The sequence below is a fragment of the Pan paniscus genome, chromosome 15 (assembly GCF_029289425.2).
Source record: "Pan paniscus chromosome 15, NHGRI_mPanPan1-v2.0_pri, whole genome shotgun sequence".
In the NCBI taxonomy this organism is placed as follows: domain Eukaryota; kingdom Metazoa; phylum Chordata; class Mammalia; order Primates; family Hominidae; genus Pan; species Pan paniscus.
The window spans coordinates 56,062,917-56,350,755 of record NC_073264.2 but is presented as its reverse complement, the minus strand read 5'-3'; the positions used below and the strand labels follow the sequence as shown (position 1 = coordinate 56,350,755).

The window sequence follows — 287,839 nt, the reverse complement described above, 5'->3', positions numbered from 1 at the left end:
TTAGAGTATTCTTCAGCTAGGTCAGCCCGAAGCGGGTGCTCGGGCTGGGGGTCATTCACCAGTGCTATGAGGGACTGGATTACTTGGTCGGTTTTGGTTGCTGGCTTCCAGTTTTCAGCACTAATTACTGGCAGACAGACCTGCCCCTTTTCGTCGATGTTTGGGTGATAGATCTTGGTTTTAAATGTGATCTTCAGTGGTTTGAATGGGTACTCTGCTGGAAAGTTGATTTCGATTCTGAAGGCCCCCTTATCATATGGAGGGTTGTCAGGAACAATAAGCCCTTGCCAAGTCAATAAATTAGCTTCATCAACCTGGATGTTACGGAAGTTTTTCATCCCACATTTGCGGATTTCTTCAAGCTCCTTCATCAGCCTCCTGCTGGCCGCCATCTTGGATTTGGTGCTGCTCCTTCCCCCTGTTTATTTTATTTTATTTTTGAGATGGAGTCTCCCTCTGTTGCCCAGGCTGGGGTGTAGTGGCTCAATCTTGGCTCACTGCAACCTCTGCCTCTTGAGTTCAAGCGATTCTGTCTCAGCCTCCCGAGTAACTGAGATTACAGGTGATTGCCACCACGCCTGGCTAATTTTTAAAATATTTTTAGTAGAAACGGGTTTCACCATATTGGCGAGGCTGGTCTCGAACTCTTGACCTCAAGTGATCTGCCCGCCTCAGCCTCCCAAAGTGCTAGGATTACAGGTGTAAGCCACCATGCCGGGCTTGTTACTGTATATTTAAAAAAATTTTTTTAGCCATCCTAATGGATGTGAAATGGTATCTCATTATGGTTTTGATTTGCATTTCCCTAATGACTAATGATGTTGAATACGTTTTCATGTGCTAACTGGCCATTCATATATCTTTTTTGGAAAATGTCTTTTCAAATCCTTTGTTCATTTTGTAAATGGGGTTGTCCTTTTATTGTCGAATTGTAAGAGTTATTTATATATTGTAAATACAAGTCCCTTATCAACCACATAATTTGCAAATATTTTCTCCCATTTAGTAAGCTGTCTTTTCACTGTCTGGATGATATTCTTTGAAGCACAAACATGTTAAATTTTGGTGAAGTCCAATTTATATAGGTACATTCTTCTTTTGTCACTTTGGTTGTTAGTGTTGTATTTAACAAATCATTCCTTAATCCTAGATCAAGAAGATTTACTCCTATGTTTTCTTCTATGTGTTTTATAGGTTTAGCTTTTATATTTAGATCCATAATCCCCTTAGAAATAACTTTTGTGTACAATGTGAGATTGAAGGTTTAACTTCATTCTTTTATATGTGAATATCCAGTTGTCTCAATCACACGTGTTGGAAAGAGTATTCTTTCCCTCGTTAATTATCTTGGCACCCTTATTGAAAATCAGTTGACCATAAATGTAAGAGGGTTTATTTCTGGACTCTCAATTCTATTCCATTGATGTATATTTCTGTCTTCTGTCAGCACTACAATCTTTATTACTTCAGCTTTGTAGTAAGTTTTGCAATCAGGAAGTGTAAGTTCCCCAACTTTGTTCTTTTTAAAGATTGTTTTTATTATTCTGGGTCCCTTACCTTTTCATATAAGTTTTAGGACTAGTTTGTTAATTTCTGTAACAAAGGCAGCTAGAGGTTTTTTGTTTGTTTGTTTTTTGAGAAGGAGTCTCGCTCTTGTCGCCCAGACTGGAGTGCAAAAGCACGATCTCAGCTCACTGCAACCTCCACCTACCAGGCTCAAGCGATTCTCCTGCCTCAGCCTCCCAAGTAGCTGGGAATACAGGCACACACCACCATGCCCAGCTAATTTTTGTATTTTTAGTAGAGACAGGATTTCTCCATGTTGGCCAGGCTGGTCTTGAACTCCTGACCTCAGGTGATCCACCTGCCTCAACCTCCCAAAGTGCTGGGATTACAGGCGTGAGCCACCATGCCCGGCCAACTTTTACTCGTTTCTATTCAGTCTGGATGCCTTTTATTTAATGTTCTTGTCCAATTGCCCTAGATATAACCTCCAGTAAAATGTTGATTAGAAGTGGTGAGACAAGACATTCTTGTCTTGTTCCTAATCTTAGGAAGAAAATATTCAACCTTTTACCACTAAGTATGCTGTTAGCTGTTGGTTTTTCTTTTCTTTTTTTTTTTTAGACTGAGTCTCACTCTGTCACCAGGCTAGAGTGCAGTGGCACGATCTCAGCTCACTGCAACCTCTGCATCCCGAGTTCAAGCAATTCTCCTGCCTCAGCCTGCCAAGTAGCTGAGACTACAGGTGTGCACCACCATGCCCAGCTAATTTTTGTTTTTTTTTTAGTAGAGATGGGGTTTCACCATGTTGGCCAGGATGGTCTCGATCTCTTACCTCATGATCTGCCCGCCTCAGCCTCCCAAAGTGCTGGGATTACAGGCATGAGCCACCGCACCTGGCATGGTTTTTCATAAATGCTTTTTATTAGGTTGAGGAAGTTTCCATTTCTTGTTTGTTGATTTCTTTTATTATGAAGAGTTGCTGAATTTTGTCAAATACTTTTTCGTCATCTATTGAAATGATCATGTGGTTTTATCCCTTATTCTACTATATAGTGTATTACATTAATTGATTTCAGGTGTTAAACCAACCTTGTATTCCTGGGATACATTTTACTTGGTCTTGGTGTATAATCCTTTTTTTATTATGCTGCTGGATCCAGTTTGCTAATATTTTATTGAGAACTGTTGCATTTATATTCAAAACAGATATTAGTCTTGTTTTTTTCTTGTGTTGTCTTTGATTTTGGCATCAGGCCTTATAGAATAATTTGGGAAGTGTTTTCTCCTCTTTTACATTTTGGAAGAATTTGTGAAGAATTGGTTCTTCTTTAAATATTTGACAGAGTTCACTAGTAAGCCCTGGCCTGGGAAAAGCCCTATTTTAAAGGCCTTCTAACTGATTAAATCAGGGCCACCCTGGATAATCTCCCTTTTATCAACTTAAAGTCAACTAATTAGGGACTTTAACTACAACTGCAAAATCCCTTCATGATAACACTCAGATTATGTTTGATTGAATAACTGAAAGAATGTATATACTATAATACAAAACATCTGCTGCCTCCCTTTCATCTTCCAACTCTTGCAAGAGATCTGTTGCCATTCACTCAAATGGGAAATATACTAGAAATGGACTTCTGGGGACTGTAGTTCAGCCTAGTCAAGTTTATACATCGCAAAGCCATCAATTTCCAAACCCACAAATGCATTAGAATCATCTAAGAATTCTTTTTTTTAAGAGGCAGAGTCTCTCTGTGTTACCCAAGCTAGCTTTCAACTCCTAGGTTCAAGCCATCCTCCTGCCTCAGCCTCCTGAGTAGCTACAACTCATGCTACTTCACCTGGTAGGTAGATTTTGGGGGGGCCACAAACCTACTGAATTAGAGTCTCCAGAAAACTTAATTTTTTATGTATCCAGAAAATATCATTGGACTGGGATTTGAGAATCACTGATAACAATTATAATGATGCAAATGATAACTAATATATACTGAATCTATGTGCAAAGCTAAGCACTTGTATCAATTATATCATTTAGTTTTTACAACAAATAGGTATGCTATAATTCCCATTTTACATATGAGAGAACTGATACTCCAAGTTACACACTCAAGATCACATGGTTGAACTTGAGATCACAAAAAGGGTGAAGCTTTTTAGTCTCTAACTCTAACCACCAGTTTATAGAAAATGCATGGGGCAGAAGAACATATTTAATGACACCACAGGAATCAATCAGTAAAATCCAGAATGTGGGAAACTTTGTAAGACAAATGACTTGGTTTTTTCAACAATTAAATTGAAGGGAATAAAATAGAGGAAGGGAGAGACTTGTAGAGTAGCACTGTCCTACAGTGCTTTCTGCAGTGATAGAGATGTTCTGTATCTGTACTATCCATGTGGCTATTTGGCACTAGAAACATGGCTACTGCAACTGAGAAATGGAATTTCTAATTTGATTTAATTTTAATTAATGCTTGAATTTAAATAATTACATGTGGCTAGTGGCTACAATGTTGGACAGTGCAGTTACAGATTAAATTAGACTAAAAAGACAAATCAGCCAAAAGCTACATGTAGACCTTATTTAAATCCTGAGACAAACAAAATAATTTTTCTCTTTTGTTTTTTTGAGGTAGGGTCTCGCTCTCTTGTCCAGGCTGGAATGCAGTGGCATAATCATAGCTCACTGCAGCCTCAACTCCTAGGCTCAAGTGATCCTCCTGCCACAGCCTCCAGAGTAGCTGGGACTACGGGAACACACCACCATGCCCAGATAATTTTTATTTATTTATTTTTTTTTTGAGACAGGATCTTGCTCTCTCACCCAGGCTGGAGTGCAGTGGCGCGATCACAGCTCACTGCAGCCTCAACCTCCTGGGCTCAAGCAATTCTCCCACCTCAGTCTCCTAAGCAGCTGGGACTACAGGTGCATGCCATCACCCTTGGCTAATTTTTTTAAAAATTGTTTTAGTAGAGATGAGGTCTCACTGTATTGCCCAGGCTGGTTTCAAACTCCTGAGCTCAAGCGATCTTCCTGCCTTGGCCTCCCAAGGTGCTTGGATTATAGGCATGAGCCAGAGTGCCTCAACTGTGGTGAATTGAAAAAAAAAAAAAAAAAAACTGTAGCGACTGGGTCTCACATGTTTCCAGGCTGGAAGTAAATAATTATTTAAAAAATTTTGTGAGACAATTAGGGAAATAGACACTTACTGGATATTTGTTGAATTTTTAAAGTGTGATAATGGTTTTATAGTTATGCCTAAAAAAAACTTTACCTTTTAGAAACACATACTAAAATATTTAAGCAGGGAAATGACATGATGTCTGGAATTTGTTTTATATTCCTTTTGAGAAAGGAAGGGAAACTGGGTGGAGTATAGATCTAACAGGATTGGCCATGAATGGATGATTGTTGAGGCTGGGTGATGGGCACATGATGGTACAACATAATTTTCTCTTGACCTAAGAATTGAAATTTTCAATAATTAAAAGTTTTTTTCAAAAGGTATTTGCGTGATGCTTTTCCCATGAATTACATCATTTAATCATAACTACTGTCTTGTGAGGTAACTAGAATGACTGTGTGCAGACTAATAATCTAAGGCTCAGAGAGATTAAGTTGCATGACTAGGATCACACAGCTAGTTAGAGGCTGGATTCAAATCCAGCTCTCCACCTCAAAATCTCAATCTTCTATCAACCCTCACTTCGTATGATGAACAGTAAAGTTATTATGGATTGCTTTATGGAGAATAAGATAAGAAGAATCAGAGGAATGGATTTAACACCTTTGCTCTCATGTAGAATGATGAATTTGTGGCATCTGCTTCTCTAATTAGGAAGCGATTAATACCAACCCCCAGCTGCTATGAGTTACCATCAAGCATGGAGAAAGCACGCTACTAACGAGGATTGATTTATAAGTTCCAGATGTGAAAAGAGAGGATCTATTAACTTTTTTCCGTATACCATCAAAGACGACAGTAAAAATAATTTACGCTATTAAATTCATTGACTGAAATTGCTCTTTGCAGGACTAAAAGCTTTCATTATCTTCCTTTTCCTTCAAAATATTGTCAATAAGTGCTGAGAAAATTTTTGTTTACGAGGATAACATCTGAAACTGGGATGAATAATTAACTCATACTTGAATCTTGTTAATACATCTATTGTAAAATTAAATGACTTTTGGCCAGATGCAGTGGCTCACACCTGGAATCCCAGCACTTTAAAAGGCCAAGTCAGGAGAATTACTTAAACCCAGGAATTTGAGACCAGCCTAGACAACATAGTGAGACCTAATATCTACAATTCTTTTTTTTTTTTTTTTTAATTAGCCAGGTGTGCTTGTGCGTGCCTGTAGTCCCAGCTACTTAGGATACTGAGGTGGGAGGATTGCTTGAACCTGGGAGGTCAAGGCTGCAGTGAGCTGTGATTGTACCACTACACTCCAGCCTGGGCAACAGAGCAAGACCCCATCTCTAAGTAAGTAAGTAAGTAAATAAATAAATAAATAAATATTTTTTGTCCTTGATCACTTAGGATTTCCTAAAAGGCCTATGCCTATTGGGATATGATGTATGTTTACATTTCATACATAAATGATTTTACAAAGCATAACTCTGCCAATGCTTTTAGCAAAGATTTTCAGTCCTTGACAATTATAATACAATGAAGTGTTTTTCTTAAGCTAATAAATTTACCACTTAATATCTTGTAGGAAATACAAACAAGGTATATTAATATACTAATTATTACTCTTTGTATCTAGATCTTTGGTCTTAGGCCTCACTACTTATAGGTGATATCCTATTATAATAGTCAAACTCAGCAATTGAATGAAAAATTACATGTACCTTCATATCCTCTGAAAAGATTTGCAAAGCTTTGACTAGTTCTGTGTCAGAATATAATAAAAGAGACAAAAAACAATGGACCATTAATGATGAGACTTAAATAGTAAGAAAGAAAGCTTGTGAAGTCAATCCTGAAACAAACCAAGTGTCCTGTAGAATGTTATTTCTAGGCCGAGATAGTAATGGCCTTGAAGAACCTTAGCCTTCTTATCTAGCACAAATGCCTGCTTCCCAAGCAGCTGCTTTAAATCCAACATCTCCATCATCAAAATCAGCGGCCATTTCCCGCTTCAGACCTGAGTTTACCCATTTCACCTGAAAGCTGAAGTCGGAGGAAGGCAGGAATCAGGGATCAGCGAGTCAGGTAGAGGCTAAATGGCACACACCGATTTCTGGAACAGTGAGTGCCAATAATTAAAGAACAAAACACAAATGAGAGATGTTGCAGCACAAGTTGTAACCAAGAGTGCCTTGGAGTTTCCTTGGAAAGAATAGGATATAAATACTTTATCATAAGGGTCTGAGAAGGCTTCATCAACTAGGGATGTCTCTCCATGTGTCTTGAGTGAAGACTTATGTGTTTTCTTTAAATGCTTTTTATTTAAAAACCAAGGTCTGGCCAAAAGGGTTTAAAGATTTTCCTATCTTCTAAAAATTGTGAAAACTGAAAAACAAAATCACTATCCCTATGCAGGACAAACTTTTTCTAAAAGTTTTCTAAAGAAAACTTTTTTCCTTCTTTTTTCTTCTTTTAAAAAAAGAAGAAAATTCACACATAAATTGGGGGAATACTCATCTCAAGGCAAAAATTCTTCATTTAGGCACATATACATGATGAAGTAAAGTAATCATTACCCTCACAGTCAGGAATAGTATAGAAAACTGTTGTTAGATCTTATAGTGTTATGAAATATCTTTTACAAAAAGGGTTGAATGTGTAAGATAAAACACCTCTTTGTTTCAGAAGTAAGCACATCATCAGTTTATGTCAAGAAGCCATTCCTGATTTACCACACCTGCTACATTCCTGCCTTACTCTGTAATTTATTGTTTTTTTAAATACAGGACAGCTCAGCAGATGTCACATCTAGGTATCCTACAGGTTGGAGTTTTAGTTTGTTTTTAGCTGGATGGCATGACAGAGTTTAATGCCTTGGATAAGCTTATGCTGCAAACATTTTTAGCTTGAACTATGTTACATCTAAGATTTTCCTGAGACTTTAAGACTGACCTGATAAGGAAGAAAAAGTCAACACTATTTCAAAAGGAGGAGGAGGAAGATGGAGGAAAGAAACAATAGTTTGGGACCTACCAGATTAACTGTGTACCCTGGACTTGATACGATAATTAATGCTCCATTAGATAACCCAGTTCTGTGCAATGAGCAAAAACTGTCAATGAAAAATGTCTGGCTATTACATACAGTATTTAGTGCAGTTTCCCAAACATGGTTTTCTGAATTTAATTTGATTTAACTTTTGGCCCCTCTTAATACTTGGCAGGCAAAGCATTGTACAATAAAAATAAAATCCTATTGTAGGATTACCAGATTTGTGGGCTATTAGCACTATTCTCTTTTCTTTTCATCATTGTGAAACAAACTGTACTTGCAACTTAAACTGGAATAGCCATTAGTAAATGGCTACCAAATGCCAGTAGTAAATATACTACCAAAACTAAACAAGACAAAAATAATCTCTAAACATGACCACACACACACACACACACACCCCCCCCAAAACACACACAGGCTAGGAGTCATAAAGCAAAGTTTGATAAATTACACTACTATCAAAAACACACAATCTCAAAACAAAAATACCAGAGGCAGAAAGGATGTGAGTAATCTTCACTGCTGACTGAGTAGGAATTATATGATGTAGCCTTTTTTTTTTTTTTTTTTTTTTTTTTGGAGACGGAGTTTCCTTCTGTCAGCCAGGCTGTTGTGATCTCAGCTCACTGCAACCTCTGCCTCCCGGGTTCAAGCAACTCTTGTGTCTCAGCCTCCCGAGTAGCTGGGATTACAGGCGGGCACCACCATGCCTGGCTAATTTTTTTATTTTTAGTAGAGACAGTTTTTCACCACGTTGGCCAGGCTGGTCTCGAACACCTGACCTCAAGTGATCCGCCCACCTTGACCTTTCAAAGTCCTGGGATTACAAGCATGAGCCACCGCACCAGGCCTGATGTAACTGTTTTGAAGAGCAATTTGGCAATATCCAGTAAAGAGGTGTGCAAACCTTATAACCCATCGGTTTCATTTGTAAATAGATAACCTAGAGAAATCAGACATTTGCATAAGGAGGTACGTTCAAAGCAGCATTGTTTTTACTAATAAAAAAGGAGAAATAATCTAAATGTTTATTAATTTTAGAATAGAAAAATAAATTCATAAAATGTAATAATATTCATTAGTTAAAATAAATAAACTCCATCTACATGTATCACCAAAGATAAGTTTTGAGGTCACGTTGAATAACAATGGTGAATTCCAGAATGAAAGGCAAAGTAGATGCAATTTATATAAATGTTAACATTTTACAAAAATATATTATTTAAAAATGTTAGGGTCAGCCATTGTGACTCACACCTGGAACCCCAGCACTTTGGGAAGTTGAAGCAGGAGGATCACTTGAGCCTAGATATTTGAGACCAGCCTGGGCAACATGGTGAGACTCCATATCTACAAAAATAAAAATAATTAGCTGGGTGTGGTGGTGTGCATCTGTAGTCCCAGCTACTTTGGAGGCTGAGGTGGGAGGATCCCTTGAGCCTGGGAGTCAAGGCTGCAGTGAGTCATGATGATGCCACTGCACTCCAGCTTGGGTGACAGAGCAAGACCTTGTCTCAAGTAATAAATAATTCAAAATTTAAAAAACATGGATCTGTGGAAGAAGCATAAAACCATAGAAGTATTGGAGGACTTCAAATAGTTCATGAAAACAATGGAATTAAAATATAAAATAAAAAATATAAACTTTATTTCTCAACATAAGTTCCGTCAAGTTCAAAACACTTTTGTAAGAGATAATACTAGCCATTTTGTCCATCCCTAAAGAACTGAGGGTTCTGGAAATTTATGCAGTCTTTTTTACATTATTAACTGAAGAAAAATGGGTGCCCATTAAAGATTTTTTTTAAGATTAGGAAACAAAAAAAGTCAGAAAGAGCCAAGTGAGGACTGTGAGGTGGATGTCTAATGGTTTCCCATGGAAACAGTGACAAGATTGCATTGTTTGAACGAGGAATGAGCAGGAGCATTGTTTTGGTGGAGAAAGACTCCCTGGTGAAGCTTTCCCAGCCATTTTTCTGCCAAAGCTTTCCTAACTTTCTCAAAATACTCTCATGATAAGCAGAAAGTCAACCAGCAAAATGCCTTGAGTATCCCCGCAAACTGTTACCATGACCTTTGCTCTTGACCAGTTCACTTTTGCTTTGACTGGTCACTTCCACCTCTTGGTATCCATTGTTTTGATTGTGCTTTGTCTTCAGGATCATACTGTTAAAGCCATGTTTCATCTCCTATTACAATTCTTCAAAGAAAGGCATGAGGATCTTGATCCCATTTACTTAAAATCTCCACTGAAAGCTCTGCTCTTGTCTGCAGCTGATCTGGGAGCAATGGTATTGGCACCCATCAAGTGGAAAGACTGCTCAAGTTTAATTTTTCAGTCAGCATTGTGTATACTGAACCAATTGAGATGTCTGTGGTGTTGGTTTTTGTTTCTGTTGTTCATCACTGGTGCTCTTAAAGTATAATTTTTTCCTTGCAAATTGATGTGGATGGTCTGCCACTGCAAGCTTCATATTCAACACCGTCTCGTCCTTTCTTAAAATGAGCTATCCCGTTGTAAACTGCTGATTTCTTTGGGACATTGTCCCCATAATCTTTTCATAAAGCATCAGTGATTTAACCATTCTTCCACTCAAGCTTCACTTCACCATAAATATGATGTTTGTTTTTGCTTCAATTTTAGCAGAATTTATGTTGCTCCAAGAGGGGCTCTTTTCAAACTGATGTCTTATTCTTCTTAGTGTCTTAAACTAGATTCTGTTCAGACATGTTATGACAAGATAGCGTGAGTTTCCTTTGGTGCCAAAAAATTTTGAAATCCATTCTTATTTTTTTTCATAAAAGGCACTTTCCAAAAACTTTTTGAAGACCCTTCCTATAATGCTTAAGGTACTTGTCAAAATTGGAGGTGACTCACTTGTTTAGGCTAGGCCTATTTTGTGTCCTTTAAAAAAAAAAAGTGGCCGGACATGGTGGCTCATGCCTATAATCCAAGCACTTCGGGAGGAGAACTGCTTGAGCCCAGGAGTTTGAGATCAGCCTGGGCATCAGGGTGAGACCCTAGCTCTAAACAAACAAACAAACAAAACTTTAATAGAAAAAAAAAGCAATGAGGTAGAAGTTTCAGCATACCAAATAACTGGAGACCATTCAAAAGGTTTGTGGGTTTTTTAAAAACTGTTTTAAAATTCATTCTTCAAAAATGTTCAGACATGACCACATTGGTTTCATCACAGTGCTTATGAAGTTTCTTCATTTTTCATGTGTCCAAGCAGGCCTGAACACCCCCAACTCCCTCAACCATGACCTTTTACAGAAGCAGACATGGAGGGCTTTGATGCCAACTAATATATGCTTCAAAGTGGACAGAAAGAGATACTATGGCCTTAAAAAAATAACCTCTTCTGAGGTTGAAATAAATTATAATGATGCCATCTGATCATAACTCAATGACCTCATTTGAGGAAAGTTTGATGGGCAGATTCTTCTCTGTTCTTTATTAGCAACATCTGTCAAGAGGCTCGCACAGTTTGAGAATAGCTTCTCACACCTGGCTAATTTTTGTATTTTTTAGTAAAGATGGGGTTTTACCATGTTGGCCAGGCTGGTCTTGAACTCCTGACCTTAGATGATCCTCCCGCCTCGGCCTTCCAAAGTGCTGGGATTACAGGCGTAAGCCACTGCACCTGGCCCCATTTGTTATTTCTGTCTTTTTAACATTTTCTTTTTTTTTTTCCTGGAAGACAAAGGAAAATATTTAAATAGTTCATGTGAGGGGGATTTGAGGGGTATAAAGGGTTTCCAAAAACACGGGCACATTTCCTTCAGGATGCTAGTTATTCTGGGGAGGGGTGGAAAGGAATGGAATTGGAGAGGGTATGAAAGAACTTCAGTTGTATCTGTAACATTTTTTCTTTTAAAAAAAGGCCGAAGCAAATATTACAAAATGACAACATGTTAAAACTAGGTAGTGGCTGTATGAGTGCTCATTATATAATCCTCTCCTGTTTTCTCTCTACTTAGAACATTTAATAGAAAAAGAAATTCAGAAATAAATTACCAAAAAGACAAACAACAAAACTGAAAAGAATATTCAAAATATGTATGAGAAAAGAATCTATTTTCTTAATATATAAAGACAAATAAATGAGGAAAAGATAAATGACCCAACAGAAAAATCAACTAAGGATACGAATAAAAAATTTACATTAAAATAGTTAATGAAGTTATAAAATAGCCTAAATATGTATGTGTCGCTCCATGTATGTCTCCACGTGTATGTATATATATGCACTCACTAAACAAATGCAAATCAAGAAAACAATACTGCTTTTCATTATCGTACTGGCAAACTTTTCTGAAGTTTATCAAACACAGTTTTACCAGCGCTAGGAAACGTAGCCTCATGTTTCTGAAAAGAGTATAAATTGCTGTAATAATTCTGGAGGTCAAAAATTTTAAGTGCACATTCTCTTTGAGCACATTCACTTTTAGGATTTTCTTTTCCTTTTATAGCTGCACAAATGCACAAAGATATACGTATAAAGGTAATGTTTGTCAAAGTAAAAAATTGAGGAAAAACTAAATTTCTATCAAGGGAAGAGATTAAATTGATGATGATACATCTAATTTATAGAATTGTATGCAACTATAAAGAAAAAGTGGTAGATCTATATGTTGACAAAGGAAGATGCCCATAATACAACACAAGTTTAAAAGAGCAAGTGGTGGAACTATATATTTAATACAATCGTATTTGCATTAAAAGGCATACATTAGATACATGTCTGCAAACATATGTCTGTAAGAAACAGTGATTATCTCTAGGAGATGAAACCGGAGGTTGAGAATAGGAAAGAAATCTTTTATTTCCTCCTAGACTTTTATTACACCAGATCTTTATGCTGCAAATGACAGAAAACTGAAGCCGCCCTAAGAAATGAATGAATTTATTGGCTCAATTTCAATGAATTCTGTGAGTAGTTTCAGGTTCCTCTTGAATCAGGGCTGCCCAATGTCACTAGGATGCTTCTTCTGGGTGTTGAGTTCATCCTTTGCACATGTGAATGGTTCCCTCTGGGGGTATCTGACAGCCTTGGTTACCTGGATGGCTCCACTCAAGTTAGCTATATGGCGACTATTACCAAGCTTTACCACCTTGCAAAGCTCAAAGGCAAGAATGAATGCCTCTCTTTTCCAGAAGTCTCTATTTATTGGCTCTCAGGCATTCGTCAGTTCTTACTGGATTATACGACCATTCTTGAATCAATCATCATCAATGGTAGTGATTGATTTGGGGTCAATTTCACCTAAACCAAATAACAGAATGGGGTCTGGATGGTTTCCCAAAAGAAGGTGGGATGCTATGCAACAAACAACAGATATTCACTGTTGCTAGATAATGCTTTACCAAGTGCATCACACACACACACACACACACACACACACACGTTACAGTCTTCTAGGGCCTAGAATCTGAGCTCCATAGGAAGGGACTGTGTCGGTATCATACATTATCCTGTCCTTTGGGCCTAAGTCAGTTCCTGGTACATGATCAGGAGAATACATGTATTAGCAGAAGAAAAACAAAACAACCTACCTTGCAACTTCACTTCTAAGCATTGGCTACAAATTAGAAAAAAAATTAGTTATAGAAGAGTATCATCAAGACTATCATCTACAATATCTTCATCCAAAGTAAATAGAAGAGAGGCTGATGCAGTGAGAGAGAGAGTTTTTTTTTAAGGAGAAACACTGATGGCTCTTTCAAACATTTGCTTTTTGTTGATATAAATTATTCAATGCATCATGGAGATTCATTACTATGAACTACTGCAATAATGGTTGAACTCAGCAAATTCTTTTTTTTTTTTTTTTTGAGATGGAATTTCGCTGTTGTTGCCCAGGCTGGAGTGCAATGGCACAATCTCAGCTCACCGCAACCTCCACCCCCCGAGTTCAAGCGATTCTTCTGCCTCAGCCTCCCAAGTAGCTGGGATTACAGCCATGCGCCACCACACCCTGCTAATTTTGTATTTTAGTAGAGACAGGGTTTCTCCATGTTGGTCAGGCTGGTCTCGAACTCCTGACCTCAGGTGATCTGCCTGCCTCGGCCTCTCAAAGTGCTGGGATTACAGGCATGAGCCACCACACCTGGCCAGCAAATTCATTTACACCATTATTCAGATAGGAACTTAGAGTCAGGCTAATTTATTTTAAGATTTTTCTTCTTCCTCCTCTTCCCTTTCCTTGAGCCTCCTCTGGGTACTCCTTACACTGGGCCACCATGAACTGCTTCTGCTTGTGTAACTTGCCATATAACTAGGGTCACCAGATAAAATACAGGATGCCCAGTAACATGTGAATTTCAGGTAAACAATGATTTGTTTTTTATTATAAGTATGTCTCAGATATTGCATGAGGATATGCTTATACTAGAAACTTGTTCTTTATCTGAAGTTAACATTCAACTCACAACCCTGAATATTTATTAACTGTAGTTCTGTATTTTTATTTGCTAAATCTGGCAACCTTACACATAATTCTAAGGGCCTGTGACAATTTTTAGTTTGCTAAAGGGTAATACCATGGACCTTCCAGACTACAAAATACCTGACTGTTGGAATTTTACTTTTAGATCTGCCTCTTTTATACTTAAAGAGCAATTATAAAGTAAGACCCCGTGTAACCACCACTCAAGTTAAGAAATATGTATATTTTTATTTTATTTTATTTTATTTTATTTTATTTTTGAGACAGAGTCTCACTCTGTCACCCAGGCTGGAGTGCAGTGGCATGATCTCGGCTCACTGCAACCTCTGCCTCCTCGGTTCAAGCGATTCTTCTGCCTCAGCCTCCCAAGTAGCTGGGACTACAGGCGTGCACTACCATGCCCGACTAATTTTTGTATATTTAGTAGAGACGGGGTTTCACCATATTGGCCAGGCTGTTCTCGAACTCCTGACCTTGTGATCCACCTGCCTTGGCCTCCCAAAGTACTGGGATTACAGGCATGAGCCACCGCGCCCAGCCAGAAATATAGCAATAGAAGGACTATGCCAGTACCTTAGAAGCCATCTGTGTTCCTCTCCTCGGATGGCATCATTCTCCTTCCCCTTAAGGGGTAACCACTATCCTGACTTTTACGATAATCATTCTGTCTGGTGTTTCTTTAGGCTTGCCACCTATATATGCATCCATAAACAATATAGTTCATTTTGACTATTTTTGAACTTTATACAAAAGTTTCTATGTAAGTGATCTTTGCGACTTGTTTCTTTCACCCAACACTGTGTTTATAAAATGTGTCCTTTTTTTTTTTTTGAGACGTGGTTTCACTCTGTCGCCCAGGCTGGAGTACTGCAGTATGATTACCGCTTACTGCAGTCTCAACCTCCCAGGCTCAAGTAATCCTACTATCTCAACCTGCAGAGTAGCTGGAACCACAGGCACATGCCACCACACCTGGCTAATTTTTTTTTTTTTTTTTTTTGGAGACAGGGTCTCACTAGGTTGCCCAGGGTGGTCTTGAACTCCTGGGCTCAAGCAATCCTCCCACCTCAGCCACCCAAAGTGTTGGGATTACATGCATGGGCTACCGTGCCTGGCAGTTTATCTATGTCAATGCATACAGCTGTGGTTCTTTAATTCTTCTTTTGTATAAAAATGTTCCAATATGTGATTGTGCCCATAATTTATTCATCCATTGTACTGTTGTGCTGCTGATGGTACAGTTTTAACTTAAACTGACAATTTTTTAATGTTTTAAATGTATAGAAATGAGCTCAAATAACTACATCATGAGTAAAATGGGAATAATAAAAGAAAAAATAAAAAAATAAAATAACTATCTTAAAATAGTTTCATACTATGCAGGAAAATTGCTAATATTTAGTACTCTCTAAAATTTGTTGTTATTTTTTTCAATAATAGGGAAAAATTTAAGATGGTTTATATAAAATGGTTCTCATTTATAGTCATTTAATTTTTTTTTTTTTTTTTTTTTTGAGACAGAGTCTTGCTCTGTCGCCCAGGCTGGACTGCAATGGCATGATCTCGGCTCACTGCAACCTCTGCCTCCCGGGTTCAAGCGATCCTAGTGCCTCAGCCTACCGACTAGCTGGGATTACAGGTACGCGCCACCACGTCCGGCTAATTTTTGTATTTTTAGTGGAGACGGGGTTTCACCATGTTGGCCAGGCTGGTCTCAAACTCCTGACTCAAGTGATCCGCCCGCTTCGGCCTCCCAAAGTGCTGGGATTGCAGGTGTGAACCACTGTGCCCAGCCTAAATTTTTTTTATTGTTGTGCAACATACAAATAATAAAATGAAGAAATAAGAATACAGCTTTATGAATTTTTACATATACACCTATGTAATCACCACCCAGATAAAAATGTAGAACATTTCCAGCACCCTCTTAAGATGACTGTCTTACGACACTTTATTTCCTGTTGCTACCTACTAGAAAGCTGACTGCCTACATTTTTGAACACATGTCTAATACTGGGCCGCATGATGTTGGTTTCTGGGCTTTTGGGTGCCACCATATGGTAAGCCTGCTGTACTGCAATAGATTTCCAAAATAAAAAGTAATAATACAGATTCTGATGTGGTTAACAATGAAAACAGAGGACCTAATATTTCTACTAAAAAAGAAAAAGACTTATCTTCCAAAAGGATAATTTAAGATCATGTACATAATGACATTACATGTTTACAGTTAAATTGATTCTATAACTTTCTACTTGTATATTTAGTATATAAAGAAAAAAATGATTGCAGCCTGGCATTGACATGAGAATACTGATAGAGGCAGGAGGCAGAGAACTCTCCTAGGTAGATAGGGGAGGGTCCCTGGAGAACCCCCGACCCGCCAAGGTCATTGTGCACAGAAGGCTTGCCCAAACATGCCCGCAATGAAAAATTCCGTCCCTTAACACATGCGCAGTAAGGAAATAAATCAATGTGGAGTGGCTGAGACTAAAGACCCGCACGCGCACTGGAAGGATGGAGTGGAGCCAACCAAGAATTGATGCCCTATGCAAATAGGGAACCCAGCCCCATCAGCGGATATAGAAGCCCTTGTATTCAACTGTGAAGGAAGACAACCAGCAACCTGCTTTCAGGACCGCTCTTTTTGCTGAGATCATTTCTTTTCGCTTAATAAATTCTATTCCACTCACTCTTTGATGTTCCCGTGCCTAATTTTTCCTGGTCATGAGACAATAACTTGGATCTAGCTGAGCTAAGGAGTAAAAAATCCTGCATCAATATGAATTTTATTTAAACCCAGGATTTTTGTAAAAGTCATGGTGTTCAAGCCCAGCAGGCCAACTTTAATCTCTGAAATATGGCACAATCCAATGGTAATAAAGACACAACATATTTCTTAAACATTGGAAAGGTCAATGTTGATTCTTTGTGTAGGACTTTCCCCAAAAAGATATTATTTGGATTCAGTCTTGAAAAAGAATAAGTGTGTGTAAGGCAACAAGAGGGAGGAATGACTCTTCAAGTAGAATGAACATCATGAGAAAGGTATGGGGAATGGAAACTTGACTTGTCCATAAGCAGACAGAAAGAAGCTCAATGCGGTTAGAACATGGCCAACAGGAGAGTAACTACTAGGAAATAAAGCTTCAGAGGAAGATGGAGTCCAGATTACTACCGGCTTTCCATGAGCTGGAATTTGGGTATCACTCTGAAGGGCAGATAAAAGGGGTCCTTATCTGAAGGGCAGATAAGAAGGAGTTGGTCAAAAGCAATGGTGAAAACTGTTCTTGGTGTCTTTTTTAAAATGTGAAATCACTACTTTGTATCTGTTTAGAATAGACAGTATTGTTGTCTTTTGTAGCACTGGGTACCATCTGTCAGTGTTATTTTCCTTTCTGCTTTGTGAAGAGAATGGGGTAGTTAAATAGCTTCAGAAATCCAGGAGTATCTTATTATTCTGTTTTAGACACAGCTTCAGCACTGGGTTTGCATCTCCATTTATATATCATGGTCTACTATACAACAGCCTATGTTAATTTTCCTTGCATTTTAGGTTGGCAGATATTTCAAGTATTATTAGCCACTAGCTGTAAAATGTCTTGAGGCTGGTAATATATAGAAAGCATGAGAATAGGCCTGATGGACTCGCTCATGCCTGTAGCCCCATCACTCTGGGAGGCCAAGGTAGGTGGATGGCCTGAGCTCAGGAGTTCAAGATCAGCCTGGGCAACATGGCAAAACCCCGAAAAAAATAAAAGGGAGAAAGAAAGGAAGAAAGGAGGAAAGAGAAAGAAAGAAAGAAAGAAAGAAAGAAAGAAAGAAAGAAAGAAAGAAAGAAAGAATAAAATTACATGCAACTAGTTTATTCAAATCTTTGAACTTACTGGTATATTTTCATTATAAACTGTATTCTGACGATAAATTACTGTAATTCCCTTTAGAATTATGGCAATCTATAACAGCTACATAACAATAACAATATATCTTGAATTGTACACTGGATTTTTTTTTTTTTTGAGACGGAGTCTTGCTGTGTAGCCCAGGCTGGAGTATAGTGGCGCGATCTCGGCTCACTGCAAGCTCTGCCTCCTGGGTTCACACCATTCTCCTGCCTCAGCCTCCCGAGTAGCTGGGACTACAGGCGCCCGCCACCACGCCCACCTAATTTTTTGTATTTTTAGTAGAGATGTGGTTTCACCATGTTAGCCAGGATGGTCTCGATCTCCTGATCTCGTGATCCACCCACCTCGGCCTCCCAAAGTGCTGGGATTACAGGCATGAGCCACCGCGCCTGGGTGTATGCTGAAATTTTTTAATGCTCATTGGGGATACATTATTCAAATACGTCTTTCCAGTATTTTACATTTTCAGGATAGGGAAAAAAGAGAACCCAAGCATTGATAGCTTAATGAATATATATATATATATATATATATATATATATATTCATTATATATATATATATAAATAAATTTCTTTTTCTTTGAGATGGAGTTTCACTCTTTCGCCCAGGCTGGAGTACAATGGTGCGATCTCAGCTCACTGCAATGTCCACCTCCCCAGTTCAAGCGATTCTTCTGCCTCAGCCTCTCAAGTAGCTGGGACTACAGGTGCATGCCACCACTCCTGGCCAATTTTTTGTATTTTTTTTTTTTTTTAGTAGAGACAGTGTTTCACCGTGTTAGCCAAGATGGTCTCAATCTCCTGACCTCATCCACCCTCTTTGGCCTCCCAAAGTGCTGGGATTACAGATATGCGCCACCGTGCCCGGCCAGCTTAATGAATACTAAGGAAAATTATAAAAAGGAATAAATGATTTAGTGTGCACATATAATGCATGTTGAGGACACAGAGAGGGAAGAAATAAATGGATGGGCCACTAAATTAGATGCAGAGCTTATTATTAAGAATCTCTCATAGGAAAGGTTCTAGGTCAAGCTGCAGTAGACTGTACACACATGATTAATTCTATACCTCCCACGGAAACGTCAAGACAGTTTTTTGTTTGTTGATTTGTTTTGCTGTTTCTCCAAAATTTTATTTTAAATTACAGGATCAGCCAGATATTCTGGTAAGAAATTCACTTTTCCTCAGGAGAAAGAAAATGCTTTCATGGCATTGTTAACAAATGTATACATCTCCACTTTTTTAAGGGTTAAAAGTCACATTAAATAACCAAGACAATTTTTTTTAAAAGCACAGACACATAACAGTGGAAAACAATTAGAGTATCATCAATATATCAGAAATGTTGATAACTACGTGGAAAGAAAAACACAGATAGGTTTGAATTTCCAGAAAAATCAAAAGAGAAAAAATTGCATTTCAGAACACCAAAGACAAGCCAGGTTCTTTCCAAGAAAGCCTCAGATAAGCTCCAGGTTCAGCATCAGCAAATTCAAAGGGAGAAGTGGGCTATAAGAGAATTGGGGCCTGAGAGAAAAATGAAAGCCAGCCTGAGAGAAAAATGAAAGCCAGACTTAGAATAATTGCAGAATCTGGGCCAAAAAAAAAAAAAAAAAGAAAGAAAGAATTAAACTAGAGGCCAGGCGCAGTGGCTCACATCCGTAATCCCAGCACTTTGGGAGGCCAAGGCAGGCGGATCACTTGAGGTCAGGAATTCAAGACCAGCCTGGCCAACATGGTGAAACCCTGTCTCTACTAAAAATACAAGAAATTAGCCAGGCATGGTGGTGCGGGCCTGTAGTCCCAGCTACTCAGGAGGCTGAGGCGCAAGAATCGTTTGAATCCGGAGGCAGAGGTTGCAGTGAGCTGAGATTGCGCCACTGCACTCCAGCCTGGGCAACAGAGGGAGACTCCATCTCAAAAAAAAAAAAAAAAAAAAAAAAAAATTAAGAAAGAAAGAAAGGAAAAAAGAAAAAAGCATTAAACTAGATAGTCACAATGAAGTTATAACATCTATACACCGGCCGGGCGCAGTGGCTCACGCCTGTAATCCCAACACTTTGGGAGGTTGAGGTGGGCGGATCACAACGTCAGGAGATCGAGACCATCCTGGCTAACATGGTGAAACCCTGTCTCTACTAAAAATACAAAAAATTAGGTGGGCGTGGTGGTGGGTGCCTGTAGTCCCAGCTACTCGGGAGGCTGAGGCAGGAGAATGGCGTCAACCCGGGAGGTGGAGCTTGCAGTGAGCCGACATCGCGCCACTGCACTCCAGCCTGGGCGACAGAGCAAGACTCTGTCTCAAAAAAAAAAAAAAAAAAAAAAATCTATACACCAAATAACAGCATCAACACTCAGAGCAAAAACTGTAGGAATTACAAGGAGAACTAGAAATACCCTAGAGGTAGACTTCAATTAACCCCCCTTAATCAATGTTACAGCAGTGGACAGAAAGTAGGTGAGAATATAGGGAAAAAAAGAGCAATATCTTCAAAGGTCTAAGGAAAAAATTTTTGGAACTCAGCATTATTATTAACTAAGCATGAGGACAAGACAAAGACATTTCGGAAGTAAAAAAAATTACCATTTAAGCTCCCTATATGAAAAAGCATGACTTGAGGAAGTTCTTCAGTGCAAAAGAAGGAATGTAAGGTATCAGGTTATGCGATTATGCTGGCAGCTAAGTAGAACCAGAAACGAAGGAAAGATTTCAGCAGCAAAGTTTTAATGTCATAAGATTAAGTTTCCTTCTAGCTTAGTCCAATCACGATATTTGTTTATAGTGAATAATACTTATGCAATCATATTATCATAAGTGCTATCTATTGATTTTCAATTTCAGGTATAACAATACCCAAAGCTCAGGATATTTAATAATTATATTAAAGAATCGCATGTAAAATCTCAACAAATTCAAGTGTGCAAGAAATACCACCTTATTTTTTTATACTTCAACTTAATTTCTGCATCTAGGAAATATCCTCTTTCTCCCCATACCTCCCTCATAGGTCCTGCTTGATGGGAAATGTAATCACAGACATTCCTGGGGTTACTCTGCCCTCCCTTGGTCTGGTTAATGGCACACAGTTACAAAAGCATCGAGAAAAGGGAGACCCTCCCATCATGAGTGATCTCTGTACCCAGGTAACAGAGCCTCAACGAATGATTGTTTCCCATGCTGCAGATCTTTGCTCTTTTGGGACTTTTGCGGCCCTGTGTGAGGCATGAGAGTCTTAGCTAAGCTTGGGAACCCTGTACTAGGGTCCTTCCTTCCCCAGATACCTAACACATCTAACCCTTCTGAGCCTCCTCCTTGGAGCTCCACCATGGAGCAATGTTCAAATCCTGTATACCTTTTCACCACCACCCACCCTCATGGAATCTCTAGGGGAGAAGCCTCTCCACACCTCCTGTATCTCCCAGTCACCACGCTGCTTCCCTTCAATCCTGCGCTTCTCAGTGAATTTAGTTTTACAGAAAACAAAATCCAGGAAAAATTGCACAGACTAATTCCGCTTTCCTCCCTGTCCCATACCTACCTGATATGATAAAATTCAGAGGCTGTTACTTGCTTGAATGGAGAAGTGGAAAGGGAGAAATACAAATATCATAAATATTATTCAGACACATATTAATATAACTTAAAAAAATTGAGAAGCAGATGGAAGAGAAGTAGAAAGAAAGACAGTATTTTTATCTTTCATTGTGGTTATTCAATCCATATTAAATTTGATAAATAAAGAATTAAACATCTTAATACATTGTTTAAAGTGAATAAAGCAACATTTAAACATTTAAATACATTGTTTAAAGTGAATAAAGCAACATTTAAACATTTAAATACATTGTTTAAAGTGAATAAAGCCACATACAATGGCTCACATCTGTAATCTCAGCACTTTGGGAGGCTGAGGCAGGATTGCTGGGGCCAGGAGTTTGAAACCAGCCCAGGCAACATAGTAAGACTCTGTCTCTACAAAAAAATTAAAAATTAGCTGGCTGTGGTGGTACGCACCTGTAGTCCCAGCTACTTAGGAGGTTGAGTTGGAAGGATCACTTGAGCCCAGGAGTTTGACGCTGCAGTGAGCCATGGTTGTGCCATTGCACTTCAGCCTGGGTGACAAAGCAAGACCCTGTCTCTGAAAAAAAAAAAGAAGAAGAAGAAAAATATAAACTATAAATAAGTCCAGAGGTGGAGGGGTAGGTAGGTCATGATAAATTCTTAATCTTTCATAGTAGAAAATCAATAGATTTTGCGTAAACTTGATAAAACTTGAAGTAGATAAGTATGGTTAAACTAAAAGCAGAAACTTAGCAGGGGTGATTTCTGGGAAGTGAATTAAGGATTGGGGAGGAGATAGTTGAGCAAAGGAGGGAGATTTTATTTTTCACTTCAAGTTTTTTATCCTTATCTTTATATTATGCAAATGTAATACTTTTCTAACAACAATTAGTTTAATTAAAAATAAATAACACTACCTCCTTTTCAACACACTACCTCATAAATATTTATAAGATATAGTTAATAAACATTTCATGTTAAAATATGCCCACGGGCAGTAGATCTTGGCTTTCGTGAAACAGAGTAGCAAACATAAGAAGCCATGTTTGCTTGCAAGCATAATTTTGCAGTCACCCTGACTCTGTTAAAAATGCAGCTCTCCAAAGAATGCCTTAAAGATGATAAACGGGATACAGCACATAGCTCCCCAGTCTCTTGTCTGAGATACTACACTCCTTAAAAGATAAATGACCTTGGTCCTTGCCTTTTCTGACACATAAGACAAAGCGTGCCAAGGTGTTGCAAGATTATGCCCCTGCAAACTGGAACCAAAGGTACTCTTGCATTCAAGCTTTACTGCAATTTTTTTTACACTGTATTTTTACTGCTTGTATAAAAACTGAACTGAAGCGCTGCATTGGAGTAGTATGACAGACATTCTCTAGAAAACTCTCCCGGGTTATAATCCTCAGTGAGACTTCTGAATAAAACTGACTATAACTCTTTAAAGGTCTGATTTGTCTTAATTTTACAATTTTAAAATTTACTATTAAATTCCTTTCCATAATGTAAGCATCTGCTAAAATGTTCACATTTTAAATAAATCCTTAACTTTATACAGATGAACAAGTAATTTACCCAAGAAGAAACACTTGGAAAATAACTAGAAGGAAACAGTAACAAAAAATAACTAGTGACAAAGCAACATATATATTATTTTGTCACTCTTTTTTTTTTTTTTTTTTTGAGACAGGGCCTCACTCTGTCATTCATGCTGGATCACTGCAGCCTCAATCTCCTGGGCTCAAGTGATTCTCCCTCCAGCACAACTGGCTAAATTTTAATTTTCATAGAGATGGGGTCTCACTACATTGCCCAGACTGGTCTTGAACTCCTGGGCTCAAGTGATCCTCCTGCCTCAGCCTCCCAAGGTTCTGTGATTACAAGTATGAGCCACTGTACCTGGCCTGATGAAGCAATAGTAACGAGCACGATTTTTTTCAGAAAATGAAATTATTCAAACCTTTCATTATCAGAATCACAAAAATAATCATGTCATTTGATCTAGTAAAACTATTTTTAGGAATATATTCCAGGCTGGGCACAGTGGTTCATACCTATAATCCCAGCATTTTTGGATGTCAAGGTGGGAAGATCACTTGAGCCCAGGAGTTTGAGATCAGTCTGGGCAACATAGTGAGACCCCATCTCTATAGAATTTTTTTTTTTTTAATTAGCCAGGAGTGGTGGCACTTGCCCATGGTCTCCGCTACTCAGGAGGCTGAGGTGGGAGGATCACTTGAGCCCAGAGGTTTGAGGCTGCAGTGAGCTATGATTGCACCACTGCACTCAGCCCGGATGAGAGAGTGAGACCCTGTCTTGAAAATAATAACAATAATATATTCCAACATTTTGCTAAAATAAATCACAGTTCCTATATGTAATCTCTATTAATGTATATTACATGTAATCTAAACTTTATGTAGCAAATTTGCGTAAATCATAAATCTTGAATAAAAGAATGTATAAGATACTATAATCATTAACCACATAGGCCTAGCAGACTTATGGCAGGATAAATTTCATCCCTAGCTCTCATTCTTCTCCCTTGTAAAATATTTACTTATCCATTGAATACTAGTTATGTTCCAGAGAAATGTATCTTCAGTTATCTATATTAGATACCAAACTTCCGTCTGTAATATTAACTGTGCTCTCTCATTTCCCCACTCCGTTGGTGTTCTTTTTTATCTTTCTTTTGTGCAAATGTTTCCCTCTTTTTTTTTTTTTTTTTTGAGACAGAGAGTCTCACTCTGTTGCCCAGGCTGGAGTGCAGTGGCATGATCTCAGCTCATTGCAATCTCTGCCTCCTGGGTTCAAGTGATTCTCCTGCCTCAGCCTCTGGAGTAGCTGAGATTACAGGCGTGTGCCAACACACCTAATTTTTGTGTTTTTTGTAGAGACGGGTTTTCACCATGTTGGCCAGGATGGTCTCAAACTCCTGACCTCAAGTGATCCTCCCACCTCAGCCTCTCAAATGCTGGGATTACAGGCATGAGCCACCGCGTCTGGCCATTTTTCTTATTTTATATAAATATATATATAGTTTGAATTTTTCTATTTTGTTGTCGATGATTTTCTTTAATGTTTTTATAATTTCTAAATTATCTGATTCCTTATTACTCAGTAATTCCCCATCTGGGGTTCTCTCTTGAAAAATGATCAGAAACTTGGACACCCTGAAAGGGATCACAGTTAGGTGGAGATGGTAGTGGTGAGGAGGGAAGTGGGGATTCACTTTCTAACGTATACATTTTGCATTGTTTGCCAGGTGTTTTTACTTCTTTCCATTTTTAAAAATTGTTTGTTTTTTTGTTGTTGTTTTTTGTTTGTTTGTTTTTTGAGACAGGGTCTCACTCCCATCACCTAGGCTGGAATGCAGTGGCTTGATCATAGCTCACTGCAGCCTCAACTTTCTGACTCAAGTGATCCTCCCACCTCAGCCTCCTGAGTAGCTGGGACTACAGGTGCATGCCACCATGTCTGGCTAAGTTTTGTATTTTTTGTAGAGAGAGGATTTTGCCATGTTGCCAGGCTGGCCTCGAACTCCGAGGCTCAAGCAATCCTCCCGCCTTGGCCTCCCAAACTGCGGGATTATAGGTGTAACCCACCATGCCCAGCCTAAAAATAGTTTTTTAAAAAATTACAGTACTCTCCTCCCTCATTATAAAGACTTTAAAAATGAGGAAATACTTTAGTGATATAAAAAAGAAGCCTCAACAAAAATCAACATTTTAAAGTATGTTAATTAGAGGATTATTTATAATAGGAAAATGTAAAATAGCTAACAAAAAGAGATTGATTTGTAATATATAATATGTTTAAAACAACAAATTGGACAGATGTTAAAGAAAATGATGTTAACAAAATATTTTTTTAATAACTGGAAAATGTAACATTTAATTCGTTCATTGAGGACTTATAATTAGATTTAGCTATTTGCAGTCATTTTTAAGCTATTATTTATTGTACAAAAACCATTATTAGAACACAAAGTAGAAATTAAAATACAAGAAAGGTTCATACAGTTGTGTCACATCACATGGTAAGTTCCAGGCTTTGTCAGCACGTGCACATAACTTTTAAATAATTGTCATTTAACAACTTTGTGCTTACATATTTTCAGAGGTGTTTTAGGAGGTGTGAGCTTAAATTTTAGAGATTTTCAATTAAGAAGTGTTTTTAATCATATTATGTGAGTTTACAGCATCATAAAAATATTTGTCACTTTATGTAAAACATCTACATAATAAAAATATCAATCAGCATATTTATTGCATTTCTGCTATGCTTTCTCAGATGGTTCCTAAGGGAAGAATTATTAACAGCCTTTGATGATTGGTGGAAGAAAGCAGCAATAAATGGATGAATAAAGAAAACTTTGGATGAGTTCTACTTTGTTAAAATCTCAAAAGGAACATGTAGTGGGGAAAAAAGCTGATTCAAAGCAATGGCTCACAATGTTGTGAATTAAGTGAAATCTTATCCATGTTTTAAGCAAGTGGTACTGATTAGGAAACATCTTTTTTTTTTTTTTTTTTTTTTTTGAGACAGGATCTCGCTTTATCACCCAGGCTGGAGTGCAGTGGTGCAATCATGGCTCTCTCCACCCTCAACCTCCTGGGCTCAAGCCATCCTCCCACTTCAGCCTCCTGAGTGGCTGGGACTATAGATGCACACCGACATGCCTGACTAAGTTTTTTGCACTTTTTTTGGTAGAGACGAGGTTTTGCCATGTTGCCCAGACTGGTCTTGAACTCCTGACTCAAGCAGTCTGCTGCCTTGAGCTCCCAAAGTGCCGGGATTATAGGCATGAGCCACCACACCTGATGGGAAACATGTTTTTTTTTCTTCATAGACTCCACCAGTTTATAGTCGTGATCAATTACATTAAAAATTTTCATTCATACTAATTGTGTGTGGGTGTCTGTGTGTGTGTGTGTGTGTGTGTGTGTGTGTGTGTGTGTGTGTGTGTGTGTAGAGATGGCATTTTGCCATGTTGCCTGGGCTGGTCTTGAACCCCTGAGCTCAAGTGATCCTCCTGCCTTGGCCTCCCAAAGTGCTAGGATTACAGGGATGCATCACTGTGCCCGGCCATTCTTACTAATTGTTGACAGCAAAACTTCTTGCTCTTTATTTTTCAACATTTTAATTAAAATGCATATAGTTTCTTTTCTTTTTCTTTCTTTCTTCTTTTTTTTTTCTTTCTACTCTCCTGTTAACTCACAAAACAACGTAGAGTTTCTAATGGTAATAATTCAAGGACATTGTTGTTATTGTTGTTGTTGAAAATCTTTATTTTCCAGATGAGGAAACCAAAGCTCAGGAAAGATTAAGTCACCTGCCCAAGGCCACATAGATTAAAACGTGGCAAGATTGGTATTTGAACCAGTCTGTGGGGCCCAAGCCCACACCCTCTCCACACTAATTTTCACAACAATCTGATAAAGTAGATGTTGATATGATCTGCACCTTACAGATGAAGTTTGAGAACAAGATTTGAGCAGCTCCACGACTATAGCTCAGGGTGGACAAACTAAAACTCCACTCTCAACCTTTATGTTATCAGTATTTCTTGAATGAATGAATGAATGATTCCTTTTGCTCCTTTTGTAACCAAAAGACAGACTCAGTCACTCACCACTTGCTGAGTCCAATTAAGAGTGAGGCCTGTTATAAAGAAAGTGACCTTTGTTCCAAAGCTAGCTTAGTGGAAGAAGTACAGGCTCTTGCTTTTAAGGGTACCACTTTGCTTTTGGAGCAGAAAGCGGCACTTTTTTTTTCTTTCTTTCTTTCTTTTTTTTTTTTGAGATGGAGTCTCGCTTTTGTCACCCAGGCTGGAGTGCAATGGCACGATCTCGGCTCACGGCACCCTCCGCTGCCCGGGTTCAAGCAGTTCTCCTGTCTCCGCCTCCCGAGTAGCTGGGACTATAGGTGCCCACTACCATGCCCAGCTAATTATTGTATTTTTAGTAGAGATGGGGTTTCACCATATTAGTCAGGCTGGTCTCAAACTCCTGACGTCAGGTGATCTGCCTGCTTTGGCCTCCCAAAGTGCTGTGATTACAGGCGTGAGCCACTGCCCCCGGCCGGAAGCAGGCACTTTTAAAGGGGGACTTGGCATGAATGGCATGCAGAGAGGAAAATGCAGATGGGAATCTGCATAGCTTGATTTGGTGCCTCCACTGCTGTGGGCAGTGGAGCTGGTGCCTTTTGTGGGCAGAACTAGGTTGTAAAATGGCTGAAACTCTCCAGATGGGAGAGAGTTTCATAGTAGGCATACTTTGGATTGTAGATTGACTGTTGTCTCTTGAGGGAATCTCCTGGTGGGAGTTCTGCTCTGAAGCTTCTAAGGACGTAGTTAGCTGACCTTGCCCTGTAGGGAGCATCTGGTGCAGGGGAGGTAAAAAATTATAATTACATGTATAAAGAGCTATGTAGGAAGTGGAGCACAGGGGAAAAGAAGGAAACAGAAAAAAATAATTAAAAAATAACTCATTTTGTATCTCTTAGCAAATGGGGGTACTCAGTTACACTTTTGGCTCCAACTTCAAGATTTTCAGACAAGTACCAATTTTACTCCATTTCAGTATGTTTACAGATAGAACCCATCAGATGAAGACCACCAGGAACACACTTGTAGTTAATGTTTGGTTTGTTTATTTGCTGTCCTGGGGTTTCTGGGCAAGAGAGACTTGGGAGAGGCTTATCATGGGGTTTGGGCTTGTGCCGAATGATTCTGACAAGGGACCGGGAGAAGTAGGGGTCAGCTCTGGAATGGTGCTGTCATGAAGCAGGGGCAGTTTAGCAATTGAGAGTTCTCAATAATCTTTGTTCTGGAGCTGACAGCAACAAAGCAGAACTGGGGATGTCACTGGTAAAAGAGCAGTAATCACTCAAAAGGAGAGGGGCTGTATAGCCCAAGAAGAAACATTGTTTACATGGCCTTGGCCTCCTCTCATTAGAAACATTTTTTTTTTTTAGGTTCTGTTAGGAACATGCTAGCCTGATTACCTGTTTCCTTGGAAACTACAGTTTAAAAACCTTTTATCTGAAGCTCTGGGTTGGAAATTGAGGCAACTCTCCTATGTCAAAGTGACCCATATGGCTCAGATCTTTCAAGTAGGAGTGAGATATTTCATTCTCATTGATATAATTTCAAACAGCAAAGTTTCTCATAAATTATGATGTTTTCCAATGGAAATGTAATGTGAACCATCCACGTAATTTAAATGTTTCTAATAGACACATTAAAAAGTAAATAGAAACAGGTGAAATTAATTTTAGTAATACATTTTAACTCTATATATTCCCAATATTCAACATGAAATCAATATGAAAATATTAACTTACTTTCTTAATTATTTTTTTTTTGGTACCAAGTCTCAGATATCCAGTATACAGCTGGGCACAGTGGCTCATGCTTGTAATCCCAGCACTTTGGGAAGCTGAAGCAGGAGGATCAAGGCTAGGAGTTCGAGACCAGCCTGCGCAACATAGTATGACCTTGTCTCTAAAAAAAGAAAAAAAGAAAAAGAAAAAAAAATAAATCCAGTATAGCAGATATCAATTTGGGCTTTAGATTTTCATTGGAAATACTTGCTTTGTATTTAGAAAATTTGCAGTTGAAAAAGTGAATTTACAGTTGGAAAGGTAGATTTACATACTCCAGTTGTTCCAACATATTCAAGAGTTTTCCAATAACTGAATTTAAAACACATACCAGTTTTATATTTAAATTTAAATGACAGCTGACCCTCAAATAACATGGGTTTGAACTGCCCCATCCCCTTATACATGGATTGTCTTCTGCTTTGGCACCTCTGGACAACAAGACCAATCCCTCCTCTTCAGCCTACTCAATGTGAAGATGAAAAGGATGAAGATCTTTACGATGACCCACTTTCACTTAATGAATAGTAAATATATTTTCTTAATAACATTTTCTTTCTCTAGCTTACTTAACTGCAAGAATATAGCAAATAATACCTGTAACAGGGGAGGCTAAGGCAGCATGATCGGTTGAGCCCAGGAGATTGAGGCTGCAGCAAGCTATGATCACATCACTGCATTGCAGCCTGGGCTATGGAGCGAGACTCTGTCTCTAAAATAAATAAATAAGTAAACAAATAAAACATAGGAAATATGTGTCAATTCGCTGTTTATCAGTAAGGCTTCTGGTCAACAGTAGGCTATTAGTAGTTAAGTTTTAGGGAAGTCACGAGTTATACTCGAATTTTCTACTGCCTGAAACACACCTCATCTTCGTGTGGTTCAAGGTCAACTGTACTGAAAGTAAAATGTAAAATTCAGTTCCTCAGTCACTCTAGGCACAATTCAGGTGCTCAATAGCTATGTGGCTGGTGGCAACCATGTTGGATGGCTCAGGTCTGTGATTTGAGAGAACAAGTTTTCCCATCAACTGCCCTTGATGTCTAAAAACCAGACTTTGCAGGTCCATACTATCTTTAGTTCTCTTTCTCCTACCTTACCTTTTTTGTAGCCATAAATTCTCTGCCACATTACATGAACTCTCAATTTTATTGTATTTCATTTTTTCTTTTCAGCTTGAAGCTCAGGGCTGCTGTCCAGCCCTGTCCACTCCCCTGTCAAGGGATTGTATCATCATTGCGAAACAAGCATATAATCTTCTACGACTTCCAAGTACATACATAATGGCACAAAGGAATTATAGTTTTTCAGAGCTCTTCCCTGAAACCAGATGCCATGACAAGTAAGATACAAGTTTCCTGATACAAAAATAACAAGGTTCCTCAAGTTAACAGTAAAGAACTTTGGCAGACTACAGACAATGCTCCTGCCTGCATCGATACTTTAAAATAGGGTTCCGTGTGCCCAGTTCCAGAGACAAAACATGTTTGTGCCCAATGATGATCTAACAAAGGGAAAAGTGTACCCATATTCATGATTCACTAATTATGAATCAATGGGTAAATAATTTAAATCAGTATGTTTTCCAAGGTATACACTGATACTTGCTTCAGTATTGTGAGAGAATTTTTAATCTATAGAATAAAAGAAATCTGGCCAGGCACAGTGGCTCACACCTGTAATCCCAGCACTTTGGGAGGCCAAGGCAGGAGGATTTCTTGAGCCCAAGAGTTTGAGACCAGCCTAGGCAATGTAGTGGGACCTCATCTCTACAAAAAAGTTTTTAAAAAATCAGCCGAGCATGGTAGCGCATGCCTATAGTCCCAGCTACCTGGGAGGCTGAGGTGGGAAGATTGCTTGAGCCTAGGAGACAGAAGTTTCAGTGAGCCAGGATTGCACCACTGCACTCCCAACATGGGCAACAGAGCAAGACTCTGTCTCAAAAAAAAATTTTTTTTAAGAATAAAAAAATCAAAGAGAAGCAAAGTGATATAATCATTTTAAAAGGGAGCTTGTTGTTCTAGAAAGAGCATAAATAAACAATGAAGAGTTATCTCTCCTCAGAGAGATGTGGATTCAAATTAGGAGCCAAGTAGTCAAGACACCAAGATGTAGCTAGGGCCACTGTTTAAAGTGAGAGTTGGAGTTTAAAACCAGCTACTATAGCAGGACTGCTGACTCTGCAATGCACTGTTTTGTTAGATTATGATTGGATTAATATGTGTATATTAGATTCATTCTGTAGAACTTTTGTGTAAAGTTACTTTTTTTATATAGCATGTATTCCCATGAAGAGAAAAAAAATGCAAGCCTAAGGATTTTCACACTCAAAAAAGGAACATTCTAACTTTATCAATGTGCCTCCTAAGTCAGTTCATTTCCCTATTCAAAGCTGCAAGAAAATGTCATCAAATAGTCAATACAAAGGCTCTTTGCATGTTCAACAGTAAAGAACTGAAGGCTCATATTGAAATATGCTGGCATGGGCACGGTGGCTCACACCTGTAATCCCGGCACTTTGGGAGGCTGAGGCGGGTGGATTACGAGGTCAGGAGATCAAGACCATCCTGGCTAACACAGTGAAACCCCATCTCTACTAAAAATACAAAAAATTAGCCAGGTGTGGTGGCAGGCACCTGCAGTCCCAGCTACTCTGGAGGCTGAGGCAGGAGAATGGCGTGAACCCAGGAGGCGGAGCTTGCAGTGAGCCAAGATCGCGCCACTGCACTCCAGCCTGGGCGACACAGCAAGATTCCGTCTCAAACAAAACAAAACAAAACAAAACAAAACAAAAGAAACAAAATATGCTGGCATACAGCACTCCATTTACTCCTATTTTATTGAGCAATATTACTGATCATAAAACTTGGATGTTTTGTTGTTAAACAATTTTATAATTGCAAAACATATTAGGTGCATATGGAAAAACTAGGAAAACATGTAACCATAAGAAGAAAATATAAATGACAAAATTATACTCTCTGGATCAAATAATTAATTAAATATTTTTTATTTGTCCACTTTCCTTGTGTGATCTTGAGTAGGTTGCTTTAAGGCAAGTTACTTGCCAGGCTTGGTGGTGTGCACCTGTAGTCCCAGCTACTCTGGAGGCTGAGGCAGGAGAATCACTTGAACCCAGGAGGCAGAGGTTGTAGTGAGCCGAGATCACGCCACTACACTCCAGCCTGGGCAGCAGAGCAAGACTCAAACAATAAATAAATAAATAAATGACTCATGAATACTGCCATTGTTCCAGATAGCAGCAGAATCCTTTTCTGGGAATAATTATTTGGTGATTTTTATGGAGGATACAATTTGCTGGCATCCTAGTGAAACTGTACTCATTTTTAAAATGTTTAGTATACAATATAAAAGACTGCTAAGATTTGAAAGACTGAAAATTGTACATCGTTCAGAGGTTATCAGTGTTCATTAAAATGTCACTAATTTTATGTTTGTCATTAATATTAGGCATTCAATAAGCAGTTGCTAGTTGGCTGATCAAGCGACTGCTCAGGTAACAGAGTTGATTAACAGTGAATGGGGTTATCATGGCTCCTCTGGACTTGAAACAAAAAAATTCCTTTCAACTTCACCATTAGAACTATTTGAGGGCAGGAACTGTATCTTCTTCAATTGTGCTTAAATACAGCACTTGGTACGTAGTAGGGCTCAATGCCATGTTGAATTAAGCTCCACAGAATGATTTAAATGATTTAACCACTTATCTAAGTTTCACAGGTTCTCTGATTTAAAAAACACAAGTAAGTAAATAAATACAAATTAATGCTACTTGGAAAAATGCTGATTTTAGTACTGTGGCAGGAAAACATATGAGTTATGAGCATCTTGTGGTATCAAAGAGTAAGGAAGTGCTAAAACAAATAAACAGAAACAAAAAAAAAACTATACAATGATGGGAATATGTCAAAGTGATAGAGGAACAAACTGAAAGAGCTGCCAATGGCTACAGCTGGAACAATTTGAGCAATAAAATAAAGTAGTATGGGAGTATAACCCAAAGTATAAAATAAATATTCTAAGAATCCATCCTGATATAGGCAAATGATTAAATAAATAAGTAATGAGGGGAAAGGAAGCAAGATGGCGAAATAGAAGCCTACACCATTCATCTCTTACTGGAACATCAAATTTTAATGACTATCTGCACACAGAACCAAAAATCAGGTGAACAATCATGGTACCTGGTTTTGACTTCAAATTTCCAAAAGAGGCATTGAGGAAGGCAAGAGAAATAGTCTTGAATTGCTGACACCATCCCTCCCGCATCCTCCACCAGTGGCCATGTGGTATGGAGAGAGAATCTGTGCACTTTGGGGAGGGAGAGCGCAGTGACTGATGGACTTCACATTATATTCAGTGCTGCCTTGTCACAGCAGAGTTAAAGCTGTGCTGGGTTCAGCCAGCACCCACACATGGAGGGAGGATTTGGACCATCCCTAGCCAGAGGGCAATAGCCTAGTAATTGGAACTTGAGCTTCTCAGCAAGGCACACCACAGCAGGCTGAAGTGCTCTGGGGACCTAGGTAAACCTGAAAGGCAGTCTGAACATAAGGACTGCAAGTCCTAGGCAATTCCTAATGCCAGGCTTGCCTTACAGCCAGTGAACTAGCGTGGTAAGTGACCTAGAGTGACACCAGCTGGCACAGCTTGTGCCATACCTCCCCAAACCCCAGGCAGTGCAGCTCTCTGCAACAAAAGTGACTCTTTCCTTCTGCTTAAGTAGAGGAGAGCGAAGAGTAAAGAGGACTTTGTCTTGTATCTGGGATACCAGCTCAGCTACAGTACGATAGGACATTGAGCAGGGTGATGAGGCTCCCATCCCAGGCCCTAGCTCCTAGACAACATTTCTAGACACACCTTGGGCCAAAAGGGAACCTACTGCCTTGAAAGGAAGGACTCAGTCCTGGCAGGATTCATCAGTCCTTGGGCCCTGAATAGCAGCAATACCAGGGAGTATGCTGTGGGCCTTGGGCTCTGAGATATGCTGGCTTCAGGGGTGACCCAGCACATTCCCAGCTGTGGTGGCTACAGTGGAAGACTCCTTCTATTTGAGAAAAGCAGAGGGAAACATAAAGGGGGCTTTGTCTTGCACCTTAGGTACCAGTTCAGCCACAGAGGGGTAGAGCACCAAGAGGGTTCTTGGGGGAGTCCTCGAGTCCAGGCTTAGGCTCTTGACAGCATTTCTGGATCTGCCCTGGGCCAGAGGGGAGCCCACTGCCCTGAAGGGTGAGTTCTAGGCCTGGCAGCATTCACCGCAAGCTGACAGAAGAATGCTTGAGCTTTATGTGATCATCAGCCACGGCCTGGCAGAAACCCCCATGAACAGGTGGTGGTGGTGGCTATAGGAGAGGCTCCTCTGCCTGTGGAAAGGGAAGGGAAGAGTTGAAAGGGCTTTGTATTATGGTTTGAATACCAGCTTAGCTACAGTAGAATAGAACATCAGGTAGGCCAGGTGCAGTGGCTCACACCTGTAATCCCAGCACTATGGGAGGCCGAGGTGGGTGGATCACCAGGTCAGGAGTTCAAGACCAGCCTGGCCAACATAGTGAAACCCTGTCTCTAATAAAAATACAAAAATTAGCCGGGCGTGGTGGCGGACGCCTGTAATCCCAGCTACTCAGGAGACTGAGGCCGGAGAATCACTTGAATCTGGGAGGCAGAGGTTGTAGTGAGCCGAGATTGCACCATTGTACTCCAGTCTGGGCGGCAGAGACTCCACCTTAAAAATAAAAATAATAATAATAAATAGAACTTCAGGTAAATTGCTAAGATTTCTGACTCCAATCCCTGGCTCCCAGACAGCCCAGCTCTGGGAACAGCCGGGGCCTAGGGGAACTCACTGCCATGATAGGTGCTGGCTTAAGGTCTGATCCAGCACAGTCCCAGTGGTGGTGGCCACAGTGAGCCACCACCCTCAGTTCCAGCTGGCTCAGCAGAGAGAGACATTCCATTTATTTCGGAGCAAGTGAGTGAAAAGAACAAGAGTCTCTGCCTGTAATTCAGAGAATTCTTCCAGATCTTTGCCAAGACTATCAAGGTGGTACCTCTACAAGTCTGAAAAAACCACAGCATTATTAGGCTTGGGGCACAAGTCCCTTCAAACACCCTGAAAGCCTTCCCAAGAAGGACAGCCAAAAACAAGCCCAGATTGTGAAGACTACAATAAATACTAAATTTTTCAATGCCCACACACCAATGAATATCTACAAGCATTAACACCATCCAGGAAACATGATCTCATGAAATGAACTAAATAAGGAACCAGGGACCAATCCTGGAGAAACATAGATATAGGAACTTTCAGGCAGAGAATTCAAAGCAGCTGTTTTGAGGAATCTCAAAGAAAATCAACATAACACAGAGAAGGAATTCAGAATTCTATCAGATAAATTTAACAAAGAAGCTGAAATAATTTAAAAGAAGCAGAAATTCTAGGGTCAAAAAATATAATTGACATGCTGAAGAATGCATCAGAGTTTCTTAATAGCAGAATAGTTTTCTTTTTTTTTTTTTTTTTTTTGAGACAGGTTCCTACTTTTTTGTCCAGGCTAGGGTACAGTGGTGCGATCATAGCTCACTGTAACCTCAAACTCCTGGGCTCCAGTGATGTTCCCACTTCAGCCTCCCAAGTAGTGGGACTAGAGATGTGCGCCAGCTAATATTGTATTATTATTATTATTATTATTTGGTAGAGATGGGGTCTTGCTATGTTGCCAGTGCTGGACTTGAACTCCTGGCCTCAACTGATTCTCCCATCTTGGCCTCCCAAAGTGCTGAAATTACAGGTATGAGCCACCATTCTCAGTCTCTTTTTTTTTTTTTTTGAGATGGAGTCTCACTCTGTCACCCAGGCCAGAGTGGAGTGGTGCTATCTCAGCTCACTGCAACCTCCACCTCCTGGATTCAAGCGATTCTCCTGCCTCAGCCTCCTGAGTAGCTGGGACTACAGGCGCGCACCACCACACCCAGCTAATTTTTGTATTTTTAGCAGAGACGGCATTTCACCATATTGGCCAGGGTGATCTTGATCTCTTGACCTCGTGACCCCCCCGCCTTGACCTCCCAAAGTGCTGGGATTACAAGCGCAAGCCACAGTGCCTGGCCAGAAGGGTGAACATTAGAGACTGACAACCCCACATGCTGGAAAGCATGTGAAATAAGTGGAACTCTTATATGTGGCTGGTGGGAATTGTAAAATGGTACAACCACTTTGGAAAACTGCTTGGCAATTCCTTACAAAGTTAGACATGGGTGACGGCACCCGCCTATAGTCCCAGCTATTCAAGAGGCCAAGGCTGCAATGAGCTATGATTGTGCCACTGCTCTCTAGCCTGGGGGACGGAGAGACCCTGCTTCTAAAAAAAAAAAATTTTTTTTAAGTTAAACATACCCAGAATGACCCAGAAATTCCACTCCTGTATTTCCTCAAGATAAATAAAATATGCCCACAAGGACTTGTACGAGAATGGTTATAGCAACTTTGCTCATAATCACCAAAAATTGAAAGCAATACAAATCCATCAACTGGTGAATGCATAAAGTATTCAGTGGAATGCCTCTCAATAACAAACACTACTAACTTCTGGTTCACGCAGACCCAAAAGAGTACCTATCACCTTCATTTTTATAGTGCTAGAAATAAGAGGAGTGGTTGCTGATGTGGTGGGAGATGGACAGGAAAGAAACAGGCCACTCTTCTGAGTGATGGAAATGCTCTACGTCCTGATTGGGTGGTAGTTACACAGCTGTTTACATTTACCAAACTCATCAAATTGTCCACTGGGGGGAAAAAACTATTATTTTCACTGTATACGAAAACTTTGCCTCAACAAAAAATGAACTAAAAAAGAAAAAAAAAGGGGAGGGGGGCTGGCGACGTTGAAAAGTAACGCTAAACTATGTAAGGATTTGATAATTGGGGTAAGCCTTTTCTTTAAAACGTCTAGTAAAGAAAACATTCCAAGAAGGTCTGCTAGATTCTGTGACTAAACAAGGACATTAAAAAGCCCTGAATCCAGCTTGGTCAACGTAGTGAGGCCCTGTCTCTACGGAATTTTTTTAAAGTTAGCCAGGCGTAGTGGTGCGCGCCTATAGTCCCAGCTACTCGGGAGGCTGAGGTGGGAGGATGGTTTGAACACAGCAGCTCAAGGCTGCAGTGAGCAGTGGTCGGTGCCCACTACACTCCAGCCTAAGGGACAGAGACCTTGTCTCAAAAAAAAGAAAAAAGAAAAAAGAAAAAAAAAAAAAAAAGCCCTGCGAGCTCTGGGGGAGATTTCCCGCAGCCCAGCTTTGCCAGGGACCCAGCCTCACCCCTCGGGCTCCACCGCCCACTTCCGCCCTTCACCTGACATGAGCGCCCCGACTGCTCCACTCTTTCTCATCCCGCGCGTCGCGGTCCCGCCTATTTTCCCCTCTCTCACCCATCTTTTGAACTGGCCCTTCACCTTTCAATCAATTCAAATGTCGCACGGAGCAAACCAATCGCAAGCCTCGTTGAGTGGAAGGGGTGGGATCTTTCCCGGAAGTGTTGGTTAAAGCCCCTCCAATCAGCGGCTCGGTGCGGCAAGTTTGAATTTCGTGGAGGCTCGGGTTGTGAGGGTTCCTGCTTCGGAGTCGGCGGTGGTCGTCCAGACCGAGTGTTCTTTACTTTTTGTTTGGTTGAGGTTTCACGCTAGAAGGTGGCTCAGGTAGGTGGGTGCTGGAGAGCTGGACGGAGAACACTGGCCCGCTTCCGTTGAAGGTCTAGAAGGGTCTGAGGACCGGGGGCTGCGAGCGGGAGCAAGTCAGAGGCAGGCTCCTTTAGGACCGTGTTACCTGCCCTTCCCGAAGCTGATAATGCGAGCCTTTAGAAGAGTCCATATGTTTGCCGTGACCTCTGTAATAGTCAGCGTTTCACCACCGGGGCGTAATTGACCTTTGGGGTGAAACTGTTCTTCACTAGCTCCGACATTAAATTCCCTTAGCTCTTCCCAGGTCCCATGGCAACTAAAAACGCCCGGTTGAGAACCTCTAGTCAAGCAAGATTAACGCATTCTGGACTTTCAAGCTGGAGGAAACGCCACTCAGCCAAACAAAATTTAGGTGTGTGTGAAGAGCCAGGGCTGCCTGGCTTGGGATCCCAGCTTCACCACCTTTTAGATACGCTAATGTGAGCAGTTAATTGACCTCATCTGTATGAGAGCGATAATCGTTAACTACCTTTCAGGGTTATTCTGATAATTGTACCTTTAATGTTGTCCTCGCTCGCTCTTTCTCTTGCTGTGGATAGTGCTATCCTGTATTTAATACATAAGTCTTAATTTTTCTTCAATCTTTAGCGAATTAATATTGCAGGAGATAAATAGTAGAAGACAGTTCTTTATGAAAAGCACAGTCCATTGTCACTTTCCTTGGGTCTTAGAGGAGAATGTTATTAGCATGCAGGTCAGACAGATTCTCGTTTTTTATATTTTGTTGATTGCTTAGAATCATGTAACAATGTATTGCATTACTTGTGCCAATTTTTCTATTATCTGGAGTTTTCTAGTGGATTTAGTTCATTCTTGTTGAAGAATATACCATAGTGTGTCTATCACAGAGCCTCCCCCTTACCTTTTTTTGTTTTTGTTTTTTAACTGCCAAGACTTCTGAGAATCAGTATCCTTTCTCCAGTTTGGCTTGGTAGTTCTCTATACCAGCTACACAGGTGACCTCCTCAAACTTTCTAATTTTCTTTGTTCTCCCCAGTTGGATCTACTGACGTCGTCTTTATTGTCCTCTTTTGTTTTGCTTGAATACATTCTCAAAGATCTTTCCAAGAAAAAGGCATGTGCCAATTAAACTATATGATTTCGTGCGTGTGTGTGTGTGTGCATGGCTTTTCTTTTTTAAAATGTATAGAGACGGAGTCGTGTTATGTTGCCCAGGCTGGTCTCAAACTCCTGGGCTCAAGCAGTCCTGCCTCGACCTCCCGAAGTGGTAGGATTACAGGCCTAAGCCACCGTGCCGGCCTAAACTGTATGATTTCTTGTATGGATGAAAATAATGGAGCAAACTGATAGGGTTATTGTGAATTATAGGGTCTTGTTCTGTTTTCTGGCAAACAACTACTAAAATCCTTGGAGTCTTCAAAGTGGTACCTTTTTGTATGCTAATGATTGACTGATAGCTGGATGCCTCTAAATAGCTTCAGGATTGGGGCTGGTCACTAGACAGACCAAGGCAGTATTAGAGAGTTGGCATTTTCAGCCCCACCTCACAACCTCTGGGGAGGGAAGAGGAACTGAAGGTTGACTTGATCACCAGTGGTCAATGATTTAATCACTCATGCTTATGTAATGAAGCTGCCATAAAAACCAAAAAAAACACCTGTGTTTGGAGAGCTTCTTAGGTGAATACATGAAGGTTCCTAAACAGTGGTGCTACCTGAGAGAGCATGGAAGCTCCTTGTTCCTTTCCACATACTTTGCCCTGTGCCTCTCTATCCAACTCTATCTGTATCCGGTTGCCTATTGATTATCCCTATATGACTAATAGGTACCTGGTGTGGGGTTTTTGTTTGTTTTTGGTTTTCTTTTGGCTTTAGAAGAAATGTTAGACTACCTGCATTCCTCATCATGGGTAAGGAAACCCTTGTGTACATGGTCCTTCACTTAACCTATTTTCACCTTTATTTCACGCTTTTCTTTTTGCAGTGTTCTCTGTGGTAAGCCCAGAGCCTCTTTTATTCTGGACTATCACTTACTGGCTTTCTCTTCACTGGTCAAGCAAGTTCCTATTTAAAACCCCCAAATAGGTAGCTTCTTATTCTCTGATAATCTTCTTCTCACTTTTCAGTGTTACATATTTATTTCATTACACATTTTATATTTTTATTTCAGAAGGCCCTGAAGTGGGACAGGAAATGAACTGTAATCTTAATTTTTTAAATAATGAAAATTCATGTAAGTTGGGTTTTGTCCTTTTCCTTGACAGGATGTCTTCATCACATTTTGCCAGTCGACACAGGAAGGATATAAGTACTGAAATGATTAGAACTAAAATTGCTCATAGGAAATCACTGTCTCAGAAAGAAAATAGACATAAGGAATACGAACGAAATAGACACTTTGGTTTGAAAGATGTAAACATTCCAACCTTGGAAGGTAGAATTCTTGTTGAATTAGATGAGACATCTCAAGAGCTTGTTCCAGAAAAGACCAATGTTAAGCCAAGTAAGTAAAGGTCTGTTGTAATTTTAAGTACTTTGAAGAGTGAATAATAGTTGGTTTAATGCCTGTGTGAGTAAAAAACTCTGGCCAGAAGAGTTTTGAAATACCATTCTATAAATAACTTTCCTTTTTGGTCTTTTTCCTTTTTTTTTTTTTTTTAAATTACAAGAGACAGGGTCTCACTGTGTCACCCAGGCGGGAGTGCAGTGGTGTACTCACTGTAACCTCAAATTCCTGGGCTCAAGGAATTATCTTGCCTCAGCCTCCCAAAGTGTGGGGATTACAGGTGTGAGCCACCGCGCCTGGCCCCTTAATAACCTGTTATCTACAACTAACTACTGTCTTTAAGGCAAAAGCCTTTACCTGTGGAGTATTATAACACTTTATTATCTATATTGCTTCATAGAAATCCTAAAGTTCTTATGGAGCTTGGGTAGGATAAGTGTTGACAAGATAAATCGATAAGAAATGTAAAAATAGAATAATTAAAGAATCCATGAAATGAGAGTACTTTGTCAATGGAAACATTAGTAAGAAAAGAGCAAAGAATTCATCCTTGCAGTTTGCCCAGAAGGATTGGGACCATTAGGATGGAAAGAACCAACTAAAGAAGAAAGGAATAATCTCAGAAAAAGATGAAAATAGAGCATCTTAGAAGGCAAAGGATGCTACAGAAAAGAGAAAGCAAACTGAGAAATGACTTGTGTTTAGTCAGGAGTCACCCTACTCCTATTTGTTGTGTTCATATAGTAGGCGTTAGGAGCTAGATGGCATTTAAATAATGCTAGGATAAATAGGGAATGGCAGAAAGAACCAAACATTTTTTATCTGAGAAAGGGTGGTTCCTTTCTCATCTTGTCCTCTCAAATGCTCCATTTCTTAACCAAAAATCTTTCAAATTAAAGTCTAACTATCTCAGTATGCTATTAAAATATCCTTTATTTCCCATTTGCAAAGGCTTAGAGGTAGGAGTGTGCCTGATATGTTTTAGTGAATGCAAGTAGGTAACTGGGTAGAAAAGAATGAGCAAGGGAGATAGATTACATAGAATCCTAAGGACCATCATTATAAGGACATTGGCTTTTACTCTGAAATGAGAGGCCATTAATGGGTGTTTATGTAATCTGATTCATGTTTTAAAAGGATCACTTTGGAGTCAGGCCTGTAGCCCTAGCTACTCCAGAGGCTGAGGCAGGAAATCTTGAGCTCAGGAGTTTGAAGCTTCAGTGTGCTACAATGGTGCCTGTGAAAAGTCACTGCACTCTGGCCTCGGCCACACATGGAGATCCTGTCCCCTAAAAAAAAAAAAAGAAAAGGATCAGGTTGGGCACAGTGGCTCATGCCTGTAATCCCAGCACTTTGGGAGGCCAAGGCGGGTGGATGGCGAGGTCAAGAGTTTGAGACCAGCCTGACCAACATGGTGAAACCCCATCTCTACTAAAAATAAAAAAATTAGCTGGGTGTGGTGACACGCACCTGTAATCCCACCTACTCAGGAGGCTGAGGCAGGAGAATTGCTTGAACCCAGGAGGTGGACGTTGCAGTGAGCTGAGATCACGCTATTGTACACCAGCCTGGGCAACAGAGCGAGACTCCATCTCAAAAAAAAAAAAAAAAAGGATCACTTTGGCTGCTGTGTTGAGAATAGATTATAGGGTAGTATGTACGACATCAGGGAGAGCAGTAAGTAGACTACTGCAATAACTTAGTTGATACTAAAGTATTAAAAGACAAGGGGCCAGATGCGGTGGCTCATACCTATAATCCCAGTACCCCAGGCTAAGGTGGGTGGATCACGAGTTCAAGAGATCAAGACCATTCTGGCCAACATGGTGAAACCCCATCTCTACTAAAAATACAAAAATCAGCTGGGTGTGGCGTGCGCCTGTAGTCCCAGCTACTTGGGAGGCTGAGGCAGGAGAATCATCTGAACCCAGGAGGTGGAGGTTGCAGTGAGCCAATCACATCACTGCACTCCAGCCTGGGCAACAAAGTGAGACTCCGTCTCAAAAAAAAAGACAAGGGAAAACTAGTAAAGAACCAAGGAACAATGCAAAGTAATGTAAGAGGATAACCAGAAGAACGTGCTATCCTAGAAACCGAGTAGAAAAGTGCATATCGAGGAGAGACTGATTAACTATGTTAGTCAGTACTGCTTGTTAGATCAAGTATAATAGAGGTGAGAATTTGGACTTCACCAGTGTGGAGGTCACTGGTGATCTTGAATAGTTTTGGTGGAGTGAGGTTCAGGGAGTGAAAGTCAGATTGGAATGGATGAGTATAATCAAACCCTTAGATATAATTTGTAGTCTATAGAAAACATGGAGCCTGGAGGAATGAGTAAATAAACAAATACAGCTTGCAAAGACATCAATAGGAAAACTGACTACCTTTTGTCAGTAAGACAATGGCATGAAAAGAAGAGTGGGGAGGAGGATCTGTTTTAGATGAAGAGATTTAAAAAGACATTCAAATAAAACGTGTTGCTTTTACTTGGTTCTTGATTTAAGTAAATAGATGGTTTAAAAGACCTCTTTGAAACAAATAGAGACGTTTAAATCTGGACCCTGTAATAGATAACAAGGAATTACTGCTGATTTTGTTAAGTGTGATGATGATATCGTGGCTATGAAAGGAAATGTCTTTATTTTATTTTATTTTATTTTTATTTTTTGAGACGGAGTTTTGCTCTTCTTGCCCAGGCTGGAGTGCAATGGCACGATCTCGGGTCACCGCAACCTCTGCCTCCCGGGTTCAAGTGATTCTCCTGCCTCAGCCTTCCTGAGTAGCTGGGATTACAGGCATGCACCACCACGCCTGGCTAATTTTGTATTTTTAGTAGAGACAGGGTTTCTCCATGTTGGTCAGGCTGGTCTCAAACTCCCAACCTCAGATGAACCGCCCACCTCAGTCTCCCAAAGTGCTAGGAGTACAGGCGTGAGCTATCGCACCCTTCCAGAAATGTCTTTATTTTTTAGAAGTATATACTAAAGTATTTAGAGATGAAATCTTCTAAGCATAATTTGTTTTAAACAACTGCAGCAAAATGTTCATAATTATTGAATCTTGGTAATAGGTATATGGGGTTCATTATAATTGTGTGTATATTAGAAGTTTTTCATAATTTTGAAAAGAGAGGGAATGTAAAGAGTGTTGGAAATAGGCTGGGCTTGGTGGCTCACACCTGTAATTCCAGCACTTTGGGATGCCAAGGTGGGTGGATCACCTGAGGTCAGGAGTTCAAGACCAGCCTGTCCAACATGGTGAAACCCCATCTCTACTCAAAATACAAAAATTAGCCAGGCGAAGTGGCGCATGCTTGTAATCCTAGCTACTAGGGAGGCTGAGGCAGAATTGCTTGAACTCAGGAGGTGGAGGTTGCAGTGAGCCAAGATTGCGCCACTGCACTCCAACCTGGGCGACAGAGTGAGACTCTGTCTCAAAAAAGGCCAGGCATGGTGGCTCACACCTGTAATCCCAGCACTTTGGGAGGCCGAGGTGGGTGAATCATGAGGTCAGGAGTTCGAGACCACCCTGGCCAAAATGGTGAAACTCCGTCTCTACTAAAAATACAAAAAATTAGTTGGGCATGGTGGTGGGCGCCTGTAATCCCAGCTACTCGGGAGGCTGAGGCAGGAGAATCGCTTGAACCCGGGAGGCCGAGGATGCATTGAGCCGAGATCACGCTGCTGCATTCCAGCCAAGTCGACAGTGCGAGACTCTGCCTCAAATAAATAAATAAATAAAAGTGTTGATAGTAGAGATACAGGTAACTCTCTTGAAGAATTTTGCCTTAAATGGGACTAGAAAAATAAGTGCTAGATGAGGATGTAGGTTGGGAGAAATTACCGCATGTTTGTAACTTCATAATGGCAACAATTCAGTAGAGGAAAAAATAGATGAGTAAGAGGATAAGTTGCTGGAAGAATGTCCTTGAGTAGGTGAGAAGAAATAGAGTACATCTATTATAATAAATAGCACCTATAATTGTATTAGTTATCCCAAAACTTAGCAGCTTAAAACAATAAACATTGATTATTTCATACAATTTTTGTGGGTCAGGAACTTGGGTATGGCTGAGCTGGGTGATTCTGAAGATAGCAGCCAAGATGTCATCCAGAGATATATCTGAAGCCTTAACTGAGACTGGAGGATCTGCCTCCAAGATGACTGACTCACATGAACAGCAAGTTGATGCTGGCTTTTGGAAGGAGGCTGTAGTTCTTTGTCATGTGGACATCTCCATAGGACTGCTTGAGTCTTCTTAAGGCCCCACATGGCACCTGGCTTCTCCCAGAGCAAGCGACGCTTCAAGAGAGAGCAAGGCAAACACTACCCTAGTTTTAGAAGTCATATTCCATTATTCCTGTAATACTCTCTTGGTCACACAAGTCAGCCCTATTCAGTGTGAGAGGGGATGACACAGGGCAAGACTACCAGGAAGTGAGGATCAGTAGAGGGCAGCTTGGATGCTGGCTATCATACAAGTTAATTAATTTAAAAGTGAAGTAATAAATGCCTATTACATAGCAAGCAGTTAATATTTGAACACATGAAGGCAAAATGAATACAAATTTTAAAAGACTAGGGGTTGAAATAACTTGTGGTTAGAGTGCTAAAGAATTAACAAGAAATATTAAAAGCATTTCCCTTTGTGCGGAGAGGTCTTGCTTTGTTACTCAAGCTGAACTTGAACTCCTGGGCTCAAATGATCCTTCCACCTCAGCCTTCCCAGTAGATGGGACTACAGGTGTGTTACTGTGCCTGGCTTATTGAAAGCTTTTTTTTTTTTCTTGAGACGGAGTCTTGCTCTGTTGCTTAGGCTAGAGTGCAGGGGCGCAATCTTGGCTCACTGCAACCTCCATCTCCTGGGTTCAAGCAATTCTCCTACCTCAACCTCCTGAATAGCTGGGATTACAGGTGACCGCCACCACACCCAGCTAATTTTTGAATTTTTAGTAGAGACGGGATTTCACCACGTTGGCCAGGCTGGTCTCAAACTCCTGACCTCAGATGATCCGCCCTCCTCAGCCTCCCAAAGTGCTGGGATTACAGGCGTGAGCCACCGTGCCTGGCCTGAAAGCATTTTTTAGCAGCAGTTGAAATGACACAAAAATAATTGTTTATACATTTGCATAACTTTTCATCTGAAATGTTTTATATACTGTGTGGTTTTGGTTTTTTTTCTGCCTAGGGGCAATGAAAACTATTCTAGGTGATCAACGAAAACAGATGCTCCAAAAATACAAAGAAGAAAAGCAACTTCAAAAATTGAAAGAACAGAGAGAGAAAGCTAAACGAGGAATATTTAAAGTGGGTCGTTATAGACCTGATATGCCTTGTTTTCTTTTATCAAACCAGAATGCTGTGAAAGCTGAGCCAAAAAAGGTAAATTTAGTGTCTTAATATAAAGGAATAGTTTCTTTTATTTGGTATTTTCTTCAAGACATTAAGTGACTAACCCCTTTCCCTTAGTCTCTTTATTAACTGGTTGGTAGAAGGTGGGAATGACATAATAGTAGCTCAGAAGAATGAAAATCAGGTCTCTTAAGATAGCTGTAGGTAAGTTGAGATAGGATAAAACTAGGAAAATTGGTAGAATCAGGCTGAACAATGTTATGCAAAGGATTTGGTGTTTATCCTGTAGGTTATGCAGAATCAGGAGAAGTTTATAAATAAGGGTAGTGCCGTTGTCAAATTAATAATTCAGGAAAATACCATAGCCCTAAAGATTTTAGTCTGGAAAGGGAAGCATTTATAGATAGGGAGACCAATTGTGAGACTATTGTAATAGAATAGATGGAAAGGGGCAGTGGGTTTTAAAAGGAAAAAATAGGTGTAAGACATCTAAATAAAGGCATTTGACAGGACTGGTGGCCAAGTAGATGGTGAGGGGTAAAGGAAATTGAAAAAGCAGAGAGAAGCTCTGCTGCTAAAAGAGATAAGGAAGATAAGGAACAAGCTTAAGTGGGTGCATGTTAATAACCTTTTTAAAAATCTTAAACTTGTGTGGGCCACCTAGATATTAGTAAAAATTTGGAAAGAAGGATGGAAATTGGTGCTAAGATGTCGATTTAAGATATAATATTGGGAATATGGATGGGTGTTTAAGCTGTAGGACTAAATGAGACCATTCCAATAAGGATATATAAAATTATGAAAAAGTGGGCTCTAGAGAGCACTTTTAGGTAGGCAGAAGCCAGGTACCAGGCTGAGGACTGGTCAGAGAGGCAGGAGAACTAAGAGAGGATAGAAGCTCATATTAATGATGATTCCAATACCTGGAAAATACGGTTTGAAATTTCTTTCTCACTGAGAAATGTGAGTAATTTTTGAAGTTACTAACTTAATTTAAATCAAGCTAGAACCAGAAAAAGGAATTTAAGTATCTTTTTGCTATAAGAGATTAAGGATAAAATTTAACTTTAAAATGGGAACTTTATTTTGTAATAAGATATGGAAGTAAACCTTTACCAGTTCATATTTTAAGTTCATCTTCTTTTGACTGTTCTAAGGCTATTCCATCTTCTATACGGATTACAAGGTCAAAGGCCAAAGACCAAATGGAGCAGACTAAGGTATAGTTGATAGTAGATAATTGTTACTAAAATGATAAATTGCACTTTTTTAGTAAGTAAATTCATTTTAAATCTAGTATCAGATTCAAACATAATGATTAATTTACTAGAGTTAACAGGTACCAAAGTCACTGTTTTTAGTATGGTGATGTAGAGCAATTTCACTTAAAATATTTGCTCCAACATTCCTTATGAGATCCATGGCAAACTGTCTTTGTGTCACACTCTTGTTTTGTTTACTGGGCTCCTATTATGCATTCCAAGTTACCTGCATGAAATGCAGATGGGGAGGAAAGCACACAGGGTAGGTGTTATAAACTTACGGGTCTTCAAAATACTGTAATAGAGATATTAGGAGGGTTACTAAAACAAAGTGAAGTGGGCAAGAAGGGAAATAATATGTCTCTTTATCAGGTGAGGAAGCTAAGTTCCACGTATGCATATATATTTTGCATTGCTATGATGTTCCTGGTGTTGTAGGCTTTGGGATATAATAAACTAAATTCTCTTTGTGGAACTTACATGTAAGGCATTTAAAAAAAATACATAATATGCCAGAAGATGATAAGTATTATGGAAGAGATTTTAAAAAGGGGAGATAGGGTGTACTAGAAATAGGCATGGGGTAGAATTTTGATTGGGCAGTTAAGGAAGGCCTCCCTGAGATGAAAGCCTTTTGAGTGAAGTCATTATGGAAGTGGAGAAGAGAACCATGGGAAAGCGCTTTTTATCCAGGAGAAGTATTTTCTAGGCAAAATTAAAAGGTCTTGAAGTGAAAGCATGTCTAGGAGTGTTTAAGGACCTTCAGAAGGCAAGTTATAGTGAGCTGTTTTTAATAGCTTGGGTTATTAGCATTTTCCAAATTCTGTGATTGTGAAAAAGGATGTAAGCTTTTTTGGAAGCTTAATGGAAAGCTTTTCTTTATCTCATTTTATTTGGGGTAGTTTTTTGTTGTTGTTGTTGGGTCATTTACAATGATCAGATTTCATATGAGGAATCAATTTACAGATTAAAAATATGATGGTCTGATTCATTATGCAATTAAATCACATAGCACCTAATCTCTTAAATAGATTGATAACGAGAGTGATGTTCGAGCAATCCGACCTGGTCCAAGACAAACTTCTGAAAAGAAAGTGTCAGACAAAGAGAAAAAAGGTAGGAATATTAGCAATTACTATAAATCCTCTGAGGCTACCACAGCCATAATTTTTTTTAAGTGTCTTGAAGGTCAACTGGAATTTGTTTGTGACAGAGTCTTGCTCTGTTGCCCAGGTTGGAGTGCAGTGGCACAATCATAGCTCACTGGAGCCTCCACCTCCTGGGCTCAAATGATCCTCCCACCTCAGCCTCCTGAGTAGCTGCAACTACAGACTTGCCACCATGCCCAGCTGATTTTTATATTTTTTGTAGAGACGGGGTCTCACTATGTTGCCTAGGCTGGTTTCGAACTCCTGGGCTGAAGTAATCCTCCTGCCTCCCAAGTAGCTGGGACTACAGGCATGCACTACCATGCCTGGCTTCACAGCAATAATTTAATAACTACAAGGGACATTTGATGTAGTTATTTTTTTTTCCCACAGTTGTGCAGCCTGTAATGCCCACGTCGTTGAGAATGACTCGATCAGCTACTCAAGCAGCAAAGCAGGTTCCCAGAACAGTCTCATCTACCACAGCAAAAAAGCCAGTCACAAGAGCTGCTAATGGTGAGAACTATTCCTTGATCAGTGACTGAACTAGAATGTTTGGTCCTTGAGGTTTTTGTGTTCCGTTTCAAAAATCAACAAGTACTTCTTTGAGTAGGAGACAAGGAAACAGGAAATTCTAATACCTGAAAATAGATTCTGTGCCCTGACATCTGGTTAGCACACAATGGGTGCCCAATCATTGAAGATCTTAATTAGTATAAGCAGTGTTTCAAAGTGAAAAATTAATGGTCTGAGTAAATCACAGTTCATTTATTTGGTGCAATACAATGTAGCCATTAAGAATAATATTATTAAAGAACACTTAATGACATGGTTCATGATATATTAAGTGGGCAAAGGAAAGCAGGTCAAACTCTGAACAGTAGGATCGCAGTTCTAAAAAGCATTATGGGAATATGTGGACATAGGACTGGAAAACCATACCCTGAAGTGACAGCTGAGTAATGGAATCCTGGGTGATTTGTCATTATTGTTCTTTGTAGTTTTCTGTTATTTTTCTAATTGTCTGTAATAAATATGTACAGGCTGAGCAACCCTAATCAAAACATCCAAAATTCTGAGCATTGACATGAAGTTCAAAGGTCATCCTCAAAGGAAATGCTCTTGGAGCATTTCAGATTTTAGATATTTGTATCAAGTATGCTGAACCTGTAAGTATAATGTAAATATTCCAAAATCTGGAATCTAAAATGTCTCTGGTCCCAAGCATTTTGGATGAGGGATACTCAATCTGTATTTGGTATTCAGATGAAAAGGGTAAAACACTCTGGTTTTGAAAAGAGATGGTTTGTATTTGGCAGGAAATTCCATAACCCTTTTTATAATATGGCTTTTAATAAAAAAATCCTTCAAGACATATATTCCTACTGTTGCTTCTTTTCCTTTCCCAAGTTACCTAGTATTTTCATGTAGCATTTCTATCTAGTAAAATAAATATTTTATTGTTGTTTTAGAAAACGAACCAGAAAGAAAGGTGCCAAGTAAAGGAAGACCTGCCAAAAATGTAGAAACAAAACCCGACAAGGTAGAGAATAAACATCTTTTTAATTCTAGATGCTTTGAAAATCTCATTGCTACTTTCATAAAGTTGAAATTAAACATAAAGAACTGCTTCAAAAGGTTAACCTACATGCGTGTTAAAACTTCCTGAACCATAAGAAAGCATCAAGAGGATTTACTCTTGTTGTTTTTCAGGTATCTTATTTTCAGAGCTTTATAGGTAGAGAAAGCATAATTTTGTTAGAAGATGGAGAAAAATAATAAAAACACAGCTGAGAGAAACCTATATGTGGGAATTAGCCAAGACATAGGGTGAAGTGGGGTGAAATGCATTGACTTTGGATTCATTTAGGCCTGGGTTTGAATACTCTCTCTGCTTCCAATTAGCTGCATAACCCTGGGCAAGTTATGTAGTTTATGAGCTTGTTTTCTTATTCCTAACATGGAATACCTGCATAGAGTAGTTGTAAGAATTAAATAAACTAAAATTTCTGCCTGCATCTAGCATGGTTTCTAATAAGGTCTTCAAAAAAGATGCCCCATTTGAGGACCCAACCCCTTGGCCTATAATCTATGGTATAGTTTATTTTCTTTTATTTTTTGAGACAGAGTCTCACTCTGTCGCCCAGGCTCGAGTGCAATGGCGCGATCTTGGCTCACTGCACCTTCCGCTCCCCGGGTTCAAGTGATTCTCCTGCCTCAGCCTCCCGAGTAGTTGGGATTACAGGCGTGCGCCACCACGCCCATCTGATTTTTGTATTTTTAGTAGAGACGAGGTTTCACCATGTTGGCCAGGCTGGTCTTGAACTCCCGACCTCAGGTGATCCACCTACTTTGGCCTCCCAAAGTGCTGGGATTACAGGCGTGAGCCACCACGCCTGGCCAGTATAATTTCTTAATTTAAAAAAAGTACCGAAGATTAAGTAACCTGGCTAGATTCTTAGTAAAAAATCAAACACAGATCAAGAAAGGAAACACACAGTGAATCTTCACAGATAAAGCAGCTGGACCTTATAGGTCCCCCCTTAAGATTAACCCTTAAGGATTATCACTAGTTTTTGCTTTGACTGCCATGCTGGCTTCAACAGTGTTACCACTTAAACTCTTGTCCAGGTTGAAATACCTGGGTTTGAGTTCATATCTTATTAAAAATCAGAAACCTGGAAACCTCTAGAAATTATTTAAATACCAAGTAACAAATTGACTTGAAATAGTAAATATGCTTTGTATTTTATATGGTTAATCTTTTGTGTCACATTGAAAGTATTGCTCTTGTGTTAAGGTTATTTATAATCTAAGGTTATTTAAGTTAAGAATTTGGTCTTTAATGATAGTCATTCCATAATGTTAGATTTCTGATTTTAAACCATTGTAATTATCAACATAATTTTTTTTTTTAGACAGAGTCTCGCTCTGTCGCCCAGGCTGAAGTGCAGTGACACGATCTCGGCTCACTGCAAGCTCCACCTCCTGGTTTCTCACCATTCTCCTGCCTCAGCCTCCCAAGTAGCTGGGACTATAGGCGCCTGCCACCACGCCCCGCTAATTTTTTGTATTTTTAGTAAAGACGGGGTTTTGCTGTGTTAGCCAGGATGGTCTCGATCTCCCGACCTTGTGATCCTCCCGACCTTGTGATCCGCCTGCCTCAGCCTCCCAAAGTGCTGGGATTACAGGCATGAGCCGCCGTGCCTGGCCGTAATTATCAACATAATTTAAGTAAAAAGATACGTATTTGTTGAATAAGTTTTTCCATATTAATTTTCCATTATCTTTTAATTTGTTGTAATACCCAAAATGTATTAGTTAGTCTTTAAATAAGAATTGGTTCGGGGTGGGTGTGGTGGCTCCCGCCTGTAATCCCAGCACTTTGGGAGGCCTAGGCGGGCGGATGACGAGGTCAGGAGATTGAGACCATCCTGGCTAACACAGCGAAACCCCGTCTCCACTAAAAATACAAAAAATTAGCCGGGCGTGGTGGCGGGCGTCTGTAGTCCCAGCTACTTGGGAGGCTGAGGCAGGAGAATGGCGTGAACCCGGGAGGCGGAGCTTGCAGGGAGCCGAAGCTTGCAGGGAGCCGAGATCGCGCTACTGCACTCCAGCCTGGGCGACGGAGGGCTACTACGTATCAAAAAAAAAAAAAAAAAAAAAAAAAAGATTCTATTCCCGGGTAATAGCAATGGATTTAGCGTAACTGGTCTTCTGATTCCATGTACACACTTAATTGTATCTGTTTTTGTCTCTCAAATTATGTACATAGAACATATATTTCTGTTGTCATATTTTCAGACCTATAAAAATTGGTTGAATATATCCTCAGAAGAGAGAAATCTTACTCTACTTTGTTAACTCACATCCTAGGGTATTTCTTGTAAAGTCGATAGTGAAGAAAATACTTTGAATTCACAAACTAATGCAACAAGTGGAATGGATCCAGATGGAGTCTTATCAAAAATGGAAAACTTACGCGAGATAAATACTGCAAAAATAAAAGGGAAGAATTCCTTCGCACCTAAGGATTTTATGTTTCAGCCACTGGATGGTCTGAAGACCTATCAAGTAACACCTATGACTCCCAGAAGTGCCAATGCTTTTTTGACACCCAGTTACACCTGGACTCCTTTAAAAACAGAAGTGTAAGAATATGATCTTAATAATAAGTCCCTTGTTAAGATGGGTAATAAATGCCTTTCTTTTTTTTTTTTTTTTCAGACGGAGTTCGCTCTGTCGCCCAGGCTGGAGTGCAGTGGCGTGATCTCCCCTCACTGCAAGCTCCGCCTCCCAGGTTCACGCCATTCTTCTGCCTCAGCCTCTCAAGTAGCTGGGACTACAGGCGCCCGTCACCACGCCCAGCTAATTTTTTGTATCTTTAGTAGAGACGGGGTTTCACCATGTTAGCCAGGATGGTCTCGATCTCCTGACCTCGTGATCCGCCCGCCTCGGCCTCCCAAAGTGCTGGGATTACAGGCGTGAGCCACCGCGCCCGGCCAAATGTCTTTCTTATATTTGGTCTATGCTCTTAAAAAGTTATTATTAGTGAACTGGGTTAATTAGGAATCATGCAATTTTTTCTTTAAAAAAAATTCTTCAGAAGGTACAATAATGTAATTGACAGTTTTTATATTTCCTATGCATTGTTATTTTCACTATACAATTTGGGTTTTTTTGTTTTTAATAAATGACTTAATTATAACACATACATTTTTCAAAAGAAGAAAATTGCTATACTGCTTTAGCTCAGATACGACTTTTTCCTCATTTTCTTCTGGCTTAGTATTTAGAAAAACTGGCCCTGAAGACAAAAATGATTAATTTGCAAAACAAGGGAAAAATCAGTTGGAACCTTTAAAAGAAAAGGCAAGATCATTTTGCAAAGACTGGCTGGCAGCAAATATACTAAAAACTGCTCAGCAGCATCTAAGACTGTTAAGTGTTTATGTTCCATTAAGAAATCTTCAAAATCTTTGAATCTGATTACAATTAATTAGTAAAAATGGACATTCACACTATAGGTGTTTACATTTTCTCCCCTCCAGAATACACATTTTAAAAAAATAGAAACATTTCTATTTTAGCCCAGATCTACAAGTGACACAATTTTGAAACCCTTTATATTAGATATATGGAGTTCATGTTTCATGAAGTATATTTTTGCTATTGTTTTTAGTGATGAGTCTCAAGCAACAAAAGAAATTTTGGCACAAAAATGTAAAACTTACTCTACCAAGACAATACAGCAAGATTCAAATAAATTGCCATGTTCTTTGGGTCCTCTAACTGTTTGGCATGAAGGTATAGTATTTAATTAATTTATTCATTTTTTAGAATAATGTTATTAATACAAAAAATATTTTGCTTTCAGGTATAGTAATTACATTTTTACTTTTCTGGATTATTACTTGTCAGATTTGTTTGGAGCTCTTTTTCACCATATCATTTGGGGATGTGAACTCAGGGTCAGAAAAGACGGGAAAGCATGGGTAAAGATATCTGAAGAGATAATTAGAATGAAGAATACAGACAGAAGAGGGGAAATAAATGTAAATTTAAAGAAAAAAATATTGAGAGCTACTTTAGAGAAAATGTGAAGTGATTGAGGCAGAAATAAAATTTTAAAATTAAACATTGAAAAGGATTTTTTAAATGTCTTTTTAGGGGCTGTCATTTTAGGAATTGTTGCTTTGAAATTTATATGTAAGATTTTCTTTAATTTATAGAACATGTTTTAAATAAAAATGAAGCTACTACTAAAAATTTAAATGGCCTTCCAATAAAAGAAGTCCCATCACTTGAAAGAAATGAAGGTCGAATTGCTCAGCCCCACCATGGTGTGCCATATTTCAGGTATGTCTGTGTGTTCCTAGTGTAAGAATTTTGTATTAATATCTAGACATTTAAAACCAAAACTAAAAATTTTTAACCTTAATATAGTGGGGGAAAACTGATGTTAGGTGATTTTCACGTTTAAATTTTAAGTATTTTTTTGATAACTAGTACATTCATGTGGTTCCTAATTCAAAGGGTAGGAAAAGGTACAAGTGAGAAGACTCCTTCTCAGCACTGTGACCCAACCACATAGTTTGAACCTTTCATGAAGGCAAGTGTTACTCATTTCTTGTGAATACTTCCATGGATAGTTCATGCATATGTAGACAAATACAACACGTACATTTTTTTCTTTTTTAAAAAATATAGACAATAGGCTGGGCGCGGTGGCTCACGCCTGTAATCCCAGCACTTTGGGAGGCCGAGGTGGGTGGATCACAAGGTCAAGAAATCGAGACCATCCTGTCTAACATGGCGAAACCCCATCTCTACTAAAAGTGTAAAAATTATCCGGGCGTGGTGGTGCACGCCTGTAGTCCCAGCTACTCGTGAGGCTGAGGCAGGAGAATTGCTTGAACCTGGGAGACGGAGGTTGCAGTTAGCCAAGATTGCACCACTGCACTCCAGCCTGGCAACAGAGTGAGACTCCATCTCAAAATATATATATATCTATATACATATATATATCGGGGAATCTGCCCTGATATTCACGTAGGTTCTTTTCTGTTTTCCTTAAGCGTCGGCCAGCTTGAGAAATAAAGGGACAGAGTACAAAAAGAGAGAAATTTTAAAGCTGGGCATCCGGGGGAGACATCACATGTCAGTAGGTTCCGTGATGCCCCACGAGCTGCAAAAACCAGCAAGTTTTTATTAGGGATTTTCAAAAGGGGAGGGAGTGTGCGAATAGGTGTGGGTCACAGACATCAAGTACTTTACAAGGTAATAGAATATCACAAGGCAAGTGGAGGCAGGGTGAGATCACAGGACCAGGGCGAAATTAAAATTGCTAAGTGAAGTTTCGGGCACCATTGTCATTGATAACATCTTATCAGGAGACAGGGTTTTGAGATCAACCAGTCTGACCAAAATTTATTAGGCGGGAATTTCCTCTTCCTAATAAGCCTGGGAGTGCTATGGGAGACTGGGGTCTATTTCACCCCTGCAGTTTCGACAGTAAGAGACGGCCACGCCCGGGGGGCCAGTTCAGAGACCCACCCCCAGGTGCACATTCTTTTTCTCAGGGATGTTCCTTGCTGAGAAAAAGAATTCAGTGATATTTCTCCCATTTGCTTTTGAAAGAAGAGAAATATGGCTCTGTTCCGCCCGGCTCACCAGCGGCCAGAGTTTAAGGTTATCTCTCTTATTCCCTGAACAATCGCTGTTATCCTGTTTTTTCAAGGTGCCCACATTTCATATTGCTCAAACACACATGCTGTACAATTTGTGCAGTTAATACAGTTATTACAGGGTCCTGAGGTGACATACATCCTCCTCAGCTGACAGGATTAAGAGATTAAAGTAAAGACAGGCATAGGAAATCACAAGGGTATTGACTGGGGAAGTGATAAGTGTCCATGAAATCTTTACAATTTATATTTAGAGATTGCAGTAAAGACAGGCATAAGAAATTACAAAAGTATTAATTTGGGGAACTAATAAATGTCCATGAAATCTTCACAATCCACGTTCTTCTGCCATGGCTTCAGCCAGTCCCTCCATTTGGGGTCCCTGACTTCCTGCAACATGTATATATATATAGAGAGAGAGAGAGACAACATATATCTATAGAGAGAGACAATATCATACAATACACACTATTCTGTTTGCAAATCAAATAGATGAGAAGTAAGTATCTCATTATAGTTTTACTATTCATTTGTTCTATTATAAATATACTTTTTGAGAGTGACTTCATTTCTTTCTTTTCTTTTGTTTTGAAATGGTTGCACTCTGTTGCCCAGGCTGGAGTACAGTGATGTGATCTCAGCTCACCGCAGCCTCTCTGTCCTGAGCTCAAGCCATCCTCCTGCCAGTGGGTGGCTAATTTTGGTGTGTGTGTGTTTTGTTTTGTTTTGTTTTTTGTAGAGACGGGGTCTTATGATATTGCCCAAGCTGGTCTCGAACTCACAGGCTCAAGCGATCCTTTTGCCTCAGCCTCCCATACTGTTAGGATTACAGGCATGAGCCACTATGTCCAGCTTAATTTCTTTTTTAGAGCACTGGGTTTTAGAATTATAAGGGATTTTAGAGGTAGCTAATCCATTGTGTCATTCCACTGAGTTACTGAAATATTAAGCAATCTACCTAACTAGATAATGTCAGAACTAAACCATTTCTGCTATCTCTTCTTTTTTTTTTTTTTTTTTTTTTTGAGACGGAGTCTCACTCTGTTGCCCAGGCCAGAGTGCAATGGCACGATCTTGGCTCTTTGCAACCTCTGCCTCCCAGGTTCAAGCAATTCTCAGGCCTCAGCCTCCTGAGTAGCCTGGATTACAGGCGTGTGCCACCACACCCAGCTAATGTTTATATTTTTAGTAGAGACGGGGTTTCACCATGTTGGTCAAGCTGGTCTCGAACTCCTGACCTTGTGATCCGCCTGCCTCAGCCTCCCAAAGTGCTGGTATTACAGGTGAGAGCCACCGTGCCCGACCCTCTGCTTCCTTATTAATCGTCATGTTGTGTCATTGAATATGAACAACTCAAATTTTTTGTTTTTGTTTCTGTTTTTTGAGACAGGGTCTCACTCTGTCACCCAGGCTGGAGTGCAGTGTCTCGATCTTGGCTCACTGCAGCCTTGACTTCCCGACCTCCCACCTCAGCCTCCTTAGGAGCTGGGACTATGTCTGTTTCTAGCGTAAGAATTTTGTATTTAAAAAAAAATAAAAATAAAGAATTTTGTACTAATATCTAGACATTTAAAACCAAAACTAAAATATTTATAACCTTAATACAGCGGAGGGAAACTGATGTTAGGTGATTTTCATTTATCTTTTAATTTTTTTTTTTTTTGTATTTTTTTTTTTTAAGCAGAGATTGGTTTTCGCCATGTTTCCCAGGCTGGTCTGGAACTCCTAGGCTCAAGTGATCTGCCTGCCTCAGCCTCACAAAGTGCTGGCTGGAATTACAGGCATGAGCCACTGAGTCTGGCCCTAAATTTTTTTTTTTTTTTTAAAGAAACAAAACCTGCCGGGTTCGGTGGCTCCCACCTGTAATCCCAGCACTTTGGGAGGCTGAGGCTTGCAGATCACCTGAGGTCAGGAGTTCAGGACTAGTAGCCTGGCCAACTTGGTGAAACTCCATCTCTACTAAAAATAAAAAAATTATCTGGGCGTGGTGGTAGGTGCCTGAAACTCTGTACCTACTAAACAATAACTCCCCATTCCTCAGCCATTCCCTCCTAGCCCCTGGCAAATACCATTCTACTTTCTGTCTCTGATTTTGACTCTGCTAAGTATCTTATTTAAGTAGAATTATGTAGTATTTGTCTTGTTTTACTGGCTTATTTCACTTAGCATAATGTCCTCAAGGTTCATTCATTGTAGCATGTGTCAGACTTTCCTTTTTAAGGCCGAATAATATTTCATTGTATGTATATACCACATTTTGCTTATCCCGTTGTCTGTCAGTGGACACTTGGGTTGCTTCCATGTTTTAACTGTTGTGAACAGCTATGAACATGGGTGTACAAATACCCCTTTGAGACCCTGCTCTAAATTATTTTGGGTGTATACCCAGAAGTAGAATTGCTGGGTTGTGTGGTAAGTCTATTTTTAATTTTTTGAGGAGCTGCCATACTGTTTTCTACAGTGGCTTTGCCGTTTTACATTCCCATCAACAGCATACAAGGGTTCCAGTTTCTCTACGTGCTAGGATACTTTTTCCATAGACACAAATTAAACTTCTTTTAGGCCTGGGTTTCTCAATCTTAGCATTATTGACATTTTAGATTGTATACTTGTTGTGGGTATATATCCTATACATCGTAGGATGTTTTGTAGCATCCCTGGCCAGTAGCACTCCTCCAGTCATGACAATCAAAAATATTTCCAACCACCACCAAATGTTCCCTAGAATGGGGCAAAATTGACCCAGTTGAGAACCACTACCTTTAAGCAAGCAAAGCCTAATAATTAGGATCTGTGAGGCCCCATCACTATAATCCTGGGATTAACAGTTTTTAGCTTTAATTTACTCTTGACAGTTGAGTTGGCTTTAGTTTCATAGACAATGCTGAGAATCTGATGCACATTTAGGAATGTCTGACTTTGATCAACTTCTGAAAAAGAACAGAACAAACTAGAAATGTTAGCTTAAAAAGTAGGTTCTTGGTATTATCCAGCCACATAAGTTTTAGGTATAAAAGGATGTACATACAAAGGGTATCAACTTGTATTTTTGGATTTTAATATATCACAGTTTATAAATAATTCAGTATCAACTTTGGGAAAATATTGTGGCTCCCTTTTATAACTTCCTAATGTTATGTATCATGATGTTATGCTAATACTTAGCTACTAGTGTAAAAACCACTTGTAGAACTGAAATGTATGTCATAATTTTAGAAATATCCTCCAGTCAGAAACTGAGAAATTAACTTCACATTGCCTCGAGTGGGACAGGAAACTTGAATTGGACATTCCAGATGATGGTGAGGCAACATTTGTATTTTTTGTTTGCTTTGTTTCTTTTACTATGGTTACATTTATCTGAAACATAAAAATATAGCATTGCCTAACTTTATTGTTTCATTATCATTCAAAGTAGCAAGAATTTTTTCTTTTTTAACTTGATGTCTACAATAAAGTAGCAAGTGTTTTTCATATCTCAACATATGTTCCCTAACATCTGTGCTAAAATGGTATATAACTTAAAAGATGTAAGTAATTAGAATATTGACTGTCGTTCCCTTTGACTTAGACATTTTTCTAACCAACCAAGCAAGTAACAGTGAATATTATTAGCTTTTTAAATATGACTTTATGGGTGATATCAATTGATATCTGATATTGTTTACACAAAAATATACTCTGAATGAAAATTACCTAAATCAATATGGAAAAGATTTTCTGAAGAGTTTCTTAATCTGATTTATTTGGGAAGCTGTTTAGAAAAAATTATGTGCTGTCAGTATGAAGTCCTTCTTAGATAATTATTTGCAGTGAGTTGTTTGACGTTGAGTTTCGTTTTTTTTTAATTTATTTATTATTATTATTATTATTTTAAGATGAGTGTTGCTCTTGTTGCCCAGGCTGGAGTGCAATGGCGCCATATCGGCTCCCTGCAACCTCCGCCTCCTGGGTTCAAGCGATTCTCCTGCCTCAGCCTCCCAAGTGGCTGGGATTATAGGTGCCTGCCACCAGGCCCAGCTGATTTTTGTATTTTTAGTAGGGATGGGGTTTCACCATGTTGGCCAGGCTGGTCTCGAACTCCTGACCTCAGGTGAGCTGCCCACCTTGGCCTCCCAAAGTGCTGGGATTGCAGGCATGAGCCACCGCGCCCGCAGGCATGAGCCACCACACCGGCTGACGTTGAGTTCTTATAAAGTACAACAAGAAGTAGAATGCTATTTAGTATATAGCAATATGTATGAGAAAATATTGTTAATTTTGAGCAGGAATTGAAGCAAATAGTTAATACTCAGTATTTGTATGACAAAGTTTTGTGGTAGATATTTTTTGTTTTGCTTAACAACCTGTAGGCCCTAGGATGTTTGGAGTGAAGTCTTATCAGTGGGCTGACTTGCAATGAATGTCCCGTTTTGTCCTTTAATTTAAAAAAATCTCTTATTTCCTTCAGCTAAAGATCTTATTCGCACAGCAGTTGGTCAAACAAGACTCCTTATGAAGGAAAGGTTCAAACAGTTTGAAGGACTGGTTGATGATTGTGAATATAAACGAGGTATAAAGGAGACTACCTGTACAGATCTGGATGGATTTTGGGATATGGTTAGTTTTCAGGTATGTGGTTCAATATTTCAAATATATTAACTTTGGGCTTTTTTTTTTTTTTTTTTTTAAGTAGCAGGAGTAAAATGGGGTAATAGTAGCTGCTTATGTACCTGTAATATTAAATAAGATGTTATAAAGCACTTTTATAAACTGTAAAACATGATCTAAATTTTATGACTGATGTCCTCTTCTCCCATATATTCTCAGGATAATTTTTTTTTTTTTTTTTTTTTTTGAGACGGAGTCTCACTCTGTCACCCAGGCTGGAGTGCAGTGGTGTGACCTCGGCTCACTGCTGGCTCTGCCCCCCGGGTTCACACCATTCTCTTGCCTCAGCCTCCCGAGTAGCTGGGACTACAGGCGCCTGCCACCTCACCTGGCTAATTTTTTGTATTTTTAGTAGAGACGGAGTTTCACCGTGTTAGCCAGGATGGTCTCGATCTTCTGACCTCGTGATCCACCCACCTCGGCCTCCCAAAGTGCTAGGATTACAGGCATGAGCCACCGCGCCCAGCCAGGATAATTTCTATACAGGTTGAAAACTGAAATTATTTTCAACTCTTTAATAGTCTATAATGATTCGACCTGTGAGAAATGAGTCAACTGGCCTTTGGTAGTTGAGTTCAGCTAACAGTTACTGAGTTCCTGTTGTGTGCCCGTATTGTATTAATCTCTTATTGTGTTAGGAGTATTGTATTAGGAGTTGATAAAATAGTGCATTCCCTGTCCCAGAGGAGTTTGTAATTTGATTAGTGACTGAGATACAAAATATAATTCTAACATATAAAGTGCTGTGATAGAAGAAATTACTAGGAAGATCAGTAAAGGTATGGGGGAAGATGACTCTAGCTTTTTGAACTTATTTTAGAAATAAGCATATAAAATAGCATTTCAAGAACCAACAGCCAACAATAGACATTGAAAAAAGCTTCAAACCTAAAAGAAAAAGGCCAAAGCAAACATCTAGGAAGAGAGCTATTTGGATGGACTTTTAAATGCAAGTATTCATATTCTCAAAGAGACCAGACATTTCATCTGTCAAGTAAAAATACCTGTTAGAAAAAGAACATTCAGAGAATAAATATCTCTTTGAAGTTAAGCAATATGAGAACAGAAATGTAAGATACAATAGGTAGAATATGAAGTTAAGGAAATCTCAGCCAGGCACAGTGGCTCAAGCCTGTAATCCTAGCACTTTGGGAGGCTGAGATGGGAGGATCACTTGAGCCCAGAAGTTCAAGACCAGCCTGCGCAACATAGTGAGAGCCCATCTCTACAGAAAATAAACTTAGCCAGGCATGGTTGCACATGCCTGTAGTACAAGCTGTAAGACAGAAGAGATTAGATAAGAAAATTACATGGACCAGTCCAGGAAATATAGCCAAATTATAGGAATTCCAGAAAAAGAGAACAGAAAAAAAAAAATTGGGGAGCAAGTGAACAATGAAGGAGCCTGTTGAGTGTTTAGCACTGAGTAGACCCACAGCAACTTACATGATTAGATACTGTTATGTAACTCTGGGATAAAGAGGGTAGGCTAAAGCATCCAGGGAAAGAAAACAAATTTTTTATACAAAGCATCAAGGGTTAGAGTAGCATTGATCTCTCAACAGCAATATTATGAACTAGAACAATACTCTGAAAATTCTGAGGGAAATTAACTTCCAACCTGGAGTTCTATACCGAACCAATCAAGCATGAGGGTGGAAAGGCAATTTTCAGACACACAAGATCTCAAAGTTCACCTCCTTCCATGTACCCTTTCTCAGGAAAATGAGAATGTCCTTCACAAAGATGAGAGAGTTACCCAAGAAAAGAGGAGAGTGGGCTCCATTCCCAGAAAGAGGCGAGACCCTGTCTCAACCAAACCAAAACCCTGAGCAAACAAAAAGCAAAACAATTATTAAGTCTAAAGAAAACATTGTGAGGAAGGAAATGGAATCTCAGCAGCTGTATGGCCCAGACATGAATAGTGTTTAGTCATAATTAAGCATTACTTTATGATGAGTTTTTATATATTTACCAGTTTTCATAATAGTTGGTTCACTAGCACCCTTCAATTCTGATTGTTAGATTCTGTGGTGATTTTTGTATCATTATTAGTTGCAGATTTAAAAGTATGATATGTTTACATTGTTTATAGTCTTTTTTTTTTTTTTTTTTGAGATGGAGTCTTGCTTTGTCACCCAGGCTGGAGAGCGGTGGCGTGATCTTGGCTCACTGTAACCTCTGCCTCCTGGGTTCAAGCGATTCTCCTGCCTCTGCCTCCCGAGTAGCTGGGATTACAGGTGCCCACCACCACGCCAGGCTAATTTTTGTATTTTTAGTAGAGATGGGGTTCGCCATGTTGGTCAGGCTTGTCTTAAACTCCTGACCTCAAGTGACCTGCCTGCCTCGGCCCCCAAAGTGCTGGGATTACAGGTGTGAGCCACTGTGCCCGGCCTATAGTCATTATCTTGACTGATGCTCATTTCCCAGCTTTGGCTTAGTGGGAGCCACTTCAAGTTGGCCATTGGGGCACTTTTTTTTTTTTTTTTTTTTAACACAAAAGAGCTATATGAGGTGTAATTTACATATGATAAAATTTATTCATTTGAAATGTACAGTTCAATCATTTTTAGTAAATTTACAGAGTTATGCAACCATCACCACAATCCAAATTTAGAATATATATATGTATTTTTTTTTTGAGATGGAGTTTCACTCTTGTTGCCCAGACTGGAGTGCAATGGCACAATCTCAGTTTACTGCATCCTGTGCCTCCTGAGTTCAAGCGATTCTCCTGCCTCAGTCTCCCAAGTAGCTGGGATTACAGTCATGTGCCACCACGCCTGGCTAATTTTGTATTTTTAGTAGAGACGGGGTTTCACCATGTTGGTCAGGCTGGTCTTAAACTCCTGACCTCAAGTGATCCACCCGCCTCGGCCTCCCAAAGTGCTGGGATTACAGGTGTGAGCCAGTACACCCAGCCAGAACATTTTCATCAGTATAAAAAGATGCCTCCTGCCTGTTTGCAGTCAATCCCCATTTCTACTCCTAGACCTAGGCAACCACTAATCTACTTACTGTCTCTGTAGATTTGCCTTTTTTGGGATATTTCATATAAATAGAATCATACCTTATGGTGGTCTTTTGCATCTGGCTTCTTTCACTTAGCATCTTTCTGAGTTTTATCCATATTGTAGCTTGCCTTGTGTACTTCACACCTTTTTACTGCTGAGTAGTATTCCATTGTATGGATATATCACTATTCACCAATTGATGGTCATTTAAATTGCTTCCACTTTTTGGTGATTATGAATAACCTGTGAATATTTCCACACAAATCTTAGTGTGGATGTATCTTTTTAAATTTATCTTGGGCAGATACCTAGATATTGGTAGGTCATATTGTAAATTTATGTTTGACTTTTTAAGAAACTGCCCAAACTATTTTCCAAAGTGATTATACCATTTTACAGTCCCACCAACAATGTATGAGTGTTCTGTTTTTCGATATCCTCACTAATACTTATTGTCTTTTTTATTATAGTAGTCCCCCCTTATCAGCAGTCTTGCTTTCTGTGGTTTTAGTTACCTGAGGTATAGTACAATAAGATATTTGGCAGGGAGGAGAGACCACATTCATATAACTTATTATGGAATATTGTTATAATTGTTCTATTTTATTGTTGATTATCATTGCTGATGTCTATGCTTAATTTATAAATGAAACTTTATCATAGGTATGTATGAATAGGAAAAAACATATATATAGGGTTCAGTACTATCTGCATTTCAGGCATCCCCTGAGGGTCTTGGAACAGATTCTTTGAAGATAAGGGGGAATTGTTGCATAGCCATCCTAGTGGGTATGAGGTATCTCATTGTAGGGTTTTTTTTGGGTTCTTTTGTTTGTTTTTTGAGTCAGGGTCTCGCTCTGTCAACCCAGGCTGGAGTGCATTGGCACAATCTCACCTCACTGCAACCTCCACTTCCTGGGCTCAAACAACCCTCCTGCTTCAGCCTCCCAAGTTGCTGAGACTACAGGCATGTGCCACCACGACTGGCTAATTTTTGTGTTTTTTTGTAGAGGTGGGGTCTCATCATGTTACCCAGGTGGCCAGGTCTTACTCCTGAGCTCAAGTGATCCACCCTTCTCAGCCTCCCAAAATGCTAGGATTACAGGTGTCACCATGCCTGACCTCATTGTAGTTTTGATTTGAATTTCTCTAATGAGTAATGATATTAAGTATCTTTTTGTGAGCTTATTCGCCATTCATGTATCTTCTACTGAGATGTCTGTGTAAATCTTTTGCACCCATTTTTAAATTTAATTGTCTTTATTATTGAGTTTTAAGTATTCTTTATGTATTCTGGATAAAAGTCCCTTATGAGAAATATTATTTGCAAATATTCTTTGAGTTTGTAGCTTGACTTTTAATCCTCTTAATGGCATGTTTTGAAGTGCAAATATTTTTATTTTAAAGTTAAATTTATCAAATTTCTCCTTTTTTTTTTTTTTTTTTGAGACGGAGTCTCACTCTGTCACCCAGGCTAGAGTGCAGTGGCATGATCTCGGCTCACTGCAGCCTCTGCCTTCCGGGTTCAAGCAATTCTCATGCCTCAGCCTCCCGAATAGCTGGGATTACAGGTGCATGCCACCATGCCTGGCTAATTTTTGTATTTTTAGTAGAGATGAGGTTTCACCACGTTGGCCGGGCTGGTCTTGAACTCCTGACCTCAAGTGATCCACCTGCCTCTGCCTCCCAAAGTGCTGGGATTACAGGGGTGTGCCACTGCACCCAGCCAGTTTTTTTTTTTTCTTTTATGTTGTGATTTTGACACCACATCTAAGAACTCTTACCTAACCACAAGTCACAAAGATTTTCTCCTTTGTTTTCTCCTAACAGTCTTACGGTTTTAGTACTTACAGTTAAGTCTATGATCCATTTGGTTAGTTTTTGTATACGGTATGAGATTGTGAGTCTAAATTCATCTTTTTGCTTATGGATAACCAATTTTCCCAGCACTGTTTGTTGAAAAGACTGTCTTTTCCCCGCTGAATTGTATTGGCACCTTTGTTGAAAATCAGTTGGTCATGAGTGTAATTCTGAGTCATTTTGACATTTACTTTTTTTTTTCCTTTGAGATGGAGTCTTGCCTTGTCGCCCAGGCTAGTCTCGACCTTCTGGGTTCAAGCAATCCCCCTGCCTCAGCCTACCAAGTAGCTTGGATTATAGGCATATGCCACAGTGCCCAGAGACATTTGCATATTTTTAAGGGAGAGCAAAGCTAAGAGGATATGTATGTATAAGTGCATAGCATGGAGACTAAAAGCATGGTTACCAAACTGTTGTCAGTGGCTAACTCTTCGTAGGAGACTGGAAGTATCAGAAAGATGGGGATTATATTTCCATCCTATTAAATACACTTGTATCTTTTAAAATGAGATTATGTCAAGAAAATGAGAAGACAAGGCACAGATTGGGAGAAAATATTTGCAAAAGATGTATCTGATAAAAGACTGTTATCCAAAAGATACAAAGAGCTCTTAAAACCCAGCAATAAGGAAACGAACAACCCAATTAAAAATGGGCAAAAGACCTGAACAGTTACCTCACCATAGAAGATATACAGATGGCAAATACGCATATGAAAAGATGCTCAACATCATATGTCATTAGTGAACTACAAATCAAAACAACAGTGAGATACTACCACATACCTACTAGGGAACAGTGAAAATTCAAAACACTGCCAACAGCAAATGCTGGGGAGGGTATGGAGCAATATGAACTTTCCATTCATTGCCTATGGGAATGCAAAATGTTATATCCACTTTAGAAGACAGTTTGGCAGTCACTCGCAAAACTAAACATACTCCTACCATACGATCTAGCAATTGCGCTCCAAATGAGTTGAAAACTTATGTCCATATAAAAACCTGCACACGGATGTTTTTAGCAATATAGCAGCTTTATTCATAATTGCCAAAACATGGAAGCAACCAAGATGTCCTTCAGTGGAGGAATGGATAAATAAAAAAAAAATTAGATTGTGTTCACATTGTGTAATTTAAGAAACAACATTTAGGATATCTTTTCTACCATTTTAGCATTTTAGTCAAAGATAATCTAGGAGAGTTATTCATGTATGATATTCTTTATGTAGATTTTGGAGGTTTGTAAGATGAAAGATAATGAAAAACTTTACCATAAAAATTATTTGAACACTAAATTGAGAATGACTCAGTCCAGTTTTAATAACTCATCATTTCTGAATCACTATTTTTAATTTTTTTTTAGTCTTCAGCTCATTCGTTTATAACTTTAATATGGCTAGCATTAATCTGGTAAACTTGTGCTTTATTAACAGATAGAAGATGTAATCCACAAATTCAACAATCTGATCAAACTTGAGGAATCTGGGTGGCAAGTCAATAATAATATGAATCATAATATGAACAAAAATGTCTTTAGGGTAAGTTTGTGGGTTTTATATCCAATTTTTTTTTTTTTTTTTTTTAGTTAAGGAACTGTTATACATACATCCAAATTTCTAATATAGATTCTTCTATTTCTTGTTTTTAAGTTTTAAAAACATTTAGGTTTAGATTTCTCATCATTTTACAAAGTTAAGTCTTTATACTACTTACAGTGTACTTGATTGCCTTTGAAGAAAGAGCAAGGAAATCGATCAACATAAAATTTAGGATAGTTATGTCTAGAGAGAAGAAAGGAGGGGCTGTGATTGAATTGGGGTACCCAGAGGGCTTCTAAGTTACCACATACTGGATATATGAGTGTTGGTTTTATTCTTCTTCTTCTTTTTTTTTTTTTTTTTTTTTTGAGATGGAATCCCGCTCTATCACCAAGGCTGCAGTACAGTGGCATGATCTCAGCTCACTGCCAGCTCCGCCTCCCGAGTTCACGCCATTCTCCTGCCTCAGCCTCCCAAGTAGCTGGGAATACAGGTGCCAGCCACCACACCCGGCTAATTTTTTGTATTTTTAGTAGAGACGGGGTTTCACTGTGTTAGCCAGGATGGTCTCCATCTCCTGACCTCATGATCCACCCACCTCGGCCTCCCAAAGTGCTGGGATTACAGGCATGAGCCACCGTGCCCGGCCTAAAGGTTTTATTCTTTAAACTGTACTTACACATTTTGTTATAATAGTAATAGTAGTAGGTAACTTAGATAATGCTTAGTATGTGTCAAATATTATTCCAATTACTTTATATATATTAATCCTTACAACAGTCGTATGAAATGGATGCTGTTATTCTTGTGCTTTGTTAACATGATAGATTTTGTTCTTGTTTCTAGTAATTATCTTTCTAGTAATGTTTTTGAATTCAAAGTTTTTGGTTTGGGTGGACACTTTTCAAACTAAGCATTGTCAGTTTTTCTTTATGATATGAGAAAAATGCCTGTAGTTATAAACTCAGGTTGTCTAGATTGGTATTTTATTATACTATGTAATCCAAATAAAAACTGTCTTGAATCCTATCTTAAGAGTTTAACTTGTTAAAGTATTGTTTTTTAAACCTTATTTTAAAAAAATTCTTGTATTTTTTTTTTTTTGAGACAGAGTTTGGCTCTTTTTGCCCAGGCTGGAGTGCAGTGGCGTGACCTTGGTTCACCACAACCTCTGACTCCTGAGTTCAAGTGATTCTCCTGCCTCGGCCTCCAAAGTGCTGGGATTACAGGCATGAGCCACTGCGCTCGGCCTTAAAAAATATTTTACTAGGCCAGGCGCAGTGGTTCACGTCTATAATCCCAGCACTTTGGGCGGCTGAGGCAGGCAGATCACCTGAGGTCGGGAGTTCGAGACCAGCCTGACCATCGTGGAGAAACCCCATCTCTACTAAAAATACAAAAATTAGCTGGGCGAGGTAGCGCATGCCTGTAATCCCAGCTACTCAGGAGGCTGAGGCAGGAGAATCACTTGACCCTGGGAGGCAGAGGTTGTGGTGAGCTGAGATCACGCCATTGCATTCCAGCCTGGGCAACAAGAGCAAAACTCAGTCTCAAAAAAAAAAAAAAAAAAAATTTTTTTTTTACTAATAAAGTCTCATGACAAGGACCCTGAGGACAGTGACTAAATTGATTGAATGGATTTCAAAACTACTAAATAGTGAAGGATGCTACTTCATTATTAAAGCTACTGTGGATATTTCTTATTAAGGATTTAGTCCTGGAAATATTAATATCATCAGTGATGCAGATCATGGCTGTGTCCTATAGAGATTTGTAATTCTGCCTGTTATCACCAGGTGTCTCTCTCCTACTTTATTTTATAGGCTACCTTTAAGATTATCAAACAAAGCTAACCTTTTATACTATACTTGGATACCACTCCCTACTACCTCTTATTTATTAATCCCTCATTCCATCAGTTAGTCTTGTTTTCCTTTCCTCCCTTTTTTCCATCAGTCTTTAAACATGTTTAAGTGTCTTATCATTGTTTACATTAAAACAAAGAAACCTGTGGTGTCTGCTTCTCCCTTTAATTACTTGTACACCCCCATTTTTTCTCTTTCTATCCAGTCACTGACAAGCATCCTAAAATGTTTTCTATACTCTATTATTTTTGTTCCTTTATTTCTCGAACTCATTGCAATTCAGTTTTACCCCCTCTATAACTTTAGAATAGTTATCTAAATTATTAATCCACTAGTTGCTTAAGTTATTAGGCACTTAATTTTAAAATCTAACTCTTCTAGGCCAGGCGTGGTGGCTTAAGCCTGTAATCCCAGCACTTTGGGAGGCTGAAGCAGGCAGATCACTTGAGGTCAGTTCGAGACCAGCCTGGCCAGCATGGTGTACCCTGTCTCTACTAAAAATAAAAAATTAGCCAGGCATGGTGGCGGGCGCCTGTAATCCCAGCTACTCAGGAGGCTGGGGTAGGAGAATCACTTGAACCCGGGAGGCAGAGGTTACATTGAACCGAGATCATGCCACTGCACTCCAGCCTGGGCGACACATCAAGACTCTCTCAAAAATAAAAAAATAATAGTAAATAAATCTAACCTTTCTGCAGTATTAAATATGGTCTACTTTTTTTTTTTTTTTTTAATATATATAGAGTCTTCCTGTGTTGCCCAGGCTGGAGTACAGTGGCGCCATCTCGGCTCACTGCAACCTCTGCCTCCCAGGTTCAAGCTGTTCTCATGTCTCAGCCTCCCAAGTAGCTGGGATTACAGGCGTGTGCCACCACGCCCAGCTAACTTTTTTTCTTGTATTTTTATTTTTGTATTTTATTTATTTTTTGAGATAGAGTCTAGGTGTGTGGCCCAGGCTGGAGTGCAGTGGCACAATCTTGGCTCACTGTAACCTCTGCCTCCCAGGTTCAAGCAATCTCCCACCTCAGCCTCCTGAGTAGCTGGGACTACAGGCATGTGCCACCTTGCCCAGCTAATTTTTTGTATTTTTAGTGGAGCTGGTGTTTCTCCATGTTGGCCAGGCTGGTCTGGAACTCCTGGCCTCAAGTGATCCTCCTGCCTCAGCCTCCCAAAGTGCGGGGATTACAGTCGTGAGCCACTGTACCTGGCCTACCTCCTTGTTTTTGAAATTATATTTCCTTCTTCTTTGCCTATTCTTCAGTCATGTTTGCATATTTGTTTTCCATTTATCCCTTAAATGTTTTTGATATTTAGAATTCCTACCTCTACTCTCTTCTTTCCTTCCGTAATTTTCCTGTGCAATCTTACCCAACCTGTGATGATTCTCAAGTCGTTATTGCAGACCACACTTACTAAGCTCTAATTCTATATATCATGACTCAATATACCTTAAAAATCAATATATCCCAAACTGACAGCATCTCCACACACACCAATGTTGCCCTGTCTCATAATGCTGTTACCATCCCACCAGGTGTTCAAGATAGAAGTCTCAATATCTCTTTTGAGATATCCTTTTGAGCAATATCCTTTGCTTGCTTTATTTCACCATCTCCACCCCACACACATCCAATAGATGAGTAAGTCCTCTCAATTCTACCTTTCAAATATCTCTTGAATCTGTCCACTTTTTTCATCTCTTACTCCTTAGTCTGAGTGATCTTTCTAAAACACCAGCTTGATGTTAATCTTCTGCTTAAAAATTACCAGTAACTCTCTATTCCCTTGTCCTCTGTGTAAATGTGACTTTCTTAAGACCATTACATGCAGGTGATTTTTATTATAATCTAGCTGTTGTTTAACTCCACTTTGCTTTGTTTCATTTCTGGCTTTGGAAACATTTCTCTCGCCCTTGCCTCACCCCATCTTTTAGTTTGATGAAATATGGTTTCAGCATAGGTGCTACTTCCTACAACCTTTCCTGATGCCTGAAGATTGGTTTAGGTGTCATCCTTATTTATTTTCTTTTAATGTTTTACTTTTTTTTTTATTTACTTTTTTTGCTTTTTCTTTTTTTTGTGGGGGGTGTCATGGTTATAATCTAAAGGATGTCCCCTAAATTTATTTCTAACAGGACATTTATCCTTCTTACTGTTCTTCCCAGATCTTCTACTAAGCTGCAAACTCCTTGAGGGCAGCAACTCTGTCCTTTACCTTTTTACTTTTTAGCACATACTAGGAACTTGATAAATATATGATGAATGTGAAATATTTTATGTATACTTTATTTTTAAAAATTAAATTTTTAAGTGATGAATTTGTGTTTGTTGTGTGTTTTTCTTATAAGATGGTAATGGGCAGCTTTACTATGTTAGTTTCTCTTTGCAGAAAAAAGTTGTCTCAGGTATAGCAAGTAAACCAAAACAGGATGATGCTGGAAGAATTGCAGCAAGAAATCGCCTAGCTGCCATAAAAAATGCAATGAGAGAGAGAATTAGGCAGGAAGAATGTGCTGAAACAGCAGTTTCTGTGATACCAAAGGAAGTTGATAAAATAGTGTTCGATGCTGGATTTTTCAGAGTTGAAAGTCCTGTTAAATCATTCTCAGGTTAGTTGTTTTTGATTTTTTATTTTTTTTGTTTTTCCTGAGACAAGAGAAATATTTGGGATAGATGGGGGCTTGTGTAAGGTGAAAAATAGTTTTTACATGAAGAGACATAAGTTTTTCTGTGATTTTTAGAAAATAGACTATGCTCGCTCACAAACACTGTAAATCACATTTTGATGGGTATGATCAGATTAGTTTAAGTGCGATAAGTCTTCTAAGATTGCTTTTCTACTTTCTAAGTGATTTCACATCTGTAATGTAATTACCATGTAACCCTACAGTCTATGAGAAAGGTCACAGGATCCCAAGAGGTAAGAGAAATGACGGAAGCATGAAGAAGTAAATTGATTTTCTTCAGGTCAGTTAGAAGTTTGGTTAGAATTTATAATGCAAAGGAAACTTGAGCATCCAGCTATCACACTTGTCTAGCTGTGCTTTAAAATGAAGCTTATGTGCTGTGTGTGTTGGTTCATGCCTATAATCCCAGTACTTTGAGAGACCAAGGCAGGAGGATCACTTGAAGCTAAGAGTTTGAGACCAGCCTGGGCAATTTAGTGAGATCCCCTCTCTACAAAAAAATAAAATATTAACCGAGCCTGGCAGTACATGCCTGTAGGTCCACCTACTTGGGAGGCTGGGGCAGGAGGATCACTTGAGCCCAGGAGTTCAAGGTTACAGCGAGCTATGATTGTGCCCCTGCACTCTAGCCTGAGTGACAGAGCAAGACTCCATCTCTAAAAAATAAAAGGAAGTTTATGCAAAGTGGATTTGGTTTTATTTGCATTTGTATTAAAACTTTTGCTCAGATCTTTTTGAAAGGCAGTAAACGTACTAATTTTCCAGTTTAAAAATATTCCAGTAAAAGCAGTTTTTAATACTTCAGGAAATCATTTTTTTGTGATTTTCTAAGTGTTTGTCATAGCTTTTTTTTCACAGACTATTTTTCTTGAATTGAATTTATCTCAATTGAAATTATTTATTTATAAGCCATAGATGTCCACCAGGAAGTTTTTTCAAAGTAAACCTAAATTGTTCTCTAATACCTGCTATCTGATATTTATAGTGATCCTCAAGTATATTATAATATTCTTGTTAGTTTAGGTATCAAATCTGGTGTACTTTTGTTTCCTTTAAGCAGCTACACTCCCTGGATACCCAGGAATCTCCCACTACTGCTAATAACATGACCCCATTCTACTACTTGTCAAGGATCTTCGTGGTTTTTACAGCTATAAGCTCATCATTCTGTTCTTTCATATACTCAACTCAGTCCTTATAGATAGGGAGATAAAGGTTTATGGCAAAAATTGGTCATTTAAAATTGAGTTTTAGTTACAGAGCACATAGTTGATATGAGGGTAATTACAAAACAGTAGTCCCTGAAGAAGCCCTTCTCATTCCATTTGCCAATCCCTAGAAGCAACTACTTTCAATTCTTACTGGAGTCTTTTGGACTTACTGGAGTCTTACTGGAGATTTGTTGTTTACCACCATCTCTCTTGACAAGGTTTGATCTTTTTCGAAAACACATTTTTCTTCTGGTAGACTTTTTAATCTTTCTTTCCTGTGCTTACTGTTTTCTTCTACTTCCTGGAGATTTCCTCAACTTTCATGCCGGCTATCATGTTTTTAATTCCCAAGGCCCTTTCTTACTCTCCAAATGTTCATTTTATAACATTCTGCACTTGTTTCATCAGTGTATTGTTTTATCTTTCCAAGGATATTAATGATAGCTTTTATGTTTTCTTCATCCACTATAGACAGTATTTGTTTCAGGGTACTTTCATCTAGTTGTTTTTGGTTTCTGTCTCTTGTATTTAGAGGCTTTCCTTGGGAATCTGGTGATCTCTCACTGCCTACACATGGTTAAGAATAGGGCACTAAAAAGCTGACTGGAAACTCTCTGCATATGGGTAGGACCTTTACTTTCGGGGCCCTTCTGTTAGCGGGGCCATTATGCTGGGAACCTACACATCACTGCATTTAAGACTTTTCTCATAGTCTACTCAGATTCCCCAGAGAAGATGCTTTCCATCTGCTTCCTGGAAGGTATCATTCTGGCTGCCAGTCTTTCAGGAGCCATGTAGGGGAAGAAAGCTAAGTGTCTCAACACATTATGTGTAAATATTCACTTATTTCCCTTATTTTCCATGTAGTACCCTGTCTCTCAACTGTATCTGGTATCCTCTAAACCAGAGACCCTTCTGTTTTTGGTGATGGGGGTGGGTGATGACAGTTGCTTTGCTGTGCAGAATGAGGAAAGGAATCTGAGCTCTTCTTGTTTAAACTGACTTTGAGCCATTCCTTCTGTGTTTAGCTCCATTTTCATCTCCACTTGCAGAGATACTTGGAGCCACCAGTTCTTTTGAGGGGTTATGTGGTAGAAATTGGGTTGATTCTCATTTTTCTTTTTCTTTTTTTTTTTTTTTTTGAGGCAGAGTCTCACTCTATTGCCCAGGCTGGAGTGCAGTGGCACGATCTCAGCACACTGCAAGCTCCGCCTCCTGGGTTCACGCCATTCTCCTACCTCAGCCTCCCGAGTAGCTGGGACTACAGGCGCCTGCCACCACACCCGGCTGATTTTTTGGTATTTTTTTAGTAGAGGTGGGGTTTTACCATGTTAGCCAGGATGGTCTCGATCTTCTGGCCCTGTGATCCATCTGCCTCAGCCTCCCAAAGTGCTGGGATCACAGGCATGAGCCACCGCGCCCGGCCAATTCATTTTTCTTGATTGGTGGCTTAGAATTAGTTTTCTTGAGTCTGCTAAGTCCCACTCAACAATCTACATTATAGCTTCCAAAATGTTGTTATGTTGCTCTCTTCTTTAGTTTCCTTTGTCCTTGTAGAGTTCTGCTTGTTAAGATTATCTCTGTCCAGGCACGGTGGCTCACACCTGTAATCCCAGTACTTTGGGAGGCTGAGGCAGGTGGATCACCTGAGGTCAGGAGTTCGAGACCAGCCTGGCCAACATGGTGAAACCTCATCTCTACTAAAAATACAAAAAATTAGCCAGGCGTGGTGGCGGGTGCCTGTAATCCCAGCTACTCGGGAGGCTGAGGCAGGAGAATCACTTGAACCCAGGAGGCAGAGGTTGCAGTGAGCCAAGATCATGCCATTACACTCCAGCCTGGGCAACAAGAATGAAACTCCATCTCTAAAAAAACAAAAACAAAAAAAAAGGTTATCTCTGTTCAGGCCTGGCGCAGTGGCTCACACCTGTAATCCCAGCACTTTGGGAATCTGAGGCAGGTGGATCACCTGAGGTCAGGAGTTCGAGACCAGCCTGGCCAACATGGTGAAACCTCATCTCTACTAAAAATACAAAAATTAGCCAGGCGTGGTGGCATGCATCTGTAGTCCCAGCTACTGGGGAGGCTGAGGCAAGAGAATCACTTGAAGCTGGGAGGCGGAGGTTGCAGTGAGCCGAGAGATCACACCACTGCACTCCAGCCTGGGTGACAGTGTAAGACTCTGTCTCAACAACAACAACAACAAAATTCTCTCTGTTCATGTAAAAGTAGTGGGATGTCAAAAGGAAGCAGCATCTAATATGCATTTAAATACTATCTTTAACAGAAAGTCCCAGGCATTTGTCTTTAACAGACATTATTTGACAGGAGAAAGAGGCTAATTGGTAGGATTTTCACCGTATTCCTAGTTATAATGAAAAGCAAAAGAACTATTTGGTATTGAGGTGATTTCTCTCATCTTCTAGGACTTTCTGTCTCTTCTGAAGGCCCTTCTCAAAGACTTGGAACACCTAAGTCTGTCAGCAAAGCTGTATCTCAGAGTAGAAATGAGATGGGCATTCCACAACAAACTACATCACCAGAAAATGCCGGTCCTCAGAATACGAAAAGTGAACATGTGAAGAAGACTTTGTTTTTGAGTATTCCTGAAAGCAGGTATTTCTTTAACATGTTAATAAGAGTTTAACAGTTGCTGATACTAAATACCATTTCAGATTGTTAAGATGGTAAAAGGTGCCAGACATATATTTTTAATAAATTTCATAATGACCCTGCAACATATAGGCAGTACTCCCTTTTTATAAATGAGGAAACTAAAGCTTAAGGTTTCAGGATACTAAATGGTCACGTTTAGTTGGGTAAATTCTGCAGCACTAAGAAGAAAAGAAGCAATATGGTATCCTTTGGTGCTAAACATACTACAACTTTGGTGCTCAACAGTTCTGAGCTGAGAAGAGCTCTGTGACTTACTAGCTGTGCAACTTTGGGGCAAGTAATTAATTCTCTTTAGCTTCATTTTCATCATCTACAAAGCAGCAGTGCTAATGCCTCCCCAAGGTGGTTGAGAGATAGACACTTTTTACCAGGCTTTGTAGAAAGTACCTTGAGATTGTTTTCTTGACAGATGGCAGAGCATATTGAAGGTGGGGGAGTTAATGTGTACTGAACAACTGTTATGGGCTAGATATGCTTCTAGATTTTTTTGTTTGTTTTTTGGAGGTGGAGCCTCACTCTGTTGCCTAGGCTGGAGTGCAGTGGTACGATTTCGGCTTACTGCAACCTCTGCCTCCTGGGTTCAAGCGATTCTTCTGCCTCAACCTCCCGAGTAGTTAGGACTACAGACACGCGCCACCACGCCCAGCTAATTTTTGTATTTTTAGTAGAGACGGGGTTTCACTATATTGGCCAGGATGGTCTTGATCTCTTGACCTCATGATCTGCCAGCCTTGGCCTCCCAAAGTGCTGGGATTACAGGCGTGAGCCACCATGCCCGGCCTACTTTGTATATCTTGTAGTTTACTATTGTTTGCTAAGAAGATTCATAATTGCATTTGAGTCATAAGTACTCTTTAAAAATGTTTTGGATTCCCCAAAACATCCTCAAAGGGCATCATACAAATAAGCAACTTTGTGTAATAAAGGCAAAGTAAAGCTGGACACTAGAAAAATAGAGCATATCTTTTTTAAAAAGTAACTTGAAAGAAGTGGAGATAAATTTTTTTTTTTTTTTTGAGATGGAATGTCGCTCTGTTGCTGAGGCTGGAGTGCAGTGGCACTACCTCGGCTCACTGCAACCTCCGCCTCCCAGGTTCAAGTGATTCTCCTGCCTCAGCCTCCCAAGTAGCTGGGACTACAGGCGCATGTCACCACACCCAGCTAATTTTTTGTATTTTTAGTAGAGACGGGGTTTCACCATGTTAGCCAGGATGGTCTCAATCTCCTGACCTCGTGATCCACCCGCCGCTGCCTCCCAAGTGCTGGGATTACAGGCGTGAGCCAAGGCGCCTGGCCAAAACAGATATTTCTAATAAGATACAAGCTAGTAACTTCAGGATTAGAATACCTTGTATTCTAACTCAATTATTGTCTAGCTGGAGTTAGCTACATTTACTTGTTAACAAGCAGCAGACTTAAGAACATTGTAACTCCTGTTCCGCTTTTTGAACTTTCAGATAAAATTATAGAAATAGTATGATTGAAGTCAAGTTTCTTAGCAGGTACCTGGATTAACAAGTAATGAGTAAATGTAGCTAACTCCAGCTAGACAATAATTGAATTGTTGCTTCTGTCTCCAGAAGTCACCTTCTTTTTGACTTTTCTTTAATATATAGCTCTGGATTTGGCTGAGATTCAGAGTATTGCTGGTAGAGCCACCTGAGCCTGACTGACCACCATGGTAACAGACTTGTGAGCTTTCTGGGGAAGAATGCATTTAGTTTGTAAGGCCATCCTGCAGTAGCTATAGTCCAAAACTAATCTATCTGGATCAGGCCTGATCTTGCACCAGGCTCCATGTTTGATCCATTCCCTAAACTAATTGCCATCATTAAAGGAAAGACTCAAAATACAAGTGAAACAATAACAATATGTTTATGAGTGTAATGCTGCTTTTTTTCTTCTTTAGGAGCAGCATAGAAGATGCTCAGTGTCCTGGATTACCAAATTTAATTGAAGAAAACCATGTAAGTACAATTCCAGTGTGGTTAGATAGCCCAGTATGTCATGTTTATATCATTATAGAAAGTAACTTTGTAAAGCATCCCCAGAATTTCCGTTGGAAATCTAAATCAGTCATGTAGAATGGTGGTTCTTGTTTCAATGACATTTGGGTTGTTTAAAACCATAGTGTCATTTTGTATTCTTTAACTCATATCAGAATGAATATGGAACCAGTGAACTAGAGCAGAAATCAGCAAACTTTGGCCCCTATTTTTACAAATCATATTTTATTGTAATAGCCACACATTTGTTTATGTATTCTATCTGGCTGCTTTTGCAATACAGTGGTAGAGTTGAGTACTTATGACAGAGACCCTGTGACTCACAAACCTAAAATATTTACTATTTGATCTTTTACAGAAAATGTTTGCCAGTCCCTGAGCTAGAGTATAGGTACTTGCTGAGAAACTTGCCTTCAATCATAGTATTTCTATAATATTATCTGAACTAATTGTTGAAGAAGCAGGATAGTAGGATTTATAATGTTCTTAAGCCTGTGTCCGGGATGTCATCCTTCTGTTTTTCTTGTATTTAATAGCAACAAGACTTTTAAAATTTGTTCCAAGTAATTAAATTGATAATTAAATATAATGCCATTTTTACTTCTAGGTTGTAAATAAGACAGACTTGAAGGTGGATTGTTTACCCAGTGAGAGAATGAGTTTGCCTCTTCTTGCTGGTGGAGTAGCAGATGATATTAATACTAACAAAAAAGAAGGAATTTCAGATGTTGTGGAAGGAATGGAACTGAATTCTTCAATTACATCACAGGATGTTTTGATGAGTAGCCCTGAAAAAAATACAGCTTCACAAAATAGCATCTTAGAAGAAGGGGAAACTAAAATTTCTCAGTCAGGTGAGATATTTAAAATATATTTAAACGAGCCTTTATTAAAGAAATGAACTTGGATTAAGGTATAAATTATCTTATAAGGTCCATTTTACATTAGATCTAACTATTGAGGATCCTTCATTGTTAGTGAAGACCCTGAATTAGAACAATTCCCTCAAGATTTTTTTTTTTTTTTTGAGATGGAGTCTCACTCTGTTGCCCAGGCTGGAGTGCAGTCGTGTGATCTCAGCTCACTGCAACCTCCACCTCCCAGGTTGAGGCGATTCTCCTACACATGTACCACCGCGCCTAGCTAATTTTTTTATTTTTAGTAGAGACAGAGTTTCACCACATTGGCCAGCCTGGGCTTTTTTTTTAGTTCTCCTTTTCAACACATATCCCCAAGTCTTTCTTCAAAATATCCTATTTTTCTTCCCTACTGCCTAGTTCTACCTATATTGTTGTGATGGTTCTGCAATAGGAAATGGCTCCTATATTTTTGTTATAATGTGTGCCAGTTTCACCTGCCATTTTCATCAGTTAGTCTGTAGCTGGTCTAACTGGGGCCTATGGTAAAACAAAAGGTTTTAACCTTGGCCAGACATTTAATGTCCTCCAGCTGTTCTTCATCAGCATTTTCTGGGTACCTTTAATGTTACAAGCATGAGATTTGTTTACAGAAGACTCCTTTTATACCAAAGTTAAGGATAAGAATTTAACTACTTTCAAAAAACATTATAGCATAGGGGTCTATATTTTTGTCTTAGCATTTGATATGTGGAACTTTTCATATTTTTCATGGCTTTGTCCATTTCTAACAGCCCTCGAATGTGAGAATATTCTTTAAAAAGTTTTTTGTTGTTGTTTTTCAGAACTATTTGATAATAAAAGTCTCACTACTGAATGCCACCTTCTTGATTCAGTAAGTTTTCCAACTTGACAATCCCTTTATATTCTAGATTTGTTTTATAAAATGAATATTGCTTTTCTATTTGTGTACAAGGCTTAAAATGTATATCTTGTCATTGTTTTGCTTACTCACTATTCATTTTTCACAGAATGAAGAAAAATTTGGTGTTTATATACTTTAAAATATAGTATGTTTTAATATTAACCCTGAAGATATGTTTTTCTATATGGTTTTTCTATCAAATTTGCTCTGACAAACTGGGTACTTGAATATCTGAATATATTTCTAAGTGATTCAAGAAAAATATAAGGCAAAGTTTCTGCCCTTCTGGGGAAATAATGTCTATCCCACCTTCAGTCATCATTGGTTATTTATGTCCTGCTATTTTAGTGGCTACTTCCCTGCTTTTACTTCTGGTGACCTCTTGCCTCTAAATCTAGTTCAAACAGCCCTTTTGTGAAGCCTTCTGTAAAAGCTCTTATCTCTCTCATGTTAATTTATATATAGGTACAGATGCACATAGGCATACAGTGTTTACATTTCATCTCTTATTCAGGGTATAATATGAATGCATTCCAAAAATATAACTTCAGGAATAAAATTCCTTATTAACTGTAAATTCCACATTAGGTAGAGCTGTCTGATTCATACCTTTGATACTGGCACTATGGCACGAATTAAATAGTGCTCTCTTTCCTGCTGTTTATATATATAGCATTGGTTTCAGCCCCATCCCAGACTTTTTTTTTTTTTTGAGACAGAGTTTCACTCTTGCACCCAGGCTGGGGTACAATGGTGTGATCTTGGCCCACTGTAACCTCTGCCTCCTGGGTTCAAGTGATTCTCCTGCCTCAGCCTCCTGAGTAGCTGGGATTACAGGTGCTTGCCACCACACCTGGCTAATTTTTGTATTTTTTAGTAGATATGAGGGGTTTCACCATGTTGGCCAGGCTGGTCTCGAATTTCTGACCTCAGGTGATGCCCCCCCCACCCCCCCAGATTCTCAAAGTGCTGGGATTACAGGCGTGAGCCACCGTGCTTGGCCGATATTTTTATTTCAATGATCTGGAGTTAGGGATTTGTCATTTTTTTCTTCATCAAGTGATTCTTATGGTTTACACCTGTGGTTACAGCCTTACCTTGGAATTTTCCAGGACTAATTACTAGAATAGATCAGAAAACGGTCTTGGTTTTATTCTTCTTTAATCTCAGAATATGAGAAATTCATTCATAAAGCAAGTATAGGATCAAACAACCACAGTTTTAGTGAACTTCATGAAACCTGGCAAATACTTAGCTTTCATAAGCCACAAATTCCTTAAAGACCCTTGTATATCTTGTCTTTCATTATTTTTCAAAGCTGCCTTTTTTGTGGTCAGGCTCTGGGCTGCCCTGTGTCTCAGGAGCAGAATGAAATGTGTTACTGTGACCCACGTACCATTCTTTCTTGGTTTTAGCCTTCTTTAATCATAAACTGAGACCTAGAGGATCAGGGCTTTCAGCATAAAGCCAACTTATGCAAACCTGATTTAACCCTGTTCCCAGATCGAACCCTGAATGATTGATTCTGAGAATGTATGTTGTTATAAGTAAATCCAGAGATTACGAAATCGTAATATTTTAATAGTAATGTGATTAAGAGTACATCACAATTATCTTATATGTTCTCATTGTTAAATCTTAATACCTTATCATTTAGTCTGATATTTTTTTCACTTCTGTAAATATTAGTATTTAGATGTCTATTTTAGACCCAAATTATTGGTTGCCCCAGTAGCATAATTTGAACTTGAAGCAGAGCTTGAGGGAGTAAAAAGATCCCAGCAGGATCACACAGTATTAAAAGGTCTATTAAGTGCTATTATATGGTTTAGGATTTATGGAATCTATGTAAGTGGCTTAAGATACAGCCTCAGTTTTATTCATTCTGCATACACTGCTTGAGTCCATTTACATATTATTCACATTTTTGTACATACATTCTGAATATACCTTTCCAATAAAAAAAACTGTAATATACATTTGAAATAAGATCTACTGGAAAGTAGCATAATCATTGTTGTTTATAATTTTATTGTTATATAGGGAAAATGTTTACGTGTTTCTTGTTTGTTTGTTTTTGAGGTGGGATCTTGCTATGTTGCTCGGGCTGGTCTTGAAGTCCTGGGTTCAAGTGATCCTACCACCTCAGCCTCCCGAGTAGCTGGGACTACAGGTGTGCACCACCGCACCCGGTTTATTTTTGTTATTAATTAATCCACTATAGAATGTTGAAGAATTAATTGGTGAAACTCTTAATGGATACTTTACTGACTTCTCTGGATTTGTTCTCCAGCCAGGTCTAAACTGCAGTAATCCATTTACTCAGCTGGAGAGGAGACATCAAGAACATGCCAGACACATTTCTTTTGGTGGTAACCTGATTAGTTTTTCACCTCTACAACCAGGAGAATTTTGAATTTAAAAATAAATCCAAACATTTTCCTTCATATTATCAATGCTTATATATTCCTTAGACTATTGAAATTTTGAAGAAAATGTATTTGTGTTCACTTCTATAGCATATAATGTTTTAATATTCTGTGTTCATCAAAGTGTATTTTAGATACACTCTTTCTCAAGGGAAGTGGGGATATTTTGTACATTTTCAACACAGAATAAAAAATGTACTGTGCCTTGCCTCTCTTGTTTAAAAGGAATAAGCTTAAGGCTAAGTATACTTATTAGCACTTATAAACATTCTTTAGTTTAATTGAAATATTAACCTGTGACAGAAATATTTGCATCTTTTTACACTTTATTCTTAGTTTGAACTCCTAAATTTGTTGACGTTGAACAGCTTTGGGTATTACATATTCCAGAGTATTCTGAATTTCTTTAGATGAGCTTTTTGGATTCCGAAGTCAGTTTGACATGCTGCGGTTTCAAACAGTTCAATCATTAGAGGTGCGCATTAAATCCTTACCTTTTTGTTTTTATTTTCCCATTGGCATGGCCAAGAGCCATTAAGGAAATGCTTTTTTCTTTTGAAAAAAATCATATCATATAACATATCAGTCACATGAACATTTAAAAGATTGGTACAAAGAAACCCAAGATTTACAGTTTATACAAAGCAATATGCAACACAACAATATTTTGCTCTCAAAAATAAAGCAGATCATAATAAGACAATGTCAGTAAATGTCTTTAATAAGATGTATCACTGAATTGTTTCGAAAACTTACAGCTGTTCATGGCCCTGGGCCATTAGAAAACCCTAGTTTATGTATATTTCTTTTGCCTACATGGCTTATTTGAATTACCCAAACAAGCAATGAACTCAAACTGGCTTAACAATAAGGAAATTTATTATTTCACAAGTTATCAAAGTGATTTCAGGTACTATATAATCAATAGCTCAGAGATGACATCAAGGTCCAACTTTCTATTCCTAGTTCATTCTGTTATCCTTGATGTCGGCTTCTCTTCTATGGCTGGGTCTTTTTGGGGTCATAAGATGGCTGCTAGTGGCAGTTAGAGTTATGTCCTTCCCTTTGGCCTGATTAGACCAACTAATGCCACATCCCCATCTGCAGATCAGTGAGCCAGCAGGGGACCGACTTAATCAGAATTCCCTGTTGAATCTGGGATCACACCTGAATAAAACCATGGCTCTTAGGAAACGGAATGGATATTGGGTAGGCAACCATCAGTGTCCCTTACTAGATAATGTGCTTGGCTATTGGAGTCTAGAATTATGAGGTATTAGGAAAATTTTTAGAGACAAAATGAAAGAAAACTGCTTTGGACAGAGCAAGAGTTCTTAATGCAGTGTATTGTCAGAGAAAAAAAGAGTTCTACAAAAATAGAATGGGAATTTCTATTTATTGAGGACTTACTTTTTGACAGTCCCTTTGCAAACAATATTTTACTTAATGTTACAGTAACTCTATAAGAGCTGTGTGCATTTTATAGACACAGGAACCAAGGCTCAGAGGATTTAAGTAATTTTGTGTAAACCAAGTTCTCTCTTTTCTCCAAAGCTTGTTCTTCCGTTTGTTTAATAAGAATAGAATAGTCAAGACCAGAATGTTAGGGTAAGAAATTTTTTTGAAATATGCTATGATATGCTGCCTACATCCCTCTTTAGCGATAGAGGACTTATTCCTTGAGCTACAGGAAGTGCTGCTGGCAGGCAGCCCTCAGTTGACATCCCTTGTGAGGATTATGTTGCCTCAGCTGAAGAGAGCCACTTCATCTCAGGTCACATTCTCTTTCCCAGGTGTCCTATAGTCAGTGACTGATCAAAGTGGGGGTATAAAAAGGCCTGGCCCCGCTTGAAGCTCTGAAGAAGAATCCCAGCTTCAGAACTCCCCGTAGGGTAGGGTAAGTTATTGCTGCTCAACTTCTCCCTCAACCCAATCATGTCTTTCCCATCCCCACATGTATTGATTGCAAGTACACTCCCTCACAAGCTTCTTGAGATCTAATCTCTCTGCTTCCTGGGAGACCCAACCTGTGACAATTACTGATTTAACAGATTTGAAAAGATAGTATTGTATAAAATAATATTTTGGGCAAGGTGGGTGGATCACGATGTCAGGAGTTCAACACCAGCCTAGCCAAGATGGTGAAACCCTGTCTCTACTAAAAATACAAAAATTAGCCGGGCATGGTGGCAGGTGCCTGTAATCCCAGCTACTCAGGAGGCTGAGGCAGAGAATTGCTTGAACCTGGGAGGTGGAGGTTGCTGTGAGCTGAGATCGCACCACTGCACTCCAGCCTGGGCGACAGAATCAGATTCTGTCTCAAAAAAAAAAAAATGTTGGTCTTCTATAAGATGAAGTGGTTTTGCCACATCCTAGTTTTGGAATTTTATTAATCTTTGGGCTTGCTGCTAATAAGGGTAGAAAGGCATGGGTAAGAATGTTGACGATGGGAACAATTAAATTTTGAAAGCCGACTATATAAAATACCTTTTTTCTCTATAAGAGATTTCATAAAAACCAGGGAGATGGTCCTATATTGGTATCAAATTACTGATTTGAAAGCAGTGAACTATAGAAGGAGAAAATAGGATTAAAAAGCCGTCAAGAAATATACCAGAATCCTAACAATAATTGTCTATGGGTCATAGGTCATCTATAGGTTAACTTTTTCTTAATGCTATTCTGATTTCCTGAACATGTTATATTTCCTTAAGAAAATGAGAGAATAATTTCCTTGAAACAGCTGATTTTTATGAAATTCTGGAAGAGATAATTTTGTGGTAATATTTACTTTCTCCTTAAGAAAAATATTTTAACAAGTATAGGAAACCTTGAGGCCCCAATGCAGTATTAATATTGCTACATATTTTTTCCATTGTGCATTATCTAGAATAAACCACTCCAATTAAATGACATATTGAGACAGGTAATTCACTGTAATATTTATTAAGTAGATGACTTACAAGAGGGATATTGATGAATGTAAAAATTTTCACTCACAGTGAACATGAAACCTTTACACATGTAAGGTTTAGATTCTTTTTTTTTTTTTAATCTGCCCCTTTCAGATTATATCATGGTATATGAAGCACTGGTGAGGTCTATGTCACCAGAAATTGCCAGTTTGCTGATTTCATTGAGTTTTTTAACCCGATGATTGTACTGCAACAAGTGAGCATCATTCACTGCAACCTTGAAGTGGTCAGGTTCAACCAGTACTTGTATCTGAAATGGCATATATGTAAACTGTTACATGAGGTAATGCATATGTCAGCTGGATTTAGGCATTCCACAATATATACATATTTCATCTGCACTATAGAAACAATTTTTTGTCAACTGAAATAAAGGAAAAAAATGTCCATTAATTTCAAACCAGTCTGGCCTGAGCCCAGGATGTCCAACATTTCATCCTTATCATTTGTGGGACCAGTTAAGATCCAGAGAAAGTAACTTTACAGCAAAAATTCCAAGTTATGCTGGGTGGGGTGGCTCACGCCTGTAATCCCAGCACTTTGGGAGGCTGAGGCAGGTGGATCACAAGGTCAGGAGATCGAGACCATCCTGGCTAACACAGTGAAACCCCATCTCTACTGAAAATACAAAAAATTAGCTGAGTGTGGTGGCGGGCACCTTGTAGTCCCAGCTACTTGGGAGGCTGAGGCAGGAGAATGGCATGAACCCAGGAGGCGGAGCTTGAAGTTAGCCGAGATAGTGCCACTGCACTCCAGCCTGGGCGAAAGAGTGAGACTCCGTCTCAAAAAAACAAAAAACAACAAAAAAATTCCAAGTTATTCAGGTTCTTTTTTAAAGCAACAAATTTATTAGAAGGATACATAAGTGAAGCCATAAAGGTGGAGGCTAAAGATTTGCCTGCATAAAAACTTAAAAGAGCCTGGGTGTGGTGGCTCATGCCTGTAATCCCAACACTTTGGGAGGCAAAGGCGGGCGGATCTTGAGCCCAGGAGTTTGAGACCAGCCCAGGCAACATGGTGAAATCCCATCTCTACAGGAAAAATACAAAAATTAGCCAGGCGTGGGTGGCATACATCTGTGGTCTCGGCTACTAAGGAGGCTCAAGTGGGAGGATCGTTTGAGCCTGGGAGGTTGACAGGCTGCAATGAGCTGTGACCATGCCACTGTACTCCAGCCTGAGTGACAGTGTGAGACCCTGTCTCAAAACAACCAAAAGTTCTGGTATGGTCTAAAACACCTAAAAGAAAAACACGAAAATAGGATTCCTCTGGCAAATGTTGTAAGGATTGATGATAATCAGTTTTGGCAAGGGTAGGAGAAATCTACTCTTCCCAATAGTGGATGTTCATTCCTACATCTTTTTGGAAGCAGCAATTTGACAGTATCTAAATTGTAAACATGTATATTTAAAGCAAAGATTTCTAGAAGACTTGCTTCTAGGAAGCGAAGATTTCTAGAAGACTTGCTTCTAGGAAGCGAAGATTTCTAGAAGACTTGCTTCTAGGAAGCGAAGATTTCTAGAAGACTTGCTTCTAGGAAGCGAAGATTTCTAGAAGACTTGCTTCTAGGAAGCGAACATTTCTAGAAGACTTGCTTCTAGGAAGCGAACATTTCTAGAAGACTTGCTTCTAGGAAGCGAACATTTCTAGAAGACTTGCTTCTAGGAAGCAAAGATTTGTAAGGATAGTTATTACAGTATTTTAGTAAAATCTTTCTAGGTTGGAGTGTTTCTATTCTGTAAATTTTCATCAGTAGGGTACTGGTTAAATTATCACATATCTAAAAATGAAATACTACTGGCCAGGCGTGGTGGCTCATGCCTGTAATCCCAGCACTTTGGGAAGCTGAGGTGGGCGGATCACGAGGTCAAGAGATCGAGACCATCCTGGCCAACATGGTGAAACCCCGTCTCTACAGAAAATACAAAAGTTAGCTGGGCATGGTAGCGCACGCCTATAATCCCAGCTACTTGGGAGGCTGAGGCAGGAGCATCGCTTGAACCCAGGAGGCGGAGGTTGTAGTGAGCCAAGATCGTACCACTGTACTCTAGCCTGGCGACAGAGCGAGACTCTGTCTCAAAAAAAAAAAAAAGTGCTATTAAGTAACAATATTCTGATACGAAAAGATATCCACCAAATGTAGACTGTGGTCCTTATTTGTCCCTGTTGTTGAAGAGTTTACACTCCAGCTGTTTTATTCACCACTCTATAGTCAACCCTAAATGCTGTGGACCTAATTTGTTGAAGCAGTGCTTACAAATAAAAAGCGTGCTGTATGTCAGAAAATACTGGGAAGATACTCATCGAATTGCAACTTTGTGAGGATGGGGGAAGGAGTAAAAGATAGGAAACTTTGTTAATTTAAAAATTTATAAACTTTTCATAAAACTTTAATTTTAGAATAAAAAACCTTTAGTTTTCATCTCTCTGCCAACTGTGTTTTAAGCAACAAAGTCGCAGTACAACTGTACCATAAAGACTTTTTGCCTTTTTTGTTAAAGATTATATTCTTTTCATTTCTAGAAAGGCTTAAACTCAGAGGGGTGGCAGCAGTGATGATGGAGAGGTGCCTGAAAGGAACTGGGGAGTGTGCCACTCCTGGCCATGTTCTCAGCCTGCTGAGCCTGGTCCCCTGGGCAGGGAGAAGATAAACTGGTTAGGCACCTTAGGAGAGGTGATAAAAACTCTCACTTCAAGTGCTTTGTGGTTTTAGAGTGATTCCTCATGAGAAATATACATTATCAATATATAATAGTAGCAATAACTTACTTTGAATGGTTTCCCACTTTCAAATGGGAAAACCGACTGTCTTTCTTCCCTTCCCCAGTTATTATCCAGCTTTGTATTGCAAACAATGACTCTCCTGTTGTTCTCATTGAAGCGTGGGTTAAAGTGGAAGGCAACATCATTCCCTCTTTGGAAATCTAAAGCAATTCTGTTTTAAACCAAAGACCAGTTATTAAAATGATTAAAGCTGTACATTTGCACGGTGTAAAGAACATATAATTTTCTAAAAAGCAAATAATTTCATAATACAATACCTAGGAAATTTTTCTGAATGGAAAGCAAATAAATCAGAATGGGTTCAAACTGGAAAATATCCTATGCCTGATATTCTATGTACTATCACAAAATCTAAAGGTAAGCAAGACAATAGATGTTGAATTTTTTGCCTCATTGTCTTCGATCATATTTCCATTCATCTGTAATGCCCCTACAGACTCATGAAAACCCTTCGAGGTTTTCTTACAGAGGTTTAGAGCCACTCTGAGGACACTTTATCCCTTACTATAGATAATGGTTATCTCTTTCCTGCTCTTCCAGTTTGCTTTCAATACCTGGTAAAGGCAAGCCAGCTATATAGTTAACAGCCATCAAATACCTGGCTTCCTCATAATTAACCAGAAGCCTTAGTTCCTCTAAAACAGCAAGAATGAGATAAGATAGTTAATATTCAGTATCTTGTTGCTAAGTTGTAAAGTCATGATAGTAAATGTGGTAAACATTCTATGATGTGAGCCAGAACCAATGAAATTGCTAGTTTAGCTTTTTGACCCTGTTCCTTCTCCCTGGAGGTTAATGCAAACACAAGTCCTCTTTGACTAACCCCATCCCTGAGTTTCTCGAAGTGCGCTCTATAGAGCGGTAACACCAGAGTCATCAGTAGGTATTCGTATTTTAATCTGCACTCTAGACCAACTAACAAAGATTGTCTGTGTATTTTGATTCACCCAGTAACAGTCACATTCAACCACAAATGATCTTCCAGTGATTAAATTTGTAAGGAAAAAACAGCATAGAATTTGTATTTGACTAAATATACAATGTTGTCATCTCTGTCACCTTAAGCACTTTTTTTTTCTACGCAGTTCGTCATATAGAATTTGCAGGACTAAGCAACAGTTTTTTTTAAGTTTACTACCATTAACCATTTCAACCAGAATTAGTTTTGATCTGCCAGTCTCAATCTACATCTCTAGCATTATTAGAACTAAACTTTCCAGTGAAATGACTCTAACAAGACAAGGATACCAAACTGGGTATTCAGTGTGTGTTAGGGGTTGTGGGAGGAGGAGAGCAGATATTTAATAAATCATGAGTGCTGTGTGCACAGGATAAGGTGTGCTGGGTTCTATGTGATGTTGGGAGGAAATACGGATAAGGACATAGGTAGAGGATGTATATATTTTGTAATTTGCTATGAGACGGGCATTATTGTACGGGGAAGTTCTGTGCTTACAGAAATTGTCTAGGCTGTGTGGAAAGATGGGTTGGCTTAGGATAGTGACTACCATTGCAGAAGCAGAGGAGGCTGGCTGAGGTGGAGGGAATGAGCATTTGAATGTGAAATTATCAGATCAGAAGTGAAGTCCATCTCTTGATTGCAGGATGTGGAGCAAGGTGACAGACACTGAGACTGTTTATGGATTCTTGCATAAACCTGTGTACATGGCTTGAATTTGTGCCATTTAGGTACTGTCCATAAGACCTAGAGACAGTTCCACTAACCTTAGGGGCAGGCATCTCAGATGGTTTCAGGACATGGCCAGCTTCCTTATATGATATGTAAGTACTACATAACCAGTGGTGACAACCAGGGCCAAGCAGCCCAGGACAGCCATAATTAGCATGTATTTTCCTAAATAAAGCCTCACCCCATCCTAGCCCACCTCATCAATCAAACTACTTCCAATAGCAAAGGTTGATTTATAATGATGAAGTTTTTAACTTGTAGAATCTCTTCAAACCCATAAGCAAATAGTATCTGCTCAAAAGACGGGTTCCCAGGCCTGCCACTGATCATCTGTAGAACCTGAACCTCAGTTTTGTCTATAAAAAGGGGAGAGCAATATTCCTTATCCTGCCTTCAACCATGAAGATTAGCTGACATAATACATATCAAAGTATAGAATAAGGTGTGTTACCGTTTACTATGAGTGCCATGATGCTTAGCAAAATTATATGGGAATATGTATGGATTTATGGGATAATCCTATGTGATGGTATAGCCAAGATTCTAAATATGTAGTTTTAAAAATTTTACTAAAATTCAAAATAGCACTGTAAGACAGGGCAAGAAAAAAAAAGTAGGCCATTCTTTATTCAAAAACCAATCTACAAATAGACTTGTTAATTTTGCTCTCCTTACCTGTTTGCATTGGGCTTCACCGAGCCCAGAATTGTTATCAGCATGCGAGGCACCACTCCCCCAGGCAAAGGCAGGTTATAAGGCACAATCTGGGAATTAATAAGTACATATGTGTCAATAAGGAGTCATGTTTCTTTGGGGAAAAAACGATGTTGCTAAAGTTCCATCACTATTAATATGTGTGAAAAACACATAACTCTAGTATATGCCATCTGTCCAGACTCTCAGGCCACTTTGCCCAGGGGCCAAAGAGATAAGGCTCCCTAGATGTACAAATAATAATTGAAAAGAAAGCCATCAGTAAATCTCATTACTACGGCCATCCCAATTTGTACTCATTCATGTTGACTATTTTTGGAAAGGCTTAAGCTAGATCTTGTGATCAACATTAACATTTTTGTATCACTCTTAAGGCCCTGTCATGGTACATGCTTTACTGTGGATATTCTGCTTCCTAGGGGCAAGCAGCATATCACATTCTGGGCTTGTGGGTTCTCATATGCTTTGTACTCACATGGCTCCAGCAGAGTGCTTTGCATATGGCAGATACTCAATATTTATGGAATGAACACTGTTAACACTGTGAGGTTCATTCCACAAATGTTTACTGACCAACTACATTCAAGGTACTGTGAATATCCCCAAAGCTCTATTTATTTATGGCCTCTTTTCTTTCCCTTTTTAAGACTTCCCCCTGGGTTTAACTATCACCCAAACCTTTTTATTTTTTGAGACAAGGTCTCAAAAATCCGAGTCTCAGTTGTTGAGGATGGAGTGCAGTGGTGTGATCATAGCTCACTGCAGCCTCAACCTCTTGGACTCAAGTGATCCTCCTGCCTCAGCCTCCCACAGTGGTGGGATTACAGGCATGAGCCACCACACCCAGCCTATCCAAATATTTTCTTTCTAGTCCTGGTGTGTACTAGTCCTGTACTTCCTCCCACCTAGATTTGCTGCTAGTGCCTCAAATTCAACAAGTGTGAACTAGAATGGTCTTCCCTACCCCCTCCCCCATCAGTTCCCCTTCATGAGTTCCCAGTTTGGGCTAAAGCTTTGCTGATGGCTCTAGTTGCTCAGCCTTGAAAAGTCAGAGTCCTCTATGACTCCTAAGACATAATCAGTAGATTCTGGGGGTTCTTCCTCTGTAATCTCTCTTACATCTGCCTGTTCCTTTCCACAGCCTTCATGTCTCCCTCTCCCTGCAACTGACTAACCATCTCTGGTATAGGCCCTCTCAATGCCACCCACTCCCCCAAGTCTTTCTACTCTAAACTGACCTAAAAGGAGACAATGCTACCTTGTGCTGTCTTCTGCATAGTCCTGAAATGGTCTAATCCCACACTGGTACTTAGCTCTTTCCTCATATTTATTATATGTTTTATCATCCAACTAGATTATAAATCTGGAAAGGAAGGATCCTGTGGCTGAGACGTATCTGGATCCCCCATGGAGTTATGTTTTACACTTAGAATTCACTTGCTATGACATATTTTAATTTGCGTGAAAATTCAACCCTTAGATCACAAAATTAGAAGGTTTTCCAAAACCAGATTACCCTGGTTCCTCTACATGTTTGCTCAATGACCCTGGACAAATTATATCACTTCTCTATTGCCCCATTTCCCCATGTGTGAAATGGGGTTATTAACAGTATCTTATAGGGTGGTAATGGGGTTAAATGAGATTATCCATGTAGATGCATACTATTGACATGTATTCCGTAAGTGTTAAGAATAACCAAAATGTTCTCCATTACTACAATCTTGATTTATATTCATAAGCAGTTTTATCAGTGCCTTCAAAATACTCATTACCTTCTGTTTATACTAACCACACACAATAAGGTCAATATGAACACTTAATTTTTTGACTCTACCAACATACACCCATGGCTGGCCCTTGAGAAGTGGCTCTAAGCAGCAGCTTTAAAGCTCAGGGTCTCCCTGAAGCCCTCTGCATGTCAAGTACATGAAAGAAGGAATGCCATCTCACCAGTGGCCCAGCAGGGGCGCCATAGGGGCCAGTGGCAGGGTAGGCTCCGGGAGCACTTGGCTGTCCAGAAGATGGGTAGGCCCCAGGGCCGCTGGGTGGCCCTGGGTAGACTCCAGATGCAGGTGCTCCGGGATAAGCTCCAGGTGCTCCAGGGTAGGCGCCTGGAGGTGCCTGTCCAGGATAAGCCCCTGGGGGTGCCTGCCCGGGGTAGGCCCCAGGATAGGAAGCCCCTGGGTAGCCCCCTGCCCCAGCAGGCTGGTTCCCCCATGCACCAGGCCATCCTTGAGGGTTTGGGTTTCCAGACCCAGATAACGCATCATGGAGCTGGAAAGAAAGACATACACAATTACGGGACAGAAAGCATTCTCAAAAGCAGAATTTTCAGGAAAATAGGAATATGTGATCTAAGGAGAGGAATATGGCAAAGGCATTACATGCATATCATTAAACTTTTTCCACTTATTAATAGTTTGAGTTTCTAAGACTAAAATTAGATGTTGGGATTACATATACTTTTTCACTTTATTCTTGCCTCCCAACGTCTCAGATCAGGGAGGGCTGCATTTTCATAATTAGCTCAAGTCAGGAGTTAGCGCTCCTCTACTATAGCACATACTTTTTCATCACCATGAGAAAAACAATCACAAACATCAGAATGCCCAGACTGTACCGCACTTCCCGCTACTCAGAGGATTTCTCAGCTCCTGCCGGCAGAGTCCACTCCCTTCCGCCCTGGGCCTTTTGGTGAAAGGGTTACTGTGAGTGAGTCCCAGGCCTCACTCTGCCTGGCTTTCTTCCCACATATGCTGCTGGAAAAACAAGGCTCCAGCTTGCAAGCCCTCATTGGACAAATGAGTCCAGGGGAAGCCACGCAGTGGGAGAGTGAAAAGGGAAAGTCATGGTAAAAACAAAACCCCCAACCCTCAACCATGTGGAGCTGATCGAGGGGAAGAAACAGGCATAAAACACTTACCGAAAAATTGTCTGCCATTTTCCTGAAAGAAAGAAACAAAGATTATCATTTGATCCTGAAAGCTTTCACCGATTTCCATTAAACTGAACCTCACCACTAGTTCATTGCGCAGTTCTAATCCATCTCTAGGCATTATGCCTAAGTCAGTAGTGTGGGGCCACAAAAACATCTCTTCAAGGGGCAGGGATGCTATCCAGCTAGATTGCCAAACCCTATTTAACTCACAAGTTTAAACTTCCGTCACACTAGCCTGTGCTCTGAATCTTACCCATCTGCCCTCTGTCCCCACTAACTGCCCCATCCCCTCCTCTGGGTTTTTGAAGATAAGCAGTGATTGATTACTACTGAGACAGGAAAGACAATGACCTCCAGACATAGTTGCTGCCCTGCTATTTATTCCTCTATTTGCACACACTTATGCCTGCTCCTGGCCAGGCACTGCGCAGGCTCCTATCTAGGTGTGAAGACGAATAGGCCATGATCTGCATGGTCAAAGGGGCCACAGGATCTAAAACTCAAAACAATTGAGCCCACAGAGATATAGAATAGAAGGATGGTTACCAGAGGCTGGGAAAGGTAGTGAGGGAGGGTGGGAGGGAGGTGGGGATAGTTAATGGGTGACAAAAATAGTTATAATGAATGAATAAGGCTGGGTATTTGACAGCACAGCAGGGTGACTATAGTCAATAATTTCATTGTATGTTTGAAAATAACAAAGTATAATTGGATTGTTTGTAACACAAATAAATGAGAAGAGGGATACCCCATTTTCCATGATGTGATTATTAGGCATTGCATACCTGTGTCAAAACATCTAACGTGTGCCATAAATATATATACCTGCTATGTACCCATAAAGATTAAGAATTAAAAAAAAATAAAAGCCGAAGGGCCTACAGTGCAGCAAGGCAGATGAGATGCATCCATGGAAATGTGAAATAACAAGTCACAGATGCTATGAGTCAGAATGTGTGCTGTAGGAATTCAAACCCAGAAAGCTTACTTCTAAGAAGGAAAGGAAAGGTGCTGTTGGAGCTAAGCCTCAAAGGGCAGCCGAAGTTTGTATGTGCTTTTTTTTTTTTCAAAGGTACTTGTTATTCCAAATAAAATCTTTGGCAGTACAACAAACTAAGGTGAAAAAATTCAGGCAACGTGACGTGAAGGAAAAAAATATTTGGGTCTAAGATGCTACCAAAGAGGGTTTGCCTAAGGGGTGGTCTGGAGACATCAGTCCTGCTTTCTCCTGTTCCTTCCCATGTCAAGGCTCCAAAAGCACAAGATGCTTCACAGCTGTTGTAGGTGCTCCAGCAGTGAGGGGAGGAGGGCAGCTGGGCCCCTGAGGCATGGGTGAGTTCTTCCTAAGCTCAGGATCACCTGTGCCATGGCCTGAATTACCTGGACCTTGAAACAACCAGAATATCCTTCTCTTTGATTTGCCCACCTGTGATATTTACTCAATCACTTTTAGAAATGGCATCGGCCCCAAGGGATCCAATAAATATCCACTACTTGATTCAAATGCAAGATATTGGCTGGGTGTGGTGGCTCATGCCTGTAATCCCAGCACACTGGGAGGCCAAGGTGGGCAGATCGCTTGAGCCCAAGAGTTCAAGACTAGCCTGGGCAATATGGCAAAACCCTGTCTCTATGAAAAATACAAAAATTAGCCGGGTGTGGTGGCGCATGCCTGTGTTCCCAGCTACTCGAGGGGCTGAGGTGGGAGGATCATTTGAGCCTAGGAGGTCAAGGCTGCAGTGAGCTGTGATTGCACCACTGCACTCCAGCCTGGGTGACAGAGCAAGACCTCATCTCAAAAAAAAAAAAAAAAAAAAACCCATAAAATGTTACCTTTTTTTAGTAAAACTCAAACAGGCAGAGCTCCTCCTAGGGCTTAACATATGCTTCATTTACACACACTGGATATTTTATACAGGTTGAGTATCCCTTATTTGAAATAGGACCAGAAGTGTTTCTGATTTACATTTTTTTTTTATTTTGGAATATGTCCTTATGCCCAGTTAAGCATCCCTAATCTGAAGAGCCAAAATCCAAAATCTCCAGTGAGCATTTCTGTAGAGCATGGCCTCTGAACATCATGCAGGCATGCAAAAAGTTTGGGATTTTGGAGCATTTCAGATTTCTGCACTGGGGATGCTCATCCTTTACCATACTGCTATTATTTATATCATAGTCAGACATTACCTTTGACTAAAATATTTTTGCACATCTTTTTTTTTTTTTAGACAGGGTCCTGTTCTGTTGCACAGGCTGGAGTTCAGTGACATGATATCAGGGCTCACTGCAGCCTCCACCTCCTAGGCTCATGTGATCCTCCCACCTCAGCCTCCCAAGGAACTGGGACTACAGGCACACAACACCACACCCAGCTAAGTTATTTTTTTTTTTTTTAGATACGGGGTCTCACTATGTTGCCCAGGCTGGTCTCAAACTCCTGGGTTCAAGTGATCCTCCCACCTCAGCAACCCAAAGTGCTGGGATTACAGGCATGAGCCACCACATCCAGCCACACATCTCTTTTTGAACATGGTCATTCTGAAACCTATTCAGAAGTGGTTAGGTTATGACCATGCCCATTTTCCAACCTAGGGAACTGCTGGCAGCTTGACAGGGAAGTCACAGTGACTCCAGAGGTTACTGCATCTTTCATTTTCGTTACATCCTGTAGTGCTTGGCTTTTTAAAGCAAAAGTTGTGAGCTCCTCTGCATGTGCCTCCTTCCCCAAAAGGCTGCCACACTACTGTATAAGAAACCGTATAAGTTGCTACTGCAGGGGGACCTTGAGAGAAGAGTTGTTACAGAAAAGGAAAATAAATGAAAATTTTTAATTCAGAAAAAGAAAGTCTCCCTCATTTTGGATGCCATAGGAAACAATCTTGAACTTCAAGGTGGGCAGAAAGCTTAGTTCCTTTAATTACACATACTTCTTCCACCCTAAGGCAACATATCAAAGACCCAGCAATAACGTTGTCAACATTTTGATTTCTTTTAAATGTCCTCATTGCACAGGAGCTTATTGTGAACCTCAGCACCACTGACACTTCAGGTCAGATGCTTTGCTGTGGGGTGCTGTCCTGTGCACTGCAGGATGTTCAGCAGCATTGCTGGCTTCAATACATATGCTGCCAGAACTCCAGCATACCACACTCCAACTTGTGACAACCGAGTGTCTTCAGGCCAGGTGTGGTGGCTCACACCTGTAATCCTAGTCATTTGGGAGGCTGAGGCGGGAATATTGCTTGAGCCCAGGAGTTCAAGACCAGCCTGGGCAATACAGCAAAACCCCAGTCTCTACCAAAAAAAGGAAAAAAAAAAATGTCTTCAGACATTGCCAATATCCCCTGGGAGCAAAATCATGGCTAGTTGAGGACCGCCAATCTAGCTAGTTAGCAGTGTATCCCTACATGAATGTACACACGTGGTTCAATAAAAACCAAAAAGGTAGTTTCAGTTGTTAAAACTAGCTGAATTTGCCTTATAAAGGGTCCTAACATAACTCTATTCAAATTAAGATGTGTTTAAAGGCTGATTCCAACCAGAAAGTCAAATAAAGAAGGCATTTCCATAATTTAATATTTATTCTTTTCAAAGCCTCCGCTCAAGCATGTTTAGTTTATTTTCCAGTCTAACCAAATCCAGTTTGGGAAACAAAGCAGATCTCGTTGCATTTCCACTGTTTCAACACCACCTCGGAGGGCAGTATAGATTGTGTCTCGACACATTAGACAAGGCCACTAGAACAAAACCTGGCATTTGTGTGGTGCTTTTCAGCTTATGAAGCATGTTCACATACCTTATCTATTTTAGTTATAATGACAATCTTTGTGGTGAAATCTTGTACTGTCCTGCCATCTCACTGTCCAGCCTGGGACATGAATCATCCCTATGTCCAGCCTATCTACACTGTAGATGCTACCCACCCACAAGTCACTTAGTAGCAGGCTTGGTTATCAGATCAAAAAAACAGTATATATAGGGTTTGATACTATCCATGGTTTGAGGCATCCACAGGGGGTCTTGGAATGCATCCCCTGAAAATAAGGGGGAGACTACTGTGTTCTCACCATAAGGAAACTGAGGCTCAGAGAGATAACATGGTGGCCCAAAGTCATCTGTCATTGGCAGATCGAGGAGGAGGGCTCGTGTCTTTTTACTCCTTATTTAGGCTCATTCTACACCAATAGAAAACATCACACTTTGAAATTTTAAAGTACAGTCCTTTGAAAGTGTTAATTACTTCATTGTGAAATTAATTCTCTGACTTACTCATCTGTAACTACATAACATACTGAAATTGTAAACAAATTTTTTAAAAAGGATTGTGTTTTGGTCAGAAAACTAACTGGGTGATTCATTCAAGCACAAAATAATATTGAATATTGAATACAAGAATGCCATTTTGTATAGTCATTTGCTAATCATAATGACATTTTAACCAATAAAGTGTACTTTTCCAAAAATTGGGTATGCCCCGTCAACTTCCAACCATGAGATTTCTTTTTTGAAAAGCATTATAGGCTGAGTGCAGTGGCTCATGCCTGTAATCCCAGCACTTTGGGAGGCGAAGGCAGGAGGATCATGAGGTTAGGGGTTTGAGACCAGCCTGGCCAACACAGTGAAACCCCATCTCTACTAAAAATATACAAAGAATTAGCCAGGTGTGGTGGTGGGCGCCTGTAATCCCAGCTACTCAGGAGGCTGAGGCAGGAGAATCGCTTGAACCCGGGAGGCAGAGGTTGCAGTGAGCCAAGATGGCACCACTGCACTCCAGCCTGGGAGACTGCGAGGCTCCATCTCAAGAAAAAGAAAAGAAAAGAAAAGAAAAGCATTATAACTGATGCTCTTTTGAAATCAAGATTATTAACCTCAAAACTTTCAGGAAAACAAAAAAGACATCTATTCAGATAAATATCATCCTTACTTGCCTGAAATTTTTTTCTTTTTTCTTTTCAGATGAGTAGTTTACAGAGAGAGACATACAATCAAATGTCACAAATCTTCCCACTCTACAGACACTATAGATATGTGAACCCCACCCTGGTGTTTCCAGGATCAGAGAATTTTGAAGAGTCAGAGGGAAAAAAAAAAAAAAACTTCAAAAAATAAACTAAAAGTAGAGAAATACTAGCTGGGTCTCCACATTTGTAAACACCTATAGTAAGCAGTTCAGTGTAGCTTCAGAATAAGGAATTTAAACATGAGTTAGAATACAGACCATTTTAATCGGCTGTTAATTGGTAGCTTTTCCCTTTAACAAAGAGTAGCTATCCGCTGCACTATGCTATTCTAGGCCCACCCAGCAATCAGTCCGGTTGTCTGGGTTCCCAGGAACACTTCTGAAATGTCTGCTCATAAAGGTCCCTGACCTGTGCGCAACCGTCACAGAAGAAGACTACTTCCTGAGCCCCTAGGCACTGCCCTACACTGCTCCTCAAGTAACACAAGAGGCAGTCTACTTCCTGTCCTTGCTGAAACACAGAGCAGGACTTGAGGAAAGCCCATTTGCCAAAGACAAATTCAGTGATGCTAAGTTGGAATAAGGGGAACTGGTCCTTTCCTAGGATTTCTTTCTCATTATAGCTCCCTGGCATCAAGGAAGGTAGAGTTACTTTCTGCTTCTCATGACTGATTTTCCCCCCTATGGAAAAGCTGAACAGGTCAAAAGAGAACACATGACACTTGGTCAATAGCGAACTGGAAGTATACAGCAAGCACAGCCTAGACTGTTTCTTAAGTTACCCACTCAGAATTTAATGAGAAGATCCAGTTCAGGCACCAGACACAAGGAGCTACCCTTGAGTGGGAGCCTGTGTCCCAAACGATCACAGGAAAGAAGAGCTATGTTTGAGATCAGTTACCACAAGTATCAAGTACATAAGTTTACAAGCCACTTGGCATTTAAGGTCAACACGAGATTCTGAAGGCATACTACATGAACAAAGGTCTTGGCTGCAGTTAAGGTTTAGAGTCTGGCTAATGAGGGTTCTATGTAAAAAGGTACCTAAATTATACATGAGAACAGCATTAGCCTCTTGACCTCACTAAGTGAAAAGTCTTTATAAAGCACCTATGCATATTTGTAGTACAGCGAACTATCATAGTTTAAAGACCGCTTAACAGAGCGAGACACCTATTCTACTTGGACACAGCTAGTTTTCGGGGTCAATCCATCAGGCGGTACTCGTCCTCTTCTGCTTCTTACGTAACTTAGTGAGGCATCCTCCTAGCACTTCTAAGTGCTAAATATTCAAGGACCATCATCAAACTTCTCCCCAGAATCTGGACTAAGTGCTGATTTTAAACATCACCTCTAAATATTATGAATTTAGGAAGTTGCTTAAGTCCCCCAAAGATCAAGGATGGGGTATGATCATCTTTAGAATGAGAGACCCTACCCTAAGGATTAAGAGTCAATGTCTAAAAGGGAGACTATTGTTGTAGAAAAGTAAATGATCATTATTCAACTTTACCTTTTATGGAAACACACAATTTCCTAGTATGAAATGTTTATAAACTTGAGGTAGGCCAGGCACAGTGGCCCACGCCTATAATCCCAGCACTTAAGGAGGCCGAGGCAGGTGGGTCACCTGAGGTCGGGGGTTCGAGACCAGCCTGACCAACATGGAGGGACCCCCCCCCACCACCACCACCACGAAAAATACAAAATTAGCCGGGCATGGTGGCGCATGCCTGTAATCCCAGCTACTCGGGAGGCTGAGGCAGGAGAATCGCTTGAACCCGGTAGGCAGAGGTTGCGGTGAGCCGAGATAGTGCCGTTGCACTCCCGCCTGGGCAACAAGAGCGAAACTGCGTCTCAAAAAAAAAAAAAAAAAAAACCTTAGGTAAACAAATCAGAACTTTGGAAGCTGACGAAAGCTTTTTCTTCTCAGGCCCTGTGCCCAAGTGGTTAATTGTATCAGTCTCATTTTCTTCAGAATTAACTGAGCCTTCTCCCATTTCTTCCCCAGAATCCTAGAGACAGCCTGAGTCACTGAGGTCCAGGTGTCCTCATTGTGCAGCAACCTAATTCCCAGAGTCACTTTACAAACATTCCGCAGTCTCTGGAACCCGCATGGCGAACTTGAAGGGTAAGGCTGAAACCTAAGTCCCAGCCTCCACCATGCGTCCCCGACTCCCTGGACCTGAACGCCTACTGCTCAGAGGGCAATCGTTTTAGTGTTTCTATTTGAGCACCCGATAATTCAGAATAAACTCAAACATGTTGTGAAAGCCCCCCGGTAGGGCTCTGCACGCTAGGACCAACATTCTGCCACACCCACCACTTCCTGGGCACAGACAGTCTGGGCAGGGAGGGGCATTTGATTCGGAAAAGCTTAGAGTTTGCAGTCTTTGCAAAGCCGGGTCATGCCCACTCAGGCCATGGGGCAAGCACCATTTTCTGTGGGATCAGCAACCAGACAGCGGCTGCAGCCCGGCCGCAGCTGGTCCCGGTGGAAGAACTCGTTCGCGCTCCACAGCGAGATCTCCTCCAAGTCCAGCCTCAGCTGATGCTCAAAAGGGGCCGGGCCAGCCAAGCTGTGGGTCCCGGGAGGCGCCCTATGCAGTCCTGGGAAGTCCCTTCGCTCCCCCGCGGCCGTGATCTGGGGAAGGGTGACGGGGCTCCAACCCCAATTAGAGAAACTGGAGCGGCCGTCTGGTTTGCTGAGCGAGCCCCTCCGCCTCCCCTCGCAGCGGGACCTGGCGGGACTGGGGTGACCAGACTGCGGCTCGTCACCGGATGGGGCTTACTCTGGGGCCGCAGAGCGCAGGCGGCGGAGGTGCGACGGCGGCGAAGCCCCCGAGGCTCCGCTGAAGGTGGCCCGTGCCGCCCCGGGGACGTGTGTGGGTCTCGTAAGGTGCTGCCAACCTTCCCCGAACGCCAGCGCCCTCGAGAATCAAAGGCGACTGCCCCGGGCCCAGATCGCTGCCCGCCGCCCCGCTCCTGGAGGGCAGAGCACAGGCTGTGGGGCTCTCCGCGCGCGCCCTGGCCCGGTCCCGGGGAGCCGAACCCTCTCCGGACCGCGCCCCAAGCAGCGCCCAGGCGCCCTCACCCCTGCCCGGCCGGAGCCGCGTCCCCCGCGCCCCCCGCAGCTCACGGCTCGTTGGCTGGCTCCGGACGGCTGCTGGCGAGGAGGTGCTGCGGGCGCCGGCGGGGCGGTGGCTCCGAGCCTCAAATACTCCCAGCCCCGCCCGGCCCGCCTCTCCCGAGGCGGGGCGGCACCCCTGCCCAGCCAGTCCTCTCCCCGGACCAGGCTGGGCGAGCCCCGCGCCGGCCTGACACCCCGAGCCGCCGCCGCAGGGGCGACCAGGAAGCTCCCGACGCGGAGAGCGCGGGCACTGAGGGGCGCGACCTCCGCTGCCACCGTTAGGTTCCGTGGCGCTCCCGGGACCTGGGCTGCGGCCGCGTCTGTCCCCCGCCCTCTCCAGAATCACCTGAGTGAAGAATTCACTGAGAGGAATTCAATTAATAGGTTGCTTTATTTGTAGAATACAAAACCAAAAATCTTTTCAATGTCTATTCCCTAGGGAACTGACTACAAATTGACTACTTATTCTAGATCAATAGGCCTAGTCTCAAAGCAATTCCCTTATGAAGCAATTAATCAGACAACTCTTTAACACATTTTACACAGGAAATTCACATTATATATATATACCCTCCTTTTAACTTCACCTTATCTTTTTGTTGGAAGAAAGAGATAAGTATTATTATCTCATTTTTACTGTCAGGGTGCTATAGTCTGAATGTTTATATCCCGCCAAAGTTCATATGTTGAAATCCTAACCCTCACGGTGATGTATTAGGAAGTGGAGGCCTTGGGAAGTGATTAGGTCATAGGGGCAGGGTCCTTATGAATGAGATTGGTGCCCTAATAAAAGAGGCCGGAGAGAGACCCCTTGCCACTTCCACCTTGTGAAGACACAGCCAGAAGGCTCCCTCTGTGAACCAGAAAGCAGGCCCTCACCAGACATCAAATCTGCTGGCCTGGATCTTGGATTTCCCGACCTTCAGAACTGTGGGAAATAAATGTATATTGCCTATAAGCTACCCAGTTTATGATATTTTGTTACAGAAGCCCAAACAGACTAAAAGAGAAAATGATTTACTTATCCAAGCTCACTCATGTCTAGGAACAAAATCCAGAAATCCTGGCTCTTACACTTTACCTGGAAAAGCACCAGGCCAAAGAATCCTTGCAGGTTGGAACAAGGATCTCTGAGGAAAAAAAAAAAAAAAAAATTAAGGGGGGTGGGGGAAGAATCTTTGCAGGGACTGGCTTATGTAAACTATGGAGAAAACCAGGTATCATCTGGTTCCTAAATAATTCCTGTAGCCCTTATAGTAACCAATTAATAACATAAAGATAAATTATTTCCTGCAGTTTTTCAACTTAGGGAAATGTTCCTGTGAAGGACTCACTTGATGGAATTGAGAAGCTGTCTTGGCATTCTCTAGGATAAACTTGAAAGTGTCTTAGTGGCTGGCACTGTTCCTGCACCATCGTCCCCTCTAGGCTTGCACATAGAAGTCACAGTGTGGCTGGGGATTATTTATGAAAGTTTGAACTCTTATCTGAAGAGGTAGCCTGGCAACCAATTTATTTGAATGGATCACCCATAGTAAATGACTAACCTCTGGGTAGTAAAAAGGTATCACCCAAAGGAATGCCCTTGGTCTCCAGGGAAAATGCTATAAATCTTAAGACTTTGAGTCATGAGGCCTCATGGCCAGGAGTGGTACCCTTAGAGGGTTAGCCATTGGTAATAAGAAAAGTAGATAGCCAAATGAATTGCTGTGGAGGCAAGGGATGAATCACACTCTTGCCTTTTCTTCTGGTCATTTCAGAGATAGACAAAGTTCATGCCCTGGCTACTTAGGGGGCTTGCTTACACCTGATTGTATGATCAGACATGCTTTTGGCTTCACTTCCTTACTTGTACATCCCCATGAATACTTTGGTGCCAACTTCATGCCCCATAAAGCTAACAAAAGGATCCTGCTATGATCAGGGTGTGCCTGGGAATTTATAATTTGTACACATGCAATAAACGGCTCTTTATTACCCAATCCAAAGTCACATCCCTTTTCTAAGATAAGCGTAAAAAGGAACCCAATAAAATCAATTAAGATATCATTGAGTAACTTCTATGTACAGCTCACTGTGTTATTTGAAATAGGGACAAGGCAAGTGTTAGCCCTCAAACAAAAAGGCTGTCTGGTTTCTACGGATGCAGAGATTGTAGGCCCCTGATAAAAGCAAGGATTCTAAGAGAGGCATCTCCACAGGAGGGAAAGGAGGAAACTTGGGAAAGCAGGTGGCTGTCCAGAAAGTCAGGAGGGAAGCTGGGTAAGAACTTCGGTTAGAGCCAGAAGAGAGTAGGAGATGAAGATGAGAACAAAAAGGGAAAGTCTTTAAGGATAAGCAGAAAAGAGAAAGAAAGACAGTAATTGGAGAAGAAAGCAGAGCCGATTATTTATTTATTTATTTTATTTTTTTGAGACGGAGTTTTGCTCGGCTCACCGCAACCTCCACTCCCAGGTTCAAGTGATTCTCCTGCCTCAGCCTCCCCAGTAGCTGGGATTACAGGCATGCACCACCACCCTGGCCAATTTTTAGTAGAGATGGGGTTTCTCCACGTTGGTCAGGCTAGTCTCAAACTCCCTACCTCAGGTGATCCGCCCACCTCAGCCTCCCAAAGTGCTGGGATTACAGGCGTGAGCCACTGCGCCTGGCAGCAAAGCCAGTTTTTTAAAGTCACCTTTTAAATAGGAAAATAGAACCAGAGAGAAAGGAAAAAGAGAGGAGAATAGAAGAATTATGAAAATATAAAAAGTGAGTGAACCTGGAACAAGCCAGAAAAGAGGAGAGAAATTTCCCAGAAATTAGCACTACAGTGGGCCAGATAGGGAAAGAATGTCTCACAAAAGCTGAAGTTCTTATGAAATATAAACAAAAATCTTGGTATTAAGTCGTGTAGACAGCAGAATACAGGAACAGCCAGAAAAGAGCAAAGCGGCTGCTTTCCAGTTTTCACATTTGGACCCTGGGCAGCCCAGGCAAGTTTGGCAATTCTGTGTCTACATGGTGTTAACACATCTGGGTGACAAGTGAAGAGTTGAGTCAGGCCTCAGGGCACTTGGTCTTTCTGGTGCCAACAACTGGAATCTGGGTGGCTGGCAGACTTAGGGACTGAAAGAGAGGCTGAGTGTTCTGGGGAACCATTTATGCCTTGAAGACAAAGTAATTTCCAGTTTCAGAACGAAATGACTGTGGCTGTCTGCTGTTTCTAGTCCCAGTTATCTATATGTACTTACTCATATCCAAGGCCTTTAGTGGGGGCCTAATATATGCCTCAACTATTTTGCAAAATCCACCCCTTCTAGCTTGCTGAATGAACAGGCTAACCAAAACCTGGTCAACAAATGAAATAGGGTTGGTGGCAGTAATGTGCCCAATGATGGTTTACAAGGTCTTACCACCTGGGTTGCAACTAGAGCCCCCTGGGACAGAGTGAGAGCCAGAACCTGCTTAGAAGGGAGCTAGCCCCTCCTGCCTTGGATGGGCAGGCCAACAGCATCAGGGAGAAGAGGTGTCCCAGGTGCCACCGCAGGTGCAAAACCCCTTCTCCAGCCCAACCTCAGCCCTGGCCACCTCAGCCTAACCTTCCTTGTTTGTCCTTCAAGCCTAACCCAGGCCTGTCTTCAGCACTAGCCACCACCAAACCCACATTCCCACCAGTCACTTCTGTCTATAGACAGGAAGTGGCTGCTGCCACTACTACTGCCCTTATTGCAGCCACACCCAGGGCTACGCTCTTAACCACGCTACAGCATTAACCTGCCTCTTGAGGAAGTATAAAACCAGGGAAAGGGATAGAGAGTGTGCCAGCTTGCTAAGGCTGCCATAACAAAGCACCAGGAACTGAGTAACTTAAATAACAGAAATTTATTTTCTCCCAATTCTGGAGGCCAGAAGTCCAAGATCAGATGTTGGAAGGGTGGGTTTCTTCTGAGGCCTCTCTCCTTGGCTTTTACGTCTCTCTATATCTTCACATGGTCTTTCTTATATGCCTGTCTGTGTCCTGATCTCCTCTTGTTAGAAGGACACAGTCGTATTAGATTAAGACCTCATTTTAACTTAATTGCCCCCTTAAAGGCCCTATCTCCAAAAACAGTCACATTCTGACGTATCCGGGGCTCGGATGGTACTGACATAAATGTTTTTGCAAAAAGAGAGGGACACAATTCATCCCATATCAGAGAAGGGCAGGGGAGGAGCTGGCTGTCAGTTCAGCAAGTGTGGTCAGCAGAGATTTCTCCAAGGAGGTGGTATTTGAGCTGAGACCTAAATAAGGAGTAGAGGCAGGCTTGTAAAGATCCGAGAAAGTGGGAATGGCAAGAATAACACTGTGAGTTGCAACAGGGACCTGTGCCAGCATAGACACCCATGGGGCACCTCCTGCCCACTCCTCTCAGAATCCCCTCCCTGCCATCCTCATAAAGTGGCCCGGCAACCGAGCTAGCACTTCACGACCTCTCACCTTAAGTGGAGTTGGGAGAATTGTGGAGTCCTAACTGGGGGCTGGGGGAAGTGGAGAATTGGGCTGGTGGGATCAAGGGAAAGCAAAAAGAGACAGCAGGCTGGGCGCAGTGGCTCACGCCTGTAATCCCAGCACTTTGGGAGGCAGAGATGGGTGGATCGCTTGAGGTCAGGAGTTCGAGAACAGCCTGGCCAACATGGTGAAACCCCATCTCTACTAAAAATACAAAAATTAGCCAGGCATGGTGGCAGGTGCCTGTAGTCCAGCCTGGGCAACAGAGTGAGATTCTGTCTTAAAAAAAAAAAAAAAAAGGCAGATAAGCTATAAGTCTGCCTTTCTTCATGGTCCAGGACGCATAGCCCTCTTGCGCAAATAACTCACAATCTGCCTGCTCCCAGCTCTCTCTAGACCCTTGGCTGATAGAAAAAATGCACGTTAGCTCACTGCAACCTTGGCATCATCAGTACTGCACAAAACACTCTTCAGCACGCAGCACGAGCTCCATCCTATAAAATCCCCAGCCAGCCTTTGTCTCCTTTCACTCAGCTTCTCTTTTGCCAGCCTGCCCATTGCTTCCTTGCAACATATTTTTATACTTTTTCTAATAAATCTGCCTTTCTTTACCTACAACTGTCTTGATAAATTCCTCTTACCTCCCCCCTACGCCACTGGCCCCAATAGTCACGGCTCACCTGCCGCAAGAATCAGAAGGAATTCCTAACGCAGCTGAGTATTTGGTTGCTCTCACCTGAAAGCTTGAGTTTGGGCCCCTGACAGATTGTGAGTCAGTTGGTATGTGTGGCTGCATCTGCACCATGTCAGCCTGGGAGCCATGAACATTCTGCCATGATAAAGGAAGAGTAGAGCAAGCCGGTCTGCAGAGATGAGTTGAGAAGCTGTACAGAGGGAAGGGACAAGACAGAGAGAGTCCTGCAGTATTTAAATTCCTGAGGCCTGGTCTCACATCTGCATTTGGATTTTGTGTATTGCTCTTGCCCCCACACCCTTCCTCTTTTTTTCCTCAGATTCTGAATCCAAGGAATCCAACCCCAACTTCCCCCAACACTTTTTTTTTTTTTTTTTTTGGAGACAGGGTCTCACTCTGTTGCCCAGGCTGGAGTGCAGTGGCGTGATCATGGCTCACTTCAGCCTTGACTTCCTGGGCTCAAGTGAATCTCCCATCTCTGCCTCCCACGTAGCTGGAACTACAAGCGCGTGCCACCATGCCGGGTTAATTTTTGTATTTTTTGTAGAGATGAGGTTTCGCCATGTTTTCCAGGCTGGTCTTGAACTCCTGGGCTCAAGCAATCCATCCATCTCAGCCTCCCAAAGTGCTGAGACTGCAGGCGTGAGCCACCGCGTCCGGCCCACCTCCCCTTTTCGCATCCTTTTTCTGCTCAGGCTTGCTGACGTTTGTCTCTGTCACTTGCCACCAAGGGGCCCTCATACAGAATATAGTCCCAAATGGGGCCTCGCTGGAGGCCACCTGACTGTGGAGGGCTGGGTCCTGTGTGTGTGCTGGTGGAGACGTGAGCCAGAGAGAGCTGGCTTTCAGTGTTGTCACCATGGTTACTGCTATTTGACTCATGTTGTAGGATTTCCCCACTGAATCCCACACTGCCCACCCACTGATTCCCACACTGCCGGCTTACAACTCAGGGGGAAGTCTTTCCTGGGAAGCTGGGGTTGGGCTGCACCTTCCCTGCGAGGCAGCTCATCCTGGCCCACTGTCAGCTCAGATTTGCCCGGATCCACCATGTTCTGGCCTCCACCTGTGGCATTCTCCAGGACTGTCATCCTGCCTCCTACCTGTCCCTCTGCAGATTCTGTCCTCTTTTCTCTACACCAAAGTCATACTCTTTTTCTCCCCAAGAACAATAGGCTTGCTTATACGGATTTCCCTCAGCCTTTTACTAAAACTGGAATAGTCAAAATCCTCTCTGGGCGCTGCCAGCCTGTTATGTTACAGAGAGCAGAGGGAGGAGGCCAGGGCCGCTATTGATAAGCGTCGCCTGCAATGAAGTGGGAGCGTTCACAGCGCAAACTGACCCATGAGGCTTGCCAGGGCTGTGGCAGGGTGGGGTGGAACAGGACTGACAGGCTCCTGTTTCTTCCAGATCTGCACATTGGCAACGTGCCATGAATATTTTCAATATGTCTGCTAGCCAGCAACCATAAATATCTCTGTGGAATGAGCTGGGGAGATCTAGTTTGTGCAGAAAATCAGGGAACGTGGAGGAGGATTTGCCCCTCTCTGCACTTTTGAAGGGCGTGCCATGTGCTTCTGCCAAGGGCAGAACCAAGGTTGCAAACTTCACAGAGAAGCTAAGAGACGTGTAGTTAGGTCTGGCTGTTTACTATAAACTATGGAAGTCTATTGACTACAAATGCACAATCTAAATCATAGCAAGAGCATGAGGCAGGTAGTTTTCAGAAAAGAGCTAATTCTTTCCTCATCCAGGTTGCAAGTCAGAGCTCTCCAAATGCCTCGTTATCATTAGCAGCAATCATGAAATCCTCAGCACTACTGGCCCCTGGTCCTTTGAGAGTAAAGGTCAGAGGTCTTACAATCGAGTAAGAAGTTTCTGTTTGTTCTATACCTAGCATAGAATTACAGATGGGGGAGGAACTAGGCCATATAGGCCATAAAAAGTGCAATTTATGTTTATAGAGATGAGAATGAGCACGATTACATTTAAGTTAACAAAAGCCTTTTCTAGGGGCAAAGGAAAAGTCAGAGCTGGGTAACTGATTCCTGGAGATGTACTGGTATTCAAGAAAGAATTTACCTGCTATGGAGATAGTATTCCAGGAGGTAAACTTTTGTTTATTATCTCCCTTGGAGATAAACAAGTTTCCACTATAACCGTTATTAGCACCCAGTGCTCGTTCTGTCTTTGCTGCCAATTCATTCATTCATTCAGTTATTTAACATGTCATCATTCACACATTATCATATCTACTGTCCTCCAGACTTCTACTCTGGTAGAAGTAGAGGACACAAGCTGGGCACGGTGGCTCATGCCTGTAATGCCAGCATTTTGGGAGGCCGAGGCGGGCGGATCACAAGGTCAGGAATTCGAGGCCAGCCTGGCCAACATGGTGAAACCCTGTCTCTACTAAAAATACAAAAAAAAAAAAAAAAAATAGCCAGGCATGGTGACAAGTGCCTGTAGTCCCAGCTACTAGGGAGGCTGAGGCAGGAGAATCCCTTGAACCTGGGAGACAGAGTTTGCAGTGAGCCAAGATCACGCCACTGCAGCCTAGCAACAGATCGAGAGTCCGTCTCCAAAAAAAAAAAAAAAAAAAAGAAGTAGAGGACACAAAAGTAGGAAAGACATGTTCCCTGCCCCCAAGGATCCCCCAACTGTTGGATCAGACACACACATGAACAACTAACCCCAGTGCAATGCAATAACTGCTGGAGTAGAGGAATATTACCCGTGCTATGGAAGGACAACGCAAGGAACACTTCATTCTTCCTGAGAGTTGGGAAAGGTGGGGCAGGCCCGTGGAAACAGCCTGATCAAAGCCAGTGAGGATTAGGGTGCGGGTGTGGTAGCAATAAGACTGAACATTGACATTCGGTTTATCATATGCCTGCAGATATTCTGGGCATTTTCTATACTTTAACTCATTTAATGCTCACAACAAACCTATAAGGTAGATCTTCTCATTTTGCTGCTGAGAAAACAGAGTCACAGAGAGTCAAATAACTTAATCAGGGTCACACAACTGGTAAGTGTCAGATTTGGGGTTTGAAACCAGGCAGGAAGGCCTCGAGTCCATGCTGTGAACCACAATGCCCTACCACCTGATCCGGGAGCACATGGGACGTTTGGAGGAAGGGAGGGGTGCTGTAGTCACATTCGCAATGGCCTTTAATGCCATGTGCTTTAACCCAGTAGGAGAAATTTGCCCTAGAGGGATAATGCAAGGGCTGGGTGGGGAAGGGAAGAGAGACAGAAAGGAGAAGACCAAGAGAGGTTATTGCAACACTCTAGGAGAGAACCCAGGGCAGTGGCGATGGGACCCGGAGGAGCTTATCTCCATTTGCTTACTGGTGAAGTTTGCAGCCAGATGGCAAATGCCTGGCATGCCTTCCACCACCCAAGGCAGAGGTGATAACAAATCACGCTACTTTTTCTTGCTGAGGTCAGATGCTGCCTCAGAATCTTTCTCAACACAGTGCTCCAGGCAGCCACTTGCCAATCAGTCACAGCTGGTACATTAGATGAAACCTATTTGTCATCTCTCATTGCGACAGACATTTTCGGGTGAACACAATGGCAGACAGAATGTCCCAATAAGGTGAAAAAAAAAGTATAGTCACAGATAACTTGGAAGTTTCTGCTATGGGTCCCTGAATGGAAAGCCATGCTGTGCATGGTGACGGAGAACAGAGAAAGACTGGGTTGGGAGGGAAAACCATGAGGTTTGTTTTGCACATCTTCAGATCTGAAGTCCAACAGGGCATTCAAGAATAATGGCTGACATGAAAACATGGGTCTGAGCTCAGGAGAAACTCAAATTGGAGGTGTAGGGGAGAGTGTCATTGAAGGCTTGAAACTCAGTGCCATCTCCCAGAATGGACAGAAGACAGAACAGGGCCAAGACTGGAACCTGGGGAACACCAGTCCCTATGTGGTGTAAGGAGAAAGAAGAGAGGCTTGTCTGATGGGGGAAGAACGTTTCCAGGTGGAGGTAGTCAGGGTGTTAGACACAGTGGAGAGATCAGGAGCAACAGTGAAGGCTGCGGTGAGGATTCAGTAATGGCGAGGCCTTTGTGGCCAGTCCTGAGACAGCATTTCCAGTAGGTTGAAGAAAGCCAGTGGGTACCAACTTACATGGTTTGTTGGCTAAAAAGAAGGTGAGGAAGGTAAGACTATTTGGAGGCAGGGTTAAAAGGGGAAACCAGAGCATGTTGCTGACTGGGAGGAAGGATCAGGTGAACAGGTTAAGGCTGCAGTTGCAGAGGGACAAGAGGGTTAGGAAGGGATGAGTTAAGAACAAGGAGGATTTCTCCTTGGAAAGAATAGGATTTGTCAGAGTGTCATTTCATATTTATTGGTATGATTCTTACCACTTAATAATAGGGCTCTGTCCTTTTTTGGTCACTCTTTTATCCCCAGTGCCTAGCAAAATACCAGGCACTAAATGAATACATGCCAAATAAAGTGAATAAATGCCAGAACATCTCTTTTTCCTAGATATGAAGGAGTCACCAGCGTCGATGTTCTATTTATTTAGAGACAGGGTCTTTCTCGGTGGCCCAGGCTGGAGTGCAGTGGTGTAATCATAGCTCACTGCAGCCTCAAACTCCTGTGCACCACTTTGCCCAGTCTGCCAATGTCCTTGATGGCAGGAGATGGAGAAAATCACCTTTAGTTGGTGAGAAAGAGGGTGGTGGGAACAGGAGTGAAGGAACTGCTATAGTCATGATCAAATTCCCCAGAATTCATATAAAAGCTACACCAGAATTTTCATTCTTAAAGGCAAAGTAAGGAAGGGAAGGCCATGGTTATTATTTCCTTTAGAAAGACACACTAGAAGTCATGTGACAGGATTTCTGAAGCTCAGTAATTAATAATAGACAGGTACTTCCATTATAATTTTCTCTTCTTTCAAGAGCTAATACCCAAGATAAACACAAAGTAACTAGCCATAATTTCTAGCATTTCTCCTGGGCGGGGTGGAAGCTTCCTAAGATAAATATGTTAAGAGATGTGCTACTTTTTCAAATGCAAGTGTGAACTGGTCTGAAGAAAAAAATGTTCCTTCCACTTGTGTCTTTTTTCCCCTTGAGACTTAAAATTTTTTTAATGTTTTTTCCTTTGCTACAAGCCTGTAAGGAAACAAAATAACATAGCTGTGTGCCAGGAAACACGATAGTGACAGCTACGTCATCACATTCATGCATCTTTGTAATTAAGATGAAATTGATGTGAAAAAAAAGTATTTTTATTCCTTTAGCAATATTAGAGACTGTTATTTTGCCTGCTCCTTCTTATCCGCTTTTTGGGATGGGTAGGCATTTTTACACAAGAAGAATTTCTGGGTTACCAAGTTCTTTAGAGAGCTCCCTCTAACTGCATCAATCCCTGTTCCTCAGCATCCCTTCACATTTTCAGCTGTCAGTGAACCCCGGGGCAGGAATCAGTCCACCACCAAGGACACAGAACAGGCCACGGGGCTCAGATCTTCTACTTCCAGAAGAAATGGAAGCCCTTTTCTTCTTAAGTGTTGTCAGGGAAGTGCTAACTCCTTAACTCTCTCAAAACAAATTTGAAATTCTTAGAGAAAAGGTCTTAGTAAGGAAATCCAGCAAGGTTTTGCCTCAGACTTCGGTTGGCCTTGTGGGAGGCCCCAATTTGGGTCCCCCCGAAACACCAAGCTGTAGAAGAAGCAGATTCCAAAGAAATGAGTCCCTCAGATCCATTGTTTCCTAAAACCAAAATCTGGTAAATCTATTCGTATTGTGGGTTAGGTCTCTTTGTTGTTTTAAAAAAAGGGCGTTGGCAGTTCCTCATATTATCACAATGGAAATCAGATCATGTGCTTCTGTGTTTGGACATCACGGCACCTCCTATTCCTGACTCTGTGGCTTTAGAGGAGTTTATCATGTGTCCAAGCAAAAGAGGTTCCCTGGGGAATCCCTTCTTTCCCTATTGCTACAGATGAGCATGTCCAAGCATATACATAGAGGGTGTTCCCCACAGTTCTAATGCATGTGGGGAAACCATAGATATAACTTAAGCCAAATAGCATGGTTTACTCTTGGCTGGGCAGGAAAGGCTTTCCCAACCCAGAAGAGTTGCTTCAGACCAGAACAGAGTCCTGCATCTGAGTGTGAGCCTCTCAGGGCAGATCAAAGCTCCAGGCTCAATTTGAAGTCAAAGGGAGTCTCCTCCGTGGTTGCGCAGGAGGTGGATAGTCTGGCATTAGTCTAAGACACACGTAATAAACCACAGTTCAGCCTTCTGAGCATCATGACATGGCAAGGGAACTGAGGGGGGATGGGGACAAGGGATCAGCCATGGGTGGGGATAGATCCAGTCACCATATCCATAAAGGGCCTCAAATATGGGCTTTTGAGCTATCTGAAAGTGAGGTTATGAACTCAGACGCAGAGGTATACCTACAGGAGGGAAAGGCAATATTCATTATACAATTTTAATTTTAAAAATAAACATTAAAATAAACCACAATTTAAAAATGTTGTTTAGCCCTTTGTACTTTAAAAAAAAAGTTTTTTGAGATGGAATCTTGCTCTGTTGCCCAGGCTGAAGTACAGTGGCGTGATCTTGGCTCATTGCAACCTCTGCCTCCCAGGTTCAAGTGATTCTCCTGCCTCAGCCTCCCAAGTAGCTGGGATTATAGGCATGTGCCACCATGCCCGGCTATTTTTTTTAATTTTTATTTTTAGTAGAGATGGGGTTTCACCATGTTGGCCAGGCTGGTCTTGAACTCCTGACCTCAAGTGATCCACCCGCCCCAGCCTCCCAAAGTGCTGGCAGTACAGGCATGAGCTACTGTGCCTGGCCCATTTGTACTTTTTTTTTTTTTTTTTAGTATACCATGTGCCTCAAAAGTGGAATGGGCCAGACTTCCCTCTGCTTCTGGGTTAGCAAAGGAGCTTTTAGTGAGTGTTAATGAATAAGCAGGACTCATGGATTCTGAATAACCGATGCTCATGGAGAGATTACCAAGGGAAAGTGTTTTACACCCTTTTCCTGGCAGTCAAATGTTCCCTGTTCACCCCAAGAGTATGCTGCTCCAAACAGACCCCAGCCAGCTTCCCCCACCTGTTTCAGGGCTGCCGAAATGATAGTGGGAGCCACACAGATGCAGCAGCTCCAGCCCAGGACTCAGCTTCCTCCTGACACTGCTCCTTGAATGGACGCACTCAGCAACTGAGCCCCTTGACACGTTGGTGGGAGGGACTGGAACATATATGGCATATCTGGAAGAGAGTGCATGAAAAGAAAAATAACAGTGCTGGTTTTGTAACCATGGGACCGGATCAAACCAATTAACCATTGCCTAAGTTGTTACAGCAACAGCTGAACAGCTGTTGGGGTGTTCAGCCTCACCTTTGACCATGTCACACAGTCAAAATTGCCCTGGTACGTGCCATGGGAAGAGTTTAACCTCCTAATTGTTAGCACCACCTGCATAGCAGACTGGCTGCCATGGGGGACTGGGACTAGTTAGAAATGCCACAAAAGTTTGACCCAACCACCCAGATCCTGGCGACAGAGTTGAATGTTGCCTCCTGTGTCCTTGCCAGTCAACTGGTGATAAGGTTTTTTCTTATCTCAAAAGCCATTGCCATAGTATTGGCTTCTACAACCCTTGCTTGGTAACAGTTTCTTCTGCACCAGAAGGAAGCAAGTCTCATGACTATTTATAGGTAATGTTTCACCACAGTGCTGAGTTCTCACTGCTCCTCAAGGGCTCTGAGATGAAAGACGACAGCACAGTAATGCTGCTGGCTTGCCAGTTCACACTGGCACCAGTTGTTGAAGCTGCATATCAAGGCTTTCATCTAGAAATGCATTTAGGTTAATGAAATCAGAATATTAACATAACCGGCCACAGAGCTCTAGTATTTAGAAGACAGTTCAGGCCCAGGACACAAAAAAAGTCACCCATGAAGACAGAGAAGCAAACAGTGTTATCCATGGGATGATAACGACGATGATCCCTTTGCAATTCTACCCAACAAAAACCTGTCAAGGCCTGCTCTGTGCAAGCACTGTGCTAGGTCCCAGGAGGAGAGAGAATTTGCATCTGTGCCTTAGAGACCTTGGTGGTAGTTTGGTATCATTCAGAGTTTAGGTTTTGGTGCCAGATGGATGACAAGCAATGGGTTCCATAGAGTACTTTCTTCTTCTTCTTCTTTTTTTTTTTTTTTAATATACTTAAATCCTAGGGTACATGTGCACAACGTGCAGGTTTGTTACACATTTACACATGTGCCATGTTGGTTTGCTGCACCCATTAATTCATCATTTACATTAGGTATTTCTCCTAATGCTATCCCTCCCCCCTCCCACCCCCCCCCCCCCCCCCGCCAGAGTGCTTTCTAGGGAACCTGTCACACAGCAGGAACTGAGTTAAGAGTAACATCTTTTATTTGCTGTCAGAAGCTCAGCTCTCATCAGCCTCCCACGGATGGCCTCCTGCTCCCAAGTCCCAGTCCCTGGCTGTGTCCCTGCACTGTGTTCCAGCCAGGCACTCACTGCTCAGGCCTGCCTCTTTTACCTTGACACCGTGTCCCTCCTGCTCTCCAGCACACTCATCTGTAGCCAAAGCCATACCTCCCAGATGCTGCCTGCCTGGATTTCTAGAATTCATCCATGGTCTGGCCTGATACTAATTATATCCAGGCTCTGTCCATTTCACTGTTGAAGTAACCTCTTATGTCCCCAGCTCCAGGTAAATCAGCCTTCAACCTCACCACGTTTTTTTGTTCTTGTTTTTTTTTGAGACAGGGTCTCACTTTGTCACTGAGGCTGGAGTCCAGTGGTGTGATCTTGGCTCACGGCAACCTCTGCCTCCCGGGTTCAAGCAATTCTCCTGCCTCAGCCTCCCGAGTAGCTGGGGTTACAGGCGCCCGCCACCATGCCCAGCTAATTTTTGTATTTTTAGTAGAGACAGGGTTTCACCATGTTGGCCAGGCTGGTCTCAAACTCCTGACTTCAAATGATCCACCCGCCTCAGGCTCCCAAAGTGCTGGGATTACAGGCGTGAGCCACCACCCCTGGCTCAACCTCACCTTTGAACATGTCACACCTGCCCAGAAGCTAGCCCTGACTCCCTATGACTTCTAATTTAAGGTAAAATCTCAGCCCGAGGCTCTTGGTTTGGTGTGATCTAGCCCAGCCCATCTCAGGTAATATGCCAGCCTTCATGTCTCTGGCCTTAGTGGACTGATTGCATTCCTTGAGTAAGTTCCTACCTTTCCTTCCTGTGTCCTTTGCTCTCGTTGGACTTTGTTGGGATTTCAACACAGGAAGATAGAGGGAGATGGAGGACTAAAGGAAACAACATGAACACAGATAAAGACATGAGAATGCACAAACACCAGAGAGGAGATGTGTTTGGTCATTGATATTGGGTACTTACAATCCCAGAGTCATGGCTCTTATAGATGAAGGAAACTAAATGGACCATCTGGTCTACCCCTGGCTTCCAGGCTAGGAAAGTATTTTTATTCCCATGCAATATATTAGACCACTAAGAACTGGACAGGTTAAATGCATAATTGGAGGTAGGGAGAGAAATGTTTAGACAGACAACTTGGGGTCATCCTATAAAAGACCTTTAATGCCAGGTTAAACTTGTACTCAATTCAGTGGATGCCAGAGATAACTGAAAGCTTTCCCTGGAGCAGTGGCATAATCGGAGCTATGCTTTGAGGCAGTGTTTTCAAACTGTGGGATATGACCCGTTATTGAGCCACAAAGTCAATTTAGTGGATCATGAATAAAACAGAATGCAGTATTGCTTTGTGAGTTTTGTGTGTGTGTATTGGGTTGTAAGGTAAAATATAGTTCTTGGCTGGGAACAGTGGCTCATGCCTGTAATGCCGGCACTTTGGGAGGATCACTTGAGTTCAGGAGTTTGAGACCAGCCTGAGCAACATGAAATCCCGTCTCTACAAAAAATTAGCCGGGCATGGTGGTGTGTGCCTGTAGTCCCAGCTACTTGGGAGGCTGAGTCTGGAGAATGGCTTGAGCCTGGGAGGTCGAGGCTGCGGTGAGCCGTGCCACGGCACTCCAGCCCAGGTGACTGAGCGAGACCTTGTCTAAAAAAGTCTCAAAAAAGGAAAAGAAAGAAACAGGAAAGCTCCAGCTTTAGAGAGATTCATCTGAATGAGGGTGTAGAAGAGCGTGGGGGTCGAGTTAGGGGACTCCTGTCACAGCCCAAGGGGGAGGAAGGAAGGTCGGAATGGGAAGGAGAAGCCAGGGGAAGGGAAGGGAAGGAGAAGCCAGGGGAAGGGAAAGGAAGGAGTGGGCATGAGAGATTGGCGGGGGTAAGAGTGTCAGGATGTGGGGGCTCAGGGAGAGGGAAGCATCAATCAAGCATGACTAAAAGTCACACCTGGGTGCTTCAGGAAATGTTAGTGTCTACAGCCAAGGGAAGAAGCCAAGGGAAGTTCAGAGAAGGCGCTGGTTTGAGGACCATCTCAAAAGACTGACGGAAGGACACACAGCAATCATCAAATACTGGATCAGTTGAGGTCCCAGCAGGAGACAGAATCCACTCAGATGGCTTCAATGAAGAGTCCTAAGTGGGCGGGGCACGGTGGCTCACGCCTGTAATCCCAGCACTTTGGGAAGCTGAGGTGGGCAGATCACCTGAGGACAGGAGTTCGAGACCAGCCTGGCCAACATGGTGAAACCCCGTCTCTACTAAAAATACAAAAATTAGCCGGGCATGGTGGTGGGTGCCTGTAATCCCAGCTACTTGGGAGGCTGAGGCAGGAGAATTGCTTGAACCCAGGAGGCAGAGGTTGCAGTGAGCTGAGATCACGCCACTGCACTCCAGCCTGGGCGACAGAGCGAGACTCCATCTCAAAAAAAAAAAAAAAAAAGTAAAATAAAAATAAAATAAAATAAAAAGTGTCCTGAGTGAAGGGAGGATTTCCAGAGCTGTAGGCAGGTTGAAGGGAACCAGCCTGGGATCATGAGGCCCTCAGAGGCTAACCACAGTAGGAAGCTCTTCCTCTCAGATTCCCTTGGGCCCCAAGCTTGCAGGACAGCCCTTCCCCACCTTCCCATCCACTCCCCCATCCCCAAACCAGCACACAACTGCTATTTGGCTTGTCACCATCACTGTTTCTCTTGCTACTATTATTTCTATCCTCATCATCACCCTTAACCATGCCAAGGGCTTTATACACATTCTCATTTAAACATTTTTACCTCAAGAGTTGGTGTTGGGCTGGGAGTGGTGGCTCATGCCTGTAATCCCAGCACTTTGGGAGGCCGAGGCAGGTGGATCACTTGAGGTCAGGAGTTCAAGACCAACCTGGCCAACATGACGAAACCCCATCCCTACAAAAATACAAAAGTTAGCCAGGTGCTGTGGTGCATGCCTGTGGTCCCAGGTACTCTGGAGGCTGAGGCAGGAGAATCGCTCGTCCGGGAGGCAGAGGTTGCAGTGAGCCAAGATGGTGCCACTGCACTCCAACCTGGGTGACACAGTGAGATTCCGTCTCAAAAAAAAAAAAGAGTTGGTATCATGCCAGACCCCTATTAACCCCAATAGGGATGGCATCAGGTTCAAGAGGCTGAAGAAGAGACCCAAAGCCAATAGATGAGATAGGGGGTTTATTGAGAGGAACTTATACAGGGTGGTCCAGTGGCAGCAGGCTGGGCCACAGAAGCACCAGCACCTACAGAAAGCATGCAGTTTCTATAGTGTTTTCATTTAGTACCCTTCCCCTAACAACCTCCACCTGGCAACCTTCATTTAACCCAAAACAAAGGGCCTTGATCCCCTGCACAGCCCATTCCACAGGATGGCCCAGGCTCTCAGATGTTCCTCATAGATAAAATATAATGATGCCGGGTGTGGTGGCTCACGCCTATAATCCTAGCACTTTGGGAGGCCGAGGCAGGCAGATCACTTGAGGTCAGGAGTTCAAGACCAGCCTGGCCAACATGGCGAAACCCTGTCTCTACTAAAAATACAAAAATTAGCCAGGCGTGGTGGTGCACACCTGTAACCCCAGCTACTGAGGAGGCTGAGGCAGGAGAATGGCTTGAACCCAGGAGGCAGAGGTTGCAGCCTGGGTGACAGAGCAAGACTCTGTCTCAAAAATAAAAAAAAAAAAAAGATATAATGAATCTTTGGGTTGGCCGCACTGGGAACTCTGAACACACATTCAGGTGCGTCTGCCATACAGGGTCATTCTCAGGGTAGGCTTAAGTTATTACTGTCAGGTGCTTCTGCCACGCACAGGTGCATCTACCATACACCCCACCCCAGCACGCCCTTGAATAGCTCTCATAGTCTCATCACATTCCCTGGGGCCAGATATACAGAGGAGCACTGGCACCAGCGCAGCAGCAACACAAACCACCACAACAAAAAGAACAATGAATACGACAGAAGGTTCTCCCAAGCTCTTGGGAGCTTATCTTGGATGTGCCACAGCAAGCCCCTGGTGGAGGAAAGGGGCGGCTCTTTGTAGGCTCAACAGTACATTTTGTCCTGAAGAGAAGCCACCATCTGTGCCCAGTTGGACCGTTGCTTGTGCTGTGAACTCAGCCTCTATGGCTCCTTAGAGCATGGTCTGAAGCGGCCAGCCAACTACAGCTGCCACAGCTCAGGAATCTGAGCCTTGCTCAGTCAGATCTACCCCCTGCAACTACCCTTCCAGACCTTTCAGTGTTTGCAGAGCATCCCTGTACTCACACATTAGGCCCGATCCATCAAGGATAGCGGCTCTTGGGCCCCATATAGACATGGACAGCCAACCTGGGATTTCCCCCTGCAGATCTCCCCTTTTCCAATCTCATCATCTGGGGCTTTTCTCCCACCTCCTGCTGGGCTCACCACCTATCATACTGGACCCCATTAACTCCAGTAGGTCAGGATGTTACTTTTGGGACTAGAAAAAAATTAAAAATTTAAAATATTTTAAAAATTAAAAAAAAAAAAACTTCCAGTGGCGATGGTACCATGTCTGAGAGGCCAAAGAAGAGACCCAGCGAATGAGACATAGGGTTATTTTTTTGTTCTTTTTCTTTTTTTTTTTTTTTTCACTAGAGATGGGCCTTGCTATATTGCCCAGGCTGCTTTCAATCTCCTGGGCTCAAGGGATCCTCCTGCCTCAGCCTCCCAACGTGCTGGGATTATAAGCAGGAGCCACTGCACACAGCCAACATAGAGTTTATTGAAGGGCACTTACATAAAGAGTGGTCTGATGGAGGTGAACTGGACAGGAGAATTGCCACTGCTTGTAAAAATGCATGCAGTTGGCCAAGCGCGGCGGCTCAGGCCTGTAATCCCAGCACTTTGGGAGACCGAGGCGGGAGGATCACAAGGTCAGGAGATTGAGACCATCATGGCTAACACGGTGAAACCCCATCTCTACTAAAAATATAAAAAATTAGCCGGGCGCAGTGGTGGGCGCCTGTAGTCCCAGCTACTTGGGAGTCTGAGGCAGGAGAATGGTGTGAACCTGGGAGGCGGAGCTTGCAGTAAGCCGAGATCGCGCCACTCCACTCCAGCCTGGGCAACAGAGAGAGACTCCGTCTCAAAAAAAAAAAAAAAAAAAAGCATGCAGTTTGTATAGCATTTTCACTTAACACCCTCCCCCTGACAATCACCACCTGGCAACCTTCACTTAAACCAACACAAAGGGCCTTGATCCCCTCTACAGCATTCCATGGGCAGGACAAGAGCTCAGATGTTCCTTATAGATAAGGAATGAATCTCTGAGTTGGCATGCTTGGGACTCAGAATACACATTCAGGTGCATCTGCCATACAGTGTCATTCTCAGGGAATGTTTAGGTTATTGCTGTCAGGCGTGTCTCCCATACACAGGTGTGTCTACCATATAGTTGGTCCTATCTTTTTTTTTTTTTTTTTTTTTTTTGAGATAGGATCTTGCTCTTTCACCCAGGCTAGAGTGCAGTGGTGTGATCATAGCTCACTGCAGCCTTGAATTCGTGGGCTCAGGCGATCTTCCCACCTCAGCCTCCTAAGTAGCTAGGACCACAGGTGTGTGCCACCTCACCTGGATAATTTTTTATTTTTTTTGTAGAGATGGGGGTCTCGCCATGTTGCTGAGGCTGATCTCAAACTCTTGGCCTCAAGTGATCCATCCACCTCAACTTCCCAAAGTGCTGGGATTACAGGCAAGAGCTGCTGCTTCTGGCTAAGAGCTAGTCCTGTCATTATTACAAATTTACAAATAAATAAAGAAATTGAAATTGGACTGGCCACAGTGGCTCATGCCTGTAATCCCAATACTTTGGGAGGCTGAGGCAGGTGGATCACCTGAGGTCAGGAGGTGGCTCATGCCTGTAATCCCAGCACTTTGGGAGGCCAAGGTGGGTGATGGCTTGAGCCCAGGGCTTCGAGACCAGCCTGGGCAACATGGTGAAACACCATCTCTACAAAAAATACAAAAATTAGGCCGGTGTGGTGGTGCACACGTGTATCTCAGCTACTTGGGAGGCTAAGGTGGGAGGATCCCTTGATTCCAGGAGGTGGAGGTTGCAGTGAGCTGAGATCATGCCACTGCACTCCAGCCTGGGTGACAGAGAGAGATCCTGTCTCAAAACAAAACAAACAAACAAAAAAAAAACTCGGCCAAGTTCACAGTTAGTAAATGACAAAGTTGGAATATGAAGCCAGGCATCTTCTTGATCACTCCTAATCACTATAGTGTACTACTAATTACCAAGAAATAGACAATAACAAAGGTAGCAAATAACAAGGCAGGTAACCAAGCATAGTCATCAGTGATGTCGCACACTGTGAGTGGGACCAGGCCTCTCATAATCCTGCTTCCCTAATTTCTTCTTAGAAGCTCTAGTGGGACTCAGCTGGAAGCTGTGGCTTATGCCAGTAATCCCAACACTTTAGGAGGCCAAGGCAGGCGGATCACGAGGTCAGGAGTTCGAGACCAGCCTGGCCAACATAGTGAAACCCTGTCTCTACTAAAAATACAAAAATTAGCTGGGCATGGTGGTGCACATCTGTAGTCCCATCTGCTCAGGAGGCTGGGGCAACAGAATCGCTTGAACCCGGGAGGCGGAGGTTGCAGTGAGCCGAGATGGTGCCACTGCACTCCAGCGTGGATAACAGAGTGAGACTCCGTATCAAAAAAAAAAAAAAGAAGCTCTAGTGGGACTTATATCTGGAAAATCCCTCTCCCACTCTCTCACGGCCCACAGGATTGGCTGCTGGAATCATAACTTCTCATGTTAGCCTGGAGTGAAATTGGATTACCCTAGTTAGGGACCTTGCACCCAGCAGCCTCTTTCAGAACCTCCTCCCCAGTGTTCATGTGGTTAGGGACTCTTCTACTCAGCAGTTGCCCAGCAGTTGCTTTAAGTAAAGACAGGCTGTTGTCTGGTGACTCATCTGGGGCCTCAGGAGGCTGCGTGGACAGCAAGCTGCCCTCTGCTCCCTTGCTCCTCTCCCCTCGCCCTCCTCCGTGGAAGTCCTGCCAGGAAGCCCATGGTCCAGCTCACGTCTTTGCTCAGGTGCCTCTGGCATGTGTTACCTAACTAGGGCTAAGGCTGGTTCTATCCTACTTCAGACAGTCCAAACAACTCTGAACTTCATTTTCCAGCAGCTGAGTGGCCCTAGGACCCAGGGCCTGTCGGCCTTCTCCTGTGCCTCCACCCGCCCAAGCTGACCACTGTCCTACAGGTCAGAAGCAACCAGTCCCAGCCCCGCTCCCCGCCTCTCAGTAGGTCTCTTCTCACGGCAGAAGGCCCCAGTGGCCTGCTCCGCTCAGGGATCCAAGCCTGCGGAGGACCGAGCCAGAGCTCCCCGGCTCACGCCTGCAGCCTCGTGCTGCTGCCTGATGACTCATCCTCATGCCCATGACTTCCTCCCATGCTTTATTTCAGGAAATTACTTTGGAGAATGGCCTCGATTTTTTTTTAAACAATAGAAAAATACTTTTCATCTACAGGGAACAAGCGACAATCCCCAATGCTATTAACTGTCCCGACCCCTGCAAAAGAGGCTTTATAAAACCAGGCTAACAAGGACAAGGAAGGGGCAAATAGGGCTGTCCTGGTGAAAGTGGAAGAACGTTAACCATTTTGCTTCAAATAGAATAGGAAAGGAACAAGGGCAGTCAAGAAGAATGTAAACCTGAGAGAAATCGCATGTTAAGAGAAGCTCATCCAGCTACTTGAAGTGCCATCAAGTCTCTATGCCCAGACAAATTATGTCCTTGGGTGTGGGTTGCAAATTTTTTAGTAGTGTAACTTTTTCAGATAAATCTTAGAAGAACTCTAATTTAAAAATACCAGCCAGGCGCAGGTGGCTTATGCCTGTAATCCCAGCACTTTGGGAGGCCAAGGTGGGTGGATCACCTGAGGTAGGCAGTTCAAGACCAGCCTGGCCAACATGGTGAAACCCTTTCTACTAAAAATACAAAAATTAACTGGGCGTGTTGACGGATGTCTGTAATCCCAGCTACTCAGGAGGCTGAGGCAGGAGAATTGCTTGAACCCGCGAGGTGGAGTTTGTAGTGAGCTGATCGCACCACTGCACTCCAGCCTGGGGGACAGAGCGAGACTCCATCTAAAAAAACAGAAATAAAAATACCAAGGAGGCCAGGCGCAGTGGCTCACGCCTGTAACCCCAGCACTTTGGGAGGCTGAGGCGGGCAGATCGCTTGAGGCCAGGAGTTCCAGACCGGCCTGGACAACATGGCGAGACCCCACCTCTACAAAAACACAAGAATTACCTGGGTGTGGTGGTGGGCGCCTGTAATCCCAGTTACTGGGGAGGCTGAGACAGGACAATCACTTGAACCAGGAGGTGGAGGTTGTAGTGAGCTGAGATCAAGCCACTGTACTCCAGCCTGGGCAACAGAGTGAGACTCTGTCTCAAAAAACAATAAAAGATAAAAACACAAAAGAAATAATTTATGAATCTACATTTAAGTTAAAATTCATTTAGCATTCACTTCTCATAAAGTCAATCTATGAGAAAAATTACCATTTTGATGAACACCAAAATTTGAAATAATACAGGCATAACCATTGCAATCTTTTATCAAGCTCAGCATTTAATTTACTTCATATTGTTTTAGTTGCAAAAGATAAACACATATTTAAAAACAGCTTGCCTTGTCATTTATCTCATCTTAAAACTGATCCAATTTGGAAAAGGAATACCAGAACATTTTCTAACTTTCAAAGTGAATTATTAAGACCATTGAAGCTGGATGCCATGGCTTATGCCTGTAATCCCAACACTTTGGGAGGCAAAGGCAAGAGAATCGCTTGAGTCCAGAAGTTTGAGATCAGCCTCGGCAACACAGTGAGACTTTGTGCAAAACAGTTTATAAATTAACTGGATGTGGTACTTGGGAGGCTGAGGTACTTGACCTCACTTGAGCCTGGGAGGTCGAGGCTACAGTGAGCCTAGATCGTGCCACTGCATTCCAGCCTGGGTGACCAAGGAAGACCTTGTCTCAAACAAACAAACAAAAAAAGACTATTAAATTTCTTGTCCTAAATAAAAAGTTGGACACAAAACACAAAATACTCAAAACTTTTCATAAGCAGTAGAGCCTCAGGGCGGGTTACACATCACTCGTGAATGCACAACTGAGGCATGACAAGAATATGAACCAAAAATCCTGAGCCTTGTGCAGCAGTTGTCTTCTCGGGAACATTGTCGCAGGAACAGATAGAAAAGGCCAGGGCAGACCCATAACCTTCCTAATCAGTGGCACAACTCAGTAATTTTTGGTGATAGAAGTAAGAATAGTAACAAGAGGCGGTGCTCTTGACTTGGAAGGGGCACAAGGAAACTTTCCAGAGTGTTGGACACTGTCTATATCTTGTTATACGTAGTGATTATATGGAGTATATATGTGGGAAAATTCATGAGCTATACACTTAAGAATTGTGTATTCTGCTGTAGATTAATTATACTTCAATGTCCTGTTAGCTGAAAGAGTCAGTGAAAGAGAGAGGGACACAGAGAGAGGCAGGGAGGAAAGAAGGAAGGGCCCAGAAAGCTTCAATCCAAGATTTGCTCAAAAGACTGCCAGCAAAAGTTATGTGCCAGCATTATTATAATTTGGTACCTAGCACAGCAACACACTGTGTTTTCAATTATAGGTTTTTAAATTTTTTTATTTTCATTTTTATTTTGTTTATTTTTTTGAGACAGAGTCTCTTAAGCCTCCCAGGTTCAAGTGATTCTCCTGCTTCAGCCTCCCAAGTAGCTGGGATTACAGGTGTCTGCCACCATGCCTGGCTAATTTTTGTATTTTTTTTTTTTTTAGTAGAGAGGAATTTCACCATGTTGGCCAGGCTGGTCTTGAACTCCTGACCTCAAGTGATCCACCCGCCTTGGCCTCCCCAAGTACTCAGATTACAGGCATGAACCACCAGGTTAAATAAAAAAAAAATTTTTTTTAATGGAGGCTGGGTGCAGTGGCTTACTCCTATAATCTCAGCACTTCGGGAGGCTGAGGCAGGAGGATCACATGAGCCCAAGAGTTTGAGACCAGCCTGGCCAATACAGTGAGACCCCCATCTCTAGTTTTAAAAAATAAAAATAATAAAATAATAAAAATAATGGAGATAGGGACTCCCTACATTGCTCAGGCTGGTCCTGAACTCCTGGGCTCAAGTGATCCTCCCACCTCAGCCTCCCAAAGTTTTGGGATTATAGGCATGAGCCACCATACCTAGGCTGTTTTTAATTATAGTTAAAAATTTTTTTTAAATCAAATCCAAGTATATTTAAATATAAAATTCAAATCAAATGTATTAAAAAGATGAAATTCAAATCACCAGTGACCTCACAATCACTCCTGGCAGTCTTCAAGAAATCATGGAAAACTGAAGAAGTGGTAGGTGACCAGGGATGAACAAATGACCTGAATGTCGAACCAGTGGAAAAGTCAAGCACAGCATGCCTGGTCCCATGGAGAACACACAGGCTTGATGAGTAGATAGCAACCTAGGTTCACATCCTAACTCTGCCAGTTACCTGAGGTCCTGCAACTAGCGCCTTGCCAAATCCACAGCCCCAGTTGCCTTGTCTGTAAAACGGGTACAAGGCCATCTGCCTCAGAGTTGGTGGCGGATTGAGAAAATAGCTAAAATGTCCAGTACAGTTAGCCAGCCCCCAGCCAAATGTTAGGTTTCTTTTCTGCTCTATTCCATAATGCTATACAATATGCTGGATTTAGAGAGGATATGCCCACCTTCAGGAAGGCATGCCTTCTGACTGTTTTTCCAGAGGCAAAGATGAATTTTTATCTCACCATCCACAACCACACGTGGCCCTCATTGCTTGAATGAGACATTCCAGATGTCAATGATACCGTACACAGGCCCCTGATAGAAGCATTCCACACAACTGGAGGTGCTAGCCATCCTTGCCTTGTAGAGAAAATGATCAGAATGTGAGTGGAGCAGGCCAGTCACCCTACTTCCTGCTTCCACCACTATAGGAGCAGAACATAAATGTGTCAAAGAAGGGAAGGAGCTGCTCTTGCCTTGCTGGGTTTCTCCTTCCTTCTCTTTTCTGTTGCTCCCAGCCCAGCTCAGGAAGTAGGAGAAAAATAACCAAAGGCAAGGAGACATAAAGCATCTATTTCCCCATTCTTTGACCACAGGAGTGAAAACAAGTGTCTCATTGCTAATTAAATGTCAGGTTGGTGATGTCCTGGTGGGGTGGTGTGTACACTTTGGAGACAGGTGTGGCTGTCACACCAGGGTGTTAGTCTCAGTGTTTTTCAGTGGAAGCTCCCCAACTTGATCTGTCAGAAGCATTTACTCATAGGGACCAGAATTTAGGTCTCAGGGCCCAGTGTCCCCTTTCAGATCATGACCTCAAAGAAATGGTTTTGAGCTGCAAGGAAAACAAGCCAGGCTACCAAGGCTTGTCTGTGAGTCTTCAGGTGCCAGGAAGCCTGCCTCTCAGGTGCTGCTGATCTCTAATAACCTGGATTTTCATCTTCCAGTTTCAGAGATCTAAACCACTCATGCCCTGAAAATATCTCAATTCCAAAGCATTTCTCTTTGCCTGGGTAAACTGGGGTATAAACAGCTACCTTCTGCTTTGATAAATTCTGTTCAGCTAGGAATTCGAAGACACCAGAAACTTGGAAAAGACTTGCTGAGAAGTCACTGCCCCATAACTTTTTCCTGATCTTAAGGGTCAGCCCAGGGCCAAGCTGACCCTGTATAGCACTGACTGGCCTTATGTGCTGGCCCTGGAGCTGCATTCACCTTTATATTTCACGCTCACAGAGTAGGGAATGCTTCTGTGAACCGGCCTTGAAAAAGCTTTACAGAATCCACAGTCTAGATGTTCTCTGCCTGTCCTGTTTGCCTGTTATGTTTCAAGAATGTGACCCGACAGCCTCCACACCCAGATGACTCAGCCCTAGCTTTAACGAGTGTTTTTCAGGCCTTTCTGGGGCAGGGCCTCTTCAGTCATGTCGGCCAGGTGCTCCCCAGGCTAGCACTGCCCCGCCCCTGCGTGATCCGGGATGGGAGTTTGGAAACTGCTCCCCATAGGCGGCCGGAGAGGAACGTGAATCTTTGTCTGTTTCACTCCTCAGCAGCTCACTCTTGGCCCCAGGAGGAAAACAAGAAGGTTAACCAGGCATAACCCGGAGGTGTAAGTCAGAGGTTAGGAAAAACGTTATGTGGTGGGATTGGTTTTAGAGCTGGCCACCTGGCTTCCTGTTGCTTTGAGAAAAAGACAGGTTGATATCAACTAGGGGTTGTGTGAAGAAGCCTGTCTTTTAGCTAATTGGCCTTTGATGTGTGGGACATTCAAGTTGCTCAAAAAACGAAGCCAAAAAATCAAAAATGCCTAAGCTTCTGGGGGTAAAATGGAAGAAATAAATAATACTTAGCAACTCAGAGATTCTCAGACTGGCTAAAAAAGAGATGGAGGAGAAAAAGAGATTCCTGTGCTCTAGAGCCATGACAAAACTGGATAAACAGCCTCAGAAGAGACATTAATGAATTATCTTTAAATGTGTGCTCCTCTTTGAAAAGGAATTGCTTAGGGAAGGTGTATGTCTTAATTACTACTCTTACTAAATGGGAAAACTTTAGCCGATTCTTGCTCTTTGGTAAAGATGATTAGGTGTTAAAAATTCAGGCCTCCTTGCAAAAATGCAAATACATTCCATTTATTAGTGAGCTGTAACAAAAGCAGACTTAACTTAAACGATAATTTTTATGAAAAGAGATGAAATGCAAATGCAATTCACACATTCACCAACGATTCTTCGGTTTGCTGCACGTTGTCTGTGAATCATCTAACACGAAACAGCTGTAAGGCCTCTCCGCTCTAAGGACATAATGAGTTCTGCCAGGAACTGCAACCCAGCTTGTGGTCTAGTTGTTGACAGAATTTGCATAATACGTGCTCTTGCCAACCAGGCCTACCCTACAGGGTCGCTATTCATGCCCTCCTGCAGGCCCTGGGTGGACGTATTTGGGGTTGGCTCTGGCCCCAGCAGGAAGCACAGGCCTCCCGGTTGCTCTTGCCAAAGTGTTGCCTGATTCCTGGCCACACTCATAGGTTTGTTTGCTTTGTTGGAGGAGGGCCTTTTAATCTGATATAATTTCAATGTTGCAGAAAAATTACAAGAACAATGGAAGGAATTCCTACAATCCTTTATCCAGAGTCACTGATGGTTTCCATTTTTGTCTTAACATTCTCTATCCATAAATATGTATGTGTGATATATATATGTATATATAGCACTCACTGAACCATTTAAGAGTAAATTGTTGGTTGAGCAAGTGGCTCATGGCTGTAATTCCAGCACTTTGGGAGGCCAAGGCAGGAGGATTGCTTGAGGTCATGAGTTTGAGACCAGCCTGGGCAACATAGGGAGACCCCTGTCTCCACCAAAAATAAAAAAGTTAGCGGGACGTGGTGGCATGTGCCTGTGGTCCCAGCTATTCAGGAGGCTGAGGTGGAAGGATCACTTAGGCCCAGGAGGTTGAGGTTGCATTGCAGAGTGAGCCATGATTGTGCCACTATACTCCAGCCTGGGCAACAGAGCGAGACCTGTCTCAAAAAAAAAAGAAAGAGTAACTTGAAAACTTCAGTGTGCTTTTTTTTCTTCTTTTTTTTTGAGATGGAGTCTCACTCTGTCGCCCAGGCTGGAGTGCAGTGGCACAATCTTGGCTCACTGCAACCTCTGCTTCCTGGGTTCCGGTGATTCTCCTGCCTCAGCCTCCCGAGTAGCTGGGATTACAGGCAGGTGCCACCACACCCGGCTAATTTTTTGTATTTTTAGTAGAGATGGGGTTTCACCGTGTTAGCCAGGATGGTCTCGATCACCTGACCTTGTGACCCACCCTCCTCAGCCTCCCAAAGTGCTGGGACAAAAAAGATAAAAATGCAAACCATCAGTGACTCTGGATGAAGGATTATAGGAATTCCTTCTGTTGTTTTGTAGAGACCCTGTCCCTAAAAAAAAAAGTGGGGGGTGCTGGGACAGGGTCTCACTCTGTCCCACAGGCTGGAGTGTAGTAACACAATCCTAGCTTACTGTAACCTCAAACTCCTGGGCTCAAATGATCCTCCTGCCTCTGCCTCCCAAGTAGCTGGAACTACAGGCACTTGCCACCGTGCCTGGTAAAGTTTTACATTTTTTTTTCCAGAAATGGGGTCTCATTATATTGCCCAAGCTGGTCTCAAACTCCTGGCCTTAGACAATCCTCCCACTTTGGCCTTCAGTGTGCATTTTCCAAGAACAAAGACACTCTCTTATATTCCCTTACATTTTCTTACATGGTACAGTTAACACAATCAGGAAATTAAGTATTAATACAGTACTACTATCTATCTCATCCATTGCCCTAACAAGGCTTTTACTTGTTTTTCCTGTGTCCAAGATCACACAACAGCATTTTGTTGCCAGGTCTGTTTATTTTCCTTCTCCAAGCATCTTACTGGAAGGCACATGATATTGGATATTGGATATTGGTTTATGCCAATATAGTGACGTAAAGTTTGATGACTTGATTAAAGTGGTGTCTGCTACTGTGGAGTTATTATTTTTCCTTTGTGACAAATAAGTAATTTGTGGCAGCATACTTTGCAACTGTATAATTATCCTATTTCTTATCAAACATGTACTCACCAGTTTTAGCATTCATTGATGATTTTCTCCCTTCGTCATTCCTTCTATATTTATTAGTTGGCATTCTACTGTAATGAAGAGATTTCCGCCAGGCATAGCCGCTCACACCTGTAATTCTAGCACCTTGAGAGGCCAAGGCAAGAGGATCACTTGAGTTCAAGAGGTTGAGACCAGCCTGGGCAACATAGTGAGACCCTGTCTCTACAAATAATTTAAAACAAAAATTAGCCAAGCATGATGGTACATGCCTGTAGTCCCAGCTATTCAGGAGGCTAAGGTGGGAGGAATGCTTGAGCCCAGGAGACCAATGCTGCAGTGAGCTATGATTGTGCCACTGCACTCCAACCTGGGCAACAGAATGAGACCTTGTCTCAAAAAAAAAAAAAGAAAATTTAAAAAGAGAGATTTCCCCTCCCATTTAAAAAAATGCATTTATTTATTTATATCTATATGGATTCTTATTTTATTCGATGGGATAAGGCCCATTACAAATATTATTTATTTTGATACTTAAATTGTTTCAGATTCGGCCAGTTAGGAGTCTCTCCAAACTGGCTTCTGAGTCCTTACAACATCCCATTTTTCTTGGAGCACTTCCTTACATTTTGGCCAAGATGTTTCAGGCTAATCCTCTCCAGCTTTTCCTGCTCCAGCTTTGGAATAAACCATTTCTCAAAGATCCCTGGTTCCTTTAGTGAAGCATGATATTTAGAAACCAAGACCTGGGTGCTTACATGCTCATTCCTATTGGTGTGTCATTGCTTGTAGGCCCTGTCAGCAGACAGGATTAGGCAATAGATTATACACACACATATATACACACAGAAATAGCTATAGAGACATAGATGTATATTAGAAAATATGAATTCCTACTGATTAACTCCAGTTCCAATGCAATAAACTTTCCATATTTGTAACTTCTTTCCCCAACAGTGAAAAATCTGGTTCCCCTTAGCCTTAAGCTCAAGAATACACAGAATGTAGTTTCAGAATTGCTAGTCCATAGCACTGCTAAAAGTAAACCTAACCAGAGTTCAATTTGCTAACCTTTTTTTTTTTTTTTTTTTTTTTTTTGAGACAAAGTCTCGCTCTTGTCGCCCAGGTTGGAGTGCAATGGTGTGATCTTGGCTCACCACAACCTCTGCCTCCTGGGTTCAAGCAATTCTCCTGCCTCAGCTTCCCGAGTAGCTGGGACTACAGGTGCCTGCCACCACACCCTGCTAATTTTTTGTATTTTTAGTAGAGATGGGGTTTCACCATGTTGACTAGGCTGGTCTCAAACTCCTGACCTCAAGTGATCCGCCTGCCTTGGCCTACCAAAGTGCTGGGACTACAGGCATGAGCCATCGTGCCTGGCCTGCTCACATTTTTAAAGGTAAAATTTATATATATAGAAATGCAGAAGTCCTAAGTATACAATTCAACAATTTTTTATAAATAGATACACCCTTGTGACTTATAGGTTTTTTTTTTGTTTTTTTTTTTTTTTGACACAAGGTCTCATTCTGTGCCCAGGCTGGGGTGTAGTGGTTGACCATGGCTCACTGCAGCCACCACCTTCCAGGTTCAAGTGATCCTCTCACCTCAGCCTCCAGAGTAGCGAGGACTACAGGAGCACACCACCATACCTGGCTAATTTTTGTAATTTTTGTAATTTTTGTAAAGATGGGGTTTCACCATGTTGCCCAGACTGGTTTCAAACTCCTAGGCTTAAGCAATATACCTGCCTTGGCCTCTCAAAGTGCTGGGACTACAGACATGAGCCATCACACCTGGCCCATACTTCTTTCCTTTCTTCTGCTTCTGCTGCTTCTTCCACTTCTTCTTCTTCTTCTTCTGTTTCTTTTTCTGCTTCTTCTGCTGCTTCTTCCTTCTTTCTTTCTTTTTTTTTTTTTTGGTAGAGATGGGTTCATGCTATGTTGCCCAGGCTGGTCTCGAACTTCTAGACTCAAGCAATCCTTCCTGCCTCAGCTTCCCAAAGTGCTGGGGTTACAGGCACTAGTCACCATGCCCTGCCTAAATCTTGCTTCTTTTTTTCCAATTTCTTGATGGTTACAGTCCTGTCTTCCAGTGACAGCCCGAGACAGGAGCTTGTGAGGTTTCCTCACGAGGGTTCCTTGTGAGCATGACTGAGATAGACAGGAACCATGTGTCTTGTGGGTGATTAGTAAATGTGAAACTACTCAGCCGACCCAGAAGATGTGGCACATGGCCAGAGTTGGGAGGACAAAGAGAGAAGGTAGGTGGGCTCCTACGCACACTGAAACGCTTATTAATGACTCTCAGTAGTGCAAAGGCAAGACCTCTGGTGCAGGGTAGAAACTATGGTTCCTTAGAACCAGGAAGTTACACCCAGGTTAATATTTAGATAACAGTGGGGTTGTAATAGCTTATTTTCCAGGCTCCCTAATGAAAAGGGTCAGTGTGATTCAATCACGAGAGCTTCTGAAAAGGCTCTTTGACATGAAGTCATTTAGCTCTGCTCTTCATGTTGGCCCTTGACTATGTTAACAGTTTAATAAGCAGTTGCTTGTTCTGTCTGTGGCTTTGGTGTGCTTGAATTCCTCCCAACAAGGCTAAAAGCTCCTTGAGGGAGGTAACAGTATCATGCATTTTTCTGTTTTCCTACCTTGTCAGGTGACCAGGAAATGTCTAGTAGATACTTCTGAATTGAATCGAGTCTTCTTAGTCACCTTGACAAATTCTTGTTTCTATTGTATCTGACTTCCTAGTGAGTAGGCACTCACACTGGCTGAATACATCATAAACCAATTCCACTAAATTGTTGCTAATCAAATTGTTAGTCCTTTCAGGAATCTGTGTTTTAGAAGATGACAATAATGAATGAGCGATGCTTATTAATCCAAATAGAATTGACCCAATAGTGGAATTACAGGCAATAGGGAGCTGGAGGGAGAAGGACTTTGATGAGCAGGGGGCTCCTTGCTGCCTCACCAGTCGTGCCACATCACCTGTGTCACTCTTCCCTGAGGTCACAGAATGTTGGGCCATAAAGGGATCATTATCTTTTTCTGATGGACCTCTTTTGCTCTCCTGACTCTTCTCTTTCCTATTCAATTTTAGTTTGTTTCCTTTGGTCCAACAGCAAATTGGATGTAGCACCTTCTTCTAAAGAGCCCTGTAGACACCAGCATCTCTTGCCAGGATCTCCTAGTGCAAACCCTCTAAGCTTTCTGCTTTTATCCCCTCTAGCAAGACTGTGCAGACACTAGCGGGCAGGCAACCAGGGCCTCTGTAGGGCTGGGATCCCCTCCACAACAGGCCAGATTCATTCCGGAATTTGGTTCCAACTCTGTAGATCCTAGATTTGCTCAGCTGCTCAGTGGTGCGGGTTCTGCCTCTGCCTGCCTTCCTCTGCTGCCCTGACCCTGGTCGAGCCCTCACTGACTTTTACCTAGATTATTTTAACACCTACTTCCTAATGAGTCTACCTGCCGCTGGCTGTGGTAAGATGTATAACTATTCGGGCCGTGATCCCAAATTTACGATTAGCCTCCTACAGGGGCCACCACTGGCCCCACTACTCCTTGAGAGGTATGTGCAGGTGACAAGTCTAGGGAAAGAGACCATTTAGTACCCCACTTAGAACTCCACCCAAACAAGCTAGACTGGGCCACAGCTGAACTTGGGGGGAGGTTCTTATTTGGATCCAAGGCTAATGGTTGTCTCGCAATCTTGGCTTCAATTAGAATCATCTGGGGAACTTTAAAAACTACCAGCATTTCATGATGAAATTTTGCTGTGTTAAAACAAATTTTTAAAAAACAAAATAAATAGGGCTGGGTGCGGTGGCTCACGCCTGTAATCCCGGCACTTTAGGAGGCCGAGGCAGGCAGATTACTTGAGGTCAGGAGTTCGAGACCAGCTGGCCACCATGGTGAAACCCCACCTCTACTAAAAATACAAAATAAATTAGCCTGGCATGGTGGTGGGCACCTGTAATCCCAGCTGCTCTGGAGGCTGAGGCATGAGAATTGCTTGAACATGGGAGGCGGAGGTTGCAATGTGCTGAGATCATGCCATTGCACTCCAGCCTGGGCAACAGAGTGAGACTCCATCTCAAAAAAATAAAATAAAAAATAAATAAATAAATAATAAATACGAATGACCAGCCCCTACTCCCTGAGTTTTGGCTTAATTAGATTATTAGACTGGGATGAAGTCTAAGCATGCTTATTCTTTTTTTTTTTTGGAGACAGAATCTCGTTCTGTCGCCCAAGCCAGAGTGCAGTGGCTCAATCTCGGCTTGCTGCAACCTCTGCCTCCTGGTTTCAAGCAATTCTCCTGCCTCTGCCTCCTGAGTAGCTGGGACTACAGGCACAAGCCACCATGCCCAGCTAATTTTTGTATTTTTAGTAGAGACAGGATTTCACTGTGTTGGCCAGGCTGATTTCAAACTCCTGACTTGGTGATCCGCCCACCTCAGCCTCCCGAAGTGCTGGGATTACAGGCGTGAGCCACCGCGCCCAGCCTATTCTTTCCTTTGAAATGAACTTTCATAAAAGCACAAAAGCACTTAAGTCCAAAAAAGAAAGGTTACCAGTTCATTATCAGTATATTTTACATATTATTACAAATTTCCATTACAGTTTTAATTGCTGCAAAATGTCCAATGTAGTAAGCACCTGCCATTTGTTGAAGGTTTAATTTGTTTCCAATTTTTAGCAATTATAAAAGGAATCATAATAAGAGCAACTGTCACATATATTTTCTTTAAAAAATATTTCCTTAGGAAAAATTCCCAGAAGTTTTATTGCTGAACAAAATGGTATGAAAATATTTTTGGCTGGGCAAGGGGGCTCATGCCTATAATCCCAGCACTTTGGGAGGTTGAGGTGGAAGGATCGCTTGAGGCCAGGAGTTCAAGACCCGCCTGGCCCAACATGGTGAAACCCCATCCCTACAAAAAAAAAAAAAAAATTAGCAGGGCATCATGGCACGTGACTGCAGTCCTGGCTACTCAGGAGGCTGAGTTAGGAGGGTCGCTTGACCCTGGGAGGTCGAGGCTGCAGTGAGCCGTGATCATGCCACTGTACTTCAGCCCAAGTGACAGAGCTAGACCCTATCTCAAAAATAAAAATTAAAAAACATTTTAGACTTTGGTATTGTCAAATTGCTTTTCAAAGGGTTCTTAACCAATTTACACTCATTCCAGAATAAAAGAAACGTTCGATTTATCCAGCATTGGATATTTGCTAAAATAACAAAACATTTATTCTGTACTTCAGTGTATATGTCTATACACTAAGCAGCATAAATGACATCTCGGTTAACAATGAACTACATATATGATGGTTGTCCCATAAGATTATAATGGAGCTGAAAAATTCCTATTGACTAGTGTCGTCATAGTTATTGTAATGTAGTAGCATGACACATTACCTTTTCTATGTTTAGATGTGTTTAGATACACAAATACCATTGTGTTAGGATAGCCTACAGTGTTCAGTACAGTAACATGCCATATAGGTTTATAGCTTAGGAGCAAGAATAGGCTTTATAGTGTATCCTAGCTGTGTAGTAGGCTATATCATCTAAGTTTGTGTAAATAAACTCTATGATGTTCATCTAATGACAAAATCACCTAACAATGCATTTCTCAAAACACATCCCTGTCTCTTATAAGTGATGCATGACTAAGCGTGAGGCTTACGTATTCTTTAAAAGCTCCCCAGGCAATTCTAAGGAGGAGTCTGGGTAGAAAACAAGTGGTCTCCACTGGAAGTCAGCCAAATTATTGTAGCCTGTTTTCCTCAGCTCCTGGAGATCTTTTGCTCTGATAGCAAAAGGCACAGGAAGAGAACCTCAAGGAAGGCTGGGCAAGGTGACATATGCCTGTAATCCCAACATTTTGGGAGGCTGAGGAAGGAGGATCACTTGCATTGGGAGTTTGAGGTCTCACTATGTTGCCTAGTGACATCATAGCTATTGTAATATAGTGGCACAACACGTTACCACGTACCACCTCACCTGGCTAATTTTTTTTTTTTTTTTTTTTTTTTGTAGAGACAGGGTCTCACTGCGTGCCTGTAGTGCCAGCTACTCAGGAGACTGAGGTGGGAGGATCTCTTGAGCCCAGGAGGTCGAGGCGGCAGTGGCCCATGATTGCATCACTGTACTCAGTCTGTGAGTATCTCAAAACAAACAAACAAACAAACAAACAAGGAAATGGGCACTAAGGGAAAGAAGAGGTTTCTTCTTAAGGCCTTGGGCCAAGCCAAGCCATCCTCTCTGAGTTTTCCTAGGGAGGGGTTCTTCTCTAGCTGCCTGGGTTTGGAAAGAGACCCAGGAAAGGGAAAACAAAATAAGAAAAGGACATGCAGTGCATAGTCAGGAGCTTAGATCCTCTCCCCCAGCTTGCAGTCTGCTTTCCAGCCCTTGGCCCTGACTGCCAGAAGCCTCTGGCTGTGCTAACATCCCCATTAAATGTGCCTCCATGCCTCCTCCATACTCCATCCCCATAGTTTTTATGGGGAAGCACTATTGGTGCATCCTAAATAACATAGAAATAAATAGGGCAAAATGGGAAAGTTCCCCTCACCGACCCCCACTTCCGCTCACTTGCTCAGAAATAACCTGATAATAGTTTAGTGTGTATCCTTCAAGACCTTTCTCCCCCTCCTCCTCCCCCTCGTCCTCCCCCTCCTCCTCCTCCTTCTTCCTAGATGTTTTTCTATCAGCTTATCAAGTCTAACGTGAAATAGTGTATGCCTGTGTGTGCATACAAATTGTTTTAATCCATACGTGGGATCATGCTATATGTAGTTTTCTCCAACTTGCTTTTATCATTAACAACATAGCATAAACTTCTTTCCATGGTGGTTAATATAGAGCTGCCTCATTTCTTTTCATGGCTGTGTGATAATCCATGGTATATGATTATATATAATTTTTTTTTTGAGACAGAATCTCACTCTGTTGCCCAAGCTGGAGTTCAGTGGTGTGATCTCAGCTCACTGCAACCTCCACCTCACGGGTTCAAGTGATTCTCCTCCTGCCTCAGCCTCCAGAGTAGTTGGGACTACAGGCGCATGCCACCATGCCCAGCTAATTTTTGTATTTTAGTAGAGACAGGGTTTCACCACGTTGGCCAGGTTGGTCTTGAACTCCTGACCTCAAGTGATCCACCTGCCTCAGCCTCCTAAGGTGCTGGGATTACAGGCGTGAGCCACCGCACCCAGCTGATTATATATAATTTAACACTTCCTGTTGCTGGATGTTTTCGTTGTTTCTCTTTTTCTCTTTGATGACAATGCTATAATGAACACCTTTGTATATGTCTTTGTGCCATCTACCTGGCTTTGAGTATTGCCACTGCAGAAAATTCCTGATGTTGGGCCCCAATTAAGCAAGCAGACCCCAAGCTATCTCTGCTGCCCCCAGGACTCCTTTAGACTCTGGCAGAACAGCAGCCTGCCTCAGTTCCCACACTATGATCCTGCACGTGTGATTGAAGACACACCTGTGGCACAGCCTGCCAGAGTTCTGAAAACTGCCCCCTGCCCCATCATGGAGAGGTGCAAAAATTACAGACACATATCCTGTGTCCCTCTGTCCGCTGGGAGGAAGAGCGTCAACTCCTCCGAAAGCAATCTAGCTGGAGAAAGTGTGCAAGTGGATTTCTAGCAATGTTTTTCAGGATTTTTACTCTTTTGTTGGTGGGATGGGAGAGAATCAGTGAGATAGAGGATACAAGGAGCTCAAGTGGCAGTAGCAGTCCAAGCCAGCAGTGTGTATGTGTGTGTATGTGTGTATGTTTTGTGTATATATGCATGTGTGTGTATTATGTGGGTATGTGTGCATGCGTGTGTGCGTGTGTGTGAATGTGTACATATATGTGCATGTGTGCGTGTGTGTATATGTGTGTATGTGTGTACGTGTGTGGGTGTATGTGTGCACATGGGTGTATATGTGTGTGTATGTGTGTTTTTTTATGTGTATGTGTGGTGTGTAGCCATGAACAGAGACAGCCAACCCCTGAAGGAATATGTTGTACTTTTGTCCTTTAATATTTTCAAGCCTGCTGGTCCTGCAAAAAGCAGTAAGAGCTAATGAGAAGCAGGTGTACTTAGGGAAACAGGAAATCTGGTTCCATTTATGACTTCACTGCGGCCTGCCATGGAGTTTTGAGCAGCTTTAGTTTGCTGCTCCGTTTCTCATCTCTGTCTTCTTTGGAGGTGCCATCTGCACCGTTAGGATGCAGGAGTTGGCTTTCTTGCTTTTCCTGAAAACAGTACTAGTGCCATTGGCTGTTAAAAGTGGGATATGGGCCAGGTGCGATGGCTCACACCTGTAATCCCAACACTTTGGGCGGCCGACATGGAAGGACTGCTTGAGCCCAGGAGTTCAAGACCAGCCTGGGCAACATAGTGCGACCTTGTGTCTACAGAAAAGTTTACAACTTAGCCAGGTGTGGTGGCATGCACCCGTAGTCCCAGCTATTCAAGAGCACAGGAGGTTGAGACTGTAGTGAGTTCTGAGCTTTGCCATTTGTGTGAGATGTTTGCTGCATCTGGCCTGCCCACTTAGAAACTGTCTTCTTCCTTACTTTCTGGACACACAGAAAGAGCATATGTTTGTAGTATTAAAGGCAGAGGATGAACTTCCTGTGTGGCAGCTCTCCTGAAATGTATTCTTGCACTCAAAATGCAATGGCAGATGTTGAGCTGCTCTCACAACCCTTCAGAAAGTCTTCGGGGAATGCTGGTGTGCTCTCTGTCAGAGCATAAGAGTAAATAAGCCTGCTGCACCTTTAAGCAGGGATGAGCTAAGTTTTGGTAGTATTAAAGTCGGCTCATGTAAAAGTAATTTGTGTAAACAAATCAGGATTTAAAACAACTTTTTATTGAAGTGTAACATATATGCATCAAAGAGCACACCTCGTCAGTGTACAGCTTCGTGAATTTTTACAAACTGAACTCATTACATAAGCCAAGAAGTAGAACACTAGCGGCACCCTAGCCAACACCCTCATTCCCCTCCCAGTTACTAGTCCTGTGGGTTATAAACACTCACCTACATTCTAAACTTTTTTTTTTTTTTTTTTGAGATGAAGTCTTGCTCTGTCGCCCAGGCTGGAGTGCAGTGGCATGATCTCGGCTCACTGCAACCTCTGCCTCCTGGGTTCAAGCGATTCTCCTGCCTCAACCTCCCGAGTAGCTAGGACTACTGGCACATGCCACCATGTCCGGCTAATTTTTGTATTGTTAGTAGAGATGGGGTTTTGCCATGTTGGTCAGGCTGGTCTTGAACTCCTGACCTCAGGTGATCCACCCACCTCGGCCTCCCAAAGTGTAAATTCTAAAACTTTATATTAATTTTGCCTGCTTTTGAACTTTGTATATAATGTATTTGTAGAATTTATTCACATTGCACATAGATCTTGTTATTTATTCTCATTACTATATGGCATTCCATTATATAAATATACCATGTATTTATCCATTCTATGTGGATGGAATTTGAGGTTTTCTTCAGTTTGGGCTATTACAAATTATGAACTATCTTGTACCTGTCTTTTGGTGCTCGTGTGCATGCATTTCTGTTGGCCAGATTCCTAAAAGTAGAACTTCTGTGTCACAGTGTAGGCATACAGTCAGTTGGTGGACACCGGAAATCGCAGTGTATGAGAGTTAGGAACATGTTTTTGATAGGAGAAAGAACACAAGGCTAAAATCAGGCCCCAGGCTTCTGGTCCCCTCCCAGGGTTGGCTTACAGGGAAGCCAAAGCAAACCACCTACCCTCTGTGTCTCCTCAACTGTAAATTGGAAATAATTAGTACCTGCTCTGTTCCTTGTGGGATGGGACAACCTTCCACAAAGACTCGCACTGCACAAATGTAGGCTGTCATTAAAACAGAAGCAGAGGAGGAGGGAGATTTTAACGATTAATGAGAACTAAAGAATAACTATACTTATGTGAATTTCCTCCTCCAATTAAGAATCCACAGATTAGATGAACTGCTGTGGTAGGCAGCGTTGTTTTGCCAGAGGGGCCTGCAGTATTATTCTCTCAAATCACAACACAAAGTGCAACCTTCTAAACCTGTCCTCTCTATTTTGTTACAAGATTCCTCAGCTATCTGGAGGTCTAGGGTTCCTCCCAGTTTCTTCTCTCAATCTCTAAATACCCCAACTTCCTCCTTCCCCCAGCATCAGCCTGTGTTTGCCTGATCTGGAAAAACTGGGCTCTGCCTTGTTGGACCAGATATAGCACACTAGGAAAGCCAAAGGATAAAATCATTCCATGTCTTCTTATTATTATGTTTAACTTTTTTTAAAAGATGGGGTCTCACTATGTTGCTCAGGCTGGTCTCGAACTCCTGGGCTCAAGCAATCCTCCCATCTTGGCCTCTCAAAGTGCATGGATTACAGGTGTGAGCCACTGTGCCCTGCCCTTCTTGCATTATTGAACATAAATGTTAAGTATTGCCAATGAGGTGCTTTGGTCCCACAGTGATACTAAAATTTCACAGGCGTTTATTCTATCAAAGGTTGTGCTAAGCTAAATCAGAGGCTGTAAAAAATAATAATTAGGCCGAGGCAGGTGGATCAACTGCGGTCGGGAGTTTGAGACCAGCCTAGCTAACATGGAGAAACCTCGTCCGAGCTAAAATACAAAATTAGCTGGGCATGGTGGTGCATGCCTGTAATTCCAGCTACTCGGGAGGCTGAAGCAGGATAATTGCTTGAACCTGGGAGGCAGAGGTTGCAGTGAGCCAAGATTGCATCATTGCACTCCAGCCTGGGCGACAAGAGTGAAATTCCATCTCCAAAAAAAAAAAAAAAAAAGGTAATTAATTGAAAGTAGCGTCCAAATCTCATCCATCCTATTGGTTTCCACGTACATAGTCATACGAGTAGGAGGCAGTGCCCTCTTCTGGCCAATGCTACACTTGCATGGCTGTGGCTAAAGGATTGCCAACCCATGAGGACTGGTTTTTCACTTGCGGCAGGCTCATCTTGGGGTTATTATCAGTCTTGAGTGAATCACATTTGAGGATTCATCCTCCCCTTTCTCTTCCAAGAAGAAAAATGAAATCCGTGATGGCTAATTTTATGCGTCAACATGGCCAGGCTAGGGTGCCCAGTCGTTTGGTCAAACACTAGTCTAGATGTTGCTGGGAATATACTGTTTTTTTGTTTGTTTGCTTTTTGTTTTTTTGAGACGGAGTCTCACTCTGTCGCCAGGCTGGGGTGCAGTGGCATGATCTCAGCTCATTGCAACTTCCACCTCCTGGATTCAAGCAATTCTCCTGCCTCAGCCTCCCGAGTAGCTGGGTCTACAGGCATGTGCCATCATATCCGGCTAAATTTTTTTTTTTTTTTTTTTTTTTTTTTAGTAGAGACGGGGTTTCACCATGTTGGCCAGGATGGTCTCGATCTCTTGACCTCGTGATCTGCCCACCTTGGCCTCCCAAAGTGCTGGGATTACAGGCGTTAGCCACCAAGTCCAGCCCATTTGTTTGTTGTTGTTGTTGTTGTTGTTGTTTGTTTGTTTGTTTGTTTTGAGATGGAGTCTCGCTCTGTCGCCAGGCTGGAGTGCAATGGCGTGATCTCGGCTCATTGCAACCTCTGCCTTCCAGGTTCAAGAGATTCTCGTGCTTCAACCTCCTCAGTAGCTGGGACTACAGGCGCACGCCAGCATGCCCAGCTAATTTTTGTATTTTTAGTAGAGACGGGGTTTCACCCCATTGGCCAGGATGGTCTGGATCTCTTGACCTCGTGATATACCTGCCTTGACCTCCCAAAGTGCTGGGATTACAGGCATGAGCCACAGTGCCTGGCTGAAGATATTGTTTTAGATGTGATGAATATTTAAATCAGTAGACTCTGAGTAAAGCAAATTACCCTTCATAATGTGGGTTGGCTTCATCCACTAAGTTGAAGGCCTTAAGAACAAAGACTGAGGTTTCCTGGAAAAAAATCCATTCTGCCTCAAGACTGAAATATAGAAGCCCTACCTGAGTTTCCAGAGGGCAGATTTTGAATTTAAGATGGCAACACTAACTCTTCCCTGAATTTCTGGCAAGCTGGCCTGCTCTGCAGATTCCAGACTTACCAGTTTGCACAACTGGGTTAGTCAATTCCTTAAAATAAATCTGAGTGTGTGTGTGTATCCCTATGTGTTCAGTTTCTCTGGAGAACCCTAACTGACACAAAACCCAACTCCAAAACCTATTTTGTGTCAGTGACATCATATTTAAATAACTATCAAGGGACCTGATGTATAGCAGTTGACCTTCTGGGTTCCAGTTTAAGTCCCAGCCCCACCCCACTTACTAGTTTCATGAACTTTTACTTAATCATGTTTAATCTTGGTTTCTTCATTTGTGTAAGGGAGAAAATGGTAGTATTTGGCCAGGTGCAGTGGCTCACACCTGTAATCCCAACACTTTGGGAGGCTGAGGCAGGCGGATCGCTTGAGCTCAGGAATTCGAGACCTGCCTGGGCAACATGGCGAAACCCCATCTCTACAAAAAATACAAAAATTAGCCGGGCATGGTGGCACATGCCTGTAGTCCCAGCCACTCAGGAGACTGAGACGGGAGAACCACTTGAGCCCAGGAGGTGGAGGCTGCAGTGAGCCGTTTTTGTGCTACAGCACTCCAGCCTGGGCGACAAAGTGAGACCCTGTCTCAAAAAAAGAAAAAAAAGAAAATAGTAGTATTTGCTGAATAGGCTGTTGTAAAGATTAAACAAGAAAACACATGCACTTAGAATAGTATCTCACTCAGAGTAGGTAGTCAATAAAAGTTAGTAGTTACTAAAATTATTGTGGGAAGCTGTCACAGAAGGGTAGTTTACAAAGTGAGGAAAGCTAGCTAGTTTAGTTCACTTTCCTCCCCCACATTTCTCTCCCAAAACTCTCAGGTACAGACACAGGCAGCCTCTGTTTTTCACTACAACCTATTCCTGGGGTATATTATAAATGTATATCACACATTTCTCCTAAAGTGTCCTATCTCTTCCCATAGGAATCAATCAAATTTAAAAGTTGGATTCCAAGACTGTACTTTTAGGGATCATTTCTATAGTTTTTTTTTTTTTACTAGAGAAGTTTCTCTGAAGGTGTAGAGCGAAAAAAAAAAAGGGTTCCAAATTCCAAATTGAGGACAAAATCATCAACGAAAGCATTATTATGTCACAAAGGCAACTTCAGTACATCTTGGCAGTCATTTAAAACAATAAAGTTATTTTTTAAGTCTTTTTTTTTTTTTTTTTTTTTGAGACGGAGTCACTCTGTCACCCAGGCTGGAGTGCAGTGGTGTGATCTCGGTTCACAGCAAGCTCTGCCTCTTAGTAAGAGGTGAAGCCAGCTGAGCTTCTGGGTCGGGTGGGGACATGGAGAACGTTTGTGTCTAACTAAAGGATTGTAAATGCACCAATCAGCGCTCTGTGTCTAGCTAAAAGATTGTAAATGCACCAATCAGCACTCTAAAATGGACCAATCAGCACTCTGTAAAATGGACCAATCAGCAGGATGTGGGCATGGCCAAATAAGGGAATAAAAGCTGGCCGCCCAAGCCGGCAGTGGCAAACCTCTCGGCTTCCCTTCCACACTGTGGAAGCTTTGTTCTTTTCATTCTTCACAATAAATTTTGGTGCTGCTCACCCTTTAGGTCTGCACTACCATTGTGAGCTGTTAACACTCACTGTGAAGGTCTGCAAAGGTCTGCGGCTTCACTCCTGAAGTCAGCAAGACCACAAACCCACCAGAAAGAAGAAATTCCAGACACATCTGAACATCTGAAGGAACAAACTCCAGACACACCATCTTTAAGAACTGTAACACTCACCACGAGGGTCTGTGGCTTCATTCTTGAAGTCAGCGAGACCGAGAACCCATGGGAAGGAACCAATTCCAGACGCACTGGGTTCACGCCATTCTCCTGCCTCAGCCTCCAAAGTAGCTGGGACTACAGGTGCCCACCCACCATGCCCGGGTAATTTTTTGTATTTTTAGTACAGACGGGGTTTCACCGTGTTAGCCAGGATGGTCTCGATCTCCTGACCTCGTGATCCACCCGCCTTGGCTTCCCAAAGTGCTGGGATTACAGGTGTGAGCCACCGCACCTGGCCTTTTTTAAAGTCTTAATATGGGATTTCCATAAAACTTAATCCGTACTCCACAATGCAACTTTTTATAATCAATAAAATTGGCAGGTTTGTTTGCTTCCTAACAATTTAGAAGGACTTTCAGAAAATTTGGCTGGTCAAAGCCTATTTTTACATCTAGCCAAATGGTTATCTCTAGATGAAGGGATTTGGGTTCATTTATATTTTCTTTTTCTTTTTCTTTTTTTTTTTTGAGATGGAGTCTTGCTCTGTCACCCAGTCTGGAGTGCAGTGGCGCGATCTTGGCTCACTGCAGGCTCTGCCTCCTGGGTTCACGCCATTCTCCTGTCTCAGCCTCCCCAGCAGCTGGGACAACAGGCGCACGCCACCACGCCCGGCTAATTTTGTTGTTGTTGTTGTTGTTGTTGTTGTTGTTGTTGTATTTTTAGTAGAGACGGGGTTTCACCGTGTTAGCCAGGATGGTCTCAATCTCCTGACCTCGTGATCTGCCCGCCTCCACCTCCCAAAGTGCTGGGATTACAGGCGTGAGCCACCATGCCTGGCCATTTATATTTTCTTTTTTCTTTGCGTTTAATTCAGCAATGCACCAGAAGGACTGACGAGACTCACTGGTTGGCCAGGCGTGGTGACTCATATCTGAAATCCCAGTACTTCAGGAAGCCAAGGAGGGTGGATTCTTTGAGCCCAGAAATTCGAGACCAGGCTGGGCAACATGGCAAAACCCTGTCTCTACAAAAAATTAGGTGTGGTGCCACACACCTGTGGTCCCAGCTACTCGGGAGGCTGAGGTAATAGGCTCACTAGAACCTGGGAGGTTAAGGCTGCAGTGAGCCAAGATCCTGCCACTGTACTCCAGCCTGAGTGGCACAGCAAGACCCTATCTCAAAAATAAATTTTAAAAAAGAACCAATGGCAGGTTATATACTTACTACTAAGATTTATTATAGCAAAGTATACATAGCAAAAGCAGCAGGAAAAAGACATGCATCAGCAGAGTCCAGAGAGGTTCAACACAGGTTTCCAATGTCTTTCGTTGTCTGAGGCCACACAGGAGTACTCGCTGTCTCGAGCAGTTAACTACAGGGACATGTGTGGAATGTCTTTGCCCATGAAAGCCTGTCTGAATCTCAGAGTCCAAGGCTTTTATGAGGAGCTGGTAATGTAAGTATATCCTGCTATGCGATTAGCCATGGCAAGCAAAACTCAGGACCCTAACAATGAAACCTCAATCTTGTTGTTTATGGAAAGCAACCTGACAAACCAGTATGGCATGGTTCGTTGCTCCAGTTGTATATAACAAAATCACCAATCAATAACACAAAGAACTCTCTAAGGACTATATTCCCAGTGATTGGCCAAGGGCTAATCATGGTTCCCTTGGAGACCTGCAAGGTTATGCAACCTGACCTACTGTGTTAACTCTTTCCTCACAGTCTGTATTTTCTAAAATGTCTATAATTAACATATATTACTTTTATAATCAGAAAAGTAACTGTTAACATAAAGGCATCCAAACATAATGATTTTCTTTTTAGTTATTTAATGATGCTGCTTTGTAAGCTCAGTACATTTTCTTGTAGTCAGCAGAGCTGCTAAGAGTATAGTCACCCTACTAGACATTTCATAGATGCCCATCAGAGCCTTTATATGCTTTGGGAAAAACCATAAAAACAGGCATGAAAGAGCATATGAAACCTAGGAGGAACCACAGCAACATCTAGTTCCACTTCCCCATCTTAGAGATGAGGAAATGGGAATTCTGAACAGTGAAAGGACTCTCCCCAGGTTCTAAACCTTAGGGTTTTCAATTAAAAACCTGTCTTGGAATTGCTGAAATGTTTGCTCAGTTGCTTCTGAATGTCTTTACCATGGAAAAAGCTGGAGCCCTGAATGATGAGCTCACCTGGACCAAGCACACATAGTTTGTCCTCCTTCAGTCTGGGTAGTGACTTCCCTTCCTCCCACTGCCCCAGTGGCCTGACAGGATCGCATGTCAAGAGCATTGCCAATGCTATTGGGTCAATGTTCCAGCTTGGAACCTAACAAGAGGATAGGTTCATCTTCACTAAATTTTCCTTTTCTTTCACCTTCATTTACTCTCTTGTAAGTTGCAGGGAGGTGCAAATTCCTTTTAGGTCTCCCAGAACCAGGTCTTACAGTGGTTATGACTTCAGGTAGTAAAGTCAAATGGTCCAGGATTTGAATTCTGTTTTTGCATCTACTTGTATGATTTGGCTTATGTGATTTGAGTGAGTTACTTGGGGAAGTTAACAAAAATAGTAGTACCTTCCTCCTAAGGTTACTGGGAAGAGAAAAGGAATGTCTTTCATGTAATAACTCTCAACTAGCATAGGGCTTGGCATATAGTAAATGTTCAAAAATATTAGCTGTTATTTTTTAAATAGATGCTCCGTTTATTTTGGAAAATTCTATTCTCTGATTTTTAAGACCATCTTATTGAAGTAATTGACATGCAGTATAAACTGAACACGTTTAAAGTATAGAATATCATGTTTTGACATGTATACACCCATGAAACTATCACCATAATCAAGTTAATGAACATATCCATAACCCCTAAAAGCTTTCTTTTTTCTTTCCTTTTTTTTTGAGATGGGGTCTCGCTCTGTCACCCAGGTTGGAGTGCAGTGGTACGATCTTGATGCACTGCAACCTCCACCTCCTGGATTCAAGTGATTCTCCTGCCTCAGCCTCCCAAGTAGCTGGGATTACAGGTGCCTGCCACCATGCCCGGCTAATTTTTTTTTTTTTTTTTTTTTGAGACGGAGTCTCGCTCTGTTGCCCAGGCTGGAGTGCAGTGGCCTGATCTTGGCTCACTGCAAGCTCTGCCTCCCAGGTTCATGCCATTCTCCTGCCTCAGCCTCCCGAGTAGCTGGGACTACAGGCACCTGCCACCATGCCTGGCTAATTTTTTGTATTTTCAGTAGAGACAGCGTTTCACCGTGTTAGCCAGGATGGTCTCAATCTCCTGACCTCGTGATCTGCCCGCCTCAGTCTCCCAAAATGCTGGGATAACAGGCGTGAGCCACTGTACCCGGCCCTAATTTTGTATTTTCAGTAGAGATGGCGTTTTGCTATGTTGGTTAGGCTGGTCTTGAACTCCTGACCTCAGGCGATCCACCCACCTCGACCTCCCAAAGTGCTGGGATTACAGATGTGAGCCACCGTGCCTGGCCAAAGTTTTCTTATACCTGTTTATAATCCCCTTCTTTGTCCTCAGGTAACACTATCTACTACCTGTCTCTACAGATTAGCTTGCATTTCCTAGAATCTTACTTATATAATTGGAATAATATAGTATATACCCTTCTTTTGGCTTTCTTTATTCAGCTATGTTGTGAGATTCATTCGTGTTGTTTAGAGTATCAGTTACTAAGTAGTATTCCATTTTTGGCTATATCAAAATTTGTTTGCCCATTTACCTATTAATGGACATTTTGCACTGTTTCCAGTTTGGAGATATTAGATATAAAACTTCTATAAACATTTATATATAAGTCTTTGTATGGATATACACAAATGATCTCTGACTTAACATTGATTCGACTTACGATTTTTCAACTTTACAATGTTGTGAAAGCAATATGCATTCAGTAGAAACTGTCCTTCAAGTACCCATACATTCATTCTGGTTTTTACTTTCAGTACAGTATTCAATAATTTACATGAGATATTCAACATTTTATTATGAAATAGGCTTTGTATTAGATGATTTTGCCCAACTGTAGGCTAATGTAAGTGTTCTAAGCACATTTAAGGTAGGCAAGACTAAGCTATGGTGTTTGGTAGGTTAGGTGTATCAAATGCATTTTCAACTTACGATATTTTCAATTTATGATGGGTTTATTGGGATGTAACCATATTGTAAGTCGAAGACCACCTCTACTTATATTTCTCCTGGGAGTAGAATGAGTGGGTCATTAGGTAGGTATATGTTTAACTTTTTAAGAAACTGACAAATTGTTTTCCAATTGGTCATGCCATTTTACATTCCCACCAGTAGTGTAGGAGAATTCCATTGTCTACATCCTCACCAACAGTTGGTACAGTCAACGTTTTTAATTAAATTAATTTTATTTATTTATTTATTCATTTTTATTATTTTATTTTATTTTTTTTGAGACAGGAGTCTCACTCTGTCACCCAGGCTGGTGTGCAATGGTACGATCATGGCTTACTGCAGCCTCAACTTCCCAGTCTCAAGTGATTCTCCCACCTCAGGTTCCCAAGTAGCTGGAACTACAGGCACATGCCACCACACCAGACTAAGTTTTTCTATTTTTCATGGAGACAAGAGCTCACTATGTTGCCCAGGCTGGTCTCAAAATTTTGGGCTCAAGTGATCCTCCCACCTTGGCCTCCCAAAGTGCTGAGACTACAGGCGTGAACTACCACGCCCAGTCCTGTTTTTAATTGTATGCATTCTAGTAAGTGTGTAGTGGTATCTCTTTGTATCTCTCTCCCCAAGCCCTGGCAGCCACCAACCCACCTCTATAGATTTGACTATTCTGAATATTTTATATACATAGAATCGCACTATATGCAGCCTTTTGTGACTGGTTTCTTTCACTTAGCATAATGTTTTCAAGGTGCATCAAGTTATAGCATGTATCAGAATTTCATGTCCATTTATGGCTGAATAATATTCCATTGATGGGAATACCACATTTTGTTTATCCATCAGTTGATGGACATTTAGGTTGTTTCTACTTTTTGGCTGTTATGGACAATGCTGCTATCAACATTTGTGCACAGGTGTTTGTGTGGACATATATTTTCATTTTTCTTGGGTGTATATCCCTAGGAGTAGAATTGCTGGTCATACAGTAACTTTATGTTTAACCTTATGAGGAACTTCCAGGCCAGTGGTGAGGTTCAAGCAAGGGAAGGAGGAGGTTCTGGGTCAATGGTACATATTTGCTCTATTGGAGAGAAGCAATTGGCCAAAATTGTAGCTTGTCATTAGTCTGTTGAACAGCCATGGATTTTCATTACTTGGGCAGAGAACACATGAAGCCAGGCTAGATATCACCAATGGGTGATCATATTAAAGACTTGTGAATATTGGTATTTAATGATCACTATTTAGTGCCCAGGTCCCCCTTATGTATGTTTATTACCACGTGTACTCTTGGTTCTCCCAGCTTTTTTCATGTGTGTTTAACCCACACATTTTCTATATGCCAATTACTGATTTATACTTGATATCTTATGAGTTCATCCCATTTCTTCTATAAAATAATTGAATATTTTGAAACTATATATCAAATGCATATTAAACCCTTCCCCTCTGTTATTCATTTCTCCATGACACCACACTTACTTTGCACACAATGCTGAATAAATGTTAAATAAAAAATAAGCAGGGTGGGACCTGTAATCCCAGCACTTTGGGAGGCCGAGGCAGGAAGATTGCTTGAGCCCAGGAGTTTGAGACTAGCCTGAGCAACATGACAAAAACCCATCTCTACTAAAAATACAAAAATTAGCTGGACATGGTGGCACACACTTGTGGTCCCAGCTACTTGGGAAGCTGAGGTGGGAGGATCACCCAAGCCCGGGAGGCGGAGGTTACAGTGAGCCGAGATTGCGCCACTGCACTCCAGCCTAGGCGACAGAGTGAGACTTTGTCTCAAAAAAATATTAAAATAAAAATGAGCAATAATCGCAGGTAGTCCTGCCATAGAAATAAGCAGTTATTCAAACAAAAATTTCCTGTGATTAAGTACTTGGGAACTACTGGTTTTTTGTTGTTTTTGTTTTTTTTTTACTATAGGACTTGCTAGCCCCTTAATGTACTAATGTGGTGGTACTTCTTCATGAATGGATTTCACATTCAGTGTCCTCAAACTTACTAATCCATGGAACCCTTTACTCAAGGTGCAGCTCTAGAAATTGGTGTTGTATAAAATACACCTTGGGAAATGCTGCCTTGGGGATTGCTCTGTGCAAGGCCTTGGAAGTATAGCTGTTTACTACAGCAGCCATAGACTGAACAGCTGAACTGAAATTCCTCCGGGTACCTTTTATAAAGTATAAACATCCCACTTTTCTGGTTTGTTTTTTTGTTTTTTGTTTTTTGCTTTTTTTTGTCTCACTCTGTCACCCAGGCTGGAATGCAGTGGTGTGATCTTGGCTCACTGCAACCTCCGCCTCCCAGGTTCAAGCAATTCTCCTGCCTCAGCCTCCCGAGTTGCTGGGACTAGAGGCACACGCCACCATGCCTGACTAATTTTTTGTATTTTAGTAGAGACAGGGTTTCACCATGTTGCCCAGGCTGATCTCGAACTCCTGAGCTCAGGCAATCTGCCCGCCTCAGCCTCCCAAAGTGCTAGGATTACAGGCATGAGCCACTGCGCCCAGCCTATTTTTAAAAACAATAACAAGAAGCAAGATAGGGAAATTGAAGTGACTTGGGGTATGAGCTGACTAAATTATGCAATCAAGGGTTTTTCTAATTTCTCCTTTTGAGTAAATACAGGAATAATGTCCCATCCCCTAAACAGCACAGTGCTGAGACTAATTCTTTGACAAATATTAGGCATGTTGAAAGATATTAGGTTCATAAAAAGGAGACTTCAGGCAAGGCTTGGTGGCTCAAGCTTGTAATCCCAGCACTTTGAGAGGCCGAGGTGGGTGGATCACCTGAGGTCAGGAGTTCGAGACCAGCCTAGCCAACATGGTGAAACCCTGTCTCTACTAAAAATACAAAAAGTAGCCGGATGTGGAGGCACATGCCTGTAATCCCAGCTACTCGGGAGGCTGAGGCAGAAGAATCACTTGAACTCGGGAGGCGGAGGTTGTAGTGAGCTGAGATCGCACCATTGCACTCCAGCCTGGGTGACAAGAGTGAAACTCTGTCTCAAAAAAACAAAAACAAAACAAAAAAAACCCAGAAAGACTTCCTCTTCCACCTGGCTGGAAAAATATGCCTAATAGAACACCAGGGAACCCAAATCTCCGTGCGAAGCATCTCCCTCATATGGTTAGCCTGGAGAGCCAAGGGATCCTAAAACTTAAAACTGAGTTTATTGGAGCTCTCTGTATTGTAGATGGGAGAACAGCTAACTTAATCTAGTAGACAGAATATAGGGACAGAAACAGAGCCAATCATAGGTCTCCTACCCTATCATGCTCCATTTCACATCCTCTGGCCCCAACACTATCAACATGTAGGCAGGTATTGCTGCTCCTGACCCATACCATCCTGCATACAGGATTGTCTCTCCCCCTTGCCCTTTTTGCAGTCTCTTCTTGCACCCTTCCCTAAGCATATCTCCAGCCTGAATCCTGCTCAGCTGTCAAATTTCAGCTCAAATGTCATTTCCTCTGGTGAGCTTTCCTTGACTCCAGAATACTGTTACACATTATTTCCCCATCGCTCATTACAAATGTAATTTATATTATTTAGTGATTGTCTCTTCCACTAGCTTGTAAACTACACAAGGGCAGAAACCATTTAACTTGTTCAGTATTGAATTTCCAGGATGTGGCACAGAGTAAGTAGTAAAAAAATACCAGTTAGTTGCTCACACCAGTAGCCCTAGCTACTCAGGAGGCTGAGGTGGGAGGGAGTATCGCTTGAGCCAGGGAGTTTGAGGCTGCAGTGAGCTATGGTCGAGCCACTGCACTCCAGCCTGGGTGACAGGGCAAGACCTTGTCCCCCAGAAATAATAATAATAAAATAAATAGGCCGGGCACAGTGGCTCACACCTGTAATCCCAGCACTTTGGGAGGCTGAGGCAGGCGGATTATGAGGTCAAGAGATCGAGACCATCCTGGCCAACATGGTGAAACCCCAACTCTACTAAAAATACAAAAATTAGCTGGGCATGGTGGTACGCATCTGTAGTCCCAGCTACTCAGGAGGCTGAGGCAGGAGAATTGCTTGAACCCGGGAGGCGGAGGTTGCAGTGAGCTGAGATTGCACCACTGCACTCCAGCCTGGCGACAGAGCAAGACTCCATCTAATAAAATAAAATAAATAAATAAAAAATAAATAGGCCAGGCGCAGTGGCTCACACCTGTAATCCCAACACTTTGGGAGGCTGAGGCGGGCAGATCACCTGAGGTCAGGGGTTTGAGACCAGCCTGGCCAACATGGTGAAACCCCATCTCTACTACAAATACAAAAATTAGCCACGTGTGGTGGCAGGTGCCTGTGTAATCCCAGCTACTCGGGAGGCTGAGGCAGGAGAATTGCTTGAATCCGGGAGGCAAAGGTTGCAATGAGCTAAGATTGTGCCACTGCACTCCAGCCTGGGTGACAAAGTGAGACTCCGTCTCAAAAAAATAAATAAAAATAAGTAATAAATACATACATACCAGTAAGTTGAACTACTAAAACCTAGGTGCTAAAATATCTTTGCTCATTTATCTTAGGCCTGTTCTATCTTTCTTTGTCCTAGGACAAAATCTTATCAACTCCTTTGTCCAAAGCTCAAATCCCTCGAGACTCATTCCAGGAAGCCTTCTCTTGCCGATTCCCCAGTCAGAGTAGTTGTTGGCCTTCGTGGACACAGGCTAATCTCTCATGTAATCCCAAATGAGCTGGGAAAAGCTGTGCTCTTTTAGAATATGAGGTATTCAGAGTTGCTAGTGGGCCTGAAACTCTGTAATGAATAGCTCATGTGTACTCCCAAAACCCAGCAAGAAGGAATAGTGCAGCTGTGGGCAGCCAAGAAGCAAGTCGTGTTCACAGGTATGTGGCTGACGTCAGTGCGGATAACTCATGAAAGCTGTTCCAGGGTGGAGCTGTTCTCTGGAATGTTGGGAACACAGCTACTCAGAGGTACAATTGTGACACTGGACTTCCTCCCCAGACGGGGCGCCTGCCTGCCCTTCATCTCTTGCCGAAACTCACTCACATACCCAGGCCTGGGGCTTGCGATTTTTCTAATCCATCCCCAAGGTGAGCTGCTTTCAAACAGGGTGTGGAATTGATTTGGAAATATGGCCAGGTGCAAAGTAGCGTGAGGTGAGGAGACAGATGTTCTTTTGGACTCTCTTTCTCCGAGACAGGTCTTTTTCTGAAGTGCCTTAAAATATTAATGGTGCCCTGCGTGATAAAGGGGAAAGAGCATGGCTCTGCACTCCACAGGCTGTGAATTTTTACCCCTTGCTTATGTTGTTGTGAGGACACAGTGAGTGTGAGTAAAGGCCGTGGGTAAGGGGCGGGGCTTATAGGGCATTGCTAAGGGAGAAAACAGAAAACAAAGCATGTGGGTGACTGTCTGAGACATCACTAGTGTTCAACAAATGGTAGCTGTTTCACTATTAGGTGCTCCTCGGGTGTACTCAGAGCAATCCGTGCCTCCTGCATCAGTAACATCACACCTGCCTATTTTTCTGTTTCTTCTGCTAAACTGTAACACTCTTGTAGGCCCAATACCTAGAAAAATGCCTTTCAGCTCCCATGATAAGCTCATATCTGATGTCAGGTGCCAACTGCTTCACGTGGATGACTTCATTTAATTCTCGTAACCCTGTGGAGTTAGGCATGAGTGTAATCCTCATTTTATTTTTTATTTTTTTGTGTGGAGTTTCATTCTTGTTGCCCAGGCTGGAGTGCAATGGCGTGATCGTGGCTCACTGCAACCTCCACCTCCTGGGTTTAAGTGATTCTCCCGCCTCAGCCTCCCGAGTAGCTGGGATTACAGGTGCCCACCACCATGCCTAGCTAATTTTTATATTTTTTAGCAGAGACGGGGTTGAAACCCCGTTGGCCAGACTGGTCTCAAACTCCTAACCTCAGGTGATCCGCCCGCCTCGGCCTCCCAAAGTGCTGGGATTACAGGCGTGAGCCACCACGCCCGGCCCTCATTTTATAGCTGAATAAGCGAAGGTACCACAAGGTTAAGTAATTCAGCCAGTGTGATCTATGTAGTAAGCAGTGGAGTCACGATTTAAACACAGCTGGCCAGGTTCCAGAACCTGTGCTTTTTACCTCTGTTTTTGTTTGTTTGTTTTCTTTTTTTTTTTTTTTTTTTTTTTGAGATGGAGTCTCGCTATGTCGCCCAGGCTGGAGTGCAGTAGCACTATCTCAGCTCACTGCAACCTCCGCCTCCCAGGTTCAAGCAATTCTTCTGTCTCAGCCTCCCAAGTAGCTGGCGCTACAGGCACGCACCACCATGCCCAGCTAATTTTTGTATTTTTAGTAGAGATGAGGTTTCACCACGTTGGCCAGGCTGGTCTCAAACTCCTGACCTCAAGTGATCCTCCCACCTCAGCCTCCCAAAATGCTGGGATTATAGGCGTGAGACACCACACCCAGCCTGCTCTCTACCTCTATACTACGCTGCCTCTGTCCTCACTCTAATTATGTTTTTCTCATTTTTCTCCCTAATAGCACAGTGAAAAATACCATCCCTATTGTCTTCCGTATTTGTGGGGCTATCTTTATTCCACGATTCTCGTTGTACTGGCTCAACATAATGCTTTACACAATCGAATGCTTGACAATCGCCTCCCCATTGGTGCAGAGCTGTGTCTGGCATGCTGGGTTTATGACCCAGTTATGCTCTTTCACAAAAACATTTCTGGATGCCATTGTCAGACAGGACACTAGACTGAGTGGACTACTGGGAAGACCCTTTTATGCTCTTGTGTTCTAAATGACAGCCCTGTTTCCTAAAGTAATTGAGATTTTCAGTTATCAGCATAAAAGGAAACCGTGGATGCTAGGCACAGCCTCGTGCTACTGTTACATGCCTCAGACATCAGTCACCCCTGAAGTTAGGCTTGTCTGCCTCTCTCAAAGACAGTCTGAGTGAAACTGGAGTTTTCTTTCAATATTAGGTTCTCAGGTCCCATATGCTTTTAAAAACATGTAAATTATATATGCAAGAGAATGACATATATTTGGAGTTAAATAAGTCAAATGAATACTCATGTATAGCCGCCATCCCACTCAACTCAATAGAATATTACCAGAATCTCAGGCTAAGCACGGTGGCTCACGCCTGCAGTATCCCAGCACTTTGGGAGGCCGAGGTGGGTGGATTGCTTGAGGCCAGGAGTTTGAGACCAGCCTGGGCCACATGGTGAAAACCCATCTCTACAAAAAAAATCAGCTGGGCCTAGTGGTGCATGCCTGTAGTCCCAGCTACCAGAGAGGCTGAGGTGGGAGGATTGCTTGAGGGGAGGTCAAGCCTGCAGTAAGCCGTGATTGTGCCACAGCACTCCAGCCTGGGTGACAGGGCAAGACTCTATCTCAAAAAAAAAAAAAAAAAAAAAGTGTGTGTTTGTGTGTGTGTATGTGTGTGTGTGTGTGTATATATGTGTGTGTGTGTATATATATCCAGAATCTATCCTCTCCCCACTGCGTCCTTCTCCCACTCCTCCCCCTGGCAATTCTAACATGCTTTTCATTATAAAGTATTAGCTGTTTGAAAGCGATAATTTTTCTGATGACTACTGTATATCAGATGTGATTCCTAAGTACTTTGTGTTATAAAAGGTGCTAGCAGCAAAAGAATATTCAAACTTGTATTTTGAAGTTTCATTTTCAACGTGAACTGATACTGTCAGTGAGCTGCTTTCTATTCTAACTTTACAACCACAGTGCTGCCGCGTAATAGTGTGCTGAGAACACGTGTCATTAAATTGTGGATGTGCAAAATTTTGCCACAAATTGGGGACATGTACTTCTGTGGCAGTGACTGCCAGAATGTTAAGATGACCGGTGCTGCAGATGGGGAAGAGCAGATGCAAACAGCAGGAGTGAAGAGGTGACTGTAACATGAAGCCAGGGCCACAGATAGATTGTTTCCTGCAACACGTAAGAACTTTGCTGTGTAACTATGTGAGAGAACTTGGCCATGGCAGCAGATGCTCTCCTCAAACACCCTGATGAATAACAGTGTGGTAACACCTGAAGCATTTAATCCTTACAGGAGAGCCACAAGTTCTAGTATTCAAAAATGCACCTCAAGCACCAAAAAGTTGACAACTCTTACCCGGCCACTAGATATTTCTGAAATGATTTAACAAGTTTTTGCTATTTCCCTGCCATTCAAGTATCGTATGAAATAATAATTTCACTGTCCCCTAGTCCCTCTTTACTGTGAATTAGAAACAAAACGTGTATGTTACCCCAGGGTTGGAGGAAATGAAATGTAATTCTATCACATATTTGGTAGTATTTGTATGCAGCAGCCAGAGACCCTCCAAAATTGGACATAAGCCAGGCGCAGTGGCTCCTGCCTGTAATCCCAGAACTTTGGGAGGCCGAGGCAGGAGGATTGCTTGAACCCAGGAGTTCAAGACAAGCCTGGGAAACATAGCAAGACCCCATCTCTAAAATACAATAAAATGGACATAATTTTTGGTACTACTCAGTTTGTAAGGGGATTAAGTTGGGGGAAAAACTTAGGGCTTTAAGGGACATTGCTTTCTGACTTGGGAGGGAAAAAGACATAATTGTGGCTATGCGGCAGAAACCTTTGGAGAGATGCCCAGAAAAGTAGAAAGCCCTGTTCCAACCCTCTTTCTCTATCTAGCTCCTCTATCTTAGAAGACATGATTCCCTGTTCCAAGACTGGAACGTGCTTGCTTCTTGCCGTTGGGACTTACTGAAGATAATGTAGCTACAATTCAGTGACTTGGATATGGTTCTTCACCTTTATAAAATGCAGTATGAGTAGCACCCTAAATAATATAGTCATCTCTCAGTATCCACAGGGGATTGGTTCCAGGACCCTCCTGGGATACCAAAATCCACAGATTCTTGGGTTGGTGATATTAAATGGTGTCGTATTTGCCTGTAAACTACGCACATCCTCCCTTATACTTTAAATCATATCTAGATTACTTAGAATACCTAATATAATGTAAATGCTAGCACATAGTTGCTATATTGTATTTTACATTTTGTATTATTTATTGTTGTTTTCCTTCAAAATATTTTCCACCTGAGGTTGGTTGAATCCCCAGATGCAGAACCCACAGATAAAAGCGGCCGACTGTATGTGAATGAAGGGGTAACTTCTACAGTAAAACATGTTTTTTAGGACAAGTTTTTTCTCTGAGGAAATAAAATCTTCACTGGTACTCTTTTTTTGTTATATTTAGGACAACCATGTGACTTATCACAAACACCAGGACACTTTTGTGGATGCAAGGGAGGTGCTTTAATAATTATACCTGGAGTCTGGGCGTGGTGGCTCATGCCTGTAATCCCAGCACTTTGGGAGGCCAAGGTGGGTGGATCACCTGAGGTCAGGAGTTCAAGACCAGCCTGGCCAACATGGTGAAACCCCGTCTCTACTAAAAATACAAAAACCAGCTGGGTGCGGTGGCGGGCACTTGTAATCCCAGCTACTTGGGAGGCTGAGGCAGGAGAATCGCTTGAACCCAGGAGGTGGAGGTTGCAGTGAGCCGAGATCATGCCATTGCATTTCAGCCTGGGGGGCAAAAGCAAAACTCTGTCTCAAAAAAAAAAAAATTATACCTGGCAAACAGAAACCAGAATGATTGCAGGCCATATATCCAACTGGGACATATAACCACTTGCTTAGAGCACAAGGTTGTGGTTAATAAATATTAGGATCACATTGTGTACTCCCTGCTCCCCCCGGCATGTGAGGTAAGAGCTAATCACATTGTGTAACATTTAATCCTTAATGTTGATCACCTAATTTTTATTTTTTTGAGACAGGGTCTTACTCTGTCACTCAGGCGTGGTGCCATCATGGCTCACTGCTACCTCTGCTTCTTGGGCTCATGTGATCCTCCCACCTCAGCCTCCCAAGTAGCTGGGATTATAGGCATGAGCCACCACGCCTGGGTGATAATCTGATTTTTAAAAAAGAAATATTCATATAGAGCTACTATATTAGATGTGCATCGTTTGGGGTATGCTAACATACCTAGTGGATCTCTAGCTAGAGGGAATGAAGAATGTTTTTTCCCTCTTGGTACTTTGAGCATTATTATGTTTATAGGTAAGGGAAGTGAGCACAGGAAGCTAATCAATTGCCGTAAATCACACACCAGAGCTGAGCTCAAAGCTCAAAATAAAAACTCTAAAAAACAAATTCGTGACCCAACACTGATTTAAAAAGAAAAGTAAAAAATAAAAATACCAACTCTGCCCTGTGAATCCCCAGCAATTGTGTTGCTCACTGAACCATGAAGGGCTGCCCTTTAGAATTTGATCACAGAGGCATCGGAGGTGGAGACTTATTACCACCTTTCAGACGAGAAATCTTATGCTGGGAAGCTGCTTTTCCTAGTTCGCACAAGTCCTCTTCATTCCACTTCTATAAAAAGCCCAAGTAAGAGTCCTAATCGTTAGTCATGCAGTTTAGTCTTTTTGTAGATTTGAGCATTCAAGAAAGGACGCAGGTGATTCATTAAGCTTAGTACTTGGGGTTTTTGTGTGTTGCAGTAACTAAGCAACAGTTAAGATATTTTAACTTAGCATGTCCTGCATTGGCACGTTTAAAAAAAGAACTGTCACGCCGTGCTTGGCAGAACCTCACTCTGACTCTTCCACACTCTGTGCAGTTCCTGTACATCTTGGCTGCCCATCCACTGCTAACAGAGACCTCTTCTGTCTCAGCTGCTCTGACAGCCTTGGCCTAGTGTGTGCCACTGCAGGGTAGCTGGATATCCATGTCTCCAATGACTGGTAACTGCAAAGGCTGGACCTGGAACTAGTGGTTTGATCATCCACTACCTTAATTCTCTCATTCACATTTTAAACCCACTCTTAACTGCTATACCTTTGAACATTTGCCTTTATGAAAACACAACTCAAGTTCTAGGTTAGCACTTGAAGAACTGTGATTATTCACAAAACCATGCATTTCAAACATGACCATTAGCTTTTTTTTTTTAACTGAATATCCGATGAAACTCACTAAATGAAGTGTGAGAGGTCTGCTACATAACGTTCAATTTAGATAGATTTGATTGTCCAGATAGTTTTGGAAGAACTGCAGTACTAGATGCCTGAACAAAAAAAATAGAACCTAGTGGATAAACTCTAAGCCTTGATAACAGAAGCACTGGTTCATTATTTATGTGGTATGACTCTGGGAATTTAACCTCTAGACAGGATCTTGCTCTGTCGTCCAGGCTGGAGTGCAGTGTAGCCTCTAACTCCGGGGCTCAAGTGATCCTGCCACCTTGGCCTCCTGAGTAGCTGGGACTAGAGGCACATGCCACCACACCTGGCTAATTCTTCAATTTTGGCTTGTGGAGATGGGGTCTTGCTATGTTGTCCAGGCTGGTCTCAAACTCCTGGCTTCAAATGATCCTCCTGCCCTGGCCTTTCAAAGTGTTGGGATTACACAGGCATGAGTCACTGCGTATCTCTTTTAAACTTGGTTTCCTTATCTCTAAAGTGGCTTTTAAATCTACGTATCTTTAAGGAAAGCTAGACTATATGACCATTAAATAAAACGACAAGCTCTGACATAAAACATAATCAGAGCAAAACTTAAAATGTTTTATTTCCTCTTTTCTTATGTAAAACTAAGTATGGCTTAGAATCCCATATGACCCAATTCTATTATACTTGGGAACCTCTGACTATGATCTAAATAAACCTCAAGTAGCAGACATGGTCATTTATAATGGTAGTTTTTTAAAATTTAAAAGCAGCAAATCTGTCCCCTTCCTGAAGCAACTTATCAGTAAGGAAAATACACGAAGTGCAGAGTGGAACTGCTCTAGGGAAAGCAGGGAGAGACTAAGCATTATAAGCTCTACTTGGTCCTCTCCTCAACACTGGGAAAATCAATTTTCCCAAATGAGAGAAAAAAGTTTAAGTGCCACGAGGGCCAGGCATGGTGGCTCAAGCCTGTAATCCCAGCACTTTGGGAGGCTGAGGCAGGCGAATCACCTGAGGTCAGGAGTTTGAGACCAGCCTGGTCAACATGGCAAAACCCCATTTCTAGTAAAAATACAAAAACTAGCTAGGACTGGTGGTGTGCACCTGTAATTCCAACCACTTGGGAGGCTGAGGCAGGAGAATCGCTTGAACTCGGGAGGCGGAGGTTGCAGTGAGCAGAGATTGCATCACTACACTCCAGCCTGGGCGACAGAATGAGACTGTCCCAAAAATAAGTAAAAGCCACAGGAATAAGCTCTATGAGATGACCCAAATCCTCTCCTGGCACTAGAATTCTATTGCATGCCTTATTTAAAATAAGTGAGCTAATATTTAGAATTCTATTTTGCTTTGGAGATCAGTTGTAAAAGGATTGGTGCTAAGAGTATTAATACGGTGATAAAAAAGGACTTGCCTGGGTCAGGTAACCCACGATAGCATGTTTGTCAGAGCAATGTCATCTCACAACAGGAAAAAAAGAAACTGGCCCTGCTCCAGAATGGTCTTATTATTTCACCATCCATTTCATAACTCCACTTTAGGTGAATACTTTCATGGGATATTGAATAACATATCAAAAACAATTTAAAATTTTACAGCTGCATTTTGTCCAATCATAAGGCAAAAAGCAGAAATTCCTTCCAAAAGTAGCACTGCAAAGTATTCATTCATTCATTGCCCTACTGAAATTGGGAGTTCCAAGAAATGCCAGCGAAATCTCCTGTGGGAAAATGGTAAACTCCAAGTTTAATAATGTGACCCTCACTAAATGCGTAGCAGTTAATGATAAAAGTAGAACTATTTTTCATAACAGAAAGTGGGGGAGTGAGGGGAGTAGGGACAGACAGAGAAAGTTCCCTGACTTCATATTATCATATATACAGATAATCTGGTTACCAAGAGTAGCCTAGCCTTGAAAGAGAAAATCACCACAATGGACACCATGTTGCTGAGAGGGTTTGCGGAGGAAGGGTGGTTTCCAGACATCCTTAGTGAATGCAGGTCACATGCAAAGAGGTATCTCAGGCCCTTTTTTCTTCCTTTTTGACAACAAATTTACAGTTAATTAGGCTCTGGACTTGCTCAGAGAAGCCCAGAATTGGGCCTAAAGAATAAAATAACATGAAAAATCTGTGAAACCATGAAAATACATTTTTTAAAAAAAGTTTCCAGGTATAATACACAAAAGCAAACAAGTTTATCTTAAAAAATATCAAGTATCACATCCATAGCCTATTCCTAATTATAATTACTTCTTAAAGCAACATTTGTCTTTGTTTACAAATACAGCAGCAGGTGATAAAACCTAGTATCTCAAACTGATTGCTTACAATTTATAATACAAACATATGTATATGTCTCAAATCACATTTTAGGCAGTTTAACTTAAAATGCATAGACAATTACATACATTAAATTTGTCATTACTGTCAGTGAAAAATCACAATTTCAAGAAGAAAATTACAACAAACTTTCATAGAGCACACATAAGAAGTCAAGTTCACTTAATGGCAACAAGTCAGTATCTGCTGATCAGTGACAGGCAGTGAAAGTGCCTTTATCCAGGGGTAAAGTGAAGAGGCAAACTATCCTGTTACTTTGCACACTTGAATTGTTGCGCTGATCAACACTACAATCTTGAAAAACATTAAATTCTTAAAAAAAAAAAGGTATGCCACATGTCACCCTTTAAGATGCCCAAAGGCTGGTTACAATTTCCACCAGTAGTGATCCTAACACGTTTATCTAGGTAAAACTAATAGTGAATGGGTGTGCTAACAAATTCTGTAATGTTACTTATAGACTATGAGCCTCTCAAGGACAGGGATTCCCTTATAGCTGGCAAAGAACCTGGATCAAGGACATATTGTCTACTGAATAAATGACTCAGATGTTTTCGACAGCCAGAAGCTTGCCTGGCATTTACAAAATACTGATTATTTTATTGGCAATTTCTGTTTTACTTGGCAGAATTCTGAAAAAGTGTTTGTCTTCAATACTAAATATTGCTTTATTAAAATCAAATAGTCTTCCCTGAACGCCACCTACAACTTTCTATGCATAGTACAATATATCAGTGTGATTTATCGGAATTTAGGCTTATGCTTTTCCAAAACTTGAATGTCTGTGCTGAAGTTTTATTTCCAGGCTTTCTAACCTTGGCATTTGATAAAGCTAGCTTCTATCATTCAGGGTGAGAAAATTGAGACATTGGCACTTATTGTTTAGAAGTGTAGGCAATTGACTGATATTCAACCCAGGCACAGTCTTGACAAAAACTCTGAGTAGAGCTTTTTTCATCTACACAGTTTCAAAAGCTGTATATTTGAGAGTACCACAGGTAGCACTAATTATTTGTGAGGTAATCATGGGCAAATTGATTGGTTTTTTAGAAAATATCCCAATAGTCCATTGTGGTGGTGGGACTGACTGAGGCAAAATATACACTTTTCTCTGCCCTATTACTATTCTCTACTGAAGACAACCAACAGTAAAATGGACAAAACAGTCAGTCCTTGGGTAATTAAAAAATGTATTGTCTATTTCTGAATAATCAATATATTACTTTACACAAAATAGGGCTGAGTCAGAGCTGTAAATGGTGTCTTCAAAAGCATGAAAAGATGAGAAAGTGGCAGGATGGGACAGACAAGCCAAGGTCTTTGAAGTGCTCCACTTGATTCTTGAGAACCGGGTGTGAATGAAGACCTAAGGTCTATGTTTTAATTTTTGTCTTTTTGGTTTCAACATTTCAAAACCTAAGATTCCAACTCCAAGAAACAGCATTCCTGAACACCTCAACTATTTCCATTAGATTTGAAAATTCTTCCTCTGAAGCCCAAACGTCAGCATATTCTATAATCTGTATCCCCCTCAAGACCAAATATACTTGCTAACAAGCAGTCTTTTCCATAAATCAATTTCAGCCTAGCACGTCTTGTTTTGAAAGCAACATTGTTCCCTTTTAAAAAGAAAAAAAGGTCATGCATGGTGGCTCACGCCTGTAATCTCAGCACTTTGGGAGGCTGAGGCAGGCGGATCACGAGGTCAGGAGTTTCAGACCACCCTGGCCAACATGGTGAAACCCCCGTCTCTACTAAAAATACAAAAATGGGTGTGGTGGTGGGCACCTGTAATCCCAGCTACTTGGGAGGCTGAGGCAGAAGAATCGTTTGAACCTGGAGGCAGAGGTTGCAGCGAGCCAAGATCACGCCATTGCACTCCAGCCTGGGTGACAGGGCAAGACTCTGTCTCCAAAAAAAAAAAAAGAAAAAAGGAAAAAAGCCTTTCTTGATGCTGTTCCCCATTTCTCCACTAAAACTCCTGCTTTTCTTAACTCCACACCGAACCAACCTGAAATATTTTGGCCCAGAATGCCAACAAGAATTGAAGAAAAGATGCTTTACAAAAATAACAATATAAAAGCAAATTCTATTATCCCTTTTATCTCCATTCTTACATTAAAAAAAAAAAAAAATCGGCCGGACGTGGTGGCTCACGCCTGTAATCCCAGCACTTTGGGAAGCCAAGGCGGGCAGATCATGAGGTCAGGAGATCGAGACCATCCTGGCTAACACAGTGAAACCCCATCTCTACTAAAAAAAAAAAAAAAAGAAAAAAAAAAATTAGCCAGGCATGGTGGCGGGCACCTGTAGTCCCAGCTGCTTGGGAGGCTGAGGCAGGAGAATGGTGTGAACCTGGGAGATGGAGCTTGCAGTGAACCAAGATAGCACCACTGCACTCCAGCATGGGCGACAGAGCGAGACTCCGTCTCCAAAAAAAAAAAAAAAATCTCCCCCAAATACCAGTTGCAAAGTCCTTGAAAACAAAGGGAGTACAATAGCAGTATGATTTAGGGCACACTGGACAGTATGGGTCACTAGCAAAATTATTATACTTATAGGGAGTAGTAATCCCAAATTGTGTTCATGGCCCTTCAAATCCTTTAGCAACAGATTTTCTCCCAAAATCAATGGACTTCATAATTATAGATTCCCAAACCTGCTATCTCTTCTTCCTACTCAAATTATATTTGCTCCAGTGTTAAACTAAATACTGCTAATTTGTCAGCTTATCCCAATGTAGGACAGCCAAAATAACTGTAAGGAGAGCTATCTTTGCAGCCATCTCACTTTTCACATTACTTTATCCCTCCATGGTTAACTGACATTTTGATATTGATAATTCAAGCCAAGGCTACCTGTCTTGTAGACTGGGGGGGGCTACTTTGACAACAGAGTTCAACAGTATTGTAGACAGCTAACACCTGTCCTTGAAGAGAAGTGAAAGAAAAAGCTAACAACATTCCGCAGTCTGAAAATATCTTAACAAATTAGTCTCTACTTTCTCATTTCTAAAAAGCTTGAATCTATCATCTAGTTAACATAAGGGATGATTAAACACTGAATGTTCCTCTCAAAGGTAACCATTTTGCTTTCTTAGAAGGAGGTAGCTATCAAACCAAAAAACTGGCAGCATTTGGCATTCTTGACATTTTAATTAGAGCAGAAATAAACTACTAAATATTTTATTTCTAAGCAAAACAGAGCTCCAGCATAAATCCTGTTCGTCTGAGAAATTCACAATACATTTTAGAAATCCAATGGATACATTCAAAATGTTATCTAATAAATAACAAGGTCAGGTCTACTCCAAATCTAAGAATCTGATTTAAACATAAGGTGCCAAAAAACTACCAGGGCTTTTTTTTTTGGTGGTTATAAACAATACTTGATATTTAAGCAACACAGTCACACTGCTTTAAACTTAGTTGCAGAGATCTACAATTTATTATTATTTTCAGTGTTAGAGCTAGAGGGTAATTTTTTCAAAGATGGCACTCAACTCCACTTATTTACCTGTCAACAAATACAGAACTGAACTGTTAGCCATAAGCACTTTACAAACAGACTCAGGAAACTATGCAGTAGACAATGACATAGCTTAACCAGACTCTGAAAAAGAGATACATATTTTGATTCACACTTGTACAAAGAGAACAGTCATGTCTGCATGACTTAAGGTTCCCTAAACACAACTGTTTTATGTTTTAGACCCCTGGAGTGTGCCAGTTTACCACATCAGGGAGGAATCAAGGGATGTGTGTGCTCCTTCTAAAGAACCAAGGGCAAGTGGGGTGGGGGTGGCTACAGGGAACGCTCTGGGCAAAAGAGCTGCCTCAGGTTTTTGTGGGAATGAAAATTACTTGTTGCAATTAAGCAATTCCTAGGGTTTATCTAGTTTGAGGTTCAAAACAAAGGAGAGAATTATTTCCTTCCTCGAGCTCTTCCCAAAGCAATATGCACATCTCATAATCAACTCTCAAGTAGTACAAAGAGATAATCAATTATCTAAAAATTTAATTTACATACATGTTGGCCTGGATTAAAAACAAAAAAGTTAGTTTCCATAAATAGCAGACTTTAGTGCTGTATGACCCAATGACTAAAAATAAAACCAGGAAGTTTTTACTAAAAGCTCAAGGATAAAAATGAACACTGGCTGGCTATTGAACTCCACATCTGACAATAATTACTGACAGTTTAAAAATGTATATCCAAAATATAACCTCAAGAGGACCAGGTTTATTTGTCCGACAGAGCAGCTCAAAATGTTGAGGCATCATTTGTTTGGATTATGATGGGTTATTCTCGAAGTTTATTTATTTAGAAGGGGAAAGTGATTATAGAAAAATACTTGAAATAATTTGCCAATGAAGTTGCAGATTCTAACAATAATCCACATCTTAGATTTTTAAGTGTGTAGTTTCATAGTTTAAACAAATTCTGTCAAAGAACTATTCAATATACTTTATCACTTTAACTTTCCATGAAAACCAAATAAAAATCACATCTGAATGATTTACTTCTATACTTTTATCTGATTGTATACATATGATGTACTACGCATCCAAGTACAAGAGGCAGTTATCTTCTCTGAGAGGTGCAAGAGTTGTTCTTTCATGAATGCCCTCTAATAGTGAAACCAGCAATTTTTATATATGCATTCATGTGCATATACATGTACTTCAAAAAGCAAAGCGTCATCTCTTCGTCCATTGTTAACTTAATGGTAAGACTGCAATAGAAAAAAGAAAAAGTCAACTTCTAGATTTTGCAAATGGAGTTTATTAACTCCTTACTGTGGCTTAAAGTAAATTTATTGCTTAATAAATCCAAACAGCGAGTCACATCATTTACTCTGGCATACACTTTGCAAAACAAATATTTTTAGATAATATATATAGCAAGAAAGAAATTACACTAATGCAAGGAGGAAGTTTTAGGGGTACTTTAAAGATTTCTTTTCCTTTATAGCTGGATTGGATGTTTGACTAATCTAATCAGAGATCTGACTAGTTATTTTCGTATTAAGAGTTAGCAGATTTTTTTTTTTTCCTGGCTGGGCATGGTGGCTCAGGCCTGTAATCCCAGCACTTTGGGAGGCTGAAGCAGGCGGATCACTTGAGGTCAGGAGTTCAAGACCAGCCTGGCCAACATGGTGAAACTCCATCTCTACTAAAAATACAAAAATGAGCCGGTGTGGTGGCACACGCCTGTAATCCCAGCTACTCAGGAGAATCACTTGAACCTGAGAGGTAGAGATTGCAGCGAGCCGAGAGACTGCACTCTTGCTTGGGTGACAGAGCAAGACTGTCTCAAAAAAAAAAAAAAAAAAAAAAAAAAAAGAGTTAACAGATTTTTTTTCCTAAGGAAAATCTTTACTCTGCATTTGGATACTCGTTTGGCTTACCTCACAGGGGAAGTGGGGTACTTTTCCATTTGGTTATATGACCAAGGCAGGCTCCTCAACTAAGATGTTAACCCCACACTGGGTTGTCTGACAGTAAAGCATAAAGCATTACATGTAACTGACAATAAAGAATAGGGGTGTAATCTTGAGCTCCAGAACTGCTTGAAAGATGAACATTACCTACTCATTGCCTTGGATTCTCTAAAAATCTACCTCTATCAAGCTAGACAGGTAGAGACTGCTTTTACTGAATTGTACTTTGGTGTGATGCTATAAAACAATACTGAGAAATAATAATAATAAAACAAAAATCCCAATGAAATGAATCTCAGAGTTTACCTAAAGGATGCTATTGAGGACACTGCTTACTACATTACAAAGTCTTTGGGGATCTTTGGAAAATTCTTCTTTTTAGCACAAGGAATACTTAAAACAGTGCTTTCATCCTTTTAAATGCTTTACCTGAAGGTGTGAAATTTACTCATTTAATATACACACACCCTCTTTTAAAAACTTAAAAGCCTTCTTAATCTTCCGTCCAAAACTGGGGAGAAACAATGTCAGTTGTGCTATGTACAATTAGTACACTTTAAATAACAAATTGAACACTCACATGGGGGCCACCAGGCATTGGTGGAGCACCAGAAGGTCCTGAAGGCACTTGGAAAGGATTACTGGGAGTAGGATAGAGTCCTGGTGTGGGATACGATCCTGTAGGGGCAGGATATGGTGCTGGTGGTCCCCAGGCTCCTGGTGGAACGGTGCCCCATGGAACAGGTGGTGCTGCCCCAGGGGCTTGGGGAGGAGGAGGAGCGGGATATGGGCCTGGAGATGGATATGGCATATTAGGGGTAGGATACTGCCCTCCCATTCCTGGCGCCCAAGGTCCAGAAGACATGGATCCCCATGGACCTAAAGGACCAGCTGCAGCTGGATCTGTGGGTGCACCATATGGTCTGGGTAGCTCTGGAAAGGGCATATTTGGTGTAGGATATGGCCCTGTGGGGCCAGGGCCTGGCACAGTTGGGGCTGGATAAGGACCACCAGGTGGGGGACATGATGGTCCGGAAGGAGGAAAGGGTGCTGGGGGTCCTGGAGGTGGTCCGGTGGGAGGCACGGAGGGATACATTCCTGTTGGTGCTGGTCCAAAAGGCACAGTGGAGGGTGTTGCACTTGGTGGGAGTCCAGATGGCACTGAAGATGGAGCACTCGGATTATTCCAAGGGTTGGAGCCTGGCCAGCCTTGAGGAGGTTGGCCAGGTTTTGTATTGCTCACAGCAGAGGTTTTGGCAGGGGAGTGTTCAGGTAGTGCATCTGCCAACTGGAATACAAAACAGATACGTCTTTCCTATCTAGGGAAAAGTTACATCAAACACCATTATAAACCCACAGAGAATAGTAACCTATAGGGGCAGGGATTATAAACCTCAAGAATATCTTCAAAAGCTAAGCTAGTCATTTAAAAAATACTCTATTTAACATAAACCTTGAGATGCTACTTTGCGTATCAACTTTATAGTGCAAATTCTTCAGAGAAACTCGTTTTCTAAATACAACTAATCATATTGTGCTTCATTTCTCTGCTGTATTAATATAACAAAATACAGTAATTAAGAAGATAGAACTAACAGTCAAGATATGGATTTGAATCCTGGCTTAACCTCAAAGGAGCTACATACTCTGAGATAGAGCCTTTTCAGTTTCAAAACTGTTTTAGGGTTAACTTGAGGCTTAAATATGATAGTTCATGTAGTACACTTTCACAGAGTGCCTGGTATATAATAATTTCTAATAAATGTTGGCTATTAATACTATCAGGGTAAAAGAGAACAATAGAAGTAACATCTTAAATTTTCATTTAAAGAAATACATATTTTCATAAATACAGGAAACATTTCCAAGCATGCTATTATCTCAGTAAACTAAGGCAAATCACCTATCAAAATCTCTTTACTACCCCCAGAGCCAAGAATCACAAAAAGCATCTCTTTTATTTATTTATAGACAGAGTCTCACTCTGTCGCCCAGGCAGGAGTGCAATGGCACAATCATGGCTCACTGCAGCCTGAAACTCTTGGGGTCAAGGGATCCTCCCAAGTAGCTAGGACTACAGGTGCACGCCACCATGCCTGGTTAAAGCATCTCTTTTAAGTGAAAAGATTTACGTAGCCCAGTTAGGACCATGTTGTTTTTCTTAAGAGATGAAAAACTTATCACAGATAAACTGATCAACTTACCGAAAATTCATCAGACATTTTCCTAAAAAAAGAAAAGAAATGAAGGAAGAAAGAAAAATTTCAAAATCAGTGTTCACCATTTCTTAAATATTCCTTAAGGAACTTTCTATGCATACATTATTATTACTTAAACGGAATCTTATTTATGTAATGTGTTTTTCTTTACATAGGAAAGTTTTCCATAATAGTTCATACAGCTCTATTAACTTCATCCCTTTTAATGGCTGCACATCATACAAAAATGATTTGCAATTTAATTTACATTCTTTTTGTAGCAGTGTAAGTTGTTTTAAGTATGATACAGTGAACATCTCTCAACACTTCTTTGTGTGTGAGAATCTAACACCAGGAAAAAGCACTGGACATGGAATTTAGAGTCAACAGATAAATTTATCTAAAATCTATTTGAAAAGTCCATGCCAATTTACACTCATTTCTCTAACTCCTTTTACCACTGGATATTATTAAATTTATTGTTTATAATGACAATAGATATTAAAAATTAGTGTCTTATTTTAACTTACATTTCCTCGTCTTTTTTTTGGAGACAGGGTCTCATTCTGTCCCCCAGGCTGGAGTGCAGTGGCGAGATAGATCACAGCTCACTGCAATCTTGACCTCCTGGGCTCAAGTCATCTTCTTGCCTCAGTCTCCCTAATAGCCGGTACTACAGGTGTGTGCCATCATGCCCAGCAAATTTCTTAAAATTTTAAAAATTTATTGCAGAGACAGGTGTCTCACTATGTTGCCCAGACCCGGTCTCAAACTCCTGGGATCAAGGGACCCTCCTGCCTCAGCCTCCCAAAGTATTGGGATTATAGCCATGAGCCACTGTGTGTACTCCCAAATTTAAATTTATTGATGTCCTGGAGTACTTTTACCAATTTTTAAATTGAAGTATAATTAGCACTCAACAAAATGCAGAGATCTTAAGTGTTCAGATTAACAAGCTCTGATAATTCTATACGCCCCTATAACCACCCCAAGATATAGAACATTTCTCACTCCAGAAAGTTTACCATGCTCTTTTCCAATCAACTGCCTTGCCTCATGGCAGTCAATTTTTGACTTAATTTTGCTTGTTCTTTGACTTTATATAAATAAAAGACTGTAGGTACTCTTTGCCTTTGATCATTTTATTACTCAGTAGCACATCTTTTTCTCTCACTGCTTTGTAAGATACTAAGCAGACTAGCTTTCATATATGAGATTAAAATTTTTTGGCCGGGTGCAGTGGCTCACGCCTGTAATCCCAGCACTTTGGGAGGCCAAGGCAGGCGGATCACGAGGTCAAGAGATCGAGACCATCCTGGCTAACACGGTGAAACCCCGTCTCTACTAAAAATACAAAAAAACAATTAGCCCAGTGTGGTGGCGGGTGCCTGTAGTCCCAGCTACTTGGGAGGCTGAGGCAGGAGAATGGCGTGAACCTGGGAGGCGGAGCTTGCAGTGAGCCGAGATTGCGCCACTGCACTCTAGCCTGGGCAACGGAGGGCTACTCCGAATCAAAAAAAAAAAAAAAAAAATTTTCTCCCAAATTCCTTTTATCTGTAGATCTCTTAAAGGGCATATTTTGGTTATACAAAAGTTTTAAATTTCATGTCATCAAATCTATCAATGTTTTCCTATACGTGGCTTCTGGATTTTGTGATATATTTACAAAGGCCTTCCCTACTCTGCCTTGCTTTCATATAGTATTTTTATGGTTTAACTTCTTGTTTAAAACCTTTAAATTCTTCCAAACAATAATTATCAACTATCTATCTTTTCTCAGCTAATTGGACAAGCTACCTTTACTACACTATACTGCTGCCATTTATAACTAGCATCTATCCAATATTTACCATGAAACATGGAACATGGTGGTGTACTGTGCACCACCTCACTTGGTAGCTCCAGAACCCAGATACAAATTTTATTTTCACCCCCAGTTTACAGCTGGAGAAGAGGAAGCTTGGCAAGTTAACTTGTTTAAGGTCCCAGAGCTAATGACAAGGAGAGAAGCAGTTCAAACCCAGTATGACTCCAGAGCTTAGGCTCTTAACAAGCAGGCTATAGAGCCTCCTTCATTTCCCACAGATATTGTGGACTTTATTCTTTTCTTTTTGAAACAGTCTTGCTTTGTTCCCTGGCCAGAGTGCAGTGGCACCATCATAAGCTCACTGCAGACTCGACCTTCTGGGCTCAATCGATCCTGCCCAGCTAGTTTTTTTGTAGAGATGGAGTTTCACCATGTTGCCCAGGCTGGTCTTGAACTCCGGAGCTCAAGTGATCTGCCTGCCTTGGCCTCCCAAAGTCTTGGGATTACAGGCGTGAGACACTGTGCCCAGCTGACTTTATTCTTTTCTACTGGTCTGCAACGGTACCATTCCATTTTAATTACAGAAGCTTTACAATATATTTTAAATAAACATTAATGTGAGTCACCCTACTGTCTTTTTTTTTTTTCAGATTTTCCTATGTATTTTTATTTTTTCCAGATCATTAAAAAAAAAAATTAATGTGTTAGCATTCTGGTTGGAAATGTATTATATTTACAGATTAATCTAGGGGAACATCTATTTAAAATGTCAAATCATCTCGTTCAAGAACAAGGTATAGTATAGTCCCTCGGTACCTGAGGGAGATTGGTTCTAGGACCCCCATAGATACTCAAATCCCAGGATGCTCAAGTACCTGATATAAAATGGTGTAGTATTTGCATATAACCTATGCACATCCTCCCGTATAAATCATCTCTATATTATTTATAATACTTAAAAGTGTGAATACTATATAATTATATTAACTTATATTTTCTATTGTTATTTTTATTGTGTTTCCCCCAAGTTTTTTTTTTTTTTTTTTGAGAAAGGGTCTCACTCTGTTGCCCAGGCTAGAGTGCAATAGCATGATGTCAGCTCACTGCAACCTCCATCTCCTGGGTTCAAGAGATTCTCCTGCCTCAGCCTCCTGAGTAACTGGGATTATAGGCACGCACCGCCATGCCCGGCTAATTTTTTGTATTTTTAATAGAGACAGGGTTTCACCATGTTGGCCAGGCTGCTCTTGAACTCCTGGCCTCAAGTGATCCGCCCGCCTCAGCCTCCCAAAGTGCTGGGATTACAGGCATGAGCCACCGCACCCAGCTCCCTGAATATTTTCTACCCGCAAATGCAGACACAGAGGACTGTTTAGTTCCTGTCCTTTTCATGTAGTTTATTTTCTTGATCAGATCTCCTATATACATTTCTTTTAAGGGATTTCTGTTAAACTTTTCCCTGTGGTTGTAAATAGGCTCTTTTCTTCTATTGTATTTTCTAATTGTTCGTTTATATATGGGACAGGGTTTTAAAATTTTAGTCTATAGCAGGTCCTCGAAAGACATTTCATTCAACTTTGTTTTGTTATAATGTTGATGAGAAGAAAAAACAAAAAGTCTCAGCTGAGGTCACTGTCTGTGTGAAGCTGGCTCATTCTCCCATCTTTATGGGTCTTCTCCAAGTACTCCAGTTTCCTCCCATATCCCAAAGATGCACATGAATGGATGTGTCTACACGGCCCAGTCTGTGAGTGTGGGTGTAGGTGAGAGCACCCTGTGCTGGGATGGCGTCCAGTTCAGGGCTGGTTCCCAACTTGGACTCTGAATTGCCAAGAAAGGCTCCAGCCATTGAGACCCTGAACTGGAATAGGGAGGCAAATAATTATCTTTTTATTAATCTTTCTTAAATGTATACACAGCTCACATTCATTCAATTTTTTTTTGAGACAGGGTCTTGCTCTGTCACCCAGGCTGGAGTGCAGTGGTGTGATAACAGCTCACTGCAACCTCGACCTCCCAGGCTCAAGTGGATCCTCCCACCTTAGCCTTTGAGTAGCTGGGACCACAGGCATGCTAATTTTTAAAATTTTTAGTAGAAATCATTTAAATTTTTTTTTTTTTTTTGAGATGGAGTCTCGCTCTGTCGCCAGACTGGAGTGCAGTGGCGCGATCTTGGTTCACTGCAACCTCCACCTCCTCAGTTTAAGCGATTCTCGTGCCTCAGTCTCCTGAGTAGCTGGGACTACAGGTGCGTGCCACTACACCCACTAATTTTTGTATTTTTAGTAGAGACGGGGTTTCACCATGTTGTCCAGGATGGTCTCCATCTCTTGACCTTGTGATCCGCCCACCTTGGCCTCCCAAAGTGCTGGGATTACAGGCGTGAGCCACTGCGCCCAGCTCATTTAAATGTTTAATACTAGAAGTGTTTTGGGTTTTATTTAAAAGTTTAGTGATGTTTTTGTTACCAGAAATATGCCATAGGAATTTAACTCTTCTTTATATTAATTAACCTAGGGTAGGAGGCATCATTACTGAATTATTTTATTCTTCAAAGTTTCTCACTTGATTCTCTGGGATTTCCAGATAAAAAATACGCCATTTGCAAAAAATAACTTTCCTTCTAATATTTATGCATCTTTTCTCTTTTGCACTTGCTAGGACTTAAATAATGAAATGTTGAGTGATAGTGGGCACAGAGGTCTTGCTCCAACTCTCCTGGGAATGCTAATGTTTAAGTATGATTCCCATTTTTAGTTTGAGATTTTAAAAAATTACATTATTTTTAATTTATGCCTATGCTATTATTTATTCCTATTCTGTTAATAAAGAAAGCAAGAAGACATTAAATTCCCTCAAAAGACTTTTCAGTATCTAATGAATTGATCTCATGCTTTTTCTCCTTTGACCTATCAATACAGTATTAACATAGAGCCACCTTTGTATTCTTAGCATCTTATTTCTGATTATGATTTGGTTATCATGAGGAAAGGACAAGAACATAAAGGACAAGAACCCAAGCCTATCCCAACTGCTATATCCTTTTTATTCAGAATATCAAAAAACATGGCCGGGCGCGGTGGCTCACGCCTGTAATCCCAGCACTTTGGGAGGCCGAGGAGGGCGGATCACGAAGTCAGGAGATTGAGACCATCCTGGCTAACAAGGTGAAACCCTGTCTCTACTAAAAATACAAAAAATTAGCCGGGCGTAGTGGCGGGCATCTGTAGTCCCAGCTACTCGGGAGGCTGAGGCAAGAGAATGGTGTGAACCCAGGAGGCGGAGCTTGCAGTGAGCTGAGATCAAGCCACTGCACTCCAGCCTGGGTGACAGTGCAAACTCCGTCTCAAAAACAAAAAAACAAAAAAACCCACATACAACCCATTCCCATGTTAGGGTTTAACGTCAATCACATCACACAATAAAATTTTTAGGACTAACAGTGTAGAAAATATATGGTAAGTTGTAAGGCTAACATGCTTTTTAAACAGGGTTAGCCTTTCTGAAATAGAAAATGATTCTGTATCAAAGTTCATATTAATTCTGGAGTTGAGAATCAAAGTGAACCAAATGGTCTTGACTGTTCAGGTTTTCAGAATTATACAGTTACCTAGTCATGGAATTACATAAATTATTCTACAAGTTAATAATATTCAACTGATTCACAACACTACTTCAAAATTTTAAAGTTCAAAATCCAAGTCTGGAAGATAGGGGAGGTGCTAGAATCTTGTGATTAAAAAACAAAGCCCTAAGCATAGGAATTAGTAACAAGTTCTGTTCTACGGCACTGTCTTAGTAAAGTGACCAGCTCTCCATTCCTAGAATAAACAGCGTTCATGTTAGGGTGATCCCCCCTTATCCGTGGTTTTAATTACCTAAGGTCCGAACGTATTAAATGAAAAATTCCAGAAATAAACAATTCGTAAGTTTTTTGTTTTGTTTTTGAGATGGAGTCTCACTCTGCCACCCAGGCTAAAGTGCAGTGGTGTGACCTTGACTCACTGCAACCTCCGCCTCCCAGGTTTAAGTGATTCTCCTACCTGAGCCTCTCAAGTAGCTGGGATTATCGGCACGTGCCACCACGCCCGGCTAATTTTTAATTTTTGGTAGAGACGGGGTTTCACCATGTTGGCCAGGCTGGTCTCAAACTCCTGGCCTCAAGTAATCCGCCCACCTCAGTCTCCCAAAGTGCTGGGATTAGGCATGAACCACTGCACCTGGCCAATTCCTAAGTTTTAAATGGGGCAAGAGCATGTTCTGAGTTGCAAAATGAAAGTTTGCACCCTCCTGCCTAGGACGTGAATCATCCCTTTGTCCAGTGTATCCATGCTGTATAAGCTATCAGCCCATCTTGGTTATTAGATCTAAAAAACATGGTATACTTAGGCTTCGGCAGTGTATACAGACTTCAGTTTCAGGGATTCATTGGGGAGTCTTGCAATGTGTCCCCCTAGGATAAGGGGGAACAACTATAATTGGAAGCATTCCAATTTGTTCTTTGGAGAATACTTTCATTAGAAAAGGTGAAAAACAGTTGGACATGAACGTTTCAATATGAGGAGAGTTGCAGAACATAAAAAGTTTAGGTTTTCTAAAAAGCTATTCTAAGCCGCGCTTGGTAGTGTGCACCTGTAATCCCAGCTTCTCAGGAGGCTGAGGTGGGAAGACCGCTTGAGGCCAGTAGTTAAGAGACCAGCCTGGGCAATATAGTGGCACTCTGTCTCAAAAAGAAAAATAAATAAAAATATAAAGCTATTCCAAAATATCTGAATCATCGCTAATTAAGATGAGGCCAATGTAACCTTGAACTCATAAAAACAATTTATACTCAAGAAAGGCTTTCTTTTTTTTTCTTTTTGGAATAATCTAAAGCTATTATTTCCAAAACTTTGTTACCATTTTATAGCATGATCCACCCATCATCTGAAAAACAATACTTTTTATTCTTTGAATAGCAAGAATAGTAATTTTAAAACAGTACAAAATGTCTTTTGACATACACTAGAAAAGTAAAACATAACATTTTTGGAAACTCTCATGGCTGTTAGGGTAAAAATCATGGGTCAGGGAGGAGGGTGGTTAAGAGAGTTGAACTCCATGAATTACCAGTGGAGTTCATGGATATTTCAGACAGCCTTCAAATTGTGATGGAGTGATAAACAGTATGGGACTACACAGTGATGAAACCCGGACATCAATCCTTTTGACGGTTATCTTTTGACAAAAAACTTCTCAATAAGAGACCATTTTCCATCTGTAGAAGTTATAATTCCTGCCCACTGCAAAGAAAATAGTAACACACTTAATCTATAAAGTGCTATATACATGTTAGATATTTGTTAGGCGAAATTAAGCGAAATCAAAATTTTTGGGTTGATTTGTTTAGTATGGGGGGATGATATGTATCGTACTGAAAATATAAATTAATGGCCGGGTGCGGCGGCTCAAGCCTGTAATCGCAGCACTTTGGGAGGCTGAGGTGGGTGGATTACTTGAGGCCAGGAATTCAAGACCAGCCTGGCCAACATGGTAAAACCCTATCTCAACTAAAAATACAGAAAATTAGCTGGGCGTGGTGGAAGGCACCTGTAATCCCAGCTACTTCGCTTCGGTAGGCTGAGGCAGGAGAATCGCTCGAACCTGGGAGGCGGAGCTTGCAGTAAGCGACTCCGTCTCCAAAAAAAATATATATATATATAAATTATAAATTAAAATACATGCTAGTTTTTAGTATTGGCTCATTTATCTGCTTATGTTCCATTTTTTACATTTGGGCAACTCAAAAACGGGGGTTTTGAAATGCTCAAAAATCTGAATCTTTTTGAGTGCCACCATGCCTCTCAAAGGAAATGCTCATTAGAGCATTCTGGATTTTGGATGCTCAACTGGTGTAATATAAAAAAAACCCCCAAATCTGAAACACTTCTGGTCCCAAGCATTTGGGATAAAGGATATGCAACCTGCAATATTTCTTGGCATTTAGTTATATACTTATTGGAACATATGTGCCAAACAATGTGTTGGCCTTTAGAGAAATTATAGTATTACATGGAGATTCCTGAGATGTGCTGTCTTTTGCAGTCCATAAGGACCATAAGGAAAGAGTCGGGAGTAGAGGGCGGTGAAATGGGCCCTAGGGAAAGAAGAGCAGTTAGTGTAAAAACTGGGAGAATCTCTGGGGAGGTATAAGCAGTTCAGATGGGTTAGAATATAGCGAGAAAGGGAAGGGGTATGAAAGTCTTAGCAGAGTGACCTTAGACGAGGGTTTGAATTATTTCACTAAGAGTCGGCTCATCTGAATGAACCCGAACTATAAAGAACAGGCCATAGTATTTGTAAAAAGCACGCAGTTTAAAAAACAAAACAAAACAAAACAAAAAAACCAGGCCAGTAATGTTGCGAGAAACTAAATGGGACTCTGTCCAATCAAGTGCCTAAAAAAAATAGTGCTTGGGTGGAAAACAAATACCAAATTCTCTTTTCTTTGTATGTGGACATCTAGCTTATAGGTAAAAGAGTAAACGTTAAAGTATGATTATCTAGCTATAACTGCAGCTCTTCACTGGTTGGTTCGGCCAGAGTTGACAAGTCCAACTCTCCAAACTTGAGGCAAAGGAAGATGGGAATCGTACCCACATCATAGATTTGCTGTAAAACTTTTAATAAACAAATCTCTTAGTCGCTGCCTGGAATATAGCAAAACCTCAACAAATATTAGCTTTTATGATGCCTACTTTTAGGTCCATAAATCTTTATCTGCCCTAGTTTGGCACAAAACTTACATGGTGGCAAAATGTGACCTGAAGCTATTTATAGTTTCTATTCGCCCCCACTTAGAATGAATGTTCACATCTATTGCTGCAAATATTAATGTTGGATTATGGGGTGCACCACTCTGCTGGGGTTGTTATCTCTCGTCTAACATGTTGTCTTTCTAAAAAGATGAAGATAAAATCCAAGTATTTTTGAATTCAAAACACACTAGCTTCAAAAGTTTCAGTTAAGAGACTGGGGATGGATTTTACCCATTCCGCCTGGAGTGAGGAAAAGAACATTCCAATATTTGCAATTCACTCCAAGTTTCTGAAGCAAACTCGCTTTGCATTGTGGGCTCAGAGATGCCAGCATGAAAAATTTCTATTCTTCCCCCAAAGAACACCAGTGAACAAAGAACTTACGAAATGTTTCTGAAGGCTACCTTTGCCTGTAATGAGGGTTCGTTTTCAAAACAGACCTTTACAACCCCCAGGTGTGTATTTCTCTAGTAGTAAAACTAAAAAAAATTCTTGCGGTCGAGTGAGCCTGGCTTCATGCTTTAACACTGGAATCTTTACCTATTAAAAGCTGTACTCTTGCTTTTCAAGGTAAAGAGGAAAACGGTCCAGCTATGCATACGCTATCGCAGGTATGTGCTCCTCAGTCCTAAAAAAGGAGATCACTGAATTCTGCCCTTCTCGTGGTTTGCCCTGGGTATTCATCTAATGTATCCGTGAGCAATTCCTCTAGTAAGTCATAACCAGAACGTTGTCACACTGCGGATTAACAAGCGCCCGAGTCTCTTGTAAGAATCTTTTCAGGCCTTTCCCTTTTTATTAAAAATTAATGAATGAGTGTAATAGGGTGGGGGTAGAGGGGAAATCGGGGCCAAGGGGCGCGAGGCCGGCAGCCGTTTAGGGACGCACGAACAAAGGGAGTCCGGGATCAACCGGAGCGAACCGGCCTCCTAGCGGGTCGCGCCCGCCGGGAAGGGGTGGGGGAGGGGCGGCCCGCCCCGCCCCGCAGCCAGGCCTGACGTCAGGCGCCCAGAAACCCGTCGGGCACGACGTCAGCGGCCTCCGACACCTTCTCCCTGGGGGGCGATCCCCAGGCAGCCCGCAGCGTGGAGGAAGGCGACCGATAGAAACGCTTAGTCCCGGTGCCAGGCAGGCGACCACGGCCCGAGCACTGGACGTGACTCGATGCACCTCGGTCACCGCGCCCGCTTCCCGCTTGGCCGCGCCCGCGGGCTCCGCAACCCCAGCTCCCCGATTCCCCTTCACGACTCCCACTAGTACCGAAGCAGCCTCACCCGGCAATATCCGAGACCGCAGTAGGGTCTAGAAGCGGCGATGGGTCCGAGGGACTGGGCCCTGAAGACGCGGGCGCAGCCTGACTGACGGCAGCTAGAGCAGCGGCGGCAACAGCACCAGCAGCGCGCGGCTCCTCCTGGCGCCGGAACAGGAAGCGCCGAGCGCACCGCCTCCGCCCGCTCTCCCCCTCCCCTCAGGCCGCGCCGCGTGCGCCTCCCGCAGGCCCCTGGCGGTACTGCGGCCCGCCAGGCCTAGGGGGATGGGCTCCACCTGGCGCCGGCCCCGGGCAGCTTTCCCCTGGTGGGCGGGCTAAAAGCTCCCAGAGTTTCCGGAGTTCCGAGGACTCGGAGGAAACGCCAGTGGCCGCCGCTGTTCACGGCTTCCCGGCGGAAATTGCTAACTTGTCTTGAGTTGCTTGAGGGCTGATTCTGGATTCCTTTTGCTCAGCGGTTTTTACAGCTAGGCCTCGAAGGAGGCTGGGTATGGACGCGGTCTGATTTCGGCCTGACCCGAGGACTCAGATCCTCGGGCCAAAAGTGGGGAGAGGGAAAATATTAATACAGGAAAGGGAAGACGTTTGCAAATAGCTTGACAAATTGATATTTGCTTTCTTTGTAGATTTTTCCTCATCAATGCCTCTTCTCCCATGTTCTTTTTTGTTGTTTTTGAGACAGGGCCTCTGTCACACACGCTGGAGTGCAGTGGCGCGATCTCGGCTCACTGCAACCTCTGCCTGCTGGTCTCAAGCAATCCTCCCATCTTAGCCTCCGAGTAGCTGAGACTGCAGGCATGTGCCACCACATCCGGCTTATTTTTGTGTTTTTGATAGAGATGGGGTCTCACCCTGCTAGCCTCAAGCGATCTGCCCGCTTCGGCCTCCCAAAGAGCTGGTATTACAGGTGTGAGCCACCGTGCCCAGCCGCCATCTTCATTTCTGAATAAACATTACCTCCTGTGTCAGGCACAGATGACATGACCCCAGTCAAGGAACCTACTAACTAGCAATAAAGATGTCGTGATAATTATATGGTGTGCAAAATATATACATATATGCAATATACTTTTTTTTTTTTTTTTTTTTTGAGACGGAGTCTTGCTCTGTCGCCAGGCTGGAGTGCAGTGGCGCGGCGCGATCTCGGCTCACTGCAACCTCTGCCTCCCGGGTTCAAGCGATTCTCCTGCCTCAGCCTCCCAAGTAGCCGGAACTACAGGCGCGCGCTACCTTGCCCAGCTAATTTTTGTATTTAGAGACGAGGTTTCATCATGTTGGCCAGGATGGTCTCGATCTCTTGATCTTGTGATCCGCCCTCCTCGGCAAAGTGCTGGGATTACAGGCGTGAGCCACTGTGCCCGGCCAATATACATTTTTTAAGATATAAAAATATCCTAAAAGTATGTGGTACACTTGCATCTTGCTTTGTGTAAGGCATTAGTGAGTGAGTGGGTGGCCATTTAACCATGAACTTGTTTAAAGGAAGACATCCCTGGATGTTTTCCACAGCACACACAATTCTCACACTGAAAAAGGGGCAACAGAGGAACTTGAAATACCTAAGCCGAGAGTCTTATTTTTGGGTAAGGGCACACAGGCCTATGGAAAATTACACGACTGGTGTGGACCTAGCCTGTCCTCACTGGTGACAGTGAATCAGCAGTGCCTTGAGCCATGCTGAAACCTGAAGCAAAAAGAAATCAGTAATCTGGTCGGGTTTGATTTGAAATTTGGTATCTTGCTCATCATAGGCTTTTTTGCATCAATTCAGATATTACAATATTGCACCAAAACATTGTCTTCCTTAGTCGTATAGTCAAATATTTGTCCCTAAGTGCCTCACCATACCCTAGTCCTGGCGCTGTGTACCAGTAATGGATAGCCTCCAACTTTTCCTTGCCTGCAATCAGCCAGTAGCTGAGCACGTTGGAGGGGTCTAGATCTAGGCCATTCCTGTCCCTGTGGGCTTCTCTACAGGCAACCTTTGCTTGGGAACCAAGTCATCATCTAGCAGTCTGAAGATGCACTGAAGTCCGAAGCTCCCCTACCCAATCCTTCCTTCTAGGTGTCAGACTTTCAGTGTGGTATGAAGAATTCCCCACCTTCTGCTCCCTTCTCTATCTTTCTAGGTGTTTCACTCCAAATAAATCTCTTGCACCTCTAATCACATTTTGGCACCTGCTTCTGGAAGTCCCAAACACAAAAAAACTAAAAGGAGTGTATTATAAATTAGAAAATATGTAAGAATATGGGTTTCTCTATCTTTTTCAGATTCTAAGTTGAATGTGTGAAGTAAAGACTATGTTTTTAAAATAAAACACAAAGCCTTTGGATTTTACATAGGAAGTTTTAATTAAGTAGAAATGAAAATTTATCCAGATCAATTTATTTGAACTTACATCCAAGAAGAAACATTCAACTTAAGGATTAGAAATAAAAGTGGCAATTGTCTACTTCTTTTGTGGTAAGGAATAGATCATACAAGCCTGACTGACGAGAGTAATAGCTTTGTGAAAACTGTATATTCGAGTACATGTGAACTCATACTTGGCTTATACAGAATTTATCCAATTCTAGCAAAGTCAGCATAATTTAAATAAACCTCCTTGAGTTTTACACCATGGCTCTCAAGTCTGAAAGCTTAGATTTGATTATAACCATGGCAAAAGTGATTATCTTTATTTTCTGAAAACGTAATCAACTTTTAAAATAAGTTAAGCAAACATCAGTTTTACACAGACCATATGAAGGGTAGGAGGAAACTGCAATTGTTCCTCTAATTGCAGAGCCTAAACCATAAATTCAAATTGTACTTCTATCTCTACTGTTAAAACAAGTCAAGAAAGTCTTTTACAGTCTAAGAGAAGTGAATGTAATTATGCAGCATCCACTACAAAGATATTTTGAAAACCTATCATCACGTTAGTACTCAATGGCTGTACAGCAATTATTTTAAAGTATGCTCCCAGGGTCACCTCTTGCTGAAGAATTAACCTCCAGGAAGTCGAGTTACAAGTATCACCTACATTTTATAGGAAATAAAGGCAAAGATTTAGGACTGAGTCATCTGTTCAAAATTAGAAAGTAAATAAAAAAATAGACTTTGGTTTTATTTGAAAATCCCTTTCTATTGGGTTATATCCATTAATCTACATTTCAACTTCCAAGCCAATCTATTTTAAAAAGTTACCTCCATTTTGTGTCCAATATCTTACTGTATTAGAATAGTACAGGTAGACTCTTGCACTGCTCATTTCTAGTAGGCCATTAATAAAGAAAAGAAAAACCTTTGTGCTTTCTGTTCTTTCCTTAAATTACAAATGTAAAACTGACTTTTTCCCCCCAAAGTAGGAACAGTAGTTTGCTTGACGAAAAATCTTTTATTCACTTGGGCATTACATTACCTAACATTACACAGGCTATTTTGCTTTTAAACATTGTTTTCCTTGTGTTGTCTCCAGGAATCTCTTATAATTTTGTCTATTTTCCTGTGAAATTTGCTTTACCAAAATGAATGCGTAAGCTGTTTATTGGATTCTGACAATAGCTAAAAGCGACAAGAAATATTTTAATGAAAAGTAAGCGTAAGAGTTAGATCTTGGCTGGGCACAGTGGCTCATGCCTGTAATCCCAGCACTTTGGGAGGCCGAGGCGGGTGGTCACCTGAGGTCAGGAGTTTGAGACCAGCCTGGCCAATATAGTGAAACACCATCTCTACTAAAAATACAAAAATTAGCTGGGCGTGGTGGCACACGCCTGTCATCTCAGCTACTTGGGAGCTGAGGTAGGAGAATTGCTGGAACCTGGAAGGCAGAGGTTGCAGTGAACCGAGATTGCGCCCTTGCACTCCAGCCTGGGCTGACAACAGCGAGACTCTGTCTCAAAAAAAAAGAGATCTCAAGGTTTTTGTTTCATAGGAAGGAAGCTCTCTATTGCGTGGATCTATAAAATGATCCAAACTTCAGAGACAGGAAGCTGATAACTGGATTTATCTTCTTAATGGCTTTGGCTCATGAATAAATGATAATGGTTTATGTGTTTTTCTTATAAAAAGAAATGGAATTTGTATACCGATAGGAGTCCTACTTGCCACATTTGTTCTACTTATTAAGGGATTTCTAATTACTGAGACATTCTTTATATTATTTATAATAAGAAGTCAAAACTTTAACTGAAAGCCATTCTTTGACCACAGTTGGCCATTAGCTGAAATTCAGGAAATAGCACAGGTTTGATCACCAAATCAATAAATCTAGCCACAGGCTGACTAAAAGCTTCCTTTAATCTTCTTCCTATTAGGTCTTCCTTTAAATTAAACCATTCCCTTCATGAATTATTTAAGTGAATGGCATGGTTATAGAAAGATCACATATAACTCTATACAAAAATGCTAAAGGAACCTTAAAAAGTCCATTGAGCATACTTCAGGAATTATACTATGAATCAAGATGCTGTAGGCTTAGAAAAAAATGGGAGTGGGAGTATGTCCTGTAAAGCTTCAGAGAAAAATAGAAAAGTCAAGTTTATTTCCTGATTAGCCCAGGATGATTCCCAAAGCGCAGTTAAGTGTCTGGTCCAGACTAGCTATTAGCGATTAAGTAGTTTCTTTTCACTGTCAAGGCTTTTCCCTGAGGTAATGCCTAAATTCCTAATTTTAATATTTGATCTTATTTCTCTTAGCTCCATCCTCTCTCACCAATAAGCTCTCCACATTTCCACCATGCTAAATGCTTTCTCAACTCTGGAATTTACACTGTTCAAATCTTCCCTTTGTTCAACAGTTACAAAATTTTAGACAAATTTATACATTCCCACATTGTTCCTCTCAAAATTTACTCATTTATATAGTGCAATCAATATATTGTTTACATTTTATATAGGTTAGTTTCTGAATACTGTATGTTCTTCCAAATGTATCCTTACAAAGACACAGAGGAAGGGGGTAACCTTTCTGAATTCCAATTCCTTAATGTTTTAAAAAAAATTATTACTCTTTTCTTTTCCCTTAAACAATTCCCTTCTCAAGTCTTTATGTATCTACTTTCCAAACTTCTTTTCACTGTAGCAAATACCAAAGGAAAAATAAAAATCATTTCAGAGTCAATGAATCTCCTCCCTGCTCTCATTTATTAGATCAACTACTTCAAGGCTACATATGTGGCAGTACTTTTTAAGTGTTAACAGCTGTTAATACCTTGAAGTTGAAAAAATAAAAAAGCCAGAGAAAACATATCACAAGCAATCAGTTTGAATTATATGAAAAGGTACTTAGATCTTGACTTTCATATAAATACTAATTTTAACACTATAAAAGACAACATAATTATATATCATTTTTCTTTATAAAACTACCCCTTAACAGAATATTTGTAAGCTAGTCATCCCTTAGGTTTTTCTGTACTGATAAAAAGTTATTTTTAAAAGAAAAATATTTAAAATAATTGTTTCACAGAAACAGAAAATCTTATCAAATTCTGATAAAAAACTATAATCATGGGTACTCTTACCACACTATTTTCTTTCACCAAAGATGGATATTTAGGAAGTGGTATATTGGTTAATAAGATAAGCTTCTCAGTGATCTACAAAAGCGCCACAATAAAGATGAGGTAGTATGAGACTTTTCTAACCTTGTAAAAGGTAAATATCGTCTTTAGAAGAGATATTTATCCTGACATTGGTGTTATGATATCCTGAGCCTCATCACTGCTAAGAGGTGCCATTTTTGTAGCTACATCTCACTGAGACTAAGACAATCTTGAGATCACTGAGGAAAAAAAAATGCTAAAAGATAACGGTAATAGAGATTTTCCTTAATTTTGTAATAATTACTAAAAAATTATTTTAAAGCTATTATGGAAAAATGCCATTTTCATGTTAACAGAACTGCAAGATAGGGAAATGCTACTCACGTAAAAGCAACAATAATGAAGAAATATTTGTTCTAACTTGGAAGTTTATGAGTCAAATTTATTTCAATCTAGGTAGAAGCAGTTTCCTAATATAGCTAAACTAGCATCAAGAAATCAGTTACGATATTAAAAATGTCAATGTGTACAAAGGGTTAGACAGCTCACCAGAAGAAAATTGTCTATCTACATTTATTATTCATTGATTCCTTAAAAAAAGAAGATAGGATACCACTCCATTTATTTTTACTAGTTACCTTGGGCTAAAGATGTTTCTAAAAACGTTGCCCTGTTTCTGGGATAGTAAATTTAAAATATCACCCCTTTTGTCCAGTACTGTTCTGTATGGTGTAAGTCATGTAGCTGTCAAAAGGCTTTCTTTTTTTGAAGCCACATTACAGACTAAGTTAATTCTGAAGATAGGGATAATTATTTGGATCTTGTAGATCAAAAACAATATTAAGCTTCCTGAATACTGAGCTCCATGTTTATTTCTGGAATCTTTATTCAAATTCAACTTAAAATAATGAAAAACTACTTAGGTACTCTTTGGTTACCAGTGGAAATTTGTGGCTGCTAATACATTGTGGAATTTCCCCAAAGTAACAGCTCAGTTTCTATAAAAGGGCTAAGTAGAAGCAACAGTTCATAAGCTAATACAGAAAAACCCCACAATTACTTTAGCACTTTAGTAACTACTAGCTACTAATAGTGTTATCATTATTTTCAAAGCTTCCAATGAGAAAGGAACAAGATTTATGTTTTGAAGATGGTTTAGCTCTTGCAGGTTGAGAGAAAGACCTATTCGGGAATGACAAATGATCCGGCCACATTGTAGAAGAGTAAGTGCACCTCCAGAATGATATGTTTCCATTTGATTCTCATTGACCAGATTAATCAAATTTAGTAATCCTGCTTTAGAGTTAATATTTAAAATAAAAATACACCAAGTTTGACTTGGTTTTATTACCTTTAACATCCCTATTAGTAAGTTACAAACGTCAATAACATTAGTATGAATGGTGAATTACAACATTCAGCTTTACTGAAGAATATCAAACTCAATGAAAAGGGGGACGGGGAACTATATTTTATATATAATACTACTAATGGCATAGATTAACAAAATATTTTACAGGTAGGAAAGGACATAAGATTACTTTTAAAGAATAGTATGAAATACACAATATTCAAATGTGTTTGCAATGCCTACCAAATTTCAAATGTGCCTGGATCATGTATAAATTAAGGAAAGAAAAAAGGATCATGTATAAATTAAGGAAAGAAAAAATGTAAGTATACAACCTACACGGTAAAAACAAAAACCAAACACCTGGTTAAAAATATCTATTTAAGCTCTAGTGTATAACCTTAAACAATTTGTGTATCACTAGAAAAATGGATTTATTAGTAAAATTTAGGGCAGAGATTTTATTTTGGACACCACTGCCTTTGTGGAAAAATCCAAAGTGGCATAAAAAGAAAAATAAAATATTAAAAGAAAAAATATATATTATCATTCCCATGTTCCTATCCTGTTACTAGCATTGCTGTTCTGGTGCATCAATCCTGAGTACTCTAACTTTTGATTTATAATGATATTCCTTTAGATATAATTTCATAGAAGAAGGAATTGGAAGGGCATCGATGCCATCGTAAGTTGTACAGTTACAAATAACTGTTCTGCATATATGCTGCAGGGAAAAAGGGAAAGTCCGAATTAAGGGAGTGGATAGAAGTGGTTCAAAGAACATACAGGCGCTTGGGTCCTTATAATGTTCTAGGAGCCCAGTAATGTCAGGAGAATGGAAGACACAGGGGTCATGTGCATCAAAGCTAAAGTTGTGATTCCACTGTTCAATTCTAGCATGAAGAGAACGACTATAGCGTCTAAAACTAACAGAGAATAAATAGTCTTCCTGTGCTGAGTCTCGAAGTAAAAAGGTACCCTCTGGTTTTCCTTCCAGTAGTGCTTCGGCTGCGTATTTATCCATCACTCCCCAGTAACATGGGTTGTTATTGATCTGAAGGAGGTCTGGTACAAGACAGTGGACATAATCAATCTGCGTGTGGTATTTAGGAGGTGTTTCCAACTGCAGGATTTCATCATCCAATTCCCATTTGGGTTTGTTTCTTTTTCTGGAACTTGTGCAAAGTGTTAGAATTTCATCATCGGAATCCATATCACTATCTTCTATACTGTTATTTGAAACCAGGTTCATCACAGAGCCAGTCATAGGACCTTCTCTACACAAAGCATTGTCGGTGGTTATGACACAGGGCTGAACATTGGTATGTGAGAAACAGTTTATATTTTCTTCCATATTTCTTCGTTTTAGCTGACCATCCCTCAATTCAGTCTGAGACAAGTCTGTGCTTACCCATTCATCTGATTTGGAATTTATAGGAGCAGTGTGTCGTTTAATAAAATGCCACCTAAAGGCTAAATCTGATCGAGGTGGGAAAGGACACTTATCTAACATGAGTTCACTGATATGAATTTTCCTTTTAGACGGAAGCCCTGAAGAGTGCCGACTACTACAATTCTTTATTGGAAAACACTGCCCCACGGCATCTTGCAGTTTCTGTTTAAGAGATCGGCCTAAAAATCGATGCCCACAGGAATGATCTAAGTCCAACTCAATGGATGAACAGCTGTGCTTCCTTTCTTGGTTCCTTAAAGACACTTCGGTTTTCTCTATACCATTCACTGTCTCAGCATCTGAATAACTCTCACTCTTTTTTGACCAAGATAACTTCTTTCCACTCCACACATAACCGTCTTTTCTGTCGGCACTTCTGCTCCGACTAGTTTTGGGCCTTACATCTACATTTTTACTAATATTTTCATTATTTTCTGCCATGTTAACAAATTATCCAGATTCTAATGTTATAAATACTGCTTTTTCAATTTTTCCAGCAGGAAGTTTCTTCTGGGCACTTTCTGGATGTATCTAAAGAAAACAAAAAAAAGTCATTAACCATTTGTCATCTACCTTGTCTAGTTTACATATTAAGCTTCAATTAGACACAAGAGGGAAAAGCACAGTTAGTACATGAAAAAGAGATGTTGGAAGGGAGTCCCAAGACACTTTGTTCCCACTTAAATAACATGCTATATATTATATAATATACATGATAACTTAATAGTGCCATAGAGTGAAGAGTGAGTTCCTTTCTCATAGCTAATTTTCAGTGTGGATAAGAAAAAGCCAAGCCTCCTCTATCAACCATAATAAATGCTCAAATGTGAATAGTTTCTAGTCTTGAAGTATATCTTATGCTCATCTCTCCTTACCATAGTTTTCTTATTTCACAGCAGACCAGTGAATTATTTGTAGAAGACAGACACAAATCTATGAGCTGGTATTTGAGAACTACTACCCTACATAGTTCCTTCACCTTCTTCTCCCTATTTCCTTCCCTACTGATTAAAATATGAACAATTTTAAGTTGTAAAGCTGTAAGAATTTATTAAATAAACAATCACCATTGAACAGCAAAAATGCTCAGTAAGCATTCCCAATACAGTGTTTTAAACTCACTTCAATAATTAGTCAACTTTACCATTAGTCTAGGCAATTTTTAGAAAATACAAAATTGATAAAAATTAGCCATTTTAAACACATACTCATTTGTATTCTTGATCATTTGAAAGCAAGCAGATAAATTTCTATAAGGCACTGCCTTTCCTCTGAAGTTGGTAAAACATACTAGAATTTGCAATGTAAAATACCGAGTTTCATGAAGACTAATGATAATGATTGTTTGTAAATGGAATTTACTTAAGTATTCTTATGCAGAATAAGATTTAGGGTTGCCAGGCGAGGTGGTAATACTAGCACTTTGAGAGGCTGAGGCGGGCGGATTACCTGAGGTCAGGAGTTCATGACCAGCCCAGCCTGGCCAACACAGTGAAACCCCATCTCTACTAAAAATACAAAAAATTAGCCAGGTGCAACAGCGCACGCCTGTAATCCCAGCTACTCAGGAGGCTGAGGCAGGAGAATCACTTGAACCCAGGAGGTGGAGGTTGTGGTGAACCGAGACCGCGCCACGGCACTCCAGCCTGGGGGACAGAGCGAGACTTCATCTCAAAAAAAAAAAAAAAAAATAGATTTAGGGTTGGCTAGGCACGGTGGCTCACACCTGTAATCCGAGCTCTTTGGGAGGCTGAGGCGGGTGGATCATGAGGTCAGGAGTTCGAGACCAGCCCGGCCAACATGGTGACACCCTGTCTCTATTAAAAATACAAAAATTAGCCAGGCACAGTGACGGGTGCCTGTAATCCCAGCTACTCGGGAGGCTGAGGAGAACTGCTTGAACCCGGGAGGCAGAGGTTGCAGTGGGCTGAGATCGCACCTCTGCACTCCAGCCTGGGTGACAGAGCAAGACTCTGTCTTGGAGGAAAAAAAAAAAAGATTTACGCCAGGAACTTGGGGAAGGGGTCCTATAATCTCAAATATTTTACAAATGAAAAATAAATTTTGCAACAAAAAAAATCAGTCATACTCAACAGTCTGATATGATTGTCTGATTATGTCACAGGAAAATTTAAAAATCCCAACAGTCAAGTAAATGTCTACAGACACTTGAATCCATTTTCAAAGTAGTGGGATTTGAAACAAGTATCTATATCAGAAAATATGACTGTCAAGTGTTTAAAAGTGTGAACTAATAATAAAGACTTGCCATATAAAGAACTCCATTTCTAAGGCCAGGTGCAGTGGCTCATGCCTGTAATCTCAGCACTTTGGGAGGCCAAGGTGGGTGGATCACCTGAGCTGACTTTGGGACCAGCCTGGGCAACATGGCAAAACCCTGTCTCTAACAAAAATACAAAAAATTAGCTGGGTGTGGTGGCGCACGCCTGTGGTCTCGGCTACACAGGAGCCTGGGAGGATTGTATGAGCCTGGGAGGCAGAGGTTGCAGTGAGCCATGATCGTGTCACTGCACTCCAGTCTGAGTGACAGAGTGAGACCCCAGTTCCAAAAAAAAAAAAAAAAACCATCTGGTGATTATAGTTATTATGGTCAGTCCTCCATATCCATGGGTTCTCCATCCTCAGATTCAACCAATTGTAGATTGAAAATATTCGAGGAAAAAATCCCCAATAAATTAAAAGCAATACAGTATAATAACTCTTTTTTTTTTTGAGATGGAGTCTCGCTCTGTCGCCCAGGCTGGAGTGCAGTGGCATGATATCGACTCACTGCAAGCTCTGCCTCCCGGGTACATGCCATTCTCCTGCCTCAGCCTCCCGAGTAGCTGGGACTACAGGCGCCCACGACCACGCCCAGCTAATTTTTTGTATTTTTAGAAGAGACGGGGTTTCACCGTGTTAGCCAGGATGGTCTCGATCTCCTGACCTTGTGATCTGCCTGCCTCGACCTCCCAAAGTGCTGGGATTACAGGTGTGAGCCAGTGCGCCCGGCCTATAATAACTCTTTATATAGCATTTACATTGTAGTATTATAAGTAATCTAGAAATGATTAAAAGTGTTTGGGAGGACATGTGTAGGTTATGTGCTAATATCACTCCATTTTATTTTAAGGGATTTGAACATCCATGGACTTTGGTATCTGCAGAGGTCCTAGAACCAATCTCCCTTGGATACGCAGAGACAACTGTATTTTGATTTAGTGTGCTCAATGATATATAACCATTTAAGATCTTTAAGGAAAAGTATTTCTTATTTAATTTTGAAAGAAACTTCATCACTTAGCACAGCCAAAATTGTATTCAACTGCCTGCTTTGGCTGTTCATTGACTAAATTCCATTGAACAAAAATTAGAAGCAACAAGATGGGCTGAAGAATATGAAGAGTCATTTATTAATAAGGTTTGAAATGCTTGGCACTTTTATTTACTAAATGAACTTCACTTATGAGTGTGACCTCTAGTCTTGTCTCCTTGCTACCTCTAAATTGTGGCATTTCTTCCTTCACTTCCATATGAGAGCTAAGCTCTCTACCTGTGTTCTTTTTTTCTTTTTCTTTTTTGAGACGGAGTCTTGCTCTGTTGCCTGGGCTGGAGTGCAGTGGCACGATCTCGGCTCACTGCAAGCTCGACCTCCTGGGTTCACTCCATTCTCCTGCCTCAGCCTCCAGAGTAGCTGGGACTACAGGTGCCCACCACCATGCCCGGCTGATTTTTTTTTTGTATTTTTAGTAGAGACGAGGTTTCACCATGTTAGCCAGGATGGTCTCGATCTCCTGATTTCGTGGTCCGCCCACCTCGGCCTCCTAAAGTGGTGGGATTACAGGCATGAGCCATCGCGCCTGGCCTCTACCTGTGTTCTTGATGACATTCTCACCTTTACCAAGGCCCTACTTCAATTTCTCTCTCAAACTTCTTGCTACCTTCAAAAACAACTAAGTCTGCTTATAAAATGTTTCAGTGATTATTATAATGCTTTCTTGGTCGTAACTGTTCCCATTTCTACTAAATTCATTTTATTTTTTTAAGACAGGGTCTCTATCGCCCAGGCTGGAGTGCAGTGGTGCAATCATGGCTTGCTGCAGCCTCGACCTCCCAGGCTCAAGTGACTCTCCTGCCTCAGCCTCTGGAGTAGTAGGGAATACAGGCACGTGCCACCATGCCAGACTAATTTTTAAAATTTTTTTGTAGAGACAGAGTCTCCCTAGGTTGCCCAGGCTGGTCTTGAACTCCCGGGCTCAAGTGAAAGTGCTGGGATTACAAGCATGAGCCACTGAGCCCAGCCCTAAATTTCTCAATGAGTAGTGTAACTTAATTTCCCCTCAAGATGAAGACAGCTTTTTGGTTTTTTCTCATTATAAAACAAAAATTACTCCAGTCAGAAAATGGCTGAGTAAACATCTTTTTGCCCCACCCTTCTCTCAGAAGTCAGTCCAAACAACAAGAAAATATGAGAAATAAAATCACAAACCTCTTCTTCAATGAAATGAACAGATATCTATAACCTGAGTCATAAAATAGAAGTACAGAAAACAAATGAACAATAACTGACTCAGCAGCAGAGATGCAGGTGACAGACATCAGGCACAGAGGTAACACAGATAAGACACAAGCCAACAGAGCAGGTACAATTCAGGACCCACAGGCACTGGGTGCTACAGAAAGTCTGGGTGGAGAACAGGGTGGAACATGGGGAGATAAGTTGAAATTCTGCCTAAGAGCAGGTAGATTTCTCAGTTTCTTATCCACATTTAGAGGAGATGGGACATTTATTATTTGGAGAAACTGAACTAGGTGGGCTCAGGACTTTAAATACCAGACACAGCAGAGGGTGGAGGGGAAGACTGGGCCTAAAAAACAGAAACAAAGTAAAAGTTCCTTGTTCTCTTCTGCCATCCAGCTCCCAGAACTCCAGCAGCTAGATTTATACCTCCCTAACAGAAGAGTGGCAGATACTTTCCTGGAGAAAGAGAATGGCCAAAGAGAAAAGATCTGTCAAAGCTGATAGCTGGGAATCCTCCAATAAAAAGCTAGAAGACCACCCAAGCATACAGTGAAGCACACATATCCACAGGCCCTGGCTACTCACACACAGCTTCCAGGCAACATAGCTGTACACTCTAAACTATGAAAGAACACTCCTGGGTTATCAGACTTGATATTGTTTGCCTGTGTCCCACCCAAATTTCACTTTGAATTGCAATAATCCCTATGTGTCAAGGGTGCAGCCAGGTGGAGATAATTGAATCATGAGGGCAGTTTCCCCCATACTGTTCTCATGGTAATAAGTCTCTTGAGATCTGATGGTTTTATAAATGGGAGTTCCCCTGCACAAGCTCTCTTGCTTGCCACCATGTAAGATGTGACTTTGCTCCTCATTCACCTTCTGCCATGATTATGAGGCCTCCCCAGCCATGTGGAACTGTGAGTCAATTAAATCTCTTTGCTTTATAAATTACCCAGTCTTGGGTATGTCTTTAATAGCATGAGAACAGACTAATATAAGACTTTTGAGGAAAGCTTCTAACATATATGAAATAACAAAATATACAGAATTTGGAGAAAGCAATAACCATGGAAAGAGTAGAAACTAAAATTGACTTACTTCAAGTCAAGAAAAGATATTACAACTATGAATAAGTAAGATGGTATAAAAAGGAGGTGGGGGCCGGGCACAGTGGCTCATGCCTGTAATCCCAGCACTTTGGGAGGCCGAGGCGGGAGGATCACCTGAGATCAGGAGTTCGAGACCAGCTTGGCCAACATGGTGAAACCCTGTCTCTACTAAAAATATAAAAATTAGCTGGGTGCGGTGGCAGGCGCCTGTAATCCCAGCTACTTGGGCGGCTGAGGCAGGAGAATCGCTTGAATCCGGGAGGCGGAGGTTGCAGTAAGCCGAGATTGCACCCCTGCACTCCAGCCTGGGTGACAAAAGTGAAATTCCTTCTAAAATAAAAATAAAAAAAATAAAAAAAAAAAGAGGTGGAGACAACTAGAATAAGAATTTTTTTAGGAAATTAAAAATATGATTGTTAGTCCAGGCACGGTGGCTCGTGCCTGTAATCCCAGGACTTTGGGAGGCAGGTGGATCATCAGGTCAGGAGTTCAAGACCAGCCTGGCCAAGATGGTGAAACCCTGTCTCTACTAAAACTACAAAAATTAGCTGGGCACAGTGGTAGGCACCTGTAGTCCCAGCTACTCGGGAGGCTGAGGCAGGAGAATTGCTTGAACCCGGGTGGTGGAGGCTGTGGTGAGCCGAGATCATGCCACTGCACTCTAGCCTGGGTGACAGAGTGAGACTCTGTCTCAAAAAAAAAAAAAATATGATTGCTAAAATAATTTTTTTTTTTTATTGAGACAGGGTCTCACTTTGTCACCCAGGCTGGAGTACAGTGGCACTGATCTCAGCTCACTGCAACCTCTGTTTCCCAGGGCTCAAGTGATCCTCCTGCCTCAGCCTCCCAAATAACTGGGACTACAGGTGCATGCCACCATGCCTGGCTAATTTTTGTATTTTTTTGTAGAGATGGGGTCCTGCCATGTTATCTAGGCTGGTCTTGAACTCCTGGGCTCAAGTGATCTGCCCACCTTGGCTCCCAAAGTGCTTGGATTTTCAGGTGTGAGCCACTGCACCTGGCCTGAAATAAAATATTCAATAGAAAAGTTCGTGGGTATGCTTAGGAACTAATACAGCAAATAGGAAAAAATGGTTAACTAGACAGAAAAGACAAGAAAATTAGAGATTAATATAGGCATTTCACAGAAAACAACAAAATGGACGGGAGAAATTATTAAAGAAACTATATTAGAAAATTTCCCAGGAATGGCCGGGTGTGGTGGCTCAAGCCTGTAATCCCAGCACTTTGGGAGGCCGAGGCGGGTGGATCACCTGAGGTCAGGAGTTCTAGACCAGCCTGGCCAACATGGTAAAATCCCGTCTCTACTAAAAATACAAAAATTAGCTGGGTGTGGTGGCAGCCACCTGTAATCCCAGCTACTCGGGGGGCTGAGGCAGGAGAATCACTTGAACCCTGGAGGCAGAGGTTGCAGTGAGCCAAGATCATGCCATCGCACTCCACCCTGAGGGACAAGAGTGAGACTTCATCTCAAAAAAAAAAAAAAGGTTAGAAAATGTCCCAGGACTAAAGGACAGGCACCTCCATATTGAAAGATCCCACTCAACATCAAAGTACATTATTCTAATTTTAGAAGCCTAGAGATAAAGAGGAGATACTAAGTCTTTCTGAGAAGGAAAATTCATGCTCACCATGGAAAACCCAAACTAGGCATAAAGTTATAAGGAAAAAGTAAATATATCCATAATCCCACCACCCAGCAGTAACCACTTTAACATTCTCAGTATCTCTATATATGTATATGGATGGCAAGGATGCATTCCCACAGCATAGCGGCGGCAGGCATTAGAAACATGGTTTGAGTCCATAAGAAGGCATGTGACTTTAATATTTTGCTAATGTGCTCGTGTCCGCATTTTTTTTTTCTTTAAATCATAGCCATATGGTAAATTTTCTATTTTGTTATGTTTCTCTTTTATTCATGGGCATGCACTGGGTGTTTCTTGGAAATGGCCAATTTTTATTAAAATATTTCTGGAAGGAAAAAAAAAAAAGAAACATGGTTTGAGTCCAGTTTCTGTTTTGTGCTAGCCATATAACCTTGAAACATCAGTGCATTCACATGTAAAATGGAGGTACTAATGCTATCTATTTCACTGGGCTGTTGGGGATAAAATAATGCATGTATTCAGCTCAGGTCCTAAATGTATTAATTAGTCAATATATGTTAACATATATGTTCATATTTTCTTTTTGTTTTAAAAAGAAACAAAGATTACATATGTTGTTTTGTTAAAGCACCTAAGCCAGTCTTATTGGCTTTACAGTTTTCTTCATAATGAAGAAATCACAGAATACCTCTGTCTCTAGTGCAGTGTTACTACAAGGTAAAGAGATTTTCATGAGCAAATATAATTTTCAGGAGGAAAACTAATGTTTCAAAGTGAAAAAGGATCCATATGTCAGATACAGGTGAAACTCATAGACCATGAAGTTACAGAACAATTTGACGTCTTCCCCCAAAGAACAAGTTTACACGCTAACAAAACAGGTTTTCTTTTGCAAGACTCCCAACTTGTATGTTACAGGTACCAGTCAATCAAGTGTGTTTGGATTTTAGGTTAACTGTTTTTACGTGTGCTAATGCTGTAGATGTCCATAAAATAAAGTGAAAAATATCACTGCCCTAGTTGAGTTTTCCACACGTTCACCTGTACTTAAAGAGCTAATGCAGGCCGGGCGTGGTGGCTCATGTCTGTAATCCCAGTACTTTGGGAGGCCGAGGTGGGTGGATCATCTGAGGTCAGGAGTTCGAGACCAGCCTCGCCAACATGGCAAAATCTCCTCTCTACTAAAAACACAAAAATTAGCCGGGTGTGGTGGCGTGCACCTGTAGTCCCAGCTACTTGGGAGGCTGAAGCAGGAGAATGGCTTGAACCTGGGAGGCGGCGGTTGCAGTGAGCCAAGATTGCACCATTGCACTCCAGCCTGGGCGACAGAGCAAGATTCCATGTCAAGGAAAAAAAAAAAAAAAGAGAGACAGAGAGAGTTAACGCAATGAAAACTTTTTTTTTTTTTTGAGGTGAAGTCTCACTCTGTCGCCCAGGCTGGAGTGCAGTGGCGCAACCTCTGCTGCCTGGGTGCAAGTGATTCTCCTGCCTCAGCCTCCCAAGTAGCTGGGATTACAGGCACCTGCCACCGCGCCTGGCTAATTTTTGTAGTTTTTTTTAGTAGAGACGGGGTTTCACCATCTTGGCCAGGCTGGTCTTGAACTCCTGACCTCGTGATCCACCTGCCTCGGCCTCCCAAAGTGCTAAGATTACAGGCATGAGTCACCGCGACTGGCCTGAAAACTTTCTGATTAGTTACTGTTTTGTATCTATCTCAGAATTAGAGCTTTATATAAATTTTGCGTAGCTATTCTTTTGCTAGAGAACTGTTAAGTTCATGCTCAAGAAGTCCTACTTTTATAAAATGTTATCTTTTGCCCCATCAATATATGATCCAGAATGTCATCAGATATTTTAGTCTTCAAAGTCGGAAGAAAATTTTTCTATTTATATTTGTCTAAAACATACAAAAACTAATATTAGTACTAAATATGGTTGATAATGTTACCATCATGCATTGTCAGATGGTCATTTGTCTGTGCTGTTCCTAAGAGAAGAATGGGAGTTCCAAAAAGCTGACAAATTATGGCAGCCAGCCCTCTCCATTTCTTTATTAACTTTCAGTGTACTGTTTATATCTTTTTCTTTGTTTGTTTTTGAGACAGGGTCTCACTGTCACCCAGGGTGGAGTGCAGCAGTGCGATCTCGGCTCACTGCAACCTCCACCTCCCAGGTTCAAGTGATTCTCCTGCCTCAGCCTCCCCAGTAGCTGGGATTACTGACATGTGCCACCACGCCCAGCTAATTTTTGTATTTTTAGTAGAGACAGGGTTTCACCATGTTGGCCAGGCTGGTGTTGAATTCCTCAACCTCAAATGATCCACCCACCTCGGCCACCCAAAGTGCTGGAATTACAGGCATGAGCCACTGTGCCCAGCTTTACTGTTTATATCTTACTAGAATATTTCGTGGATTGTATTATTTTAAATAAGAGAATCTTTAAAATACTTTGTAATGAGACATGACCATAGACGTTTTATAACATGCAAGGTCTGCTAATTATCTCAAGACAAAGTACTTACATAAGTTGTTGAACTTTTAAGAGGAGTTGTGCATTTTTCTTTCACAAAATAAGAAGTGTTCTAAATTTCATAACCATTACTGAAATAACAAGTGGCTCTCAGAAGCTACTTAGCAGATAGATATATTTTTTAAAAACACATACATTTAATCATTCACTTTTCGGCATAGGTAACATCTTAATTACTGAGAAAGTAACTGCTTAAAAAATAACTGTGTGCTATGGAGAGATCTTATCAGAAAAAAGATATTTAGAATTTCTTTCACCATTATTTGATTCTGTTACAAAAAAAGAGAGAAGTCTATCAAACTTTCATATCTTTATACTTAAACACATATAAAGAGAATTTTCTAATCTCTTCCAGAAGCTTCTTTGAACCAAAATTCTAAAATATAAAAAAATCAATCATGTTGCTTTCAATAAAAATAACTTAATTTTAGTGAGAGAAAAATTATTTTTATTGTTATGAAGACTAAAGATTAGTTTTTTGAAATTGTGCTTTCGTATCTTGTCCATACATGTAAAATCTGAATGTAAAAAAAAAGTGTAGGGTTCTGAATCCGAACAAGTTGTTCCAGATAGCCTATCATTAATTCTTAAAATTTTATAAAAACTTTGTATAGGGCCGGGCGCGGTGGCTCACGCCTGTAATCCCAGCACTTTGGGAGGCCTAGGTGGGTGGATCACGAGGTCAGGAGATCGAGACCATCCTGGCTAACACGGTGAAGCCCCATCTCTACTAAAAATACAAAAAATTAGCCGGGTGTGGTGGCAGGCGCCTCTAGTCCTAGCTACTCGGGAGGCTGAGGCAGGAGAATGGCATGAACCCAGGAGGCGGACCTTGCAGTGAGCTGAGATCGTGCCACTGCACTCTAACCTGGGTGAGACTCCGTCTCAAAAGAAAAAAAAAACTTTGTATACATGAGGTAGAAGAAGAATAATAAGGTGGCTTTACCAACAATTTTATGTGACACAGAAATCAAAAATGATGGTTTGAAAGATGGTGACAAATCAAAGATCTTTGACTGTAGCTGCAAAAAAGCTTTTTAAAAAGAAGGTGAAAGAATCACTTGGGAAAAGGCTGCCTTGGCTCTTGATTCAATAATTAATTTTTTACGAAGGCAGCTATGTTACATTGCCCTGGGGAGTACAGAATGACATCTTTTTTTTTTTTAAGTCATATTTCTTAATGAGCAAAAAGCAAATGTTTAAAAAGCAAGTTTATATAAAAGCCTTCTCAAGAAAACAAGTACCCAGATTCTGCCACTATTTGGTCCCAGGTTCTACCACAAATTATAATGACAACAATAACAAAATGAGTGCCCATTATGTCAATTTTCATTACAAAATATTTAAATAACATTTAGTAATACTGACTAAGGCTGAGAAGGTGATTTTAATTCAAAATTTCTACAGGAAACAATTCAAATCCAATAATTAAAAGGATAAGCTTCATTTATCTGGAAATTAATTAGTATCCTCTATGATGTAGGATAACAGCATTATTGCATACGTTAATTATTCATTGAACTACTTATGTCTATGATGCTGACATACATCTAACACCACAACTAATGTAAATACTAAATTGGAATACATTTGATCCTATAAAGAATAATTCAGTATACTACATTAATAATTCACAAATATATTATTATTCTGGTAGTAATTAAGCCTGGGAACTTTCCCTACGAAATTCATGATTCCAAAGTTTACCTGCCATCATGTGCCCAAAAACTCCTTGAAAGCATTCTGATCATAGTCCTTGATATTTGAGTTGGATTCTGTAGAAACACTTAGGCTCCACAAACGGAAGTCACTGGAGAGCAGACAACAGATGAACTCCTTGGTATGTTAAGAAAAAAATCTGAAAACAGGTTTGTTTGTATGGGAAAATATCTGACCTAAAAAACAAATGTTTTCTCATTACAGAAGCAATACAGGTTCATTTTCCAGTAAATATTTTAAAGTATCTCCTTTTTTCATGCTACTGAGCCAGGGCTCATGGGACTTAATTGCAATTTTCTAAAAAAGAATCATTGATTTGGTAGCACTACACCCTCCTTTCCCTTTCTCCCCACTTTTTCCATGCTTTCCTAATTATAGTTTGCTTATGTCACTTTTCCCCACTCTGTACTCTTGTGGACACTAGTTCTGAAAGATGTTAACACATATTCTGGAGAAAAAAAGGTTCTCTTGTCAAATAAGTTTGGGAAATGCTTCTTCTCTCAAAGATTACAGTGCATATTTAGCAAACGTTCCCAGGAGATCCTTCAGTAAAGAAATCTGCATAAACCATAGCTTCCTGTCTTTACTTTGCCACAAATCCTTTTGTGGAAGAAAGTTTGGGGAAACATTAATGGGCTAATCTGTTAACATCAGTGTACATTCCCTAAGCTTATTAGCTAAAGATAAGAAGAGAGATCTAGGAACCCATCACTGAAGAGGCTAATCTAGAGTGAAGAAAGCAGAAACTACGAGCTGGCAGTACCTGAACTTCTAAAAGCAGAAGGAAGATTAACAGAATTTAAGAAACAGAATATTTAAGATATAATACTGAACCATTTTATGGAATAAATTAGATTGAACATTTATTTTTTCTTCCAATCTGTAATTTGTTATGATAAAAACAATATATGCTCATTGTATAATACATGGACCATTCAGAAAAGTTTAAAAAGGAGGGGGAAAAAAGCTATAATTCCATTATTTAAAAGCAAGCAATTTTGACATTTTGGCTTATTTCCTTGAATTCTTTTTTCTTGTGAGACCAACTAAGCATAAAGAGAAAATTTTAAAGTTTTAAAGATCTGTAAAAAATTAACAACCTACACTGTTTTTCACTATACCATATCTGAAAATAAACATGGTGAAGATGAAATAGCATGAGCTGCTGAACTGTCAAATGTGGGCTACAATTCAGACTTTGCCACTCACTAGGTATGTTACCTGGTTTTAAAAAATCTAATTTAGCTTAAGTTCTCCCACTGTAAAATCTGGATAATGCCAGCTACCTCATGTTTTTACTGCCAGGAGTAAAAGGTATGAAAACAACATACACTGAACTTAATGAAAAGAAATATTAACTGCTTCCTAGTATTACTCAGAACTTTTCATGTTAGAAGAAGTACATTTCTAAAAATGAGAGGTGGGAACACTTTTTTTAAAGAACACTATTTTTTTAAGAAAAAGGGGAGGGGAAACAAAGGCTATATGTAAGGCTAGAAAATCTGCACAAAAACGTGCCTCAGAAATCTGAGGTGAAGGAGGCTCTTCCATTTCTGAAATATCACAAAGCACTTTATATTATTCCTGATGTTAAATATATTATTTTAAAAAATTTTTAAATTCTTTAAAACAAAAAATTGTAGTTTTTTAGAAGTTAACTTAGTAAATAGATTTAAGTAGAAACAGGCAAAGATTTTATAAGATTGTATTATATTTTCTTCACTGCTTTATAACAATTACATATGCTGACATTTAAGGTTGGGTAACAAGTTTTACGTACAAATTAGTAAAAGGTGACTCTAGACTTTATGTTTTACTAAATTCTAAGTTTTGTGGCAACAGCTATGATTTGGAGAATCAGTGCGGTAGACTACCTTGGACTAGGTGAAAGACCTGGGTTCTATTTCTAGCTCTGACATTTCGCAGGTGTGTGACTAGATAAAGACTAGATAAATCACAACTTTTCTGTTTTTCTATCTATATAACACTGATTATCTCATCTTGCTGTAGTAAGGATCTAGTGTTAATGTAATACAAGAATCAAATACTGGCTGTCTTTAGCCAGGGGAACTGGATGGCTGGGAGTATGAGTAGGAGGATGACTTTTACTGTATTGCCTTTTATATCATATTAAGTATACATACAGACAAGTACTATTTACCCCAAAATTATTAAATAGGCTAGTAAGTTTCAGGACACATTTGGAAATATAAAAATCTTCACATTTCTAAAGTGCCTTCAATGTTTCTTTTTTCAATACTTTGGTCTCCTTGGCTATTGTTACACTCTTCTAGCCTTACCTTTCACAAGATTAATCATTTTTACACCAAGTACATATTTTACTAGAAAATAATTTTTTAAACTCCTTCCATAAGCCAATACTGATATATCCTCTTAGATAAATCCTGTAAGATCACATGATTTTATATAGGTAATACCATCATTGGTAGAATGGCAATGTACTCATGTTTTCTCACCCAATTGTCCTTGGGAGCAAAAATATTTGTGAGTCTAAGGGTAGTATGAGTGGTTACAACACAGCAAAGCTAACTAACCATCACTGCAATTGAATCTGTGACTTTGGCATCATTTTCAGTCAGTTCAGTTAGCCACCCACACCTATGAGATAAGCACTGTTAATGACAAATAACTACATTTGGAAAATTTTTGATACTCATATCAGTGACACAGCTACACTGATTTCTTTTTTAAAAACTATGTTATTTTAACTAACTAGACAATTTTGCTAATATTTAAGTTACACATCTTTCATTACTGCACTATCATCTTGATCATATTGTTTGAACGTCTATTTCCCTCAGCAAGACCATAAACTCACTGAAGGTATTACAATTTGTAGCCATTTGACTGAAACAAATGGAATTGTGAAAACATGATACTAGCAAAAACAAGAATACATTTTTTAATATTTGAAAAATTTACTGGATAATTATTTAAACAAATCCCACTTTAAACAAAAAACACTAAATACCCACCCAAAGCACCCCTTTAGTAACATGAGATATTAATAACAATTACTTTTATACATCCATGAGTATCTCCTATATACTCTAACAATGCGACGGAGGTAGGTGTCATCTCCATTTTAGAGATGAGGAATTCGATTTTCAGTAAAGGAACATATTCAAGGTCACACAATGTGTCAGTTAGAATTAAAACCCAGGACTGTTGAACTCGGAGGCTCAAGCTTTTACCATACATGCAAAATCTGCAAAGAAAATTGTTCTTTAACCTATGAATCAAATGGCTTGATTGATAAGAGAAAATGACAGATGTGTGGACACCAATCATAGTCTCATGGGTATTACAGATATCATAGTGAAGGCATTTTGTAGCTGTAACTTGTTCCAATTTGCAGATTCTTCTTACGCTGAGCTCTGAATAGTACTAACCAGAAATCTCACCACGCTTTATTCAACATAGAGACGAATATTATGAGAGTTCATCTTGAACTCTATGTACTCTAGCCAATGATATTGTTACTTGAACGAAAAAATTTATAAGCCAGTCTATCCAAAAAACAAATGATCTCCAAAAAAAAAATTAGGTCACTCAGAAAGCATCATCTCTGGTACCACTGCTCTTTCGGGAGATCAACAGTGGGTTATTTTTCCACAAATCCCAAGTTGTTTTTAAGCCAATCATTCTTCCTCTTCATTCATATACAAACCTCAGCGTCTAGCAAGGCTATCTGGAGCTCTAGTACTAAAAACAACGCCTCACACAATGCCACCCACGGTAAGAACACGACGGTTTGCCTGTGTGTTTGCAACTTTTCACAATGGAACTAGATTGAAAAAAACAATAGGGAAACCTCTTCAACAGAGAAACGTCTCAGGTAATAAAATAAATGTGATTGATACTGGAAGGTATCACAAAAACGCAGAAAAATTCTCAAAGATAAGTACAAATGAAAGAATATCATTCTGAAGGTTTTCATCACAGGCTGCTGTACCAATATGGAGAATGAAGATACAAGAAAAGCATAAACTTAAACTTAGTGGCCAAGACTTTAGCAGATATTGCATGGATCAAATGTAAGTACTCAAGGCTACTAAGTTATAACTCTTCTTTTGGTTATAAATATTCACTTCAGTAAACTTTAGGTGGGATCTGAATAGAGAACACAAGTTACTTTCTTCATAACGGATATATAGAGTCGCAAAGAATAAGCATTAATTGAGCATTAATTAATTATACCTTCAGGTACCAAGAGAACCAACCGGAACAGAAATTAAGTCATTCCTTCTTTATCTCTACAGAAGCGACAAGGTGAGGGCACGAAGGATGCCAAGATTAGAGGCTCTAGAAGATCTCGCCTTCTTTTCCAGAGAAGATGCTCAAAGATCTGTCTGCTAACTGGGCCCCAAGAAGAGACCGGATCCTTTTAGGGATCCGGATATTGTTTCCTGGGAGGAGAGCCTGGAGGGCAGGAACAAGACCCCGGCCTGCGAGGCCAGGCAGCGGCCACCCTTCCCCCACTCACCTCCCGGAGCGCAGCTTAACTGGGGTTGTCCGAGTAACTGCTGCCATCACCATCGCCATCAGTCTGGGCGCTTGCTTAAGTGGAGAGGGGAGGCCCAACCACTCCTGCACCTCGTGTAGGTCTTACAAAGCAGATGCTTTTCTGCCACCCCCAACCCCGCTTCGGCGTTCTGGTCCCAACCCAGCCGTCACGGTCATCGCCTCCGCCGGTTCCCTGGGCGCCGCCACCACTTCCGTGTTCAGCTCCCTCCCTTCCTCCCTCACTTGCCCGGGCAACCGGCTAATTTCCACGCGGAGGGCGCCGCAGCTGACGCCACCACCCGGCGACCTCTGTCGGGACCTGCGCTGGGTGTGGGCGGGTCGGCGCAGGCGCAGTGTGGTGAGCGAGCCGAAGCGCGGGAAGCGGCTCTTGTGGATCCTCAGTGGCGGAGGCTCGGTCACCCGGGTGAGTCCCCACTCCGGCTGCCCGCGTCCACCAAGGAGATGCGTGTTCCCTTTCCAGCTTATTGTCTGACAGACCCTCTGCCTTATCCCGCTGGTGTCACTCGGGTGGGGGAAACCGGGCTGCGGAGAACGGGCCCTAGAGGAGACTAAGCTCTCTTCCTATCCCTAGCCTCGCTGCTTTTCTCTCTTTTGAAATAATAAGACTGGCTTTTATAAAACATTTTCAGATAGGTAAAGGAAAACATGCCTGCCACACGGAAGCCAATGAGATATGGGCATACAGAGGGACACACGGAGGTCTGTTTTGATGATTCTGGGAGGTAAGGTTCTTTGAGAAACAGAACGTTTTAGGTGCAAATGTTAAAACATTTATCCTTAAACTTTATATGTGCAGTCAGCTGAAAATGACTCATGCGGATAGAGGAATAATGTTGAAATCTAAAATGGCACACATATTTCTTTAGATTTATTGTTTGATTCGGGCCGTCATGGTAGTTGTAGTATATCGACAAAGTTATAATCGTACTTCCAGAGGAGTTGGAAAGATGCGAGCTTCTCTCTATATATTTTCCCCTTCCCTGCATCTTACATTATTAATTTTGTCAGATCACTAGTTACTGCCTACTTGTCAAATTCGGTGGCCTGTTCTGTTTGGAATGATATCCTTCCATGCCTTTAGTGATGCTATTTCCTTTTTTGCTTATTTTTTTTTTAACTTTTTGACGGCTTAAAACAATTTTTTCCTCTGATTTCTAAACTATAATATTTTCCTACGGTTATTCTGGTCCCTTTTATCTTTCCAAGTCCCATTCTTACGCACTACTGCTCGATTGCAAGGCTTCCACTGTCGCTTCTATGTTGATTGATTCATTGAAAAAATACTTGTGTGTCTCTTTTGCTGGGGGCTAGAGAGAGAATAGAGCGAACCAGACACAGTCTTTTCCTCCTTTGAGCTTAAGGTCTTTTTGGATTGACAGGCATTGAACACAAATTAATCACAAAAATAAATGTGTATTTAGAAACAAGTAATATGTGCAGTCATAAACATGTATGAGGAGAAGCTCATCTAGTTAAAGGAGTCAGGGAAGGCTTCTTTGGACAAGTGTTTCTTGAGACGCCATCTGAAGACGGAGCAGGCATTAAGCAGTATAAAGAGATGAGTGGTGGTGGCGGTGGGGTGGTGATGTTGGCATAGTAAGCAGAGGCAATACTGTGTGTAAAGGCCCAATGGGGCCAGGGATCATGGTATGCTCAAAGAACTGAAGGAAAATAGCCTTACTAAAATGTGGAGAGTGATGCAGAGTTTAGTGAGAGATGAATCTGTGAAGTTAGGCAATGGATGTCCTATCCAAGACCTTCTGGACTTTATTAAGGAATCTCGTTTTATCCTAAAAGCACTGGGAAGGTATTAAAGGCTTGAAGCAGAGAGACGTGATCAGATTTGTTTTTGAGAAAATGCATGGAGGATGAATTGGAAAAGGAGCACTCATGGATGCAGAAAGACTGTTAGAAGATACCTGTATTAGTTTGGGTAAGTGTGATAGAAGCTTAGACTAGAGTAAACATGGGTGTGTAGAAAAGAGGATACATTCAGGAAATATTTAAAAAGATAAAGTCAACAGGATGGATCAGATATTAAGGATGGAGAAAGAGGCAACAGGGATAACGTCTACATTTCTGAATGTTACAGTTGAGAAAGTGATGCTTCCACTTGCAAATAACAGGAACACTTGAAGAAGGGCGTATTTCAGAGGTAGAGCTGTGGGTGGAGATTGAGTTTGCGTTTGGATGTGATTATTGTAGGATTTCTTTGAGATATTCAACTAGAGGGATAAAGTACACAGTTGGATAATTGTGTCTCAAGCTCAGAGAAAAATGTGAGCTAGAGATAGAAATATACAATTGACCCTTAACATGAATTTGAATTGTGTATGTCTACTTATACGTGGATTTTTTTCAATACACATATTAGAAAATTTTTGGCAGTTTCTAACAATTTGAAAAAACTAGCAGACGAACCATGTAGCCTAGAAATATGGAAAAATTAAGAAAAAGTATGTCATGAGTGCATAAAATCTATGTAGATACTAGCGTATTTTATCATTTACTACCATAAAATATACACAAATCTATTATAAAAAGTTGAAATGTACTAAAACTTACACACTCAAACATTTCCAGACCATCCGCAGTCAAGAGAAATGTAAACAAACATAAAGATGCAGTGTTAAATCGTCACTACATAAAATTAACTGTAGTATATACTGTATTACTGTAATAATTTCATAGCCACCTCCTGTTGCTATTTCGGTAAGCTTAAGTGTTGTATCTGCTTAAAACACTGTATGAGGTTGTATCTGCTTAAAACACTGTATGATGCTCATGAGCAGTTTGTCTCTCCAGTAAATTGCCTATCCCAGTAAAAAGACATCTCTGGTGGTTCTCATATATTTTTCATCATGTTTAGTCCAATGCCGTAAACTTTGAATAACACCATGGGAATCATATGAAGTGCCACTAGTGATGCTGGACATACTCCTAAGAAGCAGACAAAAGTCATGACATTAAGAGAGAAAAGTTGAATTGCCTGATAATGTACTGTAGATTGAGGTCTGCAGTTGCGGTTGCTCACTATTTCAAGATAAATGAATCCAGCGTAAGGACCACTGTGAAAAGGAAATTTGAGACACTGTTACTGCAGCTATGCCAGCAGGCATGAAAACCTTGCACTGTTTGTGAAATAACTTTATCTTGTATTGAAAACGCAGCTTTTATGTGGGTATAGGATTGCAATAGAAAGGCATAGCTATAGACTCTAATGTGGTTCCAGAAAAAGTGAAGTCATTATCTGACAACTTAAAGTGAAAGGTAGGTGAAGGATCTAAAGCTGGAAAGTTTAATACCAGCAGAGGATAGTTTGATAATATCAGAAAGAGATTTGGCTTCGAAAATGTCAAGATGGCCGGGTGTGATGGCTCACACCTGTAATCCCAGCATTTTGGGAGGCCGAGGTGGGTGGATCACCTGAGGTCAGAGCATGCCCAACGTGTTGAAACCCTGTCTCTACTAAAAATGCAAAAAATTAGCCAGGCACAGTGGCAGGCACCTGTAATCCCAGCTACTCAGGAGGCTGAAGCAGGAGAATCACTTGAACCCGGGAGGTGGAGGTTGCAGTGAGCCAAGATTATGCCATTGCACTCCAGCCTGGGGATCAAGAGCGAAATTCCATCTCAAAAAAAAAAAAAAAAGAAAGAGAAAAGGTCAAGATGGCAATAGAATCAGCTTCTGCTGACCAAAAGACAGCAGATTCCCAGACACCATTACGAAAATCATTGAGGAGAAAGGACATCTGCCTGAACAGGTTTTTTGTTTGTTTGTTTGTTTTGTTTTTTTGAGATGGAGTCTAGCTGTCTCCCTGGCTGGAGTGCAGTGGCGCGATCTTAGCTCACTGCAACCTCCGCCTCCTGGGTTCAAGCGATTTTTCTACCTCAGCCTCCCGAGTAGCTGGGATTACAGGCATACACCACCACACACAGCTAATTTTTATATTTTTAGTAGAGATGGGGTTTTGCCATGTTGGCCAGGCTGGTGAACAGGTTTTTAATGTAGACTAAACTGCCCTATTCTGTGGGGGGAAAAATGCCACAAAGAACATTTATTAGTAAGGAAGGAAAGTGAGCACCAAGATTTAAGGCAGGAAGGCTAACTCTAATGTTTGGTGCAAATACAATCAGATTTGTGATCAGAACTGCCATTATTTATAAAGCTACTAACCCCCGGGCCTTGAAGGGAAAAGATAAACTCCAGTCTCTTAGTTGTATAACAAAAAGACCTAGACAATGAGAACCTTTTTTTCTGGATTGGTTTCACTGATGCTTTGTGCCTGAAGTCAGAAAGTATCTTGCTAGTAAGGGACTGCCTTTAAAATTCTTTTAATGTTGGGCAATGCACCTGGCCACCCAGGACACCATAAGTTCAATACTGAAGGTGTCAAACTGGTATACTTGCCCCCAAACACAATGTCTCGAATTCAACCTCTAGATCAGGAGTTCATACAGGCCTTTACAGGCTCATTACATAAACTAATCTATGGAAAGGATTGTCATTGCTATGGAAGAGAACCCCAGTAGAGAGAACATCCTAAAAGTCTGGAAGGATTATACCATTGAAGATGCCATCATTGTTATAGAAAAAGCTCTGAAGGCCATCGAGCCCGAATCAAATTCCTGCTGGAGAAAACTGTGTCCAGACGTTGTGCATGACTTAAGATTGACAGCAGAGCCAGTCAAGGAAATCATGAAGGAGATTGTGGGTATGGCAAAAAAGATAGGGAGCGAAGTAATTTCAAGATATAGACCTTGGAGACATTCAAGAGGTAGCAGACATGGCTTGGCGCAGTGGCTCACACCTGTAATCCCAGCACTTTGGGAGGCCCAGGCAGATGGATCACTTGAGGTCAGGAGTTTGAGACCAGCCTGGCCAACATGATGAGACCCCAGTCTCTACCAAAAACATAAAAAATTGGCTGGGTATGTTGGCACACGCCTGTAATCCCACACTCCACCTTCTCTCAGGAGGTGGAGGTTGCAGTGAGCCGAGATTGTGCCGCTGCACATTCCAGGCTGGCCAACAAAGCAAAACTCTGTCTCCAAAAAAAAAAAAAAAAGGAACGCTAATAGACACTAAACCAAAGAGTTAGCAGAAGACAATTTGATAGAAATGAGTTCTGCCTAACTACTGCCAAGTGATAAGGAAGAAGATGTAGAAGAAGCAGTGCCAGAAAACAAATTGACTTTAAGCAATCTGGCAGAAGGGTTCTGATTATTCAAGACTGCTTTTGACTTATTTTACAACGTAGACCCTTCTATGTTATGAGCACTGAAATTAAAGGAAATGGTGGAAGAAGGATTGGTACTGTATAGAAACATTTTTAGAGAAATTAAAAAGGAAAAGAGTCAGACGGAAATTATGATGTGTTTTTATAAGGTCACACCAAGTATGCCTGCCTCTCCTGCCTCCTCCTCTACTTCCTCCCCCTCTTCCACCTCTGAGACAGTAAGACCAACTCCTCTTCGTGTTCCCCGTCAGCCTTCTCACTGTGAAGACGATAAGGATGAAGACCTTTATGATGATCTACTTCCACTTAATAAATAGTAAATATTTTTTCTCCTCTTTATGATTTTCCTGATATATTTTTTCTCTATATTGCTGTATTGTACAGATACAGTATATAATACATAGACAAAATATTGTTAGTTGTTTATGTTATCAGTAAGACTTCTACTCAACAGTAGGCTGTTAGTAAAGTTTTAGGATAATCAAAACTTCTATGTGGATTTTTGACTGTTTAGGGGTTGGAACCTGTAATGCCCATGTTGTTCAAGGGTGACCTTTACATCTTTAGCTGATACCTTCCAGAGTTCAGGGTTGAGGTTCTGGCTAAGAATATAAATGTGAGAATTGTCCTTATAAACATAATATTTATTACTGTGAACTTGGATGAAGTCACCTAGGGAAGGAGTAAATATAGGTAAGAAAAGAGGTTCAAGGGTACTCCAAAATATTTAGAGATCAAGTTAAAGAGGATCCAGCTAAGGAGACTAAGAAAGAGTAGCTAGAAAAGTAGAGAACTGAAAGACAAGAAGGATGTTTAGAAGCCAAAAGAAGTGTTTGAGGAACAAGAAATAATAGACTCTGTCAAATGCTCCTGGTGAGTCAGGTTGAAGACTGAGAATTCACCATTAGATTTAGCAATGTGGAGGCCATTGGCAAGTTTTATGGAATGGTAAGAATGAAAACCTTGAAGTGGATTCAAGATAATGGGAGGGGAGGAATTTGAATTAGTGAGGTTGACACTACGTGGTTTTGATTTTGTCTCTAGTACCAGTGGGGTATAGAAAGTAATCAGTCACTACTTAAGAGGGCTGAAGAGGAAGCAGTGACCCCAGAAGAATGACCAGAAAGAAAGCTGAGTATATAGAGATTTTGCTTGTGCCTCACCATGAACCTCATGAGACTCAATGATTAAGAGTCAAGAAGAGGTGGTCAGATTAGGGAAGGAATGTTGCTGTCTGAGGATAGAGTTGAGGTAGTAAGAAATGCGTTGGTAATCATTGACTCCTTGAGGTTATGTCATAAAGCTGATGAAGTCTTGATATAATTAATCTTCATGCCCAGACACTGATAGCGGATTTCTTTTTTGTTGAGATGGAGTCTAGCTCTGTCGCCCAGGCTGGAGTGCAGTGGCACGATCTCGGCTCACTGTAACCTCTGCCTCCTGGGTTCAAGTGATTCTCTCTCCTCAGCCTCCCAAGTAGCTGGGATCACAGATGCCCTCCGCAACAGCTGGCTAATTTTTGTATTTTTAGTAGAGACAAGGTTTCGTCATGTTGGCCAGGCTAGTCTTGAACTCCTGACCTCAATTGATCCACCGGCCTTGGCCTCCCAAAGTGCTGGGGTTACAGGCATGAGCCACCACACCCAGCCTTACTCTTTATTATTTTAAAGTAAATCCCATACATCTTATAACTAAAATCTGGTTTATTGGGGGTAGAACCTAGTAGAACAAAGCTTTAGCAAGAGTCATGAATCAAAAAAGAGAAGGCACAAATAAAATTAGAGATAAAAAAGGTACAATATAGGCTTCAAAATACGTGAATACATTGACACCCTTATGCCAATAGTTTTGAAAATTTGAAACAAAGGTATAATTTTCTAGGAATATGTAAATTAACAACTTACCCAGTTTACCTAAGAAAAAAATAAAAATATTTATTTACATTGATTATCCAAACATTAAACATATGATCTAAATGTTAACATATGTAAGATAATCATTTCTGGTACATATTTATGTGCTTTAATCAGTTTCTTAGCCTGTCTGTCCCATGGTATTGCTGATATTTTTCTGAAAAATATATTTTTAATACAGTGTTATTTTAATTTTTCTCATAAAAAATTAGCTGTAGCCTTGTTTAGAGTTGCATTTTATGCTGAATAAATTTGAAGTTAAATCTTCAATTCTTTTCTTTTTTTTATTTGTTCGAGTCAGAGTTTCACTCTTGTTGCCCAGGCTGGAGTGCAATGGCACTATCTCGGCCCACTGTAACCTCTGTCTCCCAGGTTCAAGCAATTCTCCTGCCTCAGCCTCCCAAGTAGCTGGGATTACAGGCATGCGCCACCATGCCTGGATAATTTAGTATTTTTAGTAGAGATGGGGTTTCTCCATTGTTGGTCAGGCTGGTCTCGCCTCCCAAAGTGCTGGGATTACAGGCGTGAGCCACCATGCCTGGCCTAGACTATAATATTTTTTAATGAGAAAAATGTTAGGTTCTAAGGTACTTGGCAGGCTCATAGCAAATTCTACTAGGTGGGAGAGTCATAATTTTTAAGAATTTGTTTTAATTGAAATGGGTAAATACTTCAGCCTCAGTATTTTTATAGGTTCTGTCTTTTTATCTCCATTCAGGGTACACTTCTTCAATAATAGGGTCTTCACTGTTTTTAAGGACAAAATTCATCAAGTTGTCTATGATTCTTTTGGCTGTTTCACAGATTTTAAGCCTACTCTTTTATTTCATTCTGGCACAGAACATAAATTAATACAATTAAAAATAGGAGTTCTATCAAAAGATTCTTCCCACAAGTCAAGATATTCCAAAGTACAGTTACAGAATTTTAAAATGAAATCATTCACCATTTCAGCTTTTCATGTACAATTTGTTCAATTCTTATTTGCTTTTGTAGGGATAAATTTCAGTGTCTTCCTGTGCATAAGTTTTGTTTTCATGAATTGCATTTCACTAAAAGCTTCAAAAGCTTATGTTTAATGCTTTGATTAAAGATGTCTGTTTTCAACTAAATGCAACTAAGATTTAGAGGACTTGTTTCTAATAATAATAATACCATTATTACAGTAGGACACTTAGGTAGTTTTACAGAGTCGCTCGCTCTTCAAAGGCTTAAAGATTTTAAAAACCCAATCACTCCAAGCAGAGGGAGAAAGTATGTCCTGCAATGCTAGTATTTTTTGTGTATTTAATTAACATTGGTTTGTGCGCTGCTGAGGTGGGAGGATTGCTTGAGGCCAGGAGGTCTAGTAGTTTTTCTGTATATCACATTGATTTGTGTGCAGCTGAGGTGGGAGGATTGCTTGAGCCCAGGTCAAGCCTGCAGTGAGCCGTGGTAGGGCCACTGCACTCCAACCTGGGCAACAAAAACAGAAACAAAACATGTTTTTTTCAAAAATTCTGTTGTTCAGCAATTCTAGATATAAATAAAATCTGAAGATTTGACAAGTATGGCTTCTTTTTTGTTGGTGTGTTATCTTGCAGCTCATTTGGATAGAATCATGAATTGTAATTCCAAATTCAAGTACTTTTGTGTTTCACAGATTTCCTAATATAGTAAGAACATTGATTTTTCTGGCTGGGTGCAGTGGCTTACGTCTGTAATTCCAGCACTTTGGAAAGCTGAGGTAGGCGTATCACTTGAGGTCAAGAGTTCGAGACCAGGCTGGCCAACATGGTGAAACCCCATCTCTATGAAAATACGAAATTTAGCCAGGTGTGGGTGGCACGTGCCTGTAATACTAGCTACTTGGGAGGCTGAGGCAGGAGAATCACTTGAACCTGGGAAGTGGAGGTTGCAGTGACCCGAGATGGTGCCACTGCACTCCAGCCTGAGCAACAGAGCAAGGCCCTGTTTCAAAAAGAAAAAAAAAGAATATTGATTTTTCCTACAGCACTGGAGAAAACAATAAAATTAATATGTAGTTATTTGATACAATAAAGGATAAAATCATTTAGAAGAATGTTTAGACTACTCTAAAAGCACTTCTTTCACAGGACTGCTGAACTCTATTTCCTGCCAAAGTTTGTATTTGTATTACTGTAAAAATTAAGAATTTTATCATTAGTGTTAAACTTTTCAAATAAATTTAGATAGAATCCCCACCGATGTCAGATATTTCACTTTCAGCAGAATGAACTTCCAGAAGATTTACTTTGTTTCCATGAACTGAAGAGTAAACTCAACTATTATTGGAATTAATACGGGCGATTTTCTATTTAAAACTCCTGGTGACATTGATATAATACTTTTATCATTTAACAGTTTGAAAGTTATTTTGCTGTCTATGGCCATACCACCCTGAACGCACCTGATCTCATCTGAAAGTTCTTTTGATAATGGAGACAACCCATTAACAGTCACTTCACTTTTTATGCTTGCACCAGAAAACTTGGAATGAAAAATGAACAAAATTATTTTAGAACAACTGACATTTCTTTTAATGCTGCACTGTCCAATACAGTAGCTACTAGCCACATGCAGCTATGTAGGTTTAAATCAATTAAGGTTAACTTCGTTAAAAAGTCAGTCTGTCTGTCACATTAGCCACATTTCAATTGCTCAGTACCAGGTATAGACCATTTTCATCACCTCAGAAAGTTGTTTTGGAGAGCACTGAGTTCTTAGGAAGAATCATGCTTCACAAGATATAAACTCACCTTCTGCAGGAGTAGAATCACAGTTTTTAGGCAGCCTTCTCAAGATAACTACTAACTTGAATAGATACTGATGCTTCTTTGGGACTTCTTTCTCTTCTAATTTTCCTGTGGTTGGTGTTATCACTATTGTATGACTGTAGCCCCGTGGTAAATGTCAACAAACATTTTATTCAAGTTATATTTTCATTATCAACTTTCCTGAGAAGAAGAAATTTAGTATTTAATCTTTTATTAAATATGTACTTGATATACTTTTTTAGCTCATTACCACTGAAAGGGTTGTGTTGGTTTTCATTTTTTTCCCGAAATTTCAAAAGCATAGCAATCAATAAAATTAATATGTAGTTAGTTATTTGATACAATAAAGGACAAAACCATTTAGAAAAACATTCAGACTACTCTAAAAGCTCTTTAGAAGACTGCTTAACTCTATTTTCTGCCTTTATTTCTTATTAATTCTACTATATTTCACTATAATTTTCCATTGGTCCCACCAACTGGCACCTGTAACTTTGTACGTCTCCTCTAGTGCATCTGCTGATACACCAAGAAGCCCATCGGGACTGGGTGTGGTGGCTCATGCCTATAATCCCAGCACTTTGAGAGGCCGAGGTGGGTGGATCACCTGAGGTCAGGAGTTCAAGACCAGCCTGGCCAACATGGTGGAACCCCATCTCTACTAAAAACACAAAGATTAGCTGGGTGTGGTGGCGCACGCCTGCAGTCCTAGCTACTTGGGAGGCTGAGGCAGGAGAATCACTTGAACCCGGGAGGCAGAGGTTGCAGTGAGCTGTGATAGCACCACTGCACTTCAGCCTGGGCGATAGAGTGAGACTGTGTCTCAAAAAAAAAAAAAAAAAATTCCATCGGAACAAAAACGTGAAATACTTCTCTCATCACCATTGGGACTGAAAGAAGTAGCTATCCCTAGGGTCTTATGTCTGAATCCATTCCGTTTTTTATTGAATGCCTCACATGTTGTCCCCGAAAGGATTTGTTAGTCACATTGCATCAGGAAAGGGTAGGAAAAGGGGAGATAGCTTATCACTAGTCATTTTACAGATTTAACCATGTGTTATGTGTGTTATGTTACCAAATGAGACCATGGCAGAAGCTGGAAGTACAAAGAAGAGGTCTGCCAAACCCACCCTAGCCTTTTTTTTTTTTTTTTTTTTTTTTTTTTGAGACAGTGTCGTGCTGTTTCCCAGGCTATAGTAGTGCGATCTCGGCTCACTGCATCCTCTGCTTCCTGGGTTCAAATGATTCTCATGCCTCAGCCTCTGGAGTAGCTGGGATTACAGGTGTGCACAGCACTGTGTCTGACTAATGTTTGTATTTTTAGTAGACTCAGGGTTTTGCCATGTTGGTCAGGCTCCACCCTAGCCAATTTTGATGCAACTAATACTAATATGTTTTAAAGTGAAAATTCCTGGACAATGCCAGGCCAATTGGACACATAAACCAGGAGTATCCCAGGCAAACTGAGACTTATGGTCCTCCTATCTACTCTCTATAGAAGGGAGCCTAACCACCTTACTCTGGCATTAAGGTTATTCTAAATAGGTGACCTAGACTTCATTTTCCTTTTCCTTTCCTGGCTTGTCTGCTCCAGGTAAACTCCCCCGTGCTGTATTAACTATATTTTTTTTCATGTGGTTTTCTCTGGAACTGCCCTTGTCACCAGTCTTAGCATATCTAGTCCTGCTTGTTCTTTGACTTCCCAGTGTAAATACCATCTTTCTTATGAATCTTTTTGATTTTCTCAGGTGAGAATTAATCTTTTTCTTTTGAACATCCACAGCTCTTTATATAGATTTTTTTTGCTGTTTATTATGTATTATTTTTGTATTTTATTATATACATTATATTTTGTGTTTTTATTTGCTTTTTTGTATGTGTGTAGATAGGGCACATACTAAATGAGTAAAAGCATTTGGAAGATAAGTTTAAAACAAGTTATGATAGATACAGATGGTTATTTGAAACATGTTTAGATAGTTGAGCTCATACATCTATTCATTTATTAATTCAACAAACATTTATTAAGGTTTCTGTCAGAGACTGTTTGGTGCTAGGGATACAATGGTGGACAAGGAAGATACGGTCCCTATTGTTGCAGATTATATACCCATCTTTCTTACATTCTTACAAATAAATAATTTTATGCTGGCCAAGCATGGTGACTCATGTCTGTAATCCCTTGACTTTGGGAGGTCAAGACAGGCAGATCCCTTGAGCCCAGGAGCTCAAGACCAGCCTGGGCAATGTAGGGACACCCTGTCTCTACAAAAAATAAATTAGCCAGGCATGGTGGCATGCGCCTGTAGTCCCAGCGACCTGGGGAGCTGAAGTGGGTTGATCACTTGAGCCTGGGAGGCGGAGGGTTTAGAGAGCTATAATCATGATACTGCCTAGGCAACAGAATGAGACCCTGCCTCAAAATTTTATAATTTTATGCCAAAGAAGAACTAGAGTATTAAACTCATCTTTTATTTTATAGAAGGAAATTAGCACTTTATTTTTAAAGTTTAAGTGTATAAAATGAGAAAAAATACTGGCTAATGTCTTCATTTTGTGAAAAAGCGGTAAATACAGAGGTAGCATTCCAAAAAACTAATGTATATGAAACTAGGTGACTTTTTTTTTCCTTGAGATAGAGTCTTGCTCTGTTGCCCAGGCTGGAGTGCAGTGGTGCCGTCATGGTTCACTGCAGCCTTGACCTCCCAGGCTCAAGTTATCTTCCTACTGCAGCCTCCCAAGTAGCTGGTACTACAGGTACACATAACCATGCCTGGCTAATTTTTTAATTTTTTGTAGAGACTAGGTCTCTCTGTATTATCCAGGCTAGTCTTGAACTCCTGGCCTCAAGCAATCCTCCCACCTTGTACTCCCAAAGTGCTAGCATTATAGGCATGAGACACCATGCCCGATGACTTTAATTTGTGTCTTTTCTTCACAGTTTTATTGTGACTTGTGGAAGTGATGGTGATGTGAGGATTTGGGAAGACTTGGATGATGATGATCCTAAGTTCATTAATGTTGGAGAAAAGGCATATTCATGTGCTTTGAAGGTAGTAAAAACAGTTATATCAATTGATATGAAATGATACTGGCATGTGATTTTTATGCTTGAGTGAAAAAATATTTTTGAATATAGATATACCTTTGTTTATCTCATGAAATAATATTTTTAAATGTATGATAATGCCGTAACTTGCCCTACCATTTTTTTTTTGAGATGGGGTGTGAAAAATATTTTTGAATATAGATATACCTTTTTTTAACCTCATGAAATAATATTTTAAAATGCATGATAATGCCATAACTTGCCCCACCAATTTTTTTTTTTTTTTTTTGAAATGGGATCTTGCCGTGTTGCTCAGACTGGTCTCAAACTCGGGCTCAAGCAGTCCTCCCAGTTCAGCCTCCCGGGCAGCTAGGACTGTAGGTGCATGCCACCATACCTGACCACCCCAAAATTTGTGGTTTATTAAAAGTGATTAATGGACATGAGTGGTGAACCAATTAAAATAAATGCAGGAAAATAATACTTCCAAGAAAGGTTTAAATGTTCCCTTTTTTCCTTTAAGGGAAAACTCAGTGGTGTTTTTAGCTCACTGCTATGATTTGAATGTGTTCCCCTAAAAGCATGTGTTGGAAACTTAATCCCCAACATAACAGTGGTGGGAGGTGGGGTCTACTGAGAAGTAATGAGACCATGAGGGCTCTGGCCTCATGATTGGATTGATGCCACCATCTCAGGAGTGGGTTCATCATAAAAGGGTGAGTTTGATCCTCTTGCTCTCCCTCTGGCCCTCTCTTTACCTTTCCAAGATGGGATGATGCAATAAGAAGACCCTTGCCAGATGCCAACCCCTCAATCTTGTAGTGTCCAGCCTTCAGAATCATGAGACAATAAATTTCTGTTCATTGTAAATTACCCAGTCTGTGGGATTCTTATAGCAGTACAGAACAGACTAAAACACCTACTGATTCAGATAACTTAAGGAATTGTTCTAGAAAATGGGAATGTTTAATTAACTTTCCCAATATATATTCATATGTGTTTCTGATGTTTTGTGTAACGCAAATATGGGAATGAGATGTAGGTTACTTGGAGAAAGAAGACTTATTCAGAAGGACTTTGGAAATTAATTATCTATAAACCCCTAAGCTTTTTATTTGTGATGACTTTTAACTTGAGTATATTGTGTTTAGGTAGAAAAATCTTTCCACAGAATTCATATTTTTTCCAAACCCAGGAGCATTTAAGGTAGATAAGATGATGTTTAGATATTCTTTTTAAAATGATCATATATAATTGGAAAATGCGTTCCCAGAAGAAAAAATGTAAATGACCAACATACATTAAATGTAAGCTAAATCTTACTAGTAAGCAAAGAAATGCAAATTTTAAAATTGGATTTTTTTTCCCCATAAGATTGGCAAGGATGAAAAATATTGCTAATCCCAGTAATAGTGAGGGCTTTGAGAAGTAAGTATTATCATACATAGTGGCTGGATACTTAAGTGAGAAACTTTTTTTTTTAGAGCAAATTGATACCGTGTATTAAAATTAGAATGTACACAGTCATTTCTGGCTATTTTCAAGTTTATGTGGAAAAGGATAGTAAAAGCACAATTCATAACAATAGCAAATGTCAGAAACATTTGAAGTGTCTTTCAATTGAGAAGTTAGTTTATAAATTTTGGTAGAGCCATATAATGGAATACTATGCAGCCATTATAAAAGTAGGGTATCTATTTTCATCAGAAAATATATTTATAATAAGTTGAAAATAAGTTTACAATAAGTAAAAAAAATGAGATTCAGAACAGTTAATATAGTGTAGTCTTATGTTTGTTAAAATTAATAAATACATATATATACACACACAAACACACACACGAATATAACAAAATTAAGAAGACTTAACCCCAAAATGTTAATGGAGATTAATTCATAAAATAAGGAACTCACCCTCTGCTCAGGATACTTTTTTTTTTTTTTTTTTTTTTTTTGAGACAGAGTTTCACTCTTGTTGCCTAGGCTGGAGTGCAATGGCGCAGTCTCAGCTCACTGCAACCGCCGCCTCCCGGGTTCAGGTGATTCTTCTCCCTCAGCCTCCCAAACAGCTGGCTGCCCACCACCATGCCTGGCTAATTTTTTTGTAATTTTAGTAGAGATGGGGTTTCACCATGTTGGCTAGGCTGGTCTCGAACTCCTGACCTCACGTGATCCACCCGCCTTGGCCTCCCAAAGTGCTGGGATTACAGGTGTGAACCACCACACCCAGCCGCAATACTTTCATATTGTCATTTTTTTCTGTTCAGTGAGCATGTACTGCCTTTGTATATGAAGAAGACTGTAAAGGAGGAAAAAGTAAACATGGTCTTGTATTAGTTTACTAAGGCTGGTATAACAAATTGCCACAAAGTTGGTGGCTTAAAACAACAGAAAATTATCTCACAGTTCAGAAGGCAAGAAGTCTGAAATCAAGGTGTCGTCATGGTTGGCTCTTCCCAAGGCTCTGAGGGAGAATATGTTCCATTCCTGTCTTCTGGGTTCTGGTGGTGTGGCAATCCTCAACATTCCTTGCCTTGTAGGTATATCACTGCAGTCTCTGGCATGGATTCTGCATTTAGACTTTACTCTAAAAAGACATGTGATGTGTCTTTTGTTGTGGAAACATAGGGCAGTGGCCATTGTGGCCATGCCTTCTGATGCCTTCTCCTCATTTTGAGACTAGCTCTGTTTTCTCTGAAAAGCTCTCTTGAGTCTCCTTCCTTTTTATAACACTTAGGATCCATAGAAGTACTATTCAAACATTTTTCTTACCAGAAGTAAAAGAAAAATTAGAGGCTAAAAGATAGGCTGCTTAAGGTAGAATTAATTTTTCTAAAGCTAGCAAATTTTTCTTGCTAATGCACATTCCAGCAAAGTTGTACATTTAGTGATAATTTTTCTCTTGATATGAACTAGATTTTTAAGGTTTTTTGTTTTTTACCGGATTTTTAACTATGGAGAGACTCCCAGTCATTTGGATTTGTTTTGCTAATGTTTCTTACCTTAATTTTTCTTTTAGAATGGAAAACTGGTCACTGCAGTTTCTAATAATACTATTCAAGTCCACACATTTCCTGAAGGAGTTCCAGATGGTATATTGACTCGCTTCACTACAAATGCAAACCATGTGGTCTTTAATGGGGATGGTACTAAAATTGCTGCTGGATCTAGGTAAGGCTCTTTGACATCAGAAAAGGAAATAATGTTAGAACAAAAGGCCTTGTTTATTTGTTTCAGGGTAATGTTTTCAGGACTGTGACTTAATTTTTTGTTGTTTGTTGTTTCTTCATATATTCTTTTATCTAGTAAAGGTTTTTGAGGACAAACTTGGGCTTCTTTTTGAATTGAAATATATTGCTTTGGCCGGGTGTGGTGGCTCACGCCTGTAATCCCAGCACTTTGGGAGGCCAAGGCGGGCAGATCACCTGAGCTCAGGAGTTCAAGACCAGCCTGGCCAACATGGCAAAACCCCGTCTCTACTAATACAAAAAATTAGCTGGGTGTGGTGGCGGGTGCCTGTAATCCCAGCTACTCGGGAAGCTGAGGCAGGAGAATCACTTGAACCCAGGAGGCAGAGGTTGCAGTGAGCCAAGATGGTGCCACTGCATTCCAGCCTAGGCGACAGAGTGAGACTCTGTCTCAAAAAAAGAAAAAAGGAAAGAAATATACTGCTCTGCAGATGGGCAGATGGCCTATTTTATAATACTGAAAGCATAGCTTGATGGAAAATTTAAAAAAATTATTTTAGGGCTGGCGTGGTGGCTCATGCCTGTAATCCCAGCCCTTTGGGAGGCCAAGGTGGGCAGATCACCTGAGGTCAGGAGTTCAAGACCAGCCTGGCCAACACAGTGAAACCTCGTCTCTATTAAAAATACAAAAATGAGCTGGGCATAGTAGCAGGTGCCTATAATCCCGGCTACTTGGGAGGCTGAGGCAGGAGAATTGCTTGAACCCGGGAGACAGAGGTTGCAGTGAGCTGAGATCATGCCATTGCGTTCCAGCCTGGGCAACAAGAGTGAAACTCTGTCTCAAAAAAAAAAAAAAAATTATTTTACTTAGAACTTGGGCTGTACAGTCAGAATATTTTGGAGTTTCTCTTGATGCTTCTTTGTCATAGGAAAACAATATAGTTGGTTGAATTGCTGAGGTGAAGTGAAAGGTATAGTACTTTTAAAAATGGTTGTAGCTATAATTAGATTAGCAAATAATAGAAGCTTAAGATGTAACTAAAGAAGCCATTTAGGAAGTGTTTGTATTTTAGCATAATGGGAAATCTTGACTTGTGTTTTCAACATATTTATAGAGCAAAACTAAAAGGTAAGCCATTAAATTTGGGTGCCAAATTTTATAAGTTGCCATAAAGATTTTGTGATTTTAAAATACTTGGACAGGCGTAGTGGCTCATGCCTGTAATCCCAGCACTTTGGGAGGCTGAGGTGGGCGGATCACAAGGTCGGGAGTTCAAGACCAGCCTGACCAACATGGTGAAACTCCATCTCTACTAAAAATACAAAAATTAGCTGGGCATGGTGGTGCACACCTGTAATCCCAGCTACTCGGGAGGCTGAGGCAGGAGAATCGCTTGAACCTGGGAGGCGGAGGTTGCAGTTGAGATCGCACCACTGCACTCCAGCCTGGGTGACAGAGTGAGACTCCGTCTCAAAAAAAAAAAAAAGAAAAGAAATGTTTGGATCATAGCTTTTAGGAGAGGCCTTTGTGTTAGCATTTATTCATTTGCGTTACTCTTTTTGTTCTTAGTGATTTTCTAGTCAAAATTGTGGATGTGATGGATAGCAGCCAACAGAAAACATTTCGAGGACATGATGCCCCTGTTTTAAGTCTTTCCTTTGATCCTAAGGACATCTTTCTGGTAATTATTTTTTCCTTCTCTTTTTGTGTTTTTCCTGAATATGTTTAAAAATATATTTCCTACTAACTCTCTAAAAAATTTTCTGCTAACTCAACTTTTCAACCTTTGTTTTATTCAGTAAGAGAGTTAGCAGGAAATTTCACCCAGTTGATAAAAGGGCTTTTTGATTTAATTAATTGAACCACTTTCCATGTAGTATTATGGCTATGACTATAGAGAAATGTATTGTTTATTCCTGCAGGCATCAGCTAGTTGTGATGGATCTGTCAGAGTGTGGCAAATTTCAGATCAGGTAAACTCAGCAATTTAAATTTAAAGTTTTTTGCCCATTTCTGTAATAAATTGTTATATGTCGTATTACTGGGCCAAATTAATAATTGCTTTTCTTTGGAATTTGTTTCTTTGGTACCATTAAATACTGTTTTTGTGATCAAAGTCCACAGTATTCTAGTGCCAAATAAATACATTGAAGACTAATTGCATTTTTACCTAATCACAAGGGGAATGATAATCTTATAGTTAACTTTTTAAGTTTTGTAAATGAAGGGAATAAATTCAGTTATTTTATATTTACAATGTAATGACCATGCGTTGGGCCTTGGGTTAGATGGTTGAGGATAAAAAATTATGGGTCACATTTGATTTGGAGAGTCACATATACAGTTTATTCAAATGCAGCCTAATAAAGGTTTTAAAGGAGGTACGAAATAAGGTGTTCTCCAGATTGACAGAGGGAACAGTTAAGTCTGCCCAAGGCAATCCAAGATGGCTTGGCATTTCTAGAGAGAATATGAATGTAATTGACTAGAGAAATATCCTCCACAAATATGCCTTAATATCCACAGTTCCTTCCCTTCATTCTTGAGCTATTTAAACGAAGCGACTTTGACACTTTAACATTTTATAGTAGACCATTGAAGTTTTATTTTTGTAGTCATTCTAAGAATTTCACATATTGGGGTTTTGTGTATGTGCGTATGATTATTCAATGAGTATATCATTTGTTTATTCTGCACAGAAAATACTCTAGTTATTTAAGATTTGTACTCATCATACCTTTGAAGAACTTAAAGCAGTTTAGGTATATCAGGTATTATTATAATTAAGGTGCATTAAGTTGCATTTTTCTGAGATATATATTAATTTGAAGAACCTTTAAATATATTCAGTTCTGCATATATTTTGGGGGGGATTTTCATAAAGGAAAGAAATTTTCTTTTTTTACCAATTAGACATGTGCTATTAGTTGGCCACTGCTACAAAAAAGCAACGATGTGATAAATGCAAAATCAATCTGCAGACTTGCTTGGCAGCCAAAAAGTGGGAAGGTAAGTGATTCTTATTTTTCTTTTCTTTTCTTTTTTTTTTTTTTTTATTAGAGACGGAGTCTCACTCTGTCTCCCATGCTGGAGTGCAGTGGTGCGATCTCGGCTCACTGCAACCTCTCCCTCCCAGGTTCTAGCAATTCTCCTGCCTCAGCCTCCCGAGTAGCTAGGATTACAGGTGCACACTGCCATGCCCAGCTAATTTTTTGTATTTTTAGTAGAGAGGAGGTTTCATCGTGTTGCCCAGGCTGGTCTCGAACTCCTGAGCTCAGGCAATCCACGCGCCTCAGCCTCCCAAAATGCTAGTATTACAGGCGTGAGCCACCATGCCTGGCATGATTCTTATTTTTAACCTTTGTTTTATTCAGTCCTTTTCAACTTTGAGTGTAAGAATAGTTTTTTTAATTACTTTTTTAAAATTTGGATTATAAATTTTAGAGTACCAAGCCAAATAATTAGTATTGAAATGCTTTAAGAAACATTTGAACTTTTTCAAGATTCATTTTGAAGTATAAATTTTGCATGAATGAATTAATTTTATATTTTTGTTCACATTCATGCTTAATGGAACAACTCTGGAGACAGTCTTATTATGTCCATTCTCACCGTTAGTACCTAACATTTTGGAGGTACTAACTGATACAGTTAGACAACAGAAAGATAAGAGAAATTTGAAAGGAAGAAAGAGAATGTTCATTATTTGCAAAGGAAATGTTTGTATATGAGTAAATCCCAAGAAAATCAACTGGGGAAGAAAATCATTACTACTAATAAGAAAATTTAGTAAGGTAACTGGAAGCAAAATTGTTTGTATACAGGATTGTTATACAAATACAGGATTGTTATCCTGTATACAAACAATAGCCATTTAGAAAGCATGTAGGAAAAATAATGCATTTACTTTTAAATTGAAAAAGATACAGAACAGGTTAAATGTACAAGAAATGTGAAAGACCTATATAAAGAAACTTTTAACATGCTACCAAGAGAAGTAAAAGAAGACTTAGATAAATAGAAACATATATTCTTAGAAAGGAATTATTTGATATAAATAAAGATGTCAGTTCTTCCCTAAATTAATCTATAGTTTTGATAACATTCACATATAAAACAACAGCCTATGTGTGGTGGCTCATGCCTATAATCCCAGCATTTTGGGAGGCTGAGGCAGGAGGACTGCTTGAGCTCAGGAGTTTGACACCAGCCTGGGCAACATAGCAAGACCTCGTCTCCACAAAAAAATGAAAATTAGCCAGGTGTGATGGCATATTCCTGTAGTCCCATCTACCTGGGAGGCTGAGGCAGGAGTATCACTTGAGCCCAGGAGATTAAGGCTGCAGTGGGCTATGATCTTGTCACTGTACTCCAGCCTAGGCAACAGAGCAAAACCCTGCCTTAAAAATAAAATGTCTCATCTGAAGGCTCTAAGGAAAAAAAAAAGAAAACAAAATAAAATAAAGTACCAATAAGATGTCTAGGAGGACCAAATTGAGCTGATTCTAAAGCCCATGAGGGCTTTCTGCACTACCCAGAGAAGGATCCTTATGATGTTGTTCTGGATTCCCATTGTAACTTAAAGGGAAACTTTCACAATGTCTAGAACCTCAATGTCCTGCAAATGAAGGAGGAGGATGTCCTTAAGTTCCTTGCAGGAGGAACCCACTTAGGTAGCACCAGCTTTGTCTTCCAGATGGGACAGTACATCTATAAAAGGAAAAGTGTTGGCATCTACATCATAAATCTGAAGAGGACCTGGGAGAAGCTTCTCCTGGGAGCTTGTGCCATTGTTGCTGTTGAAAACTCTTTCGATGTCAGTGTCATATCATCCAGGAATACTGGTCCGAAGGCCATGCTGAAGTTTGCTGCTGCCACTGGAGTCACTCCAATTGCTGGCTGCTTCACTCCTGGAACTTTAATTAACCAGATCCAGGCAGCCTTTTAGGAGCCACAGCTTCTTATGGTGACTAATCCCAGTGCTGATCACCAGCCTCTCACAGAGGCATCTTATGTTAACCTACCTACCATTGCTGTGTGTCACACAGATTTTCCTCTGTGCTATGTGGACACTACCATCCCATGCAACAGCAAGGGAGCTCACTCAGTGGGATTGATGTGGTGGATGCCGATCCAGGAAGTTCGCATGTGTGGCACCATTTCCTGTGGGAGGTCATGCCTGATCTCTACTTCTACAGTGTTCCTGAGGAGAATGAAAAAGAAGAGCAGCCTGCTGCTGAAAAGGCTGTGACCAAGGAGGAATTTCAGGGTGAATGGACTACTCCAGCTCCTGAGTTCGGTGCTCCTCAACCTGAGGTTGCAGACTGGTCTGATGGTGTGTAGGTGCCCTCTGTGCCTATTTAGCAGTTCCCTCCTGAAAACTGGAGTGCTCAACCTGCCACAGAAGACTGGTCTGCGGCTCCCCACTGCTCAGACCACTGAATGCATAGGAACAACCACTGAGTGATCTTAAGCTGTTCTTGCACAGGCTCTTAAGCAACATGGAGATAAGGTTGATGAAAAATAAACATTGGGTCGGGCTCGCTGGCTCATGCCCATAATCCCAGCACTTTGGGAGGCTGAGACAGGTGGATCAGTTGAGGCCACGAGTTCAAGACCAGCCTGGGCAACATGGCGAAACCCTGTCTCTACTAAAAATATAGAAATTAGCTGGGCATGGTGGCACATGCCTGTAATCCCAGCTACTTGGGAGTCTCAGGCATAAGAATTGCTTGAACCTGGGAGGCGGAGTTTGCAGTGAGCCGAGATCGCAATACTGCACTCTAGCTCAGGTGATAGAGCGAGACTGTATCTCAAAAAAAGAAAATAAACATTGGTTTCTAAAAAAAAGGGAAAGTCCATGTGGAAAATGAAAAGTTTTGAAAAAGAAAAGTGATGCAAATAATTCAGTCAGATAATAAAACATAAAGTTATGAGAATTATAAGTTTGCTATTGAGTTATGAATAGACACAGACCTGTTAAAGAGATAAATAGAACCAAATGTATATGGAAAGTTAGTGTATATAAAGGTAGAGAAAAGGAGATTTAGCAAATGTATTAGCACAAGGATATGAATACCAGGAAGTGGAGTGGGAATCTTTGAGGACCATCTTGGAAGCTTGCTTCCACATGATGAGTCTATATATAGGTATTTACTATATTATTATTTCAACTTTTCTATTCTTTTGAAATTTTTCAGGAAATAAAATTAATAAAGTAGATTGTATAAAAAGTAAATAGTTTTGCATGATACAAAATATTAGTCACAGTACAAATGACAAACTGGGGAAGAAAATTTGAAACAATAAAACAGAGCTAATTTCCATAGTGTGCAAAGTATTCTTACAAATCAATAAAAACCCATTAGAAAGATGAGCGAAGACATGAGCAGACAGTGTACATAAAAAATATACAGTTGGTAGCTGGGCACAGTGGCTCATGCCTGTAATCCCAGCACTTTGGGAGGCTGAGGCGAGTGGATCCCCTGAGGTCAGGAGTTCGAGACCAGCCTGGCCAACATGATAAGACCCCGTCTCTACTGAAAATACAAAAATTAGCCAGGCGTGGTGGTGTGCGCCTGTAGTCCCAGCTGCTCGGGAGGCTGAGACAGGAGAATTGCTTGAACCTGAGAGGCAGATGTTGCAGTGAGCCAAGATGGCACTACTTCTCTCCAGCCTGGGCAACTATATATATATATATATATATATATATATATATATATATAGTTTGTTTTTCTTTCTTTTGTATACATATATACACAATTGGCTTTTAAAACTATTTTTTCTTTCCTTTTTTTTTGAGACATGGTCTCACTCTGTTGCCCAGGCTGGAGTGCAGTGGCATGATCACGATTCACTGCAACCTCTGCCTCCTGGACTCAGTTCATCCTCCCACCTCAGCCCCCAACCCGAGTAGCTGGGTCTAGAGGCACGCGCCCACAATGGCTGGCTAATTTTTTTATTTTTTGTAGAGACAGGGTCTCATTATGTTGCTCAGGCTAGTCTCAAAACTCCTGAGCTCTAGTGATCTGCCTGTCTCAGCCTCCCAAAGTGCTGAGATTATAGGCCTGAGCTACCACACCCAGCCCATGTGAACTTTTAACAGTGTACATTCTAGATTAAAGTGATAATTGAGCTCAAGGAAATGTAGTATGTATTTTTTTTCTTTGCTTACAAAAAAACCTAATTTAAAAATTATTTAAAAGAAAGTTTTTATTATATGTTACTAATCCTTTTTTGGATAATCATGGAAAGAATACACAGTTTTATTTTTTCTACTAATCAGTTTCTTTAGAATAATGCATAAGAAGATACATTTCTTGTTTTTCAAGATATTTGAAGGATTCTGTCTTTATTTTCCTCAAACAAATGGGAGGAATTTTTATATCAGAAGGACCTAGATTCCTTAAGAAGTAGTATTGAAGGTCAGGCATGGTGTCTCACGCTGTAATCTCAGCACTTTGGGAGGCTGAGGCAGGAGGATCACTTGAGGCCAGAGTTCAGTATCAGCTTGAGCAACACAGTGAGACCCCATCTCTACAAAAAAACAGGAAAAAAATTAGTTGGGCTGTAGTCCTAGCTATTTGGGAGGCTGAAGCAGGAGGATCCTTTGACCCCAGGAGTTTGAGGCTCAGTAAACTATGATCACACCACTGCACTCCAGCCTGGGTGACAGAGCAAGACTGTCTCTTGGGGGAAAAAAAAGTAATCATATTAAAAGTACTAGTAATTACAAGTTCTCCATTTTTGGGGTGCAAGCAATAGAGTGATCACCTTTATTTTTTTCTCTTCCCATGACAAATTATCACCTATTTTTTGCTTATTGAAGTTTTAAGTAATGTTCTGAGTTTCATTAGTTGCCAATTAAAATACAGATTTGTGCCTGGCACAGTGGTGTATGCCTGTAGTCCCAGCTACTTAGGAGGCTGAGCCAGGAAGATCCCTTGAACCCAGGAGTTAGAGACCAACCTGGGCAACATAGTGAGACACCGTCTCTTAAAAACAGAAACAATAAAAACTATTTTGCTTTTATGTCTTGTAAATATATCTGAATGAATTTTGTGCCTTTTTCCTTCTTCAAATTCAATTTAATGTAAACTTTTGTTTACGTTGTTTATCTTTTCTAATAGTTACTGGCAATTCCTGTGGAAAAATCTGTTAAGCTATATAGAAGAGAATCTTGGAGTCATCAATTTGATCTTTCAGATAATTTCATCTCTCAGGTAGGTTTTACAAAGTGACACTTTCAGTGGGCCGTAAGGAGCAGTTAATGCATAGTTTGCCTGAATACAGTTGCAGTTAAATATTATTGGAATGGAAAACAACTCCTGGCTGTTGTATGTGGTCCATCTTCTAACAGCTCATCCTTTCTTCATTTGATCAATAACTGGATACTAAATAGGTCTTTGTTATAAGAAGTCAGATTTAACCCTTACATAGTATTAGAACAAGTTGTTCTAAAATGATCAGTAGTTAGCCTTTATTGTTAAGTGAGTTTCACTGAGACTTGTGATCATGGACTCTGAAATTTTAGAGGAAGAAAGGTTGTTGGTCTGTTTTCTCTGTCTCTTACATGCGTAGATATTTACAGTTAAGGAAACATAAGCCCAGTAGGTCAGCAATGGCTTACTAAAGTTCACTTCACTTACTAGTTTTCTTCATCTTGATTGTGAATGCTAAGAGGATGTCTTGAATTGTCTCTCTTTCTAGGATAATAACATTTTTTAGGTTTTGCTTTGAAAATTGTGCCAGTGGCTGGGCACAGTGGCTCATGCCTGTAATCCCAGCACTTTGAGAGGCTGAGGCAGGAGGATTGCTTGAGGCCAGGAATCCGAAACCAACCTGGGCAACAAAAGAAGACTCCATCTCTACAAAAAATACTAAAAAATTAGCCATGTGTGGTGGTGCATGCCCGTAGCCCTAGCTACCTGGGAGGCTGAGGCAGGAGGATTGCTTGAGCTTCAGAGTTGAAAGTTGCAGTGAGTAATGATGGTGCCACTGCACTGCAGCCTAGGTGGCAGAGCAAGACCCTGACTCTAAAAATAAAATAAAATTGTGCCAGTATAATTTTTTTCATGATAAAGTAATAGCTGGTAGTGATACTTGAATGTTATTGAAAAGTGAGGTTAGAAAATAAGCAAACTTTGTCTTGTATCGAATATAATTAGAAATAATATAGAACAGGGATATAAAAATTTGAATTTGGTTGATTGCCCTCCAAATTCTTGAAAAAAAATGAAAAGAAAATTGAATTTGGTAATAAAATGAGTATTTAGTTTGAAATTTTACAAAATCATTATTTATTAACTGTTTTTCTTTACAGACCCTCAATATAGTAACCTGGTCTCCCTGTGGGCAATATTTAGCTGCAGGTAGTATTAATGGTCTAATCATAGTTTGGAATGTGGAAACCAAAGACTGCATGGAAAGGTATGATTTAGTGTATCTTTTGTCTCTTCTTTGCTCATCTCTATTAGTTTTGTATTGGTTTTATTTTGAAACATTTCAAATTTGCCATCAGATTGTCAGAATGAAAATATAATTAAATTTATATTATTTATAAATTATTGTCAAAAGTCATTTATTCTTTCCTAACTAAAATTTACCTAAAGAAATGTACAATTTATATTTTTCTTGACAGTATTTTTAGAACCTACTTTTTAATTTTTAGGGTGAAACATGAGAAAGGTTATGCAATTTGTGGTCTGGCATGGCATCCTACTTGTGGTCGAATATCGTATACTGATGCGGAAGGAAATCTAGGGCTTCTAGAGAATGTTTGTGACCCCAGTGGAAAGACATCAAGCAGTAAGGTAAAAGGGAGTATGGTACAACAGTTTCTTCAAAATGTTTCTGTGATCATATGGATTTGGAAGACACCACAAACTGCCTTACTTTCTTGGAAAATTACCTTTCATGTTACTATAGTAGATGCTGAGTAGTAATCTATAGTAAGAAAACTTCTTACTTGTTCAACCTGATGTCTCCCAAGTGTATTTTACTAAGAAACTTTTTTCTCTCCATATAATGCCTTTCCAAGGAATACCTTTCATTAAATACTATTTTGTATCAGGTCTCAGTTTGGCCTGCAAACTGTTTCTACTCTGAATTAGCCTTAACTCTTAGAACTACCTATACACCTCCTCTGCTTAGTCAAACAGCTTTACTGAGCAACTTTAAACAGGCACCTTGTTTTATACCTTCTTGCTTTTGTTCATTATTCACCCTGCCTGGCAGATGTACCTATTTATATTCAAGTCTTAGTTTAGACTTCTGGTTACAGATTGCAGACTTAATACATGCATTTATAGCTGTCCCTCCTGAAACCCCCACAAAAACTATACTAAAGGCATTTTCTTAAATGCATAATCCCATAAGGTTAAAGAAGTCAGTTGAAGGGATGATTATAAAAATAATTTTGAGCTCTGCTGCAGTGACTCACACCTGTAATCCCAACACTTTGGGAGGATTGCTTGAGCCCAGGAGTTTGAGATCAGCCTGGGCAACATGGTGGGACCCCATCTCTACAAAAAATTAAAAAATAAAAATTAGGCAAGTGTGGTGGTGTGTGCCTGTAGTTTCATGCTCCTACTCAGAAGGCTGAGGTGGGAGGATCACTAGAGCCCAGGAGGTTGAGGCTACAGCAAGCCGTGATTGTGCCACTGCACTCCAGCCTGGATGACAGTGATACCCCATCTAAAAAATAAAAATAAAAAAGTGGAGGCTAGAAAATAGAAGGATGATGAGAAACTCACTTCAGCTTCTCAAAAAGTTGAATTCTAAAACTGTAGTTTCTGGAAGTTGAGGTGCTACTCAGTTTGCCTCACTGAATCCCCAGAGATTCAGAATTTGGTAGTACTAGGTGCTTCTAGAAGTGGGGCTGAAAGCAGGAGAGGTGATTTAATAAGCACATAGAGTGTTCTAGTCTCAACATCTGTGTTCAAAGCTGGGTACCTGCCCTCCCCCATCTTCACATGCATTCTGGCAGAATGTTGGAGATTTGTTTTTTTAGAAAAGATGAAATAGACTGTCCTTGGTCTAGGGACACTGGTTACAGTTGAGTGGTCTTGGGTAAGGGGGAAATACTGTACTGAAAACAGAGGATTAAATGAAAGATTAGATACTTGAATGTTGAAATGACCATCTCACTTCTACTAGGTTCCCAGAACATTGTCAGCCATTCTTATGCGTTTCAGGCAGGAGATTGGAAAAATCATCTTTGGGGAATTTGTCTAAGAGAAAAGACGTAAAGAGAGAGTTTCTTAACTCCAGGGAAAACAAAAAGTTGTAAAAGAAAGGAACAGTGATCATAATATACTGTATGTGTAAAAAGATAGGAATAATGCCAACCACTTGGGGTTATTGGGAGGATTAAGTGAATTATGTATAGTTAGAACAGTGTCTAGCACACTTCATAAGTTTGGCATACTTTATAAGTGTTGGCTATTATTTTTATTATTCAGCCATGAATAGCATTTACATGATCTTAATAACCTAAATACTGTATATTGATTGAACCACAAGGAGGATATATCTATCTATATTGGGAGAATTGGGGTCGGAGAGTAGTGTACATGCAAGCATGGCGGTTGGGGTGGTTGTGAAAGGGTACCAGATCCTCATCTGCCATAGATGGAAGTTAATAGGATCTGTTAAACACAATGATTAAAAGTGAAAAAAAAAATTCTATTAGAATATGATTTACAGGTATGGAAGAAGTAGCAAAGAAACAACTAAAAGAGCTGGAAGGATTTATTCTGTAGAGAAGTAAGTTGGGGCTGTGGAGAGGACTGTTTTCATAGCACGCCTTGTAAAACTGCCCAACTAATATATATGCATGTGTAACATTGGTAAAAACAAAAAGTGAATTAAGAAAAAAAATTTTGGCTGGGCACGGTGGCTCACGGCTGTAATCCCAGCACTTTGGGAGGCCGAGGCCGGTGGATCACCTGAGGTCAGGAGTTCAAGACCAGCCTGGCCAACATGACGAAACCCCGTCTCTACTAAAAATACAAAAATTAGCTGGGCTAATTTCACATCTGTGAACATTTTATCGCCTTCATCATAAATATGAGGCACAGTCCTCCATTAAAAATTTTTTTTTCTTTGAGGCAAAGTCTTCTGTTGCCCAGGCTGGAGTGCAATGGTGGCTCCCTGCAACCTCCGCCTCCTGGGTTGAAGCGATTCTCCTGCCTCAGCCTCCCAAGTAGCTAGGATAACAGGCACCCACCACCACGCCCCGCTAATTTTTTGTATTTTTAGTAGAGACGGGGTTTCACCATGTTAGCCAGGCTGGTCTTGAATTCCTGACCTCAGGTGATCCACCCACCGCAGCCTCCCAAAGTGCTAGGGTTACAGACATGGGCCACCGTGCCTGGCCTCCCCCTTTTTTTTTTTTTTGAGATGGAGTTCCGCTCTTGTTGCCCAAGCTGGAGTGCAATGGCGTGATCTCGGCTCACTGCAACCTCTGCTTCCCGGGTTCAAGTGATTCTCCTGCCTCAGCCTCCAGAGTAGCTGGGATTACAGGCTTGTGCCACCACGCCTGGCTAATTTTTGCATTTTTAGTAGAGACGGGGTTTCACTATGTTAGCCAGGATGGTCTCGATCTCCTGACCTCGTGATCTGCCCACCTCGGCCTCCCAAAGTGCTGGGATTACAGGCATGAGACACCACGCCCGGCCTCCCCATTTTTTTAAATTAGAAAATCTAAAAACAATTTTTTGTCAGCTTGAGTACACAAACTTTTAGGACTATAAATGGAATGGTTGAATATCTTCTTATAGCACTTAGTTATTAATTTACTCATATCAAGTATTTTTCAATGTATGGATTTAGAAACACTTTTTCATCTCATTTTATTAAACATCAGTTTTCAGAGCACAGTTATGTTTACTTCCATTTAAAAGGTTTATGAGGGTCTGGGTACGGTGGCTAACGCCTACAATCCCAGAACTTTTGGAGGCCGAGGTGGGTTTATCACCTGAGGTCAGGAGTTCAAGAATAGCCTGGCCAACATGGGGAAACCCCGTCTCTACTGAAAATACAAAAATTAGCCAGGTGTGGTTGTGTAGGCCTGTAAACCCAGGTACTCAGGAAGCTGAGGCAGGAAAATCACTTGAGCCTGGGAGATGGAGTTTGCAGTGAGCCAAGATCACGCCACTGCACTCCAGCCTGGGTGACAGGGTGAGACTCTGTGTCAAAAAAAAAAAAAAAAAGGCTGGGCGCTGTGGCTCACGCCTGTAATCCCAGCACTTTGGGAGTCTGAGGCGGGTGGATCACGAGGTCAAGAGATCAAGACCATCCTGGCCAACATGGTGAAACCCCATCTCTACTAAAAATACAAAAATTAGCTGGGCATGGTGGCATGCTCCTGTAGTCCCAGCTACTTGGGAGACTGAGGCAGGAGAATCGCTTGAACCCAGGAGGCGGAGGTTGCAGTGAGCCGAGATCACGCCACTGCACTCCAGCCTGGCGACAGAGCGAGACTCCACTCTGTCAAAAAATAAATAAATGAAAATAAAAAGTTTATGATATAATACTTTTTAATCTGTTAATGGTGTTCTCATTAGACTTTTATACCAAACTATAAATTTCCATTGGCTTAACATTTGTAGTTTTTATGCATCCTATAGGAGTAACTTGGGATCTTTGCAGTGTATCTGCTTACCATTTCACTTTTTGAAATGATCTAAAAATTTATTTATTTTGAGACAGGGTCTCACTCTGTCACCCAGGCTGGAGTGCAGTGGTGAGATCATGGCTCACTGCAGCCCTGACCTTCCAGGTTCAGGTGACCCTCCTACCTCAGCCTCGCAGGTAGCTGGGACTGTAGACACATGCCACCATGCCTGGCTAATTTTTTGTGGAGATGAGGTTTCATCATGTTGTCCAGGCTGGTCTCGAACTCCTGAGCTCAAGGCATCCACCTGCTTCGGCTTCCCAAAGTGCTGAGATTACAGGTGTGAGCCACCATTCTGGGGCTTTATGTAGAATTTCTTTGCCTTCTTTGTTTTTCTATTGGTTCTATCACTTTATTTTTATAAGTATCAAAACACTAACTTTAACTGAGATAATATAAAGAAAATGTATCTTATGCAGTATTTTGCTCAAAATAAAAGTAAATGAGAGACTGTCTTACAATATGACAGACTTTATAGGGACTTTATCATATTAATATCACTTCTTTTCTAGGGAATGACTTCTGAGGAATAAAATCTTATTTTATATTTTCGCATATACAGTATTTGTTTACATGTCAGTCCCTATACTCCCATCCCATCCCCAGACTACAAGGCATTTGAAATAAGGACTGGGTCTTATTGTGTAAATATAAATACAATTCTCATAAATACATTTACTAATTATTCTTATCTGTTCAGTGAGTTTGCTGCTTGGTAGAATTTATAGGTGCATATTAAAAGTTTACCTTTTTTAGTAATTGAGTTTTTCTAAATCATTCACTTTTACTTTATAATTTGTATTAATTTGTTCAAGGTATCTAGCAGAGTGGAAAAGGATTATAATGATCTTTTTGATGGAGATGATATGAGTAATGCTGGTGATTTTCTAAATGACAATGCAGTTGAGATCCCTTCTTTTTCAAAAGGGATTATAAATGATGATGAGGATGATGAAGACCTCATGATGGCTTCAGGTCGTCCTAGACAGCGAAGTCACATCCTAGATGATGAAAACTCAGTTGGTAAGAATTTGACTTTGTGCATGTGATTACCCTGTTGATTAATACTTTAGATTTTTTATTAACACTATTAAAGTCATTATTGAATTTGTAGAATGTAGCTAAGTGGTGCTTAGAGGAAATTTTATAGCATTAAATGAGTTTGTTAAAAAAGGTTTCAAATCTATAATCCAAGCTTCTGCTATGGCAGACTAGAAAAAGAGAAAACTAAACCCCAAGCAAATAGAAGGAAGGAAATAATACAGAGCAAAATTCAACAAAATTGACAACAGAAAACCTATAGAGAAAGTCAATGAGACCAAAAGCTGGTTCTTTGAAAAGATCAATAAGGCCAGGCACGGTGGCTCACGTCTATAATCCCAGTACTTTGGGAGGCTGAAATGGGCAGATCACTTGAGGTCAGGAGTTCAAGACCAGCCTGGCCAACATGGTAAAACCCTGTCTCTACAAAAATACAAAAATTAGCTGGGTGTGGTGGCACGTGCCTGTAATCCCAGCTACTCAGGAGACTGAGGCAGGAAACTCACTTGAACCTAGGAGGTGGAGGTTGCAGTGAGCCGAGATCGCGTCAACTGCATGCCAGCGTGGGCAACAGAGCAAGACTCCATCTCCAAAGAAAAGAAAAGATCAATAAAATTAATAAATATCTATTGTGGTTGATCAATAAAGAGAAGATACAAATTACTAACATAGAGAATGAAAGAGAGGTGGGCCATCACTATAGATCTGTAGATTTGTGCTATCCAATATATAGTAGCCACTAGCCACATGTAGCTGTTGAGCACTTGAAATGTGGTTAGTTCAAATTGAGATATGTTATGAGTGCAACCGGATTTTTTTTTTTTTTTTTTTGAGGCGGAGTCTCACTCTGTCACCCAGGCTGGAGTGTGGTGGTGTGATTTTGGCTCACTGCAACCTCCGCCTCCTGGATTCAAGTGATTCTTGTGCCTCAGCCTCCTGAGTAGCTGGGATTACAGGCATGCGCCACCACGCCTGGCTAATTTTTGTATTTTTAGTGGAGATGGGGTTTCACCATGGAGTGCAACCAGATTTTGAAGACAGTATGAAAAAAAGAATGTAAAAATCTTGGGAAATTTTTTATATTGAGTACATGTTGAAATGATAATATGTATTTTAAATGCACTATATTATTAAGATTATGGCTGTTTCTTTTTACTCTTTAAACTTTAGAAATATTAGAAAATTTAAAATTACAGCTGTAACTCACATTATATGTCTGTATGGCAGTGCTACTATTAATATCAAAGGCATAATGGCAATATTATGAATAACTTTGTGCCCATAAATTTAACAACTTAAATGAAATAGACGAATTTTCTGAAAGACACAAAGTACCACTGCTAACTCAAGAAGTAATAGATAACCTGAATAGTATTGTATCTATTAAAGAAATTGAGATTGTAATTTAAAATCTTCAAATAGAGTGCTTATTGTAACAATTTACATGCTGCAATAACACTTGAACATTATCAAGTAAAATGCCAATGTTCAGTGCTATGTTGTGCTTTTTAAAGTCATATAGAGTTTATAGAACAGCAGTCCTCAAATGTTTTGGTCTCAGTAGCCTTTATACTCTAAAAAATTTTGAGGACCCTTCTGAGAGCATTTATTTATATAGAGTTACGGCTATCGTCATTTACATATTAGAAATTAAAATTCAGAAATTTAAAAATATTTATTCACTTAAAAATAACATTAATAAACTCATGTAAACATGAATAGTACTTTTTTATGAAAAACAAAAAAAAATTAGTGAGAAGCGTGGCATTGCAATCTTTGTAATGTCTGTCATAGAGGACAGCTGGATTCTCTCATCTACTTTTCTGGATTAAGTCTATTGCTATACATTGTTTTTGTTTGAAGTGTATAAAGAAAATTTGGCCTCAGATAAATATGTAATTTGAAAAGGGAGAAGTATTTTAAGAAATCTTTTAATAGCACATTCAATTAATTGTGGATATTCTTTGATGTTGCACCAAGACTCAGAAGATGATCGTTTCCTAAAGATTACTTGCAAAGTGTAATCTGAAAACTTCAGTGAACTCTTACGGCTCTGTTATGTTAAGATTCATTGGTCTGGCTGGGAATGGTGGCTCACACCTGTAATCCCAGCACTTTGGGAGGCCCAGGCAGGAGGATTGCTTGAGGCCAGGAGTTCAAGACCAGCCAGGGCAACATAGTGAGACCTCCTCTCTACAAAAAACTTTAAAAATTAGCCAGGTGTGGTGACGTGTGCCTGTAATCCCACCTACTTGGGAGGCTGAGGTAGGAGGATCTCTTGAGCCTGAGAGGTCGAGGCTGCAGTGAGCCATGATTGCAACAGTGGGCTCCAGGCAGGGTAACAGAACGAGACCCTGTCTCAGAAAAAAACAAAACAAAATCAAAAAATTCATTGGTCTGACTTGAATGTTGAATGGATTTTTTAAAATCATGTTTAATTTTGTAACATATGAATTGATAATATTGGTTCACTGAAGTTTATAGATCTTCTTTATACTGACACTTTTTATTATCTAATATAAATTATTTGTTTTTGTTTTTAATTAATTATATGTTGTTTTTAATTAATTAATTTTTGTTTTTAGAGATAGCATCTTGCCCTGTCACCTAGGCTGGAGTGCAGTGGTATCATCACACCTCACTATAACCTTGAACTCCTGGGCTTAAGCAGTTCTCCCACTCAGCCTTCCGGGTAGCTAGGACTACAGATGCATGCCACCATGCGCATCTAATTTTTTATTTTTTATAGAGATGGAATCTTGCTTTGTTGCTCAGGCTGGTCTTGAAATCCTGGCCTCAAGTGATATTCCCTCCCCAGCCTCCCAAAGTGCTGGAATTACAAGCGTGAGTCACAGCACCTGGCTGTAAATTATATCTGCTATTGTTGTTACCAATCTCATCAGTAGTTTCTAAGTATTAGAAAGTTGTGAAGCTCATAATGGCAAATAGAAGCTTTCCAATATCTTAATTTTTAATTGAAAGCTCAAATTTCTTGTTTTTATTTTTTGAAAGGGAGTTTTGCTCTGTCACCCAGCCTAGAGTGCAGTGGCACGATCTCGGTTCACTGCAACCTCTGCCCTCTGGGTACAAGTGATTCTCCTGCCTCAGCCTCCGGAGTAGCTGGGATTATAGGTGCCCACGACCATGCCCGGCTAATTTTTGTATTTTAGTAGAGACGGGGTTTCACTATGTAGGTCAATCTGGTCTCGGACTCCTGACCTCAAATGATCTACCCACCTTGGCCTCCCAAAGTGCTGGGATTACAGGCCTGAGCCACTGTGCCCAGCTCTTTTTTTTGAGACAGAGTCTCCCGGGTTCAAGCGATTCTCCTGTCTCAGCCTCCCGAGTAGATGGGATTACAGGCATGTGCCGCCATGCCTGGCTAATTTTTGTATTTTCAGTAGAGACAGGGTTTCACCATGTTGGCCAGGCTGGTCAACGTGGAACTCCCGACCTTAAGTGATCTGCCTGCCTCGGCCTCGCAAAGTGCTGGGATTACAGGTGTGAGCCACCGTGCCTGGCCTGAAAGCTCAAATGTTATCATTGGCAACAAATTCTGCCAGTTATTTTTTCTTAATTGATAGGCTCACTTCATTCATTTACAAGAAAATGTTTGCCAAAGATCCATTTCTGCATAACCATAGTTTATCTGGCATGTGTTTTTTAAGTAAAAGTAGTGTTGTATGAAAAAAAATCACTTAGTTCAGCTTACAACTCAAACAATTGCATAAGTGCTTTTTTTCAAGACAACCATCACACTTCTCATTTTAGCACACAGAACTTTAAAAAAAAATCTGTGTAAGCGTCAAGATTTAATAAAATTAATATTTTTACTGCAAGTGAGTATTGGTTAACAATGCAGTAACGACTAATACAGTTAGGTGCCACTGCCTTGATTGGTGCCAAGGCACCAGGAATTTTACCCACCATTGCTTTTGCACCATCACTGCATCTCTTTAACACAGTGAAAGAGGCAAATAGCATGTCAGTGTCATTGCATATGAATGAAAAAGTTACTAGATTCCATAATGCTTTCCTTTTTCCAAATCATTGGTATTCGTGATTCCCTTAATTATGATCCTTTGTGTTGTAGATATTTCAATGCTAAAAACTGGTTCTAGTCTTCTCAAAGAGGAGGAGGAAGATGGTCAAGAAGGCAGCATTCACAATCTACCACTTGTAACATCCCAAAGGCCATTTTATGATGGACCCATGCCAACTCCCCGGCAAAAGCCATTTCAGTCAGGTTCTACACCGTTGCATCTCACTCACAGATTCATGGTAAGACTTGGATCTACACTTAACTTCTTAGTAGGTTTTCAGCACTTTTTTCTTACTATAGTTAATTTTTTTGGATAAAACATATTTTTTAAAACTTTGATTAAGTAGCCTGGAGCACTTTGGTTGATTACAGTTTTGTGGTTGGTTTATTTTATGGTTAGCTCACAGTTTTAATCTTGTTTCAACCTTACTGAAAATGATGTTAAATAAAATTCTGCTTTCCAAAATGACATTAAATGAACATAAGTAAATATTACTATATTGCAATATTTCTTGGCAATACTTTCAAACCTTATTCTTCATGGTCATTGTTACATAGAAGATTATACTGACTCCAAAACACTAGTAAGGAGGTGCTTTCTTAGAAGGCAACTACTAGTATAATATATTAGAAGGTGGCAAGTACTATGGGGGGAAAAGTCTGCCCCTTTTCCTCACTCCACCACCCACCAGAATGTAAGCTACACAAGGATAAAGATTTTTGTTTTGTTTACTGATATGTTCTTAGGATTTGGAACAAGGTATGATACAGTACACATTAAATATATATTTCATGAATAGACAAAATGAATATATTGGCTTTTTGCCTTAGATTTGAGTTCTTTTTTTTTTTTTTGAGACGGAGTCTCGCTCTGTTGCCCAGGCTGGAGTGCAGTGGCACAATCTCTGCTCACTGCAAGCTCCGCCTCCCAGGTTCACGCCATTCTCCTGCCTCAGCCTCCCGAGTAGCTGGGACTACAGGTGCCCACCACCATGCCCAGCTAATTTTTGTATTTTTAGTAGAGATGGGATTTCACCATGTTAGACAGGATGGTCTCGATCTCCTGACCTCGTGATCCGCCCTCCTCGACCTCCCAAAGTGCTGGGATTACAGGCGTGGGCCACCGCGCCTGGCCTGAGTTCTTAAAAAGTTTAGTTTTTCTGTGTTGGTTATATGATGTTTTCCATTCTGAGGATTTTGCCTTTTTAAAAGTATAGGCCTGGCATAAATTTGAAGAGTATAGGCCTGGCATAAATTTTTATGTAAAGATTAAGGGTGGTGCTTAATATTAATAAAACTTTTTATTGCTATCAGTAGTCATCAAGTCATAGGTCTTAATTTTTTTATTAGTGTCAATATTTTATTTATAGTTATGTTAAATAAAATATTGGCACTAATTTTATTAGAAACTCTAGGGCCTAGTGTGAGCCTATAATGGACATCAGTGGAAGATAAGTTTTCCAAGTGGTATCAATTTATGTTGCCTCTGCCGGGCGTGGTGGCTCACGCCTATAATCCCAGCACTTTGGGAGGCCAAGGTGGGTTGGTCACTTGAGGATAGGAGTTGGAGACCAGCCTGGCCAACATGGTGAAACACCCTATCTCTACTAAAAAAATACAGAAATTAGCTGGACCTGGTGGCATGCACCTGTAACCACAGCTACACAGGAGGCTGAGGGAGGAGAATCACTTGAATCCAGGAGGCAGAGGTTGCGGTGAGCCGAGATCATGCCACTGCACTCCAGCTTGGGTGACAGAGCAAAACTCTGTCTCCAAAAAAAAAAAAAAAAATTATGTTTTCTTAAAATGTATGTATTTATTTTATCGTAGAATAGTTATGAAAAAAGTCTGTTGTTATTTGCATCCATATTTGTAAGAAAACTCAATTTTTGAAATGTTTCTTTTGAGGAATTTAATGGTTTGGTTGTTCAAAGGACAACTGTAATGTGCTTTTAAAGTAACAGTCATGTAATTTATTTTTAAATATTATTAAATACTCTATTTGCTAATTAATAAGTATATATGTATCTTATTCTCACCAAGGAAATAATAAGTAATTGTAGCTCTGGTATTATGACTCCTGTCAGAAACTATTTAGAGATAGATGAGATGTAGTAACTCCCAAAACCTAAATCTTAATACAAATTTAATTATAATATTTGTTAATTTGTACTACTGTGGCTTACTGATTCTAGGAGCTTCAGTTTTTCTCAGACTTATATTTAATCTTACCTGTTTGTAGGTGTGGAACTCTATTGGAATTATTCGCTGCTATAATGATGAGCAAGACAATGCCATAGATGTGGAGTTCCATGATACCTCCATACACCATGCAACACACTTATCAAACACTTTGAATTATACAATAGCAGATCTTTCCCACGAAGCTATTTTGTTGGCATGTGAAAGCACTGATGAACTAGCAAGGTAAACTCAAGATTATTAGGAAGAATTTGGCACTGTTGAACTGTTAGATACAGTTGTTGAAATTAAAGACAAAAAGTTAATAAAACAAAATTTATTTTTTGTAATATGAAATTTCAGAAGAGTTTGGTACAAACACCAGCACACCCAAAATACCTCAGAACATATGTCTGTTTTTGCCGTAATGATTCCCTCATTACATGCTCTAACTACATAGCAAAATGACATGGCATGGTTAGTAATGCAAGAGATGGGATTTTTTTTTTACATTGTTAAGTGCTTTTTTTTTTTTTACTATTATAAGAGTAATATACATTCATTGTAAAGAAAAAAAAACCAGTATACAGTATAGAAGTTTCGGAAAATGAAAACTCCTCCCAGAATTCTACTCTCAGATATAACTGCTATTTACAATTTGATATGTATCCTTCCAGATTTCTTTCTATTTGAACTTCCCTTATTTTAATTTACTTTATTGAGATGTAATTTATTTACAATAAAATCCACCCATTTGATGAGTTGACAAAGGTGTATATACACAGATAACCCCTACCACAATCAAAATACAGAATGTTCTTTATCACCCAAAAATGTTTTCTTATATCCCTTTGCAGTTAGTTCAACCCTAGCCTTGGCCAACTATTAGTCTAGATTTTTGTCACTACGTCTTTATCACCCAAAAATGTTTTCTTATATCCCTTTGCAGTTAATTCAACCTAAGCCTTGGCCAACTATTAATCTACATTTTTGTCATGATGGATTAAATTTAAAATCTCTCTTCGAGAAAGGAAAAAAAAAACCGGAAAAACAAACCAAAAAATGTACTAGTCACCCGTTTGCTTTTTCTACTTAATATTTTTTGGATGTTTACATGTTTTGATAAGTAGGTAGGTAAATAAATAGGTAGATAGATGTCAAGAAAAAAATTATGATGGGAAAGCAATAGGTGCAGAATGTTTTTCTTTTCAAAAGAAAAGAAAATATTTTTTCAGCTTTTTGTTAATCAAGAGATTGCCCTCTCTTGATCCCTTCTTCAGCTGATTATAGTACTGATACACTTCATGGATTTTACTATCTTCTATGTGATTTGAAATTTGTATCCTTCAGGCTGGGCATGGTGGCTCACGCCTGTAATCCCGGCACTTTGGGAGGCCAAGGCGGACAGATGACCTGAGCTCAAGAGTTTGAGACCAGCCTGACCAACATGGTGAAACTGCGTCTCTACTAAAAATGCAAAAATTAACCAGGTGCAGTGGCACCCACCTGTAGTCCCAGCTACTCGGGAGGCTGAGGCAAGAGACAGGAGAATTGCTTGAACCTGGGAGGCGGAGGTTGCAGTGAGCAGAGATCACGCCACTGTACTCCAGCCTGGGTGACAGAGCAAAACTCCATTTCAAAAAAAAAGAATTTGTATTTAATAATAACTTACATATATGTATGTGCAAAGAAAAAAGGCTGGAAAGATATCAATATAGTTCATTTTAAGGGTATTTCATAATTACTTTTTTAAAGCAACTTTTTATACTAGTGTATAATAGTAAGTAAACTATTTGGTTTTGTTGTTGAATATCATGATTGCTTTTATATATATATATATATATGTAAATATCATATGAAAGTTTGATTGTTTCTGTCTTGTTGTAATTTTTAGCAAGCTTCACTGCCTGCACTTTAGTTCTTGGGATTCAAGCAAAGAGTGGATAATAGACTTGCCTCAGAATGAGGATATTGAAGCCATATGTCTCGGTCAAGGATGGGCTGCTGCTGCTACTAGTGCCCTGCTTCTTCGATTTTTTACTATTGGAGGGGTTCAAAAAGAGGTATTCAGCCTTGCTGGACCTGTGGTGTCAATGGCAGGACATGGAGAACAGCTTTTCATTGTTTATCACAGAGGTAGATTTTTTTCAGTCTTTTATGACTTGAAGTAAAATGGAAATTACTTGAGCTTTTTTGCTGTTTTTGTTACTCTTTTTGTCTTGGATTATATACTTCCTTTTGAATCAGTGTAATCTTTAAATGTAGATAATTTTGTTGTGTTGACTAGCAGCAATGAAAATGAAAATGTTTCTTAATAGAACTATATTATAGAGAGAATTCCAAGGTGGAATTTGGTTAATTACTTCCATGTCTAAGTCTTACCATTTTGGCAAGCATGACCAGAGAACTTTCAGCGTTGAAATTCCACAAAAATAACTCCTAGTAGGAAGGGCCAAAACAACTCTGAATGTGACACTTTTTAAAAGCTGCTGCCTCCTTTTTCCTCCCCTCATGTCTTTCTTCAGTCCCTATCACTATGCTAAGACTGGTCTTATCAAGGGAACTGATAATCTCTGTGCTTTTTAAAAAAATAATTCCATTGAAAATACCTTCTTCTCATGACTTCTGTGACATCATACTTTCAATATTTTTCCTCACTGGCAGCTCCCTTTTTACTTTTTTGTTGGCTCTACCTTTTAGCTGGAGTGTATCCCCTTTTTCTCTACTACTCTCTAGGTCAGGGTCTTTCAGTCTTTTTGTCTGCTTTGCCACAGTAAGAAATAGATTCATAGATTCTGGACCAGGTGTGGTGTGGTGTGGTGTGGTGGCTCACACCTGTAATCTCAGCACTTTGGGAGGCTGAGGCGGGAGAGATGCTTTAGCCCAGGAGTTCAATACAAGTCTGGATAGCAATAGCAAGCCCCTGTTTCTATTTTTAAAAGAAAAACAGAAGAAAAGAAATATATTCTATATAACTGTTCTATAAATATCTGCAAATGTAACTGAAATAAAAGTCTCCTGGACAATGTTTACTCTTTGATTTCAGTTTAAATTTTTTTATTTCATTTTTTAAAATGCTAGTTGCAAATTAAAATTGATTCCATGACTCATAGGTCAAAATATGCAGTTTGAGAAACCACCCTGGGGAATTTTATCATAATCCATGGCTTTAAATACATCTCAATGTCTATGACTTTTAAGTTGATAGCACCAACCCTACCCTCTCCTTGTGTCTCCAGACTTACACATCCAGTTGCCCACTTGAAATCTATTTAGAGTTTGGACAGACATTTCAGACTTAATTTGCTCACAATAAAAACTGATTTTTTTCCTTCCAAGCTTGCTTCTTATGTAGTTTCCCCATCTTAGTAAATGGCTTACTAACAATCTAGTGGCTGAAGCCAAAAATCTAAAAATTATCCTCGATTCTTCTCTTTCCATTTCCCCTGCATCAACTCCAACAGTAAAATTATATCATCATGTCAATTCTATGGAATAACACATTCTAAATTTGTCTCTTTTCATTTCTACTGCTAATACAACCTGGATGTCATCTCTTGGACTGTCATAGTAGCCTCCTAACTAGTCTTTTAGCTTCAGTTCTTGCCTTCCACAGTCCATTCTCCACAGAGCAGCCTAGGTGATCTTTTAAAAATATAGATCATGCTCCTCTTCTCAAATCCCTCTGACTTTCCTTCACTTTTAGAATCAAAGTCAAACTTCTGATAGCTGTCAAGGTGATCTACTGATCCCGTATAATCTGACCTTTGCCTGCCTCTCCAACCTCATCTCTTACCATTGTTTCTCATTACCATGTTCTGGCCGTACTGCCTCTTTGTGTTCTTCGAGCCCTCCATTCTTCCTACCTTAGGACTTTGCGTTAGCTGTTCCCTCCATCCACTTCCGTGTTCCTTCCCCTAATGTTTGCATGGCAGGCTCCAGCTTGCAGTTCATGTCTCAGCTTAAACTTTACTTTCTGAGAGGCTACTTCTGACTAACCAGTCTAACAAACCACTCTGACATTCTGTATCACATTATTTTAACTTTGTGATTTTTTTTTGTTCTTTTTGTGTTTTTTAATTTGTCTTCTACCTGAAATTTGAATTTAATAAGAGCAGTGACTTTGTTTATTGCTGTAGCCCTAGTATCTAGGCCAATGCTGGCGTGTAGTAAGCTCTCTGTAAATATGTCTTGAGTGAATAAATGCCCACTTATAAGGACTTTATGTGAAGAGTCCATGTAACATCTTACTGTGTTTCTAATACCTGAATGATGCCTCAGTTAGATGGGTTATTCATAAAAAGTAGTGCTAGTCAGTCTAGTAATTTACCACAAAATCAATTCACAGAAAATAATTTAGACTGCATTATAGTTGGATAACCTTTGATGCCTGATTTATATTTACATTTTCTCATTAGGTACAGGATTTGATGGGGATCAGTGCCTTGGAGTTCAACTGCTAGAGCTGGGGAAAAAGAAAAAACAAATTTTGCATGGTGACCCTCTTCCTCTTACAAGGAAATCCTACCTTGCATGGATTGGGTTTTCAGCTGAAGGCAAGATAAATTTGTTTAAAAAAAACAAGTATAATATAAAGTGTTAGATATTCTTCAAGAAGAAAATTATTTCATTGTTTTATTCCTAATTAATGTAAGAATAAATTATCTCTATTTTATGTTTTAAATTTCTATTTTAATATGTTGGCAGAACTGGGAGCTGCAATCTTTAGGCAAGGTAGCCATTGTTTTATGTATAAGATCTTGTTTTTATTTTTATGTTCTTTTAAGACAGGGTCTGGCTCTGTTGTCCAGGCTGGAGTGCAGTGGCATGATCTCGGCTCACTGCAACCTCCACCTCCTGGGCTTAAGCCATCTTCCTACCTCAGCCTCCTAAGTAGCTGGGACTACAGGCATGTGCCACCATGCCTAGCTAATTTTTGTATTTTTTGTAGAGACAGGGTTTTGCCATGTTGCCCAGGCTGGTCTCAAACTCCTAGGCGCAAGTGATCCACCCACCTTGGCCTCCTACAGTGCTGGGATTACAGGCGCGAGCCACTGCACCCGGCTAAGAGCTCTCTTCATGAGAATTCTCATTAGAAAACTTATAAAGAGGGAAATATATTTTTCTGAAAGTATTAAATAGCAAGGAGGTGATACAAATCAATAATAAGTTGTGTCTTTTCCAGCAGATCATACAGAAAACTTAGAATTTTCTAGAGCTTCACTGTTTACTACAATAACTAGTATGTGTGTCTGTTGAGCACTTGAAATATGGCTGAGATGTGCTTGTATGTGTAAAATACTCTGGATTTTGAAGACTTAGCATGAAAAAAAGATATAAAAATCAATTTTTTTACGTTGATTACATGTTAAATGATAATATTTGAGATATCTTCGATGAAATAAAATGTATTAACATTAACTTCATCCTTTTTTTCTTTAAAAAAAAATTTTTTTTGGCTGGGCATGGTGGCTTATGCCTATAATCCCAGCACTCTGGGAGGCCGAGGCAGGAGGATCACTTGAGCCCAGGAGTTCAAGACCAGACTGGGCAACATAGCGAGATCCCATCTCTATTTAAAAAAAATTTTTTTTTTTTTTAAGGAATAAATTAGGAGTCTTGCTCTGTTGCCCAGGCTGGAGTGCAATGATGCGATCTCGGCTTACTGCAACCTCTGCCTTCCGGGTTCCGGCAATTCTCCTGCTTCAGCCTTCTGAGTAGCTGGGATTACAGGCTTGCGTCACCACACTCGGCTAGTTTTTGTGTTTTTAATAGAGACAGGGTTTTACCATGCTGGCCAGGCTGGTCTTGAACTCCTGACCTCATGTGATCCACCCGCCTCGACCTCCTGAAGTGCTGGGATTACAGGCGTGAGCCACCGCCCCCAGCCTAAATTTTTTCACTTAACTTTTTTTTGTTTTTCAGATACATGGTATGTAGCCATTTTTTTTTTTAATGTGGCACTAGGAAATTAAAAATTACACTTGTGGCTCACATGATATTTCTTTTGGATAAGTGCTATTTTAGGCCAAATTCTAGAGGCTTATGACAGATGATTTGAAAGACACTGAGGAGTACCTTATTTTATTTTATTTGTTTTTGTGTTTGTGGTTTTTTTGACGCAGAGTCTCACTCTGTCACCCAGGCTGGACTGCAGTGATGTGACCTCAGGTCACTACAACCTCTGTCTTCTGGGTTCAAGTGATTCTCGTACCTCAGCCTCCCGAGTATCTGGGATTACAGGCACATGCCACCACGCCTGGCTAATTTTGTATTTTTAGTAGAGATGGGGTTTTGCCATGTTGGCTAGGCTGGTTTCGAACTCCTGGCATCAGGTGATCCACCTGCCTCAGCCTCTCAAAGTGCTGGGATTACAGGAGTGAGCCACTGCACCTGGCCCAGGAGTACCTTATTTTAAATCACCTGTCATCTCTGTCTCATGGGGACTTAAATATTTCTCTTTTTGGAGATTCATGTTCTTCATTTACATTGCTGGAAACTCCACTTTGTCTTCAAAATATGAACCATTTCTAAATGTGTTTTCTATTAGTCATTCAGGCTTTAATAATATGAACCATTGATAACTTCCATTTGTATAGATTTTTTTCTCCCAAGTACCAATTAGATCCAGACCCTGTGGAAACTAATGTTTGCAGAGTAAGGGGGGTGTGAAGCCACAGATAAGAAAAGGGATAATCAGGTAATTTGCCACAGATTTCCTGAGTTGGAAGCAGAATAGGTGGAAAACAAGAATGCTTCCCTGTTTTACGAGGTAAGAATTGCTTACCTAGTAGTTGGGGACAGAATAGTGACAAGGCCAACAAAAAGAAGAGAGAGGAAGAAGAGTACTAAAGATAAATTTCGTAAAGATCACCTTGTATCAGATTTTGGTCATTTTTCTAAATGTTTCTCAAGCGGGAGCCTTCTGATTCATGTTTAATTTTTTACTAAAATTGGCTTTAAAATTATTATCGGCCGGGCGCGGTGGCTCACGCTTGTAATCCCAGCACTTTGGGAGGCTGAGGCGGGTGGATCACAAGGTCAGGAGATTGAGACCATCCTGGCTAACATGGTGAAACCCCGTCTCTACTAAAAATACAAAAAAAAAATTAGCTGGGCGTGGTGGTGGGTGCCTGTAGTCCCAGCTGCTCGGGAGGCTGAGGCAGGAGAATGGCTTGAACCCGGAAGGCGGAGCTTGCAGTGGGCCAAGATCGCGACACTGCCCTCCAGCCTGGGTGCACAGCAAGACTCCATCTTGAAAAAAAAAATAATAATAATAAATAAATAAATAAATGAAATTATTATTATCTTCCAGCAGGTGGCATAGTTTTCACTGAAACTCAGTTTTTTCACTTTATTTGTGTAAATTTTAGTCATATCAAATCCAATGTTTTTTCTTTTTTTAGTTAGGTCTTACTTTATATGGTTAATGAAATTTTACGTAATAATCTTAGATTATTTGCTTCTGTTTTGTGTTTTGCTTTTGAAAGCAAAGTTGAATCCTTGGTATGTATAATATATTTGAAATAGGGTTCCTTTAACAACATGTAGCTATGTCTCCAAGTGATTTTTCTGTTGGTGTTTAGGTACCCCTTGTTACGTGGATTCAGAAGGAATTGTTCGAATGCTTAACAGAGGACTTGGTAATACGTGGACTCCTATATGTAATACAAGAGAGCACTGCAAAGGAAAATCTGATCACTACTGGGTGGTTGGTATCCATGAAAATCCCCAGCAACTAAGGTGGGCTATTAAAAGAAGTCTAAAGTTGACTCTTTTTTAAAAGTATTTTGAAATTCTTTTTATGAGGCCCTTTAAGTGTATTTGTCTTTTATCTTAGTCCAATTACTTGCTTTCCATAGTCACTAAATTAGGAATTTGTTCATATTCACTCTGAAGTTTTCAGTCACTTGCTTTACTTGAAACATGTTGAACAAAATAAAAATAATTAGGATGACTTTACCATCATTTCAGCCACATAGGGAGAGGAATTCTGATTAAACATGGCATTTCACCTTTTATTACTGTCTTTTATTTTAATAAAATAACAATAAATATAAAAGTTAAAGTGAAAATAAAACTGAATATATATTCCATTGAGAATTGAAATATACAATTAAGCTGCTTTTTGAGATGTTTTGCTTAATTATCGTAATAGGAGGAAGGACTAATAGAAGACGGAGTCTCGCTCTGTTGCCCAGGCTGGATTGTAGTGGCGTGATCTCAGCTCACTGCAAGCTCCGCCTCACGGGATCACACCATTCTCCTGCCTCAGCCTCCCCAGTAGCTGGGATTATAGGTGCGCACCACCACGCCTGGCTAATTTTTTTGTATTTTTAGTAGAGAGGGGGTTTCACCGTGTTAGCCAGGATGGTTTCGATCTCCTGACCTTGTGATCTGCCTGCCTCGGCCTCCCAAAGTGCTGGGATTACAGGCATGAGCCACCACGCCCAGCTGAATTTTTTTTGTGTGTGTGTGTGGAGTCTCACTCTGTCACCCAGGCTGGAGTACAGTGGCATGATCTCGGTTCACTACAACCTCCGCTTCGAGTTCAAGCTATTCTTCTACCTCAGCCTCCCCAGTAGCTGAGATTACATAGGCATGTGCCACCATGCCCAGCTAATTTTTGTATTTTTAGTAGAGACAGGGTTTCACCATGTTGGCCAGGCTGGTCTTGAACTCTTGACCTCAAGTGATCCACCTCAAGTGATCCACCCAAAGTACAGGCATGAGCCACCGTACCTGGTCCTGGACTAATAGTATTTTATATTGATCCGTGTGCACATTAAAGTTTGGGAAGTACTGCTGCTGGCATATGTATAAAATGATACATTGGCTGGGTGTGGCATGGGATTTCTTTTTGGGGTGATGAAAATGTTCAGAAATTAGTGTTGATAGATGCACAATTCTGTGAGTATACAAAAAACCACTGAATTATGTCTTTTTTTTTTTGAGACAGAGTCTCACTCTGTCACCCAGGCTGGAGCACAGTGGCCCGATTATGTCTCACTTCAGGCTCACTTCAGTGACATCCTGGGCTCAAGCGATCCTCCCACCTTAGCCTCCCAAGTAGCTGGGACTACAGGCACTCACCACCACACCCAGCTACTTTTTGTAGAGACAGGGTTTCACCATGTTGCCTAGGCTGGTCTCAAATTCCTGGGCTTAAGGGATCTTCCCGCCTCGGCCTCCCAAAGTGTTGGGATTACAGGCAGGAGCCACTGTGCCTGGCTGAATTGTATACTTACCATATGATGTGGCTGGTACATTCTCTGTGAACTCAATATTATGTGAATCATATCTTGACAAAGCTGTTAAAAAGGATGAGGACACTATATAATGATATAGAAAAATCTGCAAGATGTGTTAAGTGAAATAAATACCATTTGTGTAAAAGTGGGGAAAGAATAAGAATATGTAATTGTATTTGCTTTACATACGCAAAAGAATTCCTAGAAGAATGAAAAGGAAACTAACAATAATAGTTACCTCACGGAGAAAAATTCAGTGGATAGTATAGGAGACTTTTCTCTGTATTCATTTTTATACTTTTTGAGCATGTAAATTGAGCATGTAACTTTGAATTACTAGTTCAAAAGTTAAATAAATTGAATTTTTAAACAAAGCAGCAATTCAATAAACTAAATCAGATAAGGCCAGAAGTTAAGTTCAAGAAGACTTCTTAATTTGGCTACATGGAGGTTAACGGTGACTCTGATAAAAGTGATAAAATGTTAAATTCCAGATTGGGGTGGGCATGGGAGGTAAAGAAATGAAAGTAGAATATGTGGATAACTCTTATCAAGAAATTTGACTATTGGGCCAGGCGAGGTGGCTCACGCCTGTAATCCCAACACTTTGGGAGCCCAAGGCGGGAGGAATGCTGGAGGCCAGGAGTTTGAGACCAGCCTGGGCAACATAGTGAGACCCAGTTTCAACAAAAAAAAATTTTTTAATTACCCAGGCATGATGGCACGCACCTATAGTCTCTGCTACTTGAGAGGCTAAGAGGGGAGGATCACTTGAGCCCAGGAGGTTGAGGTTACAGTGAGTCATGATCACACCTCTGCACTCCTGTCTAGGCGACAGAGAACCTATCTCAAAAAAAAAGAACTTTGGTGTGAAGAGGAGCAAAGATTTGGGGTGGCACCTAAAGGAGGATAAAAAGTCTTTGAAGGGATTTTTTAGCTTAGGTGACTCTATAGCATTTTTGTAATCTTTTGGCAATAAATTTAGTAAAGAAGATAAGATTGATAATTTAAAAGAAGGAGCCAATGAAAGGAATGAAAAAAGAAAAAAAAGTAGTAGCTTTTAGATCACCTGTCTAAAATAGGAAAATAGACATTTCATCAGTTCTGGAAAGGGAAAAAAATAGGCACAAATGCAGATAGATTTGGTAGCCAAAAGGTAACAAATTCCTATCTTCTGTTTTTGGCTTCTGTTTTGTTGGCAGATCATGAAGCAGAATTCAGTTATTTCTGGAGACAGTGGTTGGCATTGTGGGATGTTTGAGAAGAAAAGACATATAGTCTGAGAGGATGCAAAATTGAATTAGTAGAGAACTACAGAGGAATTGGTGGTTATTTCTGTGTGTTTTGCCTTTACAGTTGTAATCACTGAATATTACATTCTAAATATTGACATATTTAGTATCAGAAGAAGTATATTCATTAACGGTTTTTTTTTTTTAGAGCCAGGGTATCACTCATTTGCCCATGCTGGAGTGCAGTAGTGCAGTCATAGCTCACTGCAGCCTTGAATTCCTGGGCTCAAGTGATCCTGGCACCTCAGTCTCCTGAGTAGGTAGAACTACAGGCACAGGCTACCACACCTGGCTAATTTTTAAAAATATTTTGTAAAGATGGGGTCTCACCATCTTGCCCAGATTGACCTCTGATTCCTGGCCTCAACTGATCCTCTTGCATCAGCCTTCCAAAGTGCTAGGATTATAGGTATAAGCCAGATGCCAAGCCACATTGACTATTTTTAGTAGTTCTTATAGTGTAGGTTGTTCTCAGTGATTTCTTGCATGTCCATTTTCAGGAATCTAGTTAGTTTAGTAATTTGAATTAAAGAATTCACAGTCTATCTTAATAGTAGGTTAAGGTTTGAACCTATGAGGATTTTTACTATTCTGCCTAATGCTTATTCAAGTAAGAATATTCATTTTGTTAGTGAATGTCATCATCTTAAAGAGGTATATGAAATTATTTATTTGCAATATATGAAATTAGTCATCTGCAATGAATAATTTTGCTTCTTCATTTCATTTAATATTACAAGTATTTCATCAATTGCAGTTTTCACACCCTTAGTAATTTATCCAGCTGGCTTTTTTTTTCTTACATGCTTTTTTTTTTTTTTCCACACAACTCTTTGGAACACATTTTTTACTTGCTTTTTATTTAAGATTCGTAAAGAATTTTAACTTGTTAAAAACTACGATAATTACAGCTGGTAACATTTAACTGTTATATTCAATAATGGATAAAGAAATAATGGACTCTAAATTACAGCTTTTACACTTAGAAGGATTTTAGAAACCGTCTATACTAGTAGCTCCTGACATTTTCAAATATAAGAGCCCTTTTTATTTATTTATTTAGAAACAGGGTCTCCTTACGTTATCCAGGCTGGACTTGAACAAGAGTCCTTTTTTAAATGTTGAACAGTTCATGCCTCCAAATAATAGTAGCTCTAGTAGCTCTACATTTAGTGTCAGCTAATAAAGAATATTTCTTTATTGAGACACAGTCTCGCTATGTTCCCTAGGCTTTTCTTGAACTAACCTCGAGTGATCCTCCCACCTTGGCCTCCCAAAGTGCTGGGATTACAGGCATGATAACATAAGCTTCTGTAGACCTGAAAATTTTATTTTAATATAAAATTGTATTTACAAATCACATTATCTGCATACATGTGAAAATTTTAGTATGTAAAGTGGAAACTATTTTTGTATTTGGTCTACAGACAATTCATGGTGCTTGTGTGCATTCCTAGACGCTTTATAATAGCTCAGCAGCCCTACAGGAATAAAAGAATGGGAACTACCAAGTTCTTTTGGTCTGTTTGCTGTCTCTCTTCACCCCCAGCACTTCTCCCCAATTTTTACATATGAGAAAACTAAGGTCCAAAAAGATTAAAGTAATTTGGTAGAGAGTACACATCTATTTATTGGCAAAAAAAAAAACAACCTTATTTTTTTGTATTAAAATATAGGAACAAAGGGAGTTAGTTGATAAGTAGATTGAAAGAATAAATACTTCTCCTATAAAGACCAGCTTGTTGTAGAATAATTGAATTACTGAGGGGAATCTTATACAGTAGGCATTTGAAGCACTGAGAAGATACACTAAAAAATCTGTTGATAGAAATGTATTTATTTGTATATTACGTGATAAATTGATAACTGCAGACTGTTTTCATATTTTCATATTTTCCTGGCTTTATGCTGGAATAATAAACTTGAATAAGAATATTTTTCTTTTTTTTTTTTGGTACACCGTTGTAGAACATTTATTTATTTATTATTTATTTTTTGGTATATAGCCTTAAATATTTTTCAAAGATTGGAAGCTACACTTCTCAGTATGGCTTACTGTAATTTTCACACCAGTTTTGCTTAACATGTTGGCATATTTAGAGATGATTCATTTCCTTTCTGTGGATAGTGGTACATGGAAGTTCGGGGAATAAAATTCTGCAATCACTTTTTTAGTAGCCTGCTGTTGTGTTTAAAGAGCCTTACCTATTCTGGCTAGCAAGAAATTCATCTTTGGCCAGGCTTTGTGACTCACAGCTGTAATCCCAACACATCGGGAGGCCAAAGCATGAGGATCACTTGAGGCCAGGAGTTTGAGACTAGCCTGGGCAACATAGAGAGACCCTGCCAGGCATGGTGGTACATGCCTGTAGTCCCAGCTGCTCGGGAGGCTGAGGTAAGGGTATGACTTGAACCCAGGAGTTCAAGGTTATACAGCCCCTGCACCCCAACCTGCGTGACAGAAGGAGACTTTGTCTCTAAAATAAAAAGGAAATAAAGAAATTCATCTTCATATTTATTTGCATTTTTAATGCCTCTGTTTGCTCTCATTGTTTGTGATAAAGATAGCAAATCACATGCTTCTCTGGAAAGCCAATGTGGCCTAGTGGTCCAGAGCTCGAGCTCTCGAGTGACACTGCCTGCTTGTGGTATCCTGGCTGAAATCCTCGTTCAGTAGCCCTGGCTCTGTGCCACTGTTTCCTCATCTCTAAAACCACAGTGTACCCATTTCACAGAATTTCTGTGAAGATGAAGTGACTTAGTGATACCTCTTTCTTTATTCTTTTAACTTTAAATGCATTTTCTAACCCAACTCAGTGGTATTTATGCTTTCTTTTTGTTCAGAGATCCTTTAAAAGAAAGTACATTTTGTGAAAAATAATTTTTAAAAATTCATTTGAGAGCCTGTCACATCAGTGCACACCTGAATACCAGCTACTTAAAAGACAGGGGCAGGAGGATCACTGGAGTCCAAGAGTTTGCAGACAGCCTGGGCAACAGCAAAACCCCGTCTCTTTTAAAAAAAAGCATTAATTTAAGTCAATATAAAATTTTCCTATTTTCCTTTAATTATGAATATGAGGCTGGGTGCAGTGGCTCACGCCTGTAATCCCAGCACCTTGGGAGGGCAAGGCAGGCAGATCACCTGAGGTCAGGAGTTTGAGACTATCCTGGCCAACATGGTGAAACCCTGTCTCTACTAAAAATACAAAAATTAGCCAGGCCTGGTGGCGGATGCCTGTAATCCCAGCTACTTGGGAGGCTGAGGCAAGAGAATCGCTTCAACCTGGGAGGTAGAGGTTGCAGTGAGCCGAGATTGCGCCACTGTACTCCAGCCTGGGCAACAGAGGGAAACTCTGTCTCAAAAAAAAAAAAAAATATGAATATGAGAAATTACTGATCTGTATTAATGTCATCCCTGCCCCCTTTGAGCTGAACTTCAGTTTACCAAGTATTGTTTCTTCTAAAGATTTTTTCATGACACTACTGGTTAATACATAACTGAGAGTTAATAAATTTTGCTGTGTTACAGTCTAATTTGCTCTCTACCAACAGAGACCTTCTTTCTTTTTCTGTTTAGTTTTTCAAAACTCTTAAGAGTTATTTAATGTGCTTGAAAACTAGACATTTTTCCTAGTTGTGTTCACTGAATTAGAATTTATTATAGTACCGACTAGATGTGCTATACCACACAAAGATAAATGAGGCTGTGGCCTGGAAGAGGTAGGCTTGTAAAGTCATTATGCTACTCCCAAATAAGTGCTTTAAAAGAGATGTGAGCAAAGTCCCCTCAAATGCAGAAGACAGTCCTGTCCAACACAGAAGAAAAAGCAAAACTTGCTGGCTGGGGCAAGGTTAATCTGGACACTGGACCTAGTTTTCTCCAGTTTGGCATTTTTATTTATTTTTTCGAGACAGAGTCTCATTCTGTCACCCAGGCTAGTACAGTGGCACAATCTCATCTCACTGCAACCTCCTCCTTCCGGGTTCAAGTGATTCTTATGCCTCAGCCTCCCAAGTAGCTGGGATTACAGGCATGTGCCACCATGCCCAGCTAATTTTTTGTATTTTTAGTAGAGACAGTGTTTCGCCAGGTTGCCCAGGCTGGTCTCGATCTCCAGAGCTCAGGTGATCTGCCAGCCTTGGCTCCCAAAGTGCTGGGATATGACAGGCGTGAGCCACCACGCCTGATTATTTTGGCATTTTAAAACTCTTTCTTTAATATAACAAAAAAACAAAAAAAAAACAAAAACAGGTTTTGTGGTCAATTTGAAAACAAATTGAAGTAATTTTTTTTTTTTTTTTGAGACAGAATCTCTCTCTGTTGCCCAGACTGGAGTGCAGTGGCGTGACCTCAGCTCACTGCAACTTCTGCCTCCTGGCCTCAAGCGATCCTCCGTCCTCCGCCTTCCGAGTAGCTAAAGCTACAGGTCCATGCTGCCATGCCTAGCAAATTTTTTGTATTTTTTGTATTTTTTTGTAGAGACGAGGTTTTGCTATGTAGCCCGAGCTGGTCTTGAGCTCCTGAGCTCAAGCGATCTGCCTACCTCAGCCTCCTTATGTACTGGGATTACAGGCATGAGCCACTGTGCCCAGCCACTTTTGTCTTTTTAGTAAACCAGGTTTTTCATTGTTTTTTTTTTTTTAATTCCTCTTCCAGGTGGTTTATGCACATAGTTTCCAGGAAACTCCGTCGTCATCAAAACCCACCAAATTAGCAGTTTAAATGTGTTTGTTTTTTCCTTGAATTCTTCTATGACGGGGATATTTAACAGAGAAAACATCTTTTTAGTTGAAGTCTCTAAAGCTAAGGAAAGGATAAAAAAATGCGAATTGGTGCTCTGCTTTGATGTAAATGTGGCTTAGAAAGTAACTTAATAAAATCTACTCAGTATTTCCTTTTTCTTTGTGATAATTGCTTACTATGTGTAAATCAATAAAGTGAGCTGTAAAATGTTTTTAAACAGGACATTTTAGAAAAAAATGTTTAGGCAATTAACATTTCTCCCAGTGTTTCTTCTAATTTTGTTAATGTACATATATATGTACCTGGACTCATCTTTTGTGAATGCACATGCTCTTTTTCATTTTGCATGACTAGTAAAGTAGTGATTCTTGTAAATAGAGATTTATGACAGAATTGCCACAAGATTCTTTCAAACTTGAGGTATTCACACTGCCACCTCATACTGTGTGGTGAAAACTAGATTTTTTATAAAATCATAAAAGGAGAGAAGGAAGAAATAAATGAAATTGTATGTTCAAAAAAATTAGAACCCTAAAAACATTTGTATTTTTATTGTATAGTCAGAAAAAAAAGAAGGGAGGGTATTTGAATCTCACAAGAAAGGGGCCTGAGTAGTTTGAAAAAGAATACTAGACATTGTCACTTACTTGTTTTCTAATTACTCTAGTGGGCATTTGATAATACTGGAAGATATTTATAAAATTTTTAAACCCTAGGGTCTAGCTTCTACTTAGTATCTCCCTTCAAGAATGTCCTGATTAAAAGGCTATACTATAAATTAAGTGGATGATTATTAGTAAGCATTCAAAAAGAGATTTCGTCTTTTTAAATGACTTTATGAAAATATGAAATTTGCCTGTGGTATTTATAGTGTGCAGTCATGGTTTTCCAGTGCTTTTCTAATAAATAAATTGGAGTACATAAGTTGAAAGAGTTCTATATATATAAATCATTCTGTGATTAATTAATGCTTTTTAATAAATCAGTTGCGAGAGCACTACTCATGATGGGCGTGTTTGAATGCCTTATATAGACTACTCAGAACAGGTTTAGACAGTCTTTGGCCCGTTGACCTATTACCATATTTATCAGAGTAGATATAGATTATAGTCTTTCTAATGATGTTCTGCTTCACTCTGACCAATATCTAATAAACACTTAACCTATATTAGGCATTTCACCATCTTTCTGTCTCTCTTTTTTGGAATGGAGTCTTGCTATGTTGCCCAGGCTGGTCTCCTGGCTTAAGTGATACCCTTCTGTCTCAGCCTCCTGAATATCTGGGATTACAAGTGCCCATTACCATGCCTGATTTTTTTCTCTTTTTTGACAACTCATACCGACAGTACTAAGAATTCCCAAACTGATGGATGAAAGTGAATATGCTTCATTGGCTTTTTTTTTTTTTTTTTTTTTGTTACAGTCTTGCTTTATTGCCCAGGCTGGAGTGCAGTAGCTCAATTTCCCAGGTTCAAGAGATTCTCGTGCTTTACCCTCCCGAGTAGCTGGGATTACAGGCGTTCACCACCACACCCAGCTAATTTTTGTATTTTTAGTAGAGATGGGTTTTCACCACATTGGCCAGGCTGGTCTCGAGCTCCTGGCCTCGAGTGATCTGCCTGCCTCACCCCTCAAAGTGCTGGGATTACAGACATGAGCCACCATATCTGGCCAACTTTTTTTTTTTTTTTTTTTTGTGAGACCGAGTCTCACTCTGTCTCCCAGGCTGGAGTGCAGTGGTGTGATCTCGGCTCACTGCAAGCTCCGCCTCCCGGGTTCACCCCATTCTCCTGCCTCAGCCTCCTGAGTAGCTGGGACTACAGGCGCCCATCACCATGCCTGGCTAATTTTTTAAAATATTTTTAGTAGAGACAGGGTTTCACTGTGTTAGCCAGGATGGTCTCGATTTCCTGACCTCATGATCCACCTGCCTTGGCCTCCCAAAGTGCTGGGATTGCATGTCTTGCCATGTTGCCCAGGCTGGTCTGAAACTGCTGGTTTCAAGTGATCCACCCACCTCAGCCTCCCAAAGTTCTGGGATTATGGGTGTGACCCACCATTCCCAGCCTTGTATGTCTTCTTTTGAAAAGTGTCTGTTCATGTCCTTTGCCCACTTTTTAATGGGGATATTTGTTTTTTGCTGCTGATTTTTTTTTAAGTTCCTTATAGACTCTGGATATCAGATCTTTGTTGGATGCATAGCTTGCGAACATTTTCTTGCATTCTGTGGGATGTCTTTTTTTTTTTTTTTTTTTTTTTTTGAGGCAGAGTCTCATTCTGTCACCCAGGCTACAGTGCGGTGGTGAGATGAGATCATGGCTCACTGCAGCCTCGACTTTCTGGGCTCAGTGATCCACCTCAGGATCTGCAAATGTCTTTCCATTTGTTTGTGTCATCTATGGTTTCTTTCAACAGTGTTTTGTAGTTCTTGTAGAGATCTTTCACCTCCTTGGTTAGATATATCCTAGGTATTTTGTGTGTGTGCATATGGCTATTGTAAATGGGATTGCACAAGACTACAGGCACATGCCACCACACCTGGATAATTTTTTAATTTTTTTGTAGAGACAGGTCTCCCTTTGTTGCCCAGGCTGGTCTCAAACTCCTGGGCTCAAGTAATCCTCCTGCCTTGGCCTCCCAAAGTGCTGGGATTACAGATGTGAGCCATTGCACCTGACCTGTTTACTCTTGGTAGTTTCTTTTGCTGCGCAGAAGCTCTTTGGTTTAATTAGGTCCCACTTGTCAATTTTTGTTTTTGTTGCAATTGCTTTTGTGGACTTAGTCATGAAATATTTACCAAGGCCAATATCCTGAAGGGTATTTGCTGGGGTTTCTTCTGGGATTTTTATATTCTGAGGTCTTACATTTAAGTGTTTAATCCATCTTGAGTTAATTTTTGCATATGGTGATAGTTAAGGGTCCAGTTTCATTCTGCATGTGGTTAGCCAGTTATCTCAGCACCATTTATTGAGTAGGGATTCCTTTCCCAGTTCCTTGTTTTTGTCAGCTTTCTCAAAGATCAGTTGGTTGTAGGTGTGTGGCTTTATTTCTGTGTTCCCTATTGTGTTCCACTGGTCTGTGTTTCTGTTTGTGCACCAGTGCCATGTTCTTTTTCACTAGCCTTGAAGTAGAGTTTGATGTTGGTAATGTGATGCCTCCAGCTTTGTTGTTTTTGTTTTAGATCCTTTGGCTATTTGGGCTCTTTTTTGGTTCCATATGAATTTTAGAATAGTTTTTTCTAATTCTGTGAAAAATGACATTGGTAATTTGATAGGAATAGTGTTGAATCTATAGATTGCTTTGGGGAGTATGGTCTTTTTCTTTCTTCTTTCTTTCTTTTTTTTTTTTTTGGTGCTGTGACTTCGATGCAAACCAAGGTTGCTGCAGACACAGTATGGTCATTTTAATGATATTGATTCTTCTAATCCATGAGTGTGGAATGTGTTTCCATTTGTTTGTGTTATCTGTGATTTCTTTCAACAGTGTTTTGTAGTTCTTGTAGAGATCTTTCACCTCCTTGGTTAGATATATTCCTAGGTATTTTATGTACATGTATGACTATTGTAAATGGGATTGCATACTTGATTTGACTCTCAGCTCGAACATTATTGGTGTATAAAAATGCTACTGATTTTTGTATATTGATTTTGTATCCTGAAACTTTACCAAAGTCTTTTATCTAGGAGCCCTTTAGCAATTCTATGTATAGAGTCATATAGTCAGTGGAGAGATATTTGACTTCTTTTCCTATTTTGGTATCTTACTTGATTGTTCTGGCTAAGATTTTCAGTACTCTGTTAAATATGAGTGAAAAGAGTGGCCAACCTTGTCTTATTCCAATTCTTAAGGGTAATGCTTCCAGCTTTTTCCCATTCATATGGTGTTGTCTGTGGGTTTGCCATAGATGGCTCTTTTTATTTTGAGTTATGTTCCTTCAATGCCTAGTATGTTGGAGGTCTTTATTATGAAAGGATGTTGAATTTTATCGAAAGCTTTTTCTGCATCTATTGAAATGATCATGTGGTTTTTGTTTTTAATTCTGTTGATGCAGTGAATTGCATATATTGATTTGCATATGTTGAACCAACCTTACATCCCAGGAGTAAAACCTACTGGTTGTGGTGTATTAACTTCCTAAAGTACTGTTGGGTTTGGTTTGCTAGTGTTTTGTTGAGGATTTTTATATCTGTGTTCATCAAGGATATTGGCCTGTAGTTTCTCTTTTTGATGTGTCTTTGCCAGATTTTGGTATCGGATAATGCTGGCTTTATAGAGTGATTTGGAGAGGAGTTGGTATTTTGGAATATTTTCCGTAGGACTGGTACCAGTTCTTTGTGCATCTAGAATTCAGCTGTGATTTTTCTGGTCCAGGGCTTTTTTTGGTTGATAGGTTTTTTATTTATTACTGATTCAGTTTTGGAACTCATTATTGGTTTGTTCAGAATTTCTGTTTTTTCTGAGTCAGTCTTAGGAAGTTTTATGTTTCCAGGAATTTATCCATTTCCTCTAGATTTTCTTTGCTGTGCAGAAGTTCTTTAGTCTAATTAGGTCCCACTTGTCAGTTTTGGTTTTTGTTGCAATTGCTTTTGAGGACTTTCTCTTTCTCTCTCTTTTTTTTTTTTTTTTTCTTGAAACGGAGTCTTAATGCTGGGCGCGGTGGCTCACGCCTGTAATCCCAGCACTTTGGGAGGCATAGGCGGGCGGATCACAAGGTCAGGAGATCGAGACCACGGTGAAACCCCGTCTCTACTAAAAATACAAAACATTAGCTGGGCGTGGTGGCGGGCACCTGTAGTCTCAGCTACTTGGGAGGCTGAGGCAGGAGAATTGTGTGAACCTGGAAGGCGGAGCTTGCAGTGAGCCGAGATCATGCCACTGCACTCCAGCCTGGGCAACAAAGCGAGACTCCGTCTCAAAAATAAATAAATAAATAAATAAATAAATAGAAACAAGGTCTTACCTAGGCTGGAGTGCAGTGGCATGATCATGGCTCACTGCAGCCTCAACCTCCCAGGCTCAATTAATCTTCCCATCTCAGTCTCCTGAGCAGCTGGAGCTACAGATACACACCACCACACCTGGCTAATCTTTAAAAATTTTTGTAGCAATTGGGTCTCATTTTGTTGCCCAGGGTGGTGTCAAACTTCTGACCTCAAGTGATTCTCCCACCTTTGCCTCCAAAAGTATTGGGATTACAGGTGTGAGCCCATTTCCTCTAAATTTTCTGGTTTGTGCACATAGAAGTGTTCATAATAGTCTCTGAGGATCTTTTGTATTTCTGTGGAATCAGTTGTAGTGTCACCTTTGCCATTTTCTGATTGTGCTTATATGGAGCTTCCCTCTTCTTTTCTTTGTTAATCTAGCTAGGAGTTTATTGATCTTGTTTATCCTTTCAAAAAATCAATTTTTTTTGTTTTATTGATCCTTTGTATGGATTTTTTAGTCTCAATTTTGTTTAGTTCTGCTGTTATTTTAGTTATTTCTTTTCTTCTGCTAGCTTTGGGGTTAGTGTGTTCTCGTTTATCTAGTTTCCCTAGATGCAATGTTAGATTGTTAATTTAAGATCTTTCTAACTTGATATAGGCGTTTAGTGCTATAAACGTTCCTCTTAACATTGCTTTTGCTGCATCCCATATATTTTGATATGTTGTGTCTGTTTTCATTTATTTCAAAGAATATTTCAATTTCTGCTTAATTTCATTGTTTATTCAAAAGTCATTCTGGAGTATGTTGTTTACTTTCCATGTAATTTGTGTGGTTCTGAGAGATCCTCAGTATTGATTTCTATTTTTATTTTACTATGGTCTCAGAATATATGCTTGGTACGATTTCAATTAAAAAAAAATTTTGAGACTTGCTTTACGGCCAAGCATGTGGTTGACCTTAGAGTATGTTCCATGTGCAGCTTCATCTGCATTTATCTTGGTGATAACATGGATTCCATGACAGGTATTAATGGTACAATTTTTATGTTTTAAAAGTGGTAGTTTGCTAAGGAAAATATGAAGAGAGCTGATTTCACTTTTAGTGGTTGTCATTTAATAAAGTGAGATGTGATGTTGGGCAGGGTAGCTCACGCCTGTAATCCCAACACTTTGGGAGGCAAAGGCAGGAGGCACACTTTAGCCCAGGAGTTCGAGTCCAGCCTGGGCAACATGGCAAAACCCCATCGCTACTGAAAATACAAAAGTTAGCCAGGCATGGTGGCACATGTCTGTAGTCCCAGCTACTTGGGAGGCTGAGGTGGGAGGATTGCTTGAACTTGGGAGGTTGGGGCTTCAGTGAGCCGTGATCACACCACCGTGCTTTAGCCTGGGCAACACAGTGAGACCCTGTCTCAAAAAAAATAAATCAAGTGAGATGTGAGAAGGAATTTTTCTATTCTTGAAATGCATGTAGGGATAGTCTTTATGCCTAGTCAAGCCTAAAACACTTTTTTAAAAGAGATATTTGTTATATATGATTAAGGCAGCTATTATAATATTACTATTCTAAGTTACTAACTTTTGAAAACTTTTTAAATTTTGTAGTTTTTATGACATGTTAGTAAATTTTTATGATGGAACTTTTCTTTACTGACAGGTGCATTCCTTGTAAAGGTTCTCGGTTTCCCCCAACCCTTCCACGCCCTGCTGTTGCTATATTATCCTTTAAGCTTCCTTACTGTCAGATTGCAACAGAGAAAGGACAAATGGAGGTATGTGGAAGTCTTACCTTGACACTTTGAATTTGATTAATACAGCACCTGTGATACACACACTTTAAAATTATCCTGATGGCCAGTATTGAATATTCATTACTGTATAATTACATAAATAGGGGTAGCAGGGAGGGAAGAGGACTACTTGGGATCACCAGGCCACCTGATTGCCATCACTGCTTCCAGGGACTTTGTCTACAAAGTAAATGGGTGTGACTGTCAGAGACCCACTGGGGAAGGACTTACTCTCAGGATGGGGCATGTCCCTGAGACTAAGTGCCTCCATACATTTTGTGCCATAGCACCTGGCTTGCCTGACCCTAGTCCTAGCCTTGTGTCATAAAAAGTCATTTGAAATCTTGCAATTAGTTATTCTAAATAAGAAACAAGTTAGCTTTTAAAAAGCTTGTTTACCAAATTCTCTGAGCATTAATTATGATAGCTAGGAAACTGTTTTAAATGCTGCATTCCTCCCCAACTGCCTTTTTTAAGGATAGGGGAAAAAGTTAAGCTGTAGTATCACACTAGAATTTAAATTGTAAAATAAACTTATAGAAAGGAGGAGTTCAGAACATATTTTATTCAAAAACTGGTATCTTAAGATAAATATTTAACGCTTGCCTCATATTAAGGTGATAGTTGGCCTTAAGCAATTTTATTCGCTTTTATAGGAGCAATTTTGGCGTTCAGTTATATTTCACAACCACCTTGATTATTTAGCTAAAAATGGTTATGAATATGAAGAGAGCACTAAAAATCAAGCAACAAAAGAGCAACAGGAACTTTTAATGAAAATGCTTGCGGTGAGTAAAATAAATATACTGAAAACGTTAAATGCTTTTCTATAGGTTGAATTTCTTTAAGGTCTGTGCATTAGGACTAAGTCCCACAACCTAAGATTCTTAAGTTTTTTTTTTGTTGTTGTTGTTGTTTTTTGTGCGACGGAGTCTCGTTCTGTCACCCAGGCTGGAGTGCAGTGGTGCGATCTCGGCTCACTGCAACCTCTGCCTCTCGGGTTCACGCAATTCTGCCTCGGCCTCATGAGTAGCTAGGATTACAGGCGCACACCACCACGCCTAGCTAATTTTTTTTTTTTTTTTTTTTTTTAAGTAGAGATGGGGTTTCCCTATGTTGGCCCGACTGGTCTTGAACTCCTGACCTCGTGATCCGCCCGCCTCAGCCTCCCAAAATGCTGGGATTACAGGTGTGAGCCACCACACCCAGCCATTCTTAAGTTTTATCTGGTGGTGTTTTCCTTTGTAAAGTTCTATCTTCTAGTTGGTCTTGCAGTTAAAATTTTTTTCTTTTTTTTTTTTTTAGGCGGAGTTTCGCTCTTGTTTCTCAGGCTGAAGTGCAGTTGTGCAGTCTTGGCTTACTGCAACCTCCACTTCCTGGGTTCAAGTGATTCTCCTGCCTCAACCTTCTGAGTAGCTGGGACTACAGGCGTGTGCCACCATGCCTGGCTAATTTTTGTATTTTTAGTAGAAACAGGGTTTCACCACATTGGTCAGGCTGGTCTTGAACTCCTGACCTCAGGTAATTCACCTGCCTCGGCCTCCGAAAGTGCTGGGATCACAGGCATGAGCCACCGTGCCCAGCCTAAAATAAATAAAACACTACCTTGTAGCTAAGATCATGTGCAGGAATAAACATCTCTAGGGCTACTTCCCTTTTGCTTTTGCCCATCAGTCTATGTTTTAACGGGCTCTCAAGGTAACTGAGAACCACTGCTCTAGTTTCTGTTATTATTTTACAAAGTTTGAGTGTATACTGTTTTTTAATCTCCAGGGCTGGGCAATCTTAAGAACTTTGATCGGGCTGTTAGATATGCCTGCCTTTTGTCATCCTCTTTGAGTTAGGCAGCTGTGTGTGATGAAAATTTATTTGTGACCAGTGGCCAGGTTTGGTGTCTAGAATATTTAAGTACATTTATCTTTGGAGCAGGGTGTCTTAAAGTTCCTGTGCTTGTGTCCCCACTCAAGGTTGGTTTATGGAGAGGAGTATAGTATCATTTCTTCTCTATTTGTCTTACACTAGACTTTATGCCCCAGAGGGCAGAGACCTGCTCACTGCTGTATGCCAGGCACTGACACGGTGGCTTAACACATAGTAGACCTCGATATTTGTTGACAAGAGTGAATGGTCCAGACTTTTTATTTTTAAATTGGAGAAAAAAGGTTCTTAGAGAAAAGTGGTATATGAGACCACAGAGCAAATTGCCACTCCTGTCTCCAAAAGGTAGTACTCACTACTGTCACCTTTATGCAACATGGCCTTAAGTTTGGTATTAAGAAAACTCAGTTTATTGTAGAATAAGTTTTATTCCTTTTATAAAGTGTTACTTGTGGTCCAGGAACTAGTAGCCTTTTTACTTTGTACAACACATATAAGGAAACATATTTCATGTATTTGCTATTTAGCCTAGAGGAGCTTTTCCCTGTGGCAGTGTTTCTCATATCAAAAATACCAGGGGACTCATATCAAAGATGCCAGGGCAGGAGGATATCTTGAGCCCAGGAGTTCAAGGGGATTGTTGAGTTCTTCTTTAGCATTCCTGGCCCCTGGGCAAATGCCTTTAGTTCAGCATAGTCACTGTGGAAACCAGACTATTCCTTTTTATTTCTTTTTTTTTTTTTTGAAACGAAGTCTCGCTCTGTTGCCCAGGCTGGAGTGCAGTGGCGCGATCTCTGCTCACTGCAAGCTCCGCCTCCCAGGTTCACGCCATTCTCCTGCCTCAGCCTCCCGAGTAGCTGGGACTACAGTTGTCCGCCACCACACCAGCTAATTTTTTGTATTTTTAATAGAGACTGTGTTTCACCGTGTTAGCCAGTATGGTCTCGATCTCCTGACCTTGTGATCCACCCGTCTCAGCCTCCCAAAGTGCTAGGATTACAGGTGTGAGCCACTGCGCCCGGCTTCCTTTTTATTTCTAAATGCCCCCTGAGGCAGTGTACCATCCCGATTAAGAAGTACTGATTATAGATAAATGATACTAAAAATCTTGAAAAGGGCATCCAGGTGAATATCTAAAGCTTTTGTGCTGATGGATCAGACATGGAATATCTAAGTAAGAAAATAGTTCTAATACACTATGAATTAGGAGACCCTTAGTAATCTTCAAAATACCAATTTTTCTCAGTTTGTTGTTTTTCTTTTTTGTATTTTTTAGAGAAAGGGTCTCACTCTGTTACCCAGGCTAGAGTACAGTGGCAAGATTGTAACTCACTGCAACCTCAACCTCCTGGGCTCTAGTGAACCTCCTGTCTCAGGCTCCTGAGTAGATAAGACTGCAGGTGCATGCCACCACGCCCAGCTAATTTATTTTTTGTAGTTATAGGGTCTCACTGTGTTGCCCAGGTTAGTCTCAAACTCCTGGCCTCTAGCAGTCCCTCTGCCTTGGCCTTCCAAAGTGCTAGGATTACAAGTGTGAGCCAGCACACCTGGCCCCCTTGATTTTTTTTTTTTTTTTGAGACAGAGTCTCGCTTTCTCGCCCAGGCTGGAGTGCAGTGGTGCAATCTTGGCTCACTGCAACCTCCATCTCCCGGGTTCAAGCGATTCTCCTGCCTCAGCTTCCCGAGTAGCTAGGATTACAGGCGCACGCCACCACGCCTGGCTAATTGTGTTTTTACTAGAGACGGGGTTTTGCCATATTGGCCAGGCTGATCTCGAACTCCTCACCTCATGATCCACCCATCTGGGCCTCCCAAAGCACTGGTATTACAGGCGTGAGCCACCGTGCCCAGCCTCCCCCTTGAATTTTTTAAACAAATTTCTTAATTTTCTTGCAATTAGTAGATTAAAGTGGTATGTAATATTTCATCAAATCTAAGCCACTGTTTATTGCATAGTGCACCATTACTTTATTCATTTAAGCCATGGAGACATAAAAATGCTGCCAAAGTGACCCACCATTAATTGTAATTAATTGTAATTCCAATTTCAGAGATGTTAAAACTTGTAAAAATGTGCATCTTAGAATTAGGGAGATAGAGTAGCTAGAAAACTATTGTCTCAGTTTTACTAGTAGTGTCAGTATCTTTAAAAAGTTTTACTTGATGTTATTTGATCTTTTTTTTTCCCCCCCTTTTTGGATTAGCTTTCTTGTAAACTGGAGCGAGAATTCCGTTGTGTGGAACTTGCTGATCTAATGACTCAAAATGCTGTGAATTTAGCCATTAAATATGCTTCTCGCTCTCGGAAATTAATACTGGCTCAAAAACTAAGTGAACTGGCTGTAGAGAAGGCAGCCGAATTGACAGCAACCCAGGTGGAAGAGGAAGAAGAAGAAGATTTCAGAAAAAAGCTGAATGCTGGGTAAGAAATAATTTAGTTGTTTGAATTTTCCTTTACTCTCTTGAATGTTAAGTTGGTCTTTGCATAGCTCTTTATTGAATAATATTATTTTCTTTTAGTTACAGCAATACTGCTACAGAGTGGAGCCAACCAAGGTTCAGAAATCAAGTTGAAGAAGATGCTGAGGACAGTGGAGAAGCTGATGATGAAGAAAAACCAGAAATACATAAGCCTGGTGAGATACATTTTCAAGCCCATAAATCATGAGAACTATCATGGATGTGGCTTTTCCCATTTTGCTTAACTGAGGGAAATTGAATACTCATACTTTTTTTCAGACCTCTTTGCTATCTGGTTGTTGTGTATTGAGGATGACTATATTTTCCCCATTTACATTATATTGCTTTATTTTAATCTGTAGGACAGAACTCGTTTTCCAAAAGTACAAATTCCTCTGATGTTTCAGCTAAGTCAGGTGAGAAATATTTATAAATTTGTAATATCAAGGAAATTTTGCAAGTCGTCTACAAAGTGACACATCTACGCAAATACACCTTAACTCTTAAGGCCACTTTTGGTGTGTGTGTGTTTATGTTTTTGTTTTTTTAATCTCAGATGTTGTTTGTGAAGCTATGGTCATTTAACAAATGTTTATAAAATGCCTATTGAGTGTCAGGCATTTTACTTAATGGTGGATACAGAAGTCAAACAGACATGTGTGGTTGATCTCTGTTTTAATGCTATTTTAGCCCAGCTGAGAAGACAGATATTGAAGACAGATCTGGGTATCACTGAGGGTGCAGGATACTGGAGAAACAGTTAAAAGGAATTGAAGGCTGGGCGCAGTGGCTCACGCCTGTAATCCCAGCACTTTGGGAGGCCGGAGTGGGCGGATAACGAGGTCAGGAGTTCTAGACTAGCCTGGCCAACACGGTGAAACCCCATCTCTACTAAAAATACAAAAATTAGCCGAGGCTGGTGGTATGTGCCTGTAATCCCAGCTACTCGGGAGGCTGAAGCAGGAGAATCACTTGAACTCAGGAGGCGGAGGTAGCAGTGAGCCGAGATCGTGCCATTGCACTCCAGCCTGGGCAATGGAGTGAGACTCCATCTCAAAAAAAAAAAAGGAGTTGAAAATAGTTGCGTACAGGGAGTGGGCCTGGGGGATAGAGAAGGTTGAAGTAGGGTACTGCTGGCCCTTTTTTGGTGGGGAGCATAAACCTTATAGTACCATTTGACTTTTTAAACTGTGGACATATGTTACTTTGATTTTAAAAAGTTAACTTAAAAAACATGTAGAATATGAAAAGAGCGTATGACACATAGCTGTCATCTAGCCAGTGGTGGAGGATGGGTAGGGACTTCAAGGCAGGCCTCATGGAGTGTTTACAGCAGAGACCTGAAGGATGAATAACAGTCAGCAAGGCAAAGGTGCATGGGAACAGGAGCAGAAGAGAAGCATTTGGGCTTAAGGAACAGTATGTGTGAACTGAAGTCTGCAAAAGGGTGGTGTGAAAAGCTCAGAGAGCAAAGAGAAAGTGGTGCTGAAGGGTTTCGGAGTGATGGGCAGGAGCCAAGTCATGCAGATCTGTGTAGGCCATATTAAGGATTTTGGTCTTTTTTTTATTTTATTTTATTTTTTTTAATAGAGATGAGGTGTCACTCTGTTGTCCAGGCTGGTCTCAAACTCAAGCAATTTGCTCACCTCCACATCCCAAAGTGTTGGACCTGCAGGTGTGAGCCACCACACCCGGTCAGGATTTTGCTCTTTATTCTAAGGTCACTGAGAGACTGTTGTAGGTTTTAAGCAGAGGTATAGCATGGCACACTGTGCTGAAGAAGAACAGATAATAGACTACTGGCCAGGTGTGATGGCTCATGTCTGTAACCTCAGCATTTTGAGAGGCCAAGGTGGAAGGATCACTTGAGACCAGACGTTTGAGACCAGCCTTGGAAACAACGAAACCCTATCTCTACAAAAAGTAAATAATAAAAATATTAGCCAGGCATGGTAGTACACACCGGTAGTCCCAGGTATTTGGGAGGCTGGGGCAGGAGGATATCTTGAGCCCAGGAGTTCGAGGGTGCAGTAGGCTATGGTTGCACCACTGCACTCCAGCCTGGGTGACAGAGCAAGACCCTGTATCAAAAAATAAATAGGCCAGGCGTGGTGGCTCACGCCTGTAATTCCAGCACTTTGGGAGGCCGAGGCAGGTGGAGCACTTGAGGTCAGGAGTTCAAGACCAGCCTGGCCAAAATGGTGAAACCACATCTCCACTAAAAATACAAAAAAAAAAAAAATTAGCCGGGCATGGTGGCTCATGCCTGTAATCCCAGCTACTCGGGAGGCTGAGGCAGGAGAATTGCTTGAATCCAGGAGTGGGGAGTTGCAGTAAGTGGAGATCACGCCACTGCACTCCAGCCTAGGTGACAGTGTGAGACTTCATCTAAAATAATAATAATAATAAGAAGAAGTAAATAAAAATTAAAAAATAAAGAGACTACAAGCCGGGCGTGGTGGCTCACACCTGTAATCCCAGCACTTTGGGAGGCTGAGGAGGGTGGATCACGAGGTCAGGAGATTGAGACCATCCTGAAGAACACAGTGAAACCCCGTCTCTACTAAAAATACAAAAAAATTAGCCAGGCATGGTGGCAGGCACCTGTAATCCCAGCTACTTGGGAGGCTGAGGCAGGAGAATGGCGTGAACCCGGGAGGCGGAGCTTGCAGTGAGGTGAGATCATACCACCACACTCCAGCCTGGGCGACAGAGTGAGACTCCATCTCAAATAAATAAATAAACAAACAAACTACAGAGGCAGTCCAAATGAGATTGAATAAGGGCCTGAGCTAGGGTGGTGATGGTGATGTTAGAAAGAATGGGCAGAGTTGGAGAGCTATTTCTGAAGATGATGAAGAGAGTGTAGGAGTTCAGGGCGTAAAGAGTGATTCTCAGTTTCTTGTAATAGAAGAAAAACTTAAGCACATTTGAATCTTGAAGGATTAATTTGAACATTCAGTGATTCATGAATCAGGGAGGCACCAAACCGCAAGGGGCTAGCACTCTGCCAGGAGAGACAAAAGGGGAAACTTTTATAAAGTATTTTCAGAAACGAGATAAATAAAACAATTTTTATTGGCTAGATGGAAAGGTTTTTTTGTTTGTTTTTTTTTTTGGTGGGGGGGTGCGAATACAGGGTACCTTGCTTTGTCACTCAGACTGGAGTAGAGTTGGAGTGCAGTGATGCAGTCCTAGCTCACTACAGCCTTGAGATCGTATGCTCAGGTGATCCTCCTGCCTCACTCTACTGAGTAGCTATGACTACAGTTGTGCATCACCATGCCTGGTTAATTTTTTGTGTGTACTTTTTGTAGAGAGAGGAGCTTGCTTTGTTGCCGAAGCTGGTCTGGAACTCCTGGGCTTAAGTGACCCTCCTGCCTTAGCCTCCCAAAATTTTCGGATTACAGGCACAAGTGGCCATGCTCAGCTAGAAATTTCCTGCCTGCCTGCCTCCCTCCCTCCCTCCCTCCCTCCCTCCCTCCCTCCCTTCCTTGCTTCTTCCCTCCCTCTCTCCCTCCTCTTCCCCACCCCCCAGGGTGTGACTGTCATCCAGGTTAGAGTGCAGTGGCGTGATTATGGCTCACTGCAGCCTCAACCTCCCAGACCCAAGCGATCTTTCCACCTCAGCCTCCCAAGAAACTAGGACCACAGGCATGTGTCACCATGTCTGGCTAGTTTTGTTTTGGTTTGGGTTTTTTGTTTTGTTGTTTTTTGTTTTTGTAGAGACAGGGTCTCCCTATGTTACCCATGCTAGTCTTAAACTGGGCTCAAGCAGTCCTCCCTCCTCAGCCTCCCAAAGTGCTGGGATTACAGGCTTGAGCCACCATGCCAGGAAAGCTCTTAATTAGAGATTAGTTTGTTAACACTGGCTTGAGTACTTGAGTGAATGATGGTGCCATTTCCTAAGTCAGGAAACACTAGAGAAAAGCAGATTTAGAGAGGAAGATGATGAATTACTGTAAGGTGAGTAGAATGTCATGAAGACAGATATTTGAATCAGGAGCTCAGGGAAGTATTCTGGTCAAGAGATACAAAGTGAAAATCATTGGCATAAGTATAGCAATTTAAACCATGGGCATGGGTAAGCAAGCATTGGGGGAGAATGTAAAGCAAAAAGAAAAATGAGCTTAGGCCTAGGGAATCTCCAACATTTGAGCATCAGGTAGAGGAAGAGGAGGAACCAACTATTGGAACACAATGAGTCCACAGGTCCAGAGAGGAAGGAACTAAGTCAGGGAATGCAGTATCTCAGAAGTCAAGAGAGGACAAAGTATCAAGAAGTAAGGAACAGTCAACTATGTGGGATGCCATTGATAGAGCAAACAAGGTGACTGAAAGGTATCCACCAGATTTGACCATGTAGAGATCACTGAGGGCCTTAGCAAGAGGAGATTCTGTAGGGTGGTAGAGCTGAAAGTGCTATATTGTATGGAGGAATGTATGGGTGGTGAGGAAATGATAATAGTGTCAACAGCTCTTGGAAAAATTTGGCTGGATGACCGGGCGCGGTGGCTCATGCTTGTAATCCCAGCACTGTGGGAGGCCAAGGCAGACGGATCACCTGAGGTCAGGAGTTCAAGACCAGCCTGGCCAACATGGTGAAACCCTGTCTCTATTAAAAATACAAAAATTAGCCGGGCGTGGTAGCAGGCGCCTGTAATCCCAGCAACTCGGGAGGCTGAGACAGTAGAATCGCCTGAACCTGGGAGGTGGACTTTGCAGTGAGCCGAGATCACACCATTGCCCTCCAGCTTGGGCAACAAGAGCGAGACTCTGTCTCAAAAAAAAAAAAAAAAGTGGCTGGATGGAGGAGGCGAGAGAAAATGGTGACTGGAAGGAATGTGGGGTAGAGAAGGTTTGTTTTTTGTTTCTTTTTAAGTTGGGAGACTTTAGGGGCCAATAAATAGGGAAAAGTCAAAGATGTAGGATGTCAAGAAACTTGATAGGTCAGGTTTTCTGACAAAGCAGGAGGGCATGGGATGCAGAACACAAGTAAAGGGATTACTAACCTTAGCTCAGACGAGCTGCCACTCTTCCGCAGTAACAGAAGATAAAAGATCTGTACATACTGAATATGTTTCATAGTGGCACGTTGGGGTGGTTCACATTTAATAGCTTTTATTTTGGCTTAGAAGTAGGAAAGAGGATATCTGTTGTTAATAGTTTTGAAAAGTTGCAAAACACATTTGTTTTCATTTAATGGGGATTAAAATATTGTGTCTAGTATTATAGATGTCAGAAGTCATCTATTTTCTACCATTATTAAGCAAGGGTTTCTTTTTTGTGAAAGGTGCAGTTACCTTTAGCAGCCAAGGACGAGTAAATCCCTTTAAGGTAAACTCTTACAAGTGATGTTTTATATTATTTAAATACATTTGTATACAAAGAAATATTTCCAAATGATGAGATGACTCTCCCCAGACTTGGAGGCATGAAAGACTGATCTGTGTGGAAACAGAAGAAAGCAGCACTTGGGCTGAGAGTTGTCTTTTCTACTCACCTTCTAAGTACCTATGGTTTTGAAAGATACCTCTGTCTTTCTTGGGGATGTGGTATTTGGGAATATACGTATCATTCTTAATTTGGATTGTACCAAATGTATTTAGTTCTAAAGATGAGATGGCAATACAAACTTAACAGAAATTTCAAGAAAAAATAAGTCTCTTGGGATTTTATTTTTCTTCTTTAAACATAAAGTGCTAACACTAGTTTGCTCTTTAGGTATCAGCCAGTTCCAAAGAACCAGCCATGTCAATGAATTCAGCACGTTCAACTAATATTTTAGACAATATGGGCAAATCATCCAAGAAATCCACTGCACTTAGTCGAACTACAAATAATGAAAAGTCTCCCATTATAAAGCCTCTGATTCCAAAGCCGAAGCCTAAGCAGGTACTGTTTAAGCTACCCTCATCTGCAGTAAGCAGCATGGGATCTGTTTGTCTTCAGTTTTGTTCACTGTTTCAGATATAGGATAGGAGGTTCTGATTGTTTACAATTGTCTTGCTAGGGAAGTGAGTTCAATTCTGTTTTTGCAGCTAGGCACAGTGGCACACACCTGTAGTCCCAGATACTCAGGAGGCTGAGGTGGGAGGATCACTTGAGCCCAGGAGTTTGAGTCCAGTCTGGGAAACATAAGAGATACCCCATCTGAAAAAAACAAACCCCAAAACAGTCGTGTTTTTTGTTTCAGAATCACTCCCTGTTCTGCCTCGTGAGTTGTTACACACTTTGTAGCAGATTCTGACTTCCAAGATCACTATCCTGCTCCCCCTGTCTTTTTTGAGACAGAGGCTCACTCTGTCACCCAGGCTGGATGGAGTGCAGTGTCAGGATCTCAGCTCACTGCAGCCTCTGTCTCCTGGGTTCAAGCAATTCTCATGCCTCAGCCTCCTGAGGAGTTGGGATTACAGAGGCCTGACATCACGCCCAGCTAATTTTGGTATTTTTAGTAGAGATGGGGTTTCAGCATGATGGCCAGGCTGGTCTCAAACTCCTGGCCTCAAGTGATCCACCCACCTCAGCCTCCCAAAGTGCTGGTATTACAGGCATGAGCCACTGCACCCAGCCTATCCTGCCCCTCTCCTTGTTTTTATAGATCACTTTTTAAAAATATATATACTCAGACCCCAGAAGCTCAGACATTTATCTGTATTTTTATTAAAATCACCCAGATAGTTCTGATGTATATTCTTATTTAATAGTGGCTGATATTGTACATGGCCCTAATTTTTCCTTGTTCTGAGTCCTGATTTTTCCACTCTGATAAGTATTTGATCCCGGATTAGTCATTGGTAAAATAGATCTATTGCTTATCTTTTCTATTTAATATAATTGTATTCATTTAGAAAACATGGAATTTAGGCCAGCCGCGGTGGCAGGTGCCTGTAATCCCAGCTACCTGGGAGGGTGAGTCAGGAGAACCACTTGAACTCGGAGGGTGGAGGTTGCAGTGAGCCGAGATAGGGCCACTGCACTCCAGCCTGGGCAACAGAGTGAGACTCCGTCTCAAAAAAAAAAAAAAGGAAAACATGGAATCTGAAGTGTAGTTTTTTGGTTTTGCATGTGTTTGCCTATTTATTTACAACTGAGAACTCCAGATTTCACGTGTTAGTATAAGAATTCTCAATAATTATAGATGTTTCTTCACATTTTTCAGAACGTGCTTATAAAACATATAAAATTATACTAGATGTTGTTGCAGTATTCATGTTTGTTTTTATAGGCATCTGCAGCATCCTATTTCCAGAAAAAAAATTCTCAAACTAATAAAACTGAGGAAGTGAAAGAAGAAAATCTTAAAAATGTATTATCTGAAACCCCAGCTATATGTCCTCCTCAAAACACTGAAAACCAAAGGTCAGTACATAGAGAAATTTAGCATGCAGTGACCAAGTAAAAAGTATACAGTAGCAGCAATACAAAATTATGCAATGCTGTTATTCCTTAATACAAATAATACATTGGCATTGGTAGTGGGCATTCTGGACACTTGTGACTATAAGGAAGCCACAAATATTAATGTCTATTTATAATATTTATTAAAATATGCTTTAATAAATTGTATATTTTTAAATTGTAGATATATTTTATTGGGACATTATATTTTGTAATTAATTTTTTGTTTGTTTTTAAATAGTTTAATGAGGAGAAATAGCAAAAGATACAAAAAGAAGAGTGATAATAAGTAGTTTCATCCAACTAATTTCTGTCTCCAAAAACAATCACTGCAACAAGTTTCTTGTGGAACTTTCCAAAATTATTCTATTTATGTGCAAATACATATTTGTCTATTTTTTGTTTTACACATTATTCTGTACCTTACTTTTTTAACTTAACAATAGCTTTTGTAGCTTATTTTATATTACTACATAAAGAACTTCTTTATACTGGCCGGGCATGGTGGCTCACGCCTATAATCTCAGCACTTTGGGAAGCCGAAGCAGGCGGGTCATCTGAGGATGGGAGTTCGAGACCAGCCTGACCAACATGGAGAAACCCTGTCTCTATTAAAAATACAAAATTAGCCAGGCGTGGTGGCACATGCCTGTAATCCCAGCAAATCGGAAGGCTGAGGCAGGAGAATCACTTGAACCCGGGACGTGGAGATTGCAGTGATCTGAGATCACACCGCTGCACTCCAGCCTGGGCAACAAAAGCGAAACTCTGTCTCAAAAAAAAAAAAAAAAAGAACTTCTTTATACTATAGCAAGGCTATCAGAAAAAGTAAATACATAAATGGATGGATAGATAGAAAAATAAGAGCTTCAATCTTTGTGTATCCATTGAATAGACATGTCATAGTTCATGTAGTTCTCTACTTGTGGACAAAAGATGGTTACTGGTCTTTTGCTAGTACAGACAGTACTGCAATGAATAATTTTATATGAATAGCATTTCTCACAGATGCATATATAGCTATAAGATGGATTCATGTATGGTTCAAGTTAATCTGCACTTATAATTCCAATGCCAGATTGTTCTGCATTGATGTTGTATCATTTTATACACCTTTAGCAATATGAGTATTCCTATTTGCTCATATCCTCTTTGTCCACAAACACAGTATGTTACCTATTTTCTTGATCTCTACTATGCTGGATTTCTTTGTATTTATTTATTTTTTTTTGAGACGGAGTTTCGCTCTTGTTGCCCAGGCTGGAGTGCATTGGCACGATCTTGGCTCACTGCAACCTCCGCCTCCCAGGTTCAAGCGATTCTCCTGCCTCAGCCTCCTGAGTAGCTGGGATTGCAGGCATACGCCACCATGCCTGGCTAATTTTATATCTTTTTTTTTTTTTTAAATACTTTAAGCTCTAGGGTACATGTGCACAACATTCAGGTTTGTTACATATGTACACATGTGCCATGTTGGTGTGCTGTGCTCATCATTTACATTAGGTATATCTCCTAATGCTATCCCTCCCCACTTCCCCCACCCCACAACAGGCCCAAGTGTGTGATGTTCCCCTTCCTGTGTCCAAGCGTTCTCATTGTTCACTTCCCACCTATGAGTGAGAACATGCGGTGTTTGGTTTTTTGTCCTTGAGATAGTTTGCTGAGAATGATGGTTCCCAGTTTCATCCATGTCCCTACAAAGGACATGAACTCATCCTTTTTTATGGCTGTATAGTATTCCATGGTGCATATGTGCCACATTTTCTTAATCTAGTCTATCATTGATGAACATTTAGGTTGGTTCCAAGTCTTTGCTATTGTGAATAGTGCCACAATAAACATACGTGTGCATGTGTTTTTATAGCAGCATGATTTATAATCCTTTGGGTATATACCAAGTAATGGGATTGCTGGGTCAAATGGTATTTCTAGTTCTAGATCCTTGAGGAATCGCCACACTGTCTTCCACAATGGTTGAACTAGTTTACAGTCCCACCAACAGTGTAAAAGTGTTCCTATTTCTCCACATCCTCTCCAGCACCTGTTGTTTCCTGACATTTTAATGATTGCCATTCTAACTGGTGTGAGATGGTTTCTCACTGTGGTTTTGATTTGCATTTCTCTGATGGCCAGTGATGATGAGCATTTTTTCATGTGTCTGTTGGCTGCATAAATGTCTTCTTTTGAGAAGTGTCTGCTCATATCCTTCGCCCACTTTTTGATGGGGTTTGTTTTTTTCTTGTAAATTTGTTTGAGTTCTTTGTAGATTCTGGATATTAGCCCTTTGTCAGATGGGTAGATTGCAAAATTTTTTCCCGTTCTGTAGATTGCCTGTTCACTCTGATGGTAGTTTCTTTTGCTGTGCAGAAGCTCTTTAGTTTAATTAGATCCCATCTGTCAATTTTGGCTTTTGTTGCCATTGCTTTTGGTGTTTTAGACATGAAGTCCTTGCACATTCCTATATCCTGAATGGTATTGCCTAGGTTTTCTTCTGGGGTTTTTATGGTTTTAGATCTAACATTTAAGTCTTTAATCCATCTGGAATTAATTTTTGTATAAGATGTAAGGAATGGATCCAGTTTCAGCTTTCTACATATGGGTAGGCAGTTTTCCCAGCACTATTTATTAAATAGGGAATCCTTTCCCCATTTCTTGTTTTTGTCATGTTTGTCAAAGATCAGATGGTTGTAGATGTGTGGTATTATTTCTGAGGGCTGTGTTCTGTTCCATTGGTCTATATCTCTGTTTTGGTACCAGTACCGTGCTGTTTTGTATAGTTTGAAGTCAGGTAGTGTGATGCCTCCAGCTTTGTTCCTTTGGCTTATGAGTGACTTGGCAATGCGGGCTCTTTCTTGGTTCCATATGAACTTTAAAGTAGTTTTTTCCAATTCTGTGAAGAAAGTCATTGGTAGCTTGATGGGGATGGCATTGAATCTATAAATTACCTTGGACAGTATGGCCGTTTTCACGATAGTGATTCTTCCTATCCATGAGCGTGGAATGTTCTTCCGTTTGTTTGTGTCCTCTTTTATTTCATTGAGCAGTGGTTTGTAGTTCTCTTTGAAGAGGTCCTTCACATCCCTTGTAAGTTGGATTCCTAGGTATTTTATTCTCTTTGAAGCAATTGTGAATGGGAGTTCACTCATGATTTGGCTCTCTGTTTGTCTGTTATTGGTGTATAAGAATGCTTGCGATTTTTGCACATTGATTTTGTATCCTGAGACTTTGCTGAAGTTCCCTATCAGCTTAAGGAGATTTTGGGCTGAGACGATGGGGTTTTCTAAATATACAATCACGTCATCTGCAAACAGGTACAATTTGACTTCCTCTTTTCCTAATTGAATACCCTTTATTTCTTTCTCCTGCCTGATTGCCCTGGCCAGAACTTCCAACACTATGTTGAACAGAAGTGGTGAGAGAGGGCATCCCTGTCTTGTGCCAGTTTTCAAAGGGAATGCTTCCGGTTTTTGCCCATTCAGTATGATATTGGCTGTGGGTTTGTCATAAATAGCTCTTATTATTTTGAGATACATCCCATCAATACCTAATTTATTGAGAGTTTTTTAGCATGAAGCGTTGTTGAATTTTGTCACAGGCCTTTTCTGCATCTATTGAGATAATCATGTGGTTTTAGTCTTTGGTTCTGTTTATATGCTGGATTACGTTTATTGATTTGCGAATGTTGAACTAGCCTTGCATCCCAGGGATGAAGCCCACTTGATAAGTTTTTTGAAGTGCTGCTGGATTTGGTTTGCCAGTATTTTATTGAGGATTTTTGCATCCATGTTCATCAGGGATATTGGTCTAAAATTCTCTTTTTTTGTTGTGTCTCTGCCAGGCTTTGGTATCAGGATGATGCTGGCCTCATAAAATGAGTTAGGGAGGATTCCCTCTTTTTCTATTGATTGGAATAGTTTCAGAAGGAATGGTAACAGCTCCTCCTTGTACCTCTGGTAGAATTTGGCTGTGAATCCATCTGGTCCTGGACTTTTTTTTTTGGTTGGTAGACTATTAATTATTGCCTCAATTTCAGAGCCTGTTATTGGTCTATTCAGAGATTGAACTTCTTCCTCGTTTAGTCTTGGGAGGGTGTGTGTGTCCAGAATTTATCCATGTCTTCTAGATTTTCTAGTTTATTTGCATAGAGGTGTTTATAGTATTCTCTGATGGTAGTTTGTATTTCTGTGGGATCAGTGGTGATATCCCCTTTATCATTTTTTATTGCGTCTATTTGATTCTTCTCTCTTTTCTTCTTTATTAGTCTTGCTAGCAGTCTATCAATTTTATTGATCTTTTCAAAAAACCAGCTCCTGGATTCATTGATTTTTTGAAGGGTTTTTTGTGTCTCTATCTCCTTCAGTTCTGCTCTAATCTTAGTTATTTCTTGCCTTCTGCTAACTTTTGAATATGTTTGCTCTTGCTTCTCTAGTTCTTTTAATTGTGATGTTAGGGTGTCAATTTTAGATCTTTCCTGCTTTCTCTTGTGGGCATTTAGTGCTATAAATTTCCCTCTACACACTGCTTTAAATGTGTCCCAGAGATTCTGGTATGCTGTGTCTTTGTTCTCATTGGTTTCAAAGAACATCTTTATTTCTGCCTTCATTTCGTTATGTACCCAGTAGTCATTCAGGAGCAGGTTGTTCAGTTTCCATGTGGTTGAGCAGTTTTGGGTGAGTTTCCTAATCCTGAGTTCTAGTTTGATTGCACTGTGGTCTGAGAGACAGTTTGTTATAATTTCTGTTCTTTTACATTTGCTGAGGAGTGCTTTACTTCCAACTATGTGGTCAATGTTGGAATAAGTGCGATGTGGTGCTCAGAAGAATGTATATTCTGTTGATTTGGGGTGGAGAGTTCCGTAGATGTCTATTAGGTCTGCTTGGTGCAGAGCTGAGTTCAATTCCTGGATATCCTTGTTAACTTTGTCTCGTTGATGTGTCTAATGTTGACAGTGGGGTGTTAAAGTCTCCCATTATTATTGCGTGGGAGTCTAAGTCTCTTTGTAGGTCTCTAAGGACTTGCTTTATGAATCTGGGTGCTCCTGTATTGGGTGCATATATATTTAGGATAGTTAGCTCTTCTTGTTGAATTGAATTGATCCCTTTACCATTATGTAATGGCCTTCTTTGTCTCTTTTGATCTTTGTTGGTTTAAAGTCTGTTTTATCAGAGACTAGGATTGCAACCCCTGCCTTTTGTTGTTTTCCATTTGCTTGGTAGATCTTCCTCCATCCCTTTATTTTGAGCTTATGTGTGTCTCTGCACATGACATGGGTCTCCTGAATACAGCACACTGATGGGTCTTGACTTTTTATCCAATTTGCCAGTCTGTGTCTTTTAATTGGAGCATTTAGCCCATTTACATTTAAGGTTAATATTGTTATATGTGAATTTGATCCTGTCATTATGATGTTAGCTGGTTACTTTGCTCATTAATTGATGCAGTTTCTTCCTAGCCTCGATGGTCTTTACAATTTGGCATGTTTTTTCAGTGGCTGGTACCAGTTGTTCCTTTCCATGTTTAGTGCTTCTTTCAGGAGCTCTTGTAGGGCAGGCGTGGTGGTGACAAAATCTCTCAGCATTTGCTTGTCTGTAAAGGATTTTATTTCTCCTTCACTTATGAAGCTTGGTTTGGCTGGATATGAAATTCTGAGTTGAAAATTCTTTTCTTTAAGAATGTTGAATATTGGCCCCCACTCTCTTCTGGCTCATAGAGTTTCTGCCGAGAGATCAGCTGTTAGTCTGATGGGCTTCCCTTTGTGGGTAACCCAACCTTTCTCTCTCAACATTTTTTCCTTCATTTCAACTTTGGTGAATCTGACAATTATGTGTCTTGGAGTTGCTCTTCTCGAGGAGTATCTTTGTGGCATTCTCTGTATTTCCTGAATTTGAATGTTGGCCTGCCTTGCTAGATTGGGGAAGTTCTCCTGGATAGTATCCTGCAGAGTGTTTTCCAACTTGGTTCCATTCTCCCTGGCACTTTCAGGTACACCAAACAAATGTAGATTTGGTCTTTTCACATAGTCCCATATTTCTTGGAGGCTTTGTTCGTTTCTTTTTACTCTTTTTTCTCTGAACTTTTCTTCTTGCTTCATTTCATTCATTTGATCTTTGATCACTGATACCCTTTCTTCCAGTTGATTGAATTGGCTACTGAGGCTTGTGCATTTGTCACGTAGTTCTCGTGCCATGGTTTTCAGCTCCATCAGGTCATTTGAGGAGTTCTCTACACTGGTTATTCTAGTTAGCCATTCGTCTAATCTTTTTTCAAGGTTTTTAGCTCCTTTGCGATGCGTTCGAACTTCCTCCTTTAGCTCGGAGAGGTTTGATTGTCTGAAGCCTTCTTCTCTCAACTCGTCAAAGTCATTCTCCGTCCAGCTTTGTTCCGTTGCTGGTGAGGAGCTGCGTTCCTTTGGAGGGGGAGAGGTGCTCTGATTTTTAGAATTTTCAGCTTTTTTGCTCTGTTTTTTCCCCAGTCTTTATGGTTTCATCTATCTTTGGTCTTTGATGATGGTGACGTACACATGGGGTTTTGGTGTGGATGTCCTTTTTGTTTGTTAGTTTTCCTTCTAACAGTCAGGACCCTCAGCTGCAGGTCTGTTGGAGTTTGCTGGAGGCCCACTCCAGACTCTGCCTGGGTATCAGCAGCGGAGGCTGCAGCACAGCAAATATTGCTGAACAGCAAATGTTGCTGCCTGGTCATTCCTCTGGAAGCCTCGTCTCAGAGGGGTACCCGGCTGTGTGAGGTGTCAGTCTGCCCCTACTGGGGGGTGCCTCCCAGTTAGGCTACTTGGGGGTCAGGGACCCACCTGCCACTGAGGAGGCAGTCTGTCCATTCTCAGATCTCAAATTCCGTGCTGGGAGAACCACTACTCTCTTCAAAGCTGTCAGACAGGGACATTTAAGTCTGTAGAGGTTTCTGCTGCCTTTGTTCGGCTATGCCCTGCCCCCAGAGGTGGAGTCCACAGAGGCAGGCAGGTCTCCTTGAGCTTCGGTGGGGTCCACCCAGTTCGAGTTTCCTGGCTGAGGCTGCCGCCTTGCAGTTCAATCTCAGACTGCTGTGCTAGCAATGAGTGAGGCTCCATGGGCGTGGGACCCTCTGAGCCAGGAGTGGGATATAATCTCCTGGTGTGCCGTTTGCTAAGACCATTGGAAAAGCACAGTATTAGGGTGGGGGTGACCCAATTTTCCAGGTGCTGTGTGTCACAGCTTTGCTTGGCTAGGAAAGGGAATTTTCTGACCCCTTGCGCTTCCCGGGTGAGGTGATGCCTCGCCCTGCTTCAGCTCACACTCGGTGTGCCACACCCCCTGTTCTGCGCCCACTGTCCGACAAGCCTTAGTGAGATGAACCTGGTACCTCAGTTGGAAGTGCAGAAATCACCCGTCTTCTGCATCGCTCATGCTGGGAGCTGTAGACTGAAGCTCTTCCTATTCGACCGTCTTGGAACCGCTTAATTTTGTATCTTTAGTAGAGACGAGGTTTCTCCATGTTGGTCAGGCTGGTCTCGAACTCCCGACCTCAGGTGATCTGCCCACTTTGGCCTCCCAAAGTGCTGGAATTACAGGTGTGAGCCACCACTCCTGGCCTTATTTTTAATATATCCGTTAAATTTGAAAAGTCACAATTTTGGCCTGGCACAGTGGCTCATGCCTGTAATCCCAGCACTTTGGGAGGCGGAGGTGGGCGGATCACTTGAGGTCAAGAGTTCGAGACCAGCCTGGCCAACATGGTGAAACCCCATCTCTATTAAAAATACAAAAGTTTGCCAGGTATGGTGGCTCGTGCCTGTAATCCCAGCTACTCGGGAGGCTGAGGCAGGAGAATCGCTTGAACACAGGAGATGGAGGCTGCAGTGAGCCAAGATTGTGCCACTGCAGTCCAGCCTGGGCAACAGAGTGAGACTCCATCTCAGAAAAAACAAAAAGAAAAGAACAGTCACAATTTCATTTTTACCATAATATATCTCATTTTTCTCATGCTGAACAGTCTAGGGAGAAAAATAATAATAAAGTATATCTTATTTTCTTAATGACTTTATGTTAACCAGTTTGAGGGAGTGGCTGTGGTTTTCACATTTCCTGTTTTGTTCTGAATTTAATTTAGGTCTTAAACAGTGAAAATTTTATTTAAGAAAATTGATAGGCCGGGCATAGTGGCTCATGGTTTTTTTTCCTCTTAACACTTTTTTTTTTTCTTTTTGCTCTTGTTGCCCAGACTGCAATGCAATGGCACAGTCTCGGCTCACTGCAACCTCTGCCTCTGGGTTCAAGTGATTCTCCTGCCTCAGCCTCCTGAGTAGCTGTGATTACAGGCATGCGCCACCATGCCCGACTAATTTTGTATTTTTAGTAGAGATGAGGTTTCTCCATGTTGGTCAGGCTGGTCTTGAACTCCTGACCTCAGGTGATCCACCTGCCTTGGCCTCCCAAAGTGCAGGGATTACAGGTGTGAGCCACCATGCCTGGCCCGCCTAACACTTTTTTTGAGACAGCCTTGCCCTGTCACCAAGGCTGGAGTGCACTGGTGCAATCTCAGCTCACTGCAACCTCCACCTTCTGGATTCAAGCGATTCTCATGCCTCAGCCTCCTGAGTAGCTGGGATTACAGGTGTGTGCCACCATGCCCACTAATTTTGTTATTTTTTGGTAGAGATGGAGTTTGCCACGTTGGCCAGGCTGGTCTCAAACTCTTGGCCTCAAGCGATTTGCCCATCTTGGCTTCCCAAAGTGCTGGGATTACAGGTGTGAGCCACCACACCTGGCCAAGCCTAACACTTTGGAAGGCCAACATGATCAGATAGCTTTAGCCCAGGAGATTGGAACCAGCCTGGGCAATGTAGGGAGACCCCATCTCTACCAAAAGTTTTAAAATCAGCCAGGTGTGTGTGGTGGCACGTGCCTGTAGTCCCAACTGCTTGGGAGTCTGAGGCAGGAGGATTGCTTGAGCCCAGGAATTTGAGGTGGCAGTGAGCTGATTATACCACTGCACTCCAGCCTGGGCGACAAAGCAAGACCCTTTCTCTTAAAACAACAACAAAGAAGATTGATAATTTAATTTTTCATACTATCAGTTGGTTATACAAAAAACTTACTTTTGAAATTTTAAGGAATTACCACTATTGAAACTAATATTTTGTCACAGATGTTGATATACTTAATCAGAAATGTCCAGTTTTAGCCAGGTGGCTGTGCACTCTTGTAGTCCTAGCCACTCAGAAGGTTGAGTCAGAAGGGTTGCTTAAGCCCAGAAGTTTGAGGCCAGCCTAGGCAACATAGTGAGACTCACATCTCTTTAAAAAACAAAGAAAGAAATGTTCAATTTTGGTTTTCTTTTTAAAAATAGCTGTTTAGAAGTAGAAGATTGCAGGCCATTAGGTAGACTTGTGACATTGCCCCAAGTTTCATTAAAATGGGTCTTCATTAATTTTTGGAAATTCAGGAACCTTTGTTATACCTTGATTTTTACTTGTTTTGATTTGTTCTGTTATTTTTCTGGAAATCGGTTTACGTTAAGATTACTTAAAATTTGCATATTTTCAGAAATTGGGCAAGTGGTTATGGTCATACTAGTAATTTTTTAATAAAAATTTTTTTAACCTTAAAAAGTTTAGACTTGTTATTTAGGATTCATTTAGGTTCAGCCTAGTGAGGGGCGTATAGCTGCTGGGTTAAACATAAGAGACTCTGGGCCAGGCACAGTGGCTCAGGCCTGTAATCCCAGCAGTTTGGGAGGCCGAGGCGAGTAGATCATGAGGTCAGGAGTTCGAGACCCACCTGGCCAATATGGTGAAACCCTGTCTTTACTAAAAATACAAAAATTAGCTGGGTGTGGTGGCGCGTACCTGTAGTCCCAGCTGTTTGGGAGGCTGAGGCAGGAGAATCACTTGAACCTGGAAGGTGGAGGTTGCAGTAAGCCGATACGGAGCCACTGTACTCCAGCATAGGGGAAAGAGCGAGACTCCGTCTCTACAAAAAAACATAGACTTTGGAGTCAAATTGCCCGGTTGTTGAATCCCAGGTCTGAGTTTTACTGTTTGTGTAACCTGGGATAGGTTATTTCATGTCTCTGAGCCTCCCTTTTCTCACTTATGGAATGGAGATAATAATTGTATCCATCTCATAGTGTTATTGTCATTTAAATGAGGTACTATACATAAAGCTTTTAGAGTAGTGCCTGGTAGATAGTAAGTGATCAGTAAATGTTAAATATTTGCATTAAACCTTAACTTGTGTGACTTAAAGACAATTTGTGTTGTAAGTGGAATCTAATGAAATGTACAAATGTGTTGTGTCCGTGCTTCACCTAATGCTGATGCAGGTCAGCTCTGAGAGCAAGGGTGAGGCGATGGGAAAGGGGCTTGAGAAAAGTAGTGAGGAATTCAAATAGCTGGTTTGGGGAAATAGAAAAAGAGCCTACCAAGGACATGTGGTAGGCCACAAGGGCTAAGTGAGGTTGGAGACCTTGAGCCTGTCAACATTCATTAAAAAGTTGAAAGTACAGAGTTCATGGTTGCTGCACTTGGCAAATACAAACGTGAGTGATCCTTTTGAATTGACCTTACAAAGGATTTTCCAGTTCATTGATCCTGCAGTCTCCAGGCAGTTTAAAGTAATATGAGGCCAGGCGCGGTGGCTTATGCCTGTAATCCCAGCAGTTTGGGAAGCTGAGGCGGGCAGATCACGTGAGGTCAGGAGTTTGAGACCAGCCTGACCAACATGGTGAAACCCCATGCAAAAAATTAGCCAGGTGTGGTGGCGCATGCCTGTAATCCCAGCTACTTGGGAGGCTGAGGCAGGAGAATCGCTTGAACCCAGGAGGCGGAGGTTGCAGTGAGCTGAGATCGCACCATTGCACTCCAGGCTGGGTGACAGAGTGAGACTCTGTCTCAAAAAAAAAAAAAAAAAGTAACATGAATTAACAAGTGTAACTGTGTCTTCCTTACTTTATATAATAGATGTCAAAGACTTATGGTTGATTACTAACTTAAAATCATGAGGCACTTTAAACTCTGTCTTAAGTATAAAATGTTTTCACATAATTGTGATTTTAGGCCAAAGACCGGGTTCCAGATGTGGTTAGAAGAAAATAGAAGTAATATTTTGTCTGACAATCCTGACTTTTCAGATGAAGCAGACATAATAAAAGAAGGAATGATTCGATTTAGAGTATTGTCAACTGAAGAAAGAAAGGTAAGGATAATTGTGCCGAGATTGAGATCTTAGTGAATTCCCAGATTTAAAAAATTCTTATAGAAATGCCTTTTGGCTGGGTATGGTGTCTTATGCCTGTAATCCTAGCACATTGGGAGGTCGAGGCGGATCACTTGAGCTCAGGAGTTCGTGACCAGCCTGGGCAACATAGTGAGACATCGTCTCTAATAATAATAATAACAACAACAAAGATAATAATGATCATGACAACTAAAAAAAAAAGGAAAAGCCTTTTTCTGTTTTTGGAAATTGAATACATCCACCAAACTTTTTAAAGAGGAAAGTAAGTGCGGATATATGATAATATGGATATGTAGTAATTATTATGTAATGGTGATGGGTTTTTTGTTTTGTTTTTGTTTGAGGCAGGTCTTGTTCTTTCACCCAGGCAGGAGTGTCGTGGTGTGATCATGGCTCACTGCCACCTCGACCTCCTGGGCCCAAGCAATTGTCCTCTTTTTTTTTTTTTTTTTATAGAGACAACCTCTCACTGTGTTGCCCAGCCTGGATGGTTAATTTTTTGACGGTTTACTGTTTTAATCTCTATAAGTTCCTGTATGTTTTAAGTTAGGAGAATACCCCAAGAAAAGATGCATTTGTTAAAAATCAAAAGTGTCAAGCTGAGTTCGTTGGCTCAAGCCTGTAATCCTAGCACTTTGGGAGGCCAAGGCAGGAGGATCTCTTGAGCCCAGGAGTTTGAGACCAGCCTAGACAACATAGTGATACACCATCTCTACAAAAATTTAAAAATTAGCCTGGCATGGTGGCACACACCTGTAGTCCCAGTTACTCAGGAGGTTGAGGTGGGAAGATCACTTACTTGAGCCCAGGAGGTCAAGGCTGCAGTGAGCCGTGATTGTGTCACTGTACTCCAGCATGGGTGACAGAGTGAGACCGGGTCTCTAGGGGGAAAAAAATTAATAAGTAAAAATGAATTCACATTTTTTGAATACTACTTTAGGGTTCTTGCAAGCAGAATTTTTAAAAATTGTATCTACTTACACATTAAATACTACATGAGACTATTCCTTTTGGGAAAAAGACTGGTGTTCTGTTCCAGCCTTTCACATGGAAATTAGGACAGGTGGCTGGCTTGCTTCTGATGAACTTCTGCCATGTGAAGGAAGGAAGGCACAATCTCTCAGTTAGAAGCAGAAGGAATGTGTGTGGTGTACCAGTTAAATCCTCAGGTTTCACTTCCCCAGGAATGGCAGGGCGCAGCACAGGTACCTAGTAACGTAGATACTTGCTTTGGTAAATTGGGTTTTATGAAAAAGGTGTTGCGTAATGAGGAAGCCAGAAACTGGTTTAAACACCTTTAGCGTCATTTAGAACCTCATTTACAATTTTATGTTTCTCATTTGTTGTTCAATAAAATGGCGTCTAAATAAATAAGACTTTACACTGCAAAAGAGGAAGAGACTTGGCAAAGGCTGTGATTGTGTTTTTGAATACTTAAAAATGTAATCAGTATTTTTAAGGTAAACCCCAAACATTTACTTAAATCCAGTTTGTTAATGTGAGAAATTCTATAGCTTGAAGAGCCCTTGAAATGGCCAGGGAAATAAAGTAGGAGTGGGGAACTATTATAGATTAAAAGAGATTTAAGAGACAGATGAAATGAATGGACCTTGTCTGGCTCTTGCTGAGTGAATAAAAATCAAACCCCAAAGAATATATACTCATTTATATAACATTCCTGAAATGACAACATGATCAAGATGGAGAATAGAGTAGTGGTTGCCAGGGGTTGGAGTCAGAGTTGGGGCTTGGGGAAGAGGTTCTGTATTTTGACTGTGGTGGTAAACAAACCAACCCACAATAAAAGTAAATACATACATACGCTCAAATGAGTAGAAGTAAAATGGGATTGTTTCAATGTCAGTTCCCTATAGTTGTGATTGTTGGGCTATAGTTTTGCAAAATGTTACCACTGGGGAAAACTGGGTCAAGGCTACACAGGATCTTTCTGTATTATTTCATACAACTGCATGTGAAACTGCAATTATCTTAGAATAAAAAGTTTCATTTTTATGTTTTATTTATTTATTTATTTATTTTTTGAGACGGAGTCTTGCTCTCGCCCAGGCTGGAGTGCAGTGGTGTGATCTCAGCTCACTGCAGGCTCCACCTCCCGGGTTCACTCCAGTCTCCTGCCTCAGCCTCCCAAGTAGCTGGGACTACAGGCGCCCGCTACCATGCCCGGCTAATTTTTGTGTATTTTTAGTAGAGACGGGGTTTCACTGTGTTAGCCAGGATGGTCTCAGTCTCCTGACCCCGTGATCCACCCACCTCGGCCTCCCAAAGTGCTGGGATTACAGGCATGAGCCACCGTGCCTGGCCAAAAGTTTCATTTTTAAATAGTACTGCAATTATAGTATTTTGCAACTAATATGATTAATATAAGCAAAGCTTAGATTGAGATATAAAAGTAGTGTAAATCTTTAATGTGCTCTGCATTTAAGTAATAAAAGATTTGTTAACAATGAGAACACTTAATTCAAGTGCTAATTATTCTGCTTTATATATAAAAATATTACCTGGAAAAGTAAATAAATCATTTACTTCTTATTTGTTATTTTCTAAAAATCTTTTCTTTTCACTCCTGCCATTTTACAAAGGTGTGGGCTAACAAAGCCAAAGGAGAAACGGCAAGTGAAGGAACTGAAGCAAAGAAGCGAAAACGTGTGGTTGATGAAAGTGATGAAACAGAAAACCAGGAAGAAAAAGCAAAAGAGAACCTGAATTTGTCTAAAAAGCAGAAACCTTTAGATTTTTCTACAAATCAGAAACTATCAGCTTTTGCATTTAAGCAGGAGTAAAGGAAGAAAGTGACCCTAGGGAAGTAATGGATTTTTTTTTACTCATCTTTGAATATAGACTCGAGTCTTTGGGAAACTCATTATATATTTTTTAAAGAGTTTGAAGCAACTGTTTGTCTTTATAAGATAATGTAGTAATTATATTGGTGTAGGTAACAGGACATATGTAAAAACTATCATCTTTGCAGATTACTCTGCCTCCAAATGCAGGGCCTTTCAGAGATGCATTGTGATTGTAATTACTGAGTTGAAGCCCCAACCAATTTGAATTTGTTTCTTAACCTTGAAAAATCATTAAAGCCAAGGTATTAAAACCTTTGTGCATTAATACCTTCTAGGGGTTTGGTTCATTTGGTTTTTGTCATGTGCAAGGAAGGACAATAGTCCTCTTTCCAAGTGTGTTAGCATAGACTTCTCTATATGTTTCTACTAGACCTAGGGGACGACGTCTTTTAATAATACTGGCCCTAAACATGTAAATAATCTTGTAGGTGAGACTTTTTCTTTTGTGTTTCGGAAATTTCCTATGTGGCTTTCAGTTGTCTGTTTGTATAGCCTGGATTTTTTTGAGGTAAATGAAACTTTCTCATTTGTATATTTGGCTTGATATGGTCTTAATATTATCTTTCCACGAAACGGATATATTTCTAGAAAATATATATTTACTACCATAATTTCTACCACCACCCCCATTTTGCTCTGCATTATACACAGTAGAGAAGAACTGAAGACACTGCTGTGACAGTATTGCAGTCCAAGGCATCATGTGCTCCTGGTGGGATACTCTGATTATCAACATTAACAGTACTTTCCTGAGCAAGACTTTGAAGGCCTGATAAGAGAGCAAAGTTACGGAAAGTATTTAACTCTTATTTTATATTGAACAAACAAGGTTTAATCATGTCATACATTTTTGGTTTTCTAAGCAGAGACTAATACAAATGCAGCCACATAAAGGCAGTGTACTGGGGGTGGGAGGGAAGGAAACAATCACATAAAATCAGCTGACTCAAAATTGAGGATAGTTAACAGGTTGAAAGGGAAAAAGTATGTTGAAAATTTAGACATAAATGAACCAAGAATATTCCTTATCTCGTGATGATTAAAGTTAGGAAAACATACATTTTTTATTTTTTAATTAGTAGCTGCTATCAGAGACATTATAGCACAGTGGTTATGAGCACAGATTCCAAAACCAGATTACCTAGGTTCGGAGACCCACTTCTCTACCTACTACTAATAGTTGGGTCATGTTGGGCTGGTGACCCAAATTCTAGCCTTCATTCACTCATCTGTAAAATGGATATAATGATAGTACCTACTTTATAGGTTGTTA

General features: G+C 40.8%; 6 protein-coding genes and 1 long non-coding RNA gene across 18 annotated transcripts in view; 2 read left to right on the top strand and 5 right to left on the bottom strand.

Annotated features, from left to right (window-relative positions):
- LOC100987891 (ubiquitin-conjugating enzyme E2 L3-like) overlaps positions 1-434 on the bottom strand; it is a 711-nt gene extending 277 nt beyond the window's left edge. Inside the window, exon 1 of the mRNA XM_034937214.3 lies at positions 1-434. This exon is cut by the window's left edge and continues 277 nt beyond it. Within this exon, the coding sequence (XP_034793105.2) occupies positions 1-392 (392 nt within the window). The 5' untranslated portion in view covers positions 393-434.
- A 21,640-nt stretch (positions 435-22,074) lies between these two features.
- Positions 22,075-37,450, bottom strand: LOC129393815 (uncharacterized). Its single transcript, XR_008620888.2, has 4 exons — positions 37,383-37,450; positions 29,612-29,726; positions 28,976-29,135; positions 22,075-22,199 (listed from the first exon to the last, which is right to left on the bottom strand). It is a non-coding gene; the product is annotated as an uncharacterized LOC129393815 (long non-coding RNA).
- Positions 37,451-37,547: 97 nt separating this feature from the next.
- DLGAP5 (DLG associated protein 5) lies at positions 37,548-81,104 on the top strand. 4 transcript variants are annotated; one of them, XM_055097610.2, is made up of 21 exons: positions 37,583-37,725; positions 38,012-38,119; positions 39,992-40,230; positions 45,422-45,615; positions 46,743-46,805; positions 47,879-47,963; positions 48,389-48,511; positions 49,468-49,538; positions 51,872-52,146; positions 53,178-53,302; positions 53,728-53,854; positions 58,399-58,484; positions 59,633-59,793; positions 66,142-66,246; positions 70,500-70,719; positions 74,435-74,624; positions 76,594-76,651; positions 77,298-77,544; positions 78,393-78,442; positions 80,555-80,645; positions 80,766-81,104. In XM_055097610.2, the coding sequence occupies exons 3-21, from the start codon at positions 39,993-39,995 to the stop codon at positions 80,783-80,785; spliced, it is 2,529 nt and encodes an 842-aa protein (XP_054953585.1). In that variant the 5' UTR covers positions 37,583-37,725; positions 38,012-38,119; position 39,992; the 3' UTR covers positions 80,786-81,104. The 4 variants fall into 4 exon arrangements, with proteins under 4 accessions (XP_003831734.3, XP_003831733.3, XP_054953585.1 ...); XM_003831686.4 differs by lacking the exon at positions 38,012-38,119 and having other exon boundaries at positions 37,548-37,725; XM_008957044.4 differs by lacking the exon at positions 80,555-80,645.
- A 2,727-nt stretch (positions 81,105-83,831) lies between these two features.
- LGALS3 (galectin 3) lies at positions 83,832-100,232 on the bottom strand. 3 transcript variants are annotated; one of them, XM_003831687.4, is made up of 6 exons: positions 100,105-100,232; positions 91,991-92,012; positions 91,018-91,341; positions 89,026-89,114; positions 86,646-86,811; positions 83,832-84,126 (listed from the first exon to the last, which is right to left on the bottom strand). In XM_003831687.4, the coding sequence occupies exons 2-6, from the start codon at positions 92,006-92,008 to the stop codon at positions 83,971-83,973; spliced, it is 753 nt and encodes a 250-aa protein (XP_003831735.1). In that variant the 5' UTR covers positions 92,009-92,012; positions 100,105-100,232; the 3' UTR covers positions 83,832-83,970. The 3 variants fall into 3 exon arrangements, with proteins under 3 accessions (XP_003831735.1, XP_008955294.1, XP_008955295.1); XM_008957046.3 differs by having other exon boundaries at positions 100,060-100,197; XM_008957047.5 differs by lacking the exon at positions 100,105-100,232 and adding an exon at positions 99,758-99,883.
- A 58,859-nt stretch (positions 100,233-159,091) lies between these two features.
- On the bottom strand, positions 159,092-177,395 carry MAPK1IP1L (mitogen-activated protein kinase 1 interacting protein 1 like). The gene is made up of 4 exons (XM_003831689.6): positions 177,235-177,395; positions 167,363-167,384; positions 165,739-166,446; positions 159,092-164,450 (listed from the first exon to the last, which is right to left on the bottom strand). Exons 2-4 carry the CDS (start codon positions 167,378-167,380, stop codon positions 164,439-164,441), a joined length of 738 nt encoding a protein of 245 aa, XP_003831737.1. The 5' UTR covers positions 167,381-167,384; positions 177,235-177,395; the 3' UTR covers positions 159,092-164,438.
- Positions 177,396-179,554: 2,159 nt separating this feature from the next.
- On the bottom strand, positions 179,555-201,957 carry SOCS4 (suppressor of cytokine signaling 4). 4 transcript variants are annotated; one of them, XM_008957048.5, is made up of 3 exons: positions 201,581-201,957; positions 197,062-197,164; positions 179,555-186,090 (listed from the first exon to the last, which is right to left on the bottom strand). In XM_008957048.5, exon 3 carries the CDS (start codon positions 185,998-186,000, stop codon positions 184,678-184,680), a length of 1,323 nt encoding a protein of 440 aa, XP_008955296.1. In that variant the 5' UTR covers positions 186,001-186,090; positions 197,062-197,164; positions 201,581-201,957; the 3' UTR covers positions 179,555-184,677. The 4 variants fall into 4 exon arrangements, with proteins under 4 accessions (XP_008955296.1, XP_054953584.1, XP_003831738.1 ...); XM_055097609.1 differs by having other exon boundaries at positions 197,062-197,249; positions 201,581-201,932; XM_003831690.4 differs by having other exon boundaries at positions 197,062-197,190; positions 201,581-201,921.
- WDHD1 (WD repeat and HMG-box DNA binding protein 1) lies at positions 201,935-287,098 on the top strand. 4 transcript variants are annotated; one of them, XM_034937586.3, is made up of 26 exons: positions 201,935-202,024; positions 202,251-202,343; positions 214,492-214,603; positions 217,619-217,770; positions 219,358-219,469; positions 219,711-219,761; positions 220,702-220,797; positions 225,918-226,010; positions 227,111-227,217; positions 227,459-227,600; positions 232,282-232,489; positions 236,601-236,788; positions 238,792-238,976; positions 240,625-240,866; positions 243,149-243,286; positions 246,317-246,473; positions 260,603-260,717; positions 261,392-261,523; positions 264,818-265,035; positions 265,134-265,249; positions 265,436-265,489; positions 270,373-270,410; positions 270,798-270,968; positions 272,302-272,435; positions 283,522-283,660; positions 286,303-287,098. In XM_034937586.3, exons 2-26 carry the CDS (start codon positions 202,267-202,269, stop codon positions 286,501-286,503), a joined length of 3,378 nt encoding a protein of 1,125 aa, XP_034793477.1. In that variant the 5' UTR covers positions 201,935-202,024; positions 202,251-202,266; the 3' UTR covers positions 286,504-287,098. The 4 variants fall into 4 exon arrangements, with proteins under 4 accessions (XP_034793477.1, XP_003831741.2, XP_034793478.1 ...); XM_003831693.6 differs by having other exon boundaries at positions 270,367-270,410; XM_063596224.1 differs by lacking the exon at positions 201,935-202,024 and adding an exon at positions 203,419-203,554 and having other exon boundaries at positions 202,271-202,343; positions 270,367-270,410.
- The last annotated feature ends 741 nt before the right edge of the window (positions 287,099-287,839 follow it).

Bases quoted from the DNA above. Each gene is read 5' to 3' on its own strand.
- DLGAP5 (XM_003831685.4), top strand. From the start codon at position 39,993: ATGTCTTCATCACATTTTGCCAGTCGACACAGGAAGGATATAAGTACT. The intron at 49,539-51,871 runs GTAGAGAATAAA...CTCACATCCTAG, and splicing joins TAGAAACAAAACCCGACAAG to GGTATTTCTTGTAAAGTCGA. The intron at 53,303-53,727 runs GTATAGTATTTA...TTTAATTTATAG, and splicing joins TCTAACTGTTTGGCATGAAG to AACATGTTTTAAATAAAAAT.
- LGALS3 (XM_003831687.4), bottom strand. The intron at 89,115-91,017 runs GTGAGATGGCAT...ATTAATTCCCAG, and splicing joins GCGCCCCTGCTGGGCCACTG to ATTGTGCCTTATAACCTGCC. The intron at 84,127-86,645 runs GTAAGTTATTGC...ATGCCATTTCAG, and splicing joins AAAGTGGGAAACCATTCAAA to ATACAAGTACTGGTTGAACC.
- SOCS4 (XM_008957048.5), bottom strand. From the start codon at position 186,000: ATGGCAGAAAATAATGAAAATATTAGTAAAAATGTAGATGTAAGGCCC.
- WDHD1 (XM_003831693.6), top strand. From the start codon at position 202,267: ATGCCTGCCACACGGAAGCCAATGAGATATGGGCATACAGAGGGACAC. The intron at 236,789-238,791 runs GTAAGACTTGGA...ACCTGTTTGTAG, and splicing joins ATCTCACTCACAGATTCATG to GTGTGGAACTCTATTGGAAT. The intron at 270,969-272,301 runs GTACTGTTTAAG...TTGTTTTTATAG, and splicing joins CAAAGCCGAAGCCTAAGCAG to GCATCTGCAGCATCCTATTT.